A 288,358-nucleotide genomic window follows, 5' to 3' on the forward strand; every position below is an offset into this window, starting at 1 on the left:
TATGCCTCACTTCAGCCTCAATTTTTGGCCCAAACATGCCTAAAAGTTCTGCACTTCTGCATGTCTGTTAGATGTGCATTATCTAGGCTTAAGGCTCTCTATTTTCTTATGTTGGCTAAAATTAACATTAATATTCCTTATCTTCATGATTAAAAAATATATATATAAATGGTGAATATGTTCTATATCAGGTCGCAGGTTGTCTTATATCACACTTTTCCTTGCAAAGATGCATCATTATAACTTGATTGTACCATTGTCATTCAAAGCCTTGAATATTAAGAAACTGCAGGGTTTATATTTGTGCCAAACAACACAGTTTGTTCTTAATTTTGTATTTCAAGTTTATTATGGATGCTTAAAAAAGGATTATTTATGATGCCTCTCCACCAGGTCATGTCATGTCAGGGACATCCTTGTAAATGCGAGATTTTAGAAATGCTGGAAGGGATTTTTCATCAAACATTGCACAGAAAAGAAATCTATAGATTTTTAAACACCAAAGGTCAATATCTCTTGGCCTTATGGTCTTTCCTTGCTTGTGAATGCTGTAACTCAAGATTGCTTTGAGGGATTCCCTCCAACTTTGTACAAATATCCTCTCTGACTTAATGATGAACTGATTTGATTTAGGAGATCAAATAGGTCAATATGAGGCCTCATAGCGAGCCCTTATTTATAATATTCTACACCCCTGCAGAGGCATATACAGTGCCCTAAAAAAGCATTTGCCCCTTCCAGATTTCGTTTCTTCTTTTTTACATATTTGTCACATTTAAATGTTTCAGCAAACAAATTTTAATATAAGACAAAGATAACCTGAGTAAATACAAAATGCTGTTTTTGAATGATGATTTCATTTATTCCTGGCTCTATGTGAAAACAGTCATTGCCCCCTAAACCTAATAACTGGTTGAGCAGGAAATGCAAGCAAGTGGCAATGTTTTCTCATCTCTGTGGCAGAATCTTGGCCAACTCTTCTTAGCAGAATTGTTTTAGAGGTTTTCCAGCACAACAGCCTGTTTAAGGTCACACCAGAGCATCTTACTCAGATTTAAGTCCAGATTTTGACTAGCCCAGAACCTTCATTTTTTGTGTTTTTAAGCCAGTCAGGGGTGGACTTGCTGGTGTGTTTCGAAACTGCATAACTCAAGTGCTCTTGAGCTTGAGGTCACGGACTGATGGCTGGACATCTTCCTTCAGGATATTTTGGCAGAGAACAAAATTCATGGTTCTATTAATAACAGCAAGAAGTCAGGGTCCTGAAGCAGCAGAGCAGCCCCAGACCATCACACTACCACCACCATGTTTGACCATTAGAATGATGTTCTTCTGATGAAGTGCCATCTCATCAGTCCACAAAATATTTACCCCAAATGTCTTGAGGATCATCAAGATGTGGGACGAGTCTTTGTATTATTTCTGGTCAGCAGTGGTTTTGGCCATGGAGCTCTCCCATGGATGCCATTTCTGCCCAGTCACCTTGTTATTGTTAAGTCATGAACTCTGACCTTAACTGAGTCAGTGAGGCCTGCAGGATTAAGATGTTGTTCTGGGTTTTCTGGGGGGGGGCCTCCTGGATGAGTCGCCAGTGCACTCTTGGAGTAATTTTGGTAGGCTGACCAGTCCTGGGGAGGTTCTCCACTGTTACAAATTTTCTCCATTTGTGGATAATGGCTCCCACCATGGCTAGCTGGAGTCCCAACGCCTTAGAAATGGCTTTAGACCTTTTCCAGACTGACAAATGTCAGTGACTTTTTTTCTCTGTTCATGAATTTCTTTGGATGGTGCCATGATGTGTGGCTTTTTGAGATCTTTTAGCCTACTTCACGTTGTCAGACAGGTTCTACTTAAGGGATTTCTGGATTCAACAGGTCTGGCAGTAATCAGGCGTGGGTGTGGATGGTGAAACTGAATTAAGATAAAAATGTGCCTAATCATGATTGATTCAGCTCTCTCATTTTCAGTTAAGGTGAGTATTTCTCCTGATGATTTTAACTTATTTTATTGAGGGCAAGAGTGTTTTCTATTTCAATCAGTGCAATTCTTTATGTCAGTCTTACAACCAAGAAGGCCTCTTATTGTTCTTCTAAAATTTGTCTTTTCACATGACTAGTCTGCCTATGGATGAAGATTCCTCCATAAAGCAGAAGCTGATGGTTGAAGAAAGCAGAAAGGTCTTGTTTTCAGATGTTTGATGACATGCGGCCACATGATGGCAGTAGCAGCACCTTCAGGACTGACCACTGCTGGAGTGAGTAACTGTCAGAGCTGTCCACATCCAAAAATAAATTCACTGACATTTTATGAATAAAGAGAAATGTTTGATTGCCTCCTCCACATCCCAGGATTAACCTGCCTGGAGGCAAAAATGAGCATAATGAATGTGCACCATGTAAATTTGACACACAGACACTCCACAAGACCACATTATTGTTTATTAGGATCTGTGTTAGCGCTGGATTTTGCCAATCAGTTTTAGTACTGTCACAGACCCAGTGACATGAAGATTATTGGGCTGTGGGAGACCCTGGGGGTCTGGGGCTTGGAGGGTTTGTCTGGTTTATGATCCAACCTCAGTGATGAAATGTCAGGAGGAAAGAAATAAGCAGCAAATAATGAAACAAATGTGTTAATTTGGTAACTGAGCATGTTACACCCCTGATATTTCTCTCTTATAAGCTGCTGAAATGTCTGTTAACATGTAAATAATGCACACAAACCCTCGTAATACACACTACACTTCATACTTTTTTTTGAAATGCACAACCCAATTCCAAAAAAGTTGGGACACTGATGTAAAATGTAAATAAATCCATTATTCTACTCACAAAAGAACATAAACAACACATCAGATGATGAAACTGAGACATTTTACCATTTCATTTTTAAAAATTGCTCATTTTGACTTCGATGGCAGTTACACATCTCAAAAATGTAGGGATGGGGCTCATGCTCTTCGGACCCTCAGGTGGCCCTGCATTGAAAACAGGCATGATTCTGTACTGGAAATCACAACATGGGCTCAGGAACATCAAAGTTGGTTGTACCATCCAAAAATGCTACTTAAAACTGGATCATTAAAAGAAGAAGCCATATGTGAGCACAATCCAGAAATGCTGCCGTCTTCTCTGGGTCAATTTGAAATAAACAGAGGCAAAATAGAAAACTGTTCTGTGGTCAAATTAATCAAAATTTGAATTCTTTTTTCTAAATCTGATGCAGTATCCTGCAGAATAGAGAGGGAAGGGACCATCCTGCTTGTTATCGCCATACATCTCTAAAGCCTGCATCTCTGATGGTATTGGGCTGCATTAGTGGTGATGGCGTGGTCAGATTACACATCTGGAAAGGAACTATCAGTGCTAAAAAGTAGACAGGTTTTAGAGCAACACATGCACCCATCCAGAAAACGTCTCTGTCAGTAATAGTCTTGATTATGACGATGCTACACCACATACCACATCCATCACAACAGCATGGCTTCACAGTAGAAGAGTCTGGGTGCTGAACTAGCCTGCCTGCAGTCCTGACCTTTGGAACATTATAAAACAAAAAATCTGGGGAAAAACAGGACTGTTCAGGTAGAATCCTATATCAGAGGAGAATGGGACAACATTCCTCTCCCCAAACTCCTTAGGTCCTAGATGTTTCCCAGACTGTTGTTAAATAAAGGGGAGATGCTACATATTGGTAAACGTGGATAAGAGGCAGCACCATAACAGAACTGAAAAAGGTAAACTGGGTCTGAATACTTTAAAAAGCACTGTGTAGATTATTTGAATGGCTCTAATATGAAATTCTGCAGTTATTTTTGTTCCTCAACTGTTGTTGCTGCATGTTTAACTGTGGTCCAATTCTCATAACACTGTCCCTGACCAGAACAGTCTCTGAAATTATTTTATTAAGTCAATGAGCTCACTTTATAGTCTAATATAGGCAACTCACTTTATAGAGAGTAGGGAGTATGGATCTAGTGCAGTCACAACCACAGACTTAAAGTAAATCTCATGCCAAGCAAAGATCTGGAGCTGAAGCGGGGCTTAAGCCTCCTCCATGTCAGTCAGGTCTATTGGGGGTTTTATCATTAGGCAAAAGGTAGGCGACTGCCTGGGGCCCTGTGCACCAAGGGGCCTCGAGACAGGTGTACATCAAATATGAAGTATACATCAAAAAATATACCAATGATTAAGATGTGTATTTGGAATGTAAATAAGGCATCCAGAGTGCTTTAAATAGTATCAGAACAGAATATGATTGTTCAAAGAATTCCCAGGGAAGGACTGTTGGACCCCCTGTTGAGTTCAAGCCCTTCACGAAGTCCCATTATGTCTTCCTATTATAGCAAACTAAAGCTATATAGAAATATGACATCCTTAAAATAGAGGATTATAGTGGATTGCTGTGGGATAAAATGGCATAAAATACATTAAATTGATAACAATATATGGCAAAACAGCTGATATCAAACCTCTAGTGCTGTATACATTTTATGGAAGGTATTTGAGTTCAGGTAGCTGTTAAGCTTGATTCATGCATAAAATATGTTGATATAAAGATTTTGCTAAGTGTCATTGTAGAATTTGAATGGTGAACTCTACTTACAGTGAGTGGGCAGGGACTGTTAATGCTTTCTGAGTGCTTGGAGAAAGATCCAGAGAGATAAAAACTGAAAACATGACCTGAAAGAGAGAATAGTTTGAGCCATTTCAAGCAGACTCCATGAGAGTCATGGCGGATTGTCAATTCTTAATGTGCAACTGAAATGCTTACGATGCTCGATTTTTGTGCTCACTCTGGCCCTCATTTATTCATCGTGCGTACTCCAGAAATTTGGGTGTATGCTCATTTCCTTGCACAGTGGGCCCACACCGGGTCTGACCTCGTGTACGCAAGTTGTACAGCCTGGTTCAAAATCCAAACATTTCACATCAGCTAAAGTCTTCATGCAATAGTTGGGGGGGTTGAATTTTTTTGTACCACAATCTTTTTGATTATATTCACTGTGCACTGATTGGTGCGTCTCATTTGATTGACAGATAGCTCGACAGGCAGAAGCTACCTTTCTGTCTACCAGAATGCTAGCTAGCTAGCTGACAGGAAGTCGAGTTATTGGGCGGGCTGTTAAGTTGATCTAAAGTTTGGTTGAGACTGTGATTTCAATATGGAAGCTGCTGCGGACTGGCTTCAAAAGCAGTTTGAGTCCGCTTATTGTAAACAGACAGCTGATGTCACACAGGCTTTGTCCAGTTCTTTCTACAGTCTATGGTCCAAATGCAAAAAAAAGTTGTGGATTTTGAGATGGATTCGCCTGACGACAGACAGAGTCTGGCTAACACATCTGCTTCGCAAGCTTAACAGAATATTCTAATTTGAATGAATTATATTGCACTTTGGATATCTGAATAACCTTTTTTGATATAATCAAAAAAATCAATAAAACAGCCATACAGCCTTTATGAAATATTTAGTTTATTTACTTTGTTTATTCCCCAATAAACCACTGAAAAGCAGAAATCCAAAGTGATTCTTTTTTCCTAAAAGGGATTCTTTGAACCAGTAAGCTGAACAAAAAGTTGTAATCAATAACATGAATATAAGGTTGTTTGAAATGACTGATGTCATAAAATGAGTATTGATCAGTTTGGTATTGATCTGACGATTCCCAGTTCGCTGTACGTCCCCCCCAGCTCCTAACAAACAACCACACAGCAGACTAATATATCTCAGCAGCACATTAATGAACTTCTTCAGTGGTGTGTGCCCTGCAGACAGGTTCAGTAATACACTACATTATTTATATGGGGAGTCATTTACTGAGTGCCGGCCCCGAAGCCTCAAATCAATGAAACTATATTCAGATTGTTTTGTTTCTGGAGCTCATTTTATATTGCACAAGGTAAATGTAGGCACATGAATATTTGATGAATGATCATGTAAAGGAAGAAATTACATTTTATCTAATTAAAAAAAAACCCTAAGAGGTGATTTTAAACTAAAAAAACGCTGTAGTTCTTTCTTTCATACTGCTACATTAGAGAAGCTGTTTTTTTTAATCTAAATTTATTCTTAACATGTAAAATATAATAATGCATATACAAACATGAAAACAGAGTTTAATAAATTACATTAAAACAGAGGAAAAACATAAAGCAGAAGAACTTGAGATAATCTTTTTCAAATCTTAGATATGCTGTAGCCCAACATGAAAGCTGAAAATTAACATTATTAATCATATAAAGAGAAAAGAGACACACTGAAAGTTGTTCATGATAGAAAAGGTGTTTTCACTCTCCTCCTGGTCTGATTCGGCATGGGTTTGCTTTGTTACAGGTGAGGTTTAGTTGTACTGTAAGCCGATGGAGACAATGACTGCTACGGCTGTGGCCGTCAGCTCGGCTGTAGAGAAGCAGCAGTTTAATCATAACTCAGCGACATTCTTTAAAGATCCTGTGAAGTAAAAATGAATCTGCATTTAGGTTTGTTGTATGCAGGGGCGTAGCACGGGTGGTACTGATTACCTGGGCCCATCGTAGGGAGGGGCCCTTGCGGAGCCTGTAATCAAAGTGTATTTTTATCTGTTTTTTTATGAGCCATGAGTGTCATTATTGAATCTTAAGTGACTAAATGAATGGGTCAACACACTTAAATCTGTATCAAATTGAGTAAAATAAATGACTGGGGACCCCAACTTCTCTCTTAAAATTGTCCTAAAGTTATAGTCCAACGCTGCGAAATAGTGCGGGGCGGGGTTATTCCCCACTGTGGGTGGGTGACATCACCAGCCCACATATTTGCCTCGCCCAAATTGAACCCAGCCAGGAAAGAGGTGAAAAACTTTCTAACTTTCTAAATCCAAAATCCAGTCACATGTAGATCTCAGTGTTTACACGTTAACAGCATCCATATTCCAACATATCTGGAGTGTTAAGACACACATTTTGGATTTCACTTTAATAAAACAAGAGCCTTATCAAACACTTCTCTTGGCGTAGATGGTTTTGCACAGTTCCTAGTAGGCTCCAGCATGAATTTTAGCCAATGACGAGCTCCTCTGTTCATTAATTACGGCTGCTCTGATTGGCTCGTCATGAATGTGACAGAGAGAACATTCATCCAGTCACCTACTAAGATTGAAAAATCCTGCCCTTCCCAAACATTTCCCACAGGTCTCCCACATGAATGTGAACTGCATCCATGCAATGGAGATATAAAACAGTCTATCTGGCATGTTAAATGTTTCAGGTTGTAGTTTTGTGAAAGCACTCAAACAAACACTTGGTTGAGATGCTTAATGAGCCACTCAGGAGGCCATCAGGATTCTCCGTAATAAACCTGCAGGACTGTGTGACAGGAAGCAGCAATCACCGGCTGCCTGATGTGACTGTGTCAGTGTTTAGGTCGAGGTTATAATGAGCTGAATTTACTTTTTTAAACAGACATCACCCAGGACAGTGAATCACCTCTACTGCACATACTTCATGCTTAACAAAGCGTCCACGGCGCCTGCTGTTCCTGCTGACTTTTCCATGCATCACATGTGTTCTATGGTCAGTCTCCCCTCTCTTTGATGTAAGTCTATTAATCCTCATTTAAAAACAGCTCGACCAGCTGTTTCACAAGATGCAGAGATGTGCACATTTTTAACACGGGTCCTGCTGCACGTTGCTGCAGATCTCCGGCCCTCAGAGAGAGAATTTGACCTGCCTCAGCACAAACTAGATCTGAGAGACCCTTTTTACACACAGCAGGTGGTATTTACTGAAGGTGGAGTTTTTATAGAACACCTTTAATGTGCAGCTTTATCAGAACTGAAACATCAGACATACCATGCCATTTTAATGCTTTTAAATGTGGTATCAGATTTAAAAGCCAATTAGTTTGCATTTCCCTTGATTCCTGCCTTTATTAGAACTGTAATGGCACTTTTTTAGGTAGCATGTAATTAACAATGAAAACATTATCACTCTGAGGCTTGTCTTCACATAATACAGAAGAAGCCCTGCACAGGATTATGCAAACTTAACACCTATGCATCAATACTTACAGGTATAAGTATAACATTACATACATATATATACATATGCATCCACTTAGATGTAAATATCCATCATCTAGATGCATACAACTGCATAAATATACATATGGATGTCCTGTGGCATACATATTATGCTGACCACTGAATCTACGGATGTAGACATTTACATCAAAATGGTAAAACAGGACAGCTAAAGCAGGTAAGTGTATTCAGAGAGCACTATTCATATACAAATCAGCTCAAAGTGCTTTACATGAAGTGCTTTAAAAGCCAATCCTTTATAAGTTTTGTTACAAGTGAAGTGTGCAGCTCTAGCGAGCATTCAGGCAGGAAGACTGTGTTCTTCACGCTGGTTGAATAGTTCATTTTCACTCTATGTATGTCCTACTTCTTGCATACTCTCTCATTTTCATGTAACAATCATCTTTTCACATCACCTGGTCACATCCAATGGCACAGCTCTGCTCCTTTATTGTTAACCTGTATCATATCATCGCTGTCTTTTGAATATGGCATTCTCCTCCACCAGTACATTTTTAACACTGTTGTGTGCCACCCCCACCTGCTAGAACAGGGCTATTCAGTTAGTCTGGAATGAGGATCAGGTCTACAAAAGGGTCCAAAATTAAGGGTCTGAGAGATATTGTTAATTTATACTGGCTCTAGGTTTAGGGTTAAGCTTTGGTAATGACAATGCAAAATTCTTTGTCATATTTCTCATACACTTTTCGTGCTTTTTGAAGATTAATGGCAGTTTGAGAAGTTTTTTTAGCCGTTAGCCTGTCTAGAGACAATTAGACATGAGAAGCAGCACTCTAACAAACACTGTGTTTAAAAATGTGTTTCAATTATTAGTTGAATTAACTGAAAACATCATATCTGCAACAGTATTATGGTTAGTTTGGAAGTAAAGGGTAAGATTTATCTTACGTCTCTGCGGTGCATCCGAATTATGACACAACTTAAGTTACAACATAACTCATTTCAGTGTAGAGTTTAGTTTGTTCAGTTCAGATGACTTTATTAATCCCCGAAGGGTAATTCAGTTTAGAGTTTACCCTGCCTTATTTGGACTTTACACCATAATTAAAGACAGAACTTAAGCACAGCTGGTGCAAAAGGCTACTGTTACAAAACTTGAATAAAGCTGATTCAACAGTAGCTTACGGGAAAAAAGCTTGTCCTCAATGAAAACACCAAGCTAACATAGCTAAGCTAACGAAGCTATGTTTGCTACATAAGTACAAGCCTACATAGATAAAGCAAAGCTTACAAAGCTACATGAGCTTATACAAATGCTCATGAAGCTACATAGTTACATTACCTATGTACCTATGCTAGCTATGTTTGCTAACGCCCATGTTGCTAAAGCTAGTGTAGTTACACTGGCTTATGTACTGTAGTCACAAAACTGAATAAAGCTGATGAAACAGTATCTTACAGGGAAAAAGCTTGTCCTCAAGCTAACATAGTTAAGACTGCTAACGAAGCTACGTTTGCTACATAAGCTATGTATGTGCAAGCTTACGTAGATAACATAGTAAAAGCTTAAGCTACATTAGCTTATATGACATTCGCTAATGCTCACGTAGCTACATAGCTACATAAAATACATAGCTCATGTTAGCTATGTTAGCTTTAGCTATGTTTGCTACAGCTCATGTTGTTAAAGCTAGTGTAGTTACATTGGCTTATCCAATCCAATCCACTTTATTTATATAGCACATTTTACAAAACATGCTACAGAAGTGCTGCAGAGTGACTAAAAGGTAAAAACATAGAAACAGAGTGAACATAAAAATGTCTTAAAATAAATAAAAACTTCACAGGAACTAAAATGTATGTCATAGTATTAACAATAAAGCTGGCGCAACTACAGCAAGCCACTGCGTTGCTACTTCTTTAATTTAATCTCAGATTAGACCTCTGACCATGCTGCTACTACTGAAGCTGATTTTCCAAGATAGTCTGGCTGAAGACCACAGATCCCAGAGGCCACCTCTATCAGAACAGTAATACACAATAAACTTTTAGAAAACTTCAACAAGGGTTAGGCTATGGGGTTAGGATCCCAAAAGATAAAAGTTAAAAGTACGCAAAACCAAATGACAAAACATTTTAAGAAAGCTGAGTAAATAGCAGTAACAGTAAACTCTGCTACCATAGCTACGTCTAAAGCTAACAAAGCTATATTAGCTACGTTAGCTATGTGAACTACATAGTTACAAGCTTACAAAGCCAAGTCTAAAGCTAAAAAAGCTATGTTGGCTACACAAGCTATGTAGATACAAGCTTTCATAGCTGGCATAGCCAAAGCTAACAAAGCTACGTTTACCATGTTAGCTCATGCTACGTTTGCTAAAAACTCACATAGTTACATTTCCTATGGCAAATGTAGCTATTTGCTTAAGTTCTCATTGCTAATGCTCATGTTGCTACAGCTAGTGTAGCTACATTTGCTTATTTAGTAACATGTCTGTAGCTAGCCTGTATTCAACATCTGACCATGCTGCTTTTACGGAAGCTGATTTCCCAAGATAGTCTGGCTGATGACCACAGATCTCAGATACCGCCTCTGTCAGAACAGAAATACACACCAAACTTTCAAAATAAACTGGGATTAAATTTCTGATAAGGGTTAGGCCATGGGGTTGGGATCCCAAAAGTAAAAGTTAAAAGTTAAACAGAATGTCACAACATTTAATAAAGCCGAGTAAACAGCAGTAAACAGTAAATGCAGCCATCATAGCTAAGTCTAAAGCTCACAAATCTATATTAGCTACATTAGCTATGTGAACTACGTAGGTACAAGCTTACAAAGCAAGCAAAACTAAATCTAAAGTTAAAAGGGCTATGTTAGCTACACAAGCTACGCAGGTACAAGCTAACATAGCTAACATAGCTAAAGCTAACAAAGCTACATTCACCATGTTATCTTATGCTACGTTTGCTAAAAACTCACATACCTACATTACCTATAGCTAATGTAGCTATGTTAGCTCTAGCAACATTTGCTAAAGCTAATGTAGCTAAAGCTCACATTGCTACAGCTAGCGTAGCAACATTGGCTTATTTAGTAACATTAAGTCTGTAGCTAGTCTGACTATATAAGTTTTAACTAAAGCTAACAAAGCTAAAGCAAGCCCCCATTTGTGGGGGATGGAGGGGACAATTCTGTTCACTAAGTTGATATTTCTGTCTGAAAAGTTTGTTGAAAAAAGAAAAAAAAAAATGTGGAATAATATCCAAAAACTCACACCATGGTTTCATCTAGCAAATACTTTGCTCCCATGTGTTGCTGGTTTGGCTTTCAAAACAAGATTTCTAATTCCAATTTTCCAATTTATCCTCTAACAGTGTCCAAAATCCAGGTGTTGGTGATGTAACAAACTGGATAGCAACACCAGCAGATGTTCTAACTGGATCTGCGATGGCTCAGTTCACACAGATGCAACTGTTCCCTCATCTTTATAAAACGGTCTTGCTGCATTGTGAATCTGGACTGGAGTTTAGGATCTTACCAAACTGTCATGTCTGATGCCAAAATATGTTCTCATTATACAAACAGCATGAGTCCTACGTTACCATATGCATTAGAAGTCCTCTTGTTCTACAGTTCTACCTTTTTTTTGTTAATTTTTACCAAGATATTGAAGCAGAAGCTCCATCAAAATGTGCCAAAATCACATTCTACCACACTGTTTATATGAAAGTAGAAGCTGGCACTGGATTCAACAACAACAAATCTTTTTTTTTTTAATATTTTGTTCACCAGTTTGTTGCTTGTCGCTGCCAAAGATCCCCTTTTGAATGATGACACAGCCAATGCAGCTGTGGTTGTTTTTCTTGATTCGCACAGAAAAAGGGGTTTTATATGCTAATGAGGATTGCAAACTTTAGAAAAATGAAATAAAGAACCTTCTCTGGAACAGAGTCTTCTTGTCAACAACTTAAGCTGCAAAAACAGTCATTAAATGTGTGAATCTGACAGTTTTCACACTTGATTGGAATTTCAAATGTCTCCTATCTCCCTAGCCTGAAGCAGAAGTTGCTTCCAACACTCTTGATTTTTATTTTTTCCATGTTTTACCTCAAATAGAGGTCTCGCAGAGAGATTAGAGTCTGTGATGTAGCCATCAGATGACAGAATCAAGAGAACTCATGGTGGCTCTCCATTTCCTTTTCATTTTTTCCAAAAAGAGTAAAATGGGAGTCAGGTCATTCTGTGGTTCTTTTTATCTCTGAAATGGCCAGCTGCTAAATCCAGGTAGAGATGAGGGGCTGGAGTGTAACTAGACATCATTTTAGCCAGAAGATTACACAGAAATTGTTGAAGTCACATTCAGTTCTTTCATCCTAGAGGTGACTCAGAGGAAAATGGCTGGAACTCTAAAATGTAGGCAGATTGCAGTTTTATGTCGCATAGCTCTGTGACAAAAACATCCAGAGCAGGATGGGGGAGGCCTGTCATCTTTCTCACAGAAGCAGATTAACACTCAGAGAGTCCACATATTTTCTCTGGGTGTTCAAATAAATGTTTAAGAAAGGGAGGTTCACTTTTTAACAGTGGTGTGGGTCTGTGTGCAAGTATGCCTGTCTCAAATACTCCTGCCTTGTTACAGTCTTCAAATGTTGTTTGTCTGTTTAAATGTTTGCAGTAGAGCACTTCAGTTTGATTATGTTACAGCTAGAGTTGTGCATGCACCTTAGTAAAAGGTGTGGGTTGGGTTGATTAATAGATGCATGCTGTGTACAGATGCATCTCAATAAATCAGGCATTGTGGAAAAAGCCCATTCAAAAATTGAAACTCATATACTGTATGGATTCCTAACACATAGAGTGAAAAAATAAAATCTTAATTTCTTTTAATTTTGATGGTTATGGCTTCCATAAACCCAAAATTCAGAATTAAAAAAATGAATATCATTTAAGACAAATAAAAAGGGTTTTTGGATTCTTCTGAAAATGTTGTTTATTTATGTGGACTCACTACCTGGTTGGGGCTTCTTTTGCATGAATTACTGCATCAGTGAGATTGTGGAAGGAGGCAATCAGCCCAAGAGTACCTGGATGCAGCCGAGGACCTCCACTTCACACTGGAAGACAGAAAATCGCCTTCATGTCTCATTTTAATACCCAAAGTCACTTAAACTGAATGTCTTCTTCATTGTTTTAGTTTTGTGTTGCCACCATATTAATAGAGGCAAGTCCGCCACATAAGCCATGAGTTTTAGGGTTAACAAGCACAGCTATAACATCACATCAATTTTAATGAATTGGTAAATATATACAGTGCTTAACAAATTTATTAGACCACCACCCAAAGTAAGTTTATGCCACAGCTGCCCTAAATTAACAGCATTGGTAATTACCAAAATCATTTTTTATGTTTCTGCAATGGTTAATACACCAATATGTAGAAACTCTTTAACCCAAATGATATTTTTAATGCTGAAACATAATTATTATTGTTATCCATGAATTTTCAAATTTACTGATATACAAAAAAAAAAAAACTGAATAGTAAAGCACATTAATATTTATTGATTAATATGTCAATTTATAGTTATTTAGTTGCATTCCTGAACAGAAAAATTAGTTTTAATGGTTGAATTTTATGCTTGATTCATTTCTGACTTCTCAGAGAAGCCCAGTGAGCCAGCTCAAATTTGGGTGAATTCAGTTTAAAATCTCTCATTCCTGTTCAAAATGGTAAAACGTGGAGAGCTCACTGAAAATGAAAGAGTCCGCATTAAAGCACTTCATGATGCTGGATGGTCTTTGAGACAAATATGACAGGTGGTCTAATAACTTTGTTAAGCACTGTGTGTATGTATATATATATATATATAATCTGGTTGTTTAATCAAGCTTTTTATTCCAAAAACTTGCACAGTCCTTGTCTACTGTTTTGAATGATGTAGCGGACCTGCCTCAGGCAACATGGTGGCGACATCGGTGTCTGGCCAGCCAGCCAATCTCCTGTCACATATTATGTCTGTGCTCAGTGATACGTGAATTCTTAGCTTAGCCTTCCAGCTCAGCTCCCTCTTCACCACAACAGACTCACACAACGCCAGCAGAACTGCTGATGAATCTGCATCAATCCGCTGTCAATCTCACGCTTCTTTGCACCCTCACTCGGAAACAAGATGCTGAGATACTTGAACTCCTTCACCTGAGGCAGAGCCTGACTCTCCATCTAGAGGGAGCGGTCCACCATTTTCCGGCAGAGAGCCATGGCCTTGGACTTGGAGACGCTGACATTCTGATTGGCTTGAAGTCTCCAGACAAGCAAGATAGCAGTACCACATCATCTGCAAAAAGCAGAGATGGAGTTCTGAGGTCTCAATTGCACCTCAAGATCCTGTCCATGAAAATCAAAAACAGAGTCAGAGATAATGGGCTGCTTTGGCTGAGGTCAGCACGCACAGGGAATGTGTCTTACATTGTACCATACAAGCTTGCCGCAACGGCTCTGTCTGTCTCTCTCGGTAACCCCCAACATTACCACCTGGGGGACACGATCGCCTTCTGCAAGTCAACAAAACCTATGTAGCCTGGATGAGCAAACGCCTATATGCTCCCCCAAGAAGCTCTGCAAGGATAAAAGCTGGTCCACACTGTTCCTTCTGAATCCGAGGTTGTACATTTTAACTACCAATTTCATGACATAATTAAAGAAACAATGCTCTATAGGCAGGATGCAGGGATATAAACTGGATGCTACAAAGCCAAGTTTTGCAAATCTTTTATCTCTTCTGCATTATCCTCCTTGATTCCTTATTTGGCAAATCTAACAGGTGTTTGGCCTGCAGATAGAACTGTAGGTCTGTTCCTTCAGCATAAGTGAAGCTGACACATATTTCCATTTATAGCCTTCAGTTTCATGCTGGCTTGGTTAACTGAGTTAGTCTTGCTCAGGTGGCCTTTGTCATGTGGCTTCAGTGTGATATTCTTCTGTCCACGTACAATAATATCAACCTGGCCTTAAAGAAAGAAATACTCTCCATATGTTTGTGTTGTACAGGTTTCTGGTAAACAGAGAAGCAATAATCCATAATTACCTCTGCTTTCTGTAGCTGTTATCCCGCCTACCATAAGTGTGTCGTTCTCTCATTTTAGGACGCTGAAAGCCTTTAATCATTTCAAAATTAAAAATGTTTCTGAGCTTCATGAAGGCATGTTTACTTTCCAATTATAGAAACTGCATTTCTCCCACTCTAAGATAACTACTGACTCCCCTGTGTCTGAAAATTATTTTTTTATAAGCCACATTTCCACTTTTATTGGTATTTTCCATCTCAGTGATCATAATGCTTTAAATAATGGTTGTTTGGAAAATTAGCTTTTTGGTAAATCATCCTCATCCATTGATTAGAGGAGCTCATGGCATCACTACAAACAAGTAATTAACAAAATGACTCATTTTTATTAACAGTAATTGTCTGCTGACTGCTGTGAAGAGATAGTTTGACTGTGGGAACACAGGGCCTCTTCGCCTCAAACATCCCACTGAATTCAATTTTTTCTATTTTCTTTAAGCCTACTTTCTGAAGTTTAACACCGGTTTTCCTCTGTCATCCACTCATCTTTAACCTTTTTTTGTTTGAAAACTTGCACACAAACTTTTTTGGTCACATCCCCTCAACTCCTCTGTTCTTACCTTTTCATTTCTCTCATGAAAACGAAGGAGAAGAGGGAGGGAGCTCAGTCAGGCGGGGGTGAATGTTTGCTCCAGTCAGGGCCACTCACTGCAAAAATCACCTTTTCAGGCTTTTCTAACAAAAATATGTACTCCTGGCCTGTCCACAATAAAGCCCTGTTGCCCCACAGCAAGAAGGTTGCTGGTTTGCTTCCCGGTCAGGACTTTTCTGACTGAATGTGAGCAGGCCTGGTTGTCTGTCTCTATATGTCAGCCCTGTGATTGACTGGCAACCAGTCCAGGGTGTATCCCCGAATGGGATAAGCGGTATAGAAAATGGATGGGCACTTCTAACCTTGCAAAGCGTGTTTCTCACTGGCGAATCCATCTTGCAAAGCTCCCGTCTGAACCGTTTAGAAAGTGACAGGACCAGTCAGCGTTGAGGGGCATGGCGGAGTTGTGACGTAAGCAAGCAGCAACAAGAGGCCGGTGCATTTATGGCGGTAGAGCTTAGCGTGGATGCTGCTAAAGCGCCAGTTTTATCAGAACTTGACGAAATTTCTTCGTTAAAAGAAGAACAAAGAACAGCAGTGAGTTGGGTTTTTTGGGGTTTTTTTTTTTCAAAAAAGACAAAAGTCCTGCACTGACATGTCTACAGTAACCATGTTTTGCGTTATTCCTCAGTAGCTGGACACGCACACCTCGGTCACGGCTATGTCACGTGTTTTGTTGCTCTGATTGGCCCGTAGAGTTGTGACAGACAGAACGTTCATCCAGTTGCACTCCGAGTTTTTTTCAAAGCCTCTGCTCTTTCCCAAATGCTTAGTATTGAAGGTTTTCCAGGTGGATGTGTGAAACACATCCATTTGGCATGCCAGGTTAAAACACTTCTGCACCATGAGTGAAGTGACCAACTAAGTTGGCCACTTCCTGACTGTGGTGTAGTAACATGTACAAGAAAGGACAGGGTGATGAGCTGTTCATGATGAATTGTTTTTTTTTTTTTTTTTTATTATAGAAAGTGCTTTGCACCTTGTAAGGAATTCAAATGAGAAATTGCTGTGTATTCTTTAATAGGGATGTAAGGATATATCCTGAATCAGCTAAAAATCGATATAAATAAAAGGAGATTTAAATTGATACAGCACAGCCTGTGTATTGATACTCTGTTTGAACAGTAGGAGGTGCTGTCTATACTTAAATCCACCATTAACTCACTTCAGCTGGCCTGAGAGCAGCAGGTAAACAAACAGTCATGGCAGGAGCCAAGGAAAAATTAGCAGTAGTAGAGTTAAACAGTCAGAGATGCAGAGATTGTTTCAAAAATGAATGGTTAGACCTCTGATGAACACGGCTCGTTAGATCTGCATTAAATCTTTAAGTTTTCAGTGTGAGCCTAATAAACTGTTAAAAACATGTTTTATTCTTGCATGCATTTGCAGAATCTCACACTGGTGTTACATTTAAAAAGAAAGTTTCATGTGTGGTGTTTTTGTTTGGTATTAGGCTACAACATGTTGTCAAATGCAGATGAGACTTCTTTTCAAAAAGGTTTTAATGCATTCATTACTTGCAGAAAAACATGTAAACTACACTACATACAAACCTTCAATGATAGTAGGATTAAAAATTAATCCTTTGATTATGAGTTTCATCAATTCCCCTTTTGTCACTAATAGGTTGAGGACTGTATTTTATGGTTTTCTTTCAGCAGACTGACTGAATGATCACAAAAACATCATAGAAATAATATGAATTCTACCCAGCCGCACAGCAGAGTAAAACTGGCTGGCAACACTATTACATTTAACATTCTTTAAGAGTATTCCCTCCTTTGAAACAGGTTTAAGTCTTTTAATCCAAAATTGGTAGGGCTCAGTTTGTATTACATGGTTAATAGAATTTTATACTTTCACAATGAACTGTCAGAAGAGCAGGACAGAGAGAAATAGCACAATTATATAGCTGTCCACTGCTTCAGCACCACGGACAGCTCCACTGGCTTATCAGTACAAAGCACTGCCACACATAAAACCAACAGTCAGGTATAGGATCAGTGTGTAGGGCTGAGTAAACAAACATAATCTATTATACAACCACTCCAGCCCTAAACTCTCTCCAACAGAGGAGGGTGGTCCTCTCTCAGCATTAAACTACAAAATCAGGTCTTAACTATTTGAACAGTTTGAAAGAATTAAGATTTGCTAAACTGTTTTTTTCTCTAGAAGTAAGTACTACCCAAATTCCAAAAAAGTTGGGGCATTGTGTAATATAAATAAAAACAGAATGCAATCATTTGAAAATCTTATAAACCAATATATTATTCTCAGTAGAACATAAACAACATATCAGATGTTGGAACTGAGACTTTTTACCATTTCAAGAAAAATAATACCTTGTTTTAAATTTGATGGCAGCAACACCTCTCAAAAAAGTAGGGACAGGGCCATGTTTACCACTGTGTAGCATCCCCTCTTCTACTAGCAACAGTCTGTTAACGCCTGGGAAGTGAGAAGACCAGTTGCTGGAGTTTTGGGAGGGGAATGCAGGCTCATTCTAGTGTGATGTAGGATTCTGTCTGAACAGCCCTGGGGTTTCTTTTCCAGATTATTGTTTTATAATGTTCCAAATGTTTGGTACTGGTAAAATGTCAGGACTGCAGGCAGGCCAGTTCACCATCTGGACCCTTCTATTGTGAAGTCGTGCTGTTGTGATGGATGAGGTATGTGGTTTAGCAATGTCTTGGTGAAATATGCAAGGCCTTCCCTGAAAGAGATCAGGTCTGGATGAGAGCATATGTTGCTCTAACATCTCTATCTACTTTTGCCTTGATAGAGCCTTTGTAGATGTGTAAGCTGTTGGCACCAATACAAGCCCATCACGGATGCAGGCTTTTAAACTGTGTGCTGGTAACAAGTAACCTGACACACCAGATGGATTTGTTTCACACACATCCATCTGGGAAAGCTTCATTAGGAAATGTTTGAGAAAAGGCAGGGAATTTGGAAAAAAAAACTCGGAGGGTGATTGGATGAACGTTCTGTCTATCACATCTCTACTGGCCAATAAGAGCAACAAAACACGCCTGAAAGTACTGCCCCTCATTGCTGATTGGTCCTGTCACTTTCTGACCGGGACCAGACGGTTCAGATGGGAGCTTTGCAAGCTGGATTCACCAGTGAAAAACAAGTAAATGGGCATATCCATCTGCTTTGCAAGGTTAGGTAACAAGCTGGATGGTCCCTCCTTTCTTCAGTCTGCAAGACAAGTCCTAGGTGGCTTCTAAAAAGAGTTTGGAATTTTGATTCAGCTAACCACAGAACAGTTTTCCATTTTGCCTCAGTCCACTTCAAATAAACTTTGGCCCAGACAAGATGGCAATGTTTCTAGAGCATGTTCATCTATGGCTTCCTTGCACGATACAGCTCCATTGGACACTTATGAATGGCACAGTAATCTGTGTTAACAGACAATGATTTCTGGAAGTACTCCTGAGCACATCTAGTGATTTCCAGTACAGAATCATGCCTGTTTTTAATGAATTATCGCCTAAGGGCCCAAAGATCACCTGCATCCAATACTGACCAACAACCTTGTCCATTGTACACAGAGAAAAGCAGATTTATTACCCCAGAAAAAGAAGATAAATGGGTTAAAATATTAGGACTAAGACCATTTAATGTACTCATTTTCACAGTAAACAGATTAAAATAAAGTGTATGGATGCATGCACAAGTACTTCAGCACATAGACTTTTGACAACACAAATTTGCCACCCAATGAAAATAGCCCTGCGACCCACTTTTGGTTCCTAACCCATCAGTTGAGACCCACTGTTCTAGGCTACTGGTTTGACACTATATTTGATAAAATATAACTCTTACATTGAAAGAGGATAAACTGTAAAAAGTGGTGATTTTCTGACTGTTTGAATAGAAGTTCAGTACTGAATATTTCTAATAAACAATTCCTATTCATCCCCATGACCTGAGCTTTGTGCTTTTTAGTAAATATTAGCATGCTAATGAGCTAAAATTTGGAAAAAGCTAATAACTGACGCACTAAATATCATGCTATGTTCAGAGCATATGACAAAAAACCTTCAGTACCTATAACCCCACATACAACTAATATTACTGAGTAAGAAGTTTTAGTCATAAAAATGCATATATTTTTGTCAATTATATTAATATATAATCTAAAATATTGAAATATCTTCTAAATTAATTTTAAAAAGTAAACTTTATTAGGGTTGCACTTCCGTTTTAATGGAAACAAAAATGGCCGCCCGAAACTTTAACATGGAATTCTAGCTGTGTTTAAGATAACGGTTACGAATATTTTTAGTGCCCCTCCCCCAATTTAGATGGTTTTTAAAGGTTTCTAAAAGTAATTCAAGGAAAGTGGTGAGCTTTTACTGTTAAATTTTCCAACTTTGCTGATTTCGTTTGGCTAGGTCTGAAGGTATGCTAGTACCGGTTTAAGCTAATATCCATCCCTGATTCTTCGACTGCAGAATTGTAAAGTTTGGAAGCCTTCCTGTGCTCGGGAACCTCTGGCTGCTACATGGGAACAACATTGACGGTAATAAAAGATGAAGTATTATATTTATTTATTGCTCAGAACTACACACACACACACTGTAAGATGAATTAGTCAACTAAAGGTCACAACAGTGCTAACTTGGCGTATGGTTGTCATTGTTACAAAAGACATTGAAAGCTCGCTTGGCAAATTTCTCTTTGTTCACTTTCTCTACATTAAGTCCAAATACGCTCTTCAATTATGTATTTATTGAAAAACTAAAAAGAAATTCACCAGGACGTTTCAAGTTTTCCCATCTGTTTTGACTTCGTCAACCACGGACGCACAAAGCTGAAAGTCTTCAGTCAGCAGCCACTTGTTAAACCATATTATCAAATGAGTCAGGGGTATCACAGTTATTATAAGCCCACTGGCATTACTCCTCCTTTTCTTGTTGATCTCTATCACACATATGATGTACATTTTTACTCCCATCTTGTCCGTTTTACCCACTCCTGTTTGGTGCTTTAAGCTAAATTTCAACACCTGAAGTAGTCTGCTTCCAAATTGGACCTAAATCTGACCACAGCATAATAAAACCTAAAATTGGATTCTCCTTTGCTGTTTCTGTCAAGCCATTAGTTTCTCACAAACTGTCACTCCCACTTGGTGAGTATGCCTCTTGGTGTGTGTGTGTGTGTGTGTGTGACTCGGTATGTGTGTCTTCCCTCCCCTTCCCACCGTCCTCTCTCCTCCGGAGCAGCGAGGCGCACAGAGACGCGACTCTGGCGCGCTGCAGCTCCGCGTCCGCGTTTTCTCTCTCTGGTGCTCTTTGGCGCTTCCAGTAATTAAACAGCGTGCTGTCTTGTCTTCACAAGGCTTCTTGTTAATTCACCACTTATTTCTTCCCCCTTTTGTCCATCTCATGCCGCCGTTAAGGCGCTGGATTCGGGGCGACTTGTGATCGACCAAACATCAGCTCGATGAATATGGCGTGTATCGGGGACGCAGACCCTTTCACCGCTGCGATACCTGCCACCAAAGTTGAACTCACGGTTTCTTGTAGGTGAGTAAAAACTGACAATGGTTCCCCATACACTGTGCTGCTGTCAGACATACAAAGGATCTTCTCATATGTGTTAAACTGTTGGACATATTCCCGTATTTGACTCTCTGTGATATATGGATGTAGTGAAGAGTAAGCCACCAAAACTAATCAACATAGATAGTTATTTATCACTGAATCAAGCCCATAATGGCAGCAGATTTCTCTTATATTACAGTAGTGCTAGATGAATGATGACATGGGGTTTTGGATAGGGACTCGGAGGGAAACATGGCCATATTTGTATTATTTGCCCAATTGTTTTGTTTGTTAAATGTTAGAAAATATGGCAATTTAGTTTCCAAGTCTGACCTACAGTGTATTACTCATAGGTTTTCTGGTATGTTTCAAATAAAACTGAGAAGAGCTGCACATCATTACATACATGAAACTGTAAGAAGATGATTTTCTGTGACTTTTCCTTTAAAATGATATAATTTAAGGCATTATCTTTCTGGGTAGATCTATGGCTAGTATGTAATTGAAAAATCTGTTTATTCATTGTACCTAAAAACACATGTTCTGCTGATACGAGACATACAAAGCACACTCTCATGTGTGCGAAACTGTTAGAAATATTATTGTATTTGACACTTCTGAAAGAGTCATTGTGATGGATGGATATAGTAGAGAGTAAACCCTATAATACTAATCTCATTCACATTTTTCTAACATAAATGTAGTTAATTATGATTGATTTGAGCCCTCGATGAAAGCAGATTCCTCTTTGTATTACAGTGGTGCTAGTGGAATGATGACATAGGGTCTTGAAGGGGCACTTGGAGGGAAACACATCTAATTTTGTGCGTCGGTTGGCAGCCGTTTTCCTTTGGATGATGGCCAGATGGAGGTCAGAGTTGACATGTCTTTACTCTGCTGTCACATCTCCCAGCTCTGATACCACTGCCACATGTAGAGCTGTGGGAATTGATGCTTTTATCTGTGCAAATAGCAGCTCTAGTGCCTGGTATAAAATACTACACCACTGTAGATATCGTATTTGGCATTTGTGCAAGAAGACTCGATTCAGTGTGGATGGATGTTGTGTGGAGTGAGGATTTTGTCAGTTTTACGCCTGAAACATCCTCCTGTCCCCTCCTTTGTTATCGTAAGAGCAGAGGGGTATACTGTAGAGGGGATAGACAGTAAGAGGTTGTAGCAGTGGGAGGCATAGTAGTCACCACTACCTAAGATTATGGATTGTGCACCCTTGAAAGCAAGATGATTAATCTCAAGGGGCTTGTTATCTGCAAATTTACTCTGTTATGGCTTGAATTTCTTGTATTTTCGAGCCTTTTTGTCCAATTTTTGGGAGTACATCAATCTTAGTAGCTATTTGTCTATCTGTGCCTTCTTTGTGTGCAAAGAGATGGATTTTAGATACAGAAATGAAGCTTAAAACAACATTGAAATTCTGTGCAAAGTGTTCTAAAGGCTTCTATTAGTGATCATAAATGATTTACTGTCAATCAGTGAAATACCTGGAGGATAAGTATTTTCTAAATATGAATGGTGATCAAGTTTTAGTTTCTTGAATTTGGAAAATATAGAAAGAACAGAATGGGAACACATTATTGTCACTTTCTTGATATGCACTGATTGTAAGAATTGGAGCCAGTGCTAATACAATGTTTAAAAATGCAGCCTAGCCTTCTAGGCTTTACATGATCAGGATTTTTGGGGCTGATCACAGATCACCGATTAGTGAGTTTAAATAAATCGATCACCGATCCGATCACATGAGGGAGCAATATGTCTATTTAAATAACTTGTTTATTTACTGTGTATACTTCTATACTATTTACTGAGTATCAACAAAAGTATTCTCAAGCATTTTTGCCGATGTTTAACAATCTTTGCCATGCCCCAAACTGACAGAGATGCAAGGGTAAAACATCAATGACCTCTAGAGGGCATTCAAGGACTGGCCAGACGTAATTTCAAAGTTTAGTCAGGCCAAACCAAAATAACTTGAGACAGAAATAATGGGCGCAACAACTTACTGTAATTGAATGTGGCTGACATCTGATGACCAAATGTCTGTGGTGAAACTTATCGAAGGACTGCCTTCTTTCAGGAGGTTCTCGACGTGCGAATGCACATCCCGGTGTAGCTCATTTAGACCGGTATCGCCACAGTATGTGTGTCCTGGGAGGAGGTAGCGTGGATCAAAGTTTGCTAGCAAACGTTGAAATGCGGGGTTCTCCACAATATTAAAAGGCAGGTCGGCCAGCACGATAAACTCCATAAGTTTCCTTGTGCCACCCCTTGCCTTCTCACTGTCACGGCTATCAGACAGGTACCGTCTAAAGTAGTTTGCTTTAGCATCCGTTTCGGTGTTTGTTTTTCTTTTTCCACGCTCCGTTTCTTGAACTCGGCATGCTTCTCCTTGTGTTCCTTATCCAGGTGCCTGATTAAATTTGTCATGTTGAAACATTTTACAGATGCTCCCCCACGAGGTACTGTAGTGTTGCACAGATTGCAAATAGCTTGAGTTTTATCTGTCTCAGACACTTTGAAGAAGTCCCACACCACCGACATGTTTGTTTGAATCCGACAGCTAATGATTCAAGATTCAGAAAACTTTATTGTCTGTCACGTCACATAGTGACAGGGCTAAAAAAAAACTAGCTGTCGGATTCAAACAAACATGTCAGTGGTGTGGAACTTCTTCAGAGTAAATGAGACAGATAAAACAGTGCAATGGGAGCATCTGCAGAAAGTTTCAACACGACAATGACATCATTGATCAAATCGGCGAATAAGACATTACAGCCGATCACACAAATTGCATAAAATGCAAAATATCTGCCGATCCGATATAGCTGATCAGATTGGTGGAAAGCCTAGTTATTTCATTAGTTGTTTTGGTGTAACACTCCCACAATGCCATCATTTTCTCTCATGTTTGACCACAGTTGTCTAAAAGGGTCACATCTTCTGCACATTTATAATTCTCTTCTCTAAATCAGCAGTTAGGCGTACTAGATGGTAGCATTAAATTAAAAAGTACACAACAGATAAACATCTGCAACTGATGTTGGTTCATGCATGCATCATTTGCTGATTGCCGATGTTAAAGAGCCGATGTCAGTCGATACGGATATTAAACCAATGCGTCTGTGCATCCCTGCTACTTACACCTTTGGTTGTTGTGTTCGTGCATTCCTTGATTACTGATGATTATTGACGAATCATTTTGTTTTAAAATGGTCTTAAAATACTGAAAATTTCAGCAAGTCAATGTGTCTAAATTGATCCCCTTGTTACACGAACAGTCCAGTGATAATGGTAATTCCAATAAAACTGAGAGTAGCTACAAATCATTATGAATCTAAAACTGCAAGATTTTCTTGGGATGTATTGTGTTATTGACATGATTTTGGTATCAGCAGAAATAAGCTTAAAAAGTTAATTGTTGGTATCAACAGACCAACAGTCCTACATCATCTTAAATGTTGAGGTAAATGAATATAAAAGGACTTGGGTTCTGCACTTTTTTCACACTTACCCATCTACCCCACATTCACACACTGATGGCAAAGACTGCTATGTAGCATGGCCATTAGAGGTGGGAGAAAAAATCAATTCTTAGATGCATCGTAATGTTGAGGTGGAAGATTCTGAATAGATTTATAAATGTCCAATAATCAATAATGATTTAAACATTTTTAGTACTGTGGAAGAGCAGGAACAAAAAGATGGAGCTCTGACATGCAGCAGTAACAGCAAGATTTAGATTACCAGTTGTTCATCTATGAAGAAAGATGTTTTTATGTTTTTAATTTCAGAAATGTTACAAGGAAAGCATGCTGCTACCCTGGTTGGGTGTAATTGTAAATTTCTAGTTTACACACATCTTCCATTAGAGGATAGTGGAAATCTACTTTATCTCTTTTTTAAAACAAAAGTGTAATGTTTCTTTTATGTTTGACACAGCGAGAACAAAAGAAATGTAAAAAAAAAAAAGTGCATCAAAATGCATCAATAATCGTTTAAGAATTGAATTGTAGCCTAATTGATTCATTATGTGCCTAAAGATTCCCACCTCCAGTGGCCATCAGTCTTAACTAATCACATGCCTCCATCATACCTGCCACAATCCTGTTTTTCCACGGTCACCCCTGTATTCTTGGGAAATCTCCAGCCCACCTTCCGTTTTGTCATTTCTCCTGGGAAACTCCAGTAATTTTTATCACTCCGCAATAAATAGTAATAATACTATAGTAGTAGTATAGTAATAGTACTAATTCATTAGCACAGAATCATACTTTTGGATGCTTGTCTGAGGATACCATGGTTGGTTGCCAGATCATGTATGAATCACGTAACATACACACAACTTACATCTACATAAAATCTCAACCCCTCTGTCCCTGTGACCTGGCACATCCTGATTCAAGGAGTGAGCTGAACTCTGTACGAGCGGACAGATGAGATGAGAGCTGCATGAAGTAATGAAGTAGTGGAAAATGAAAGAAAAAGCCCGATCTCTGTTATCCTTTTTCATCCACTGTTTTGTCTGTATCTCCTCTCTGCATTAACATAATACCTAATTGTCTATATAATATTCACTGCCTTCCATCTTGGATGGATCGTGTTAGCGTGTGATTTGAAAAGCAATTACATATCAAAGGTAGTGATGGTAAAGATAACACTGTCAGGATTTATGTTGTATAGTCGAAACGTCAGAAATGACCAAAATGGGAGTTATTTAAACCAATTTCTGCTTATATGAACAGCTTAACGAAGAAAGAGACTACAATGCCAGATATTTCCAGATGTTCTAAAATATAACGTGAATGAAAAACTGAACAAAGGAGCTCTTTAAGTTTTCAATATCCATTATTTACTCAGCGTACATGGTCACTCATTAGCTGTAACACCCGTCATTGATGTGAAACCAGACCCAGTTATTTTTCTTGTTTGTGCCGTTGAGTCACTCCAGGTATATGGGTATGATGTGAATTTGGGTGTATGAATGGTTACTAAAACAGACCACATTAGTTTAGTACAGTAAGCAGATATGTCAGATCAGGCTTCCTCTTACCTGGGATCGTAGAATCCACAGTGAGTCTTAAAGTTTTCTTTTGGGAAAACTGGACTTACTGAGTAACTCAGGGCTTTACAGACAGTGTATTCGGTTCATGAGTGTGTCACACATAGCACTGTAAACTAGCGCTGGTCATGCTAACAGCGCAGCTAACGAGCCACAAACCTCCTGCAGCATGTGTGTCTGAGACAGCACAATTTTTTTATCTATTGGTATTTTATTTTTTGTGAAAATATGTTACTTTCAGTATCAGTTTTCAGTGAATTTCTACCGTTAGTTTCGATCCTCAGCCACTAAACGTTTTAATTGTGAGGGGGCGATGACGTTATTTCTCGCGGCCGGAGTAGTGTCCGAAATCTTTTTTTGTTTTGCAGTTGAGTCCACTGTATAGTCCACTATATGCTGCTCACTATATAGTGGTTAGGGAATAGGGAATGAGTGTGTGGTTTTGGACACAGCCATGGCTATTTTACACAAACAGCACAGTTTTATGAAAAACAAAGATTGAAACTATACCAAGTCTTGCAATTTCAGCTCGGGTAATAATATACCGCCCCACCATAGAGGTCTGCTCGAGGTCTGCAGCCAGATCCTCTTGTAAATATATGTGATTCTGACGTGTATAGATTTTTTTGTAGCCCCTCCGTTTTTTATCCTTAAATGACTGAAGTTTTAGGCCTGAACTACACTTAAAGATAGGCGATATCAGTATTGGCTAAAATGAATTTATAAATATCAGCATATCGGAAATCAGCAAAAATCTGATAGTGTGCATCCCTCAGATTTTTGGGATTCTTTTTCTCCAAAAATGGCAGAATAAAAAAATTGAAGAACCAATCGATCGGTTCCCCCATTACTTAGTCTCTAACGCACCAGAGACCCCAATATTAATAATTATTCATCAGTGAAAAAATAATTGAAATTATCCTAAAAACTAGGAATGTTATTGTTGAATATACTGTGCTTATTAAAGTACTAGGGTGTTGTTGAAGTACAAGTATATTTTATTTATGTTTTATGATCCTTTTCTGTTGGTGTATGTTGAGGCTTTTCTTGTAACCAACAAACAGATAAACAAACAAACAAACAAACAAACCAAAACATAAAACAAAACAACCACTGGATAACTGTTTTGTAAATCTGTCTTAGACACTTCATGAACAGGAAAACAATGTTCAGGACTGAATTGTGTTTCCTTTGACCTAAAATCGTGTTCTTTTTTATTATTTTATACTCCGTCTGGTCTGAGATAAAAGCCTGATAATGTCTGTCCAGACGAAATCAGTCAGGTAATGACCTTAGCTGTTATAAGATCAGAGCCTTTGAAGATGTTTCCCCTGAAACAAGGAAGCCACCATCAGGACAAAATAATTGGTCTTTTAAAATGAAATGATGGACTCATGGAAAAAAAGCTTCTTTTTAGAGAGGAATTCATGAGTCATTTCTTTTAAAAGCTGCATATTTTTATGCATGCAAACATGATGTGCAAGCCCCAACCCCGTGCGGCTGTGCATATGGAAACTTGTTGTTTTATGGATGGATGGGCAGTGCTGTTACAATCTGCAGTAGTGCTTCTTTCATGGTTGTAAAGGCGCTCTAAGTCATGGAACCATTTAGTTGTGCATCTTTTATGTCACTGTTTCCAGTAGAAGTTGTAACACAAATAGAAAGTGTCCTGTGATGATGAGTGTCAGATGACATGAGTGTCTATTCGATGCTGGGTAGCAGCAATGATCTTTTCTCTGGCATCCTCATGCTTGAGAATTTCAGGCTACCAACAAAAATTTCAAGTGTCCAGTTTTCTTTTTCTCATAAAGTGTTTCCATCTCATCCACTCTGTCAATAGCCAGCCTTGCAGAGTTCCAGCTTTTGGTTTTTAGAAACATATCTCTGGAGAAGCAGCGCTCCCATTTCTCTGGACAATGGTCACAGTTATTTATTAGTGGCTCAGAGTGTTTCCAGGGACGACGTAGAGTAACAGGGTAAATGCTCCAGGGTAGCATGCTATGTTTAATGCTTTTAATTCTGTAAACAACTCATACAGGCAGATGTCTCATGGGCAGATTTCTCATCAGTCCTTTGGATGAGACAGCATATTGTTAAGGATGTTTTTTGTTTTTTTATCTTTAATGTAAGGGCAAAGTGACGCTAGCTGCCTGTTAAATGACTTGTGGTAATCCAGGAAAAGTGGGTCATTAAATCCCTAAAGGTAGTTTATAAAGACAGTCTTAATGTGCACTTTGCTTCCTCTTATACCTGTTTTGAGGGGAAACACTCTGCCTCTATAAACAGCAGCTTAAAGTCTGTATGGGCTCTGGAGAAGATGTGTCAAGTCTGAAAAGCTGTTATTTTCTAAGCTTGGAAGGGTTGTGTTCATGAAAAAAGAAAGTTTTTGGATGTACGTTTTATATTTTTTAAAGACATAAGTGTTTACCAGACAGTGAGGTTTAAGGGAAGCTGCAAGCAATTTGCACAAGACATGAAGGAAAATGGGATCAGTGGAGCCAGTGGGAGAGCTCAGTGCCATGTGCGTTTGGAGCTTCTGCTGTGTTGTGCTCTTGTGTTCCTGCAACACTGAAATGTAGTGCAAATTGACTGACAGGGGCACCAAATATCACGCATTCGCTTTAAGAATAGTAGTGATGTTGGATATAGATGAACCAGTGGTAAAAATTGGGACTGATAAGGCTACGAGTGTTTTTCATAGTTTCTTTTAGTGTAAGATTCCCAGTTTGCCAACATTTTCTTTTGTGTTTGACCATGAAATCAGATCAGAGATTGTTAAATAGGTAACATTTTTTGACTTATAAGAAAACTCTTTTTTGAATTAGCAGTTAGGCTTACCAGATGGCAGCGTTTAGTTAATTGGACACAACACATAAATGTTGGCTACTGATATCAGTTCATGCCACATTATTTGCCAATAGAGCTTGGCAACCGACATCAATGTGTAGTGCATTATGGGATTTGTTTGGATTGGAACCGCCATATTGGAAGGCCATCAGTTCTACCAGACTATCTGAATAACAGGCTCTGCAAGTGTTATTTTTGCATTTCTAGTAATGCTTAAAAGTATTTTTAAAGATAGTGGTAGACAGACACCTACCTGATGCAAGAGACACTTTTTGAAAAGATCAATATCAATGGAAATTTAGAGCCATCAGCCAAATTTTTAGCTTCCATGGATGTCAGAGGTCATCAACCACATTTGTACAAGGGCCGGCTTATGTCTATGCAGACACTGCGAGGACTGGCGCGTTGAATGAACTAAATTAAAGAAACATTTTTGGCTCAATAATTGTATGTTTTTTTTTTTTTTTTTATAATGTACCTTTTAGCCTTTAGCAGTGAACTCAGTCCCTATTCACACAGGTAAATCCCTATACTGCAGCAAGCCACAAGGGGGCGATTGAGATATTTGAAGGTCACATATTTTACCATTTGAAGACAAGTTTCTATTGGTCTTAGAGGCCCCTAAAACATGCCTGTGAGGTTGTTGTAGAAAAAACACTACAGTATTGGATTTTTGCATGTTTAAAAACCCCTCTCCACCCCTGACTCCGCCCCTCTCAAGAAATGGATGTGGCTTAATGGATGAGGCTCTTCTGATCCCTCTCTCAGCTTGCAACTGAGAGTAGGATCAGGAGAGGAGGGCAGAACTTTCTTCCAAGCGGGGAGGGCCTGCCAAACCTGGGGGCAGGGCTACCCTCTTCTACATTTTCTGAAATGTGGAGGTGGGGGGTTCTGACTCTTGGGGGGAGTGTGGACAGGCCAGGGGCGCATATTTTTGTTAGAAAAGCCTGAAAAATTGTATTTTGCATAATATGTGACATTTAAGCCACACATCTCTGGAGCTGCCATGTAGTTTGATTCTAATATCAAACTACATGATTGGTGAAAAACACATGGAGGAAAAAACATATTTTGTTTAAATTCTAAGGCTGTTGTGTCAATTAAAAATGGACTTGTGAGTAGGTTTTTCATGCATCTTATTTGCTAATAGTAGTTAATAACAGTTGGATTTTTGTCAGACTGATCAAACATTAAGCCAATCTTTAAAAAATATGTTTCAGTCTCATGTATTTTAGAGTTAATGAAATAACTGTAGGGCTCATTAAAAGACAGAAAAACCCAAAATACAGCAATATATTTTTTTCCTCAACACTTTTTCTAATTAATTGAGCTTCTGGGGGCCAGATGGGAAACTGTGGGGGGCTGGATGTGGCCCCCAGGCCTTCAGTTGATGATCAGTGTTGTATGTGGTCCAAGTGCTGCCCAGTTTTGAAACTTTACACAGTTTAACAATGGCTGGGTACATGACCTGGAAGTGTACAAACGTCAGACAAGTATTTGCAGGTTCACTGTCATTTTACAATCAGAAATCCTGCAAATGGGTATAATCAAATCTTTAACATGTATTTTTTATGAACAATACAAAAAAGAAACTTATTGGCTGACAAAACAGTTTCTAATTCTCTTTCTCTTTATTACCGGTTACTTCTTACTTACTAAAAGTGTAACTGACTGCACTCACAGTTGAAATAATTGTCCTGAATAGGTTCTTTGCTGGTGATGTCATGCCACAAAAGAGAACTCCAGATGGGTGACAAGAATTGATTTTTACAAAGAGAAATGCAACTGAATGGACATGTTTTATGCTGTTTATGAATGTACCAACCTTTCAGACTGTTAAAATAAAAACTTTCTTTAGCTACTTTTGTGTTCCTTAAAGTAGTCACCTATTCAGGCAAAGAAGTTTGACAGCTAAAGAGAGAAATGGCAGCAGGTATGGATTAAAAGCCTCCTCCTCTATCACACCTCGCCCCTGTATGGTCCTTTTTTCACAATGTGGTTCAGTTTGGTTCAGTACTAGGGGTGTGATGAGACTAGAGATGAGAGGAATCCATCTCTTTTTAAGAGATCTGGATCATCTGGCTCAGCGCTGAAGAGCTGGTTTGTTTGGCTTCCCAAATGGCTCTTCATTTGGTACCAGTTGGGCCATTTTTTCGTAAATTGAATTGTCTTAATTTTTCACAGTACAACAAGGCACACATTGAGGCAGTGATGCCATAAATCAACTAGTTCACACAGTGACAAACACATCAAATCAGAACAAAACAAACAGCTCAGTTGGATCCAATTATACTGAACGATACAGGCACTTATCCCTATTATGCTTTTAACAGGTTACAATCAGGCTAAAACATCTCCTTTTCTAAATGTGATCTTTATTTAGAAATGCTTCTGAGATATTCGTTTCAAAGTTTTCATGAAATATTGTCCCCCTTTCAGTTTGGCTTTTTGAATGTGGAATAAAGAACGACAAAGGGTGGAGGAAAGAAAACTGGTACTCAGACGGGAGCTACCTACCATGGCTCATTAAAGAGCTGTTTAGTAGAACAGGCTCATTCATGAACGGCACATCATTGCTAGATTGCTTACCCCACAAGGTTTATTCTGGTTAATAGTATGTCACCTCTCTATTAGATGCTTGTTTATGATAAAATGAGGATTTTTTTATAAGCTACAGAGAGGCAGCTAGCCTCTTAGCTCCGTACATGACTCCTCTAGACTCTTGTCTCCCTCCATCTGATGGCACTAGAAACTACATGGTTGGAGGTCTGCAGGAGTAATTTGTTATATTGATTGTGTATACGTCAGGTGAATCTGTTAAACTGGAATAAAGTTTTTTTTTTAAAGTGCAGGGATCATACTCGATCTAAGTTGAAATTTTCTGATGATAACTGCAACACACAGGTCCATTTAGAGCAGGGGTGATCAAACATTTTCCATAAACAGAACTATATAAGTATGGTGGGGCCACTTTCCTGTACCTCACATTGAGGATAGTAAAGTTAGTAAAACCATTCAAAAGTAGGTTGAGATATGCTGAGTAATTGAGTATGCTTAAATGGCTAGTTGATGGCTGGAAAGGTGATGATTTTGGAGAGGCTAATCGGATTTCAGAGGGCCCTGGTTAATTCTGGCTCCACCCCTAGAATGCTGTTGGTACAGCTGTTTGCTGATGTAATTCATCAAGATGTTGTAGATAAAGATACTGTTATTATTTTGGTTACCAGTATTTTTACAATCTTTTGGTGTCTGAATTTGTCACTTAAAAAAAATCAGTAAATTCCTCTTGTCAAAATGTTTGTTTACAGAATAAGTATGAAAGTACCGCCTGGTGCTAAGAAGTATAACACTGTCAAGTACAAGCTTCATGTTTGGCCCTCAGGCCAGAGTTTGGACACCCTGGTTTATAGCTTTAATGTACTAACTTTCCTCAGTCCTTCACTGCCTGCCCTCCATCTGGCATCCAGATCACGTGACTGCAGACACCCTATACCAGTGCTGCTGTGTTTTCAGCCATTTGCCAAATATGATTAATGATCACAATCAGCTTTATCAGACATGTATAATAAAGAATTGTACTCCTCTTAGCATATACACACTGTAATAGACATGGGATTAATACAGCAACAAAATACTATTAATGAGAAAGAACAATAATGGAAAGTGCATTATCAAGGCAGCCATCTTGGATCTCTATAGTAAAGTGAGTGGTACAGCTTGTACTTCTCTTTTCCCAGCCACTGCTTTCCTTGCTAATTTGATTATTTGTAAACCCTACACAGTGATGGATCACTGTTTTTACAAGTGCAGCAGCCCTGAGATACTGGGCGGTGTTATTTTCCCACTTTGGTGCCTCTGCCTTTTGGCAAATCTCCTGAAGCATTCATTCTGGCTAGATCCCATCCTTCAGTGAAAGCCCTCCTTCACTCAATAAATCCAAACCATCTCCGCTCTCATCACGTGTGAAGTCGAGCAGGAGAACTGACAGATTGATTAACTCAAGTCCAATATTGTGCATCAGTGAGAAGAAAATCATCCCAGTCTGCTGCTACAGCACCCAGCTGTGTGACTGATGAGCACCTATCACTCCTCATCAAATAGCCTCCATGATAAACACACAGTAAAACACAAACACAGATGCAGCTGAAACAGTGACCCTCACAAGCATTTGAGAACATTTTTGCATAAAAATGTCGGTGTTCACAACTGTGCTGCTGTCACCTGATCTGAGTGGTCCACAGCGGAGAGATAGCCGTGACCTTTGGGGCACAAAAGGTAGGAAGTGTGTCCTGTCGAAGAATTGACGTGTTGTGATGTGGCTGTATTGAAGTCGGACGCTGACCTGCTGAGAGGCCGGTCGATGTGTCACAGCCGATGTTGCACTTTCCACAAGGAAGGTGAAGAAAGAGACAGACAGAGTTGTTAGAGCAGAGAAGGAATCCTGTGTGCACGTTTCTTGTGATTCGGTAGCACAGAAACCGTCGACCATCATTGCAGTGTGTAGCAGGGAATCAGACAGATGTTTGCCTGACTGAGAAATAACCTTCAGGGTTAAGTGAAAAAAGGACCCAGTGGAAGATAACGGTCATTGATTTCTATTTCAGTTCAGGATGGTGAATGTTTTTTGTTTTATTGTTACTCCCTGAAATCTCTGAATATAGATAACTATTTCTGCCATTTACAGTTTTACACATATCTTGGTTACTGTGCAAAAGTATTGTATACCGCAGTTAGTGGTGGAAAAATTGTGATTATTGGACAAAATAACAAGGTGAGAACTGCTTATTTGTCTGCTTAATGTGAGCAAAATAGTGATTAGGGTTGCATAATAAATACACATTTACTTCCGTATAGGCTACAGTGTTTCAGTGGCTTACCAAATATCTGATTCTGCTTAATGTTAACTTCTAACTTTATAAGCCACAATGTAAAAAAATATGTTAGAAATGAAGCCATCATAAAGTCTGTACAAAATTTAAACCAGATTTTTTTTCAATATCATGTTGCTGGTGTTGAGTTGATGTTTTATACAAGTTAAAGCTACTATATGTAGAGTTTTTTACTTAAATGTCTATATTAATTTAAGAGCTCAGTCCTCCTATGTTATATGTTTTTTGTAGATGAGTCCTTATCTTACTGCAAATATTTCCAACAGTTGTCATAGTCAGAGAAATAAGGGATGCGTGATTTTGATTTTTGTCAGATATCTGATATGCCTGTATTTGCTAAATCATTTTAGCCATTTTTGATACCGATATACAGTATAAGTACAGTTCAAATTAGGGATAAACGATAATGGATTTTTGCTGATATACAATATGGCGATATTCACAAAATAATTCTACCTGATGCTGCTATCGATACAGATATTTTTATAAAGTACTGACCTAAAACTTCAGTCCTTAGAACACACAATTTAATGTTTGAGAAATGTTGACATCTTTGGATACTGTAAATTGCCTTTATCAGCTAATATCTGATATCTGATACTGATATCAGGCCGATAATGTCATCATCATAATATCATCCATCCCTAGTGTAAAGCGTAAGGAATGATGATGAATGAAGAAAAAGATTTCAGCTGATAAAGGTCTGTTGGTCCAGCCTAAAACTTCGCTAACTTATTTATTTGGACGGCTAATATTTACAGCTGATATAGGCAGGTTTTATAGCCAAATTATTGGTTGTAAATATTGGCAGAAATATCAGATATGATGATATTGATATCATTCTGCTAATATTGTGCACCCCTAGTTCAAATCTAGAACTCCAGTCCTTAAATACCCTCTTTAAAGCTAAAGAAGGAGACGAACTTCAGAGCTTCAATCACACTTAAAAGTTTAAAGAATATGGATGAACAAAGAAAATGACTTTGGCTGATATGGTTCTATTTATTTTGCCTAAAACTCCACAAGCATATGCATATTTGGCTGAAATGTACAGCCTGCAGGAACCAGTGTGTGCTAGTTTATAAAATAGGAACCAGTCTTTGTCTGGGCAGGTGTAAACAGTTTTTGACCATTTGGTGTTGGAGAAATGTTTGGATTACAGTTACTTTCTATGGATACAATGAAGTTTTGAAGCAATAGCTAAATGTACGCAGTTTTCAAACACAAGCTTTTGTCTCAGAGTCTCTTCATCAGACAGGGTAAAGTCTGTTAGTGCGTCAGTTAGTGAAATCCAGGTAAAGCACCTCAGGGACTTATAGCATTGGCTTAGGCAGTATTTAACAGGCAGTATGGGACATTTTTTTTACAGGGGATGTATGAATTTTAAAAAGTTCATAAAAGCAGTATTTAACATTTAAAGGTGATTTGTGCCAATACCAATATCAATGATATTACCATGGATCCCTGAGAGAAATCCTAATTTTTAAAATTGCAACGTCCTGTCATGGTGGCTGTCATTATGGAGCCACCATAACAGACATGACTTGTTTATTGCTGCTGTGGAAAGGTTGGATGATGCTGCTGTCTGCTGCTGCTAACTTGTGACGGTCCATGATTACTCACTGCTAGTTGCCAGTTGAATCGCTATTTAGGCTATGCTTAGTTTGGCATCAAGAGCTCTGAAATGCCCTAAATATCTCTGTTCTCTGTAACTTATCCTTTAGGTCTTGGGTCCTGTGTGCCACTAATTCAGGTGAATTTACTTTTAAACTCCAATACGTAAAACAATGTTCTGTTATAAAAAAGGCCATGAGAAGCATGTTATTATTAACATATCTTAATTGGATATGAAAAGTTAATTTTTTTTAGTTTAAACTAATCATGGCTGAAAAAACACATCAAGCTACCCTTTAAAAGGGAAATTAAATTTGAGATGATAGAATTTGCAAAATTGTACAATTTTAACTTGAAAGAGACTTTAAATATTCAAATTAAAAGATGAAAACTTTAATTTCTGAAAATGAATGACTGGCTGATGACTAAGCCTCTTAACTACACTGAGGCTGGTAATCAGTCACAATCTCAAACTTTTCTGTTTCCAGCTGAAATAACACGACAATTAAAAGAAATGTCTTCTGAAAGAGCCGAAGACATGCAAGCTATTTAACAATGGATATTTTAAGTCTTTACAAGTGAATACATTTATGATTTTACTGGAAATTCTTAATCTAGTCATCAGTTTCTGAACTTATTCTTCCATTCTGGATTCCCATTTATGTGTTTTGTACTTGTATGATGTGAAAAGCTTAAATTAAAGCTTATTAGAGTTGTCAGTTTCAAATTTAACAATATCAATACCTGTTTTGATACCACCACAATAAAAACGACCTCCTGGACACCCAAAACTGGTTGATTTACTTATTTTTTGATTTCTAACCCTCATATTAGAAAAGATCACTGAACACCAACTAAAATAAGACATATTGATATAATTGAAAGGTGGAATGAATAAGATTTCACTATCACTATCCATTGCTACTCATTAATAATCAAGAAGAAGAGTATGCAGTGGTTCTTCACTCTGTCTGTAACTTCTTATCTATCTTATGTATGTTATAGGATGGTTTTGGGTGTCAGTGTGAAGGATGTCAAACTTACAGCCGAAAGTATGCATTTTAAGATGTTTAGAAAATCTTTTAGGGACCATGGGACATGATGAGACTATGAAGAGACTTATAAATATTTGCAGACTGATGTGAATAGGAAGTAGTGTTGTGTTTGTGATGGAGGATGAAGCAAAGATGCACGCTGAGAGTAGAAAGTAGCGCCAATTCAGCGTCAATTAAACAAAATGTTGCTCCTTCCTTATTTATTTGCAGATATTAATGTCAGAGATGCTCCAATACCATTTTCAACTTCCCAATACCAGTTCCAATAGCAGAGCATTGAGTATTGGCCGATATCGGGCCCCAGTCTGATTGCCTTTTAATATCTCTGGACTGACTGTGCTGTGGAAAACTAGCACAATATTTTAGCTGTGAACTCAGAACATTGCCCAAGAAATAGAATCGTGACACTACAGTTGTTTTTCCTGCTGATTATTGTGAGTTTTATTGCTAAATATGCTAATAAGAATGACAAAGAGGGCCATATTATAGGCTCTTTCTCTCCGTTTTGCACTATTAGGGCTGTTTCCACAATGATCTCTGTTGTTAAAGCATGCACAGTTTGACACAGCATGACGTGAAGACCAAACAGCCCCTCACAGGTGGAAAACAATATGGCTGTTAGCATTCAAGGTAGTGGATTCAAGTTGGCTGGCAAATAGATAAAAAGACGTCCAATATTGAATCTACCAGTGTGGATTTAATCTTTAAAGTCCCTGAAAAGTCACCCAAGTACAAGGCTGACTAGAAAAGCTTCCATAAGGGATTTGAAGGCACGGATAGCGTCATTGTAACGGTGCAACGGCTAGCTTCAAGTGGAAAAAAGTAAGAGGCTAGGATTTATGGTTTAAAAGCTATTTGACTTCTATTAACCTCTGTTGCTTCTTTTCTTAGGCAACAATGCCAGTCTGAAGTCATTAATTGGCATATATACAGAAAATAATGAATGCCATGCTGGCTCCAAACTTTGCCACTGCAGTGGCTGCTTTTACCCTCCTCTATTTGGTTCTTCTTTGCTGCTCTGTGTTTTTTCGCAGTGAAGAAGAATTTCTGTCTGGTTTATAACACTAACATAGCATAGCTAAATTAAGCAAAATATAATCTGTAACTAGGGATGGGAACAATTAATCGATGATCGATTAATTGGTCATTAAGAATTTGGTTGATTACAAAAATTTAGTCGATCTGATGTTGACTTTTACCGTATTTTCCAGACTATAAGTCACACTTTTTCATAGTTTGGCTGGTCCTGCGACTTATAGTCAGGTGTGACTTATATATCAAAATATATATAATTTAACATGTTCTTTAATGTTAATTCATACTGACTGACATGCACAAGGAGTAAACATCACCGTCTACAGCTGCGAGAGGGTGCTCTAGGCTTGTGATAACCATGGTGAAGACTATACACTATATGCTATATGCTCCTGTACCACTGAAAAAATGAACGAAAATGGTAATCAAGCCCCAGAAAGAACATTTAGAGTGAGTGAAAAACTTGTGAGGGACTGGCAAAAAAGCAAAGGTTACTCTAATTGCAATGAAGAAAACAAAGAAAGCTAATCGCGGGCTGTGAGGAAGATGGCCAGAGCTGGAGGAACGAGTACACAGATGGGTGCTTGAACGACGTGCTGCCGGGAGAGGCTTGTCATCGGTGCAGTTACGTCTCCATGCCCTGGTAGTTGCCAAGGAGAGGAATATAAATGACTTTGCAGGCAGGTCTTCTTGGTATTACCGCTTCATACAACACAACCGCCTCTCTATATCAGAGCATAACGGTGTGTCAGAGGATAACGGTGTGTCAGTTTCTAAATAAATGTGACTTATAGTCCAGTGCGACTTATATATGTTTTTTCCCTCTTCGTGACGCATTTTTTGACTGATGCGACTTATACTCCGGAGCGACTTATAGTCCGGAAAATACAGTAATAAAGAGACTAAACACATCTTACTCTGCATTGCACAACTATCTGCACTTATCTCCTCAGGCAGCAAGTTTGGCTTGGTTTCTACTGTCTCGATTTTGGGTCAGGTCTGGAAATAAAAATGTGTCCTCTCTCCCGTTTAGCTCAGACTTGTATGTATCAATGTTGTACCACAGAATATCAGATTTATGCGTTTTGCTGCTGTTAATGCAGCAAAATGATAATAAAGCAAATGTCCGGTACTTGTTCTAAATGGCCAGAATTCTTGAGGACTGCCGGTCATTTTGACTGGGGACAAAAAAGTCTAGTGGAAATGCTGTGTTATACATGTGCCCATGTATGTCTGTTTTTATACATACATAACGATTAATCAGTTAATTGATCGTTAACATTAATGATGCTTGAGTTGGCAGGTTTCTTCCAAATACCCATCCCTATAAAGAGGTAAAAGTGATAAGAGAAATAAGAGCTAAAGATGCTGCTGAAGGGAGGAATACAAGAATGTGTAAACATTTGAGAGAGTTTATTTCACAGTTTGGACTGGTGATTTAGCCAGGTCAACAAAAAAGTGAGATGACGATGATTAGCTGTAACACCTAATTTAAAACCCCTCTGCACCCAATTGCTGCAATTTGTGTCAAAATCTGTCCTCAGAGCCACCACTCTTAACACACAACTGTGATGTACACTTTTTTGATTCACTGTGACTAATACGTCCCTGGGATATCATTAACTTTGAAATCTATTGCTGATTAATGTTTGAAATAAGACACTCTCCATAACTCTAGAACTCATCTGAGAATTAGAGTTTTGTTCAGTTATAAAGACATGTGGTACTATTAAAGGTTTTATTTCAAAGAACATCTGCTTTAAGGAAATCTTTTTTTTTTATGAAATACATTTATAAATGAGAACTATAACGAACATAAAGAAACAGCTGTACACTATTATTATATAAGAGAAGTGAAAGTAGCCTCTAAATTTGAAAAGTGTAACTGATGTAAAGATTTCTTTAACTTATATTCCTTGCAGTGACCAACAATTTGGGAAAATAATCTAATTGCGATTTTTTTACCCAAAATCTTGATTTAATATCAATTATTCCTCAACTCATGTATTTTTCTACAAAAACAAGCAATGATTCATTCTATACTATATAATCAACACAATATTAGATTAAACTAGGGCTGAACAGTTTCGAAAAAAAATATCTAATTGTGATGATTTCAACTCATTTTGCAAATTGGATATAAACTGTTGTATGAAAGGGAATGATCTTTTTTTATGTAATTCTCATATTTAACAAGAAAAAAAATATCTAACATGAAAAAAATATGATTTTTTTTTGGACAACATTCTAAATATATGCCACTAGAATGATTGCATGATATGTAATGCATATTGTCTCTGCTGCAAAAAAGTCTTAAACTGGTATTTTGACACAAGCTTCAGGATAAAGAAATATTGCACCTTTTGCGATTTGAAAATTGCAGCGGTCATATTGTGATATAATCAAATTAATTATAATAATAATACATTTTATTTATAAGCGCCTTTCTCAACACTCAAGGTTACTTTACAGATAAGAAATTTGCACTATTAGGTATGCAGGATTTTATCTGCATGATTTTGGTGTCAGCAGATATAAACATTTCTGCAGATATTTACAGCCAATAATTTGGCTATAAAATCTACCAATATCAACAAATATTTGCCATTCAAACAAATAAGTCAGTGAGGTTTAGGCTGGACTAACAGACCTATGTCAGCTGAAATATTTTTCTTTATTCGTCATCCTTATTTACACTTTCAATATGTGTTTTAAAGATTGAATTTTTAGGTCTAAACTGAATTTAAATATTGGTATCTACTAAAATGATTTTGTAAATATCAGTTCATTATCATCATGTTTGATATTGGCAAAAATCCAATACGGTGCATTAGCCGTAATCATCAGGATTAAATCAAAAACTAAACAAAAAATGAACCAGCTGGGGATATTTGACTTGATGTGTAATAAATCAACAATAGAAGAATTTTTGTACATTAAATTGAATGTAAATGAAGTTTTCCACAATTTTTTGGAGATGCATATATTCCCAACTTTAAAGTTAAATTATTGCAATTTTTAGTGATTCAGGCTGTTTTGTCTGATATATTTGACATAAGAAATTAAAAATGATTATATGATGTATGTAAATGCTAATCTCCTATCTGCTATTACAGAGTTATCTGTTGATTGTTAGCAAATGATGTTATGAAGAGTTAGTAAAAATAAAGTTGTAGGGTGTCGGTGATATTATTATCAGTTAATCATAGTAGAATCAAAACTTCCTGAGTTATAACGTGTAATGAGACAGAGATGGATTAACATTGAAAAACATAGGATATTAATAAATTTAACAACAGTGGGGAGGCAATGAGGACACTTAAGACTTTGTTATTTGGTGAGAAAAGTAGTTTTATAAAGCATTTAAATTGCAAAAATTACAAAACACAAATTGAATGATTTTGTTTTGCTAATAAACTCAGGCTTTCCCAGCTGTGCAACATTTAAAGTAAAGTATTCAACAACTTTTTTCCCCTCCAGATTTTTAAAGAGCTGTTTTTCAGTTAATGGTTGAGCCTTCTTCTAATGAACATAGGACCAAAATGATTAAAACAACAGTTTTGTCACAAAGGAGATTAAATTCAGAGCAGCAGGACATTCTGAGGCTGAGCACATTGTTGTAATAAGCTGAAAAATTCCTCCAGGTACAGCTTGTTTATGCAATTTTTCACTTTCCTGACTGAATTGTTATTCTTAATATATCTTTTTTAGACCTATTGTTTCACATTTTTCCACCTGACTCCAATTTGTCTTGTTAATCTGGAGGTAGATATTCAAGTTCAACCACCGCTGTCTGCCTAATCAGACATAAAAGATCCCCCGTGTCCCCTCCTCTTCTCCTCTTTGCTTCAATTTGTGGCATTGCTGCCGGAGATGTATTTCTCTCTATCCTTCTCTGTTTTTCTTTTAAATCCTTTACCATTTCTGTAGAAAAGAGCAATGAGCTTACAACCAACAGATCAAGTTTGTTTCATAGGGGGGGGGGGGGGGGTCCAAGCCACAGGAGGTCCAGTAGGGGTCATGCTGAGTGGCTGCATTAATGAGTTTTTAAAGGAGTCATTTGGCCTAATTAAGACACCAGCCAGCCACCATAGCTGCGCCTGGTTACCTCAGAGAGCCAACATGGCTCCATCACATTACTAACCATCTCACCCCCTGCTTCCTCCTCTCCTCTGCTTTCATCTTTTGCATAACCACTCTCCTTCATCTCTCTGATTGCAGAGGACAGACTCGAAGATGTTCAGTTGATTGGTACTGTTTGATGCCTTTCTACTCAGCACAATATGGGATTCTAATGTAGGGTGTTTGCTTTAAATCTGAAATAATAATTTAATTATTACAATTTCAGTTATTTGATTGCATTTAATTAGCAGTTCTTGTCAATCACGTGCACTTTGTAAATATGTTATGCTTGAGTGAGTTACAAAATATGCAAAAGTGAATGATCTCTTACTGCTATAGGCTGACACTCATGGGGGCTTATGAACTCCTGTTTATGACGTTGGCAAAAGATGAACGGCACATATGCACTGGTGCATGCAGTCTATACTCATGGCTTTGCACGGCGCTGACACAGCTCTTGCTCCGCGATATGGTTTTCTATAAAATCAAACTTTAAACTTGCACTGCTGGCTGTAACACGAGCCACAAAGATGTGAGTTATAAAACACTTTAATTCTTTGGTCTGGGAATAGATCAGTGATGAGAAATGATGAAGTTTATTAAAATCCAGAGGTACTGCATCCTGCAGCTGCAATACCAGGTACAATTACAGCTATTGAAGGTTTTTAAAACAATTACAGATATCTTTTCCCATTTTGATGTGAAATTTAGATGAAGTTTATCAGTGCTTGTTGGTTATTTTAGGCAGCTAAGTATTCTGTTACTTTTTATAAGCTCTCCATAAAGTAAACTCTCAGCAGGACGGAGCTCACCATTGAAGCACAACGCTGAAAACAGTGACATAATATTTAAGTCCAGTCTTAATCTGTTTGAAATCACATGGAACATTGCTTAACATTCACAGATCCTGTATGATAACAGCTGATTATTATTTCTCATATTATCTGTGGGAGGAAGAGAGAAATTTCCTTTTTCCTCTGCCCTGATGTAACTCATATTTGTAAGGTATAAGAACAATGCTTCAACTATAAATCACCGCGGCTCCAGTGAATATCACTTTATAACATGTTTTTTTTGACTTGAAGCATTTTTAAAAAGGATTAGATGAAGCACTGCAGAGGCGCACACCAGGCTCTCTGTGCTTGCGCAACACGCCAACCAGTGCTTGTACAATGAGGATTTTAAAGCACCTGGCTGGGGGTGCAGGTGGCCTAGTGGTTTAAGGCACATCCAATGTAAGTTGTAGGTTCAAATCCAGCCTGTGGTACTTAACCAGATGGGTCTCCCCAGCTCTCTCATCCCTGTTTCCGGTTCTGTCCTATTCTGTCAATAAATCTTAAAAAAGAAAAAAACATCTATTGGTAACACCGTACACCCTGGTAAAAACATTTGTGGAGGGTATGACAGTATTAAAAAATGAATACCGCCCAATGCTAGCGTGCAGCATTTGTCCCTTGAGCTGTTAATGAAATGGAGCCCAGAATCGTACAGCTGACTTTCAAAAGACCACAGGGAATACAGAGAATAACATACAACCAACATGTAACTTTGCTTTCAGGAAGTTGATTTTCTGTTCATTTGTGTTGATGTTATATCTGAATTTGTTTCCTGTTCTTCTTTGTTTAGCCTTACATGTGCTGGCTGCAGGCTTATTTTGGGTGGAGCTGAGTAGATTAGCTCTCTGTTGATGTGCTTAAGATAGAACATGGTGTGTGCAGTGGAAACACAAGCCCTGACTAGAAAACTCATGACCAGCCCTGGGATGTGTACTCAAACAGGATGTGGCACTAATAGATGCAGTGTAGTTTGCAAGTCAGTAATCACCCTTTGGTTTCTAAAGACATGTTTTGAGGAAATGATATCTCAACCCAACTTCAGATCAGTCCAGAATTAGACAAAGAGGTGGAGCTGTTACATGCTTCAAGCCTTTTGTCGAACAACTGCAACCCGCCCACCTGTCAGTCAACTGGAGCAAACAGCTAAGAAAGCTAATTTATGCAGTTCTCTCATCTTTAGTGTAATTTAAGTCCTGGTTTATCCACGCAGATGTTCGTGATTTTACAATGATTAGACCTCTTAGGAATATGTGGGTGTGGACAAGTTTGTTTGACAGCTCCACTGCTCTGTTAATTTTGTAGACCCGGATGGGGGTGCAGGACTTGTTGACCGAGTTTACTTCTTCTTGTTGGTCAGTGGCTGATGAATATTAGCCTGGTTTTGCTTGAGGTTTTTTTCCCATTTTTGCCCATCACATCATAATTTGTTATCATAGCTCTGCCTGTTTTCATCCTGTCCTCAACTGTGTCTGAAATCACACCACATTCATTATGAAGTGCACAATATCGTGAATACACCATTTTGCTGTTGGAATTATGTACATTGTTGTACTCCATAAAATTCCCAACAAGACTAGCACAAGATGATACTCTGACTTCTGTCTAACTGGGTGTCTTTGAAGAACTTGATCATGACTTGATGTAATCACTGATGTTTGTGCGTCTGCTTCTCATCCTCACTGCTCTGATTATCATGAAGAATAATTAGACCATGTCTGTAACGCATGCTGTCATGTTCCTTGTTGTAGGGCCAGGCTCAAAGAGACCTGGCATGGGCTCAGGAGGGTCAGGCTGAAATTTGTAGGTGTGATCTCAACTCCAGGAAAGAAAAGATTATTCTAGACCAAAATCATTGTAAACCAGGCTGTAAATACTTTTATTTCAGTGGGGGATTCCTTGGGTTTTGCAGCCAGTCTCAAGTGTACACTTCAAGGCCTTTTATTTTCACATTTCTTTCTTGGCCTTATATTTCAATAACGACAGTTTCCTCCTGGTTTAAATCATTGTGTTGTTAAAATGCACAGCAGCTGACAAGGTTAGCTGAGCAGTGGGAATACTACTGATTTTCATCAAACGTGACTCAAAATTGCAGCAAAGCGGCATTTAGTAATATTTAGATGGCTTTCAATAGATTTATAAGAATAAATTAGAAAGAACTCAAGCAGTAACTTGGCAAAGAATGAGGCTGGCTGACGCTGAGAGGGATGAATGGAGCAGTTTTGCTGTATGAAATCAATTATTTGTCTCATAGTAAGGGCTTGGCTCCCGAACTGTTGTTGTAAATTTAATTTTGTTCAGAAATTGCTCTTAAAGTTCTTCTTCCTCCACCTCTTTTCTTTCCTAAGTCTGCTCTAAATGGACTGCTGATGTTGTGGCTTCTCTCAGTGAATCAGGATTCCTTTAGTTCATTATTGAAGACACTTTCCCTCGGGCAACCCACACATACAAAAGACGCACACACTCTAAGTCTGAGAAAATCGTTTCAAGTTAAAGAGTGTCTCAGGTGCTTGAAAGGTTGATTGATCAGAGCAGCTCAGAGTTTTTCTCAGACTCGATTGACCTTATTGATCTGTCGTTATCCTCCCTCCAAGATGGGCCTGTGCCGTTCATTACAGCGCCTTTGTTTACCAAGGCGACCTCTTTATTAGACATTGCAGTGCTGCACAGACTGTTACCACACTAACAGAGAGCAAACCTGCACTTTGGCTGCAGGGGTAAATGTCAACCTAATGGACTTAGGTGAGGGTATGTGATTGGAGCGACCACCCACGCTGCAATCTGGACCTCGGTGACTCTAGGAAGCCGGAAGGCGAGGGGGTTTTTCTTGTTGTGAAGGTTTTCTCACTAGCCATGCTCATGTGGAGTCGACTGTGCGGGGGCTGGAACCAACCATGTAAGGGGTCAGTGTTTCCAAACCCACTTTTGTGTCCTAGGCTTAAGAATACATCTGTCTGGTGCGCCGGTAGTCGAGTGGTTAAGGTGCATGCCATGTGCGCAGGCGACCCGGGTTCGAATCCGGCCCGTGGCACTATTTCCTGCATGTCTCTCCCTGCTCTCTCCCCTGTTTCCGACTCTATCCACTGTCCTATCAAATAAAGGCAAAAAGGCCAAAAATAGATCTTTAAAAAAAAAAAAAAAAGAATACATCTGTCTTAAAGGAGGTGTTGCATAAAATGAATGGTCACAGGTTAAAGTATTTTTGGGAATTATCCTGCATTTCTCAGTGTGGATTTTAGAAGGGATTTTGAATCCCATGAAAATGACAGAGAAAGCACCAAAAGGACCCGCTTCTACAAAACCAAAAATCACTGAAACAATAACTTTTAGGCAAGGGTTGGTTAAAGGCTATCATGATGTGTCCAAATGTAACTTCAAGAAAAGAAAATATATGTTTTGATAAGAAACCTGAATAAATGCAGTTCATTCAGGAAAGACTAAATGTGTGTGAACAATGATCCGTTTAACAAGGTTGAAAATGTGAATTGTGCAGTGTATATGGCAATTAGACCCCATTGTAATGTCCTTATTTCCCTCGAGGGTGTAATGAGGCTGACTGAAGGACAGGATACTACAGATGAAGTCCAGGCACTGGTGATGGATGGATACAGGGTTAAGTGAGGAGTGAGCTGGCTGTAATTTGTGTTTTCAGGCTTTAATAGGTTAAAGTGTTTTTTAAGGAAAAAAAAAAGTTTCTTTTTTCATCCTCAAACCAAAAAATATGTTAAAAGGACAGAATTTTTAGTTATGTAAAACATATTTAAATATCGGTATGGGCTAAAATGAATCTATAACAATCAGCATATGGGACATCGGCAAAAATCCAATATCTTGCATCCGTAATTAATATATCACGTTATATCACCAGAAAGCTCTGGTTCTCAAGATTCTGACCATGTTAACCATTGGCAATTCTGCAAATTTTCTGTAAGAATAGAAATATCAAAGTATTAATTTCAGTATATGGCCACGGATTGCTAAGGCATATCTTTCTTTCAGAATTAACGCTCAACATCCCTACTTGGCATTGCAGCAAGCTAAAATGAAAGTCATGAAGTTGTATCCCAGATTTTCCCTGCATTGTCCCATGACTTAAATTAGGCTCTGTTCATTTTCATATAAATCTAGCAGTTAATTAAAAGTTTTTATAACATTTCAGCACTGAATATATGAAGACTGTTGGCCAACTAAGGACATCTTATTATGCTTTGAAGCGCAGAATGATTGAAGAAAGACATTTAATCTTAGATAACTGCTCTTTCTCATTATGTGGCTATGAGTGGACCAAATGTTCCCTGTGGTAGCTTTCCCTTTTAATCTCTCTGTATTCGGACCTTTCAGTCATTAATTAGTCTGATTTGCTCAAAGCAAACAAAAGAAAATAATCCTGTCACGTCACAAAGCTTTTTTCTTCTTTCCTTTTTTTTTGGTATGGTGAAATGGAAACACTCTTCCTCTTATATTTTTGGGCTGTATTAGAGAACCAGTTCAAACACCCCCTCTGTTTATGAAACATGACATAAACAGGTTGAATTGAGTGGGCTTGTGTGAAGGGAAATTGTGTTTATTTTGAATGCATCACTTTGTCATTTTCCAATATTTCCTTGAAAAGTAAGTTCTGGTCATGTTGTGATGAAATCCTGGTTGCAAACCTCTGCAGGCAAGCAATGTTCCCCTTTTTTTCAAGAATACATCTTGGAAAATTTCATCTCAATTGCTCTCGCAGATGGAAGTCCCCCTCCCCTCCTCCTCCCCCTCGTACAGGTATTTAAAGCTCCTGCTGCCATGTTTAGGAGGCTGTGATGTAACTGGTGGGATTTCAAATGTAATTCTGGTGTCGAGGAGGGACTGCACTCGTAAATGTTTGATGAACGACGAGGCACTCTGCTCGGACCACACAGACGTTTCCCAGGCTGCCTGCGGTGGAAAGGGCTTTTTAAAGAGTCGCCCATCTCTACAAGGGCCAGGTGGAAGCCCTGGGGTGCTCATGAATCAGAGGGAGGGTTACCATATCCGTATTAGAGTGTGCAGCTCTGCAGGCACTCACACATACAGTTGTGCTCTCTCTTTTAAACATGCGTGCATCCTTTTTTCATATCTTGCTCCGTGCCTGCGCGCCGACTCCTCTGGGAGCCAGCAGATTACGGTATTGCTTTTTATTAGACATTGATCCCATTTGGCAGGTGAAGTCGCCCACTTCTCACTCCTACACAATCTCCCAGACTTTCTGCCCGTCACAAACACATCCCTGATATGACTAGGCCTGATTCCATCGCTTATTATCATTTATTTAAGGTCTCAAAGCCGGGGAAAGGGCCAGTGGGCGTTCCCTGACAGCAAGAGCAGCCGAGCGTGGCGTTTTACCATCTGGGCCTCACTGGGATCAGCACAACACGAGTGCCTGATCTAGATACATCACTAGCCATCAACGGCTTCAAACACTCGCTGCTTGTCATACAGGACAGGACGGGCGACAGAACGCTCGCCCCGCAGCTAGCATGATAGCAAGGGCCCCTCTCCCCACTCTGTCTGTCTGTCTCTGTCAGCTGAGCACAACACGGGCGTCTCACTGCTGACATTATTGCAGCTTAAAGTGGGGCTTTACACAAAATCTTACTTTTAAGAGTCAAAATTGGGCTCTGTAGTCTTGCAAAGTGGCTGTAAGGAGGTCAGCTTGAATTCATGTCAGTCAGAAGATTCTGAATGTGACAGTGGAAGCAGTGAGAAAAAGGCTTTAAATATCCACAGACACTCCTGCAGCAGGATTTAGCTCTTTGCTTCTCATGTCTGTGCTTACACACTAGATCTAAATCCATGCAGTAACATTTCATATGACTAAATTCACAACTTCTGACTCTCTTAGCATGCGATGGCCTGCTAAACTTCCCAGCTGTCATGTGTGCAAGGGATCTGTGCACATGGCATCTTGTTCCCCTGCTCCCATAAGCAGCATTTTAGCCTTTTTTTTTCGTAAATTTGCTGAAGAAATAGTTCCTTAAATGTTACTTGAATTTAACATGTTTTTGCATACATCTTCTAACTTTGCATTACATTGATCCCCTAATATCTGCAGGAAGAACAAAGGTGCACAAGGAAATAATCCTACAATATCAAACGCTTTCGTCACTTCAGTGTCTTGAAATTCAGAGCGTCTTTGTAAGCAGGAACAGCCTCTGCCAGAAAAATGTAGAGGAAAATACAAATCCTATGTGCAGTGAAAAATGGAGCTATTGTGGTTTTTGGAGTAAAGGCAAGACGCTGAAGGGGAGAGATATCTCGTACATCAGCAAGAACATCATTATATTTTAATTGTCTTTTGCAAGTTCTCAGACTTCTGGAATATTCCCAACGTTGCTAAGTGGTGTTTTACTTACAAGCCACTGTACTGAGGAATGAAATCTTTATGCAGTCAAAAACAACAGATGTAGGCACTTGCTGCAACCACTTAATGCAAACAGAGAGGATCCGTATGGTAATTTTCAAGCTGTATATGATTTGTTGCAGCATATTAGATTGAAATTTGCAGGTGTTTTATGATATTTTGCCAACTGAATACATATTTAAAAGTGTCAGTTGTGCTAAAAAACAGTTTTAAATTGTTGGACACAACAGGTAAATATCTGCTACTGACATTTGCTTATATAGGCATATAATAAACCAATGCATCCATAGCAGTGTATAACAGAGCAGTAATCTAGAACAGTGGTTCTCAACCTTGGGGTTGGGGCCCCCTTTGGGGTTGTGAGACACTGAGAGGGGGCCTCTAGATGCCCTAAAAAACTAAGATTATTTTTTTAATTACACTGTTGCCACCAATTCTATCACATTTTTACCTCTTTTATAATTTTTTCCATTCATTTTAACACATTTTTGACATTTAACACCTATTTTGGTAAGTTTTAAACTCATTCCACCACCTTTTCCTGCCTGTTTTTGCCACTTCTAAACCAATTCTTGCCACTTAGACCTAATGTTGCCTCTATTGACCCATTTTTGCAACTATTAAACCCCTTTTACACCCAATATTTCCCATTTTAACCACATTTCACCATTTGATATGCCCAATTTTGATAGTTTAACCAATTTCTGCCAATATCTGCCTATTTTTTCTTTCTCAGTTAACCCTGTTTTTGCCAGTTTATACCAATTTTCCATCACATTTCACCAAATTTCCACTCATTTTTGCCAATTTAAAGCCATTTCAGCCACATTTTAACTCCCTTTTACCACTATGTATGCCCATTTTTGCCACTTTAACCCATTTTTGCTATTTTTATCAAATTTTTGCCACTTCTAACCCATTTCTGCTACTTTTAAAATCCAACATCACCACCTTTTCCACCATTTTTTTGCTATTATTAACCCATTTTAGCTATTTTTAAACCATTTTTATTATTTTTTCTGACAAAAAGGATTTTCATTTTAAGAAGGCTTTTACCAAACACATGCATAAATAAAGATATTTGTTTCTTTGGTAAGAGTGGTTATTATTCAGGTAAAATATAAAATATGGGTATCGCAAGTTAACTTCACAATGGACCATGGTTTTGCTGACCTCCATGGTCCCCCAGTTTGCCTGGGCACCAGAAAGCTCTCCCATTTACCCCCTTTTAAGGACAGACTTGTCCGCACTTGACTATTCTGAATTGTGCATGACTGTTCAACCACCTTCAGGTACAGTGGGGTCCCCGGTCTCTGGCACCTTTATTTTGGGGTTTGTGGGCTGAAAAGGTTGAGAACCACTGATCTAGAAGGTATGGTTGACACCTTTGTGTCTGTATTATCTTTTGGTGTCAAAAAAATTCTTCTAACTGTTTTAGATTTTGAGCCCACGTGTCCTGTCTGACTTCCTGATGCGTTCATATGATTTAGTCCTTCTGGGTTAGCGCTATGAAAGCTTTATGGGGTTTTAATGTAAGATTTGGCAGGAGGACAAGCAGAGTAGGCAAGTGAAGGGTTCACTCCGTCTTCTTTGGGTGTTGTAGACCTCCTTGCTACCTCCTCTGGAGACCTGGACACTCCCAGACAGATGACGGCGAAGGCCCACCACTGACGTAGCACACCGGGTCTCCCTTCCATAAACCCAAGCTGCTCCTCGATATCTTTCTTGTCGCATCTCTGGCAGCTGCAATGTGTCATTTTCCTGTGCATATTTAATTCCTTCAGAGCTGTTTAACCGCAAAGTACCTCAGCGGTGCTGAGCATCTGTTCTGTGATGGGACTCATCAGTGCATTTATCCCCCTCCCTCATGTAGAAAGCAAAGACCGGTGTGTCATGTAAATTTGATGGCAGCCTTCACTGTTGCCTTCACTGGCGTCTAGGGAGTGCAAAAATGTGAAAAATAGGTCCTCTCTTCTGCAGTTTTCTCTCTCTGTTTGAAATATAAATGGGCCCCATTTTGAGCTCAATTTTATAGTCTGTTAAATGTTGCTGCCTTGATGACAGGATGAAATGGCTTTTGTTCATCAACTCAGGGGAGGATTATGGCTAAACAAGCAGTTGAGGTTAGAGAGGAAGCTAATTAGACGAGTTTCAGTGATGCAATAACTTTGCTGCTCTACTCTCTTTGTTAAGTCTGAGAGCCATGCAATTAGTTCTAATGCCACAATGTGTCTTTGTTTCCTTGTTTTTCAGAAACCTGCTGGATAGAGACACATTCTCCAAGTCTGATCCAAGTAAGCTCATCTCCCATCAAACACACTTTGAGAACAGACACACCAGCTCCCAGAAGGCCAGCCAGACATACATGCACACATAAACAGACATGTGGTGGTGGTGGATGATAAACTGTCAGTAATATCACTGGTATTACCTCTGCCATGAAATTGACTTTTGCAATACCATTATCACCAGTTTAAACCCAAATGTTTGGATGTAGTTAGGGGTCTGTGATATACTGAGTATACTCGATGAAAATGATTATATAGTGACCAGTATAAGTTGTGTGGAGGTTTTATGCTGTCACAATACAATTCTGTCATCAGTTTCTCTTCTACCATTGTCTCTGAACACATTTTGATTACGGCAGGGCACACCCTCCCTAGAAAACTCCTCCGCATATGCGCAACTTATCAGCAGAGAGGGAGAAGCATAACCTGCAAAGCAGATGTATACGCCCGTTTCCGTGTTTCTCACTGGTGACTCCATCTTGCAAAGCTACCATTTGAACCGTTTGGACCTGGTTAGAAAGTGACAGGACCAATCAGTGTCGAGGGGAAGTACTTTTGGGCGCGGCGGAGTCGTGACGTAAGCAAGCAGCAACAAGAGGCCGGTCCAATTATGGCAGAAAAGCGTGGATGTTGCTTAAAGTGCCAGTTTTATCAGAACTTGACATCATTTCTTTGTTAAACAAAGAACAGCAGTGAGTTGTTTTCTGTTCAAAAATGACAAAAGTCATGTACTGACATGTCTACAGTCTCCATGGTTTGCGTTATGCAGTTCTGTATGGAGGTTACTCCTTCGGTAGAGGCGAAGCTTGGTAGCAGCTACGTCATGTGTTTTGTTACTCTGATTGGCCCATAAAGATGTGACAGACAGAGCATTCATCCAATCACATGCCAAGTTTTTTATCAAAGGCTCTGCCCTTTCCCAAGCGCTGTCTATGAGAGGTTTTCCAGATGGATTTATGAAACAAATCCATCTGGTGTGCCGGGTTAGGAGAAGCATGGGAAAGCGGAAAAAGTAATCAAAGTGACGAGGCAAGTTAGCAGTGCTAGGAGATGAACAAGTTTAATCAGAGAAAATCGGAGCAAACAGTATATCAAAAACAGATAATCACAGGAAACATGTCGTTATACCCACAAAATTCTTGAGAAAAATGATAATTCACTGATAAGTTCAGGTACCTACGTAATTCTGGGCCTTATTACACTGCAGCGCTGCCACACATGACAGACCACAGCAGGAACAGACGGAGTAGTGTTAATAAACAGTATGGTGTTTTTTGGTGGGCGGGGCTTAACTGGAGGCAAAACATCCATTTCTACTTGTTAGCCAACGGTGGCTAGCAAGTTTTTTTAGGCTTGTTTTTTAAATGTGAGGAAGATGTCCTACAACTACTATAAAGCCTTGGTTACATTTTTACCAAGTCTCACTCAAATGTCCTTTACTATGACTGATGCAGCGATTTTTTTTTATTTATAATTGTATCTTTTATCTGGAAAGGACAAAGAAAGTACATCAACATGATTTCATTTGAGAAAACACAAAAACAAATGACCTTCCAGTTTTATGTTTTGAGTCTTTTTTTTTTTTTTATAATTGTATCTTTTATTTGGAAAGGACAAAGAAAGTACATCAACATAATTTCATTTGAGAATGATGCAGCGATTTGATGTAAAACTCCTCAATGTTGATTGTCTGTTTTCATATTTCCTCCTTTTCCTTCTTGTTGTACTAAAGAAAAACAAAGACACTAACAGCTCAGGGCTCGTTCTGTGCACAAAACTCCCACAACCTGTCAGCCCACAACCCGAAAAGTGCGGATTTGTGCTGAGCCAAAGACGTATGATATGACACACATTCATAATGACATACATTCAGTGATAAAAAAAAATCAGAAACACCTTGTTATACAATTATCAGCAGCTTGTTAACATTTTAAGTCTCATACATGGTAAACACTGTGTGTTTGCTGGTCGTTCTGGGCTTTCTTTTGCCTCCAGCGTCATCATGACGCTGGCTTGAAAAGAGTCTATTGCAGTGATCATCATCTAGTGGCCTGGGGGTATCAGACCCCCCAAAGCTCCTCATCCGGCCCCTAAAAGATTATAACATTCAGAAAATGTGAGGTGGAAAATAAATATATTTGCTTTTAGAGTATCTAATGCCTTTTAATCCCTTCAGCTATCAAATCACTCCAAAACAATCAGGACTGCAGCATTTTTATCAGAAATGGCTAGATGTTTGATCCATGTTTTACAGAAATCCACCTGTTAACTAGTATTTGTTAATATGATGCATGATAAACACGCATTGATCAATCCAGTCTATGATGAAATCTGCAGTTTTCTGTGTCAACTTTCCACTTTAGGCTCTTGAGGAGTGCAGTTTTTCTGCCAGACAATCAAACCAGGACCTATTTCCTACATGTGTTTTTTTCATGATGGAAAACATGGCAGCCCTAAGAATGTGAAGCAGAAATGTTTCAACCAGCCCTTAGTGGTTGGCTGCAGTATAGGTGACAGGGACAGACAAAAATTACTTCTATTTTGTAGGAAAATACAATAATATGTTACCTTGAACACCCCCTGATGCGTCTGTCCAGACAGAATCTGGCCCTTGTTCAAATGTAGTTGATGACCCCTGGCCTACATTTCAGGAAACTTAATGTGCATAAAAGAAAATAACCATGTTGTCAACTTTTTAGAGCTCCCCCTAAATATCTCATTTGAGGTTTTTTGGAAGAGCTTGTGCCCTTTTTAGGGAAGCCAAGCTCCCCATAGCTCCCCCGTTATTCACACTATAATGGCCCTAAAGTAATAAATGAGTGGACAAGACTGCTTATTTTTTCTAGTTGGTACTGTGTGTGTCTGATTTCTCCTGTTTGACTCTGAGCAGTCTGTTTAGGATGCTGTCTTTTGAGATTGTCCAAAAACGTTTGCAAACTGCTGTATGTGCAGATTGTGGAAATAAACATTTTTTGCTCTCTGACAGTTTAGAAAAACATGAAGCAGTTCCACATAGGTCAGTTAATCTTAATCTTAAATTTTGATTTTCAGGCATTAAGCCCCACTTGGACCATAGATACGTTTTGCTAAAATGTGATTCTACAGTTCCTCAGCTTTTGCAGATTGTCAGTTTATATATTTCTTCACTATCTAAGATAATTCTGTTGTGCACCCTCACCACTAAAATACTTAAATAAATTTCAGATCTTATTGCCCACCTGTAAAACACAAGCACACCTTAAGACACAGCCATGTGCACAGCTAATTCTGCAGACAAACAGAAATTATCTACCAACATTCACCACATGCAGGCAGCTTTTAACTGTACAAACACAGGCTTTCTCCCACGGCACATGGGCGCACACAGACACACAAAGACGCACACACCGACACGCACACATGCTCTGCCTTGCCTGTGTGAATCAGTAGACATTTGCATATGTCAGGGGTCGTATTCGTCACTGTTCTCTGCTTCCGACGTGAGTGAGGGGAACCAGATCATCCTCACACACAAACCAGCCACTTCCCTCCTACAGATTAGAACACACACTCACTCCTCGCTCCCTTGACAGCAGGGGTTCAATTTGGCAACTGGTCCAGTGGTTTTCAAAGGCCCAGACTGCAATCCAGCAGACATTTGCCTTGATAGAGAAACCCATGGTGTTGTTTGAGGACGATTTTCCTGGGAAAGATTCAAACTGAGTTCTCATTTAGAGTCAGAATGGCTTTGTGTTAAGCTAACATGCAAACACCAGGACTGGGTATTAAACCGTAATTCCTTTTTGATGCAGACTGAAATCTATTCACTGCACAGTGTATCAAAAACAGCCAGATACCCAAAACTGGCTTTTAACTTTCAGTCTTGTTTACTCCTGCCAGCATCCGACTAAACAGTATAAGCCAGATAATGGCCTGATCAAACAATCATGGGACTTTGTGGATCAGTCTGATTGTCAGACAAAACCTTTATCCTGTCCTGATAATCATACTGGAAAACAACAGATGGACAATCAAGGCTTATCCACAAAAAGACTCTACATTTTCAGGCACGTTTTAACAACTTCTATAAAGTTTGCAGCATATAGTACCCATCTGCTCAGGTGGACAAGAAAGGACAATTTTTTTTTAATCTTTTTGACTGTAACTAAGATCAGGAGCAAAATAGAAAAGGAATAACATGAGAGAGAGAGAGTTTATCCTCACATTAGCAGTGGGCAGTAAGGCTTTTTAAGTCTTATATTGGATTTTTGAAATTTAAAGCCATAAAAAGTCTTCATTTTACCAGTGAGAGGTCTTAAACTTTAGAAGGCACATCGACTTAGACGTGTCTTTATCATGTCTTTGTTTTTTTAGCTCTTTTTTTAAAATTTAACTCTTTTTTCTATGTTGAAATTGACAGCATTTACCAAGAGTACCTTGATGCAGACAAGATGGCCGACATACATCCAATCCATACCAGAGGTCTCAACTGGAAGTCCGTACGTCTAAGGTTAGGCTTAAGCGTTAAAATCCGAGTGGTTAGGTTCAGGGTAAGGCGGTGAGGAAGGTGATATATATTGAGATCTAGCACCAAGGGTTAGGCTTAGGCGTGAAAAAGACTGACAAACACTGGCAGCTGAGTCCAACACGAAGAAGAAACTTCCACTTGGGACTTCTGGCATGGATTGGATGTATAGCGACGCCCATGTCGGCCATCTTGACTGCTGTTGGGTCCCTCTCGCATTTACAGCAGAGCTCACTGTACATAACCTTTGTCTGTCTGTTTGTCAGCCCCGCCCCTCAGTGTGAGCGGGGTCAGAGTAAAGCCCTCAGTGTTAGAGACACATCAGTAAGAAAAGGGGAAGGATGTCTTCAATCATACAGACAAACTCATCATCACTAAAGGCTGCCCAAGAAAACAGCGGCACAACAGTAGCAGCAACATGGCGGCTGAACAGTGCGGGTTAAGTTCTCACATATGTTTATACTTTCTTCCTGATGTCAGCATCTCTGACTCTCTTAGTGTTGTACTCAAGACCACACTATCTGAGACCAAGACTTTTGGGGTCGAGACCGAGACAGACACAAGCCGAGACCATAAAAATCAATTTTATAAAACCATGACAAGGTTGAACAGTTAAAGAGTATTCTCTCTTTATTTTTGGTTTTCTTTTTGATCAATTTGATGGATAAAAACAAGGTGTCTGCAACTCTCTCGAAGCACAACATGCAAAAATCTGAAGTCTTAACAAATTTGTTCAACTAACGTCTTGTAAAGAATCAACGTTTGTATGTATTTAAAAGCCACTGACCAATACGTTATTATTTAAGATATCTGAAAATGAGATGTTTATCTAGATTTGTCAGGTGAATGAGGCCTTAAGTAAGTGTTCAGAGGTGTTTCTGACTAGAAATAAGATGGACTGATGTCAGAGTTTTTGCAGGTGTAGCCATTTGTTGTTTTAGCAAGTACTTCTCCTTATTATTACATTAATGAAGTTGAAGAATAGCAGATCAGTCCTGGTCTCGACCGGTCTTGATGGAAAACACAGCGTTCAGCCAGTCTGAGACCGAGACAAGACAGAGTAAAAATGGTCTCAAGTCCGTGGCAAGACCAAGACATTAAAAATTTGGTCTTGAGACCGGTCTCAAGTAGGGCTGAACAATTTGCAAAAACAATCTAATTGTGATTTTTTTTTTTCTCCAGCATTGCGATTGCAATTTGGTATGCGATTATTATTAGGTACCTAATTTTGTATTTTTTCGACAAATTCAAGCAATAAATCATTCTATATTACTAACTACATTTGGTCAAGCAACATGCTTTGACTTTCCAGGAAGTGCATAGCTAGAAACCCCCATATTGATAGTTACAATTATGATGTTGTGCATTGAAAACAATGAAATTCTTTCAGAAGCAATGAATCCACAGTAGCAGAATCTAAATATGAGGGTTCATCAAGCTATAAAGCTTTAGCTCTGTGGTGGAGGAGGTGAAGGTTTGCCAGCAGCAGCTTGATGCATCAGCATTGATGCAAGCAGGGATTAGAGAGCAGTACGTCATCTTCAAGAGACCGATAGAGCTAGCATGGTACAGCCAGAGTTTCGAAGGTTTTCAGACTTGAAAGTGTATGAATAATTTAAAAAAGTTTTAAAAGTCACCTTTTTCAATTTTGACAAACTAATCCTCTTATTTTGATTAATTTGTAGATAATATGTTTTTATCTTTGATGTTATGAAAGGTCAGCTTTAGCTAGTCTTCATTTGTATGCATTAATGTGAGCTTCATAAAGGAAGTATCAATCTTCTATTGGTAATCCACAATCTTGGATTTCTAACTGAATTTCCACCACAAATTGTTTCATAAATCTTCACCATAATGCAGTAAATTACCTTGAGACCCCCTTCTTATTATATTTTAATAACAGGTTTGATCAGGAGGGATTTGTAGCATCTGCATATGCTTTTAATGTGTTTTCTTTTTTATTCAACAATACTGCAACCTTATTCTGTTGTTGTGAAGGGCAAGAAAAATACCGGGATATGATTTTTAGGCTGTATCACCTGGGCCTATCTCACACACTTCAGATTAGTCACAAAGTCAAAATATTTCTACATTTATGGCTATATTATATACATAATATATTTCAGTAAAACTATGTGGACTGGCATTGTGGAGATTGGTAAGGTGAAAGAGAAATTTATCATAAGTAGAGCACCACAGACATGTGTAAAGAGAGGAGTATTGTTTTTTTTTAGTTATAAGAAGGGTATTGAAGAGCTAAATGCTCTTCATACCCTTCTTATAACTAAAAAAATCACTGCCCCACTCTATTGGCAAAATCAGAAATTCATGAGTGTTTGACTCTGACAAAGTGTTCACCTCATGTCCTTGTAAATCATTAAACAAATTAGAAATGTGCCTTTGTTTAAATGCAGAGGACTCACAGGGAGATTATTACCAAACAACATGACATTTGTGGCTCAGCCATTACTCTGATATCTTATCAGCACTATTGTTGAAAATGAATCAAGCCTGACTAAATAACAGATCCTGTCATCCTTATGCACACTGACTCACATGCACACTCCACGTTAAATATCGTAAAATAGATCCTCATTGTTTTTGTCTGTCGTGCCTGCTTTGTTTTCTGTAACCGACTGTGACAGTCCTGTCTGTTAAAAGCCCTCTAAAAATAAACACAATGGGAGAAAAATACTCTTAGTTATGATGAAAAGGTGAAGTAGAAATATGTGTATCTTATTTTTTACCCTTCTGTTCATCCAGGGTTTGGTTAGCATGCAGGTATTTTGAAGCACGACCTTGCTATATTCTCTAAATATTCAGCACTTTGCCACCTTGGTGCCGCACGGAGAACCCAGTGGTGTTTTTAGCGTTGGCCGGTGTGTATGAACCCATAATTGATGAGCTCCCCGAACTAGAGGATTGGACCTTTAAGTGTCAGACGATGGAAGAGGAGGATGAGCATCCCTGCCCGACCCAACGTTTATGCAAGGAGGCACTTGTGCTGCGTCCATGTCTCTGCTCTGCTGACAGCACTGGCCCCAGTCACACAGCATTAGACTGCCTCAGCAGAGCTACACTCACAAAAAGTGCACACATCCAGGGCCTCAGGCATGCTCACGCACCATATTCATATTAGCTTATAAAGCTGGACAACAATCCAGTATTTGTGTTTTCTGCGTGTGTTTTTAACTGTTGTTCCTGTGGTGCAGAGATGTAGATGTGCGCTTTGATCATAGAGCTTCAGCAGATTGGAAAAGGGCATTTAGCAGACAGGAACAGTATCAAAGTATGCTCTGTCTCCTACATTCAAAACAGACGTGGTGGTAGCGCTGCTGCTGTCACGCTCCTTCCCTCATCATCAACCTGATGAATAGAAATAGTTGAAAGTGCGCCGTTAGGGGCGGCAAGGATGCATCGCTATTTACAGTTGTGTGAGTGATGTATCGCCTTTCCCCTGCACAATAACGCAGAGACCATGTGTCATCCCATGCTTCATCGCAAGATTAAAGGATGACTGTATATTCAGCCAGCTGAGCCCAGGCTCCCCACACACCATCCACAATGCAACATATACAGCATCCAGACTGACAATGTGCCAAAACATGGAAAGTTTGAGCATTCCTGCTGCCGCACCAGAACAGAGATAATTAGGACATTTGCTCATTGTGTTTACACGCAAAAACAGTGTGACATTTACAACACTGCTGTGAGTGAGAGAAAAAAAACAGATTTGTACTAAATGTTTGAAATATGTAGTTTATGTGGGTAGATTATGAACCAGATTAAAAAAGAGCTATCTGTGTAACGGCAAAAAAATGACATTTGTTGGAAGGGCTTGATGAATCTGGACCAAGATAGATTTCTCCCATGCTCACAACTGCTAATGAATCCATAAATAAACCAGATTACTCAGGCATACATTTGCACTGAATTAAATCAGTAATTAATGATAATGCATGTAAAAGTGAAAAGGCTTTGCCTTCATATTCAGATGTCATAAGATCAATTATGCCTGTGTGGTTTATGGGCGCTCCTTCTGACAAGACCTTTAATTTTACAGCTTTTATGTTAGATTTAAATGTTTAACCTTTTGACCTTAGGGAGCCACTGCCCTGTAGATAAAATGTAAATCCAAGTTCTTGCCTTGAATATTGTACACAACCTGCAAGTTCAAGCTGAGGATGACCCCTAGCTGGCTTATTTTGCAGTCGACTAAAACAGAAATGTGAAGCCTGTTCAACTGATTTAAAGATAAAACATTTAGAAAATTGTCAAAATTGACTGATATGATAATGATATCAACAGGTGAATGAACACAAAGCTGCAAGTTTGAACTGAGGATGGTCCCAGCTGACAAATTTAGTGGTTGGATTGTAAAGTCTGTTTAATGGATGTAAAGATAAAAAGCAAACCCCAGCCGACTAATTTTTTAGTTGGTTAAGCTGATTCAAAGATAAGAGAATTCTCAAAACCATCCCAGAACTGTGATATATATTTATATTTCAGCAGCTAAATTATGTAATTTGGTTTGCTGAGTGTGGCTAGTGTTAGCAAAGCCAGCTCTTTAAACATCAGTCCTTCCTCTAGCTTACTCAAACACTGACTAGTCGCGTTCAAGTCTGTGGGATTGGTTTATCTGTAAACTACAGTGAAAAGCAAGTCTTCTAATCCTCTTAGTGGAAGCCACTCTACCTGAGTCTTGTGATGTCAGTTAAAGGAGACACAGCATTTGGGATGAACTGGAATGGAGATTGTGAGCCAGACCTTCTGGTCCAACATCTTTGCTTGACCGAATAAACGCTCTATGGAATGAAAAGACATAAATTCCCACAGAAACTCCAAAATGTTGTGGAAAGCCTTCCAAGAAGAGAGGAGGCTGATATAACTGCAAAAGGGGAACCAACTCCTTATTGAAATATTTAAATACACTATCATTACAGTCCCTGTTGTTATAATGGACAGACAGGAATCAATATCATCTGATTTTTATAGGTTACACATCTTAGTTTAATATTTTCCCCAAAAATGTCATATTTGATGTAGTTATATTTTATAAGATACAACGTTTGTACAAGCCAAGGTCCAATAGTCAAGCACAGTCCTTTATCATGCCTCAAATTTAACTAAAAGTGTCCTGTGCCCTTGACAAGTGACATGCATTATGCCTGATCTTTCCTGTGGGCCTGGGCTGGCTGATTTACTTGTCTTTATCATGTTTAATTTGCTTTTACCTATGTGCTGTGAGAAGTACTTAGGATATGAATGTGAATCCTACACAAGTGTGGACGTCTACATACATTTCTGCATGAATTCTTTATAAAGGGAGCATGGAGGCTTTACATTCCTGCCATGTGACAGATTCATGTAAAAGAGTGAAGGCTGCTCATATGCAGATGTCATTTTATTACCAGTGGATGCCTTCTTGAATTCTCACAGCTGTCAAAACCTACTCCCAGGAATGCCAATATAGTAGATTTCCAATGCTGGCTCTCCTATTGTGATGCCACAGACAGTGGCCTGCTTCTGTTTTTTTAATACACCAGCATAATGATGAACAAATCCTCCTGGCTAATACTGCAACTTACAAGCCATAACATACATGGCTTTGTGGTGCAGAAAAAGAAATATGAAGAGTGTGTCTGCAGCCTGGCATACACTATAACATTTGTAGCATCTTGATCGCTGGATGTCCCTGCCATTGTCATGGCTAGGTAGGGTTACACTCATCAAAATGAATGTCTTACCAAGGCTTTTGTATCCACTTAAGATGGTACCCATTATTCTTTCAAAAAGGTGGCTAAGATCCTTGAAGGTTGACTGAGCTCATTCATTTGGACCAAAAGAAAACCCCGCTTGAAGTTAGCAAAATTACAACTACCCATTGCTGCTGGAGGTTTGGATCTTCCAAACATAAAATGGTACCAGGTGGCTGCACACTTAAGGTTCGTGGCTGAATGGCTCAGGGAAGATCCTTACCCTGAATATAGCCGTAATGGGACTGTCTTGTCTGCAAATATGAATGAGGGGTGTCTAACCGATTAACTTACATTTTTATCTTCTTTGTCCACCTGTAACATATGTAAGATGTATAACCTGTTTTGTGTATCTTTTATTTCCTAGTAGTGTGTCCTTTTGTAAAATGTCTGAGCTGCCGTGTTCATGTTCTTGTTTGTTTATGTGTTTGTTTTAATTTGAAAAACCCCCAATAAAAATATGATTGGAAAAAAAACATTTGTAGCATCTTAACATATCAAAGGGACCTCATGACAACAAATAAAACAAGTATATAGCATTAGTACAGGCCGGCCATGAAGTCAACCGCTGCCGTAATTAAGGTCAGCTGATCTCACACAAGCCCTCATCAGTTGACAGCCAGCTGTTTTGCTCTTAGCACACTATTTGCTAATAGTGCTCAGGCTGCCTTACCTAAACTACCCTTGCCTGGCTATGCCTTGCCAGTCTCTCTGCAAGCTGCTCTTGCAGCCTTCCTCCACCCCAGCTCCTCCTGCAGTCTGCTTCTGACTCAGTGTCATTCTTTTGGCACCAATGCCTGGTATGCTCTGGGCCTTTGCTGCTTCTCTCTCTGCCTCAGGCTTTCCCTATCGGCTTGGGAAGAGCAGGCACATATGCTGTTCCTTCTTAATGTTTTCCACGTAGGTTTGTTGAAGGGCAGGGGAATCCCTGGACAACCACACCACCAAACATAAATTGCAGCTTAGTGCTAATCAGTAACTGCTATTAAAGAAAAATGTATAGCAGCAAATTATCTGTGTCTCTTGAGAAAGTGGTCCTGACTGACTGACAGTTTTAAGTTTTGTTCTTGAGTGTGTTGTTCAACAAGATGATCGACATGGCACACCACACACTAACAGATTCATTCACCAACAGCCAGGGTCTCCACCCTCAAAACTCAATCTTGAGCCATCAAACCTGGTTTGAGTAAACTGAATGTGGCCAGCTGTTAGCTACCTAGAGCACCTAATTTGGATGCAATTTCAGTCCCCCTCTTCTTTGTCATTTGGGGGATCTGGCCCAAAATCTGCCTGTACGTTTTTATTGTTTATGTCCCACTTTATCTGGCCTTCCTGCTTCATGACACACAAACCAGGAAGGCCTCTTTTTAACTGCTTTCTCCCTCATTGTATGAAATTCAGCCATAAAAAACAGTGGATTACTGTTTTGTAAATGCACATTATGGAGTACACTGCTGTTTGGATTGAACAGTCTCCTAAAGTCCCTTCGCCAAGAGATAGAAAAGATGATTGATTAGATTTGCAAAGTTGTTGGAGACGAAGGAAAACAAGCAGCATATTCAATGTTTCACAAGATTTTTTAATCACATTTGGCTTTTTCTATCAGTATTCTCCAGTTCAGTAAATGCATACTATAATACTACATTAATACTATATGACTGGTTGGATTTCAGGGAAATGTTAAATGACCTCTATGCAAATATATGTTGTTTTAGGTATTAAAGTCACTAAATTTATACAGAGCAGTGTTTTTTTAAACCACTAAGCTTTCCAGCAGCTCACCAGCCATGCTGTCATTGCCCTTGATGGTCTATCAGCTATGCAGACCCCGTCAGTTGTTTCTTGGCACCCAGCACAAGCGTGCATGCTCATGTGTGTTGGATTTTCTTTTGGTATTCATTGCTTTTTGTGCAATCACATGGACCAAGGACAGCTAGAGGTTGTGTCCATGGCCTTTAAGAGTTTGCCATCATTGTTACTCAGGTGGAATGGGTTGGAAAACAGAAGGCTTTTTAAGGTATGTCTTCAAGATTATTCCTACTGAAGAGTGCACAAATTACAGAAGCCATCAGCGGCCAAAAAAAGAGCGAACTTGTTGAGTGTCAGGTTTTTCCATGGAGGAAAAAAAAAAAAATAATAATAATTAAATGTTGAATGCGCTCGCGTGGCTCTTGGCTTCAATTTAAAATACTGATTACCTGTATGATTTCTCACATTTAATTATAGTAATGTTAACACGAGGAGATGGATGCTTCTCATACTGTGCTGAACATTATTTGCCAAAATGAGCAGTTAAAGGGCTAGTACAAATAAATAAATGACACTTTACTTTAACTTTAGGAATGATGTTCCCTTATTTTCCTACACATTAAATTGATTTGCCAACTGCTATACTGTGTATTATTGATTGTGTATACTAACAGTCAATGTGACTGTTAATTCTCTATGAACAATCCCAATTCCAAAAAAAGTTGGGCCACTAGGAATGGGAATTGATAAGATTTTATTGATATCAATGTCATTATCAATTCTTTTTATTGACTCAATTTTTTTTTATCAATTCCCTTATTGATTCCTTTCTGTGTTTTGTTTTTGGAAAAAGTAGACTTTATAGGTTTTCACTCTTAAAAACTTAAATTTTATTGAGTCTCTTTCTCTCATCTAAGATGTAAGCCACCTTCAGTGACAAGCACACTTTGTTTACTGGCTATAATAAACAGTTTTGATGACTAAAAATGTTTAACATCAAGTGTTTGGGAGGAGAATATGCTAAAATATACAACTTATTTTTTTGGAAATGTCTCATTTAAGATAAACTTCTTTCTTTAATCCATGAACTTGAATTAGACTACAGTACTACTGCTCATTTTCATTAAAAGATAAAACCTTACAATAAATATAAAACTAGCCTCCGGATCCTAGATAAAAATAAATTGAACTCTTGTACAAAATTAACAGATCTTGTGCAAAAAGATGCATGCTTTGCATAAAATCCCTGTTTGACTGTTTGACACGGTCATCTTTTGAGAAAAGGAAGCCACTTTTGGCTGCTTTAGCCTGTTTTTGTGACTGTCTGCCATGTTTACTTCCTTGACTTTCCTGTTCTTGTTCGCCCTGCCTGCCTTTCATGAGACTGTGTTTTTAAATGCACGTGGAAGTAAGGCAATGATTGTGTTTACATGGACTGGAGTATCCAAGTTTCTGTCAGGTTTTTTGAGTATCTTGGTTTCTGTTTGTGCATGTTTACGTCTCAGAAACTGGGATATTCCAGTATCCTGGTTTTTAAAAAACCTGGTTTTGCTACCTTTAGAACTCCAAAAAAAAAAAGGGATACTGTACCATGTATATAAGGGCTGAATGATTTGGGAAAATAATCTCACTGCAATTTTTTTACCCAATATTGTGATTGCGATTTAATGTGAGACTATTTCTTAATTTCCTCATCTTATGTTTTTGCAACAGAAACAAACAATAATTCATTCTAAACTATAACTAACTCAATATTCGATTAAACAAGGGCTGAATAATTTAGAAAAATATCTAATTTTGATGGTTTTTGACCCATTTTCCAAACCGGATATGAACTGTTGTATTAAAGGGAATGATAATTTTATATAATTCTAATATTTAACAAGAAAAACATACAAAAGTGAAGAAAATTTGTTTTTTTTTTGTACACTATTCCAAAATATCCCACTAGAATGATTGCATGATATGTAATGCATAATGCCTCTGCTGCAAAAGAAAGTTTTAAATTGGTATTTTGACACAAATTTCAGGTAAAAGAAATATTACACTTTCTGCTATTTGAAAATTACAGCAGACCATATTGTGATTTAATCAAATTTGCGATTAATTGCCCAGCCCTTATGTATATGCCGTATCCCATTTTCTGACAGCTATAGACTACCTACGTAGACGTGACTTTGATTTAACTTAATTTAACTTTAGATACTTAGAAATACTGTGTCTGTGGCGGAGGAACAGCAGATCTTCTCTGCCCAGAGAGAGTGGCAATTGAGCAGCTGTGTCTGCAGCAGATCAGTCTGTGAACTTACGTCAGTTTTGTGCCAAAATGCGCTTGTATGTGGATAGCGAACAGTTCAATTTTTAAGCCATGAATGAAAAGTGAGCATAGTTTACTGTGGGGACAGAGAATGACCACTCACGCCATGAGTTACCGGGAATTAGAGCTCTGTGAGCCGAATGTGGAAAGACGGCAAAGTCTTTGAACATCTACCAGGCCGGACATTTAGAAATTGTGACTCTTCCTGTGTACTTTTCAAAGTAAAAGCATAATCTTTTTCAGGGCCCACTTTGAGCTGCATCTATTTTCACGTGCTCTTATTTTGAAGTTGTTCCCGGGACAGGTATTTAGTGAAATAAGTCAACTGCAATTGCTTCACTCTTTCTTGGCGTCTCTGCCTATCTTTCGTAGCGATTAATGATAATAATTCTAATCGCCTAATTGTAATAATAATTTGAAATATCAAGTTATATTACGCGTATTCATTTAACATCTCTCTTAACTCCTTGCTACCCTCTCAGTCGCTTTTCTGCACATGCATTACGTGTAAGCACATGTTCTTAATAAACAAGACTAATTTTGTTTTCTGCCATTGCTGGATTAAGGTGGATACCATTTCTGCAACGTTACATTGGCATTTATTTGTGTTAAGCCAAAAATAACTGACAGTGGTCTAATTTTTCTTGAGTTTCAAACTTCCTTGTTTTGTTATGTAGGGTAACTTCACAGATGTCTGCGCAGATATGATTCAGTGATCAGGGAGTGGGATACGAGTTTTTCTCATGTACACAGGGAAATGAATAACCAGGTTTCTCTGTTCGCATGTAAACACAGTATGACTCACGTCCACGTAAACACAGTCATTGATAAGGAAATATTTAAGATGAAATGTAAATGATGTCAATGGATTGAACGAGTTGAAACTGGTTCTCGATTCCCTTCCCTTTGTGTAAAATGTAAAGAAAAACAGAATGCTATGATTTTTAAATCTCATAAACCCAGATTTTGTACACAATTGAACATTAACAAAATATCAGATGTTGAAACAGACATTTTGTCTATTTCATGAAAATATTAGCTCATGTTGAGTTTGATGGCAGCAGCACATCTCAAAAAGTAGGGACACAACCATATTGATTTCATGTTTATGATAAAAACAGTGGCTATGGACGAAGGCCCTAATTCTGATTATCTTGAGTTTATAAGCACACAGAAGAAAAAGGAATGCATCCATGGTGTATGCCAGCAGTGGTATAATTCTAAATACACTGAACGTAAAGTAAACTGTAGCGCATCTGTTACATTAGCATCTCCACCATTCCATTTCTCACATTTTCCTTAAGTCAACATTTTACCAGTTAAACCAGATTTCCAAGTGTCTGGTCCCAGGGGTTCTCAGAGCTGTGAGCCGCTGCCATGTGACAGATGTGTGTGAATACAGTAAAGGCTGCTAGAAAGCAAATGAAATGTCATTTTAGTGCCAGCTGATTGCCTTGCTATGTTTTCACTAGTGGTCCGTCATCAAAAAACACTCCAAGACTCCCTGGAACAGAGATGCTCGAATGTCAATAAGGAGGACGTTCCTCCACCCACGCAGACACTCACTAACCCCTATCCCTTCCCTCCCCCTCCATCCCTCCTCTCCTCCTCTCTGAAATATCATCACGCTGCAAGGCAAAGTTCTAGTGACATTTAATTAGGGATTTTTCCTCTCATGTTGGGGTCTGGGAAAAGAACACGCTCTCAGCTGACTTCTCAGTGTTGTATATTCAGTTAAATACTCTTCAATCAATCTAACCCACTCTTGTTTCTCTGCCCCCTCCTCCTCCTCTTCTTCTTCAACAGTTTGTGTGCTCTACACTCAAGGAATAGCCAACAGGGAATGGAGAGAGGTGAGTATGAGGGTGGGGGAATCATTTTTAACCAATGACAGCTTCTTGGTTTCAATGGCAGGAATGCAGCATTCAGAGAGCCACGCTGAAAGAATATAATTAGGATTTTGGAGGCTATGTTAGCCTGTGCATTAGGGTGAGAGCAGGGGGAGTAATACATTCTATCCTCTTTGGAAATCTTGTTATATCAATGTGTTGTTTTTAATTTATTACATTTAACATTCACTCCTGTTGTTTTGTTTGCTTGTTTGTGCCTCACATCTCACAGTCACGGGGAGGCACCTCTCAGAAATATTTAATGACACTACTGTGTTGTTCTGTGGGTGTTCATTTTTGTGTGACAGAAATAGTGTAGGCTATGCAGAGAGAACTATAGTTCATTCATGGTGCATTCTTTGTTTGACGCACAGGGCTCAAAATGTCTCAATTTTATTTTCTAATATAAGCTATATTTTTATCAACGGCTCATCTGAAAGTCAGCTCATCTCCAGCAATTTGTAACGACTGTATTTGTACAGATTGCAAGAAGTGGCAGCCTCATGTTTCCATGTTATTTCTCAACTAGGCCTGGGCGCCTAAAATGTATATCCCGATATATATTTGCTATAACATGATAAACGATATATACCCCCAAATTTTTGTAAATATCATCTAAGTAACTATAGAATGTTTAATTCAGCCCTAAATGACACCAGTATGGTGATTTAAATAGAGGGTTTTATTGGATTTTAAGAGAAAAATGGTGAAATTCAATATCAAGTCAAATTTAGCCCACTGTTTTAAAAGTCTTCATTCAAACTTTTACTGATAAATTGAAAAATACATGATGAACGCTGGACCAGTTTCTGACAAGTTCATACCATGAGAGCATCTTTAGGCCTTATTCAAGAAACTCTCCTGTGTGATCATGGGAAAAAGCTCGTTTGGAGGCACAAACTTTTTAACTCCTCGTTGTCAGTGTTTTGAACTGTTACCTTCAATTCCCACATACAGCGACCACACCGCAATCCGCCGGCAAATCTTACTGCAGCCAGTGCTCCAGTCCAGCAGCAGCGCATCCCTGGAGCGCCACGCCACTCTGTTCATTTGAGATACGCTGCAGGTCTATTTTTAGCACTGGCCACGGCCAAACTGTGTTAAGTCCCGGTGATCAGAGAGCTCCAAACAGGAAGTCACAAGCTCAGAATATCTGGTTCTTTCAAAATACAACACAATGCACTGACTCACGATTGTAAATCATCACTATATCAACATTACATCTCACCCTGCCGTGAGAGCAAATGGTCACCGAGAGGTCACAGAGCTGCAATGGCACCATTGACAAGTAAAAGTTAACTTTTGAGGACATTTTGTGAAAGAACTTTACATAAAACCAGAGATCCTTTAAGCAAACATTAACCTTTTAACTTCCTAATGTACTCACCCGATGGCAGAAGCAGTAATATCATGGACTTATATTGGAAAGGATGATAAATTAACCCCAAAATGTCAAATCGTCTGTTGTTGACATACTATTATGGCTTAACTCACAGTTCTCCTGTGATCTCTGCCCGCTGATCAGGGCTCTAGACATGTGGCGCTTCGGCGCACAGCACAGTCAACCTATGTGGAAATTGCAAGTTAGGCTATGTTATTTCCGCCGTTATCTCGGCATCATCTTGCGGCATATTTTAATGATTACCGCGTTTAGTTCGACCTCCTCCTTTAAAAAAGGACTCGCTAACTCGCTTTCCTGCTCTGTTTACTTCCTTCACTCTTGCATGCTTCTCTGTCCTCCGCTGATACAAAAACATGCATGACCGGAGGAGAGTTTTCTGGGTGGGTGGGGGAGTGAGCACTCTGCTGTGAGAGTGATGCATTCAGGGCCTGATGGGTCAAAACGTCCACATAATTTATACTTGATGTTCCTGATATTGTCATTTTATACATTGTACGTGGCAAAAGGCAAGATGCATCGAATATACTTCATATATCGCCCGGCCCTGTTCTCAAGTGCAGATATAGAAAGCCCAGACGTGTCTTGAATATGTCACAAGTCTTGATTAACCCTGGGGTCTCAGGCCCACTGATAGTACTGTCAAGGAGGGCAACTTTAACCTCAGCTATATGAAAACACTAATTCTAAGAAATACTTTAGTGGTTTTAATTTTTGATAGCTTTGTTTAGACACGTCATCACACAGAAATCTTTTTGCCCTTGCTCTTTTTTTGATCAAACTCAGAACAGCCTTTTGTAAAGTCCACAATGCTGCCTGCTCATGTCTGGGTTTGTTTTGCAGTGTGAACCAAATTTACTACCTAATTAGAAAGTGGGTAAGAATTTGAGTTCTGGTCAAATATTCTGGGGACCCTGATGTGCTGGCTAGTGTATTTTTGTGACTGTTAGACATTTATCTAAAACACAGCAAGAGCAAATGCTTATCTGAGAATAACTTTGATGTTTACAGGAGTTTGCTGAAGTGTTTCTTTGAGCTACAGTCTGTTTTAAATTCATTGTATCCTCTTCTCATTGACTTTACATGTGTTGACATAGTTTTTGTTAATTCAGTCAGAAAGCTTGAACAGTCCCCGTCTTATTTCAGAGTAGAGCGTCAGTTTGGAGCTTTGCAAGTGTCAACAAAATAAAACTTTCAGCTTCCACAAAGCTGTGTTACATTATACAGGGATTTCTGTTGTTCTGGTGTGTAGTTTGTAAAACGAGTTTGTTTACAGTAATCAAACATCTCCTTTTCCATCTCTCCTCCAGTTTGGAAGGACGGAGGTTATAGACAACACCCTAAACCCTGACTTTGTCCGCAAATTCATCCTGGACTATTTCTTCGAGGAGAGGCAGAATCTGCGCTTTGACCTGTGAGTTAACAATTGACTTATGCATGGTGGCCCTGCTGCTGGTGTGTGTGTTGTTTAGTGTATTGTGTGTATTGTAAAGGAGTGGGTGAGAGTGCTGCTCGGTGTGGAGCGAAGTTAAGCTAAAGCTGAAATATTCATGGTCTGTGCAGGGGGAGATGTAAGTCTTCTCCCTTTTAAATAAAAGACTAGTCTTCATGCCACTTTTTCACCATCATTTCCATTTGAATTCTTCCCATTCATACAACGCTGTGAGCAAAACAGAGACCGATGCAAACGGTGAATCATTCGCGTGACATTTTGAGGTGATTATAATCAATTTGAAGTCATCCTACCTCAACATCTCGTAAAAATACAAATTTGTCCTCAGTTGCAAGTGAATGACATTATCACTTTGAAAAATTGAATCATGTTTTTGGACCTGATAGAAAACCTTCATGGAGTTAACAAATGACCTCCCTGGAACAGCAGATGCAGGCGATTGCTCGTCATAATCCTTTCTGAACTAAGTGCGGCTTTTGACACAGTTGATCATACAATTTTAATTGACTGCCTTAAGCACTGGGTGGGTATCTCTGGGTCAGCTCTGAGTTCCCCCAGACCTCACTGCTAAAAATGAACCTGCTCTGTTAAACAGCAGATTTTTAAACTACCAGTGCAGATAACAAGCACCTCCGGGGTGATGCAGTGCTCATTTTTTGGCCCCATTATGTTGTTATTTGTTGTATCTTTTATAAAAATAATTCACAATGTGCATTTTCGTTCCCAGTTGTATTAATTTGTGATGATACAAGTAAAATAACCCCATCACACCTAAAAGTGGACCTCTTTATATCCCTTACAGTGTCCTCATAACTCAAAAACTTTGACTTTAATTATCCCCCTAAAAAACACCAACACAGTTTAATAAAAAACAACAACACATAAGCTGCTGTCGGGGTGGCAGCTTCATTAAATCTTATTTTCTATTATGTCCTCTTCTTCTACCGTTATGAACAAACAAAAATAATTGTAATATATATTGTAGAAAGTTGCTGTGTTGTAAATCCAGAGCACAAATTGCCTTAACAGCAGTGCTCTTCCACTCACATCGAGTTAGACAGTTGGCAGATGGGCAAAACCCTCTGGACAATGCAGGGAACCTAACAAATAGGCCAACATAATAATTATGTGGTATTTATTTGAGATTTTCCTTGTCCTGATCAGTTTTTTTCCTACTTCAAGTGGGCTGTAAAATAGGAAATTGTGGCCAAACTCAGAGGATTGCATTTTTTAAATTTTTATTTTATTTTATTTTATTTTTTTGCAATTAAAACGGAATTTTAGAAATGCAGTCAAAAGTGCGATTAATCAACCTGACACACCAAATAGTGTTTCCTGTGTCCATTGCATGGATGTATTTCACATTCATCTGAGAAAGCTCACATACAAAGCGTTTGGGAAGGGCAGGATTTTTCAAAACATTCTCAGAAGGTAATTGGTGGAATGTTCTGTCTGTTACATTCATGATGGGCCAACCAGAGCCAGAAGACAAAATGATGTTCTGCACATGCTTATCTCTTGAGCTGACAGGCTATCACTGCTGTAAGTGGCACTTCTCTCTGAATAAAACTGATGCTCAGACCAGTCAGGACATATGCATAAACATTTTCTCTGCCAATACAAGCTTTCAATGTGGTTCTCTGCTGTGGTCCAGTTCCGATTTAAACTGCTGCTGTCCCAGAGCTACATCGAAGCTAACATTGGATTCACTGTCAAACCACACCCGTAACAGCTGCAAATCCATGCTGAAGCAGACCAAGAGAAGATCGAAAGCATCTTTTCTGTCTTGGAAAGCTTTCAGTGTGGCTCTCTGCCCTTGGTTTAAGAAAGAAACATCCAGTTCTAACCAAACTGCCGCTGTGGCTAAGTCTGAGCTAATCACTTTAATAGTAACCATTGTACACGACCACTCACACAACAACTAATGATTTTCGCCCATGACAATCAAAAACTCCAAAGCAGGTCGGCAGAAGAGCGAAAACATCTTTAACATCATGAAAAGCATTTGGTTTTTACAGAATTGTGATGCTAAAGCTATATCAGAGGTAATCACCACAAGGTGGTAGCCATGACAAACAGCCTTGAATACAACTAAACACCAGTCGCTACCGCTTCGTTCTCCTCAACTGACGCTGATTAGTCCGAGCAGTGTTCAACGTGGGGTAAATGGTGTGAATTGGAGCTTTTCAAGATGGTTTTGCCTGATGACAGACTTGGAGTCTTGCAAACCCATCTGCTTTGCATGGTTAGTGATTAATTGCAGGTTAATGTCAAAATTCAGTGATTAGTCATGTTTTGAAAAATGCATCGCTTGGCGGTCTATTCTTAATACCTCATTATTTTTATTTTTTTTTATTTTTTTTTAAAATTTGATTAATTTTTGGTTGTCCCATTGGTTGCCGAATACCATCAAGTTGTTTTTATTCTACCTATTTTGTTTTATTAATCTTTAATTTATCTGAAACTGTGGTCTCTTTTCCATGGGTGCCCTATGGTAATACAGTAAAAGACAGAATAGGAAAATACAGATAAAGCACAAATAAATGTATAAACTAGTGCTGTCAAACGATCAAATTTTTTAATCAGATTAATCACAGGGTTGCTGTGATTAATTTTGATTAATCATGATTAAATATCATTAATTTTTTATCTATATTAATCCTGTTTCATTTTGAAAGCATGGTGATGCATTAGCCAAAGTGCTAGCAGAATCCCAGACGAACGTGTGCTTCGTGTTAATGTGGTATTTTAAGCTGGAAGTGCTTTGGTGAAAAGAAAACTCCTTCCTGCAGAATGTGCGTAATACTTTATGTCAGATGATTGTTCCGTCTTAGATTTTTTTTGTACTCAAATTTTCCATTGAGAGGGCCAACGTGCTGTTTAGTGCCTTCCATATCGAGTTGGTTGGTCACTAGCGGATCAACGGCCCATTTCGGCATGCTCGTTGGTAACCGTACTTGGACAAACTGCCTGAAATGCGATGCCAGAGACGTTTCAGGGATTTTGAGTCAATCTGCACTGTAGATGGGTTAATTGCGTGAAAATTTTTAATCAGATTAATAATGATGATGGATTAATCCGCATTAACGCGTTAATTTTGACAGCCCTAGTATAAACACACCCTTTATTGCAAACCCATGCCCTGTTCATGAAGTCACATTTAAAACATTTGCTATCTCTTTTTTCAAACAGTTCAAAAACTGTCTCTTTAAAAATGCCATAAAATACCAGAGAGGACAGCCTAGCTGTGGTTTAGAAGTTTTTCCTCATAATGGGGGCAGTGACACTAAAAGTAGTCTTACCTCGTTCAGTCCTAAACCTGGATGTTTTTAAAGTGACCCAGTTCTGAGATCCGGTTGCATGGCTTGAGATATTTGTAGACTGGAGAGAAGTCGGGTAAGGAGGAAGTTTACCAATTTTATAAATAAACCGAACTCTGCTGCTTCCTACTTTGACCCAATGTGGGCCAACCCACAGAGCGGTACAAGTTACAGTATGAAATCTGTCACTGGTGATTCAGCAAAGAGCACTTTGAAATATGGCAGCCAGTGAGTCCAAGACAGAAACAGTTATATTGGTTTAAAGAGTGTCTCCATAATCCAGAACAGGCAGTACTGTGGCTTGAACAATCCTTTAAAATAATTACACCATTTAATTAGGACAAAGCAGCATCAAAGGATCAAGTTCTCTCTGGAAATCCAGGTTTTTTTTTTTTTTTTGGTTTTTTTTGAGGGTTTAGCATTAGTTTTAGGCTAACCAGATAATATTGTATTATTGGGATAATAAAAATATTTAAAATACACATAATATCGGCCGATAATGTATCCGTACTGATAGTTTTTGTGCATCCCTACTTCTGTTACTTTCCTTGCTGCTCTGTATGGATTTAAAGGGAGCTGACAGAAATGAATGTGAAAAGGGTAGATGTAATTTGCCCAGGTGTCAGTTGGAACCTTTTTGGTCCTGTTTTGTTTCTTGTTTATCTTTTTATTTTAATGCTAAAATAGCATTACCATATTTTTAATCTTTCTACCTCTATAATTGAGTTTTATCTGTTTAAAATGAGCAAACAAAACTAAGTCTTTTGGCCGTAAATAAAACCCTTTGACAAATCAACAAATGGGGTTGAACATTTTGGCCTCTATTCATTGAATTGATCTTTATTACAAGGTTTGATGCAGTAATTGCATGTCTGCGTCTAACTCCTCATTGATGCGGGGTTAGAATGTTGTTGATTTATGAGTAAGCCACACACAGGATGGAGTCAGTAAAGTTCCCAGAATAGTTCCTGTGATGCAGGTGTTTTCAGAGGGACATATATCTGGAGCATAGAAGAAAAAATTGTTTTTTTTTGTTTGTTTGTTTGTTTTTTTAATATATAAAGATCAATGATTTAAATGTTCTCTTGTTCCAATAAGGTCAACCTGAATTTTAAGTCACAGCTCTGTTAAAGTTTAAAAAGTCATTTGTTTCCTTGTGCAGCCCTAAAAGTCATGCTGTCTGTGCGATTATGATAATCTGGATGTTTCTTTATTGTGCTCTAGACTTTCACATATTTACTGTATTTTGCTGTGATGGCTCATAAAATATGGAACGGCTCTTTTGTTTGTTTACTTGTTGGTATGTTGGTGCGGCCTCATGCTGCTGACAAGCTGTGGGAGGTTATAGTGAAGGTCAAGGGACGATGTAAGCCTGCTGGTGTTTTTCTATGCATTTGTTTGTGTGCAGGCAGTGTATTTTGTTCAAGATCTATGTATAGTGTGCAAGATTAGGTCTATTTATAATCATCAAGACAAGTTATGTTTATCTGCATTTCTTACTGGGAGGTTCAGAGTGGGTACGGGAGGTTTTATGTGTGTTTGTGTGCATATGTGTGTTTGGATATATATATATATTTTTATTGTGTCTGTGTGTGATTCCATCCTGCATGTGTGTGAGCTTGCATGCTCAGCTTTTTTTGTGCTTGGTAAGACGAGAATGATTAATTGGTTTGATATTTGGTTATGTGAGCTAGTGTGTATCAGTGTATTTGTGTGCTTATGGTTTCCTTGTTGGTTTGAATTCTCTGCTGACAGTCGTACCATGTGCGTGCATGTTTTTGTAAGTTGGAGGAAAGGTTGTTAACAGTTTTGATGCTTGATTCCTTTTTTATAGCTCACACTTTATGATGCAATATCCATCATGCACACATTGGATAGTACTGAGAAGTACCGAAGTTATGAAAGAAAAATGGATGTACTTTCATCCCAGATATGCTGCAAGAAAAAGAGAGAGTGACCACAGTAGTGGATGATCAACATTTTGATTAAGTAGATCAAGTGGTGCTTTCTGTCACAGCGACTACACCAGTGATAGGCATGTATGTTTTATTAAGACCTTTTAGCATCTCATTAAAATGCACATATTAATGTTAGTGTCTGAGATAGGATTGGGCATTAACATGGTAATAAGGTATCCCAGGTGTTAAAAGATAGTCGTGGTATTACTTTAAATGCCATCATAAAAAAATGTATCTGAAATTTGCGCATGTTTATCATAAATACCTTCAGACTGTGTGTCCATTTCCAGCAACATCTTCAAACACAGTCAGTGGACTCTGCTGTTCAAAAGGAATGTTCCAGTATGTTAGTGTCAAATGGGTTACGTATTTTTGTCCGAACCTGACCCAAGTCCAAGACAGTAGAAGCTGAGCCTTGCTGTAAACCCAAGCTTCTATTTCCCTGTTAGAGCCTGCTCATTTACAAAGATCACACATAATAAACCATAGATAAATAGAGGCTTAATTCTGCTTAGACGACTCTATGGCTTCTGTCTACCTCTCTGATATTTTCAAACACTTTTTATCTTTAAATTTGATAAATCTCCCATTAAAGACCCCCTTCTGATACAGTGGAAAACTTCATATTCAATACAGCAAATGTGAAAGCTTGTCAGGTGTAGCAACGGTAACCAATAGGAGCTTAATGAAGAGTAGGGCTGGGCAGTTAATCGCAAATTAGATTAAATTGCAATATGGCCTGCTGCAATTTCCACATTGCACAAGTTGCAATGTTTTTTTAACTTGAAATGTGTCAAAATACCAGTTTAATAAATCCAATTTTTGCAGCAACAGAGATTTTATGCAGGTTATGCAAACATTCGAGTGTCAGTTTTTTTATAATGGTTTACAAAAATCCTCTTTTTCGCCTTTCATGTATGTTTTCCTTTATCCGAATGAGGGAAATAAAAATGATAATCCTTCAATAAAGCAAATGACATTAAATTTGCAAAATGAGCAAAAATAATAGTTCATTCTATCTAAAATTGATGAAGCTTAGTGTTAGTTCACAAAAGTCACACCCCAAGTTGCGATCAGCTGATAGCCAGTTTCACCTCCTCCTCCCTAGCCACCTCCTTTATAGCATAAAGCTTGTTGCACCCTCATATTCAGACCCATGCTACTATGGATTAATTGCTTCTGAATTATTTCATCCTTTTCGATACACATTGTCATAAATGTGTGATCTACATGAAGATTTCTAGCCATGTTCTCCCTGCAAAGTCAAAGCAGCTGCTTGTCTAACCCAGGCAGCTTCTTTGCAGATTGAAATTCTGTGGCAGAGATTTTACCAGTGAAGGTATTAATACCAGTTTACCACTTAGCATTAGTACAAACCCTGCGATTGGTCCACTGGGTGACTGCCAGTCTTAGAGTAATGTCTGCAGGCTTATGCAGTGATCTTTGGTGTGAGAGACATGGCTGCAGACATCAAAAAATTGTCAAGGGTCACAGGCGGCCTGTTGCACTTTCATCTCTCTCCCCAGCTCTCTCATCTCTGTTTCCAGTTCTATCTACTGTCCTCCTCCGTCATTAAAGACATCAAAAGCCCCAAAAAACAAAAAAAGGCAAATATATGAAAAAAAAAAACTCTGACAGGGATGCACAGTGATACTGGTAGCAGCAAATATATGTTGAAAAAGGCAGTTATTTGTATCAGGAGATACCAAAATACCTGCTGATATTTACAACTGATATTCTGGCTGTGAATATCATAATATATCGATTGTAAAATTCTTCTGTTTGTACTACTAAGTTCATAAAGTTTTAGGCTAGAACAGCACACCTCAGTCTCTCAACTTCTAAATCTTTGAACTTCAAAGTGGGCTTCAAGTACTCTAGTTTTTTAAAGTGTGATGAAAGGACTAAAGTTTTAGTTCTGAAATACGCATTTAAATATCGGTATCGATATCGGTATCAGCTAAAATTAATCTGTAAATATCGACATTTTGGATATCAGCACAAAAACAATATCGGGCATCCCTACAGACGTTACTCTATTTTTGTTAAGAAGACTAAAACAAGACTTAAATGTCTGTGCTGCGCTTTTGGAAGTTCAATATCTGTGCATTTCTCCACTGTGCTTATAACATCTGTTAGTATTTTCATTGATTCAGTTGATTTATTGATAGTGCATTATTATGAGTGTTTTACATTTATATTAGTTTTACAGTAGGACTAATAGAATTAATCCAGAGAAAATAAATGGCTTGACTAAAACTGGACTAAGGTGTTTTTGAGTGTTGGTCGACTAAAACAAGGCTAAAACTATAAAAGTTGAGATGAGGATGCTTTAAAATAGCTGCTAAAATGAACACTGCTGGTAATTTTTAGTTTCCAGGTGTCAGTTGTTAAATACTTGCTAACACTATATGAAAATTCAGAATTCTGGCATTGTGACAGCTCATGTTGGAGGAATGTTTTGCAGTTTTCTCCATGCAACATTAAAGCATTGACAGGCATTAGAGAGAAGGAAAGGAGAATGATGGACTGTGTTTGTGTGTCTGTGCTGCATGGCCGACTCCCTGCAGGAGGGCACGTTGTGAGTGGGAGAGCATCAGGCCCCACTTCTGTCCTCTGGGCTGATGGCCCTACGCTACGATAACTCACAGCGAGGACACAGCTCGCCTTAGCCCACACACACACATCTACACACGCCTGCCCTCTGAACAAGAAATTTCCCAAAACACACACGCAGTTGCTCCCACATGGACTCACATTCACACTTCGCCACTTAGGCTGTCTTCTGCACTGCGCACGCACACATTTCTCACATTCCTCATTACAGAACCAGTGGTTACTCTTGCTCTCCTCAGCCTCTGTCCTGAGGTCTGGAAGTCTGTTTTTTTACTGAAGCTCCCACAGCCCTTCATTACCTCTACCTCCCTCACTTCCACTCAGAGCTTCACACTGCTTCAGGTTATCCGCAGACAGCACCAAACTCCCCGCAAACTGCCAGTGCAGCTCCCGCTGAACCATCCCACACTCTTGTTACTCTAAGACCTCAAAGCCACGACACACTTTGCTTCCTCTGGTGCTCTCTGTGCCTGGGAATCCTGTTAACCTTCATCTCAGTGACGGCCATGTAACAAGCCCTTCTTTTTTATTTTTCTCTTCTGTGGTGGTGTTGAAAGTTGGGATGCTGACTGGAGCCAGTGAAGCCCCTGGCTGGATGGGTGTCTAATCAAGGGTGGCAAATTGGATTAGACCTCAGTATTAAGTGAAATGCCCTCCCACAAGGTGGAGAACAATGTGGATGCAATAACCTGACATTATATATCTTTATACAGCAAGTTAGCATGTATGTGTTCTCTGCTGAAACCCACATTTACAACAACAATTACTAAATATTTTTATTCATTCAAACCAGTTTATGGAAGAAAAGTGTCCTGGTTGCTATCATGGAGGTAAAATCACTATAGCACATAATTAGTTGTTTTATAAGGCAATACTTTTGTCATACAAGGACAGGAAGTATTGATGTTTTTTTAAACATATTATGGCGTACACTTGTACTAGTGGATTTAGATATTTTAAGTATTTAGTTACACTAAAGCTTGAAAATTAAATTGAAAAATCTGTTGTACTTTACTTTAAGGCACTGAAGACACTGTTGCTTTAAATATTAAAATATATTTAAAAAATAACGGAATATCCACAATATTCATAATAAATTCAGAGGAATAAACACATTTAAATGCCTATTTTTAATCTAAAAAAGTTTTCATGCATCCTGTGCAACCAGTATAAGGGTACTAAATGCTGAGACGTGCATTGTCATTACCAGAAGCACAGTTGCCACCATCGAACTTTGCATGCCACTTGATGTGAGTGAAAATGTTGCCCCATTTATGGTGTATTGTAAGTCGCCACTTCACAACTCAAAATGTGCTGGGATTGATAACACAGAATTACAAGTCAGTTAGACATGAAGCAGTGTTTATTTTTGGCAGCTTTTTAAGATTTTAGTCTTAGTCTTTAAATGAAATGCATTTTAGTTTTATCACATTTTAGTCATTTCCACCATTTTTAGTTTTAGTCTAGTTTTAGTTGAGGAAAACTGAAAACATTTAAGTCTAGTTTAGTCCATAAAAAGTCCTCACATTTAGTCTTTACTTTTAGTCCAAGCATTTTTTTTTCCTGCTTAAATCTGGTACCAAATCATGGTAGTATGTTTTATGCACCCTGCCAAACCTGGGGTCCCTACTTTCTACAGCTGAGAGACAGAATAGATACAGCCTGACATGGTCTGATGAGTTCGGTGTGGAACAACTTGCATGCATTAATGCGAGTGGAATCAGCAGAGCATTGGTGACTTTTACGCACCATGCGCTGTAGCAGTCATTGACCCTGCCCTGTGATTTTACATGGCTTTGCACTTCATGGCTGAGTTGCTGGTGTTCCTGAATGCTTCAGCTTTATAACACTATAACTTACAGTTGACTGCGGAATATTCAGGAATGAAATTTCGCAAACTGACTTAATGCTAAGGTGGCATCCATCACAAAGTCACTGAGCTCTTCAGAAAGACCCATTTAGTATCACAAATGTTTGCAAATGGAGACTGCATGGCTAGGTGCTTGATTTTATACACCTGTGGGATCAGGTTTGATTGAAACACCTGAATTCATTAAACAAAAGGTGATATATTTTTCTGCAGCATACTTTTTGTTGCCACAAATCAACATGTTGGTCCTACAGTTCTGAATCCATCTAACTTTATGCATCACTGTTGCAATGCCTGTCATTGTAACCATTTCTGATTTTTTTTTCTTTTACCTTAATAATAACCACCCTTATCAAAGCAACAAATAATCTATTTATGCTATAGTATAAAGCTTTCTTCAAAATGTAAGACCCTTTTCTTGAAACTGAATAAAACTGGGTTAAAGTGACAAAAATGTAGCAGCTCTAGTCGCACTTTAGAAACTGCACTGAAATAACAAGAGTGCCTTGTATTTGGGTTTTATTCCAGTGTTAATGTTTAGGTTTACATCTCAGAATAAACTGCTACATTTTAATAAGGATTGTTGTTTTGAATCTGTATGATTCATATGTTTTTGATCCTATTCAAGTTAAACTGTTGACAACACTTTAAAGTGGAGTTAGGATGTTTTTAATTCATTTTTTTGTTCAGTTTTTTGTTGTGATTAATAGAGTCAAGTTAACTTCTAAGTGGAATTATAATATTTCAAATTCATTTATTGAATTCATATGTTACTGTGATTTATACAACTTTATACATTAAGTACATATCTGTATACAACAATTGTTAATATGCGAGTTATAATTATTTAGAAAAGTGCAATAAAGGTTTGTATTTAAAAAAACAAAAAAGAGAGCGATAGAGAGAGCCTGTGATGCGGCCCCCTGTATTATTGTTATTTTGATATTTAACAGCAAAACTTAATAATCAGCAGGAAAACAACTTTAGGGTCACAGAGATGCTGTTAATTATGATTCTATTTGTTGAGCCATTTTGAGTCAAATGTAGGTCTAAAATAATTTGCTAGTCTGAACAGTCATTTCAGAAAGTTCAGACTAGGATTGGATCAGTACTCGGTATCGGTAGAACCTCTTTTTTTTAATCAGCTTGCTCCCGGATTGGTTGTTGTTCTGTTCCAGGTCATAATTTACAGAGTGAGTGCTGCAGCAGGATTTTTAATTGTAAATATTGAACAAGTTTTAGATAATATCTCAAGTCTGATCATCTTCTGAGCAGGTTGTAAAGGGAACGATTACTCTAAACACACCACACACCACAGGAAAAACTGTCAAGAACATCTTCAGAGCTCAGATAATTAAAACTTTGCTGACTTTATTCAGAATGCAGGAATCAGGCACAAAAAACCAAGATCTGGCATATGTTCTTCGCTGGTTTTGCTGGTTTCTTTCCATTAAAAAACAGGATTAAATTAAAACCTAAATCACTAAAGGATTAAGAAGGAAATTAAATGTCAAAGTAGTTCCTGTTGCAGTTTTTAAGAGTGTATTTCCTGTGACAGGGCAACCTGTAAGGGGGGGAAAAAGGGAGAGCTTTTGGGGGGGGGGTCATGGTCCATTGTAAGGTTAATCATAACCATTTCTGATTTTTTTTTTCTTTTACCTTAATAATAACCACCCTTATCAAAGCAACAAATAATCTATTTATGCTATAGTATAAAGCTTTCTTCAAAATGTAAGACCCTTTTCTTGAAACTGAATAAAACTGGGTTAAAGTGACAAAAATGTGTTTAAGGGGGCACAAGTTGGTAAAAAGGGGCAAAAATGGCTTAACAGAAGCAACATAAATGGCAAAAAGTTGCAAAAATGGCTGAAAAATGGGGAAAAGAGGCTGAAAAGGGTGTAAAAGGGGGCTTTAAGTGGCAAAAATAGGCATTAGAGAGTGAAATGCAGTTAAAATCAGCAAAAAATGGCATAGAAAAGGGGTGAAAAGGGTTTAATAGTGGCAAAAGTAGATTAATAGAGGCAAATGGGCAGAAAAAGTGATGTAAAAGATTGCTTAAATGCGGCAGAATTGTTTTTTTAAAGGTGCAATATGGGTTAAAAGAAGAAGAGAGGGGTATGAGAAGGCAAGAACTGGTTTAAGTGGAAAAAGGGTTTACAGGCAAAAAATAGGTAGAAAAATGGGTAGAAGGAGGCAAAATATGTTTAAACTGGCAAAAACATCAGAAAAAGTGGTGACAAGGGGGTTAAAAAGCATTAAGAATAGGTTCAGAGTTGCAAAAATGGGACAAAGTGGCACAAACAGCAGAAGATGCACTGAAAAGGGGGTTCAAAAGTGGCAAAAATGTGTAAAAAGAGGAAAATTGGATACAACGTTCACAAAATTTATGAGAAGTGGCTAATAAAGCAGCAACATTTGTCTGAAAAAGGGGGTTAAAGAGGTTAAAAAGAGGCACAGGTAAGTATGAGGTAACTGTTAGCCAGGATGCTAGCTCCAATATGCTAATGATCTAACACACATGCACTGAAATCGTCAATGAATCACAGCTGGGGAGGATCTACTCTCTGGACCTATCAGGGGCCCAGTTTAGTCTGTGGGTGGGCCTGTCCTTTGACTAAAATGTATTATACAGAACTAATGCACGATATACATTTAGTTGTAGCTATGATTGTATTGTCATCACTTCAGCTTCCTCCCACCACCAAAGACATGCTCGTTAGGTTAATTGGTGACTCTAAATTGGCTGTAGGTGTGAATGGAGCGTGCCTGGTTGTCTGTCTCTATATATCAGTCTTGTGATTGACTGGCGACCAGTCCAGGGTGTACCCTGCCTCTCACCCAATGTCAGCTGGGATAGGCTCCAGCCCCCACCCCCCCTGCGACCCCTAATGGGATAAGCAAATGTATAGATGTATTGTCATCTGAAAATACTAAAGAGCAATACGCCTTTTGTCATTTGCATGCTTTAATGCAACAACATAAATGTCTATTTTTATATCGGTGTCAAGCACTAGAATCACTTTTAATAGTAGATTATTTTGTGTTATTGTAAAAGTTTATTACAATGGTGAAAGCATTCTGCAAACATCCTCTCATCACCTGTAGAAAAACTGTCCCCTTTTTAAATTGGGTTACCCTCATGTACAGGAGAGACAACACTTGACTCATCCATGTCTGCCTAAATCATGTTGCAAGGCATCTGTAATCACAATATCATGTGAGAACCATGAGATGATGTGAGAATTGTTCCTGCATCGCTAAAAGGTATTGCAAAATCCCTACCAGTGGACACATTTCTGCAGTCTGTCTTTAATAACGTTATCTGATTGCTGTAAAAAATGTGATGCTCCAAATAATCTGTCATGAAAAATTGAACATAACAGGAGCTATGGCAATAAAAAGAATCAAATCATGATGTGTCAGTGGGTATGAAGGCTTTTGTAAAGCTTTCATAAAGCTGTTAGGAAATGGAGCTGGAGTGTCAGTGTGCTGTCGTCTGTTGTTTGCTGCCTCTCCGGCCTCGTTTGTTTGTGTGCCATCATTAGTCATCATCGCACGGTTCAAACGGAGCTCTGAGCGGCCGACCCACCACCCCTCCCCCAATCACAAGACAGACAGCACAGGACCAAAAGAAATCCTGTTTGGCCCAGTGCCATGCACAGTGATGTCATCCTCATAAACACACACACATGCACACATTCACGTTCAGTCGCACAAAACAAATGTACTCACAAGGCGCCGTGGGACATGCACTCCTGCACACGCTCATGTGGGTGTTTATAGGTGCAGGGTGAAAATGTGCATCCAGATCTTATGCAGAAGGATGTTGTTTTTCTTTCTGCCTCTCTCTCTAAGTTTGCACAGCTGATGGATTGGCCAGATTGTTTTTGTAGGTTCCCAATTATCCAGGTCGTAGTTAGATTTGGGGACAACTGGACTTGATTGAGGTTTTTGAAAAACCTCCTGAAGAACCACTATGCAACACACATTTTTCGAAGAGGAGAAAGGAGAGGGATAGGAGGTACTAGGGCTGGGTGCAATATGGAGAAAAACCACTGGGTAGATAAAGTAGTTTGTGTTTTCCATGTTGGAGTCATTTTAAAAAACACTTGTGAAGTTACATTAGAAACAGTGTTTGACAGGGATGTCCCGATCCCGATCACATGTATCGGATCGGGGCAGATACTAAGCATTTTTAATTGATCGGCGATCGGCAATTTGATCTGATCAGCCCAGCCGATCATTACGTCAGTTGCCGTAAATGGAGCATAATTTATGACAGGCCATAAACGCGCCAGTAACAACAAAGCAGCGGTTAGCTTTCATGTGTTTAAAAATGCCAGTAGTGTGGAAAAACTTCAAACTTGAGAGCAACAACAGTCCAACGACCACTTGCAGCATCTGTAACACGACTGTTTCATGAAATGGTGGCAGCAGAGCTGCATTTAACACTACAAATTTGATCTGTCATCTCCAATCAAAACATGCAGCGGAATATGGAGATTTCACTACAGCAACAGGCAGCTTCAAGCAACAACCTCTGGACTTGTGCTGAACAGACAAGTACCCTCGAGAGATGGATAAGGTATAAAAGATAACAGAAAAGATGGTCGAATTCATCGCGCTGGACAACCAGCCCGACTCCGTGGTGGAGAATTTGGACCCACGCTATGCCCTGCTGTCTCCACGTTACATTACTGACACTGCTTTACTAGAGCTGTAAAACATAGTATGTGATAGCATGCTAGAGAAAGGCAACTTCACTGCTATTAGCCTCACTACAGACATTTGGAGCTCTGATGTTTGCCCCATGTCACTGCTTAGTCTCTGAGAAATAAAAGTGAGGGGAGGGGGAGTGATGTAGCAGCTCTAGTCGCCCTTTAGAAACTGCACTGAAATAACAAGAGTGCCTTGTATTTGGGTTTTATTCCAGTGTTAATGTTTAGGTTTACATCTCAGAATAAGCTGCTACATTTTAATAAGGATTGTTGTTTTGAATCTGTATGATTCATATGTTTTTGATCCTATTCAAGTTAAACTGTTGACAACACTTTAAAGTGGAGTTAGGATGTTTTTAATTCATTTTTTTGTTCAGTTTTTTGTTGTGATTAATAGAGTCAAGTTAACTTCTAAGTGTAATTATAATATTTCAAATTCATTTATTGAATTCATATGTTACTGTGATTTATACAACTTTATACATTAAGTACATATCTGTATACAACAATTGTTAATATGCGAGTTATAATTATTTGGAAAAGTGCAATAAAGGTTTGTATTTAAAAAAACAAAAAAGAGAGCGATAGAGAGAGCCTGTGATGCGGCCCCCTGTATTATTGTTATTCTGATATTTAACAGCAAAACTTAATAATCAGCAGGAAAACAACTTTAGGGTCACAGAGATGCTGTACATTATGATTCTATTTGTTGAGCCATTTTGAGTCAAATGTAGGTCTAAAATAATTTGCTAGTCTGAACAGTCATTTCAGAAAGTTCAGACTAGGATTGGATCAGTACTCGGTATCAGCCAATACCCAACACCTTGGTATCGGAATTGTATCGGGAAGGAAAACATGGTATCAGAACATCCCTATTTAAATGTACAAATTATTAAAATATGCAATTATTTGCAATTAATTAATGACAAGACCTTTAATTCATTAGATTATTTTTTTAATGGACTGATGGATTTTTTGTCCGTATCTCCCAGCCCTGGTCCCTCACTGTTAGATGAATCATTTATAAACATTGGGGAGTGACAGAAGCGTGGGATGAATAGAACATGAAGCACACCTGTGCATGGTGCCGATGGCATGCTGCATAACAGCAGCATGTTTCTGTGCTCTATAGAATTACATTAGTGCTAACAACAGTGAATTGAAGGCTTCCTCTCCTGTAGAGAAACAACTCACAGTCTAGCAGTTTTGTCAGCAGGCGTCTTATCGTACATGGCATGCTCTCTGTAGAAAGAAACGCTCAGGCTCCCTTTTTCACACTCTGCTGCATGCTGCTGCACACACAACACACAAACGCACTGTTTATATTGACCCACACCTGAGATGGCCAGGAAGGTGACAGGTTATAAGAGAAGAAACGGCTGAATGAATCACTCTGCAGGCATGTGAGGGATTCACATGGTTATCATGGTGTAGCTGTTCTTTATGGATTTGGATGATTACGTCTGCGTGGAAGAGCCAGGTTTGGGAGCTATAGAGAAGCTGTAATTGTTAAATTTAAGTGCATTACAGGCTCAGCTCTGTACAAAGAATTTTTTAAAAATTATTTTAATTTAGTAAATTTGTTTATTCAATTAGACAAAACATAGTAATACAGGCATTTAGAATGAATGGATTTACGTATTTCATCAGATCTGTCAGGACAGAGTCGTCAAATTTGAACGCCTGTGTATCAATAATGCACACTTTATGCCTCTTTTAGGGGTCCATGTTAAGGCTAAAAAGTTGTTTATGGTATTTTTCTATTTAACTACTGGTTACATCACAACACTTTCAGGTGAAGCTGGACAGAAGTTTTGGTTATTGTCATTCCAAGTATTTTATAGGACTGGCAGTGATGTTACGTAGGTTTCATACCTACAAAATCCATTTCTTCAGAAAAGTTTGTCTCTCACAAACTGCTTCTCTACACTGGTTAAACACCAAGAGAAAATGTAATGCCCCTAAAGGAAAATAGTATTACATACCAGGTCTGTTTAAACCAGGAAGAGTTGAGGTGTAGTATCTCACATTTTACTTCTTTCAACATTAATATCCATATGACTGTTTTTCTGACAACAATGTAAAGAATATCAAAAATGTTTAAGGGCCTTTAATGGAGTCTATGAGGGGCCCAGTAATTTCTGTGGGCCTGGGTACCTCTATCAGCAGTTGTCTGACTTTTCTAATCCATCTATGCTGTCAGACAGCAGACACAGCAGTTACCCCTGCAGTTATTGCAGCCACCAGAGAAATGCTTCATGCAGGTGGCTCCTTTCCCTCCTAGGTTTATCCCGTAACATGGGAAAAGTCTCAGTGAGGTCACTTCCTGGTTATGAAGGGAATATTTATATGGTTGTCATATTGGATACAATGGCTTCACCTAACTGTAGATCAACCTAACACCAGGCAAAGAGCTACAGCTGAGGCGGGCCTTAAACCCTCATAAAACAGTATGATGCTGTAAACATGTTTATTACAGGCATTTTAACACGAGGTATGTTCATGACTTTAGCGAGTCTCAAGTGGGAACCCGATGGCCGGTGGCAGCTGCTCTTCTGAAGTGGCTTGATATTCCTTTTTTGGAAGGGGGCTTTTTATGCCTTTATTGATAAAGGAGGACAGTGGACTGAATCGGAAACAGGGACAAGAGAGCAGGGGAGAGACACGTGGGCAGGCTGGATTCAAACCCGGGCCGCATACATGGGGCGTGCCATGAACCACTAGGTCAACTGCTCCCTGGCTTAATATTTAAACAGCAGAGAATGCTGCTTAGTTTATCCCCATTTTCAAATCTAATTTTATGACCTATCAGAGGTTGTCTGCCATATTAAGATGTTTAAACCAGGTTTAATTCAGAATAGAGGGTACTCTTGCATAGCTGAAACTAAAGGTATCAACATTTCTGATTCTTTAAAACTTTTTGATAATACCTACATTATGAAAAGGATGCAATCGCTGTTATTTCAATTTTAAAAAGCATCCAGCTGTGCTGCAGCTTTAGAAAAAACTTCCAGGACTTGTTTTAAACAGGTATTGACTAAGGCTGGGTTCAAAAGATCGATTCTCCGATTCAGATTGATTCTTTTTTTAAAATCCAATATCGATCCATAAAATCCAAAGATCAATCTTTTAATATGTGCCTTTTTTCCTCTCCTGTCGGCTCCTCACGCCACCAGTCTCAGACTTACGTCACTCACGCAGCCTGAAAGCTGATCAGCACTCGCTTCTAAAAACGTTTAGACTCTAATTCAAGGTTTAAATCTCACGCCCAAAATCTGGGCGCGTTATTAATACGAGCTGCATATCTCTTTCTCAAACGTAAACTTCCTGCCAGTGCAGCGCGAGCAGTGGAGCTCTACAGGTGGAGAGCACTTAAGCCGCTGCTGCTACAGACCAGACAGACTCACACACACAGTAGTGATTGTCTGGGATGCTACGTTTAAGAGGAGCAAACCCTGACTGATTTGTGAAACCCCGTATGCATCGCTCTGTACAGTGTGCTTAATTTTATGACCTTCTATTCCTCCGTTTCACACGCAAATTACGCACGGCCCCGCTGTTTACAGCACAGAAATGACGGAGCGCTCAGTCATTTGTAAAGATATGAGTAACAAACTCATATCTCATGTAGATTTTCTATCAAGTTAGCATAATTTAACATTCACAACAGCATACAATGTACATAATATGATAGATAACATGATGCATATTTCTTTTTATAAGCGCTGTGGGTCTCTACATTAAAGAGCATAGGTGTGTGTCTATAGAACACACCTCACAGACAGCAGACAGACAAACATTTCAGCACTATATCTGAAAATATGACTGTTACTACTAGTAATATTTTTTAGTAAAATAATTAGTTAAAAATAATTGATCAAATTTACTTATTTTTATTCTTTAACAACAAGAGTTTCAGCTTGGACTTGCAATGAGTGACTTATCTCTGTAAAAACAAACATGATGGAGCCTGGCAGCTCTGCTCCACTGAAGGAACCTCCAAACTTGACTGCAATTTGGATTTAAACACTACAAAGACAGAGGTAAACTGAACAAAAAAAGACCATATCCAGGATGTGCCAGATGGAGGTAAAATAGTGATGTAAATACTAATAGTTTAGGGTTAATTTTTGATGCAAACCCTGAAATTTGTAATAATGTGCCTAGTTGGAACATTGTTTGTACTATTTCCAACTAAAGTTCTCTGAGAATCTCTTAAATGTAGAAGCAACATAGGACTTTTTACTAAAATATCTCTACATGAATTGATACTGAATCGAATTGAGAATCGAATCGAATTAGGGCCTCGAGAATCGGAATTGAATCGATTCAGGAAACCAGTGGCAATACCCAGCCCTTGTATTGACAGATTTTTAGTTTTGTTGTTTAAAAGTTAAAATTCTGGTATTGAGATCACTTAATCTGGATTTTAAAACAAATCAAACAAGATAATCACCTCTTTTGTATTCTCAAATTCAAACATGCATTTTCTTTCTATCAGTAGAAAAATGAGTTAATACTTAGTGACTATGTGCTTCACTGTGGCTTGTTTTTGTAAGTAATAGATGTTCTTACATGATAAGTTGCTGTGAAAGCTCAGATGGAGTGATCAGTGTGAGAAAACTATGATGATGCATCGTTCCTCTTAGCTGAAGTGAAGGCATGCGAGCAATCAAACACTATACTGCTCTGCTTTGGCCAAATGCAGCTTACATGCTAGAGTGGAGCAGTGAGACACATTACTCAGTAAAGTTTCATCCAAAGTGGCACCTCAGATATCTGCCAACTGTCCCGTCAGAATCAGAAACAGGATCGACTTAATTGGCCAAGTGTGTTGACACGTACGAGGAATTTGACTTCTCCCATTAGCAGCTCTCCATGTATGCACGCACAGAGCTGAAACAAATGTGTAGATGCAAATATACATTCACATGTCAACAAAGACAACATGGGAAATCAAGACTCATAGGCATGGGTATATAGAGATAAGCACGCATAAACAGAGTAGGTTTTATGTAACTAGAAAACAGAGCAACATCAGCTTACACACATCATGATGTCTACATGTTTAGGAATGAAACTATCTCTAGGGGTTCTTGTACAGTTAAGCTTTAATATTGATACTACCAAGCTAGGTAATACTAGTTAGAGGTACTGGATCTGGACTTAAAGGGGACATATTATGCAAAAATAACTTTATCAGTTTTTTTTAACAAAAATATGTGCCCCTGGCCTGTCCACAATCCCCCAAAGTACCAGAAATATCCATTTCCTTCCCCTTCTCTTTCTCCTCCTTTCAGAAACTGTGTGCTGTAACAAGCTGTTCTCAGATTTTCCCCTCATGATGTCATATGGAGAGTTAGCCCCGCCCTCCCCACTTAAAAGAAAGTTCCGCCCTCCTCTCCTGATCTTCCTCTCAGTTGCCAGCTGAGATGCTGGATAAGTCCTTACCTTTGGATACAAACATCTGTAATCTTGTAACATCAAGAGTTCCACATCCATTTCCAGAGAGGGGTGTGGTCAGGGGCGGAGTCAGACAGCTCATTAACATTAAAGCTACAGACACAGAAACTAGTTCTGAGCAGGGCTGAAACTGGGGGGTTTTTGGACATGAAAAAATCCAATACTGGAGTGTTTTTTTCTGCAACAAACTTCACAGGCATGTTTTGGGGACCTCTGAGAACAATATAAACTTGTCTTAAAAGGGTATAATATGTGACCTTTAAATCGACCTCTTTTTTTTTTTTTTTTTTTCCTTAAGTCACTTCAACGTTTGGTTTCAGACACTTTGCCAAAAAATCACTGAAGTGAATCAGATTTAATTGGAAGTTTCCAGGTCAAACAGTCTGACAGCATCTTTAAAATTACCTCTGGACAGAAAAATGTTTTTTAGATTAGAAAGCAACAAAAATAAAAAGCTCTCTGTCTTTGGGTTGAAGATGTGGGACCAGGGTTGTTTTCCTAAAGGCTTTAAGCTGGTGTTTGCTCTGTGACAGCAGGAGCTTTGGTCTGCCTTCCTGTTAATAGATTCTTCACACATTCACTAATACAGTCAAGACTTTTTAAATGTTTAGATCTATCTCATTTAACATATTTGAAATACACACATAAGGTATGTGATGTTTGTTGATGACACATCTGGACACAAATGTGGTTGTTTATCCAGCTTGATGGAGAGAATAAATAGCCAGCCGTTTACACCTGTACCTTATTTATGTTACGTAACCATGCCAGTCTTTGTTCAGAAAAGTCAGCATTTGTAAGTTCAACTTAATAATAATAATTCTAACTTTATTTCAAAACAGAGGTTTACAAAGTGCTTTGACAATAAGCAGAATTACAATTCAAACAAAGCATCATAACAAGAGCAAAGAACATAAGACAAGACAAAACCCCATCAACAGGAGAACCCATGAAAAATTCAGCCAGCAATGTAACTCCAACATCATAATCATCCTAGCAGACACATTATAGAGCCTGAAAACATGTCAGGTTAGAAATATATCATAAAATCTAGATATATAAAATTCAAGAATAAAATTAAGGCTTTTTGTGCCTTCATTTGACAGAAAGGGACAGTGGATAGAGTCGGAACAGGGATGAGAGTGGGGAGAGACATGCGGAAAAGGGCCACAGGCCAGACCTGGTACATGGGGTGCACTTTAAACACTAGGCCATTGGTGCCCCAGTATTATTTTTTCTTTTTTTCACTGATCTGCACCTAGAATGAAGAATTTCAGTGTTTTCAAACTCACATTGTTGTGGATCACATAACAGCCAGCGGCTCTCATTTAACAGTTTGATTTAAAGAAGACAGTACCGTGGTAGCAGGACCTAGGACATCAGTGTGCCCCACAAATCGTTAAAACTCAGGCCAGGCAACCATTTAAGCCTGCCAAAGTATGTGTATCTGATGTTTGAGTTAATCCATATGATCAGCATCATGCTCGCAAGAGAGAAAGACGGAGAGAATGAGATTGCTGCTCTTGTATAAGGAGCAGGTGAAGTACCGTGTCCTGTGTTTGAGCTTGATTCTTCTTTGCTTTTGTTGTAATTTTTTTTCTTTAGCTGTTTGCTGTTAATGTCATCCTAGTTTCTCAGTTTGGGACGAATGCAGATTAAAGTCATTTGATACCCACACTGAAATAAGAGGATAAAGCACAAGCATTCTAAACAAAACCTATTAACATGTATGATAACTTAATAAGAATAGGTTATAGATAGCTTACAGCCACCCATCTGCATCTTCATCAGTGCAGAATCATCCTCATCTGCATTGTCATGCTTCATTAAAATGTTTCATGTCAATAATCCTACTAGTGCGTGCATAAGAAAGGCTTTTCAATATTAGTTGTTCTTGCATAGACTGGCTTGAAGCATTTTTAAATATCTGGATATAGTTATCAAAAGGCATGTACCGTGATGCTGAAACCACACAATGCATATAGGACGTGAAGTTTCATTGTAATACCGCCGTGCATAAAAGAGATCAGCTTTTTGCTACTTCAATTATGACTAGCCCTCTTTAACCCTGAGCAGCTTCTTTGCAGTGATTAGCCGAGAAGTGCTGAGCTTTAATGATATGCGATGAGGGAGAGAAGCCTTTGTCACTTTAAGTACTCATTTTTTCTAAGCAGCCTTTGACTCTGCGACCTGCTGCTCAAACCTTTCAGCCTGTGGAGGCCCCAGCTCTGATCTGTCATCTCCTCTTTTCTCTGCAGGTACGATTTGGACTGCAAGAGCGACAACCTCTCGAAACACGTGAGTGTCTCCTTCACCTCAGCTGTACAACAATCAGTCATGCATTCAGGGAAATGTTATATAGCACAAATGTTTACCCTTCCAGTACAATAGCAGCCTGATTTGAATCAGAATGTCAAAGGTAAGAGTGTCACAACAGGGACAAAGCAATCGTGTTGGCATTTAAACCTCCTAAAGAAACGACTCAGGATTTTTGTGACCCAAACCAAAGGCATTCAGAGCCTTTTTACACAGCCACTGCCTCTGACAAATGTGTCTGAGCTGCATGCTTGCTGTGTCTATGTGCTATAAAACAAAGAAGGGATAATGCCAGACAAGGCGCTATCATGCTAGATTACAGTCGGCTTGACAGGCACTTTCTTCTTATGCTGTGTTCACGTGCTAAAGAAATACAAGGTATGGCTGTTAGGTAATGGGACTGCTCTTATCAGGATAAACGCACATGGGTTACAGCCACATTGGGTGTTATATTTTAAAGGTTGAGTATTCATGCACAACTGCTGTAAGTTTCCAATAAGTGACGTCTTTAGTTCACTGCAAGCTACTGACTGAAGTGTGTGTATTTTTGCAAAGGCGTCAGGAAATAATTACCTAAAAAGCTGAACAACTGTTGATTAAAACTGCAGCCAAATCTTTTAATACATTAACATGGTGTTTGGGGGGCCACTGAATGCCACATGTACAAATGTTTGAATAAAACAAAAGGTTTAGTGAAGGCAGAGAGGAAGTCTAAGAACATGAATGTTCTAGGTGCCGTTGTACATCAAAAACTTCTGAAAACATTCAATAAATTGTAGAAAATGTTGGAAATGATCGATGACTCAGTATAAGAATGATAACAGAAATGGTCTACATTGATAAAGAGACATTTCAGTAAATTTTTAAAAATTTGAACATGATAACTGTGAGCCAAAGTTGTCCCAAAACATCTGTTAATGCATTGGAAAACGCCATTGTCATCAAGGATGTGGAAAGCATGACAAAGAAAGCCTAAATTCAAGGCCATGTTGATAGTTTCTTTGACATCAAAGGTCCCTGCACACCAGATATGATTATTTTCTTGCAGACAATTTGCTTAAATTATTTATTTTTTTAACCTGTAGCAAGTCAAGTTAAGCTTCCAATGAGTATGCTACTGGTGAGTTAAAACACTCGCTGTTGCCAACTTTTAAAGCAGACAGAGGAGCAAAAACGTCCTCTCCATATCTGTCTGTAGTCAGTAATGGTGTTTTTCCTTATGTAGCCTGGTAAGAGAGAGAGACAGGCAGCCTGACATGTCCATGTGAACATAAAAGCACTTCTCACACAGCTGGAGCTGTTTCCAAACTAACAGGACTTTAGTGCCATGAAATATTTAGCAACACAGTCTCCTCTGACCTCAGACATTCAGCTACTAAACGCTCAGGATCAATCAGCTCACTAAAATTATTCCTCTGACCAGTCTGCAACCCAAACAGGTGAGCCGATCTGTGCACTGTGGGAAAGTTAACTCCTCTCACAGTGAACCAAGTCCAGGGTGTACCCCTCCTCTCTCCCAGTGACAGCTGGGATTGGCTCCAGCCCCACCCACAACCCCCAATGTAGTAGGCAGTATAGTAAATGGACGGGTGGATATTTAAGAAAGAATGAAGGAAAGGTTTGTTTCTCGTCTCAGCAAACTTGGCTGACACAGTGAATGAAAATGTGCCTTTACGCACAGAGGAGAGAGAAAGAGGGAGAAACCTCCTTTTTATCTACTGTTCCAGTATATCTCACAGTTTATTAGAGGACAAGAGAAAACACACTGTGCGCAGTTTATACACAAAATTACGTCGCTCCTGATGTGCATAGAAGGGGGCAACAAAATTCGCCTCTGAATTATTCGCATTTTCGTGCTGTTTGTTCACGTTGACCTTAATGTGTAAAGGCCTTAAGGGTACCATTTTGGAGGAGTGGGTTCCACAAGGGTCAAGGGTGAACCAACACTAAAACATGCAGGTTCTACAAAAACTGAGAAAAAGTCAGAAGAAGGAGACAACAACTGTGGAAAAATGGTTTCATTTTCTATCAAGACATCACTCCAGCTCACATTGAGCTCTCAGTAAAGCACTTTCTGACCCAAGTTTTGGCTCAGACTGTTATGGTTTTGGTTAACTAACACGTGTCAGAAGATTTTTTAATGTCATTGCACAAAAATATACAGTGTCAGGTGATGTAAACATGCAGCAGATTGAGAACACTTTAGAATGAAATGCCCCATTCTGCAGCAGCATGTACTGTAAGTTCAGTGGTAGCTGCAAAGGCCAGCCACACGCTAGACGTGTTGAAGGAAGTAGTAGATCCTTCATCATGGTGGAAGGGAAAAGATTTCCTGGTTGGTCAAGGAGAGAGAAATTTTCATAGAGAGAAATACAAGGAAGTGAATCTAAGTATGAAACACCAGGAACAGTAACTAGAAAATAGAAGACAGGAAACACTAGAAACTCACCTTTGCAATACTATGAATGAACACATGAGGAACACAGGGATGGACAAGTGTCAAATCACACATGAAAGACTACAAACTACAACCTGGGAATGATTATAAAGATACACAAGGAACACAGGAAAATGTGAAAAAAACAAAAATCGAAAAAGGAAATACAAAGAACTAGAGTCAGAAATGTGGCTGAAAAACTGAATGAAATCAACACCATGTCAATCGAATTATACAACTGAAGGATTGTCATTTTTGATTCCTTTAACACATGAAGGATGTGACAACTGTCAGCTGTTCAGAGATATGTTCTTCCTCATTAGAGTGCAGTTTTGTCAACACCTAGTTCGACCTCCTGTCAGTGCTGATGATTGAGTGTAGGTAAAATCTCTCTGAACTATATTAAGGCTGCCTTTTTAGTTTTGCTTGACCTCTATTTTGATTTAAAACCTGTGCCATCAGATTTCCCCGCACTAGAGCCCCATCTTTCACTTTCAGTTCGAACAGAAGCTCCAGCAGCACCCTGCTCTAGTTCTGTCTCTAACACCCCTGGCACCCGTTCTTATTACTCTGCTTTATACTCATCGCCAACTGCAGGCGGAGATCTTCTTCTCAGCCCCATCCCTTGCGTGCCCCCAGGCTTCCACTCAGAGCGCTGAGCAATGTAAGCGTAGCGACTCACTCTCAGCGTGAAGGCCGAGGACGCTTGGATGCATCCTGTCGTCGCTGTAGATGTGGGGGATTAGAGATCTGGCACGCAGTGATGGCTCCATTGTCCGGGCACAGTCCATTCCCTGTCGCACATCTTTAAATAACAGGAAAATTGAGAGGATAAAAAAAAAATTCAACACAAGTACAGTATCTCTCTTGGCATCTTCAGTGGCAGTGTTCGAGGGTTCTTCCTTCCTCCCACCACAGCAGATGTTTTTCTCTCAACATATGGTTTGCATACCTTAAGCAGATATGACGGTAGGAGAGGATGTGTGAAGACAGAGCGTACAGTAAATCTAATTAGCGGCTCTTATTTTCACGACACAGAGATGGAATGGATTTTTTTTCCTTCTAATAGCTCTGTGCACTAGTCTCCAGTTTATATTTGTGGAAGAATATGCTTCATGAAAACAGTAATTTCATTTCAAAGTTTTTATTCATTATTTTAATCTTGATCAGCACAGGGATCCAGGCAAGGAAATAGCTTCTTTGTTTGCACACAGTAATTAACTTTACTGGCTATGTTCCCTCATGACTATTTGAAGGCAGTCAGGATTCTAGATCAAACTTTTATCCCCGTTATTATATTTACAATCACTTGAGAACAAATATGTCTTCTTCTCTCAAAACTTCTCCTTTTTCCCACCAGTGAAACGTTAAGTAATTTACGTCTCTCTTAGAGGAGGCAATCTGAAAAGCTTTCAGCTTAAAGAAGAAATAAATTAAAAACCTGTCACTCTAACAGGAAGATTTCTTTCCTAGTAGCAGAAAGTTTCATTTTAGAAGCAAACAACATGGGATTCTGGTTTTGTACAGTTTGCTGTTCTTGTCTTACTATTGTCTAAAGTGATAGAGTTTTCACTTAATTATGTTCTGGCTCTTGGAAATCACTCACTTAACAGCCAATATGCTAATATTTGCAAATTAATTTGAGTTAATACCGATATTGTTACCAATATGTAAATGGAGTTCAGACCTAAATCTTCCAAGACAGTGTGGCTGCAGACCACAGTTCTCAGACACCCCCTCTTGCAAACAACTACTGTGAGATGCTGCCTCTGTCACCGCATAAATACACACTAAAACTTTTGGAGTAAATTTGGAGCAAACTTCAGTTTAGGGTCATGGTAAGTGTTAAGTTAAGGCTCAGGACACCAAAAGTTGAAAGTCAAAAACCAACTCAACAGTCTGTTTAATGCTTTAAAGCTGTATCATATTTGATACAGACTTTTACAAGACCTTTATCAAATCAACATGATCAATATAAATGATAAATGTTACAAATTCCCTGCAGTGGATTATCAGTTGCCAAAACGTCTAATGTATCAAATGTAATACAACAAAAAACAGAAGTGGAATTTATGGCATTTTTTAGAATTTTTTTTGAATTCTGGTAGAAGATAAAATAAACATCTCAGTTCCAATAAAAGAAGGATTGTCTGGTTATTATTTGAGTTATCAGGCTTTGAAGTGTTAAAGACAAAAGCGTGTCCCCATAAAAAGCACTGTAATGCAGTTGATGTAGCTCAGGGTAAAGCTAACGATGAAGACTGTACACCTTTTACAGCTTTGTTAGCCGCATAAACTAATTTTTTCATTTACATGAAATAGCTACATAGCTAATCTAGTTAAAGCTCAAACTAAAGAAATATTAGCTTATGCTTTATTTGCCAAAGCTAATCCAACTACATAGCTAATGTAGCTATGTAAGCTTTAGATAGATCTGCTAATGTCCTTGTTGCTAAAGCTAAAGCTAACATTGCTACATTAGCTTACATAGTGATGTTAACTATGTAGCTAGTGTAACTCCATTAGCTTTAGCTAAAGCTAGTGAGCTAAAGCGAGTAACCCTAGCCCTAACCCTATGATATCTGGTCACCACTTACTACTACCTACTCCTACTTTTTTAGGTATGGGTTTTTTATAGCAAATTTGTCATTTGATAGTAACTGACAGATCTTCAAGTACAGATAAAACGGCTGCAATCCCATCTTCACTTTCTTGCTTTATATGTGTTATGTTCCCCCCAAGAAAACACAAATTTGATAACCAAGGTTGCTAATGGGGAAACTAACGAAAACTGCATGAACAAAACCAAAATGGGTCTTGGGTTTCTAAAAGGTGGCAGAGGTTTATTTCTCCACTCTGCCACCCTCTAAGTCTATCAAAATGATAGATGAAGTGAAAATATGACCCACAAACAAAAAATAGGTGGGAGTCATTGAAGAAAGGGGAAGGTGAATCAGCAATATTTGGGATTTTTTTCCCTCACACATGCAGGTTTCTTTTTAGATCACACACAAAGAGAAAGCCAACTGATGGTGTCGACCCTCACACACTCACAGCCCAGCAAACTGAGCAGCAACCTGCTCCCTATATAACTTCCCAGCTCTGCTGATTACCAACAGCTCTCAGCTGGGAGCAGACACCTCAGGTGCACCAAGTTTCCCAAAACAAGCAAGGTGAATTTCCACTGATTTTTTCTGGGGAAAAAAAGTCATCCAGTTTCTTAAAAATCTAAGAATTCATAACATATGTTAACATAAAGTGAGAAGCTTTGTTAATCCACATTAGCCTTTAGAAACACGAGGTGAAAACAGACTGATGCAGAACAAGAGAAGAAGAAATGCACTTATAGACACAATATGTTCAGAGGAGTGATTGATGAAAAAATACAAAGGACCTTAACTGTGCTGTGTTAATATAAACCACATATTGACTGGGATTAAGGCCTTAGTTTGTTGCTTGATAAATAAAGGTATAAAGGTAGGTTTAAGTAGTTTTTTTAGTAAGTGAATGACTATTTTAATATTTGAAAATCCTGTCCTGTCCCTTTGATTTTTTCCAACATCTGTCCATTTAATTATGTCATCAATCCAATCTACTTAACTGGAGAATTTTACATCACTGTATTCTAATGTAAGACCTAAAGCCATGACTGGACTAATATTTGAAATACTGTATTGTTTTTTTTTTTTGTAAAAGCAAAGTGGATCTCTAACAGTTCCCTAAGTTTGAGATATTTTATACACTAATGTGTGAACCACAGGAGACTTCCAGAGCACCTGCAAATATGAGCACAACCAAGACTGCAGCATTGATTGCAACTAGAGATTCCCACTTTCTGAGGTCTGTTTTTGTCTAGTTCTGTCAGTATGCTGATTTATGACATTTATTTATTTTGCCTTTCATGTCATTCATGTGAAAGTTGCAATACCCCTTTAACTTGCTGAAACTCATAAACAGATCCATATGAATATGTGTGCTATCTGTAAAAATGACTTTGATCAGAAAGACTTAAAGCATGTGGTGGAAATCAGCTGTGATCTTTTTATTTGGAGTTACCCTCCTAACCTTTATTTTCATTCTCTGCCACCTCTGAGCCTGTTAATCTAAGGCGCCCCAGCCTCCAGCTGTAGATTTATGGGCGCAGCAGGCGCTGGGTTGGGTTTGCTAGCTAGCAGCGTTCTTCTTATGGAAAGGCCAGAGCTTTTTGTCATCTCTTTTTGTTTCAAGACCTCGGCTGGGGGAGAAATGCTCAGCACCGGCAAAGATCTTTGGAGCAGCTTTGTGCCCGCCGGACTCGGCACGGCTCATCTGTCAAGCAGTTTTGCACACTCACACACACACACACATATATAAATATATATATACAAATGCAGGCCTCCTCATGCGCACAGTCATACACATTCTTGTCGGGGAGTCCTCAGTATTGGTGCACAAACAGTATTTCCCTGCCTGTTGTGAACAGATTTTATTACCACTCCTCTCTCTTCTTTGCTCTCCTTGCTGGCTGAAGGCTCCTCCATCCAAACAGAGCCCTTTCTCTTGTGGTCACCCTAGAGTGATCAACAAGGACACAGGATCCTCTGCTCAGTGGGCTTATGTGCCATTGAACCGGGCATGCTCTGCATTAAAAAAGAAGGAAGTCGATAACATGACTTTAAATCAATTTACTAAATCAGAAAAACAGAACTCAACAAAGGACAGGCATTTTGAAGCCCCGGTATTTATTTCTGTATGCCCCCAAAGCCCTACTTTTAAAAATGCATCCTGAAAATGAAAGCAGAATAAAAGCAACCCATAACCACATATGACTGCATATGTGAGCCTGTAAGATCATCGTTTACTTTTTTAAATCTGAGACCAAAGCAGAAAAAATTTAGCCCCTTGTATCAGTTTTCTTCAGTTGGCCTTAAATGATAGAAAACCAGCATCTTTAATTAAAAGGGCTTAACTCGGTGTCAAAAAAGTTGTGAATTGGTACGAGTTTAACTGATTTATCCACTCACTGTTGACAGTGTCAAATAAAAGGCTCAGTGTGAAAAGGTGTGCAGGGGAAACAAAGAGGCCTATCCTGTGAAATAAAAGTGTTAAAAAGACTGACAGTAGGATTGGGGATTATCTTTTTTTATTACCCTGAAATCTTTCCCAATTTTTCCCATGGCATACAGTATTACAGTTCCAACTAGGCACCTGCTGGTGAACAGAGCTTTCACATCTGTGCGCATTTCATTAAATCCTTTTAGAGAGACTTCTTTTACCAAGTCCAATAAAACAACAAGGACACTTGCATTTATTCCAAGAGTGCTGGAAGTGATTTTTGGACATATGATTGACTGAAACCGTCTCTTTTCCCTTTATATTTGTGTGCAGCAGTACACATGTGCTTCCTTTTCCTTCCTATTACTGTAGAAGTTTGAGAAATAATAAAAAGCTATCATCAGACAGGATCTGATAATGTGCCATAATGCTCTTTGTGCTTTAAATCAGATAAATATAGGATACAAATATTCATTATTTTTGGCTGCTTGATCACAATGGCTGCATTGTATTACTGTGTGCTCACCCTGGACTATGTCCAGTGCATTTGTATTGATGTCTGAGGGCTTTGCAAAGAAAAATTAAAACATTTTACTACCTTGGACCTGCTTGACCACTGGCAGCCCAGTCTCAGTTTCAGGGTGCTTCTCACCTGAATTTATTGTTGCAAGGTTATGTGAGTGTACTTCTGCTTTCCACTGAAGTATTTGTGAAGTTTTAAATAGCTCTGAGTGCTTCATATTTCCTTTTCTCAAGAACATATCACCAAAAAAATCTTAAACAATGTGAATTAATTAAGACAGTAGCATAAACCTGGGAACTTAACACTCAAAAAAGATGAGTCAGATTGATTTCTCTTGCACTGAAGTAAGAAGTTCTGCCTTTTCTTGACTGGCCAGTTAAGGACATTAATGAGCGTGGCACTTTTCAAGATTTGACTGTTTTCAACTGGGAGCATTGTGCCAAGGGCCAGACAATTCATCTGAGATGCCGTAAATTTCAGAAAGGTAGTGTGGTAAATTGCCGGTACAACTGATTTCCAGTTTTAGATTTTTTCTTTAACTTAATTCATAAAAATGTCTGGTGGTAACATCTAACATGGCTAAACTAGCTATGTAGTAAACATTACTCCCTAAGCCAGTGTAGCTAAGTTAGCTTTAGCAACATTAGCTTTGGCAAACATCTCGTAGCCTAATGTCGCTGAATAGATGGAATAGATACATCTACATAGCTTACATAGCTGCTTTGTGAGCTTAGCTTTGGCTACGTTAGCTATGTAGCTGTGTTATCTACAGCCAAGGTAGCCTAAGCAATGTCTGCTAAAGCTCACGCTGCCAAAGCTAACGTAGCTATATAGGTAACACAGGTACGTAGCTTATACAGCTGCTTTGTGAGCTTAGCTTTAGCTATCTTATCTATGCAGAGCTAACATAGCTAAAAGCTAAAGCTTACTTAGCTACGTAGATAGTATGGATACATAGCTTATGAGGCTGTTTTGAAAGCTTCAGTGTAGCTATGTAGCAACATAGTTCTGGGAGCTACATGGCTTTGTTATCACATGCAGCTAACATAGCTGCATTAGAATGTTTTCATTGAGGATGAGCTTTTTTCCTGTAAACAGACTGTTAACTTGGCTTTACTAAACATTTTGTAATCAGATTTTGCAGGTCAGGTTTTCAACTTTTCGTAGCCCAACTGTTATGATAACAATTACTCTACTCCTAAACAGAGGTTTAATCCAATTTTTTTTAATGTTTCAGTGTGTATTTCTGTTCTGAGATATAAGATGTCTCAGATAAACAGTCTGTTAGAGTTGTTGCTAGAGATGAACTGCAGCTAGACTGCCTTATCTTTTTTTCTCATGAAGCTAAGCAGTGAAAACATTGGACTGCTTGGCTTTGTACTGAAAATGAGCAGTGGCAGTGAAACAAAAAAAAATGGCTGTAGACACAATGCGTCTAAATAATGTATCTGTTTTGACAGGTTCTGTATTTGACAAATTGGACCAACATAAGATTTCTTTCATCACTTTTACATCATATGCAAACACAGGCAGTGGTGCTTCTGCTGGAAATGGAAACACTCTTTTAAGGCATTTATTACATAAAAGCCCAAATTGCACTGCAGATTTTTTTTTCAGAACCGTTATCAAAAAAAAAACAAAACTAAACTGTGGTTGTTTATAGATACTCCAGGATACTTTATTAGTGCGTTGATACCCAAATTAAATGGACAGTGAACCTTACAGTAAAAGCAACAATAGGTAGAAACATTTTTTAATAAGCAAGCTCAAAAAAAGTTGTCAATACAACAGTTTTCTTTGTTTGTTTTACTTTGAGGCCAGACTACAAAAATGTAGGTTTTTGCTGCTGTTAGGTCAGATCCACAAAACATAGAGTATAAATGATTTTACAAAACAAGCTTGCCCCAAAAGAGTAGCACTTCAGTGCCAACCGAGTGAAGTTCCAGCCCTGAGTAGATAATGAGCTTGGAGGCGAGGGGGGTAGCTCGTTCCAGTTTTAGCCCAGACTGGACAGATGTGGTACCAGTCTCACCTTCTGTACCACATTTCTTTCCCTCCAGCTAGCCAGCAAGAGCAGGTTGTCCACAAAAATAGCACTCTCAATTCTAACCAGCGTGATGGAAACAGACAGATTGCAAACAACTGAAAAAAATGGGCTTCTGTCTGTTTGCTCTATATTATACTCCTGATTAAAGTCAGGGGAAAATGGATAAAGAGATGTTTGCATTCATACCAAGCAGTCTGGTTCATTTCAGTGCAGTATTTTATGTAGTTATTTGGGAAAGGTATCAAAATGACTAATCCATACTCTCATACTTTGTTGGCACTCTTCTGTTAGGGCATTTCATACTTTTGGGTGTGTGATAATTAGGCAGCAGTCTCATTTGTGAAGGTTTTGTGGCTAAAGAACCCTACAAGGAACAACTCCATATAGTAAAACTCTGTTACTATGTTTATTGACCTTAACCAGTGGCAGATTTTCTTTTTGCAACTTGTACCTCTTAAGTCTCAAATAGTACCTTTGTTGTCAAATGTCTTATATGTTTTCCCATGCAGGACTTCCTGGGCCAGGCATTCTGCACACTAGGTGAGATAGTTGGCTCCCTGGGGAGTCGCCTGGAAAAGCCCTTAATGTAAGTACCTATCATTCACACACATACACTAACTAATGAACAAAAACACTCACTGCTGTTCCAATTAGAAACACAAAACCAACAAGCATTGAGTTTTTTTTTGCATTACTCTAATCAGAGAGCCGCTATCATTGGGCGGCACTAAAAGCTGCTCAGGCTTGCTTTTGATTTCAGATACTGATCCATTCAATCATGTGAATTGGAATCTGTGTGTTATTTTGAGATCACTTATGACTTTTCATCTTTGAAGTGAAAAGAAGCAGGGGCATGAAAATTAGCAAAGATGTTGATGAAAGTGTACACTGTCTCCATCAGCAGAATGAAATGAATAGTTAAACAGCAGCGAGGCCTGATGACAGACTGTAAACACGGTGAAATGGTAAATAGTGTGTAGTGAAAAGGGACAGTTCCCCCTGAAGGGAAGATGTCAGTGGCAGGCTCCCAGCTTGTTTTCTGCAGATGCCTAAGCCAAACTGAAGCCTTAACTAAACCCTGGAGAAATAATCAAGTGGGTGTTTCAGCTTTATTAATGTCTGATTGTTTCTCTCATTGACTGATGAATGAAAAAATGGTAATCAAAGCTATAAACATACATTAAAATATGTGTATTTTAGAGCACTATACCATAAATATGTTGCATTGATGCAAAATGCATGTATGTAAATTACTCACATCAAAGAAACCTAAGCCCCCATTGGATGCACTCATAAAAGTACATATCGGGCTTATATAGACTTGTTCTTGACTAAAGATCCAAACTATCCATTATAACGATAGTGTATAAGGGCCACTCTAGGAAAAAAGAAATGCTAATTTAACAAAAAAAAATCAGGGCTTGAAAGTTAATTCATAAGACAAAAAGGCTTACTTTTTATGACTTTAAAAGCCCCTGAACCCTGGATTAGAATTTTTTTTAGATTATAAAGGCCAAAAGTCAAAATCTGACCACTGTTTTTAGTTTCAGTTCTTATAAATATTTGACTTTACACTGTGGTAAAATTATGCTTTAAAAAACTTAAGTTTTTGAGTTTCTAATGTCAAAATTTGAGACTTTATAAACTCTGAAATTTTGATTTTTTTTCTCTTGTAAAGTCCTTTTGTTAAGGACTTTTGAAGCTTACATGTTGTAAATATAAGACTTTATAATCTCGAAAATTTGGATTTTTTTTTCCCCAACCAAATTTTAACCCGTTTGATTAGAAATCTTAACCTTGCAAAGCAGATGGATACACCCGTTTCCTTGTTTTTCACTGGCAAATCCATCTTGCAAAGCTCCCGTCTGAACAGTTTAGGCCCGGTTAGAAAGTGACAGGACCAATCAGCAACGAGGGGCAGTACTTTCAGGCGTGGCGGAGTCGTGACATAAGCAAGCAGCAACAAGAGGCTGATGCAATTATGGTGGAAGAGATAAGCGTGGATGCTGCTAAAGCACCAGCTTTATCAGAACTTGACGACATGTCTTTGTTGAAAGAACAAAGAACAGCAGTAATTTGGTTTTTTTTGTTTTTTGTTTCTTTTTTTTTTAAACACCAAAAGTCATGAACTGACATGTCTACAGTCACCATGGTTCGCGTTATTCCTCGGTGGCTGCGCACGCACACCTCGGTCGTGGCTACGTCACGCGTTTTGTTGCTCTGATTGGCCCGTAAAGATGTGACAGACAGAACGTTCATCCAATCCCCCTCCGAGTTTTTTTCAAATCCTCTGCCCTTTCCCAAACGCTTAGTATTGAAGGTTTTCCAGATGGATGTGTGAAACACATCCATCTGACGTGTCAGGTTATAGAAATCTGCAGATTCTCCTTGTATTTTAATGTTTTAGTTTGGCTCTCAGTGTTTCCCCAGTACCGGAATCTATTTGTGATGGTGGGTTATTCAGAAGCCTTTTCATATGGGAGGTGCATGTTGAGGTCCATTTATGGGTATTTTCAAGCAGGTGGCCAGGTGTTCTCCTTGTGGAGGTATGTTTTCACCTAAGGATTAATTCAAAAGATAATAACTTTGTTAAAACTGCACCAATAATCCACAAAATTATCACATAAGTATGGGCACTGATGTCTGTTCACTCTTTCATGTGTTTCTTAAATGTACTCAGCTGTGTGAATGAGTGAACATCCATGTCAGAGTTAATAACTAACAAGCAGAACCGCTCTATGCACAGTGCTGCCCAACCAGCGGCAGCAGCTCAACATGTCTTAAGTGGTTAGCCTGTTGGTTAACACTACTACATAGCGTGAGTTAATGTCTATGCACATATTAAGCTTCCAGCTACGTTAATATAGAGACAGGTTAATATAACATGATAAGTTCGAGCTGTTCAGACTTCTGGACTTGTTTGCCCATGTATTTGTATCAAGAGATCTTTATGATAATGTTGCGTTAACGCTGCTGTGTCTTCTTCTCTGGCGGACCAAGTGCATTAAGAGGCGCCTCCTCTTCTTTGGTTTTATTGGCAGAGGTGATGCATACCACCACCTATTGTACCGGAGTTGTAACGACATGCTACATTCACAGAGCAAAGGCAAACAGGTAGACAGGTAAATCTATTTGTGGCGGGCCTAATTTATTTGTGGCGGTCCGCCTCAGGGGCACTGCCACAAAGGGGTCCCCGGTCTCCAGGTTGGGAACCACTGCCTTAACCAAACCAAGTTCTTGTGTTACATAAAGCCCATTACTTGGCATCTAAACTTGACCCCCTGGTTTCTGTCCCTTTAACTGACCTAACAAAGCAGTTTTGGTGACTTGCCCTAACCTCTCAGCTTGGCACTGAGCCTGAACTTCAAGTTGTATTACCTGAACCTTGGCAAGCAGCTTTTGTGTTAAACCTGCTCCTGCAATGTTTGTGTGTAATCCTAACTATGTGGTATTGTTCCCTACAGTGTATCTTATTTATTTCATTTATTTAACATGAGTTTAGCATGGACACACAGTCGCATTGATGCTGTGACATTTAATTGGGAAGTAGTTGTGATGTTAAAACCTTATGACGCAGATTTAGTGCATAAACCAAAACTGCTGCCCGTTAAGAACAAACACCACATTTATCATTACTACTGTGATTTCAAATGCATGGTATCCCTCCTCCTGATGGAGGATGTGTTGTCTCCTTGAAAGACCCAGACCCAGCTCTCTTAACCCCAATGGTCAGCTCTTCTACTCAGCATAGAGAAAATCGTCTTGTGTTTGTACCCTATTATCTCAGCAGCATTGTAACTGTCATTTTAACACAGATAGCAGCACTGCAACATCTTCTTGAGCTCTCTGAAGAGAACAATTTGTTGTTGCTTTTGTTTTCCTCCTGGGCAGCAAGCCATCAGTAGTCTGACCCTCGCCTCATCCCCTGGCTCACTCTGGACCAATTTGTGTTTGTGTGTAGGCAGAGGGGGAGGGAGGGTTTGCATCTACACCCATGACTGTCTGTCTGTCCGTATTAATGTGTGTGTGTGCGGCTGTGTGTGTGCAAGGCTGAATCAACGAGTGTTTAGAGCTGAATGGGCCTGCTGAAGAATGACACACAAGAAATATGATGTAAGAATGTGTTGCTGTCGCCGAGTTATGTAATCACCCCCTGCCTACAGTCATTCACTCAGAAATGTTCGTTTTCTCCCTCTCTCTGCGTACCTGCCTGTTTTATTTTTAGCCATTTTTTAGACATGTGGAGATATTTTTAGATGTTTTTATTTCCCTGTGATGCTTGGTTGACTTTGGAACTTTGTTACACTGCATGTGTGTATTTACGCTCTGCTTACTCTGAGTGAAACAAACAAAAAGGCACATATTAAGTCAAACATATCACACTTCTGCTCGGTCGAGTGGAGGCGGATCGCTAGAATAAAGGAGCAACAAAGACGACTAGGATGGCAACATGCTCCATTGTTAGATTATGTCACAGTTTGTGTGTGAAATCAACAACTCTGTGACTAAAACCACGTTTTCACAGCGCAAAGAAGGCATGTTTCTCTTAAACAACGCACTTATTTAAATGAAATGTATCATTAGATAATCAGCTGCAGCTGTAATGCCAGACAGATGGTTGATAATGGACGATATCACTAACCCCTTAACTGTGCATGACATGCATGATTATTTTTTAAAGATTATTGCAAACCATACCTGGGTTTAAAACAGCAGATTTAAGATTTCTATTATGGTTTACACACTAGACCAGTGATTCTCAACCTTGGGCTCGGGACCCCCTTGTGCATCACCAGATGCCTTAAAAACTAAGAATATTTTTAAAAATTATGCTGCTGCCACTTTACACCAATTTTACCAAATGTTAACCCTTTTCATCACATTATAACACCAATTTAGCCATTTTAGCACAATCTTTGCCACTTAAAACCCGTTTTTGTCCATTTTTAACCCTTGCCATCAGTTTTCTCTGCCTGTTTTGCCACTTCTAAACCAACTGTTGCCTCTGTTGACCCATTATTTCCACATTTTCCATCCTTTTACCCATTTAACCAAAGTTTACCCATTTTTGCCCATTTATATCAAATTTTCATCCCATTCCACCTAAGTTCCACCATTTTACTGCACTTTATAGCCATTTCTCTTACTTTTTGATCCCCTTTTACCTCTTTTTGTGCTTATTTTTGCCCCTTTAACCCAGTAATGTTCTTTAAAAATTCAATTTTACCACCTTTTGACCATTTTAGTCATTATTAACCAATTTTAGATATTTTTAACCCATTTAAGTTGTGTTTTTAACTGTAGTTTTGTTCATCCAAAGAAAGCTAAATGAATAGAAACGATATTTGTTTCTTTGATAAGAGTGTTTATTATTCAGGTCACATATAAAATATGGTTTTCACAGCTTAACTTCACAATGGACCATGGTTTTGCTGACCTCCATGGGCCCCCAGTTTGGCTGGGTCCCAGAAACCTCTCCCTTTATCCCTCTTATGGACAGCCTTGTCTGCACACAAATGGTCCTGGCTGTTCAACCACCTTCAGGTACAGTGGCGGTCCCCGGTCTCTGGCACCTTTATTTTGGGGGTTGCGGGCTGAAAAGGTTGAGAACCCCTGCTCTAGACAACTCAGCCAGACCATCAGATCACTCAGTTCTCCCTTGTAGCATCCACCATTCTTGTGCTGTTAGATCAAGCCAGGAGTGCAAAGGATGATGGGTACGTAAGGGCTGTTGTAACTGTAGTTCCTACTTCCCTTCACTCCACTAAAAAAATGCTTGGAGTATTTACACTTCTTGCCCTGAAGACCTGTTATTTGAAACGGTCACATGTTTATGCTTTCGTCACTGCGGCATAAATGTCTCTACTTTTTACACTATTTTTTTTTTTTTCACTCTTTTAATTTGATTTAAGTTTTCTGAATTTTAAAGTTAATGTTATAATATCAGTGTGTATTGTGCTTGTTAAAATAAAAGTGATTATCATTTTTGCCATAATAAGGTATTCTTCAGACTGTCCAGGAGCTCACTGATGCAGGAAAGGTGATTAAAGTGAAGACTGGTCTGATGAGTCTTGATTTCTGTTGCAACCCTCGATCAGTAGGGTTTTAATTTTGCATAAACAACGTGAAAACCTACCAGACCACCTACAAAGTCATTTTAATCACCTTTCTTACCCATTCTGATGGTTTAAACATCATCAGAGAATCTTAACCATGTTGTCATGTGATTGGCTGATTAGATATGTGTGTTAATGAGCAGCTGAACAGCTATTCCCTAACCAATGAGTGTATATGTCAGGCGTATAACAAACACAAATATCAACTTTAAGCTCCAAAGGTTATCACATGCTTAAAGGACATTTCAGTGGAAACCTGTCATCCCCTCCTCCATCTTACTCAGTCCTTCCCTCCTTGCCTCCGTGACCCCCACACCCCCCTCTCTCTCAGCCTCTTATCACCCCCCCTTCACCAAGCGAGCTCTCTGCTCCTATCGTGAATAAACATCAGCGAATTATTTCCTTTGCATCAAAGGACAGCTGTGCGCTTCAGGTGACAGGCGGGGAGTATTAAAGCCTTGCATCAATTTGCCATCAGTTTCTCCACATATGTTGTTTAGTTCCTCCTTGTCTCCTGCCATCTCTTGTTACTAGACAGCACTTATCCAAATGAAATGATCTCTGCTCTTTGTCGTTCTGAATTAAGCCCAGGGTTTGTGGCATTCGTTTGGTCTATTTTTAGTGGTCAGTCTCCCTTGGCTTTATTGGCTGAGCGTTATGCCTCAGCAGCTCAGGATGTAAACAAACATTACTGCTGAAATGTCACTGGATTTGGTGTTATTTTCATGTTATTTTTGAAGGTCTTCATCAGGCATTTATTAATATTTATCTACACAATCAGGCTGTGAATGTAAATGTGAGAAATACTGAAAAAGAAGAGAAATTTGATTGCAAGTCTGCAGGGGTCCCTTGTTGCAATCAGCTGACATTTTAGCCACAGAATAATTAACATTCACCTAAAGTTTTATTATTGTCAAAAAAACTTCCTGCATGGATTATGTTTGGTGGATAAAGCTTCATAAAGAAACAAAACAAGAGTGCCTTAATGTGTGAAGATCAGAACATTTCAGACTTAGTAAAAATGCATTTATTAAGTGAATATAAACACATTGGATTTACAGTTATCAGTGAACTACTGCATGTACTGTAGAATTAAAACTTTGGAGTACTACATGGTAGAATTAGTGTAATTTAAATGAAGGTACTGCAAATACCTACATGTTTATTGAATGTAATAATACAGTCACTTATCTCAAATAGGAGTCAGATTATCATCTCTATATAGACACAGATTCCTGCAAATAACAAGGATATGTAATGTGCTTTGGTTGTGTAACAGAAAAGTTCTTGTTTTTCCAAGAGGAAGGAGAAATTAGCTGATGGAAACAACATAAAAGTGTACTGACAGATGAGGTTCTTTAAGCAGCTTCTTTTTATTTAATGCTCTTCAAATTTATGTTCTAAGGAGCTTTGCCAAGTTTAAATGGATGTCCTTAAAGAACCGGATGCTTTAAGTCCTCAGGTAAGTCCCCATGACTTGGCACTAACGGGAGTCAGAACACAGCAGTACTGGAGCTTGAACTCAACTGTTTGATTTGGAGGGCAGACTGCACAGTCTTTTGTCTGTTATGATGGTCAGTGTGTGAGATGAGGGGATCAGAGAGTCATAGATTTGTTCCATGATTTGACAGACAGACATGGCAGACTGCTCTGTGGTACCCAGTCAATTATTCTTACTGACATGACGACAGTAGAAGCAGCATTTGCTGAACCGTACCATATGAGCTAACAGCCACCAGGTTGCTGTAGTTACATCAGGGCAGGATCATATGAACATTTGTCTCTTTATTCCTCTCTCTTCTGTAGGTAACAGCACTTATGCACTCTCTTTCCCTAAAACTTAAGAGGCAGTATGAGGAGTAATAATCCAAAACCATTATGAGACAGGATCTAGTAAGTAACATAATGTTTCCCATGAAAGCATCATGGTAAAAACCAAAGAAATCAGTTTAGACCTGAGAAGAAGAATTGTTGATGCTTACAAAGCAGGAGGATACACAAAGTTGTCACAGCGTTTCCAAGAGTCAAGATCTGGAGTGAGAAGAAGAGAGCCACACAGTCCAGAACAAGCCTGGCAGATGTAGAAAGAGAGAGATTTCTAAGTCTCTAGGAAGAAAACTAAAGACCCCAGAACAACAACAACAATCACTTGTGAATGACTGTTATGTCCCTGGTCTTGGGGAACCTAGACACAACATGATAATGCTCAGACTCCATCCACTCTCAAGAAAGCAGCAGGAAGATTTCTCAAAAGTTAAACACAAGTTTATTTTGCTAACGCAGAGCAAAACCCACAGGAAAAAAAGATTTCCCCAAGTAACAGAATTTCTAATTACCAAAACTAAATACCAAACTGGGGTTTTCAAATCTCAGTTAATGCAGAAGGGTTAACACTCTAAACAGCACACAATTTAAATCTAAGCACAAGGTTGGCTTCTACATCACTGTTAAACAACTGAACAGTAATTATGAAAACTCTGAAACTTTAACAATTTAAGTATGTATCGGCTGAATGTCTAAAGCTCAAAAAGTAACAGTAAAGTTTTGGGTGCTACTACTAAATGCTACTCACTAACTGGTCACATATATACACAACACACAAGGCTACAAATCACAAGCTGCTTTTTTGGCAGTGGCTGGAGCAGAAGAGAGAGAGCAGGCTGCAGCAGCAGGTATTTGTAGGCTCTCTGGAGTCTCTCAGGTGGCAGCAATCCCTGCAGTAGCCAATCAGCCTCAGCACTAGGACCTGCAGCAATCTTGGTAGCAGCCAATCAGCCTTAGCACCAGGACCTAATCACACTCATCCATTCACACCTCAGATGCAACACAGACATTCAGTGACACAGCTAGACTCACTGACAGCCACTCCCACCACTCACACACAGCAGGAGAGGAGGCAAAGCTGCATTCACAACAAACACTACAAAACATATGACCCAGGGTCATTACAATGACTTAGCCAAGTCAGGAATCGTAGTCTCAAACAAGACCATCACTAGAGCCCTGCACAGAACTGTACTGTGAGGTTGTAGGTCAAGAAGAACTCCACTTCTGCAGAAGAAAAAACCTTCAAGCCAGACTGAAGTATGATAAGGACAACCTAGAGAAAAAATTCTGCATGCTGGAAGCGTGTCCTTTGGTCAGATGTGACCAAACTAGAACTCTGGCCATGGAGACGTTGAAAGAAGGGAGAGGCATATCACTCAAGGAACACTGTATTCACTGTAAAACACAGCGGGGGAGTATTATGCTGTGGGGATGCTTCAATGGGTCTGGAACTGGGAATCTCATAAAGGGGGAAGGAACCATGAAGAAAGAAGGATATATGAAGATTTAGAAGGAAAACCTCAAGCAGTCAGCAGCAAAAGTGGGTCTGGGTCTTTACGTTGTCTTCCGGCACAACAATGCCCCAAAACTCCAGGTGAAGAACTGACCAAAGCCCTGGCTTGAGTCCCATTGTGCGGTAACCAGAAGATCACGGTCCATACCAGGAGGGCATCAACTCAGGAGAAGCTTGAGAGAGTGGCCAAAGAAGAATGGGCTGGTATTCCTCAGGAGATGTGTCACAGACTAAAACTACAACAAACGACTGCAGAAGGTGGCATTTTGTGAAATTATTTTGTTTCTGTGTGAAAAATAAAATAATGTAAGCATCCAAAATAAAACTAGGATATTTGGAAAAGTTGTGTTAAAATTCTTTGCTCTGTTTTACAGCCTTTGGGAAATACTTTAAAAAGTGAGGTTTTCATAGGAGGGCTAATAATTTTGTCCTCATCTGTATGAGCTGCTTAGCCTGGTGGTTATGTTAGACATTCATCAAATATGTTTCAGTAGAAGTACTTTTTAAGACAAATCTGGAAGAAGAAAAACAAACGACTTTTTATTGTATCTGTGTTCCCTGTAATTCTCTGTTACCTACCATGTCCTGTCTCTTTTGTTCCAGTGGGATCCCAGGGAAGAAATGTGGCACCATCATAGTGAGAGCAGAAGAGCTGAGCAACTGCAGGGTAAGAGCCTTTCTGGTTTCCTGTTTACTAATAAAGACTGTTTTCCTCCAATTAACCTGGAGTACCAACACTTACCTATCTGAAAAAAAAGTTTGAAACTCGAAACTTTTTAATTGCCAAAATCCTTCTGACACGTGTGTTTTTAATGAAGGGAATCTGATGTAAACTCAATACTCATTACCAGTTTTACAACAGAAAATAAACCCCTGCTTGAATACCATCTTAGACTCATGTAAACACCCTGTGACTCACTGCCCTGCATCATATATTTCTATAACTCTCTGTTTGAGTGTGCTAGCACGTTCATGTGCTTGGATGAAAACCTCTCACAGTAGGTAAATACTCAATCCAGGGTCTGGATTATCACACACCAAGCACCAAATGTGGTAAGATTTTCAGTTTGGTGAGTTTCAGAGGAGTATGCACCACATGACGAGTAGATGTTTGTACCTAAAGCATCAGGTAGAAGAAACTATGCTGAGTTTTAGATAAAATTGGTGCAGCTTCTCTCTCTAGCTTTGCTGTCTGCACCTCAGAGCTTTGCACGCACCATGCTATTCAGAATACTTCTAATTTATGGACTGATGAAAATGTGTCATTTATGTGTTGAAAACTCTTACTACCTTTGAAATCCCTGTGCAGAATGAAAGCCGTAATCAGTGCACGTATGCTCCAAGAAAGGCTTTGATGTTTCATGGTGTATGATTACTATCAATGGTTAATTCAACCCTTCTTCATCCCCTCTCACTGTGTCTACATCAATCACTTTGGTTACTGACAAAAATCAGCAACCTTCAGTGTTTCCCCTAGGTTTACAGCTGACTTTATCTACTAATTTTCTCTCTCTTCACTATTATTACGCACACATTGCATGTCTCCATCTCCTCCTGTTGTCTCTATGCCTGTGTGATCATTTGTCAATACTTCTGTTGTAATCTGCATGAGGATGAGTTTTATTTAAAAGAGCGTAAAATATCGGCAATAGTGTAAGGTGCTGTAAGAAACATGCACGCGAGGAATAAAAAGACAAAAAGGGCCGTCCACCAGTTGATTTATCCCAGACAAATGAATTTTAAATGATAAAATGATCATCAGGTGACCCGGGGATGTGCCACTCATTCAGTCTGTATAGGAACTGATCCCCTCCGATATTCACTGCTCATCTGCCACCACACACCTCTGAGGGACCGTGCGTATGTCTGCTTGCTGTGGTGAGAAGATCAGGAGGGAGCTGGTACGGACATGTACCCAACTCTCGCTGTTTTTAATCAAGTTTCCCACTGGTTTGTCAGTTTGCAGCGTTTTATACGGGGTATTGCAGGATTTTCCCTCATTTTAAGTGTCAGACTTGTTGCGAGAATTTAACAAATTTGTGCAGTTGCTGCAATCTCGCGTCAAAATTAGCGCTCGTTTAACTATCTCAGATGTAAAACAAGCGGGACATCGTTTTATACACAACTTTGGGGGATAAATTAGCTGTACTGGAGATCTCTCTCTCTCATGAAACTGAGTCAAAGCATCCAAGAACCAGGCTCTGACATGGGGAGGAGAAGGCAGGGCTCCGGTGCGTCAGTGAGCGTGTGGGTTTTCAGCTTTGCTCATCAAGTCAGAAGGAACAAGCAGAAAACCAGGACCAGAAAACCAGGACTCATCATATATACTGTACATGTATGCATGCACACGTCTGTATGAGGAAGAGGGAACTCAGAGGGAACCCACAGCCAGATATAATACAGATTTTCATCTGACTGCATATGACAAGCTAGCAATCAGCATCAGCAGAAACATATGGTTAGCTCGCCTGCTGAGTATAAACATTCTAGTGACTACAGATAGCATTAACATCAGCCCCTTTTGGGTCATACTAGCTAGTTTGCCTGCTGGTAATAGCACAGACCAACTCAGCAAGAATTTTGATGTCCGTGGCAATTTCTGTCCACTTCTTTTCCTTATCCGCTTTATCATGGAACAAATAGAGTGTAACATAAAGAAGCATTCTTGCTCTCGCCACAACTTCACCAGTTTCTCCTCCTTTTGAAAGAAAATATCAACTGAAATTACACCCGCTCAAAACTCCTGACTAAGAGCTGGCCAGCATGCACCTGCTTACATTCATCTGATTTCAGAAAAGATAACTATGAACTGGTGAGCCAAATCTTGTCGAAGCACCTCAGTTTAAAAGAATTAATGGAGAAAGTCGAATTATTTTCAGTAAGGGAATTGTCTTATTTCTTTAGGCCTCAATAACACAGAAGCGGTTCTGATTTTTGTCTGGTCTTTTTTAAACACTTTAATGAGTTGTTCTCTGTTTTTATGCATATTTTTTCAAATACAACTGAAAGCCAGAAGAAGCAACATGCTTTATCATGGACAAAACAGGTTATATCCACTCTGCTAGATCACTCAGAGGAGGTCTTGTTTTTCTATCAGCTCTTTAGAAAAATAACTCCACCTTTGATCACAATGCTTGGTGTAAAATGTCTGGTTTCTGTCTCCATGTCTGCAGTTGAACTTTGATAAGACCCTTTCTTTCACACCTCAGCTGTTTGAACACCTTTATCCATATCTGGAAAACTAGCTGTCCATTCAGAGCCCATTTTGTTTTCAATTGTGTTTTTTGCTACCTCTAGATGCATCACTCCCCCCCCCAAACAAGATATCTGCAGTGAAGTGCTGGATCATTTTTTTTCTTGTCTGGGACCCTAGCATTAAATGATGAATGCCACCTTCTGATGTCCTTCCCCATAAATCAAAGAGAAATGGCCTGAGCTTTCATTTTACACCAACATATCGAACCAGGACAGGAAGAGAAAACCATTGCAAGAGAGGCAGAGGCATCAATTTCTCTACTGACATTTCCCCTCATACAATATGTATGCATTGTAGTCGTCAGAGTAGTTGGCACCGAAGTCTGACATCTATTTTTCTGAGTGCCTTCCAAGACATCTGAGGAAACAAGGGAAACAGCTTAATTAAGAACTAGAACAGAGAAATACATGCTAATAAAAAAGTTCATTTAAAACACTTAATTTAAACTGAATCCCTGCACATCATTACTTATAAATGAAGGAGATGTCATGGTAATAAAATGCGAGTTTCATAAGTATGACAGGGTGAAATCAATCCTAATAATTTTGATTAAATCTTTGTTTTGGTTCCAAGTAAAAATTATGTTTTGAAATCAGCTCACAGAGCTAGGAAAGGGTGATAAAAGGATTATTGTCATTCAGGATATTAACAGTCAAAGTTAGGCAAAGATAACCAGAGTAAACACTACATGTAGTTTGTAAATGAGTAATTCATTTATTAAGAAAAAAGCTATCCAAACCTACTTGGACCTATATGAAAAAGTAAGTGTCCCCTAAACCTAATAACTAATGTTTCACCCTTAGCAGCAACGACTGCAAGCAAGGGTTTGTGATAACTGGCGATGAGTCTTTCCAGTCGCTGTGAATTTTGGCCCACTCTGCGTTTCAGAATTGCTTTAATTTAGCAACAAAGAGAGACTTTAGAGCATGAACAGCCCGTTTAAGGTCATGCCACAGCATCTTAATCATATTTTAAAACCAGACTTTGACTAGCCCCCTCCAAGTCCTTCATTTTTAAAGGGGACATATTATGCAAAAATCACTTTTTCAGGCTTTTCTAACAACGATATGTGCCCCTGGTCTATCCAAAATCCCCAAAGTACCAGAAAAATCCATTCCCTTCCACTCTCTCTTTCTCCCCCTTTCAGAAAATGTTTGCAGAAACAAGCCGTTCTCAGATTTTCCCCTCATGACCTCACATGGGGAGTAAGCACCTGCCGCCAGGTTCGGTTTGCCCTCCCTGCTTGGAAAAAAATTCCCTCCCCTCCTGATCTTCCTCTCAGCTACCAGCTGAGATGTTGGATAGCTCAGTGGGTTACCCTGCTGACTTTTGTCGGGGAGAATGATGGTTCAAATCCAGGTCAGGTCCATAACTTTGGAGAAAAGTGTCACATCAGGAGTGCCACATCCATTTCCTGAGAGGGGTCAGGGGCGGAGTCAGACAGCTCATTGACATTTAAAGCCACAAACACAGAAACAGCTTGTTCTGAGAAGGGCTGAAACAGAGGATTTTTGGACATGCAAAAATCCATGCTAGAGTGTTTTATCAGCAACAAACTTCACAAACATGTTTTGGGGACCTCTGAGACCAATATAAACTTGTCTTAAAGGGGTAAAATATGTCCCCTTTTAAGTAATTCAGAGGTGGACTTGCCAGTGCGTTTACGATCATTGTCCTGCTGCATGACTCAGGTATGCTTGAGCTTGAGATCATGACAAAAGATGGACTTGAGCTTGTATAGCACTTTTATAGCTGTCTGGCAACGCAAAGCACTATTACACCACAAATCACAACTAACCATTCATACTCTTTCATTCCACTCGTTCATTCTTGATGGCGACATAACCATCAGTATAAAGGGGTTGTATCAATGTCACTTCCAGCATAAGACACTACTGCTCAGCCGGGCTGAGTTGTAAAATGGCTGCTCTATAGGGAACAGATGAAAACTGGAGAAAAACAAACTATCCATTTAAATTAGGAATATTTGTACTGGACTGAGATCCGTACCATTTCACACTGCGGACCGTTGACATTGATACGTGGTCATATATCTACACTTTTGATGTTTATTAGCTTGATTCCATTTAGATATCAAGCTGATTATATTGTACATCCCGAGGATAAATCTTTATTATAGGAGTGCCTGTGGGATCCAGGATTACACTGCAGGGGATGTTGCTTAAATCCTGTGCACTCCACACTGATTGTCTGCCTGCACAGAGCTGATATCTATTAAAATGCTGGTAGATGATAACATTGCATGGTGTCTGAAGATTTTGCATTTATCTATATATTTTTCTAACATTGATCTTTTTCTTTTGATAAGAAATCTGCAAATAGAAATAAATCAAGTGTGAAGTGATAACCATGACAAAGAAAAAACCTTGTGTCATCCATCTTTAGCATCATGACAAGTAAAATTACGTGTTTACCATTTTTAAAGCCCTGAGGCTGCCTAACGTCAACACTTTGTTCTCCTCTGTTTTTTTCAGGAGTCAGTGATGCTGCAGTTTTGTGGCAACAAGCTGGACAAGAAGGACTTCTTTGGAAAATCGGATCCTTTCCTCGTCTTTTACCGCAGTAATGAAGACGGATCGTAAGTTGACAGGCTGCTTGCCTGTGGTTTGTTTGGACATCAATTTGCTGAATTATCAGAAGCAGCCATCTCAAGCTGACGCGCAAAAACACAAATACACAGCATGTAAAGATTCCAGAGATGCATATGGAGTGGGAGTGGGATATTTCATGCTCCAAAAAGCTCCCATACAGAGATATAAGGTCCAAACTGCCTATGTGATGTTACATAATTCTTAGAGCTGTATATGCGACTTATGGCGTCCAGCCGCTAACAGGAGAAAGCGGCAGAAGGAAGGATGAGCAGAGATAATAGATCCGAGCTGACAAGAGGAAAATAAAGGGAGAAAGGATGGATAAGATTGAGTTAAGTGTAAACTGTCTGCCGGGGTCGCAGTTTCTTTTGCCCTGCAGATGCTTTTATTCAGGTCGACTTCAGCGTCTTAGAGGAGACACACATTCTCTCTTTGTGCAGCTGGGTATTTACTGAAGCAGCCTAAATGTTCAGCCGCAGGGTTTAACAGCCGCACGCCATGGTTACAAAGAGCCAGACTAGGTGCCACACATAAAAAGAGCAGGAAGTGGTTATTTTAGCCAAAGATCATGCTTTATGATATACTTTTAACATTACACTCCCTTTAATACCAAAGAACAGCTGCACTCTGGGGTTTATTTTTACCCCTGAAGTCAACCAGAAACTAAGTTGCTTTGTTGTTTGCTACTACGTCCATATCTACTCTGTGGATATCTTGTTTTTTTCTGAGCTGTGCTGTGAAACCGTAAGAAGAATGTCTAACTTAGAGTTTCTGTTAAAAGAAGAAGCCAAAAGATTTGCATTCATTGAACAAAGGATGACTCATAGATTTCTTTCTGTAGTCTGAACCTTTGTCTGTGTCAGTGGTAGTACTACCATTACTACTCTGCAAAATGACTGTACAGCTTTTGTGCTTCCAAACCCTGTGAGAACAAGTCAGAAAGATGCTGTCAGACTCACAGAACACAAACAAATGTTCACACACCGCTATCTGCACTCAGGAGCAAACATTGTCTGTACATTTTTGCTTTTTGTGCAGGATAAACCATTGCAGTGTTGATTTTATCCACTGAAACTATGACTAAAAATGTTCATCTACAACCATTTATTCTATAAGAAAGACTAGACTTAGGGCCAATCCCATTTCCACTCTTTAATCCTTCCCCTTAACCCTTCCCCTTGCCCCTTGACACAGAGTGGTAGGGGTGAAAACCTTCCCTTAAGAAACAAGACGCCACTTGATTGCTGTTGATCATCACACAATGCCGACAAACAGCTGCATCATCGGAGGTGACTATAAAGCTTCGACCATCTCGTTCATACTATGGATCTCCGTATTGATCTTCTCCATATATTTATACAGTTAACAGCCCTCGTTTACATGTGTACGTACCGAAAATACAATAAACTTCCATCCCCTAGTGGCTAAAGATTGAATATATGAGAAAACACAACTGTTGTGTTTTCATTATGCGTAAAATGTTTTTTACATTTATGCACCTCCTTTGTAGTCCGTTGTGCCATTTCACAATTGAATGCTGTGCATGGAGGGAAATTCATCATACCCTTTGGTTTCAAGGTCCTGGAAAATCTTCATTTCAGGGGCTATGTAGCCCTTAGCCTTAGCCCTCAATGAAAAAGAGAATTGGGATGCCCCTTCACCTGACGTGAATTCGCAAAACCAAAGGGTAGGGCTAAGATAAGGGCTAAAGGGTAGAAATGGGATTCATCCTAAGACTAGCTGAAAAATAGATCTTTAATGACAAAATCTTTGATGGAAAGTAAGTTTAGTTTTCATCAAGAGGACTAAAACAAGACTAAATTAAGATTGTTAGCTGGAGTGTCATTTAACTGCATCACCACAGAGCATGTGAGCGGAGCGGAGCGGGAGCGAGCGGGGAGCGCGAGTGGAAGGATTTTGGCCAGAGCGCGGAGCGTTTTTTTCAAAAAGCTGGACCGGCACCTTATCTTGCGCTCCATCCCGCTCCAATTGCGCTCCGGTACCACTCACACCATACGTCTGAAGCATGTCTCACCCTGAATGCATCAGCAAGAATTTGTATCCGTGAAGCATCCCGTGTTGGTTTCACTGCTCCTGCAGAGAGACAGCGACATCCAGCACGTCTGACTGGGCTTTCTGCCGGAATAATCCGAGAGACTTGAGATGCCTGCACAGTGTTGATATACTAATATTAACACCATCGTCATTTTTTTAAAACATCAGTATTTCCCAGTGTCTGAAACCGAGAAGATGGTAATGGTAATGCGCTTCCGTGTTTTCGTTGAGTGAGCGGTGAGTGATTTGACTGGAGCGGGCAGAAATTTGAGTGAGCGGTTGAGCGATAATGAGCGGAGCGGCGTGAATCCCCTCTGAGCGGACAAGCGGGTGCAAGGAACAGCTCTGTGAGCGAGGAGCGGGAAATCTCATCGCTCCACTCCGCTCACATGCTCTGCATCACCATGAGGTTATGAAGCACGACCATTATCCCTGAGCTTCCATCAAACTGGTACAATTTGCATAAATAGAGCAACAAGTATTTTTTCTTTAATATGAGAGATATTTATAATTTATTCTGATAATTTCCGACTTCTCTGATGTGTTTAGAGTGAATTTTCATTTTGTAACAAATAACAATGCCAGTCAAATGTATTGTGCAGCTTAATACTCAATTCAGAGACTTATTATGCACGTTTTTACTGATATAAATATCAGTCTTTATGCACTACTTTTACAAATTAAGAAAAAGAAAGAGTTGTTATAGAGACACAGTGCTCTTTAAATAGTCAGAGCAGAGAGTCACAACAATACTTCTCTTCTAAAAGCAAGCTAACAGCATGTTGTACTGATTAACTGCAAGCGTGTCAGCTCACAGAGCTTTATTTTTCCTTTCAAATAGCTTTAACAATAAAAACCCAGCTATAGTGTTACCAGAGGGTGGGAAGAAGGTGGAGGAAAGCTGTAGAAACTGTTGGGGATAACTAGTGGTCATCCAGTGAAGCAGGTGAGCAACACAACAGCCTGCCAGCTGCAACAGCCAACCAGTCACAAAGCTTCACAGACAGCATAATTTAGTTGGACAAGTGAATGTCACCTTGTGGTGTGAGAAAAAAAACTGTTCTGCTGTGTGCTACCAGCTGTCATTTAACAAAGATACTGACCAAGCCTCGCAGCCAGCTCAGACGAAAAGAGACTCTGTTCTGATAATTCCTCAAAGACCTTGAAACTTTTATGTCGTTTGACTTCAAATTAACGAAATATGTTTAGAGGTAGATTTCTTCTAACAATGCTGTTTGTCTCGCAGGTATACCATCTGCCACAAGACTGAAGTGGTGAAGAACACTCTGGATCCGGTGTGGCAGGCTTTCAAAATTCCCGTCAGAGCGCTGTGTAACGGAGACTACGACAGGTACAGTGCACACCTCACGGTTACCACAAATGCTAACATTTCCTTGATAATGCTGTAATAATGGTAGCACTGTCACAGAAAGAAGGGGGTTTGATATACTAATTCTTAGTGTACATCTGGGAAAACAGTGATGACAACAAAGAAAAAGCATTTTTATTTTAGAGTCTACAAGAGTCATCATGGTTTAGTCTTCATAGCAGAACTCCACTTTGATTTGCTGAAGAGATTACTACTTTTTTGTTCATGCTGCATTAATCAGAGTAGCTAATATAGTAAATGGGAAATAAACCTGAGCTTGTAAGTGCTTTTCTTGTCTCAAAGCATGTTTAAATGGATGTGTGAAACAAATCCATCTGACAATCTACTTTAAAAAAAATACAAAGAGGCAAGCTCACACAGACACAGTTTCCTGCAGCAGATTCCAGGCTGCAGCAGTCTGTAATCTCATCCATCCATGTCTAGACAAACTTTGGGCACACATAGCAAAAATAAGTCTTTTGATTTACAAAACAAAGACTGTAGCTTCAGCACTTTTCACATAAATAAAATCACACAAGTATGAGGGAAGCAGATTGAGTATAGCCTTATAAATAAGGATATGTTAATGATTTTATCTTTGAGTGGTCAATGAAGGCCACTCAACTTGATCATACAGAAGACTGTAAATGAACCTCAGTGCTCTGTGGTATGCAGTATCTTAAGATTCAAGGCATTGAGATGATGCATGCATGTATGAAACATCACAGTTATTGATCAGAGGCATAGACGTGGCAGCAACAAGTTTTTTCTTTGCAGCGAAAAATAAACAAGACTTACTTCTGAAGTGGAAGAACAGGCGCAACTTTAACGTCTTTACAAGTTGCTCAGTATGAAGCTTAAAAGTCAAAGAATCATGAATCAGAAACTTAAATATTTATAGGATCACACAGATTCAATCATGTCACCCTGAGATGTGGGAATGGTAGGCAGGTTAACCCATTTAGACACTGGCATTATTCTACCTTTACTACCTGATGCAATGTCTGAGTCTTCGGTTTCCAACACTTGACTGATGAACTGCAACATGATTGAGTGAAATACACATGTTCAACTGTGCAGTTTCTGTGAAAAACATCAAGGGTGTTTTCAAACAACACTTAGGTTTTAGAGAGTTTGTTATTAGGCAGCCTTAAGTCTAAATGGGCTTAGTAGCTTTTTCTTTGAATCTGAACACATCTTAAGTTTGGAAATGTCAAGATTCAGAACCAACTTTAACTCACACGGAGCGTTCTGTACAATATCAAAAACTTCCTGTAAGCGACAGAGAGTCTGATGCTGTGTAGGAACAGAGCAGTAAATGACCTATCATCTGCATATAAATGAAAATGTGCATAGGGTACATTTTTACCAATACTGTTGATTTGAAGAGCAAATAACAGCGGTCCCAAGACTGAGTCCTGAGGCGCTTTTTAACAACTTAATTTTCATTTTAAAGCATGTGGACTTTAAATAGAATTCCTACAGCTGACACTGAAACAAAAAGCCTGATCATATGCTTTTTTAAATCACAGTTACTTCACTCTTTTTATAGACTGCCGAAATCAGTAAATATAAACATAACCCAGACCTGTATGCTGCTTACATTCAAGGAGAGAAGAAAGAGATGGAGGCTGAAATCATGCAGCAGCAGAGTGTAGGCTAAAGAAATTAATGGAAATCAATGATTATACTGTTTAAAACATTTTCTAATAATGATCAATGTCTTGACGTCTCGGACATCACCACCTCCTTCCATAAAAAGACGCTAGTATTAAAAAAGATTCTCTCGTGATTCCGCTATCCTGACGTTTACCTGTCAGGTTGAAAGGCTTGTAGATAACTCGGCTTAACCAACATCTGCTCCTGCAACACTTTCCGCTGACCATGGTGTGGATCTCTTCCCTGTTCGAACCTCAGAGGATGGTTTAGGATGCCCTTTGCTGAGCTCATCAAAAAAGCATAGAAACTTTGTGCAGACTGTCCAAAGAAAAGTTTTTTGCACACTGATGGTTTAGAAAAAAACAAAACACAGCTTTGTATCAGACAGTTAAAGTCTTCTGAAGGACTAAGTCTTAAGTTTCAGTTTCATTTGCAGCCATGAATCACCACTGCATCAGGAAAGCAGAAGGGGAGGGGCTGAGGGAGAAAAGAGTGAGAAGTACAAGAGCCTATTCTACAATAAAACAGCTTTAGCAGATTACCAAACATTCTATGTCTTCACGGTCTAAGCTTGGCCTATCTCACACCCCAAGACAGTACTGTTCTTTTTTCTAAAGCCTGACTGAAAATCACCTAAAATATTGTAGTTTTGAAGGCTAATTTCAAAACTGCCCTTCTTAGGGAAAATTTTGAATTTCTAGTGAGTGATCAACTTAAAGAACTTTTATTAGTCAACAATATTTTAGGCTCTTTTAAAATAAATGAGACAGACAAAGGGTTTGACCGAGATTTCTTCCAAAGGTTCTGCCTTTCCCAAACACTTTTACTAAGCGGTTACCCAGATGGTTATGAGACAGATCCCATGCAGTGGAAATGTGAAACAGTCTATCTTGCCTCTGGGCGTAATTATGATAGAAAATGCTTCATTCAGTTGCCTTCGCTGTGGTCGTACTGTGTAAAAAACAAAGGAATCCAAGGCTATGAGACATAATTTGAAATATGAATATCTAGCGAGATGTTTGACCAGAAAACCAATTCTTCTGAAAGCTCTGATGGAAGCAGCATAGCTCTGAATTATGTAAATTTAATGAATATAGTGCTGCAATATATCACACTATACACGTAACCTTAAGCCCTAATGCAACCCAGTCAGCATCATGTCACAGTTGTCAGTTGTAAGAAGACATAAAAGCTGAATATTCCCCCTGAAATACTGTCACAGTTGACAAAATGGTCATTTTGATGCAGTTTAAGACAACTGGGGGAGTGCTTGTGTGCACTTTTATATGCTTTTGTTGATTTATCTATTCATTTTCAGTTCCTACCTCCTTAGGTTTCACTGGAGTATAGTAAAAAATATCATCCAAAAGGTGCTCACTACTTCCTCTCTGTGTTCCATAGGGTGACCACGCAGAACCCCAGTCTTCCACGGACCATTTTCAAGCTTTTAAAGCAGAAACACTGTAAATCTAATGGATGGTAATTGGTTTTTAATGGGATTTTCTTTCCTCTCCTTGTTCCTTTCATTCTTTCTTATAGGAGCATTAAGGTGGAGGTGTACGACTGGGACAGAGATGGAGGGTAAGAAAACAGTGCTTTCATTTTCTCTCATACCTGCACTACATTATCTTTAATGCTGCTTACTTTAGGACTGAACAGTTACAGGAGTCTTAATCTGATGGTGATCAAAACAAAGTGATTTTGATTTTTGATGTTAAAAGTGCATGTCTACCCAAATAAACAAAGAAAGACATGACTTTTTGTCATTTCTGTGCATTCTTTTATTAATGTTTGTTCACATACATGATTAATGTGCTCATCTTCTCCAAACTGGCACATATTCAGCAGCTTCTCCTATCCCATCTCTCCTTCATCTTTGCCTGTATGCTCCTCTGCAGACAAAGTTCATCTACAGATTATACACCTTATTCCTGGGGGCTTATTGTAAATGTGATTATTGGAAAATATTCTGGTAATATAGCAGAAGTAAGAAATAAATGTCTCTCATAGCTAACCAAAGTGGCTAACCAGCAGCAGTTATTTTTGAAGGAATTCACCTCGAATGAGCAAATTCTGCTACTCCAAATTATATTTGAAGTTGTGATTTCAATTTGCTGAAATGTGCTTGCAAAGATCTGATTATTCTAATAACCAGACAGAGCTGTACCTAAATTATTTAACACCTGTGTTTTAAACCTGGTGTTCCCTTCTGACAGCACTGGGGATTTGGTTCTGAAATGAGTCAGGAATTTCTACAGACCAGAGTTGACCCACATGAATCATGGACATCAGTGAAACACAGATTTTGAAAGAGGGAATGAAATAATGAGAATTTCAGGACATGCACAAGCAAAACTTTTGGATGACTCTTTTCCGTGTTGAATTTTATGTTGAGGTTTTACTCAGCTTTTTTTTGTCCCACCCTCTTTAGCAACAAACCACACACCTGAATAGTATACAAATAGAGCTGATAAAGTTAGCTTAATGTTTTTAATTAATGATTCTAGGTTTTTCTCATTTATTTCTTTTATCTGAAAGAAAGAACGGCGATAGTTTGTTCCATCTAGTGTTATTTAGAACTACCTGTGATAGTTAGGTTAGCCTGTGATCTACAACCCCAATTCCAAAAAAGTTGGGGCACTGTCTGAAATATAAATTAAAAGAGAATGCAATGTTTTGCAAATCTCATAAACACATATTTTATTCACAATAGAACATAAAAAACACATCAGATGCTGAAACTGAGACATTTTACAATTTCATGAATAGCATTTGCATCTCAAAAAAGCAGGGACAGGGCAACAAATAGCTGGAAAAGTAAGTGGTACAACTTTAAAAACAGCTAGAGGAGCAGTTCGCAACTAGTTAGGTTAACTCTCTTTTACCCACCTTTTATTGTTTTTGTTCCTTTCGTTTTTTACCTCTTTTAACCGCTCACTCTTACTTTCTGGTCCTCTTGGTCTCAGCCTGTGTAGCTGGGTTCCTGTGTTGCCTGGGTTCCTATGTTTTTATTGTTTTATGGTCCCTATGATGTCTGTGCTCTACTGATATCATTGATGTCTTAGTTTGTATGGTCTCACTTATACAATGTCTGTACGCTAATGATGTGTATGATGTCATGGATTACGTGGTGTCTGTGACATCTAGTTTCTGATGCTGTTAGTTTATTATCTTGATCATGTTTTTTTTGTTCAGGTTCCTTGAACTTTTGGGCTCTGTTGATGTTTCTGGGTGTCATTGTTCTGTTGTCTCTGTCTTTTGTTAGTTGCTTTGTTCTTGTTGCTAACCATGTCAAAGCACTTTGTAAACCCTTGTTTTTAAATGTGCTTTATAAATAGTTATTTTCAAGTTATTGTTAGTATTAACTGGTAACAGGTGAGTAACATGACTGGGTAGAAAAAGGAGCAATTTAGAGAGGCAGAGTGTCTCAAAAGTAAAGATGGGCAGAGGTTCACCACCTACAACAAACTTTGTTTAAAGATTGTTCCTCAATACAGCATTGTGAAAACTTTAAATATCCTACCAGCTACAGTCCACAATATCATCAACAGATTCAGAGAATCTGTAGAAATCTGTGTGCAGAGGACAAGGCTAAAGATCAATATTGGATGCAGTGATAATTTTGGCAGCTATTTTTGAGTTTAGTCTTAGTTTTAGTATTTAAATGAAATGCATTTTAGTTTCAGTCACTTTTTAGTCATTTTTGTCCTTTTAGTTTTAGTCAAGTTTTAGTTGATGAAAAATCAAAACATTTTAGTCCAGTTTTAGTCCATAAAATGTCCTCACATTTTAGTCTTTACTTTGAGTCCAAACATTTATTTTCTTGCCTAAATCTGGTACCATTATGGTAGTGTGTTCTCTGCACCCTGTCAAACCTGGGGTCCCTGCTTTCTACAGCTGAGAGGCAAAATAGCTATAGATGCATTGTTTCTTGGCAGATTTACTGACAGTGGAGAGATATCACAAATTTTGAATGTCCGACGAAAACTACATTACATTTTAGTCCAGTTTTAGTCATCACAGATCCATTTTTGTTAGTCTTAGTCTAGTTTTTGTCATGGAGAAAAAGGCGAAAGTTTTAGTCATAGTTTTAGTCAACGAAATGAACACTGATTGGATGCTTTGATCTTTAAACCCTCAGACAGCACTGCATTAAAAACAGGCTTGGCCATGCCATTCATAAATGCAAGTTAACGCTGCAAAGAAGAGGCTATATGTGAACATGATCCAGAAATTTTGCTTTCTTCTGGGCCAAAGCTCATTTAAAATGGACTGAGGCAAAATGGAAAACTGTTGTGTGGTCAGATTAATCAAAATTTGAAATCCTTTTGGAAACCATGGATGCCATGTCCTGTGTACTAAAGAGGAGAGAGACCATCCATCTTGTTATCATTCGTTCAAAATCGTTCAAAAGCCTGCATCTCTGATGGTATGGGGTTGCATTAGTGCCTGTGGTGTGGGAACTATCAATACTGAAAAGTAGATAGAGGTTTTAGAGCAACACATACTCCCATCCAGACAACGTCTCTTTCAGTGAAGACCTTGACTATTCCAGCAAAACAATGCTAAACCACAGACCACATTCATCATAGCAGCATGGCTTCACAGTCCAGTCCAGGTGCTGAACTGGCCTGCCTGCAGTCCAAAACTTTAAGCAAAAGAAAACATTTAATGCATCTTATATGGGAAAATCCAGCCCAGGACTGTTGAGCAGCTAGAATCCTAAACCAGGCAAGAATGGGACAACATTCCTCTCCCAAAACTCCAGCAATCGGTCTCCTCACTTCTCAGACATTTACAGACTGTTGTTAAAAGAAGAGGGGATGCTGCACGATACTAAACGTGACCCTGTCTCTACTTTTTTAAGATGTATTGCTGTCATCAGATTAAAAATGAGATCATTTTTCATGAAATGTTAAAATGTTTCAGTTTCAACATCAGTTGTTTATGTTCTATAGGGAATAAAATCTGGGTTTAGCAGATTCTGTTTTTATTAACATTCTACACAGTGCCCCAGCTTTTTTGGAATTGGGGTAGTAGGTTAAGGAAATATTCAGTCAGAAGATTCTCACTGAAATTAAAAGCATTTAAAGTCCTGATAGGACAAAAATACCATCAGTGTAGGACACTATGAAATACGAAATGAAAGCAAAAGGAGCCACAGGCCAGACTTGAACCCAGGCAGCCTGCTTTGAGCCTCTGTACCTGGGGCACAGGAACATAAACCCTAGGCTACTAGCAGCCCTCTTAGCTTGGTTCTTTAGTTTAACTGGGTTGCTTCTGAAAGCAATAAGAAACGGAGCAGGTGGCACACAGAAATGTCATTTTTGGGTCTTTCCCTCTGGGCAATGGCAGCTTACAGGCCACAATGAACGTGTTCCAGCTCTTGGCCTTCATCAGTGTCAAGTAAGCCCCAAGATAGGAAGTTTATTTTTGACAATGAATATTCTTTCACAGTAAAATGTTTCAAAAGGCTTTAAACACCAAAGGAGGTCTTTAGATAGATGACAGAAAAGATAAAACAATGTAAAGCTTAAGTACATATCTGCACATCTCAAATGTACCTGCTTCTTTCCACTTGTCTATGGTCTATTTAAGAGCAGTAATAAGTCCGGATGTGTGGTGTTTTCCCAAATATTTTGCAAAAATGCTCCCAAGTTGAAAACTCTGAAGATTTGGGAGCATATGTCCGAACTTGCAAAGGACTTTTGAGATTATAGTCATAAATCCCTATCAAAAATGCCTCAGACAGCCCATTTGTCACTGTAAGAGTGAAGAACAGTCGGGCTACATCTCACAACAATCCCTGCTGCTTTAAATACACATTAACTATTAATACTGCTCGAATACTCTTGACAGATGACTTAATATTGTCAGCTGGGGAATGAAGAGCATGTTTATCTTCAAAGTGAGTGAATTCCCAGTTTTCAGGGCCACAGTCTTCCCTTCCTTGTTATTTTTACTGGCAGTTTTTCCCCTCCAGATTTCAAGGACATTTGGCCCTAAGCCCCGATATATTTCTGACCCTCAGTCCAGCCGTGCTGATTATCTCCATGAAATTATGAAATTGCTTGCTACGCCCACGCCTCCAGTTGCCAAGGAGCTTGTTAGTGCTTCTCCTGATTTTTTCTACTTTGTAGAAGAGTGTTCTGGCAAAGTTAAAGCACTACAAAGACATTAATCAAATCTGTTCTCCTTTAGCAAGCATTTTTTCACCTTTATTGAGGGCTCTAAGCTTTTCTGGCATTGCTTTATTACAGTAGGGGTTATTTTTAGTTGGGAAGTAAAGTGACATTGTGTGTCTTTGTTTTGCAGCCACGACTTCATCGGCGAATTCAGCACCAGCTACAGAGAAATGTCGAGAAGCCAGTCACAATTTCACATCTATGAGGTAAAAAATATACACAATAATATCCCACTTCTGGAGGGATTCATTATCCTCTAGTTCTTTCGCTTACAGTAAGCATGCCATGGGTCAAATCAAAACAAGCTTTAAACCTGAGACAGCTCCTTGTAGACTAAACTAAACAAAATATTTAATTTGCCAGAAGTTTCTTCATAAATTGACACATTTGTCAGGAATCTTCAGGGGAGAAAAGGTGATGCAGGAACATTGTTTGAGAGAATAAGCTGAAAAAGTGAAATATAGCTCAGCTCTCAAGAAGAGCGCAGATTACAAACTTAAGTTTATAAGGTGCTTATTTTTATTTTTTTATCTCTACAACATGGACGATTCATGAGCAAATTAAATTTCTTAGGTGTTGAGAGGAAAATGGAAATATGGCCCCATACTCTGCTGATGTTACCAGCAGTTGTTAGATAAACAGGGTCATCTGGAAGAGACGAGTGTGCTTATGAAAGCATTTGAAGAAAAAAAATGAAATATAAGCAGGTAAAAAGTTTCTGATAAGTGTGTTTAGAAGTGGCAGAAAGTCAGTGATGGAGAATTGATAATTCTGTTGTTGTGTTCTGCTCTGTCAGGATGCAGCCAGTATCCTGACTGAGAAAAAATTGTGTGACATATTATCATAATCATGTTTGGGGTTTTTTGTCATTTAGACCTGTGACTGCATATTCTAGGTGTGTACAAGGCTTGATTTGAAGGATACAAAATACATTTCCGTGTGAGTTGATAAAAAAGTCAAATCGTTATTCTAGCATCATATTATTTTGCATCATAACATATATGTTCTAATAGATGGGATCTTGTGGAGAGAGTGTCCTTTCATTTATGGTATTGAATCATGCCTTATTGATACTTATCTGAGACCCACCGTATCAAATCTAATTAGATCATATTGTGTATTTTTATACCGTGTTTTATCACATTGTATGGCATTGTAACTACATATAAAAGCTAGGGGTATGAATCTCTTCTTCTCAAGACGATTCGATTCAAATCTCGATTCACAAGCTACGATTCAATTCACTGATGATTCATTAAAATACAAAACGATTCGGCATAATATCAGTCAGTGGGCTCAGACGTATTAATTTTTCACCAAATCAGTCTCTCTGTTTAAGACTTTGTTGTAAACCCTGTGAATAAAACTGGCTATTTTACGGTGAAAACTGAGGACTTCCCTGAGTTTTAACTTAAAAAAGTTTTAATTTTCGAACTTAAGCTCTGCTGTCTCAACAGGTGAGATTTATGAGCTGCCGTAGTTTTTATCGCTTTTCCCCAGCATACAGACGGGCAGACATTGTGAAAGTTATCCTTCCTTCATATTAAGTCCACATGACTTGATTTCTGAGGTGCAGAACTATAACTGAAAGATGTTTCGTTGATGACTGGAGAGACACATCCAGCTACCTAGGAAGCACCTACAACGAACGGAACTGTCATTTAAAGGTAAAAGGTCACTGCGGGTCATGCGAGATTAAAGACGCTGAGCCAAAACATGGCGGAACAGGCTATGAAGACAAGCAGCAGAGCCTTAGTAAACTGATCTCTAACATTCAAACTGGTCCAAAGACCGAGTCATGCTTAATTTTTACCGATCAAGAGGTCTGTGGACCGATGCACGCGGACAGTTGATGTCAAGATCTGTTAACCGATCCAGATCAGATTATCTTTACACCACTAATAAAAGCCATATAATGACATATCACATCCTGTCATCTCATATATTACAACATCTGCTCACATGGTAACGTATCGTGTCATATTGGATCGTATTGAGTTGGATTGTATGTTATCCTGTCATATCTATCGTATCTACATCAGGCTTATAGGATTATAATTTGGCATAGTAAAGACATACCTATTATTGTCATCTTGATTGAAGTTTAAGTTTTTTGCAATAATTTTCCACATTAAACTCTTTGAAGGTGCAGTTCTCTCCTGAGAGTCTTCACAGATCTGTTTCCTGCGTGTGTTTTTGACCAATCACAACACGGCATAAAGTATTAGCATCAAACTCAGTGATAGACATCAAAGGGCTCCAGAAATTTGTAGCTAAAATATCTCAATCGCCCCCTTGTGGCTGTCTGCAGTACAGGTGATAGGGACTGATCTCATCGTTAAAGGCTTAAGTTCCATTCATTGTGGAAGAAAATAAAATTTTTACATTAATATTTTAATTAGATGAAAATATTGATTTTATTTTAGTTTATTTCTCTGTCAGGCCCCCTCAGCATCAGTCAAGAAAAAGCTGGCCCTCGTGAAAAGAGTTGATGATCCATCCTCATATAAAGCTGTATCTAGACGCCATCAAATCATGATAAAATCTTAAATCATATATCATTTGTAATATTTAGTTATTATTTAGTTATATTATATTGTATAACATCACACCACACTGCATAATATCATATTGTATTATATTGCATCATATTATCTAGCACTGAGTGTTAACATGATGTTTCATGTCAAAGTGTCATAGTATTGTCGTGTAATGTGTAACATCGTATTATTCAGCTTTATATCATCATAGCTCCTACTGTATCATACTGTATTATATAGGTTTATATCATATTGTATGATAATGCCATACTGTAAAAAGAGATGTATAAGATAAACTATCTCCTCCAATCTTTATTTTATGGAGCCTTTGCCAATGCGCCCCTTTGATTAACACAGTAACAAAAACAATTGTATTTTAGCATGCCTGGTGGTACCTCTGCCAATATTCTAAACAGTACAACTTTTATAAAGTTTTGTTTTAACATTTTCCCCCTTCATAACTTCTTGGAGGCTGAAAAATCACATTATTAGAACCTGCTCTATCTGTAATTGCAGCACAATCAAAGGCTGAGCTCACAGCTTGTATTAAAACTTTCGGCATTGTGCTGCCCACACAGTGCGATGTATCCATGAGCTCAAGATATAAAAAAAAGGCGAGAACACAAAACATAATAGAGATGGTGTCAGAAAAGGCAGTTTTTCCCAATTATTTGGACACAACCTCCCTGTGTTCTCCTCTGGTGGTACATCTCATGTCTCCCGTGTGTCTTTGTGCTTCTTTATCTTTCACCCTTTCAGTGGATAACAAGCACAAAAAAAGAGTCTAAAGCTTTGCTGTGGACTGATCCATTGCTTGTTTATATTCCCATGTTAATTTACGGTACAGTATATAACATTGTTGTGCTTGTTTAAAGCTGAGACACACAAACTCTTGATCTAAAATGTCTTTAAACAAACATCTCCCAGTGCCTTCCTCAAGGTGAACTGGTTTTATCCAATTTAAGTGCTGTTTTTCTCTAGGGAGTGCGTCCCTGCCTCATACTTATTCAGTAGTTTTTTATTGATTAAGAGGGCTTAGATAGAAGAATTAAATATAGTACCCTCCTTTGCTGGTCTGTATTCCATTTTAGGTTATTACACCTGCAGGGAAATGCAGAGAAACCTCAGAACTTACAAAGACTTTAGAACAGAAGGTTACGCCCTGGTAATGACATTTATTACATGCTGTCGAGTGAGTGCCATTTTCTCAAAACTGACTTCTGACTCTTCTTCCAACGCTCATATGCAGTTCACTGAGAGGGCCATTAACTTCTGTATCAGCTGGAGGTGAGCAAATCATAAAGTACTGAAGGTCAGGAGTTGACAAAGGTGCTTATGAAGCACAAACAGAACCCTTAGGTGTGCCGGCAGGAAGGCAGGGTGCTCGCTCTCTTTCCAAACGCGATATCTACTCGTCATATCTGCTCTCTGAGCTTCATTTTCTCTAGGCTTCTTCACATTCACATTCAGATTTAAAGGTATGACACTCCAATTTCAGAGTAGATGCTCAGTGAATGTGGCACTTTTACTCCAGTCTCTCTGAGCTGCCCCTACAGTGCCTGCTACTGTCCTCCCCCACCCTTCATTCAGCATTCCAACTGACCTCTAATCAAATATGCTGCCCGAATTGATTCACTTCTTATTCATTGCATTATTTTAGACCAAACAAAGTATTTTCCTCAGATTGGAGGGTTTGTTGTTTCTCCTCTAATTGTTGTTTTGAAACAAAACAAAGCCATTGCGCTTCAGCTAAAAGCATCATGGATTGGGCGGGGCTGTTTCTCTTCCCCTGCATGGAGAGGGAGGGTTCATGGGAAAATAAGCTTATTTTAGCCTTTGAGCGAAACATAATGGAAAAAGCATTGTCCTGTTAGTGTAAACACAGAGCTGAGAACAACAAACCCAGAGGATGTTTGGCTCTGTTTTTTTTATTTTTTATTTTTATTTAAAGAGTTGGCCAAGAACCTGATGTTCACTCTGACTGAGCTCCAGAGATCCTGTTTAGAGATGGGACAAAGTTCCTGAAGGACAACCATCACTGCAGCCCTCCGCTGATCTGGGCTTTATGGCGGAGTGGATAGAGCCTCTTCTCAGTGCAACACACATAAAAAAACCTACTTGGCTTTCATTGGGTTTTTTTTTTTTTTTTTTTTCGAATTCAAGAGTTGCTATCGTTCAGATCAGGAAAAAGCATAAATTCAGCATGTCTTGTCTCCTTGCTCTTCATAGTCATATCCTAAATATCAAACACAGAATGTATTCATATTTTTTTTCTAAACTAGGGTGGATTTTTTGTTTTGATTTATTGACTTGAACCCACTAAAGGGATGTTTTTTCCCTGTAACCCAGATTTTGTTTCCCTGTGTATTTGTCTGATGCCCTGTTGCTGTGATTTCTCGAAAGAGTCGAGGTTAACTGAACCCATAAGAAAACACAAGTCAGGAGCTCTCGCTGCCTCTTTGTCACCTGCTGCTCTCTGACACACAACAGAGGATTCAATGCTGTGTTTTTCTCTGCAGGTGCTAAATCCAAAGAAAAAAGGAAAGAAGAAGAAAAAGTACCAAAACTCAGGAACGGTAAGTCCAACAGCTTGTTCAGCCTTAAGTGATGAAGCAACACTTTGACATCAGAGCTGCTCTTGCTGTGAAAGCCTTTTTTCTTTATCCCAAATAGCTTTTCAGGGTTTATTGGATTTATTTGTGTATTTTCAACCTCAGCAGTGTTTCGTTCTGATCAAAAGTGGCAGGGAGGATTGTGCCTGACAAAAAAACGTCACATCAAAACTTCCAAATCCAGTTTCAAACAGAAGGTCTGCAAGACTGAGTAATATGAGATATTGATCACATCCACGCCAGGTAAATCAGTTAAACTGACGGAAACAAAGACGTTTTTGTAAAGTGTGGGGATCGTACTCAATTTCTGTAGAAATTTTCTTATGATAATTACTTTTCCAATTAGGGATGTAAGATACTAACATGCCTCCATTCCCATTCCTTGATGGCTGTCCCCCACTTTCTGACCTTTAATGGAAATTCAGGATCACATGATTGAAAACAGCCTATGGAAGTGAAGTCATTAATTTATCTGAACTTTGTCAGTGCATTTCTATGCAGATGGGCAGACAGAAGCAGGAGGAGAAGCAGCAGTCACACCAAACATGCTTAAAACTCAGATTTCATATATGTGACTATTTTGATAGAATCATACAACAGCAGTTTGGCGCATAGCACTCTGAAATGGACTCACCGCACGTGAAATCTGTCTGCATTTGGCGCTTGATGGACGCTAATTGGCTTCAGCGCTGATATTACAATATGGTGCCTTTTTTTTAATCATGAGGATATTTGCACCGTGGGCGCTTTGATTTGGCACAGCAGTAGCGTGGGACTTTGTATCACCAAGCCTTTGGAGATGGTGAGCCTTCATGTTAACAAAAGTCGGAGCACAATATTTCAGTCATACATATGCATGTTACTTTGCAAAACATACGCCAACAAGCTCTGCTGAGGGGAGAAAAGTGAAAGAACTTGAGAAAAATGTTCTCATAGGACTCTCCTAGTTCCTCATCAACTCCCATGACCCTTGTCCATGTCTGTATGAGCTACGGGAAGAAAAACAAAAATGGTGCATCACACATTGCTGCTTCTTTTGACACAAATGAGAACCGATGAAATTAAGACAATTTGGTTGCCAATGCTTTATAGTTTGTTTTGCATGCTGCTGGGACATGCTGGTAGTTTATTTGATTTCATCACATTTAAAAGGAGCAGGTCTAGAGCATTTTGGAGGTTCTTTTAACTGGTTTTACCAGACGTCATCACATCACACCTACCCTCGCTTCCCTCCACTGGCTTCCTGTCACTTTTAGAATTGATTTAAAGATTTTACTTATCACTTTAAAGGCTCTTATGGGTTTAGCCCCAGACTATAATACTGAGGTGCTGACCACTTATGATCCTTCATGCAGCCTTAGATCTTCGGGCGGGGGGTTCCTGGTCGTTCCAAAGTCGAGACTTATATCTAAAGGTGACAGGGCTTTAGTTGTCAGGGTCCCTCAACTTTGGAACGACCCACCTGAGGAGATAAGGCTTGCAGATTCAGTAACATCTTTTAAATCACTCCGTAAAACTCAATTTTACAGAATTGCTTTTATGTGACGCTTCCTTTAACTTATTTTTATAATTACTCTTTTATTCGTTTCGCTGCTCTTAATTCTTTTACAATTTCAACTGCTTTCAAGATCATCTATGGCATTCCCATTCCTTTCAAAAATTTGCTTATTTCGTATACTTTTGTGTTTCAGCTAATCTTGATTTTCTCTGTGTGGTTTATTGCTAATTTGTTTATCTTATGAATCCATGAGTTTCTGCTCTTGCCATGTCTGTTAAAGCACTTTGTAAACATCTGTTTTTAAAGCTGCTATATAAATAGAGTTATTAATATTATAAAAACTTTGAAGAATGACCAGTATTTTCTACCAAGCTGGCCACTTTTTCAACAAAAGAAAAAGAATAATTTATTAATAAGACTCTGCTGTCTTGCAGGTCACCCTCCTGTCCTGCCTGGTGGACACTGAGCTCTCCTTCTTGGACTACATTAGAGGCGGGTAAGTTCACAGTAAACAGCAGCGTCATTTTTACTTAGTGTGGACTCTACACTGATGATTACTTCACTAATATTTAGACAGACAGCTACTGATAACCCGCTGCTTAATTGCTCGCTGCTGCATGCTTTGAAACATGCTGTGGTATAATCTGGAGTGATTGATGATTCCATGTTAGCCCTGACGTGATTTATTTTCTCCTGTAGGACTCAGATTAATTTCACGGTGGCAATTGATTTCACAGCATCAAATGGTGAGTGTTTTAAGCTTTTGCTCCCATCAATTAAATCCTTAAAGTGTATCGAACAGATAAAACTTTGGTGGTTAACACTCAGATCTCTGTGTGATGTGAAGACTTGATTGATTCCTTATCAGTCAGTTTTAATTTCCGTACTCTAATGACCCCGTTTTTCTCAGCCAGAGACCAAAACAAGAAAAGTCAGGCGCTTATTTCAACATCATCTGCTTCTTTAAGTCTAGATTGATGTTTTCTATTCCACACAGTTTGCTCAGTTGTTGCCTCCGTGTAAAGAACCCACACTCTCATCTTTCAAATTAAATTTCCAAATGTAGTCAGCGTTTATGAAGCCCCACAGTTAAACAGCTGTGCATTTTTCAGAGAAAACAATTTAACAAGCAAACAAACAAAACAAGCAGTTCTGCGCTTTAGACTTTGTCACAAATGAGTGATGTTCTTATTTTAGTAAGAGATGATTCAGTAAGTTCATCTTTGTAATACAATTCTGGAGACACAAGGAGAAACTGATGACTTTCATTACCGCCATCAAATCAGTTTCCCTCTTCCCCGTCTCTCGAGAGTGGCTGAACTAATAGTGATATTATGCATGCAGTTATATTACACCTGAAGTTTGTCTGTCAGTCCTACGCTCTCATATTAGACTTGTAGTATGTGATAGAGTTTCTTTATTTTTCTTTTAACATCTCACAAAGTAGCTGTTAACAAGTTTTGTACTTTAAAAGATGAGGCCACAGTTGTTCTCGCTGGTAAAAAAAAAAAAAAAAAAATCAGAAAAAGACCAAAATAAACAATGAAGTGATCCAATAAAAGTTTATGCTCTTCCATGACTTACTCCTCTGTGTTAAATAGCTCCATTGTTGTACAGAGGCACCTATTAAAAACACATCAATTAGCACTAAGGCACGATTGCTCCGGGTTATCTTTTCCTTTATTATGATGAGAATGGGAGCTGTAGTTATTTTAATTCAGTGTTTCTGCTGTTTGAATCTCTCACATGGGCACCAATGTTTGTTTGTTTGTTTTTTTTTAATCTGCAGCTGAAAATAATTATTTGAAACTACGGACTCCTTCTTGAGAAACATTTCTTATAAAACCCAGAGGTCCACAGTTATTTTAGGAAATCAAGCTCTCTCTGGTCTGAGTGCTTCAAACAGGACACTGAAGTGAGAAGGTGTTTAGATACAGATTAAGACATTGCTGGTTATGGGGTCCGTTTGAAGAGTCCTTTTCACTTTCCTAACTGAAGGAGCATTTGAGTGTCGGCCAGTGGCGCAAAAAGTGGGCATGCACTATATGCAGCGCATAGGGGTGCCACGCTATAGGGGCGCCAAAGCGATAGGGGTAAAATTATTTTCTGTGCATTTTCTGTATTTAACAGCTGTTTGTGCATGTGTAAAGGATATGATCAATAACAGAGGTACGTCTCTGATTAGGCACATAGAAAGCATCCCTTTAAGTTAACAGAGTCACATAACTACAGTAAATGTCCAAATATGAAATATAGATACCCAGACACCCATAATTCATCAGCTCTTTGAAAAGGTTCTCATAGCTCTAAGCTGGGGGGGGGGCTGTGATGTATCTGCATACCCCTCAGAAAGTAGGTAGTTGCACCCCTGGTGCCAGCCATGATAAAGGCTGTTCAAATTCTCCTAAAGGTAAGGACAGGAGCTTCATTGCTGCCTTTATTATCTCCTTTAGCAGAAAATACACTGGACCTTTACAAAAGAAGAGAAGATGACCCACAATTCTTTGCATCGGCTTCATTTAAAGTTATTCCCCTCTCAGTTGTTCATTAAATCCTTTGACTACAACAGGCGTAAAAATAAAGAATGGATAGAAAGAAATAAAACAATTCTATTTTACTATGCAAATACAGTAAAATATGAAATAAAAAAATAAAATTATAGGATTATGTATCAAGAAAGTTCAATTAAAGAAATATAAAACCTGCAACGTGTGGGATAGAGGCTGTGATGGAGGGCAGAGAAATGAAGGGCACTTTGTTTTCTTTTCAAAAACAACAAAAGTCGTGTACTGACATGTCTATAGTTGCTATGGTTCGCGTTATGCAGTTCTCTGTGGAGTTTACTCCTTGGTAGCGGTTACGTCACGTGTTTTGTTGCTTTGATTGGCCCGTAAAGATGTGACAGACAGAACGTTCGTCAAATCCCCCTCCGAGTTTTTTTTTTTTTTTTTTCCAAAGGCTCTGCCCTTTCCCAAATGCTGTGTATGAGAGGTTTTCCAGATGGATGTGTGAAACACCATGGCAAGGCAGATTGCATTGGAAGTTTGAGTTCAAGATGTTGTCTACATTTTGGGTTGGCAGCAGGGCCCTGACAACATTCTTCCCTTTGGCAACACCCTACCTGTGTAAGAGAGGTTTTTCTGCTGTTGCCCCAAGCAAGACATAAACTAAGATTTAAGAAAATCTGTAGCACCAAATAAACCAATGATGGTCACATGAATTATGTAGGATTGGGGGTATAAATCTTAAATAATCTTAAAGATGTTGAGAGTCAAATCTTTACAATGTCATTTACATGTTACATGGTGGTATGCACAGTGAGGGTTAGGGGGGCCTGAGAAAAAAAATTAAACTCCATCCATGGTTTTACATCTTCAAACTGTTTTTTAAAGGGATACTTCAACATTTTGGCAAATTCGTCCATTGCTATAATTCCTATAGTCTTAGTAATAGGTTCGCTACCTTCAGTTGTTGGTGCAAGCTGTTTTTAGATCGGCCGCTGCCGAGTTCAGAGCTGCTGTGCCAACTCAATGTAAGCAGACGGTATTCCGGCTTTCCCTCATCAAACTCATCAAATACACAATCCAACAACTCCAAAATGCTCTTGTGGACAAGTTGTGACCTACACATTCAGCACGCTATGAAATAATAACAAATGATTATGTAACATTACGATGCATGAAGCAAATACTCGGAACTATTTCTTGAGTAAACCACTGGGCGGAGTGACACAGTGCAGCAGCCATGTCTGGAGTGTAGTTCCGGCTTTGCATTTAACTTTAAACATCTCCGTCTTGAAATGTTCCATGGTTATTTCATAGTGTGGTGAATATACAGGTCACAACTTGTCCACGAGAGCGTTTTGGAGTTGTTGGATTGTGTATTTGATGAGTTTGATGAGGGAAAGCCAGAATACCGTCTGCTTACATTGAGTTGGCACAGCGGGTCCGAACTCGGCAGCGACACTCCAAAAATAGCTTGCACTGACAGCGAACCTATTACTAAGACTATAAGGATTATGGCAATAGGCAAATTTGCCAAAATGTTGAAGTATCCCTTTAAGACTGTTAAAAGATTTCTTTAAGGTGTCACGGGCAGATAAATTTGCACATCGTGCTTTTAAAGATGGCTGCATATCCAAAGAAAAGAGTAGGGGCCTAAAATGATAAAAGGCTTAGAGCAGAGGAGTACTGACCAAGACTAATGGAGGAAGTCCTTTCTGATAGGTATGACTTCAACTATTTCAAGACAGTACCTTTAAAACCAGCCCATGATTCAACATGTGCTAAAAGAATCTGGTGTTTAACTGTGTCAGATGCAGCAGTCATATCTAAAAGCACCAGCACAGCTGAGTTTCCAGCATCAACAGTTAGAAGGAGATCATTAAAAACTCGGAAAAGGGCAGTTTCTGTTCTGTGGCATGATTTAAAACCAGACTGAAACTTTTCTAAAAGGTCATTAAAATCAAGGTGTGACTGCAACTGATTTAAAACCCCTTTTTCTAAGACATTCGACAGAAAAGAAAGTTTAAAAATGGGCCAGAAGCTTAAAAGCCCTGAGGGATAAAGATTATGTTTTTTTTTTTTTTATAAGAGGCTGCACAACAGCATGTTCAAGAACAGCTGGAATGCAGCCTGACATAAGAGTATTTAAAAGAGTTACTATCTGAGGGACATTGAGAGGATCTAATTTTTTGGACCACCGTAGATAGCTAGACCTCTAGTCTATTTTCCTGGGTGTGTCTGAATAACACAGCCAAATTAATTGTATGTACCTGACTTTTCCTTAACATGGACAGAAAAAAATGGGGTTATGTACAGAACAACTTGTTTAATCAGTCAACAATCATGTTTTCTGGTTTTCTACATCTATACCTGTTAGAGAGAACATCCTGGCTCAGCACGTTCCTGTAGCTCATCATCTTAATAGTGTAGCAGCTTAATTGCAAAAGTGGCTTCATGTTACTAAGCTATGCCATAAAAATGTGCTTCGACACACTACCCTCTGAGGTTTGAGGCATCCAGCAAGAATATTTCTGCCTCTGATGCAGCTGTGCCTCGGAGAAATGTTTGTGTAACTAAAACTCCAGTCTGTGTTTTAACCCCCGTCCTCCCACTCCCCTCCTTTTTTATTTAATATGACTCACAGCCCAGGGGGAGCAGGCATAATTACAGTTTGATGCTGATGTGTGTTTTATTGTGTTGAACCATCCCGGTCTCAGGCAACCCTTCCCAGCCCACCTCGCTCCATTACATGAGCCCCTACCAGCTGAATGACTACGCCATGGCGCTGCGGGCGGTCGGAGAGATCATCCAGGACTACGACAGCGACAAGTTGTTTCCTGCGCTGGGATTTGGTGCCAAGCTTCCCCCAGATGGAAGGGTCTCACACGAGTTTGCTCTGGTGAGGAGACAGCTTTTTCCCATCATTTAATCCTTCCAACATCCAGCCATCAGCCTTCCTCCTTACATCCCTAAATCATCCATTCACTCTTAGGATATACAGACGGACTGATGAAGTTCCTATCTTTGAGTCTGTACCTCTGAACTACTACACTTATTACACAATATCTCAGGGATACAAGGCCAAAGACTGGCACTTCCTATAAGGCTTTGAAAAGGTAAGATTGGAAGGACAGATGTGGTGTTTATTTATGCCTAAAAAGGTGCAGCGTTTTTTCATTATTGACATTGCTCAAAGTCATCTCAAAGAGAAGAATGAAAGACTTAATGAAACACTAGTGAGACTGCAGCATTGTTGGGAGCTGTGTAAGCATTTCCAGCCAACCTTGCATTTCCAGAACATTTCCACGGACCACAGAGGTATAGAGTGTATTTTACACATGCAGGCTAAATAAGACTCTACTGAACTACTTTATTCTGATCATATGTATAATAATAACATCATACTTATAGCTCATTGGCAATGGGGGACAAGCACACATGGGAGTCCAGCTTCAGCCTTGAGGTGGGGACATTTATTGTTGCACTCGCAGCTGAACTGTAACATTCAGCATGTTCATCCTTTTAGTTATGAATCACTTTTTGAGTGTGTGTGTTCATGTATCTTGACACATTCGCCTTAAGCGAGTGTGTGGTTACGCCAGTGTAGCTTAAATTTGGATTTTACATGGCTCTGAACCTCAATAACAGCTATTAAGTATAAGCTGTGAAAATCCATCTGACTAGGCGACTGTCAGATTCAGTAGTCAGTGACTAGTGGACAACAACAATTGACGTTAGTTGCATCCCTAACCAGTATTGGTTAATATAAAATTGTTAATACTGGCATTGTGCATCCTTATTTGGGAGTAATTACCAATATGCAAATGAGATATGAAGATAGAGCTCTTAAAGGAAAAAAATGCTTATCTAAAATAGCAGTTATTGCACATGAAACTCCTCCAAAAATATTTTATTTAAATGTAAATATAGGTACTTATGGCATGAAAATTTTTTGACCTCCCAAAGGATATTTCTGTGCTCCAATTTGTCATTAAATCATCTTTTATTTGTAAAAATGCACTAATTTAATTGAAATCAACAAGTTTGTTGTTCACAGTGGATCATTGTGTATGCAGTCCCAGCTCTTGAGACGAATGCCATGCTCCTCTCTGTACAGGAGAGATGAGGTGCACCTTTGGGACACAGACAGTGGGTTCACAGCGTACCTTTCAAAATAACTGCATTTGTATATTCTCTCTCTCTTACTGCTTGATTTTCACCGCTTGCATCAACTTTACTGCACGTTAAGTCATTGCAAAAAAGCACATTGTGCCACACAAATAACATATTATGATGTATGTGTTTAAACCATCAACATATACGTATGTTCACATAACTGATTTGGGCCTTGAGATGTTTTCGTAATGAAGTTACTCAAGTTACTCCAGCCTCAATTGCAACATTTTATGTGGCAATAGTTGTTTTCTTGGTGCATCTCTGTGACAGTGCCTTGGCAAATTATTATTAATTCTCCAGAATTTAATACAATGATAGCGTGATATTTTGTGTCCTCATCTGCCTCTTCACTCTGCTTTTGAGCATTGCAGAAGTGGGAGAAGGTACTACTGGCTCTGCTGGTCCTGTTTTCACTTCTGTAATGCCTCTTTTAGTATGTCAGAAGATGGAATGGATGGAATTTGCTTTGATCGGCTATATCAAATACAGTAGTAGTTTGCATTCAGTTGAACTGGACAGTGTGGACTTTATTATTAGTTCAGTTTATCATTTGTATGTAACATTTAATACCATATTGGCCTGTTGGCTTGCTTAAAAGAAATGATTGAAATAAGACAAAGTCTGAAAACTTCATCTTAAAAGGTTTGAAAATGCAATATACCACTCAGATTTTCAAATAGTTATGTATTGATGATAATGGTAGACTATGACACAAGTAAAATGTCAGTGTTGTATGGCTGAAATCAATTTATGATTCAGATTAAGAAGCACCAGTGTCAGAAGGACTAGTTGTCAAGACACTTATCAAATTTGAGCAAATCTGTTTGCCTAGTTAGGCATGATATCATCTGTCCTGGATGCTAGAATAAATCCAAACCAGCTGTTCCCCTGGCACTAAAGAAGGCATCTGTCATTGAAAGTTGTGGAGTTGTATCTAATAGCATTTAAATGTAATTTCTAATGACTTAGATAATAATTAATGAGACATTATGCGTAAAAATATTGTGACATAAAAGTGTAATTTTAAATTAATAATTTTAAATAGTATTAATATTAAGACTGGCAGTTTACAATTTAGCTTTTTCTGTAACTGCTGAGTAAATTGAGAATAAAACTTTTAATGGCTTGTTCGCTTTCATTAGCTAAAAGAAAACATGCATGTTTAACATTGATACAAGCTCAAGTTTTTCTAGAAAAAGCAAACAGAAAACCAACACATATGCAACCAGGTTGTTTTATATTCATATGACCAATTACAGGTAGCAGCAGCAGCGTAGGTGGATGGTGGGGCTTCGGTCCGAGAGTATGACCAGATGAAACAACCAGCCAGCACACAGTTTGGTAATGAAAAGCAAAGAAGCTGCTCAGCAGGCTGTAACAAGTTACAGTATGCTAATGCCTATGCAGGAAGATCACAAATGATCGTATTTAACACTCTGGATTTCCTGTTCAGCTCTCTGTAACACATTTCAGCTATACATGATAACTAATTGATCACTGTAATATTATGGAAACCACAGTGCTAGATTAAGGCTAAGGGATTAGAAGAAATATGAATTCAGCTTTGTTTAAGGGAAAAAGCTTTTTACTTTTAATTTGATCCCACAACCTCAATTTGGGGCTACTATGGCTCAGTAGGTAGAGTCGGTCGTCTTTGTTGCAAGGTTGTGGGGCTTCGGTCCCCAGCTCCTGCAGTCACATGTCAATACATACTTGGGCAAGACACTTAACCCCAGTTTGTTCCTACTGCTTTGCTGGTGGCATGTAAATGGGCATTAAAGGGTAAAAATTCTCCATAGCAACCTCTGCTATCAGTTAATAAATACAGTATGGCTGTGAATGCTGTGGGTGTGACCTGCGATGTAAAAACGCTTTGAGTGGTTGGATGACCAGAAATGCGCTATACAAGCTTAAGTCCATTTACCATTCCAATCAGACCAAGTCATAGTGGTGTTCTCATGAGTATAAATCTGCTTTTGGAAAATACATTTTTAGATGAATCATCCAAAATTTATTATCCTGAAGTAAGATAATTGGATTTTATTATTTTTATTTAGCCCAAGTTCATAAAGTGACCCAATGGCAGCTGTTTTACTGGTTGTTCTTTCATTAATTGGTAGTTTAGACTTTGTACATCTTGTACTTATGTAGTTTAATGTCATTATTTGTTTATTTATTTGTTTATTCAATTTGGATCCCCATTAGCTGTACCCTGGAGCACAGCTAGTTTCCCTGGGGTCCAGGCTAAAAACAAACATATTTACAGGCGTATCATATATACATTTAACTTTACAAGAAAGCAACACAGTCTGTGCAAACCATCACATATAGGAAAGAGAATTAAAATCATAGTTCACACAAATCCAGAAACTTAAAATATTTATTGAAATTTTACAATAATTTCTGTCAAAAATAGAATAAATGTCATCCACAAATGTCATTATGAGATGTTACAATAGATTACTCACAATTTTTTTACTAAATATCAAATGACCTACTAAATGCAATGATTCAGGATTGTGTATTTGACAGGACATTATTTCATTTTTCTAATGCCATTATTTTGAAATCCCAGGAAGTAGCTTGAGCTGGTGTTTTTGCTAGCTTGTGGTCATAAACTTGAAGATGGTAAAAGAAGTCCACACTGTTATAGCTTTTTATATTGTTAACTTTGGAAAGTGTCAAATGAAGGTCTCATTTAAAAGACACCGAAACTACTGTTTGATATAGCTAAACAGTTCTTTTTAGATGTAGTTTGGGATGTACTCTTATCTCTGTTCTTGCTGGAAGTCAAATAAGAGTTATTCCACTTCCATATTAGTTGAGAAATGATTCTGCCATTTGGGAGATTATTATGTTAATAAAATGTAGTGAACTTGGAAATTTTCATAAACAGGCTTCCCAGCCACCTTGCTGCTTGGTTTTCTTTATTTATAACCACCAGGACAAGCTTCATTTCTATTATGAATATATTCATTTTTATGATGTTATGAAAAAAACGGATGCAATCAAGGTTGGAGTACCACAGGGAACCGTCCTGGGACCACCTCTATTTGCTTTATGCAGGCTATACCTGTTTTAGATCTGCTTCAATCACACCGTGTCATCTTAGAAAGTGGATTTAATTGTACAGCTGTTTTATTGATATACAACACTGGTTTCCTATCTGAGGTCTGGCACCTCTGGAGGGGCACCAGAGATCTCAGAGGGAGTATGAAGATCTGCCTGCTCAGAGGTTGTCATACTTAGATTTGCTCATATAATAATATATGAAACATTTAAGTGAATTTTGGGTAAAAAAAATATGTATTAAGGCCAATTCTGTAGCAGTGTCATTAATAAAACAAGTAAAATTTATGTTAATTTTGAGAGCGAGGTATCTGCTTTGGTATCTACCAATATCTCAGATATGAGCTGGGGGGCTCCAAGGAAATAAAGGTGGGATCTACTGATGTAAAAGACACTTTGAAGTAAACCCTAGCAAAACAGATTCTGATCATCAAGCTTGAACAAAAATCATGTTACATCCAAAAAAGGAATACAGGAAAGGTAATGGAAAATAAGACAAATTCTGTCATACAATATCTCAGTAAATGATGTGATGGGATAAACTCTATCCTGAAGTATTCCATCCATCCGTCCATCTATCCATCCACTCACCCATCCTTCCATCCATCCATCCATCCATCCATACATCCACCCACCCATCCATCCATCCATCCATCCATCCATCCATCCATCCATCCATCCATCCACCCACCCATTCATCCATCCATCCATCCATCCATCCATCCATCCATCCGTCCACCCACCCACCCACCTATCCATCCATCCATCCATCCATCCATCCATCCACTCACCCATCATCCATCCATCCATCCACCCATCCATCCATCCATCTATCCATCCGTTTATCCATCCATCCATCCATCCATCCATCCATCATTCATCAATCCACTCACCCATCCATCCATCCATCCATCCATCTACCATCCATCCATCCATCCACCCACCCATCCATCCATCCATCCACCCACACACCCATCCATCCATCCATCCATCCATCCATCCACTCACCCATCCATCCATCCATCCATCCATCCATCCATCCATCCATCCATCCATCCATCCACCTATCCATCCACCTATCCATCCATCTATCCATCAGTCCATCCATCCATCCATCCATCCATCCATCCATCCATCCATCCATCATCCATCCATCCACTCACCCATCCACTCACCCATCCATCCATCCATCTATCCATCCGTTTATCCATTCATCCATCCATCATCCATCAATCCACTCACCCATCCATCCATCCATCCATCCATCCATCAATCCATCCATCCACCCACCCACCCATCCATCCATCCATCTATCCATCCATCCACCCACACACCCATTCATCCATCCATCCATCCATCCATCCATCCATCCATCCATCCATCCATCCATCCATCCACCCACCCACCCATTCATCCATCCATCCATCCATCCATCCATCCATCCATCCATCCACTCACCCATCCATCCATCCACCTATCCATCCACCTATTCATCCATTTATCCATCCGTCCATCCATCCATCCATCCCTCCATGTCAGATGATACTCATGGCTCTCTGCTTTGACCACTCCCTAGCCTCCCATAAATGTCTTCTTGGTCTATTGTCCCTTCCAGATGTTGCTCCAGAGCCATTAACAGCCATTACCACTGCTCAGCGTTGGGTAACAGCCTCCCCAGAGGCACCAGACCTTCAGATAAGGCACACATGCATTAATTTTACCATTAAGGACTTAACATAGTCAGCACTTACAGAGGAGGACTGCAGCTGTGAGGCCACAGTGGGAGAAAGCCACCACTGACTCTGACGTTATTATGCAAGCTCCATTTAAAAAGCAAAGGAGTCTCAGGAGCTCTGCTTGTACTCATGGGCAACCAAGCACAGTGTGCCAAGATGGTTTCATGCTGAGTTAATTAGAAACCCCAAAAACATATGGGTAGCTTAAATAATGTACGTCTTTGTTCCTGACTTTCTTTTGGATATCTCAAAGCCAGCCAACCAGAAATTAATTTTAATATTTTCAAAGGGTGGAAAGAAAAACTGGTTCACGCATTCATATCCAACAGACTTGATTACTGTAACACCTTCTATACTGGACTCCCTAAAAAGACCATAAATCAACTCCAACTCATACAAAATAGTGCAGCTCGAGTGTTAACAAGAACAAAGAAAATGGAACACATCACACCAGTTCTGAAAAATTTTCATTGGCTTCCAGTCCAATACAGGATTGACTATACAGTTCTGCTTCTTGTTTACAAATCTTTGAATTGTATGGCACGTCAATACCTTTCTGACCAGCTCACAGGCTATAATCCAGTCAGATCACTTAGATCTTCAGGTATGGGCCTCCTCAATGTACCTAAAGTTAGAGGTAAATCTGGTGAAGGAGCATTTAGTTATTACGGTGCTGTCCAATGGAACAAGCTGCCGGCTGACCTGAGAGCTGTAGACACTTTAAGCTCTTTTAAGAGTGCTCTGAAAACTCTGCTTTTCTTTCATGCCTTTAACTGTTAGATTACAGTATTTTTGCATTTTTGGATATGTTGTCCTGAAAGAAAGAACAACATCAGCTGTATTGTATATGGGGGGTTCAAGTTTTTATTGCTTTTACTGTTTGTTTTTGTCTTGTGTAAAGCACATTGAGTCTACATTTGTATGAAATGTGCTATATAAATAAAGTTGAATTGAACTGAATTAAAAAAAAAACACTTTGGTTCTAAAAAGAGGAACCTACAAAGAAGACCACTAACCTAGGACAATAAAGCATTCCTTCTTTTTAGCTCTATTAGAAGCATAAAAGTTTGTAACCCCCAATTGATTTTACCAAAACTCTTCCCTTGATATCCATCCCTCATGCTGAGTTAAGAACGTATAATGGCTCCCCTCAGGATATTCTTGACTGAAAGGCTGCAACTGAAGAGTTTAACTGTCAACATTTCTCCAAGATGTCAGTAATATCTTTAATGTAAGCTTGGATTTTACATCCTCGAGGGCCTGAAATCCTCTAATGGTTCTTACACTGGGTAATATTTTCTGATAATATTGGAGTATTATTGATGCTTTGGCCCTCGGGTGGCCTTTTCTGATCCCTAAGTACGCTTGTAATTCTGTTATCCTGCAGTTTGCTGCCAAAACGGGCCTGTTTTGAAAATAAAATATAATTCTGGTCTTGCTTTCTTCCCATAAAAGGAGATAAAATTATTTTATTTATATTCTCCTTCAGGGTGGATTGTTTTTATCGCTGCTTTTAGCTTCTCTGTCTCTGAATGCATCTAACAAACTCTTCTCAATTTGATTTAAGCTGTGATGTGTGGTGTTTAATGTGCATAGGTCTTCTTGTAAACAGAGGCACATTGTACTAATTACCCTTGAATATAATAAGCACATTTTTCAAAATATAAGCAGGCTGACATTAAATCAATAATGTAGCACACTGAATACTTAACTGTAAGATGCTGATGCACCTGAAGTGGGAAAATGGCTGAAAATACATAAAATATCCCACTGAGAGAAAAAGTTAAAGTCAGTGTGTGAGATCACATTTTTTTAGAGCAATGGCATAAAAGTGGTATCAATCTCTGAAACTTCAGAAGGAATCTTTTATTTCAATTTAGAACAAGGTAAAGGAGACTTTGTCTGTGTCTCCCAGCTTGGGTTAACCCTTTACCTACAGAGCCAGCGCCGGTGATGTGTTTTGTATTTCTGGAGTATTATTACCATAACTCTGTCAAAGTTTGTCCAATTTGAAAAATTCAAATGGTGTTGTTATATGGTTCATTACAGTACTTGCAACCATATAACATGGGCATTCATAACAATACACCAGAAGTTTGGAGAGACAGCGGATTCTCAACACCGTAACTCCTCAAAAGTTTGCTCAATTTAAAAAATTCCAGAGCTGAGAGCTGAGAATCTGTGCTTTTCCGGCAATATATGATGTGTGGTATATATATTATGTCGTACAACGCCATGAAAACGGCACCGTTGGCAGAAGACAAGTGATAAAGGAGAGTGAAGAAAGAGAGTAAAAGGAGAGCGAGTGAGAGTGGTGTTTTGTTTTCAAAAAATAGCGTTAGAAAGTGGCATTGCGTGTCTGTCTTTTATTACACACATTTATAATGTTGGGAAGACAATCAAGAATGGTAGAACAGCCACTACGGTTCCTAGAGGAGGACAGAGATTTGGAGGATGCATCCTCTGAACTGAGGTATGTGAAGAGCATATATCATTCTCTTTTGCACACCCAGAGTCCTAGACTCAAAAAATGACTGGTGATTGTTCTAAGCATGTATAGGTTTACATTTCAAATGTCAAATCAAAACTTCATGAGCAATAACAAAATTTCTTCTCATAAAAGCCATGAAAAACAAATCCATTTCTCTTGTTTTTCTTCTTTTAAACTGCTGACAATTCCATTTATTGTGCAATAATTATTAACCAGATGTTGAAAAGTCAAGTTCAAGTACTCCTGGGAAAAGGGCCCAAAGCTCTCAGAGTTGGGGCATTTCCTGACTATTTTACAGCCATAATAACAAAATATGTCCAAATTGCCAGTTTAAGCCTCAGTAGGTAAAGGGTTAAACATAAAACATGAGATCAGAAAAGACCAAAGACTTAAACTTGAAATGTGTTGCAGCTGATCTTAAGATATGCTTGATGCATGTAATTATGCTGTCTTCTGCTTACAACAAGACAAATAAAGTGGTGTGTGTTTTATTTGTTCTATTCAGGAAAACTTCAAGAAAATACCTGGAAATGATATCCTTACAAATATAAGTCATGTCATTTTCTCCACCAGGGGGCCTCACTCATAAATATCTTCCAATTTTTTTTTTATTTTGCTCTTAGGATCTTATGAAAAGACTCAGGAAGCTGTTCTTAAACTGCCGAACAGTTTGGATCTTTGTTCTTAAACTGATGAATTTTACTATGCTGAGAAACTGGAATAAATTGCCCATATAAGGGCTTGAGACTGCAGGGCTGTGTGCAAACACATTGAGACACAGTGAGACGTGGAGAACCTTCAAGAATGCCCAAACTTAAATATAAAAACAATAATGCACAGGACTCTAAGTGTAAAAGAAAACTTCAAATAGTTTCAAAAGGGATGCAGTGCTGCTTGAAATTAAAAACCAGCCTGATTAATCATGATATCTAGCGCCAGTGGTGGATATATTTTACAAACAGATACATATAGATTTGATGATCTCATTCATTCACATAGTGCCGTCATTAGAAACAGGGAGAGACTCTGCATACATCTGTTGCCCGGGTTCTTACCCAGTCAAAGCTCTATCAGAGAGATGCAGAGAGAAAGCCACTGTTGAAGAAAACTCGGATTAAATCTGGACAAGAGTTCACCAGAAGGCATGTGGGAGACTCCATGTTCAAGTGGAGAAAGTTTTTTTGTCTGATGAGACCAAGATGGAGCTTTTGGACAATCAGACAAGATGCTATGTTTGGCAGGCTCCAAACACTCCACATCACCAAAAACACACCATCCCAACTGTAAAGCATGGTGGTGACAGCATCATGCTGTGGGGATGCTTCTCAGCAGCCAGCCCTGGAAGGCTTGTCAAGGTTGAGAGTAGAATAAATCTGGGAAATCCTGGAGGACAATCTGATTCAGTCTGCAGGAGAACTACAGTTTGGGGGAAGATTTATTTTCCAGCAAGACAAAGACCCGAAGCATACAGCAAAAGCTACATAGAAATGGTTTTAAGACAACAGGGTGAATGTTCTAGAGTGGCCGAGTCAAAGCTCAGACCTGTATTCAATAGAGAACTTTTGGCTGGACTTGAAAAGTGCTGTTCCCGATTCCCATGCAACCTGACAGAGCTTGAGCAGTTTTGCAAATAATAATGCAGTCAAATTGTAGTGTCCAGATGTGCAAGCCTGATTGAGACCTGTCCATACCAAGGTGACTCTTCTAAATACTGACTTGAAGGGGTGAATAGATAAATATAAAGAACATCCAAGGGAGTGAATACTTCTTATAGGCACTCTACCTCTAATGCTTAACTGTAGGGTTGTTTTGAGACGGAATCATTTTGAAATCTCTTTTGCATTGTTCTTTTCTAGATGTATAGGCCAGATATTTAAAAAAAAAAATGAAAAAAGGCAGCACAAAGAAATGACTAAGAAGATGACTCATCTAACCTTACATATGGTTCACATAATCATACGTCTGTTCAGTGTGCTTCTCAACAATTCACCTTTATCTTGAACCTGCTGCAGTCAGTCCTTACACTCTTATCTGTCAAGATGAAGCAAAAGAAAAAATGAATGAAAAAATATCATTAGTAACAGTTCCTAAACCTTAGGGATGAATAAATATATTTTATTATAGAATCAATGTCAAGAAGCCTGCTCCACCCATGATGCCCAGCTTGCTCCCATTGGCCTTGTTATACTAAGCTGCAATGAGAAAAAGGTCGTAAACACTGATGTTTATGGCTCTATATAGCCTTCTTCTACTATAAACACAAATCTATTTAAAGCCAAACGTTATCTCAAGACTCGAAGCATCTCCAAGGTCCGCTTATCCGAGATATTGTGAGTCTGAACATCCATCAGAGGTTTCACAGCTGAATTTCAGTATCTATCTACCACAATTTTAATTGTTTTTCTTTGTTTTTGTGCAGAATGGTAATCCACAGAACCCATACTGCAACGGAATTGAGGGGGTGATGGAGGCCTATTACCAGAGTCTCAAATCCGTGCGTCTCTACGGACCCACCCACTTCTCCCCTGTTATTAACCATGTGGCCAGGTAGGTCCTATATAATCACCGCAAGGGGGGAGACTGGGAACATGTGTAGGCTGACACAAATGCAAACATCATGTAGCAGAATACACAAAGATGTTTACAGCAATCCTCGAAGCAAAGAGAGATCATTAAAGGAGTGTGCTTTTAACAGAGACATGCATGTTCTGATGTTGTTGAGATTAGTTCAGTTAACAGTTCAAAATCATCACTCATGCTATTCAACACCAGTTTACCAGTCAGTTAGACTAGTTACTAATATTTTTGTTAATGCATGGTAAATTTTGTATGGCTGCACCATTATGACAAAAAAGATCATCATGATTATTTTGATTGATTTTGAGATCAGGATTAAACACAATTACTAAATTATTTTTAAATACCTTCATCTTTGCATGAATTGTAAATGATGTATAATGATAATAAATAAAAGGTTTTATTGCACTGAGAGGCAGCTACAGCAATTTGTGCCAGTTAAGGCTGGGCAATATGACCCAAAATTTGCATCATGTGTTTTATTTCTTTCTGTGTGGTCAAATTATATCACAGTATTACTCAGTTTAAAGGGACAGCACATTTAAATGCATTTTCAGGTGCTACTTCCTCCTTCTCTCCCTTAAACAAGCCTGTGGCATGATACCCAACTCATGTCCGAGCATAGGGTCACAGAAAGATGTTTTTAGTCTCTGAGTGTTCCTTTCTTTGTAACTGCATCTGTGCTTTAAGTTTTATTTCTCTCCTGCTGAGGTGTGTCGAGCTGCTACTGGCAACACCGAATTTTCAGTTGTGGTTGTTCATATTAGAAGTACAAGAACAAAATAACAACTACAGACTTTTATTGTGAAAACTTGTCATCATTAAGCCTAGCTTTAGCAGAGGTACCTGCAAGTGTACGCCGCTATAGTTTTACTTTAGCCCCATTTAAAGCCACAAATTGCATTTTTGAATCACCCTGGACTTAAAAAAAGCAACTTGTGAGTTGAAACATACCTTTAAGCAGTTATTAAGCTGCTATAATATCAATGCTGCAGTGCTGGGTTAAAGTCAAACTGAGCTGATCAGTTGTAGCATGCAGCTTGTGTTAATGCCCCAGACAGGCCGACAGCTCAGACAGTTTGAATAGTCCATTTTGCTTACGAATGTTCCTAACTGAGTGAAACTACCCAGAAGTATTTTAGTGTCAGCCATGATAAAGGCTGTTCGAGTTCTCTAACTGAAAAGAAAAGGAGCTTTATCACTTCCTTTATTATCTCCTTTAGCCTAGAAACACTGGACCATCCTTTACCAAGGGAGAGATGAAAAGACAACCCACAATTCTTTGCATAAACTTCATTTAAAGTGACGCACCTGTTGACCACTCATCAAAACAAGCAATCATAACAACACAGAGAATGCATAGAGTGGTAGATGTGAATTCTGTAGTCCATTAGTGTTAAATTGTGTTGGATTTTTTTTTTTATGCAAATAACACGTCACGTCCATAACATCTGCCTAGGGAAGTGCGATTGTATTCCCTAATCAGAACTGTTTCCTTTTCCTATTCTTGTACTCCCTCCTTTCCTTGACCCTGTGGCATGTTTTCACTGGAGTTCAGGAAAAGTGGATAAGAAAAGGACTTGGGAGGTAATTTTTTGGATTTTTCCAATGGACCCAGAGACTCTGCAAAGTGAGTGCACTTGCTTTGTATTGCTGTTATAACAGACTTAAAACAGGAGTAGAACACATAAGAGATCTGGTTACTGTGCTGCAGGGTAATCACACTGACACAAGCAGGTGCTGATAACGGGACTCAAACTGAGCTGTTGCCTGTCCCATATCACTCTGTTAAGTCCACTTTTACTTACCCACTACTGTGGCTGGAAGTTTGAGCTCGATGGAATCAGTTATGCCTCGTGTGAACGCTACAGTTGGAGACATGGGTTTGAAACAGTGGTGACAGAGTGGCAGAAATGAAACTGATGACAGCTGCAGTCAAAACCATCTCCAGTAAAATTCTGCCATTTCTGGCTTGAATTTCTGCAAAACTGTCATCACTGATTTTAACGCTCATGATGTGTTTGTGCTCACACGAGGCATAAACAATGCAACCGCTAGCATAACAAAGTGATATGTGATGGACAGCTTCTCACTTTGAGTCTCAGCAAGTTTCACCTAAGAGCAGCAATATAAAAAGCCAAACAGCACCTGTTTGGATCTCTGTGATGAATGTGAAGCACAGTAAAAAGGTAAATGAAGGGTTCTCTCCTCCCAAAGTTTGATGGCTGCAAAAACAGCAACATGAAGCAAGTGTTATAACAGGCTGGATTCAAGACGGTTTGTTTTTAGCCCTGCGCTGCAGCAACTCATATTACAACAACTTAGATAACCATTTAGGGGTGTGTTTAAACTGAGGTTTTTCTTCTTTTCAGTCCATGATGATTCAAAGAAGCAGGCTGTGGTGATAAGGTCAGAAAATCAGTTGTTGACTTTGTAGTTGTGTGAACTTGCTGGTACCGCAGTAAGTGAAACTAAAGTATTAATAAACGTGCTACTGCAGACATATCCTTCACAATAAAGGTCTGTAGTGTTTAGTGATTTTATTGTGGACATCAGGAAATGCAAAGCTTTCAGTTGCAGCAGGACAACAGGTCATTGTCTTGCAGGAATTAGCCTTATTCACTTATAGAAATGAACATAGAAGACTTATCAAATCATATCTCTGATCTTTTGCTCAGACTTGACTTAAGAATGCCACCACAGGTTTGTTTCAGGGGGAGAAGGGGGTTTTGACCCATGAATGTGCATTTAAATGCATTATCATTTTTAATTTTGTGATACAGTAATATAATACCATTACAACAAAAGGGAAAGATATACCGTGACAGGGTGTTTGGGCCATATTGCCCAGGCCTGCTGCCCACGAAGTTATTTTGTATTGTCTCAAACCTGGTCACATTGACAGCTCACAACCTTAAATTTAAAACTAAGCTCACAGATCAAAAAAGAATCAGGCTCACCTCTTCTTTTACAAATGGATCTTCTTTTCGAGAAAACAAGTTTGCATCTTTAATTTGCAACTGTAACTGAAGTTTGGGCTGTAAACTAAAGTTTCAAAATGTCTTTGTTTTCCAAATTTCACAAGGACTGAATTATTACAAGAAAGGTTGATGAGCCATGTTTCAATAAAACAGGCATTTTGCTACTGATGCCATAAACTGCATGAATAAAAGAGTGAGATCTCAGTGAATAAATATCACCTGTAACCTGATGTGCTAAATTATTAAAATAGCGTGCACACATGGCCGTTGTGATTCATGACTGTTTTTTAAGGTGAGTCCCAGAGAAAGAGCTGAACAATTTTGCAGTGTGTCTTCAGTGACTAAATAACTGCCCCAAATTCAGATTAAAAGCCCTGTGGGAAAAACATGTGAAGTCTTTTTGTAGAAAAAAAGATTGGGCTTTTACTTTGAAACACATAGTGAAAAATAATGAACTTCTCTTCTCCTTCCTGGTTTGTACTTTTCAAAGTAAAACCCTGGTTTAGCATTTTATGGACAAACTCACCTTATTTGTACAGAATGCTTTCCTTGTGAAATCTTCCTGACTCAGTGAGGCTTTGCGATGATTCAAGTCACTCTTTGAGAAATTTACTGAGGTAAAAGTGATGAAGAATGAGAGGGCTGTGGCAGCAGGGAAACACATCTGGTTTGAAGACTTGATGTTGTGAGCTAGAGCAAACATGCAGCCAGTCTGAAGTGGCTGTAATCAACTGCCTTCAGGTGCAGAAAACCCCATGCACATTAGAAGAAACAGTGCTGCGGATAATATTAATATCACACCTCCCACTTCACAAATACACGCTTCATTAATCTCCATAGTAGAGAACATGTACCAGTTCAGGTTAAACCCGGACTACCACAGACAAACGGGTGAAGCTCTTGAGGACAGTTAAATTTTTATCCTTGCAACAAATTATAAATGCAAAAACCTGTTCTTTCCCTGGCTTAAATATTTAAAACTTGTAATAAACAGATATTACTACAGCCTGTCAGCAGCATGCTGAAACATTACACCAATAACCCCTGATAAAATGTAATGCACTGTTCTGTTCTACAGCAGTCTCCGACTTCCACCTGACATCCTCTGCTGCCTGATCGTGTCTCATGATCCTGAAAACTGACTGTAACAAGCACTTTTCCCACCTTTCATCATCAGCTTTAAAAGCCCATCTCTCTTGTTCCCTCCCTCTGAAAGTGCCATCCGCCCACTCAGACTGAGAATAGCAGCATTGTTCAGCGCTCACTTCTGTGCAGCGTCTGACTAAAACCCAGGAAGACACGGCTAAATAAAAAAGTGACACCTAGTCACATCAAATATCTTATTATCTGATTGTTATCAGTGTGAGGGTGTTGTTTAAGATATACCCTCAAAATATTGCCAGGTGATGTCATTTCAGGCATTTTTCGAGCATCAGTCTCGGACTAAAAATATCCACAACCCGACTTCAACATGCATCAACCCACTGTTTTAATACCAAACGTTACAAAATAGTTTTCCTAAACACAAAACAGTAATCAGTGCAATCATGAAAGTATTGCCACTCCAGATGTGGGCACAAATGTGTAAAAAGTTCTGCAGGTTGCTTCCCCTTAAAAGAGTCAAAGTTCTGAATAAAACTCATACCTTAGAGGAATAAAGATGATAGTATGAGCTTAACAATAGAAATAGTTATAGCTCCAAGACTGATTATGCATAGCTTTAAATAGTCTTAGACTTATTAAAGTTCCTTTAACAAGCTGAGCTTTCCTCCATGTCGCCCTCCTCTTCATCAATCAAGGTGCCACAGGAGCCAAATGAAAAATATTTTCAGTTTCATTTTGGCAGTAACATAGCTACTTTGAAACAGGTCCATCTGTTCTCATTAAGTATTGTATTAAGTGATCACTTAGGAATAGTAACCTGATGGGGGTTATTATCTACAAAGGTAATTGCAGCTGTGCACACATGGAGTTTAACAGGTGCTATTATTGTAAATTCTTTTTGTTCTTCAATGAAGTCAGATGTGAAAGATAGTGGAGCAGCCGAAGTGGGGAAAAGAACGTTCAGTCTAGTTTAGATCCAGCTCTGAGGCAGTTTACAAGAAGTAGATGTAGCTAGCTTGATGTCACCCTTATGTTCTTGGACCATTCTTTTTAAAAACTTTGTTTTGAAGTATCACTCTTACAGACAGATAAACAGTGTGCCCTATGTGACAATATTCAGACAATCAATCAGTCAGTTAGTCTTTGGATGAACACTTACTGTCAATGTTGTGTTGGTTAATATGGCTCTTGAGCATGAGAGAGCAACACAGAGTTTTTTTTCATCAAGTATAAATTGTATGAATCATTGGTTTAAAGGAGTACAGTCTCTCTTTCTGACTCATCTTTTCTAACTTATTTGACCCTTCTGTCTCTCCGTACCAGGTATGCGTCAGCTGTGACGGACGGCTCTCAGTACTTCATCCTGCTCATCATCTCTGATGGCGTCATCACGGACATGGCACAGACTAAGGAGTCCATAGTCAATGTACAGTACCACATTTTAACTTTATACAGTCCTTCATCATCTGTACATCCACTTTCTCCCACTTATCCAGGGCTTGGTGACGGTGGCAGTAGGGTTAGCATGTAGAGACAGAGCTTCCTCTCCCAAGTGACACTCTTATTTCCTTCTGAGGCATTCCCAGATTGAGGCAGACATGTCACTAGTATGATGCCATGTACCCTATTGTTTTTAGTTCTTAGTTATCACTTTGACATTGAAGAGTCTTTTTTGGTCGTGTTTTTGTCAAAAAAGCCAAACTGTAGACCATGACAAATCAAACAAAGGGTAAAACATCAGAGGAGGTGAGTACTTTTTATAGGCACTGTATTTAGAAGAATGCTTATGCTGCAGCTGGAGGTACAGTAGATGCAAATGCATTATGATATATCAACTATATCTCCAGCCCTAGACTGACCCCAGCCATCCTTTAGAGCAGTGGTTCTCAACCTTTTCAGCCCGTTGACCCCTAAAATAAAGGAGCTAGAAACCGGGGACCCCCACTGTACCTGAAGGTGGTTGGACAGCCATGCACAATTAAGAATAGTCATGTGCAGACAGGGCTGTCTATAAAGGGCGGTAAATGGAAGAGCTTTCTGGCGCCCAGCCAAACTGGGAGACCATGGAGGTCAGCAGAACCACGGTCCATTGTAATGTTGAGCTGCGATACTCATATTTTATATTTAACCACTCTATAATAACCACTCTTATCAAAGAAACAAATATTGTTATTTATTCATGTGTGTAATATGAAGCCTTCTTTAAAATGATAATCCTTAATGTTAAAGAAGAGAAAGAAAATGGTTTAAGAATAGCTAAAATGGGTTAATATTGGCAAAAAATGGTTGAAAAGGTGGTGACGTTGGATTTTAAAAGAAGCAGAAATGTGTTAGAAGTGGCAAAAATTAGATAAAAATTGGCAAAAATGGGTAAAAGTGGCAAAAATGGGTGGAAATTTGGTGAAGTGGGATGGAAAATTGATATAAACTGGCAAAAAAGGGTTAACTGAGAAAGAAAAAACTGGCAGATATTGGCAGAAATTGTTTAAACTACCAAAATTGGGCATATCAACTGGTGAAATGTGGTTAAAATGGGATGAATTGGGTGTAAAAAATTTAAATTTGGTGGAAAAAAATGATGAAAAGGGGTAAAAAATGTGACAGTATTGGTGTTAAGTGGCAACAGTGTAATTTATAAATGTTCTTAGTTTTTTAGGGCATCTGGAGATCCCCTCTCAGTGTTTCGCGACCCCAAAAGGGGTCCCGATCCCAAGGTTGAGAACCACTGCTTCAGAGAACAATCATTTGCCTTTCATCTCAGCTTCCTCTTCACCATGAACATCCATCATGTTTCCCATAATACTGTGGACACTGCACCATTCCTGTCATTGTTTGGCTTAAGGCAACAGGTATCCTGTCCCAATAGTTTTGCCAGTATCACAGAGAGCAGAAGCCAATAATTAGTGCTGTAAATCATGTGAGAACCCAGATGGTCCTGCTCTGATTAAGCATTTAATGAAAATTGTTATTAACCAACAAACAATATGAAGGGGGAAAGCTGTGGAGCCAGTTTCCTTCTCTTTATGCGCTTCCCTCACTCTCTTTCACCCATCCTCATTAATGAGCTGAGAGGGTTGGGGGTCATCCTCATCACCCTCTCTCCCCAATCTCCCTCTGAACCCCCTGATCCTACTCTGTTCAGCTCTATTAACTCTGCTTTCTAATCAGAGCTGAAGCGTGTAGCAATTTCTCATATATTTAGAGGCTCTGCTGCCTTTCCTCTCCGCTCCACATCACACCACGTTTCCATCCCTCTCCCCGCTCGTGTGATGTAACGTTATTGTAAAGTTGGATTCCAGAGTAATTATTTAGTAGCCTGCGGAGGACCCATGCCCTTCGTTTCTCAAGCAATTTAGCCATCCGTCTAATAACCACTGGGAGTTATGAAACAATGAAAGAAAAAAACACCTTCATTCATCACTCTAACTGTACTTCAGCTGAGATTTAATAAACAATATTGCGATGCTGGGCGGCAGTTCAGCTACAGCTCAGAGCAGAAGAAGATGTAAATGGGCATCATTTTTAAGCTGTCAAGCTTTGGGAGATTAAGACAAAGTTGTAGATGCATGAAATTACAAAACTCCAATATTGGCTGGACAAGAGGCTTTATTAAAGCAGCTGGGGAGGGCAGATGGAAATGAATGAATGAATCCCGTCTGTTTTAACAATGGTGTTGAATTTTGCCATTGAGCTTGCTTTTCTGTGTGCTGTCAGATTACTGTTCGTAATTTGTGGGAGAATTTCCTGACAGCCTGCTGCCTTTAAGATAGCAAAATGGGGGAAAAGAGTAAACGTTGCTTCTCACCCTCCTTTGATTTATCTATTTTGTCCTCTTCCACCCTTCACAGGCCGCATCTCTGCCCATGTCAATTATAATAGTCGGGGTTGGACCAGCAGAATTTGATGGTAAGCAGGGAAAAGATCCCCTGCATGTGTGCATGCTTTTGTGTTGTGTTTATTTGCATGCAGTAATCCTTTGCCTTCTTTCTCCTTCCTATCTTGCCTCCCACATGGTTCAGCCCTCCTTTCTTCTCCTCCTCTCTTCTCCTTCTTCTTAATTCCCCCTTTCTCCTCCTCCTCTGAATCTGGGGTTAAGTAGATGTGAAAATGTTCATTTGTCAGGCCAGATGTGGTGCTTTTTAAAAAATCTGTTATATACAGTGTAAGGACTGGGAGATAAGGACTTTTTTTTTGCTGTATGGCTCTGCAGGATAAAGATTGTGATAATTCTGTAAAGAAATAAATGGATGTCACATTAACTTTGTTATAATTCTAGTAGAGATGCACCAGAAAATTAGTCCCACTTTGCCAATATTTGTCTCCTGCGTTAGACTATGAAAACATATCAGAGTTCTATCAACAGGTGACTTCTGTCCAGGAAACAAATTGCTGTTTGATTGAATTTAGTAGCGCTTTTTCGTACATGAATCAAACTTAAACCTAACTGTGAGTTTAACCTAAACATGAATTTACTGTGTTGTTAAGCTGCTATGACTCTTAAACTGCAGCATATAGAGCCTTAAATTGAACACTCAGCCTTTAACGGACTGTATACTAACAACCAACCCGACAAGGTGTTACTGTTAAATTCTAAATACCACTTAAGATCTGCTAGTGTGAATGAGTGTCTGCCTCAAGCCTCACATTAGTGTGTCTGTGACAGCAGCAGTGCCACCTGTGTCCTGAAGTACATGTTTGAGAAACACAAACTCTGTTGGGTTTGGTTAAGTTGAGTTAAGTTTAATTTAGTTTGGGTAGGTTGGGTTGGGGTTGAACTGAGTTGAATTGGTTCATGTTGAGTTTAGTTGGGTTTGGTTGAGTTGAGTTTTGTGTGGCTAGTTTAGTTAAGTATAGTCAAGATTGGTTTGCTTGGGTTTTATCTGGTTTAGTTAACTTGAGTTTATCATGGTTTAGTTTGGTTTGGGTTGAGTTGAACTAGGATGAGTTGAGTTAGGTTGGGTTCAGTTTAGTTAAGTGTAGTTTGTTTTAGTTTGGTTTGGGTTGAATTGAGTTAGATTTAGTCAAGTTGAGTTTGCTTTAGTGTGGTTTGCTTTAGTTCAGTTTGGTTTGGATTGGGTTTAGCAGAGTTGAGTTTAGTTTGGGTTGGTTGGGTTGGGTTGAGTTCAGCTGTGTTGAGTTGAGTGGAGTTGGGTTGGGATGGTTTAGTTGAGCGGAGTTTAGTGTATTGTAGTTTGGTTTGGGTTTAATTTAGTCCAGTTGAGTTTAGTTAAGATAAATTGGGTTGGCTTTGGTTTAATTTTGTTAGGGAAGGTTGGGTTGGGTTGAATTCAGTTGAGTTGGTTTGGTTAATATGGGTGTGGTTGAGTTGAGTTTGGTGTGGTGTGGTTAGTCCTGCAAGTGTAGTTTATTTTAGTGTGGTTTGATTGTGTTTTTTTTTTTTTTTTTTTTTGGTTGATTTAATTTGAGTTTAGCATGGTTTAGTTTAGTTTGGTTTTGTTGTATTGAATTGAGTTGAACTAAGTTGGGTTGGGTGTATTTTAGTTTGTTTTAGTTAAAATTAGTTTAGTTTGTGTTGGGTTGATTTGAGTTGAGTCGGGTTGGATTTAATTTTCTTGGGTTGATTTCAGTGGGGTTTGCTTTGGTTTGGTTTGGATTTGTTTTAGTTAAGCTTATTTTAGTTTGGGTAGGTTGGGTTGGGTTTGGTCAGGAGTGGCTTAGTTGCAGGTGCTTTGGTTTTGGATGGGTTGAGTTGGGCTGGGTTGAGCCGAGTTGAGTTGAATTGAGTGCATTTGGGTTGGGATGGGTTTAGTTGAGTGAAGATTAGTTGGGTATGGTGGGCTGGCTTTAGTTTAGTTTAGTTTAGTTTAGTTTAGTTGGAGTAGGGGGTTTGGGTTTTGCTCAGTTGAGTTGGGTTGCTGTGGGTTGGGTTTGATTGGGTTTAGTTGAGCTTAGTTTAGATTAGTTAGGTAGGTTAGGCTGGCTTTGGTTTAGTTCAGTTTAAATTAGTTTGGTTTAGTTGGAGTAGGGGGTTTGGGTTTTGCTCAGTTGAGTTGGGTTGAGTTTAGTTTAGAGGAATCTCTATATCTGCAGCTTTTCTTTTACAAAGTGACAATGTTGTGACATTTTGAAACATAAAATCAGTAAAGAGTCTAAGATTAATACAGTAACAGAAAATCAAAGTTGGATGCCCATAGTGAAGAGCACCAGAGGCACAGATTTTTCATTATTTTTTCATCAGTGGCATGGCATGTCCATGCAGCACTCTCTGTATCTACATTATGTTAAGGTCTCAAAAATATATTTTTAACTAATGATTTAAATGCTCCTAAATTAACTAATGTGAATGAAATGATAACTATGATCTAGGGGTCTTAAAGTATGTTATTGGTGATATGGTAATGATCTTTTTACTGAGCATTTGGTCTGGCATCTTTTTTTTTCTTTTTTTTTCCAAACTGACATAAACTTTATCGGTGCAGTCGCTATTGTCCTACCCTATATCTCATGCAGAAATATATCATACATCTTAAAAACACATATATTGTCCAACTTTGTAGAACATGTATCTTTTGTAATGAACAATGGCCCCGTTTCCCACCTTTCTCCCATGTTGTCATGTTTACATTTCTCCAAGCAACTCTCTGCATCTCACCCAAGATGAGCAATTAGTCTGCAAAGTCAACAGGATTCAGGGATTATCACGCTTATGAAGCCAGGGTGCACGGTTGCATGACGTCCCAGTGGTGCACGGCGCTGGCTGTTGCACACATTCTTGCATGTTTCCTACCACATGCACGCTCGTGTGCAACTTACAGCCCGATGGCTTCACGCTCAGCGACGCAAATTCTGTGTACTCATGCCACGTTTGGCATTACCAACACTCCGAGGAAATGTAACCCAGTGGCACGCTAACGGCTTCAGCAGATTAAAAGACACAGACTGTGTGTCGTGTTTGCTCAGCACAGCTTTTACATGGCGGTTTGAGTCTCCTGACAGGGTGTGACTGATGTGTGTTCCCTTCCACAGAAATGATCGAGCTGGACGGGGACGAGGAGAGGATCTCTTCCCAAGGACGATACGCAGAGAGAGACATAGTTCAGGTAGAGACACGGCTGACCGGCTGTGAGTCCGCTCACTCAGCAGAACGTCCTCAGAGAAATGTGGGATTTATGATTAATGGGAAAAGGTCATGGTGCTTGACCCTCTGCTGTGCTCTTGTTCTCTGACTGCCATTTTTCTCTCCTTTTTCTTCTCTTTCCCTTTGCCTCACACCTCTAAACATGACTACCTCAACTTTTACTTCCTTTTCATACTCTGCTTTCTGTCTCTCTTTCTGTAACCTCATATTTTCATAACCATACCTTTTGTCTCTTTTTTAATTTCACGTTTCCTCTCTTTCTTTTGTCTCTTTCCTAGGTTTCCTTCTCCCTTGTCATTCTCTCCTTGTTTAGGCCCCTCTCCTTGTTTCTGTTTCTCTTTAACACCCTTTTGGTTGCCTTTTCCCTTTGTGTGTCCCTTTTTCTCTCCACTCATCTCCTCTCATTTCCTTTTGTACTTTATTCCTCCCCTTGTTTGCTCCTCTACCCTCTTCTTACTACCTTCTGTCATGTTTCATCTCTTCTGCCCTTCTCCCCATCCTGTCTTGTCATTTCTTTGTTTTCTCTTCCTACCTTTATGTTTTCTCACCTCTTCTTCTCTCCTCCTCACCTTCATTTTATCATCTAGTGTTTCATTTCCTCTTCTCTCCCCACCTTTCATTTCATTGTTTACTGCTTCTTCTTTCATTTTGTCCCCTCTCCTTATGTCCTCTTCTCTATTCTCCTGGTTTTGTATTTTTGTGTCTCCCTGTACCCTCTCTTTTCCTGGCTCTCCTTTTCTCTTCTTGTTCAGGTCACCTTTCCTTACTTGTTTTCTCTGCACGTTTCTTATTGTTCCATCTCCACTTCTTTCTTCTGCTTTCTTCTCCTCTTCTCTTATTGTCTTTTCAATCCTTTCAGGTTCTTGTCTCCTCTACCAATTTAATCTATCCCCCTCCTTGCCCCTTTCCTCCTTTTTAGATTGTATTCTTGTAAAGGTTTTGGTACATTCTGGAGTTTTTTTAAAGTGTGATAGGAAAAAAGAGCCACATGGAAGGAAATATGTTTAGATTTTTAAAGTAGTTGTGTCATGAGAATGAAATCACACTACTGTTATGTCCATATGTAACATTCTGGTATTGAAACGTCTAAATTCAAGTACGGTGCTTATAAAACCTGTTCAACCACCTTGGATATTTTCCCAATTGCAGTCAATATGAGGTTTTTTTTTTTTTTTTTTTTTTTTTTTTTTTTGGATGAAAAAAAATCAATGAAAACTGTTTTTGATGTCAAAGTGAAAAGAAATTTATTCAAAATAAAATGAAAATATGTAAGGTCAAATAAGTGACTGCATAAATATTCACCCCCTCCAAAATTAGAGACCTAATTCAACAGAGGTCCAGCCAATTAGCGCTAGTCCCACATTTAGTGAAATGGAGATCACCAGCGTGCAGTGAATTTGTCTCATGTGATCCTAGTACAGAGACACCTGTATCTAGAAAGTCCAGTCACTGGTTGATCAGTATTCCTGGCTACCATTACACCATGAAGACAAAAGAATACTCCAAGCGACTCACACAAAAGTCTGTTAAAAAGTATAAGTCAGGGAAGAAATGGAAGGAATCTGCCTTGTAAATCTGCCTAGATAAGGCCGTCCACACAAACTGAGTGGCCATGCAAGAAGGAGACTAGTGAGGGAGACCACCAAGGCACCTATGACTACTCTGAAGGAGTTCCAAGCTTCAGCAGCTGGGGTGGGAGAGACTCTGCAGACAACTGTTCTTCACCAGTCAAAGCTTTATGGGAGAGTGGCAAGAGAAAGGCACTGTTGAGGAAAACTCAGATAAAATCTGGACTAGAGTTCACCAAAAGGCGTGTGGGAGACTCCATGGTCAAGTGGAAGAAAGTTCTTTGGTCCTATATGACCAAAATGGAGCTTTTTGGCCATCAGACAAGACGCCAAACACTGCACATCACCACCAACACACCATCCCCACTGTGAAGCACAGTGGTGGCAGCATCATGCTGTGGGTATGCTTCTCAGCAGCCAGCCTCTGAAGGCTTGTAAAGTCAGAGGGTTAAAGGAATGTAGCAAAATATAGGAAAATCCTGCAAAAGAACTAAAACTAGGGTGAGGATTTATTTTCCAATAAGAACATGACAACAACAATGTGAATGTTCTGGAGTGGCAGAGTCAAAGCCCAGACCTCAATCCAATAGAGAGATGGACTTAAAAAGGGCTGCTCATGCTTGATCCCTGAGTAACCTGACAGAACTTGAGCCGTTTTGCAAAGAAGGATGGAGTTAAATTGACGCGACCAGAAGTGGAAGCCTGACTGACACCTATCAACAGACTCAGAGCTGTGATTTCAGCCAAAGGTGCAACTACTAAATACTGACTTGAAGAGGGTGAATATTTATGTGGTCACTTATTTTACATTGCATATTTTTATTCAATGCCATTACTTTGTAGAAATCTGGTTTCACTTTGGCATTGAAGAGCCTTTTCGGCAAAAAAGACAAATTATATTGACCATGATTGATATATAAAATCAATAAAAGGGTAAAACATAAAGGGGGTGAATTCTTTTTGTAGGCACTGTAATTTTATATCTGTGTATGTGTAGAACATAGAGCATGAGTAAGCCTCAGGGTTATAACATGAGTGGGTTTTCATGACAACATTTCAATGAGAAAACTTTAGAAATCAAACCTCTTCTCCTCTTTTTTTTTTACTTCTTTCTCTCCCCACAGTTCGTTCCTTTCAGAGACTACATCGACCGGCGGGGTAACCACATCCTCAGCATGGCTCGCCTGGCAAAGGAAGTCCTCGCTGAAATTCCAGACCAGTTCCTGTCCTACATGAGAACCCGAGGGATCAAACCTGGCCCCCTGCCTCCTCCTTACACCACCTGCCCTCCACCTGCTCTCCACCCGCTCCTGGCTAGACGGGTAAGCCGAATCTAAAGGCCCTGGAGTCTCTCTTTAGCGCCCGGCCAGTTGACTCTACTGGCCTCTCCTCTCCTCTCTCTGCTTCTTCTTCTTCCTCCTCTTCACTGGAAGCTTTTGAGCACACGGCGGACCTCGCCTGCTCTCTCATGCCGCACTTTCAGGAGCGTTTGGCCATGAGATGTGAGCATGATATGGAAAAAGCCTCATTGAGATGCTTCCACAGGACACTTCTGGTAGGTTCTGGACAGGTCCATCTGTGCCAGGAAGACAGAACAGGACGAAGACTGACCACTTGCAGCTTTCAAACTAAGGGATCCAAACTAGATAGGCTCTGTTTTCAAACAGTGTTTATCTATTTCTGATTTCTATTTCCACTTCTGCTATCCTTCACAAAGTCATCCCTCAATATATAAATGTTTACAAATAAAAGACTGGAGTGGGAGTTTTATCAGGAGGACATTTATACCAATTAATGTGAAAACCTTTCAGATTCCTATTTTTCAGCTGCAGAAACTGGAGGTTGTGACTTTGTACAAAAAACATTTAGGCCCTGGTGCCACATTCTTCATTACAGAGTGCTTGTTTTTGTTTTTTTGTTCTTTTTTTTAATAAATGGAGCATGTGCTAGTTTAACAGAAGCATGCACTGTCGTCTTGCACTCAGGGCTTTGTCCCTCCAACACCAACCCTACCAACACCGCCACTACTGCCATGTCCCGTTATGAGCAAACCCGTCACCTAAAAACCCTAAAATCTTCCCACCTTCTGCTCCGTCCACCTGCCTTGACTCCAGGCAGCTGCGCTCCGTGGGAGTCCGGTCAAATGCAGCAGGGACTCGAACCAGCCTTACTCTTTTTGTCTGATAACGTTCACAGGCAACGGTGGGTTCTGGAAATGTGGATCTCCAAGCCCAGACGTCAAAAACACACATCTCACTACCGAACCTGACTGTGTGTTTGTCTGTTTTATTTTCATGTGATAACATTGTACTTCTGAAGCATTTCTTTGTTTTGTTTACCGTCTCTCTACCTCTCACTTGGTTTAATATTGCCAAAAAACGCTGTTTAAATAACAAAGTGTTGGCGTTTCTGTGACTTTTGGTAAGTCCGTTGGGTTCACAGTTTTACCTTTCTCACTAAATTTTCATAAATATCTGCCAAACTGTAGGCTGAGAATCATAGCACTTTGGTAGCTTTCAGATCAGGTGACTCACACGTCTGTGTTAGAAACACACTGTGAATAAGTGCACAGAAAACAGCTCACCAACAGACCAAAATTTAACCATGCTTCCCTTTTAGCAGCTGCCCATATGGATTGGAACGGTGACTGTGAGCACACATTTTATTTTAGTCCAAAAACATTGTAACTTAAAATCTAAGCCAGTAATAATCAGTAGCCCTTAAGGTTCAGTAGCATGTGTCTGATCATCTACTTAAAGGAATATGACAACAGAAAAACAAAGTTTCTTATCTAACAATCACGATCTAATGGCTTTACAAGTGGGGGTTGCTATTTTGGGGATAACAGCAGCTTTGATTTTCTGCGGTTACAATCTCAGAATTAAACCATTGAAGCATTAAAGCATTAAGCCTCAGGGGATGGTGACAAATACTTCAGTTATGAGGATGTAGTTTTAGCAAGCAAAAGATTGATAAACTGGCCAGGACTTGCTGTAAAATCCGGTGTATAAGAAACAAATTTAATAGCCTTTTTTAAGTTTACTGTGTCCTGAGAATGAAATAGTGAGACATGCACCATTATTACTGCAAGTGCAGCCACCAGCATCACGCATTACTAAAGGTTATTGTAAATTTGCCCCCATTCATGATGTTTTGCAAGCAACCACTTCCCTGCTCAAAACACACTAGGATACATAGCAGCACAGATCAGGCTGATGATGTCGCCACAAACACACTTTTCTCCCTCATTAGGCCATTATCCACGCTATCCATAGCATCTCTTCTACTCCCACAGTGATGCCAAATAAGGACAACACTGCTCCTTTGAATGTTTTATTTAATTAGAAAACGTTCATAAAGCTTAACAGAGAAGTGGAGCGTATTCTACACCTTTTGATATGAAACGTTTCAACTTTTTACCCTTCCCTTTAGCTATTTTCATTTACTTTTGATCCATAGGACTTACTTTTCCATGGTTTAGCTCAGCCTTTCTCAACCAGGGTGCCATGGTGCTAGGATTGGGCAGCATTCATTTTTCAAGGCAAGGTTTCCAGGAGTGCTATGAGTGATTTATAGTTAAAGAATTGTTCCTTAACTAATTAAATAAACTGAGCGACATCAACATCAGGAAAGGGGGCAAACAAAGTTTTTCTCTTTTTTTTCTCTGTTTTTTGCACATACATGCACCGTAGTCCTCTCTCTCTCCTCCCTGGTTTAATATGGGAGATGATAATCAGCTATTATCATCATAGGATCTGGGAATGTAAAGTAATTTTCTGTGTAGTTTTAAACAGATGAAGATAGGTCTTAGTTGTTATTTGTTTCCATGTTATGCATCAATGGTAAGCTCCGCACAGCCGTAGTTTCACTTAACAGGAAGATTATAAAAATTTCCCAGACTTCTGCAGCACCTAAAATAACCGCCAAGCACCGTTAAACTTTACCTACATAGCACATAAAATGGGATAAAGATTAGTTTAAACATTTTTTTAAAAACTTGGTTTTAATTGTGTCTGGTGTAGCTGCAGGAGGCAGCAAACAGTATTATTAATAAACTTTATCATTCCTCATCACTGGCATACACTTAAAGGAAAATTCAAGTGGTTTTAAACTCACTCCTGGATCACATTACAGCCAGTGGTGCATATGTAATGGTTTGGCCTCAGTAGTTTGACAGTGGAGCTCATACAGCGGTACCAGCCCTGTGGCATTGCCATGCCATGGCGCACAAGGATACGTATATGCGCCAGTATAGATGCATGCGTCCTTGTTTGCCAAATTAGCCCGACATCATTGACAAGAGCTCTTTAACTGTTTAAAGTATCTTCAGACACAGGCAGTGGTGCTGCGGATGGAAATGGACGAATACTTTCAAGGCATTTATTATAAAAGTGTGCTCATTACGGAGCCTATCCTAGCAGTTAGACAACCAGGTACACTCACATTCACACCTATGGGCAATTTGGAGTCACCAATTAACCTGATGAGCATGTTTTTGGTGGTGGGGACAGCTGGAGTACCTGGAGAGAACCCACGTGTGCACGTGGAGAAACATGCAAACTCCACACAGAAAGGCGAAGCGGACCAGGGACTTTCTCGCTGTGAGGCGACAGCACTAACCCCTGCGCCACTGTGCAGCCCTGATTTCATCCTATGTTTAAAAAATGGCTTTATGTTACTTAGCTTATTTATTAAAACTCTGCTATCCAAATGTGCGTCCACACCGTTGCTCTCTTAAGCAAAGCTCTTCTGCTCTGCTCCCTGCAGTTTCACTTTGCAAGTGCCTGATCTTATATCAGTGTTATTTAGTTTCATTTCATGCACAACACAATGTACGATTTGAAAAGTGTCACTCAAAATTCAGTGGTTAGGCTGCAACAGCTGATGTGCAACGATCCCAAATTTATAGAGTGCAGAATAACATCAACAGCATTAAAAAACTGCAAAAGTAACAAGAGAAATTCCCAGTTCTCTTTCTGTACCACACAAAAGTTTCTGTAAATTCTTACAGAGCAAAATAAATTTGTATCAACTGGAACTCCTGAAAAGTGTAAATGCTGTTACATTAGCCCAGAGTTATTGGATTTTAGTGAGTCATTTTGTACATGCACTCCTTCAGACTTATAATTCAGTGATTAATCATGATTAAAACATGTTATTGTTTGACAGTCAGTTATGCTGAGGATCATTTTAACCAGAAACTTGATGGCAGTTTTGCGATTATGTCAAGTACCTTAGAAGACTTTTAGCTGAGTTTTACCAAACCAGTGCCCAAAATGTCAGGATAAAAACCATATTACTTTGTAATCTTAAATTAAATTGGAACAAAATGGTGATAAGACTGGTATTAATGGAAAATTTTGATAGAAAAATAATGTCGAAAAATAATTTGGATCAAAAATGACCATTTTTGTGTCTATCCTGCAGAGTTATCAGGCCCATCACTGTTATCAAAGAACCAAAAGTGGCAAAACACACCATTTGGAGCTAGTGGAAGCTAATTAAACCTGTCAGGCCCCGCTCATTTTATTTTTCTTTTAATGGAGGCTGTTGAATTATTTTATCTTAAAATTGGGACGCCAGCTGCTTCTATTGTAACTGTCGTGTTGCCAGGCTAACTATAGCTGCTGTTCTCTTCAAAAGCAACCAACACAGTGAAACCTTTGGATAGTCAGTGTTTGATCCTTAAAACTTTGTTATTCTGGGCAGTATTCCTTGGGGAAATATTCCTTTAAAAAACAGGTAATTGCACTGTCACTTTTAGCCAAGTTTTCGGGGTAAAACTCCAACGCAGCCCTGCAGTTTTTGCCCAGTTATGTGTAAACTTTACGACTCTAGGCAAAGCACAAACTCAGAAAAGCTACAGCCACCATACCCAGAGGCCCGCTGTGACTCATGTAAATGTGTGAAGAACAGTGTTTATACATTTGACTCTTTATCTGTGGTCTGTGTGCTGCAAATTGTATACCCTATCAGAACTTTCTGGGCCCTATTCAGTCAAGAAAACAATCTTAAAGGAGGTTTACAACGTTTTTCTAAACCCGCGCCTCAAACTTGTCACATATTCTCGGCTGATGATGCTTAATGACAACGTCTACTTATAAACTGCTTGTAAAACATTTTCTTAGACATTTATACACTGTACAAATTTTTGCCTTTTTCTGTGTAATGGTCAATATACTGTGTATGTAATGCTGCTTCTTAACTGCTGATATAACTAACATTTTATACTGAGGCCTGTAATCATATTTAAATCATGACTAACAGGCCTTATTCATGTTTATACATAAGTTATTCATATTTAAATCATGAACGACAGGCCTGTATTTTTTTATAAGTGAATGGTTAAATAATAATGTTGCTTCATGCGTGCAAGATGTTTAAAAGTAGACCTGGTGAGAAAGTTCACTCGTAGCAACATTTCTGCCAAATTTGACTTATTGTAAAGTGTAGCATCTGTTTGCAGAGACTCAGATCTCACAGAGAAGCTGGTTTTATTCAGTTTGACTGAATAGGGTCCCTCATTGTGGGGACGTGTGGTCTGATAGATTTTGTACTCTTCTGTATCGTTGCATCATTGCGGGACCCTGTAGGACAGCGGGGATGTTGAATTGCACAATGTAGCACTGGTCAAAAGTCTGGTATTGGACTAAAGCCACACTGGACTGAACCAGATCAGACCAGATCAGGCAGGAACAGTCTTTGTATATGTCAGTGTGTATATATTCTGTATATACTGTGTGTATGTTTTCCGCAGAGTTGACTTTGCAGCAAACTGCCAGGACTCTGAGACTCTCCTCCTGAAACACAAGGCAGGGCCTTTCATTTATTTATCACGACAAGATGTCAACTTCATCTTACACCCACATTCTCTTATATACTGTACATCAAGTACATGTATTTGTGTATGAAACATGCATGACACTTACATAACAAGGCGACGGTTGAGTGAAGATTAAGACTTTCTTGCTTGTTTGCTCAGAGAAACAGTGTTTTCATGAACTAGGTGTTTATAACTGCATAAGCATCTTTTCAAGCCAGGTTTCTAAACCGTTTCTGTACTCAGTGAGTTCATTTTGAGGCCTAAGATGTCAGACTAACTGGATTGTTCAAATTATGCATGAAGTCTTTGGTTTCAAGAACTCTGAGGCATTTTTAACCAATTTCATAGAAAGCAAACACACAAATATCTGCACCAAAAGCTGAACATCCTTTTATTTTTCTGATGGAAAAAAATCAAGAACAGCCAAGTCTATATCACAGATTTTTCTCCTCTCAATCACAAGACAGAAGTTTTATGCAGTTATCAAAAACTAGTGCACCAGAATAAAAGGTAGAATTCTAATATCTTTAAAAAGAAAATGGCAGTAATTAAAATACACTATTACATATGCAATAGCAAACGAATGTAAGACCTGCAGTATGCTAGAATTACCCGAATTCCTCTACTGATTCAGAAAAACTCTACAGTTTGCATCAAACCACATCAACCACCTTCGGTACAGTTCAGTCAGTCAACTTCAGTCATGGTGCAAATGTGTCCAACAGCAAAAAACAACAGTCCAGAACCATGACCTGATAGATTGGTAAGTCAAATATCCAATCAATCTCCACCCCTCTATTAATCTTGGAGAAGTATTTTTGACTTACATTACACCAGGACGGGCCCCTCACCTTTATTTGCCAACCATATTTGCCTGGTTTATCCCTATACAGTGCTGTTACAAAGTTTTTGCCCCATCCTGATTACTTTTTTTTTGCATATTTGTCACACTTCAGTGTTTTAGATCATCAAACAAATTTTGATATTAGACTAAAATAACCAGGATAAATACAAAATGTAGTTTTTAAATGATGATTTCACTTATTATGTGAAACGAGCCATCCAAACCTACCTGCCCTTTTGTGAAAAATGAGTTCAGTTTGGCTGTCCACACCCAGGCCTGATTACTGCCAGATCTGTTGAATCCAGAAATCCCTCAAATAGAACCTGTGTGACAAAGTGAAGTAGGCTTAAAGATCTCAAAAAGCAACACATTATGGCACCATCTACAGAAATTAAAAAACAGATGAGGAACAAAGTCACTCACATCTATAAGTCTGGACAGGATTACAGTCATTTCTAAGGCTTAGGGACCATGTTTAACTGTTGGTATGATGCTCTTTTGTTGAAATGCTGTTTTTTTAACCCCAGATGTAACTGGACCCGGACCTTCAGAAGTTACAACTTTTGTCAGGTCAGTCCACAGAATATTTCCCCAAAAGTCTTGGGGATCTTCAAAGTTTTTTGGCAAATGTGAGATGAGCCTTTGTCTTCTTTTTCGTCAGCAGTGGTTTTTGCCTTGGAACTTGCCATGGATGCCATTTTTGTCCAATCTCTTTTTTTTTTTTGTTGAACCATGAACACTGATCTTAACTGATTTAAGTAAGGCCTGCAGGTCTTCAGATGTTGTTCTGGGTTCTTTTGTGACCGCCTAGATGAGTCGTTCCAAGTTTTCCCTGTTTGTGGATAATGGCTCTCACCGTGGTTCATTGGAGTACCAAAGGCTTAGAAATGGCTTTGTAACCCTTTCAGACTGATAGATGTCAGTGACTTTGATGTGTTGCTTTAGAAATCTTTTAGCCTATGTCACTTTGTCAGACAGCTTCTATTTAAGTGATTTCTTGATTCAACAAATCTGGTGGTAATCAGGCCTGGGTGTGGCCGGTGAAATTGAGCTCAACTTTCCAAGAAATGTCAAAAAGTTCCTTTTTTCTCCTTAATAAATGAAATCATCAATTAGAAACTGAGTTTAGTATTTACAAGGGTTATTTTTGTCTTAAATTTAAATTTGTTTGATGATCTGAAACATCAGTTTGACAAATATGCAAAAATAATAAATCAGGATGGAGCAAATACTCCTCACAGCATTGCATGTATAATCAGAATCAGAATCAGCTTTATTGGCCAAGTATGTGTGCACATACAAGGAATTTGACTCTGGTAACTTTTGCTCTCTTGTACAAAAAACACAGAACTTAAATAAGCGTGAAACAAAGATATATACATATATACAACATAAATTAGGCATTAACATAAATTAGGCTTTAACAAGCAAAGAGAAATTGCAAACTGAAAGTAAGAGCACAATGTTACGGGAGTATGTGCATTGAGTATATACAATAGTGCAGAGTTATAATTATTGTTCTTGTTCAAGTGATGGTCTAACTCTGTGACCACCCAGAGTTCGTCAGAGCGACAGCCCGGGGGAAGAAACTGTTTCTGTGGTGGGTGGTTTTGGCGTACAGTGCTCCGTAACGCTGGCCTGAGGGGAGGAGTCTAAACAGGTTGTGTCCGGGGTGTGAGGGGTCTGTGGAGATTTTGGCGGCCCGCTTCCTGACCCTGGACTGGTACAGGTCCTGGATGGAGGGAAGGGCGGTGCCAATAATCTTCTCTGCAGACCTAATTGTTCTTTGCAGTCTGTCCCTGTCACGTCTGGAGGCAGATCCAAACCAGACTGTGATGGATGTGGTCAGGACAGACTGGATTATTACAGTGTAGAAAATGATCAGCAGCTCCTGAGGCAGGTTGAACTTCCTGAGCTGACGCAGGAAGTACAACCTCTGCTGGGCCTTCTTCCGAACAGAGTCTATGTGGGAGGTCCACTTATAAATGGCTGTACAGGCAGGAGTCAGTTACTTCTGTCAGCTTCATGGCAATAAGCTGAACTGGTTAATGAATCCAGCACTTGTTCTTATAATTTTGCTTTTTTAGTTTTGAAATATTACAAATAAGACAATATAAACCCCAGACTCCTTGAATTGCAAAGCTTTGCACTTACCTAAAATCCTGAGCATGTGGAGGAATCCAAAGCTTGGCAGGCCCGACCAATCATCGTAGAGAAAATCTTTCCCTAACAAATGTTATATCATTAAAGCTGCATAACATAACCAAATGACTTCCCTATTATTCTGCTGTACAGTATAGATTTGATGGTATATGGAGCTGCTCTGTAGCCTGCATGGATTTGCCCTCAGGTACAAGACATGAAAGCTGTTTGCATAGAAACCCGCTGGAGTCGAGCTGATGTGTTTGTCACATGCAGCTTCAATGTGTGAAATCACTGTTCCTCTGAGGCTGTGTCAGTGTAGGAGTGACAATCAAAAGCATTTATTGTGTAGGAGACTACAAGGCGAAGAAAAAGAAACAACAAAACCCTGCACTACTGGCTGACATTCAAGCTTTAATGAAGTAGGCTCACACCTCGCTGCCTCCCACCGCTCATCCATGCATCTGTGTCACTCTGCTAAGGCAGTACTGTGTCAGCATGCCAGGCCATATGAACGCCCACGTTATTCTCACAACAAGAGAGTTGTTTACTGTACCTTCTATTATTAACAAAGTGGTTTAAAGAATGCTCGTGATGAATATCCTGTTTTATCCTGATGTTTTTTATGGCATGCATTCAGTTTGCATGTGTAGATTTTTCTAATGGAGATGCACTTGTGGGTTTAAAAAGTAATTGTAATATGACATCTTTATGTGTTATTTCAGAGTATTTTAGACAACTTTTTTGCCTTAAAAATCTCACTGATCAATCTTGGAATTGTGCAATGCCTTCAGATATTTTATTTTGAAAGGTCGTTCTTGTTCCTTTATGTTTTTCTTCTCCTGAATTTTTGGTACAATCATGCACAGCCACTCTTTAGACTGGATTCAGCATTTTTCTCTCAGAGCCAGTGTTTGTAGTGATTTTAATAAGATTTAAAGAGAAAACACTGGGTCATCTCTACAAACAGACTCATTCAGCGAGGATTTCAGCCTCACACAGCCATGGTTAAAGATACTATTTTATTCTGAACTAAACAGATAATCTGCTTAAATTCATGAATCAGCTCTTTCTTTTCATCAGTCTTAATTGTTGATCTTAAAAGGGTGATTTGTGGCTTCTGCATGATGCTTGTGATGACACTAAAAGTCCCATCAAAATAATTTGTCCATTGCAACATGTTGAAATATTTACTTCAAATCAGTTCTTGAAATTAGTGATATTGTGATACAGCACAGGTTTTACTGTTCTAATAGGAAATATGGAAGCCACTAAGATTGATTTAAAATGACTATTTCTGTAAGAATTGAAGTCTTTAAATAAATATTCATATCAAACTGGGTGTTTGTCTTTTTTGGTATGATATTGGTTAAAAAGTTTCTGCTTGTAATTCAGAAACAAACTGCATTTTGTTGCTAACCATTAACCCTTTACCTACTAAGGCTAAAAATGGCGATTTGGACATATTATGTTATTATGGCTGTAAAATAGTCAGGAAATGCCCCAACTCTGAGAGCTTTGGTACCTTTTCCCAGGAGTACTTGAACTTGACTTTTCAACATCTGGTTAATGATTATTGCACATTATATGGAATTGTCAGCAGTTTTAAAGAAGAAAAACAAGAGAAACTGATTTGTTTTTCATGGCTTTTATGAGAAGAAATGTTGTTATTGCTCATGAAGTTTTGATTTGACATTTGAAATGTGAACCTATACATGTTTAGAACAATCAGCAGTCATTTTTTGAGTCTAGGACTCTGGGTGTGCAAAAAAGAACTATATTTGCTCTTCACATACCTCAGTTCAGAAGATGCGTCCTCCAAATCCCTGCCTACCTCTATGAACTGTAGCTGCTGTTTTATCGTTCTTGATGGTCTTCCCGACATTATAAATGTGTGTAATAAAAGACAGATAGCACAAATACCACTATCTAATACTATTTTTTGAAAACAAAACACCACTCTCGCTCGCTCTCCTTTTACTCTCCTTTCTCACTCGTCTTCTGCCAAAGCTGCCGTTTTCGCGGTGCTGTTCGACATTGCAGGAACATATATACCACACATCATATACTGCCAGAAAGCACAGATTCTCAGCTCTCTGTCAGTGTTGGAATTTTTTAATTGAGCAAACTTTCAAGGAGTTATGGTGTTGATAATCCGTGTAGCTGTCTCTCAAAACTTCTGGTGTATTTTATGAATGCCCACGTTATATGGTTGTGAGTACCGTAATAAACCATATATGTGCGCATGCCCACAATTCTCAGCTTTTTTACACCGTTGGAATTTTTTAAATCAGAAAAACTTTGACAGAGTTATGGTAATAATACTCCAGACATATAAAACACATCACTGCGCTGGCTCCGTAGGTAAAGGGTTAAAGCATACAAGGGGGGGTAGATGCTAACCCAAACATTTTTTTTTTCTTATTTTGTTTTTTAACCCTCTGAGCCTGGCGTTGTCATGTACAGGAAGAAGAAACACGTGTTATTCAAAGTTAAAGGGGACATATTTTACCCTTTTAGCACAATTTTATATTGGTCTCAGAGGTCCCCAAAACATGCTTGTGAAGTCTTTTGCTGAAAAAACACTGTTATAGGATTTTTGCATGTCTAAAACCCCTCTGTTTCAGCTATGCTCAGAACAAGCTGTTTCTGTGTCTGTAGCTTTAAATATTAATAGCTGTGTGACTCCACCCCTCTCAGGAAATGGATGTGGCTTAATGGATATGGCTCTCCTGATTGAGAGGAGGATCAGGAGAGGAGGGCGGGACTTTCTTCCAAGCCGGGAGGGCCAGCAAGAATGGCTTATTTCAGCACACATTTTCTGAAAGCTGGAGAAAGAGAGGGGGGATGGGAATGGATTTTTCTGGTACTTTGAGGGATTGTGGACAGGCCAGGGGCACATATTTTTGTTAGAAAAGCCTAAAAAAGTGAGTTTTGTATAATATGTGACCTTTAAATAACTTCTGAAGCATAAATCACAGCCACTTGTTTTTTAATCTGAAAGCCCTCTGTTGTGCTGTTGTAAGGATGCTACCCCTTGTATCTCTTAAAGAACATTTCAGCTGCTCTCAGCTAAAATACAGTGCCTAGAAAAAGTATTCACCCTCTTTAGATGTTTTACCCAAATCAGCACTGCACCCATCAATGCCACTTGTTCCTCTCTGAACAAGAATGGGCTGGACTTATGATTTCAGCCTTGTGAACAACAATGGTAGATGAGAAGCTTTACCTGACCTGCTCTTTGATAGTAAAATTTCTAAAGCTTTGTGTAATTTAAGGACAGTTCATCATTTCATGTTTTCTTGGTGATATATGCTTGAATAAAGAAAAAACCAAGAGCAAAAAACTGTTTAAAAAAGGCTTACCTTGGTAAACAGAAGTCAACTTCTATAATTTGGCAACAATGCGCTGGTAAAAAGTGTTGTGAAACTGAGGTTGTGAGCATTGCTGGTGCAAAAAACAGCAGTTATGGACAGGGGTCCTAAACATTTACATATCAAGAAGAAAACACTTAAATGTTAAAAGAAAAAAACAATCACATCCTGTTGATAAAAAGGCCAAGGTTATAGGACACTGATGGCCCCCAAACATGCAGGCGGCCTGGGTTCAAGTCTGGCCATTTGCTCCATCCCCTTGTCATTACCACTTGTAGGGCTAGTTATGAAAGAAGCATTGCATCTTACAATACTCTCTAAAAGCCTCTGTGTTAACTACTGTCACTGATAAATCCCTTTGGAGGGGAAAGAAAACAAAACATTATTTCTAGTTACTTCATATTGACGGGCACCGTCCCCCATTGACTGTGCCAATTAAATCTGTTCAAACAGAGCCAACACTCATCACACCATTACACCTTTTAAAGCGTGCTTCTCAAGACTGTATTAATCATAATTATTCCCAAGAGTCCCAAAGATTTGGCTGAGAGAGCTGCTGAAGTTTAAGGAGAAAATCAGAACATCCTTTGCAGCCTCATATATTAAAATATTTATTTTTTTATACTATCAATACAAAATAATTAAATGGAAAAAAAAATCCTACACATTTCCGACTCATTCTATCTTTACAAAAGAAAATTTTGAATACAGCTCCAAGCTAAGGCTAAGTTCCCCATAACTACCCTTTTAGTGTTGTTTTCACCAACCAGAGCAGATATCAGAGCAAATGGTGCTCTGGTTGTAACATGACGGTGTAAGGGGACTCAAAATAAGACTAAAGACTCCAGACAAATCAATTTCCCTTCGGGGATGAATAAAGTTATTGTATTGTATTGTATTGTATTGTAAAATAAACAACTGCAGTAATTAAAGAACATGTCAGTCTGTGGCTTGATAACCATGGAGCTTTAGGGCACAGAAGAACTTCTGTCAGGCTTTGGAGATGATTGTTGTTTTTGATCTTCTTGGGGTTTATTAACAAATATGAATAATACATATCTTTGTTTTTGTCCTTTAATGCTGCAATCAGGTACAATCAGGAAAATTTACATCACTGTCATCATCCAGCGATGGATGCATAATGATCTGGACTGATGAAGAGACCCAAAGTCATCAAAACAGGAACAAACTTTGTTTTTAGCAGCCTGAATAACACAGTGTAGTGGAACTTACAGATTTATCCCAATATATATCTGTTTTTGTTTCAACATACATCATGTGTCAAAAGTATTCAGCCTTCTGACCATTACACCAACAGGGACTGTGATGACATTGCATTCTTATACATGTACTTTAATACGGAGTTCCCCCCCCTCTTTTGCTGCTATAACAGCCACCACTCCTCTTTGAAGGCTTTCCGCAAGATTTTGGAGTGTTGCTGTGGGAATTTGCACCAATTTATTCTGTAGAACATTTATGAGGTTAGGCACTGATGTTGAACAAGAAGGACTGGCTCGCACCTCTGTTCCAGTTCATCCCAAAGTTGCTGAATGGGCTTGAGGTCAGGGCTCTGTGCATGCCAGTGAAGTTCTTCCACACCAAACTCTTTAAACCATGTCTTTATAATCCTTGCTTTGTGCACTGGGGTACAGTCATTTTTGAATAGAAAATGGCCTTCCCAAAACTGTTGCCACAAAGTTGGAAGCTTAGCATTGTCCAGAATGTTTTGCTGTGCTGAAGCATCCCTGGAGATAAGGAGCCTAGCCCAATACTTGAAAAAAGCCCCATAACATTATCCCTCCTTCACCAAACTTCACAATTGGCACAATGCAGTCAGACAAGTAACATTTTCCTGGCATCCACCAAACACAGACTCAACCCAGACTCACCCATCTGACTGACGAACAGGGAAGCATGATTTGTCACTCCCCAGAACAGGTTTCCGCTGCTCCTCAGTCCAGTGTCAGTGTGCTTTACGCCACTCCATTGCTTGGTCTTGCACTCAATGATGTGAGGCTTGCATGAAGCTTCAAGTGCACAGTTTTTAAGCTTACGTTAATGCCAGTGGAAGTTCAGAACTCTTCAGCTATGAAATCAGCGGAGCATGGGTGACTTTTACGCACCCTGCACCTGAGCAGTCACTGACACCACTTCACTGCTGAGTTTCTGTTGTTTCTAAATGCTTCCACTTTCTAATAATGTCACTTACAGCTGCCTGTGGAATATCCAGCAAAGATGGAATTTCATTAACTATCTCTTTGCAAAAGTGGCATCCATCACAGTACCACACTTGAAGTCCCTGAGCTCTTCAGAATGATCCATTCAGGCCCTGTCCACATGGAGGCGAATTCAGGGGTATACTCAGTTTTTTTGTCGTATCAGCATTTCATCCACATAGAAATGGTGTTTCGGTGACTAAACGATACTTTTTGAAAACGGGTCCCAGAGTGCATAAATCCGTAAACGACTACCATTTAGTCTCCGTGTGGACGGCTGTCCGCATCTTTCTTGAAATGATTACGTTACACATAGCGTATCTCTCTTAAGGCACCTGCACGGGTCTTGCCAAAACAGTAATGGCGGAGTACAGGGTTGTGTTTGTGCTGCAGAAGCTACTGCGCTTCTTATGGCTTTTACAGCAAAATCTGACGCTCCTTTACCACCACCGCGAAACGCACATACCATATGTTCTTAAATCCAATGCGGAGAACAACCAGAGGGGCAACTAGAAGAAAGTTTGTGTCAGTTTTCTGCGATCTTCTTCTATCTTTTGGTACATTTCTGGGGCAGCGTTACAGCGCCACTTACAGGCTTGTCATATACACTACATCGTTTTCAGTCGTTTTCAATGGTTTCGTGTTTACGCGGGTATTTCCTGATATGATTTCGTCTTTATGGAAAACTATTCAAAACAAAACAGCAATATTTCGTTTTCATCTCCATGACGGGGCCTTAGTATCACAAATGTTTGCAAATGGAGACTGCATGGCTATTTGGTTGATTTTATACACCTGTGTCTGATTGAAACACCTAAATTCAATAAACAACAGGTGTGGTCAGATACTTTGGTGTAGTCTGGAGTGGAATTTGCAACATAACTTGTGTATAGCAGCTGCAACATGAGAGAGAAGAGCGTTTTTGTCAACGAGGAACAAGTGTTTTAGATTGAAGCTTTGAAAGCTGGATTTGCCTGATGAAAACGGTGAATCTTGCCAGTCCACCTTTGCAAGGCTTTGCAAGGTTAAATATAAACTTTACATTTTCATAAAATGACTTAGTCCTCTAAACAGTGTGAACTCAGTAACCCCAGAGTGACTTTTCTTTTGAACCTTGCAACTGAATCAGAAGGAAGAGGCACAAATGAGGCACAACGGTGAAGAAGTCTCGCACTAAAAGCTGTTTTTTTGCAACAGATTGAAGGTCCCATGAAGAACTCAGATTCACAAGCTGCATCCTATAAAGACCCTTGGATTGGACTTCAGAATCTTTGTATTTTCAAGCATCATTAAACTCTTTAGTGAGCCCATCAGTGCAACACACAAATGCATCCAGGCTGATTTGATTACGAGGCAGGCATACAAAGAGCTCAGCTATGTGAAACATCGTTTATAGAACTCTGAGAGGAATAAGAGGCAGAGAAGTAAACTGTTGAAAACTAAAAATATCTCCAAAATGTCAGAGGTTTTAGAAATTATTAAAGAAAGGGTTCATATTGAGAATCTGTGGGTTTTCATGTCAGCTGTAACAGTGTTCTGGTTAATAAAGTTTTCACATGACGGCAACAGTCAGACCTCGTCCTCAGCGTTGTCGTAGACTGAGTGGTTTGTCACTCACGTTGAGCTGTGTGGAGTTTACGCCTGAAGGATTACTCACAGGCTTTTTACCTTTTACATTAGATGACATTGACAGTCTTTGTACGATCACGTTTTATGAATCTCTGCTTCATTATTTAGAGCGTCCAAAAAGAAAGTACATGACTTTTCTGGGACGGAAATAATAGAACATTGTGGTGCAATGTGCTTCAGTGGTGCAGGAAATCAGACCTCTGAATTTACAAAAAATATGATTTGAGCACAAAAGCATCACATGAATGGTTTTTGGGTTGCATATTTTATTCAGTAGTTTCCTGACTACCCACTAAGAGACAGTGTGTGTGTTGTATGCCTTCCTCTTTTGATAAGCAATGTTTCTTGATTATATTTAGAGGCATTACAGCTTTATTATTGAGTGCAGATGCTCCCCTCTTTCAAAATAGCAGCAAAACAATCGGTTGATGCTGTTGGGAAGTGATCTGACACGCTAACAGCGTGGGCTGCGTTGTAACAAGTGACAGTGTGCTAATTACAGCAAGCCAGTGACTTTTTTTCTCTCCTTCGTTTCAGTGCTGTCCAAGATTTTAATGAGCACTCTTTGCTGACTGCACTGTTGTTTCATCTTCCTATGACTTTTAACTCCATTTGTCTTTTATACATTTTCTTATGGTCTTCTCCCACTTAAAGCTATAATCAGGAGCTTTAATTGGCAGTGCACAGCAGGAGCCTAACAACCTACAGATCAATGCATTGGTGGGTTTAAATTATATCATAAAACTAAAAGATACAGACAAGAAAGGGAGTCAGTCTCTCTGTCTGCACTAAAAGGTCCTAAAACTGCATGGTGAAAAAATGGTGTTCTAAGAGAAGCCTTTCAAGAAAAGCAGTTAGAATACACTGAAAACATCAGTGCTCCTTAATAACAGATAAAGAAATTACAAACCTGATTGGTGGGGATGATGTGCAAAATTCAAGCAGAATGCAATAATTTGTATATCTAATAAACCCATATTGTATTCACAAAAGAACATAACATATCAGATTTTGAATCTGAGACATTAACATTGTGCCATCAACAAATGCAAGTTAATGCTTTGTCATGCAAAGAAGAAGCCAGATGGGAACATGATCCAGAAACGCCTCCGTCTTCTCTGGGCTAAAGCTCATTTAAAATGAACTGAGGCAAAAGTGGAAAACTGTTCTGTGGTTGGATTAATCAAAATTTGAAGTTCTTTTTGAATACCGTGGACACCATGTTTTATGAACATAGGAGAAGAGGGACTGTCCTCAGCACACAGGTCAAAAGCCTGCACCTCTGATGGTCTGAGGTTGCATTAGTGCCTATGGTGAGGGCAGCTTACACATCTGGAAAGGTGCTATCAATGCTGAAAAGTAGATAGAAGTTTTTAGACAGTTTGTCTTGCATATTTCAGCAAGCAAATGCTAAACCACATACTGCATCCATCACAACAGCATGGCTTCACAGTAGAAGACCTGACTCCAGTCCAGACCTTTCACGAACAGAAAACATTTGACACATCATAAAACAAAAAAATCTGGCAAAGAAAACAAAGGACTCATGGCTAGAATTCTACATCAGACAAGAATGGGACAACATTCCTCTCCCAAAACTCCAGCAGTGGATCTCCTCACTTCCCAGATGTTTACAGACTGTTGTTAACAGAAGAATCAATGCTACACAATGGTAAACATGGCCCTGTCCCTACTTTTTTGAGATGTGTTGCTGCCATCAAATCAAAAACGAGCAAATACTTTTCATGAAGTGGTACACCATCTCAGTTTTGACATCTGATTTTTTGTTTGAAATAGATTGTGAATAAAATATTCAGAGTTCATGAGATTTTATATCCAGAACATTCTGTTTTTATTTAAATTTTACACAGCACACCAACTTTTTTGTGATTGGGGTTGTTTATGAGTGCAGAGCAAGGTTATAATAGTTTGGTCGTTTTCATTAGTTTTTATTTCCTTTTTTTACCTTTTGTTTTACATTTCAGTTTAGTTTTAATTAGTTTTTTCCTGCTGGGTTGCTAGTTTAGTTTTCAATTTGCAAAAAAGTTTCATTTTAGTTTTGTTTTTTATTTTTCGTTTTGGTGTTAGTTTTAGTTTTTTCAGCAACATTGGATACCTGTCAGGGCAGAGATCCAAAAGGGCTCACCACTTTTCATTTCAATTATTCAATTTTGATGTTTGCATAAATTTTAAGACCAAAAATGACCATTGTGTGAAGTCATCTCTAATCAAATCATGGAATTTTAGTCTCTCCAGGCTTCCATGTCATAATGCAGCTGTCTAAGACTAAAGCTAAGGAGATTTGGTCTTAATTGTACTTATTTTTAGTTCATTTTCCAAGCACGAGATTTATTTTTGGGCTTTTTCATGCCTTTATTTGACAGAGGAAGGACAGTGGATAGATTCGGAAACAGGGAAGAGGGTGGGGAAAGACATGTGGTAAAGGGCCGCAGGCCGGATTCGAACCCAGGCCGCCCATGTACATGGATAGCGCCTTAAACCACTCGACCATCTCCCAGTTTTCATATTCCTTAGAAAGCTTTGTCTTTATTTAGTTTCAGTTAACTACAATGATATTTACATTTTAGTTTCAGTTATTTACTTAGGTGGCTTTCACATTAGGGGCCTGGTCCAGGATCCGAATGCACTTGAGCCCAAAGTCCGGTTCATTTTGGTAGTGTGAATGCAAATGAACCGGGCCTGGGCCCACTTGGGGAGGTGGTCACGGGCACGATTCAAGTGGACTCTGGTACGGTTCGGATGAGATGTGGATGCAACCGCGCTCAGATATGGGACAGAGCGTCGTATCAGCCTTGTGACATCATCGTAAAAACTAAACTTCTTTCCACAGTGCAGCAGTTTGTTCACATTTTTCCTCAACAAAGGGCGGAAATCATCAGAATCCAGCCAATAAACAGTCTTGTGAATCACCTTACAGATGAACACAAGTTGGAGTCAGTGAGAGGAGGTGCAAAGGCAATAAAAGTCTCCTGTCACCTTAAAAACCGCTGTATCTGTGCAGCACGAGCCCATTTAATCCTCTGAGCTGTAGTAGATGTGCAGATACAAGAGTGAAGTTGCTGGCATCTTTAAAAGTGATTTTAATCATCCATGGCTGCAGGATGGACTTTTTGCCAGGTCAAAACAAAAATAATCTTCGCTCAGGTCATGACCCCAGTGGTTGCCATGGTAGCTTCTTCTTCTTTCTCCTCCTTTGTGGGGTTGTAAACCAGCTACATGCAGAACTCCACCTGCTGTTTCAGACGCAAGTGCGCCCTGGCACAGTTGGATGTCACTAGTGTGAAAGCCAGGGGGGGAAGGGGGAGAGGGAGGGATCGCGCCGCGATGCAGCTCGAAACAATTGGGCCTAATGTGAACTTTAATAAGCAACTTTAATAACCTTGGTGCTCTGCCATATCATTACCACCACTTAGTAACATCATGGGCCCTGTGGAGATGGGGTCTTTCATGTTTTCTACCTCACGCTGTTGTCATTTTGATGCCGTGCATTCAAATATTGACCTCATTTTCTTCTGTTTTCTTTATTTGGTATAACATTACTCAGTTTTTGTGTTCAAGCTTGATGATCAGAATTCGTCTTGTCAGATTAATATTTTAATTATTCTTGGCAAATCCAGTCTTTTTCCTAAACAGCTAGCCAGTGACGTCCTCTTGTTAAGTTAATATCATCTGAATTAAGGACAGCTCCTTATCATCTGCATAGATAAAAATGCATGTTTTGGTAGCTGATGAAATATAACTGAAGCATGCGGGTAACAAAACAAATGGTCCCAAGATATTTCCCTGTGGAACTTTATGTTGGATTGCTTTGGTCTATGAAGTAAGATTGGCACCAGATATAAGCTAATAATTAAATAAAGAAGAAAGGCTATGCCACCTAATGCCTAACAGTGTTCATCAAATGGGATGAAGCTGTTTCCCTTATTAGTCAATCTCATTAAGATAATTGTCTCCTTCCCAGGAAGACTGCTGTGAGGGTGGTATTGGTCTTTTAATTTGACTCGCAGCAAGAAAGGGAAACAGGATTATTTCCCCAATGTCGAACTATTCTTCTGCTTAGAGTGTTGGGATTAATAGAATCAAGGAGTAGAAAGCAGTGTCAAAGTCTGTGTAATCAAAATGTCAAGTTTATTGATTAAGTGGACTGATTTCTGCTCTATCGGATGGATGGGTGGATGGGTGGGTGGGTGGATGGATGGATGGATGGGTGGATGGGTGGGTGGGTGGATGGATGGATGGATGTTATATAGAGTTGAGCTTGTGTAGTGCTTTTCTAGACGCCTGACTTTTAAAGCAACTTTTAAACCACGGGTCACTCCTACCTATTCACACCCATTCACTCCGCATTCACACACTGATTGCCAAGATTACTATCAAGAATAACCATAAATATTACCTTATCTCATACATATGCATCCACACATATTCACTTCCCACTGACACAGTAGTGAGAGCAATATGGAGTGAAGTGTCTTACCAAAGGACACATGGACACATGGGGCTGGGGCTCAAACCATTGACTTTTTTATTGAGAGACAAGTGACCCTACCAACTTAGCCCCACTCACCCCAATGGATGTACTGATGGATGGATTAGTTGATTTTCATGCCATCCATCCATCTATCTTCTCTGGGGGGTCCCAAGGCGTTCCCAGACCAGACAGGATATATGATCCCTCCAGCTCATTCTGGGTCTTCCCTGAGGTCTCCTGCCAGCTGGACATGCCCAGAATACCTCCAAAGGGAGGCACCCACGAGGCATCCTGATCAGATGCCTGAACCACATCAGCTTGCTCCTTTTGATGCAAAGGAGCAGCGGCTCTAGCCTTAGCTTCCTTCCAGATGTCCTTCCTGATCTCCTCAACTTATCTCCAAGGCTGAAAACTCATTTCAGTTGCTTGTGTCTGTGATATCATTTTTTCGGTCGTTACCCAGCGTTCATTGCCATAGGTAAGGGTTGGGAGGAAGATCCATCAGTAAATGGAGAGCTTTGCCTTTGCTGAGCTTCCTCTTCATCACAACAGTCCAGCGCAAGTACACAAGCAGTACTGCTGATGCTGCACCAATCCACCTGTTAATCTCACGCTTCCTTTTACCCTCATTCGTGAAAAATACCCCAAGATACTTGAACTCTTTTACCTGAGGCAGAGACTCACACCCCACCTGGAGGGAACAATCTACCATTTCAGTATTCCGAAAATCCAGGTATCTCGCCTGGGCAAGGGATACTGCCCTCCCCCTGGAGCCAGACCTGGTGGGGGAGTTTGCAGGCGAGTGTCTGGTGGCTCCATGGGGCCTGGTCAGGTTCAACCCGATAAAGCTACGTGGAGCCGCCCTCCTGTGGACTCACCCTTTGCAGGGATGAGCATGGTAGCAGGTTGCAGTGCACACCGGATGGCAGCCTTGCATGCCAACACCCACTGGCACATTTTCTTTTTTCTTTTTTTTTTTTTTTAAAGGTTTATTTTTGGGCATTTTTTATGCCTTTATTTGATAGAGGAGAAGATAGTGGATAGAGTTGGAAACAGGGAAGAGAGCAAGGAGAGACATGCAGTAAAGGGCCTCAGGCCAGAATCGAACCTGGGCCGCCCGTGTACATGGGCCTTATCCATTCTGCCACCTGCGCCCCGTTAGCACATTTTCATGTCAGATTAGATATGTAATCCCTACAGCGAGCTCTGGGTCTACCCAAAGTTCACTTTCTAGTTGGATGTGCCCAGAAAGATAAGTCTTTACTGATCCCCAGAAAACCTCCAACAGGCGGCATCTCTGAGGCATTCTTATCAGAAACCCTAACCACCTCAAGGGACTCCTTTTGACTTAGCAGCGGCTAAAAATTTTGCTCGTTCCTGCACCAACCAGCTTGCCTATCTGATCCATTTTGCTTCCACTGAATGGCCATGGACTTGGACTAGAAGATGTAATCCTTTATTCCAACCATTTGCAATAGGTTGCAAAGTGCCCCAATATATCAAGCATCAGGAATCATACCCTGACTACTGCAACTCCTTACTGGCAGGCCTCCCTGCATGCAAACCTCTGAGCATCTTGTTCACAGCTTCTTGTTCACTGAAAAGCAACAAAAACATCTCCTGCCTACCTGGAATCCCTCATCCAGGTCTACACTCCCTCCCACCTCCCACACTTTGACTGTGAAAGGAACCTGGTGCTCCCATCACAACAGGGCCCAAAGTCACCATACAGACTTCTTCCTTTAAGATGATGCTTAAAAGCCAGATCTTCTGGGAACACCTACACACTTTTCTTCTTTAGTCCTCTGGTGGTGGAATGAAACATCCAACTCTGTTCTATCCACAATGGCTTTCTACCTTAAAGCTAAAGAAGCAATCTTCTAGGAACGCCTACGCACTTGGCTTTATTCTTCTCCTCTGCCGTCCCTAGTGGTAGTTACCTCACTGTATTTGGTCTGTGCAGTCCCTTTCTACTTCTGAGAAAGTTTTAGACCCAGCTCTTTAAGAACAAAGCTGCACTTGGTACTCTGATGCTAAAGATAATGATGACATTGGCATTGATGGGTAGGTTGTGGTCTCATTATGTTTATTTGTTGTTTCAGGGATGATAATTTAAACAGTAATTAAAGAAAAATCATGCTTCTGTTAGGGCTATCGTGATTTTTTCACAATATTGCAAGTTTCTTATCATGTGTGTTTTTTTGAAAAACACAAGCAATAAATAGTTCAATACTATAACCAACACAGATAGATTAAACAAGGGCCAAATGATTTGAAAAAAATAACATTATGTCACAACTTGGTTTTGCAGAACACCAACTTAAAGTTGCACTTATTCTTGGAGCAGACACTTACTGACCACTGCAGCAGGGCCCATGCTCACAAATGCTGATGATCAGGTGACAATAAGCTCAAGACAAGTGTCAATAGCAACAGAAGAATAAGCTTTTTGGCATTGGCAGACAAGATTTTGCAAAATTTTTATGGGTGCAACCCACATACTCAGCTCTGCTGCTCATTCCACAAATGTATAATCAGAATCAGAATGATTTTTATTGTCATTGTGCAACATACAATGATTTTTTTTTACAGTACCATTTGGTGCTTGAGCAGTTTCTCAGTTAATATTGAAACTGCTCTGGGATAGGTGCTGTTTTTCAGTCTGTTAGTTTTGGTTCTTATTGTCCTGAACCATCTTCCTGAGGGTAGCAGTTGGAACAGGTGATGTGCTGGGTGGAATGAGTCCTTCAGGATGCCCAGGGCCTTCCTGTGGCAGTGGGACCTGAACAGCTCCTCTAAGGAGAGGAGAGCACAGCCTGTGATTTTCTGTGCTGTGTTGATGACCCTTGGTAGAGCTGTCTTCTCCTGAGCAGTGCAACTGGAGAACCACACTGGGATGCAGTATGCCAGTACACTTTTAATGGAGCATCTGTAAAAAGACACCAGCAGCTCCTTGGCCAGGGCGTCCTTACAAATATGATCCTTACAAATGTGGCTCCACTTAAAAGGGAAATAAACATGCATTACAATGGCATAAGATTAAATACTGAGAAGCATTGTAACAGTGAAGATATAATCTACCAAACACAAATTTCCTTACTTTATGTGTTAAGTTTATACAGTTGAAACCAGAGTTTGCTGGATTTTGGCCCATTCCTCCTGACAGAACTGATGTAACTGAGTCAGGTTTGTAGGCCACCTTGCTCGCACACGCCTCTTCTGCTTTGCCCACAAATTTTCTATAGGATTGAGATCAGAGCTCAGTGACAGCCACACCAAAACACTGACGTTGTTTTCCTTGAACCACTTTGTACTATGTTTGCGGTATCCTTAGGGTCAACGTCCATTTGGAAGACCCAAGCTTTAACTTCCTGGTTGATGTCTTGAGACTTTGCTTCAATGTTTCTACATAATGTTCTTTCCTCATGATGCCATCTATTTCGTAAAGTGCACCAGTACCTCCTGCAGCAAAACACCCCCACAACATGATGCTGCCACCCCCGTACTTCACAGTTGGGATTGTGGTCTCAGGCTTGCAAGCTTCCCCCTTTTCCTTCAAATGTCATGATGGCCATTATGGCCAAACAGTTTCATTTTAGTTTCATCAGACCACGGGACATGTCTCCAGAAATTAAGGTCTTTGTCCCTGTATGCATTTGTGAACTGTAATCTGTTTTTTGGAGTAATGGCTTCCTCCTCACTGAGTGGCCTTTCAGCCCATGACTCGTTTCATGTGGAAAATAGCATTCTCTTGCCCCACATTTCACACCCAAACACGTTCATCTCTGGGACACAGAACCCGTCTCCCTCCTGAGCGGTATGATGGCTGGACATTCCCATGGTGTTTATGCTTGGGTATTATTGTTTGAATAGAAGGACATGGCACCATGATGTCACACAAGGAAGCAGTGTGTTTGAGGTGTGCCTTAAAATACATCCACAGGTGTGCCTTCAGTTAACTCAGATGTTGTCAATTAACCTATCAGAAGCTTCCAAAGCCATGACATCATCATCTGGGCTTGCACAGTAATCTTAGTGTATGCAAACAGCTGACTTTAAAGACAGAAGTAAAAAAATATTTCTCTCATTATTCTGGCATTTAGTAATTAGAAATAATTTTGGTAATCCCTAAATGACCTAAAACAGAAAAGTTGAGTCAGACAGTGAGAAAAAAAGATATTTGTCTTTTTATACAGTGTGTGTAAACTTCTGATTTCAACTGTATAAGAAGTATATGAGGTAAAAAGTCGAGAGTAAACAACACCTTGTGCATTGCCCCTGGCTCAGAATTGCAGCGCCTGTGTCTGATTGCACTTTAAGTTTTTTATGGCACTCACTAATTCTGTTCTTTCTCTTCTAGATTTTTGCTTGTGTCGTATTTTCTCTTAGCTGTACACTGCTTTGGACAAAAGCATCTACTAAATGACACTATAACATTTCAAAATGAATCACATGAAGTCAGAAGATATGATTCAATTTTGTAGTATTTAATATATCAGTTTATTTCACTCAGCCCCATCTCTCTGCTTCATCTAATCTGATGGGAAAAAAAACACTTTTTAATGTGCACCTCTGGGGGAATCACACGTGTGCCCCTCTCACTCGGGGGACCCCCTGCACTGAGCTCTGAGACTCTAAAGCAATAAAGCAGACTTGAACAAGCTCAGTATGAATCTTATATCTCTTGAACCAATACGAGGAGCTACTCAAGTCTCCGAGCTGCCATTTATGCCAGTTTTTATTTCCCTCGCTTCCTCTTAATAAGCTCATCAACTTAGAGATGCCTGCATGCTGAAATAGGTTCTGATGAGGAATGGAATGAGGAAAAGTGTGTAAAATTTTGATGACGGGCACCTCAAAAAGCCTGCAGCTAACACACAAACACAGACAGACTCTAGGGGAGCCAGTGTCTGTCCACTCCACTCAGAAAGTACAGGCAAGCAACGTCCTGGCACGTACGAGGCATCGTCTGAGGGTGAATGTGAAACATCTCTGCAGCTATTCTTAGAAGTGGATGGGGTAGTGTTGCTAAATATAACTGGGTCGTTTTGTGCCTTCCTTTCTATTTTTACACTAACTGAGGCCTTCCTGGGCTGTTACGGTCTTTTTTTAGACTATTATGTAATAAACAGATCTCAAGTCATGATGCAATACAGTAACACAGAGTCAGATCCAGAAGGGAGTATTCCATCATCTGTCAGAAAGGAGGAAATCTGATCATATAAAAAAAGGAAAATAGGTGTATTTTAGAGAGAAATCTATAGGACGTAGGGAGTCTGTTTTTGCAACAAACATGACCAAAATGCGCTGAAATCTTGACAGGATTTAAAAGCTAAAAGGACACTTTGTCAGCTTGTTGGTGGCTTAAATGGTTGACAGGTAAGAAAAGCTAATGAGTTGTTCTTTTAGCACACATGTCTTCTCAAATATACAGGTAAACTCTTGTTAAAGGGAAGAAAATGCTGATTTTCAGCATCACAATACACGCCTTGGGATGGATAACATTCCCTGCTCGTTCTCATTTTGTGAGAAACAAGTCAGCAGCCTCTACCGCGTCTGCATCCGAGATGTCGCACAGACGTACAGCTACATGACGCCTCAATCCGCCAAAATGGTGAATGTAAATGTGACAGGTCTGTGAAGCATAGTGAGGAGATGTGGCTCTGTTTCAGAGCTTACATAACCCTTATACGGATCAGTGTAAACGCCTAGATGCATGTTTTTAACAATGTCAATTTGAATGGGAAACTCTGTCAACAACACAGCATGATGAGAAGTGGAGTTTCTGTTTAATACAACCCACAGAGATTTCATGAACAAAAATCTCTAGCAATATTTAGACACATTTAATAATATTATTGAGAGACCCATTAACTGTGCACTTACAAAGAAATCTCCAGCAGATTTCTACATGGACATTTACCAATACTTGCCCAATTCCAAGACTACTTTAAATAATTTCCTCCATAGGAATCAACCTGTTTGATGTTTGAATGGTTTCTTGCACCTAATTTTGCAGGTGCAATTAAATAACACGGTTTATAATTATGTAGTCAGTAAGTCACAATTTTGGCAATACAAACTCCAGTCAACAAACAAGACTTAACATCATCTTTCCTGACCAGAGGTGGAAAAAGTACCTGACTGTAGTACTCAAGTGAAAGTTAAGTTGCTCTGGTTAAACTCTACTTAAGTAGAAGTAGAAGTACTGGTGTTCTCAGTCCCACATCATCAAGAATTGGAGTAAAAATATATAATCAAACTGTTCTATTTTCCCTCTGGACCAATATGTCAAATACTCCATAGGTACTACATGGTGGTTTATGTGAAATCCATTTCTTAAACTACATTTTTCTAACTGAACTAAGTTGCTCCAACAATGAGGTTCCCGAAATCGGATGGGAAATTGTGAAAAACCTGTCCTGAAAGGGCTGGACAAAGGTAAATATCTTCTTTAACAACAGTGTTTTAAACTAGCCGTTCACTGTCTTAATACCCCAGGAATGTGATTCTTTGTTGGCTAATTGCCTTGCTAATATTACTGCTAACCAACATTGCTGCTTGCTAAAGTCAGTTTGCTGGCTAACGTGTGCTAACATTACTTTTTATGACAGAAAGCTTGCAAATATATTGCCTTGCTAACATTACTTTTTACTAACAGTACAGTTTGTCTGCCAACATACTACCTCACTGATGTTACTGCTTGCTTGTGTTACTGTCTGCTGGTGAACATACTGCTTCACTAATATTAGCTCACAGTCTGCTTGCAAGCATTACTTCTTGCTAACAGTACTTTTAGCTATCATGACTATTTGCTGGCTAGCATTTTGCCTCAGCAACATTACTGTTAGACAGCATTACTGCATGCTAAGTCAATAGTTTTCTGGCTAAGATATTGCCTTGCTAACATCACCTCTTGCCAACAATACTGTTTGCTAGCTACACTACTACCTAGCTGACATTACTGCTTTTATATGCTACTGTCTACTGGTTTACATTTTGCCTAGCTAATTTTAGCCCACAGTTTTCTGGTAAACATTACTTCTTGCTAACTGTCATTTTTGCCAACAATATTGTTTGCTGGCTAACATTTTGCCTCACCAACATTACTCTAAATAGAATTACTGACTGTTTCAATGTTTTGTCATATTCGGCTATCAAATGGTAATTTTGATAAGTGGTGGAACGCTTATGGCAGCCGTAATTAAACAGTTTCAGCCCTGTTTCAGCCCTGCTCAGGACGAGCTGTTTCTGCGTCTGTGGCTTTCAGTGTTACTGAATTGTCTGACTCCACCCTTGACCACACCCTTTTCAGGAAATGGATGTGGCACTGATGTTACAAGTCATATACACTTCTCTCCAAAGTTAAGGGCCTGACTGACATTTGAACCATCAATCTCCCAGATCAAAGTCAGCAGGGTAACCCACTGAGCTATCCAGCATCTCAGCTGACAGCTGAGAGGAGGATCAGGAGATGAGGGGGGAGTTTTCTTCCAAGAGGGGAGAGCCAACCGAACCTGGGGGCGGGGATAACTCCCCACATGACATCATGAGGGGAAAATCTGAGAACGGCTTGTTTCAGCACACATTTTCTAAAAGATAGAAAAAGAAAGGGGGGAGGGAATGTATTTTTCTGATACTTGAGGGGATTGTGGACGGGTCAGGGGCACATATTTTTGCAAGAAAAGCCTGAAAAGGTGATTTTTGCACAATATGTCCACTTCAAGACTGGCATGCACATAGAGACCTGATTATTCATATCCCTTTATACATGATAAATACTCATACCCTGGTTTCTGATCACTGTAGGCACCTGTGATTTTTATTATTAACAACACAAACACAGGCATTTTTAAATCTGAGAAACAATAGGCCTTTGTGACTTATTACATGCTTAGCACAATTAAATGCCAACAATGCACTGCAGCTATGATGCATCCATCTCTTTCCAGCAATGTTTACAGCTGTGCCAACCAGCCAAACTGGGAAAAACATAAAACCTGAGCTACTTCCAAGTCCCCAAAGTGGTGACATACTCAGACAAAAACTTGTAAAAACTCAGAGAATCGGGGACAGGCATGGATTAAAAACCTCCATCTAAAGTCTGGAAGAGTAGAGTCAGACATTGTCACATATGATTCATTTCTACTGAGCAGTCTGGTTTGGTTCACTAAAGTTTGATTGACACAGTAAGCGCTGATCTTACTTGTGTTTCCTTAGTCAATGTCCCTCCAGTCTCTCACAGAGCAATGGGAAATCTGTTTGAGATCATTTGGCTCAGCTCAGTAATAGGAGCTGATCTTTTGGTTTCCAAACAGCTATTTATTTGGCACCAGTTTTTCTTTTTAAATCTGCATTGAATAATGACAAGAAAGGAGACTGGCACTCAAACAGGAGCCAACTCCCATCATTCATATAAAAGAGCTGTCTCACAGATTGAGTTCAAATCTACGAGCCAGCTTTACACATCATTACTTGGCTGATTACCACAAAGGTTATTTGGTTAATAGAATATCGCTGTTTCTCTCAAAAGCATGTTTATGACGAAACAAGGCAGACAAGCTGTTAAAGGAGCACAGCTAGCCTTTTCACTCAATGCAAGACACCTCAAGAGTCCTCCCTTCATCTGATAAGAGTAATTTGTGATATTGATCACTTCCATGCCAGGCAAATCGATTAACCAGTGGGAAGAGTTGCTTTTTGTAAAAGGTAGTGAACATAGCCAGTGTATGTTGAAGTTTTGTGTAACTGCAGTTTTAAATGTTCTAACTTTTCCTCCATCCCCAGTGGTTCCTAATTGGTGTTCCTCAGTTCCTGCCCCCCATCTGACTTCGGTGTGGGATCACATGACTGCAAACAACATTTGTCAAACATGTCCTCGCTACTGACTGCTGTCAGCCTAAAGACAATGGGACCTAAAGTGACAAAACTCAGTGTCTTCATCACTCCAAAGGTAGGATCCTCTTGTTGCTGCTGCCATGTCAGTTTTGCTGATGGGACTGAGGCCACACCTGCGCAGGTAGTCAGCAGCTGCTAGACAGTTAGGTGAGGCCTATGCTGTACATGCCACAGTGAGGATAAGGGCTGGTTGCTAGATTTGGAATATGATGTTTATATGCCGGTATGTTAGGGCTTTATACCACTCAAACTGTGCCTTTTCCTCGAATTATAGGAAATACGTTGAAGTGTGCCCTCTAATTGAGGGTCTGTGTCAGTTTGTAGTGGTCTATCTTTTACTCATTTAACAGTCTAATCATAAAGTAAACATTTGGCAAGCACTAGAACAATGATTTTATTCAGCATTAACATTCTGTATCAGTCTGGGGAAATAATAGAGTATCTTTCTATCCTCATAAGCATCAACAGATATTTAAAATTCATCACAGGAGGCATGGACAGCATTTGTGGGCAAAATAGATGAGAAAGTTCAGCAGCATGTCACCATGCATTTTAATTCAGTGGCCTGTCTCCACTTTTCTACCAGGCAGCAGAGGAATTGTCACTTTCTCACTGTCAGCCTGCTCTCATTATGTCGCGTTCAGAGAGGTGCTGTTGAAAGTTATGCTGTTAGAAAGTAGGCAGGATGAAAGACAACTGGTGCGCTGTACAATTAAATTACTGCAACCAGTCTTAAAAGGCGGATATTTAAGAGCGTAATCCAGTAAGAGGAACGATTTGACCTCACAAAAGATGTTCACAGATGAACAACCTCCTTTTGCCTCTGTCACCTGACCGCTTAGCTGGACACAAGGACAAATCACAAGGTGCTCAGGTGACCAAAACACCTCTTATACATATGCAATGCATGCAAAGCCATTTTTCTCTCTCATCCTGCAGGCTGCAGACTCAAAAATGTCCAAAAATACACTTCAAAAGCAGGGATTGTTTTTTTGGAAAATGCTCTGTAATGTCTAAGTTTATTCTTTGTGCAAAATGAGATGAACAAGTGAGCAATAAATGATTAATGGTCAATTTACTGGTGGCCCTCTGAAATATTGAGAGAGAGAGCTCAGCCATGAAATGCAATGTAAATGGATCTATTTATAGTGTAGCAGAGGAAGTCATGTGGAACAAGCTGGTCTGGGTAGCCTTGTTCATATAGCTTTTAGAGGCAAACGACAGGGGAGGATAAAGGGTAAAAACACACACAGTGCACCCACATTTGCATGTAAAGCCACTTTTCATGAGGGCATTAAACTTTAAGACACACAGCAGGAATAGCAATAAATAATTTCCACATTGAGAAAGACGGAAAGCCCCAGCTCAACTCCCACGTGCCCAAAAGCCTCCCATTCCGATTCAAGCCTCAACACTCCCTCCCCTCCCCTCCCACTTTGTCTCGTGGGATTGTTTGGGAGTGAAAAGGAAGGGAAGTGACATGTTAAAATCGCTTTTTATTAATTCTGAGTGGAGGCAAGCTTTGGCGGGATGTCACAGCAGCTGATGGGAGCATGTGTCAATCGGTGAATATCAGGATGAATAGCTTAACAGAAAAGCCAAAAATCCTCTGCTAATAGCAGTAAAATATGACTGTGTTGCACCATCAGGGGAAAAGCAAAGAGAGGGGAGCAGATCAGGCCATATCACTCTGTATTTTATTTTATTATTAAGCATTTAAAGTTACCATAAGGAAACATATTGCATAAATGGCAGACTATCATTTATAATAATAATAATAATAATAATAATAATAACTTTATTTATATATCACTTTTAAAAACATGGGTTTACAAAGTGCTTTGACATATGCAGAAGCAAACAGGAGAACAAAGCAACAAACCCAAACAGAACGCAACATGCAAACATCAACAGAATTCAAACACTTGAAGAAACTAACCAAAATATGGACGAGATAATAACTCATCAACATCACAATACATTGAAACATGGACGTGTTGTGATGCCATGCAAGCTAAGACATCACAGATATCAATCAGAGTGTAGGCATGAAACCATACTACACAGCTAAGACATCATGAACATCATCATATATGAGCATTAGCAGGTGGTCAGCGTTAGTTTACTGTCTGAGTTTACAATGAAGTGGCTGAGCTTTAATTTGCTGTGTCTACCACACCAAAAACAAACTTCCTGGGCTGTAAAAATATCACATATAGAGATACAGGGAACAGTGTCTGTCACTTACAATGTTGTTACTGTACTGTAATGGAAAAATGTCCATTATAGTTTCCAAAGGGGCAAAGTTTTGGTTTTCAGACATCCTATTTGGGGCAGGTGCCTCTAAAAAATTCTACATTCATCTTAAACAAAGTGAAATATCCAGAGACTTTTCTGTTTTGATCATGATGATTACAGCTTACAGCTCATGGAAATAGAAAAAAATCCACTATCTCAAAATATTAGAATATTGTGGTAAAGTCCAGTTTGCAAAGGTTTCCTAAGCCTTCTTTCTCTCACTCGGGTTCAGTACACACAAACACGATCATGGGGAAGACTGCTGACTCGACACATGTCCAGAAGACAATCACTGACACCCTTCACTTGGAGGGTAAGCCACAGAAGGTCACTACTGAAAGGGCAGGCTGTTCTCAGAGGCTGTGTCAAAGCAGACTCATGGAAAGTTGACTGGAGGGAAAAGCGGTTTTTGCACAAGTAGTGGCTGCAACAACCGGTTCAGAGTGCTAAGTTACAAAATTTGACCTCTGCTTCCCTGGGTTGCTTCCCTCAGGTCTTCATAAATCGCTCTGTGATTTAAAGATTTCCTTTATTCAAGAAAATATCAACAAGAAAACATCAAAATAATGCAAAGAAGTAATTTCCTTGCATAAGCAGCAGCTAGACCGAGTATTTGTACACACTATAAACAAGACCAAGGCCCTGGGACTAAGACATTTTAGAGAAAATTAGGTTTTCATCACAGAAAGCATGATTTAAATAAACCCCCAAAAGAGCCCCGCTCTGGGGACATACTGTATGTTCTGAAAGTACAGGGACTTCCAGCTTCACATTTTTCCCATTTAGTGAGTGCTTGTAACAAAAGAACTGCAAGAAGTTCAACATCCAACATGTTTTGCCATCATATGTCTAAATATTTCCAAAAGTCTGAGAAAAAAATTTACTTTCTCCACTATTCACCAATAAGATCACTATCTTAATTTAAAATCAGGAGTAGATTTTACACCAAGGGACATTTATTTATATTATTTTCACAGCCATTAAGACCAAAGTGGGAATGTAGGAATGAGATGGAAGGGCCTTTTTTAGCCCCTTAAAAGGACTGAAAGGTTATTTGTCCAAAAGCAGCTCTTAAGAAGCTCCCCACTCACTCACACTCAGCGACTATAACAGTGACACTCTCCAAGACAAAAATCCCCTCACTGAGTTATAAATAATTAAAGATTCAGGGTAATTCCAGCCTGCTTAATGTGATGTCACTCACCCATCCATAATTAGCCCTTATTATGAGGTTGTGGTATGCTGTCATACATGTTTGGTGGGGCCAAACTGCCATCTACTGGCTGCTCTGTCCACATGCAAGTGTTTGAGGCTCTCTTATGTGACTTTCTGGAGTAATCCACCCATATGTAGCTGTGCACATCTTAGGTGTTGATTTTCTGCTCTTACAGCATCCACTCTTTTTTTGTTTCAGGTTTCCCTCAAGATTTCAGACACAGGATTTTAGTCCCAGTCAACCAAAGGAGAATTACTGAAGTCTGACAGTGATAGGCTCAAATCTCTGGCTCTCTGTCCTATGACTCTTAGGAGACAGCATGACTTGTAAACTTGGAAAGAAGGAAAATAAAAAGCTTTATAATTTCAGTTCAATTCAACAGGGTTTATTTGCATGGAAAACATCAGTTTGCATTGCCAAATCAGGCTATAAATTTGTAATGATAATAATAATAATAATAATAACAACATAAGTACTATATTTTATATGTATCAAAGTGTTGTGTTCAACTTTAGAATTATGGTTAGAAATGTATAAATTCTTTACTAGCTATATATATACTATATTGCCAAAAGCATTCACTCACCCATCCAAATAATTGAAATCAGGTGTTCCAATCACTTCCATGGCCACAGGTGTATAAAATCAAGCACCTAGGGATGCGGACTGTTTCTTCAAACATTTGTGAAAGAATGAGTCATTCTCAGGAGCTCAGTGAATTCCAGTGTGCCACCTGTGCAACAAGTCCAGTTGTGAAATTTCCTCGCTCCTGAATATTACACAGTAAACTGTCAGTGGTGTTATAACAAAGTGGAAGCGATTGGGAACGACAGCAACTCAGCCATGAAGTGGTAGGCCACGTAAAATGATGTGAAAGAGCTTCATGGAACGGGTGTCCATGGCCGAGCAGCTGCATCCAAGCCATACATCATCAAGTGCAATGCAAAGTGTCAGATGCAGTGGTGTAAAGCATGCCGCCACTGGACTCTAGAGCAGTGGAGACGCGTTCTCTGGAGTGATGAATCATGCTCCTCCATCTGGCAATCTGATGGACGAGTCAAGTTTGGCGGTTGCCAGGACAACGGTACTAGTCTGACTGCATTATGCCAAGTGTAAAGTTTGGTGGAGGGGTATTATGGTGTGGGGTTGTTTTTCAGGTGCTGGGCTTGGCCCTTTACCATGACAGTCCTGTAGTAACTCTGTCTATAGCATGTTCTGTTTAGATAGATTTTATTTAGTGGTTGCACACTGAGAACAAATCAAGGGAAAGTATGACTATCTGCAGCTGAGCTCTATACCGATAAACACAAAGCTTAATCAGCAACGTTGTCACTAAAAATAACTTTTCCTGTACAGGATAACTGTGTGTTCATTAGCAAAGAGAGGTAACTCTGTGTGTGGGAACAGTCCACCTGTTGAAAGGTGATATGAAGAGACTAGAAAAACTGGTGCAGGACTCACTTCACGTTCCAGTGACAGTTCCGGACGCACAGACGACATGAGAGGCCTGTGGCTGCTGTTGGTGCTCGTGGCTGCGGCCACAGCTGATGAGAGGGTCTTCACTGGGTAAGTTAGTCTGTAGACACTCTAAGATGAAACTGCAGATATTAGCTTTAATTGTTAATTGTAGCATTGCTTCCCAGCCTGGGGTCTTGGAAAATGTGACTGCCGTCAAACATCAACATAGATTTTAACTGTTTCACTCATACACCCCTAAAAAGGCCTATGGGTGCTATTCTTATCAAAAGACGTTTGTATTATCTATTTATTAACTGCTTTATCATGGTTTTAGTCAATATTTGCAAATCTAATTTTTGCATTCTCAGAGCAGAGAAAGCCTCACCCCAAGATCTTTGACAGAGCCACTGTGGGGTCCTGGACCCCAGGTTGGGAACCACTGCAGTAAATAGCGAAATAGTAGTAAACAGCTTATATCAACTGTAAATGTTGAACTATATCAGCAGGATCAGCCAAAATTAGCTGTAAATATCAGCCTTTACCAGCAGTTAGATTTGACCCATATCAGCATTAAACATCAGCCTATATTAGCTATAAGTATCAGTCAATTTTAGATTAAAAAATATCAGCCTTGTAAACTGTATATCCCCGCCTATATCAGCTATAGAATTGACCTATATCAGTGGTAAATATCAGTATTTATCAGCTGTAATCTCAACCTGTATCAGCTTTAATATTGACCTATAACAGTGGTAAATATCAGTGTTTATTAGCTGTAATCTCAAACTGTATCAGCTTTAATATTGACCTATAACAGTGGTAAATATTAGTGTTTATTAGCTGTAATCTCATCCTGTATCAGCTTTAATAATGACCTATATCAGTGGTAAATATCAGCGTAAATCAGCTGTAATCTCAACCTGTATCAGCTGTAAACATCAGCCAGTATCAGCTTTAAACATCAGCTAATATCAGCTGTAAATATCAGCCAGAATCAGCTGCAAATATTAGCCAGTATCAGCTGTAATCTCAGCCATTATCAGCTGTAAATATCAGCCAGTATCAGCTGTAAATATCAGCCAGTATCAGCATTAAACACCAGCCTATATTAGCTGTAAATATCAGTCAATTTTAGATTAAAAAAGAAATATCAGCCTGTATCAGTTGTATATCCTTGCCTTTATCAGCTATAGAATTGACCTATATCAGTGGTAAATATCAGCGTTTATCAGCTGTAATCTCGACCTGTGTCAGCTGTAAATATCAGCCAGTATCAGCTGTTAACATCAGCCAATATCAGCTGTAAATATCAGCCAGAATCAGCTGCAAATATTAGCCAGTATCAGCTATAATCTCAGCCATTATCAGCTGTAAATATCAGCCAGAATCAGCTGCAAATAGTAGCCAGTATCAGCTGTGAATATCAGCCAGTATCAGCTGTAAATATCAGCCAGTATCAGCTTTAAACACCAGCCTATATTAGTTGTAAATATCAGTCAATTTTTGATAAAAAAATATCAGCCAGTATCAGTTGTATATCCTCACCTTTATCAGCTGTAGAATTGACCTATGTCAGTGGTAAATATCAGCCAGAATCAGCTGTAATCTCAACCTGTATCAGCTGTAAATATCAGTCAGAATCAGCTGTAAATATCAGCCAGTATCAGCTGTAAATATTGGCCAATATCAGCTGTAAATATCGGCCAGTATCAGCTGTTAATTACAGTATGTAAGCATATAAGGTTTAAATATGATGCTTCATTATCTGTTAAAGTCAGCTTTATGTTTCTAATTAAGTTTGTGGAGTTTTGGGCAGGACCAATAGATGTCAGTCAGCTGAAGTCTCTTCTCTGTTTATCTTTGTTAAGTGAAATACAAAAAGTGTTGTAAGGCTTCAAGCTTGTTTCTCTGTTCATTGTTAAATTTTAGAGTGTGTCTAAATGACTGAAGTTTTGGGTCTAATTTTACATATATATAATGGCATCAGTATCAGCTGAAATGAATTTGTAAATTTTGGCATGGCAAAATGAGCAGTAAAAATAAGGTAACTTAAGACTTCTCTTGCACTTAACCAAGCTCTATCAACAAACTCCAAACAAGCAAACAACACACTTGTCTATATTTAGGAGGTAAAAGATAATATACCTGGGGCTAAAAGCAAAAATAACACAGAATAAAACATTTTGTTACAGGTCTAATGAAGAAGAGGTTGTAAAACAGTGTTACATTCAGTTAAAATGTCTTCTGCTTGATAGCTGGAGGAAAGAAATAATAATTAAACTAAAATAAACTTAATTGGGAAATAAAAAAAAATCAAGCAGATGAACTGCAGACAGAGTGTATTTATATTGTCTTCATTTAGTCTAAAATCAGAGGAAGCAGCCTTAGTTATCTATTAAAAGTTTTTGGAGACTTGATTAGGTGGATTTTCCTTCCTAACATGCCTCATACGGTCAGAATGCCAAATAACTTTCCCTCCTAAAAAAACACATTGAAATTCAATGAGCAGACTTTATGTTTGGAGGTAGATTAACTCTTCATTTTAGACTTATTAAAGAGAGAACAGGGTGAGTCTGTGGTCTGGGAACTGGTTATGCTGTGCCATTAATTGCTTGCTATATTGGTATGCAATGAACTGAATCTCTACGGATGAGACGCCACAAATAAGAGCATGGAGTAAAATCTCCAAAATGTGAATAATAATGTGTATAAACTGATGTTTTCTTCCAGAGATAAGGTCATCAGGGTCAACGCTGAGTCCGAGGAGCAGATCCAGCTCCTGCAGGCTCTGGAGGCTCAAGAAGAGTTCGAGGTACGCACTAACACACAAATACACAGCAGTATGAACACCTACGCTCCAAGTTTTCTCAGCTGCTTGTTCTGAACACTTTCTCACAAACTCCCAAGTACAAATGAGCTTCAGCATGGCATAATCCCCCTGTGATTGTGTGTGGGCTGAAGGTTAACGGAGTCATCAGCACATGTCGGGAAGTCAAAAACTCCCAGAGACTCGGCTGCTGTCTGGAGCTGCACCCTTAAATAAACAAAATAACACTACGATGATTAACCTTTGCTCTGTTTTAATTATAATTATTGAATCTTTTTCTCCTTCAAAGTGAAAATCAGTGTTGGCCTGAAGGAAAACATGTGCACCAGATTAATGTCAGCAACAAGATCTCATTTAAAAATGCTTGATTGAGTTATCTAGGAACAAATTATTTTAGATTCATGCCAGAACGTTTTGTACTGATGTGAATAGAACTTTTGGTGTCTTCTAGACTCTGGTTTTTAAAGTAGATTTTGTAGAATTGGATGTCAATAAAGAATACTACGAAAGGAAAAAGCAGTAAAAGATCCTAAGCAATAGAACAGATTCAGTGTCTTAATGTGTTGAATTAACATGCAGTAAATTAAGTTCATGTATGAAAGGGGAAAGATGAACTTGGTTTCATGTTTGTAAATGAATAAGAAAGATGTTTACTCTGTCCACCAAATTAGTCCAAAATACCCTGCCAAGTTTTGCATCTTGAATCTTTAAAATGACAACTCAAGGCTTAATTTTGTGAAAATAATTTCAAAAAGTCTCTTTTTCAGTCAGCACTAATCCAAACTACGTTCATGTTGGAAAAACTGCAGCCTTCTTATGTTCAAGAAATACCCAAGAAAGGAGGGAGAGTAGAAAAACTTCTTAGGTGTGTAGTAAGTTGTTCAGGTCCTACGTACGTTTTAATTTTTAACGACTACAGCCTAGCTTACTAAAATGCTACTATGCAAAGTAAAGCATTAGTACAGCCACAGTCTGGTGTGATTCTTTACATCTTTAAATTAAAATGAAATGGATCAAACTGGGACTTATTTTTAAACAGAGTCATTGAGGCTAAACCCTTTGGTAGAACACAGTACCATTCCATACGGTGCAATGTGATAAGTTACAATACACTTAAAGCAGATGCAGTATGAAACAACATAATACATCGAATACAGTGCGCTTGAAGGGCATTTGATACAATACGGTATGACACAGTATGATATGATAGGATGCAATACAGTATGGTGCAATATAATATGATATGACACAATATTGTATGATATGATATGAAATGATATGATATATGATAAAATACATAAAAATAATACAATACATTAGCATATGAAATGATATGATACAATGTGATATGATATGGCATAATATGATACCATATGATATGATATGTATGGGGGAATGCAGTATAATAGAGCATGAAACACTGCATACAATATGCTGGAAGGGGATACAATATGATACAATAGGATGCAATACAATATGGTGATGATATGATATGACAATATATAATAAGATAAGATATGATATGATACAATATTATATGATACAATGTGATATGACACAGTATGCTTTCATGCAATACCATACAATAGGATACAATATGATACAATACGGTATGATACGGTTTTATATGATTTGATATATCATACAATGTGATGCAATATGATAAGATACAATATGACACCATATGAATTGATACGATGCAATATGATATGATATGATTCAATATGATATCACTTGTATGTTACGATAAGATACAATACTACAATAGGATATGATATGATACAATATGATATATTCTAGAAGGTGATACAATACAAGATACATTGCATAGAATACACTAGAAGTGGATATGATTCTAACGATGTATTACTATATGCTGTGATATGCTAGAAGGTGATACAGTACACTACAATACACCAGAAAGGGTTATAATAAGATATGGTAGTATGCAACTAAACTAAACCTTGAATGAGATGAAATATAATGAGATATGATGAGATATGTTATACAAAAGGATACAACATGATATGATATGATATGATAACATGAGATAATGATACGTTACAATACTGTACATTAGAGAGGTGTATAAGATGATAAATTTATGGTACAATATGATACAGTAGAATGGCATATAACACAATGTATAATATGATAAGATATGATACAGTATAATATGTAACAATGCAGTAAACGAAAATGGGATACACTATGCTACTACTATATTATAGTACTATACGATCAAATATCCGATTACACATACACAAGAATGGCTTACAATAGGATATGACATAATATATTACAATACAATACAATATACTAGAATAGGATTCTTCACGATATGATTATAATACAATAAGTTCAGATATGATAGCATACAGTATGTTACGTTATAACACTCTACATGCTCTACTACAATATATGATACAAAATGATAGAATATAATTTAAAATGCAGTACACTAGAATGGGATATGATATGGTACACTTAACTAGGTTTCAATTGGATTCAATACAATACACTGGAATAAAATAAGAGATGGCAATATTTTAAGGCACAATATAATTCTGCACAGTACTATATGATATGGTGGGTTACAATATCTATTTTATCTCTCTGTATTTAAATTTGTCTTTGACTTGAATGCTGAACACAGCTGCCATTAGAAGTAATTACTACCATGAAAGACAGTAATTCTGCAGAAAAAGTCATTTTATCACATCAATTCTATCTTTCACCTGGGTCGTTATCAGACATAACACAGATACAGATGAGTTAAAAAGACAATTCTTACACTTCAATGAGAGCCAGTGAAGCAGCGATTCAACATTTAAATATTAGTAAAAGTGAAAAAAGACATTCTGCTTGGTATACAAAGCAGTACCTTCTTAATGTTGTATCATTGTAAGTGTTCATTCTTTCCAGTCCAGTCCCTGATTTCCCTTCACTTGTCTGATCCCAGGTGGATTTCTGGCTCGATCCCGTCTCCTCTGATCTTCCTGTCGACATCCGTGTGCCCCTCTCCAGTTTGGGTGCTGTGACATTGTTCCTCAAATCCCATGACATCGACTACTCTGTTCTTATTGACAACCTCCAGGTATGTTATTTCCTCATACAGTTATTTATTAACTGACACATAACGAGACTGAATATTAGCTCTCTCGTGTGCCACCTTCAGGATCTTCTGGATGAGGAGAGAGCTGAGATGCAGAAGAACCACATGAAAGAGCGCATCACCAGGAGCTTCAACTTTGGAGCCTATCATACTCTGGAGACTGTAGGCCTTTTATAAACACTTATATTTTACTCATGACTCACTTAAATAAAGCTATCAGGTAATGCACATTAGTCTGAAATCTTTTACTTGACTCGTCTCCCATACAGATCTACAGCTGGATGGACACTCTGGTGGCTCAGTACCCTAACCTGGTCAGCAAGCAGGAAATCGGGAAGTCCTACGAGAACAGACCTATGTACGTTCTCAAGGTAGGACAGAGGACCACATGTGTTTCTATCTGCCTGTAATTTATGTACAATTAAAGCATTTTTTTATTGTTGTGCCTTAAACTGTGATCACTCTGTGATTGTGTTTAGTTCAGCACCGGTGGAAACAATCGTCCCGCTATCTGGATCGACACCGGCATCCACTCCAGAGAGTGGGTGTCTCAGGCCACCGGAGTGTGGACGGCCAACAAGGTACAACATGTCAACAGCGTTTATTCAGAAATAAAGGAAATGCAGTTTTAGAATTCCTGTATTGTCTGAAAAAACTGTTCTAAGGGGTGCATATGCTCAAAATGATGCATGCCATTTAAGAAATAAAACAATTTTTTCTTTTGTTTTTAGGTCATTATTTAAATTCATTTTAAAAGCAAAAATTTTAGTGGATTCAGGTTCCCAAAAAAGAATAGCATGAATATGCGATAGCTTGTTTTTAAATTCATTCACTAATATCCTCTTATTTTTGGATTTTTCTTAATTTTTTGTTTTTAGGTTTCTGAGACAAACCTATGTGGGCTTCATAACATGTTCGTAAAAAGCTAAATTGTTTGCACCTGTGCTCTGTCCAAGTTGATGAGTGCTCGTTTGCTGGACGTGCATGTTTTCCTAATTAACACAAAGAAATGCCTCTTTCTTGCCCATATAAGGGCGTAAAAGAGGTGGGAGTAGGGCTGTGCAAGCACAAAATCCACACAGGAGTGAGAGGAATGATGTTGGATCTCGCCCCTTACAAGTACCCTGTATAACTGAAAAAATTTAAACTAGCACTACTAAAAAATAACTGGACAGTGGATAGACAGGGACAGCAGGAGGAGACATGCAGGAAAGGGCCACAGGCCGGATTTGAACCCGGGTCACCCACGTGCATTGGGTGCGCCTCAAATCCCCAAGCCATCTGTGCCCCAGCATTTTTGTAAAATATAACAAAACTAGCAGAAAAACTAATTTAAACTAAGGTGAAATTCAAAACTAAAACTAAAAATTAAAAGACAAATAAAAAATCCAAAACTATCAGAACCTTGCTGTAGGTTGGACTTGGACCTGACTCGCCCACTTGGAGAGCTATAGCCTTTGTAAATGGGCCATTACCTAAATGCTAGGCCATCTGTGAACCAAATCTGGCCTTTTAATAACAGCTTTCTTGTGACATTTTAAAGTGAAATCTTAAGCAGACAATGAAATTAACCTTTACCTGCAGCTTTGATTAAGACTGTATAATCATACTTTTCAATGAAAGGTGATAAATGTGTTTAATTGATTGCTGTTAAGTGCATTGAACCTCACATTCCTTTCTTTCTGGTAAACAATGTTTGAGTTTTTGCTCCTTCAGTTGTCCTGATGTTTTAATAAAACTATCACATATGTGCTCATTAAATCTAAGTTTAGATAATGCTTTACCCCCTTTCTCAGATTGCCTCTGATTACGGCACTGATGCCTCCCTGACCTCCCTCCTGAAGTCCATGGACATCTACATGCTGCTGCTGGCAAACCCAGATGGCTACGTGTACTCCCACACCAATGTACGTCACTGTCAGTCAATGCAACATGATGGAGTTTTGCTTGTTGCTGTTTTAATATGGTCATGTTTAATTCATGTTATGTACACTGAATATACTTTAACATTTAATGGCAGTAGAATAAGTTTTGTTTGTTTATTTGGATCCTCATTAGCTTAAGCATCAGCTGCAAGCTATTCTTCCTTGGGTCCACAGTTTACATTGTGACAATACAGATTATACAATAAGTAATCACAGAACACAAACGTGAGACAATACATCACATTGCACCAACAGAACCAGCAAGCATTTCAACAGTTACAACTAATGCAAACCAAGTCATAAACAACAGACATTACAATAGCTCCGAATAGACGTTAGCAAGCCCATGTGGCCAACATAGTATTCTGAATAAGTGTTAGCTACTAAAGTTTCTTAGAAGATAATATTTTTTAGGGATTTTTTAAAACTATAAAGAGTATTATCCTGAGCTTTAATCACTGGAAATGTTCAGTATTTTCTCTGAAACTCAGCCTGACTGACAGTAACTTTGTGATGTGTGCAGGACCGTATGTGGCGTAAGACTCGCTCCATTAACCCAGGCTACTCGTGCCGTGGAGTGGATCCCAACAGGAACTGGGATGCTGGCTTTGGTGGTAAGTATAGAGAAGTGACCAAAATTCTCATTGTATAAGTTAGATTTAATAGCAGTTCAGACAGAGTTGTGAAAACGCTAATATTTTGCAGAAACATGCATAGAACATGAAATTGTAGGCATGCATGTGTTTTCTAATCTTTTTTTCCCTGTTATCATAAAAACAGGAATACCATAAAACATTTTACTTTGTAAAAAGACTTTACTTGGAATTAAGTTATGTTGAGAGATACCCACCTTTATTTTGCACATCTCAGTGGATCAGGCAATAATTTCTGACAATGCCAGCAAATAAAAAGGTTATGCAGCACACCTGACTTTCTTAGGTCTTAAAAATACATTTACTGTGAATCAAACCTTTATGAATGTTTAGATTTTAAGTTTATTTTGTAATAGCTATTTTTATGCAGGTGACTGTCTAGTGTTTCAGCTGCTATTTATTTATCCTGACTGCTGTTGAGTATAATATTTAGAAATGTAACAAACATCTGTCTGCGCAGCAGCGCATAATTCAACAGTTTTAGCAAATAAAAAAGGAAGTTAAGTGCATAAGTGTACATGTATTTGTATGTAGTAATACATATCTTAAAATGCACAGGGAATTTCTCTCCCACTGAACTGTATGTTGTGTATGCATTGTTTCATGATGTCCACTATGTCTCATTTATAGTGTTTTTTTTTTTTTTCCAATTATTTTCCAGGCCCCGGCGCCAGCAGCTACCCCTGCTCTGATTCCTACCGCGGCCCCTCAGCTCACTCTGAGATCGAAGTGAAGAACGTCGTGAATCTGATCAGGAGCCACGGAAACTTCAAGTCCTTCATCTCCGTCCACGCCTACTCCCAGCTGCTCATGTACCCTTACGGATACACCTGTGGAAACGTGCCCCATCAGGCTGAGCTGGTGAGAAACAGAAAGAGAAACAGTCTGTTAGGAAGAGATATTTAGTGAATTAAAAAGACATTTTTAGTTTTCTCCGTAGGTGCAAAGGGTTCTCATACAAGATAGCTGAATCAGAGAGGTTGTCATGTTTGTCTTTTATAAATGCATCTTCTCCCAGGAAAAAAAGATTATGATATTATATATGGTATGTATACTGTATAAAAATATACATATATGTAACTATATATAACTATATATATATATATATATAAAACATTTTAAATGAAGTGGCAAAAAAATAAACAAAAGTCCTATTATTACTTGTACATAATGAAGCCCTTTAATAAAAATCAAATTAATCTTGATCAGTCCTGCCGTCTATTCTGATGTAAACTCTTTGTTCACTTTGCCAAAATGCAGTATTGTATTCTCTTTTTTCTATTTTCACTGTAGGACTCTGTTGGCAGAGCTGCTGTGCAGAAACTCACCTCCCTCTATGGTACCAGATACAAGGTCGGAAGCATCTGCAACATCATCTGTGAGTAACCTTTCTTCACTTTGTGGGCTTCTCAAAAATGCAAATACAGATTAGTTACGCTCATGACAAGCTATTTTGATGTGAAGGCGTTAGTCCAAGGCAACCCATCAAAAATAAGATCACTATGGGTAATATCAGGGGTTGCTGGACAATACAGTGTTGTGGTGCATTTTGTACATTCATGACTGCACTTAAGTACATGCATCTTCACTATGCATCAGTATTCAGTGCTGGCCTAATGTGCCCTCCTAACAGCGACACATGCATAATTTCTGTGGCTCTCTTATTGTGACTTTGTATCCCTATATGTGTGCAGTGAGGCCCCTGGCAACAGAAATAAATTGAGACAACTTATTCACAAGCTAATGGGCTAATGGTGCATCTTTAACAGCTTTTCTCCCTCCTTTCTTCTTACACTTTTCATGCTTTTCAAAGACAGTGATATACCACTATATTACCTTGTTTTCCTCCTGTTTTCATCCATTCATTCATTCATTCCTTCATTATTGTGTAGAAAGCTGTTTTCCCACTCAGCCCAGCTGAGCAGACATCAGTGCATACCCTGTTGAATGTCAAACCTTTATCCAGCATGCATTGAGTTGTTTATTGCATACATTATAAAAACAGGATCATAAAGCCATGATTTTCATGATTAGCTGCTTACACTAATGTATCAGACAGTTCAGACAGTTTTGATTATAGATATTGTAGTGAGGCCTTTATGTGGGATATTAAATAACAAATCAGACTGCTTACACTTGTACTGCAGACACCTTGAGGAAATGTAAAAATGTCAAACATAATTTGTCCACTAGAGGGCACTGATAATTCCATTTTTTAAACTTAACTACCCCACTGAGTATGAACTATTGTACAAACACTTATTTGATTGAATATTGGTTGAATGAGTACTTACTGTGCTATTGGTTTGAAGCCCTGCTAAGAAGAATTACTGACCCCTCTCTCATTGTTCTCTCCTCAGATCAAGCCAGCGGCGGCAGCATTGACTGGTCTTACAACCTGGGCATCAAGTACTCCTTCGCCTTTGAGCTGAGGGACACTGGCCGCTATGGTTTCATCCTGCCAGCCAATCAGATCATCCCCACAGCCAGTGAGACCTGGCTCGCCCTGAAACACCTCATGGAGTACGTCCGTGACCATCCTTATTAAGAGCTGCAACTATGGCGGAAAGCCTTCAAACTAAATTGATTGAGTTGGCTTTTAATTAGCAGAATGTCCTCAGACTTAAATATCACACAATAAAGTCATGTTTATCTGCGTTTCAGCACTCATTTTTGTCTTGTTTTAAATCGATGTGCACAAAAGGTCAGTCTGTCTGTAAAAGGATCTGTGTGAGCACTGAGTGCTAGATTAATAAATAAATAATATCACAAAGGTGAGAAAGTTTATAACTCTTTAAAATTGGAATAGCTCTTTTCTATGACTCGATTCAAGTACATCAGCTGTGTAATAAAAACATCATACTATTTTTAAGAGTGCGCCAACTTCTGTTGTTTTCTTTATTACTTCTGTATGTCCTTTTATTTTGGAGTCATAACAAAAGGGCACTTCGATTAAACATTTATGTTCTAGAAATACCTCACTTCATTATAAACATTTAGCAACACTCCTGATGACAGTTATTCAGAGGTGTATATTAATTTAGAGACCATACTATTTTGTTGCATGTATATTTCTTAAGACAAATAGTTTTACTGTGACGTAAGTATTTTTGGAAAGAACAATAGATAGTTCAAAGAAAGACTATACAGATGCATAGGCTTCCTCCTAACAAAATAATAAAGTAAAAAGTTCAAGCCTCTAGAAATTTGACAAATCTACATATGATATAAAATGTATTATGCCAATGGGCATTTATGGAAATCTGACTGAAAATAGTCACATCTTTCATAAAACCTTGTTCAAAAACAGCTTGTTAAGAGCATTTTTTATGCAATGTGAATAGCTTACTCCTCTGGATGGTTGTCTTCATGAGATCATAAATGTATGGAGGCCCATTCTGCCTCTTAAAAATGAAAAAATATAAACGTCAGGCAGGCAAGGAAAAAATCTTAAGTCAAAATTACAAGATAGAGTGATGAGATAATAAGATGATAAAAGGTTGAAATTTTCAAATAAAAAACATGTCATAGTGTGATATAATTATGAGAAAATGTCAGCATTATGGAAGAGTAAGTCATACTCATGAGATAAACAGTTAAAATTGTAAGAAAAACTGTCATGATTATGAGATAAAAAGTTTGAATGATAAAATAAGATGTTAGAACTATGTGATAGAATGTGAAATTATGAGAAGATTAGAATTGAAATTAGAAATTAGAAGAAAAGTCAGAATTAATTGATAAACAGTTTAAATCAAGGAAAAATTAACATTCATCAGATCAGAAGTCAGAATTATCAGACAAAAGGGGAAAATGAGAGAAAAAAGGATGAAAAAGGCTAAAATATGAGGAAAAAGTAGAAATTATGAAAGAAAATTTTGAACTCATCAGGTAAAAGGGAAATTTTTTAGAAAAAAAAACTCAGTTATGAGATACATTTAGTTAAGGGATAGAAAGTCAGCATTTTGAGTTAAAAAGTCATGTGACATAAAAGTAGAAACTAGAAGATTTAATGCACAATTTTAAGATATAAAGTCAGTTATGAGATATAGCCATAGCAAGTCATTATTATTGAGATAAAAGGGTTGTAATCATGAGATAAAAATTAATAAAGCAATTCACATTATATGTATAATACAGTTAGTAATAAGACACTTTAGACACTCATAATTTTGACTTTTTCTCATCATCTCCACTTTTTCAACTAATTGATTTATGATTTCATCATTTCCACTTTTTCCTCATAATTGACTTATAATCTTATAATTTCGACTTTCTAACTCATAATCATGACCTTTTATCTCATGATTTTCATTTTTTTTAACCTATTATCATGACTATCGTTGATGTTCCATTGATTGTGATAAGGACAAATAAGTCTTTATAATTGCATTATTATATAGTCCAGTGATACTCAACGTGTGGCTCTGGAGCAACATGTGGCTCTTTTATGTCTATTTGAAATAATTTTCCCATTTTTGCCACTTCTTTTTGGCACTTTTATCCTGCTTTTTGCAATTTTGACCCCTTTTTTGCCCTTTTTAACACTTTTTGCCCATTTAAGCTGCCTTTTTCAGTTAAATGCTACCTATTTCCCATTTCCCCACCTTTTTGCTGATTTTCACTCATTTATGCCACAGTTTTGCCACTTTTAGCCCATTTTTGCCCCCTGTAATTCATTTTTTTTAGCACATCTCACCCAATTTTGCCACTTTCTCCCTGTTTTTGCCACTTCTTTTGTCAATTTTCACCCATTTTTGAACACCTTTATCCTGCTTTTTGCAGTTTTTGCCCTTATTGTCTATTTTTTGCCACCTCTCGCCTATTTAAGCTGCATTTTGCAGTTAAAGTTCCACTTAATTTCCATTTTTCCACCTTTTACTAATTTTTGCCCTTCTGAGTCACTTCCCACTCATATTTTGCCACGTTTTTGCCACTTTTGGACCATTTTACAACCTAAAACTCATATTTTTTTGACACCTCTCACCCATTTTTGCCACTTTCCCCAGAGTGTTGGCGTCTTTTGGCCTATTTTTGCCACATTTCACCCATTTAACCTGCCTTTTGCAGTTAAATTCCACTTAATTCCCATTTCTCCACCTTTATTTCAGATTTTTGCCATATTATGCCCTTTTTCGCCACCTTTCTCCCAGTGTTTGCTGTTTTTTGACCACTTTTGCCACCTTTAACTTATTTTTATTGCTACTTAAAGCCGTTTCGCCACTTTTCACCACTTAGATTGTGGCGCTTGTAAATGTATTTTTCAACTATTTGGCTCCTCAGGTGAGCAGGGTTGAGTAACTGATATAGTCAGTTCCTTTAACGGTTTGCCTTTTCCCGCTCTTAAGCATTCCTGTCCTTTTTAAGCAGGTAGTTTGACTATTGAATAAAGGCGTTCTTTATCACCAAGTAAAATGGGATATTTAAAAGAAATTAATGTCGAAAACTTTAAGTCATGGCGAGGACAACAGGTTATCGGCCCATTTATGCGTTTTAATTGTATAATTGGCACAAACGGCTCTGGTAAGTGAAGTTTAACGGTGGACTTTTGTAAGCTAGCTTTCTAACCGCTAACAGCATTGAAATCTATGGTTTATGCTAATAGCCTAAGTGACAAAAGCTAGCGGACGGAAGTTATACTTGCTTAGCATGAAGCGGTTTGTATATCCATTTTATAGGAAATAGGAAGCTTTAATTAATCATATTATTATGTTTAAGTTGATTTAGAAACCTGTTTAACATGTCAGGTTATGAGGAAAATACCTTATAAATTCTGCTACAAAGTTAGCTAGCTTATAAGTTATCTAATGCTTAAAACATATTGCTTTTATAAGTTATAAGTCAGTGCCTATAGTTATGGGTTTGAAATGACTTTAGGCAAGTCCAATGTGATGGACGCCCTGAGCTTTGCCATGGGGGAGCGAGCATCCTCTCTGCGGGTGAAACACCTCAGAGACCTGATTCACGGAGCCCACATCGGGAGGCCAGCGGCGGACACCGCCCGCGTCGCTATGCGGTACTGCGACGATGAGGAGCAGGAGACTGTTTTCTGCAGGACCATTCAAGGTTGGTTTCAGAAGTTTAGCCTCATGAATTGTTATTACTGTTAAATTACTGTATTTTAGCAAGATACCTACATATATTACATTGAAAGGAAAGCTTCTTTCAGCTAAGAATATCAAAATGTTAATGCCAAATGTTTAATCTTAGTGGTTATTAATGTTTGTAAGTATATAAAAGAGCATAAACTTTAGAAACAGAGAAATAAGTATTTTAGACCAAAAGCTACCACAAGTCCAGTCAAGTTTTACTTCATGAAGATGTATGCAAGTTTTAAAAAATGAAAAAAACACAAATACAAATAATGACTTGTGTATCCTGCTAAACTTAAAAAGTATCTTTTACGGTTTAAAATCAAAGATAAACGTTTTGGTAGTTGCTTCTTGCAGTATTGAGCATAAAGCAAGCACAGTTTGTTCTTCAAGTTTCAGTTGCTATTATAACTGTCATCTATTGTGATTTTAGGGGATTCTTCTGATTATCGGATCAATGGTAAACGCGTCAGTCTGGCCATATACACTGAAGAGCTGCAGAAGATCGGCATCGTAACAAAAGCTCAAAACTGCCTGGTGTTCCAGGTGAACATTTGCATAAACAAGTAACAGAAATATTGTGAATGAGACTATCTTTGTGACTATGTTGTAGATGCATAGGAGAACATGCCTGTAATAAAGCTGTAACTGTATAAAAACACACCTTTAAAGCAGGAATACTTGGTAAAGAGAATTGAACACATAACAGGACTGCACAACACATAACTTACTTTTTTCAAAGGAGATGAATTGTATTGGCCTTTTGCAAAACAAGTGTCATTTTGCTCCCTTTCCAGGGGGCAGTGGAGTCAATTGCAATGAAAAATCCGAAAGAGAGGACCAAGATGTTTGAATTCATCAGCCAGTCAGGAGAATATTCTGCAGAGTATGATAAGAAGAAAGAGGCTCTGCTGAAAGCCAAAGAGGACACACAATTTCACTTCAACAAGAAGAAATCAGCAACCACAGAGAAGAAACAGGTGTCCCAGGAAAAAATGGAGGTAGAGACATAAAAAGCAGAATACAGTATTTCTGTCTCTCCAGTTGAACGATCCTTCTGTTGTATCTCTTTAGGGATGGTACAAGTAATTAGATACTTTGTTGTCGTGGTCCTCACTCGAATAACGTGACTCGTTCACTGCACATGTGTTTTTTTAGGTTGCAATGGTTCCGCTTGATAAGAATAACAAGTGTAGCTAAACCCACTGTGTTTGCATAACTGTATGTAAATGCAAAGATGTAAGAAATTAGTAAACAGAACACAGAGCTATCACTTCTGCAACCACATCTTTGGCTTCATTTGCACAGAGAACAAGATTACAACACTAACAACTGCTTTATGGCAGCTACGGTAACCTCAAGAGACACAGTACTAAAAAGGCAAACAGAAAAAAAACATTCTGTTACACTAGCAGGACATGTGATGATTCTCTAATTACCAAACCTTATCCCTTTGTAGCTGTAATTTAACGTGTATTTAAAGGTCCCTTTTTGGGGGCTTTTCCCCTTTATTTGGATTAGATAGCTGAAGAAAGACGGCAAACATGGGGAGAAAGAGTGGAGGGAAGACATGCACCAAACAGCACCAGGACTGGGAATTGAGCCAGTGCATTGATGACCATGGCCACTGTACATGGGTGCCTGCTCTTCCAACAGAGCTAAACCGGTGCCTGTTGAAGTATGTTTAAAAAGAAATTTGTTGTTATCCAGGTTAACGGTAAGGCGAGACCAGAGGGGCTCAAAGTCTTTCTTTCCCATGGTAAAAACTCTGTGGAAGTGGGAGAAAGCAGTGGAAGTAAGTTTGGGTGTCCTGAATTACTAATGCACTCCCCCCAATCCTCACTTTTCCAGGCCCAGAAGTACCAGGCACTAGTGGATGAACTCTACCAAAACCGCCTGCAGCTGAGCTTGGCTGAGCTCTACCATAATGAGAAGGGCATCAGCGCCTTCAGCGATGCCCTGAGGGAGAAGCAGCAGGCTGCAGCTGTCAAGAACGATAAACTGGCGGAGGCTGAGAGCATGGTCAAAGCTTGCAAGAAGGAACATGGACACCTCACCAGAGAGCAGCAGCAAATGGAGAAGGAGATCCGGTGTGTAAATAAAGTTGTTAGGGGCTTTTTAAAATTTAATACGGGACAGTATATCTGCTTCTCACACTTGGAATAAACATAAACATTCTAGTCCAAAAGGATGAACAGGTATATTAGGGAAAATGCACACAAGTGTAAGCTAATGAGGCAGTTAATGGGTATTCATTTGACCTCTTTTGCATATATTTTGTGTACATAAATGGCCAACAAGGTTCATGGGCAAAACTAACTTCTTGTTGCTCTGTCAATCAGTGCCCAGGAGCAAATTCTGTCCCAGTGTCGCTCCCAGTATGTCAAGGCAAAGGTGAACACTTCCCATCACATGAAGAAAGCTGAGGAGGTCCGTGATGCCCTGAGGAGGAGTCAGAAGCAGATGGCAGTTAAAGAGCAGGAGCTGGCAGAGGGATGGCAGGAGATCGCTGAACTAGAGATGACCTGGAGGAACTACGAGAAGCAGGTGAAGGAGAAGGAAGCTTCCCACGGGAGAGACATCGACCTAGATGAGGATCAGGTGAGTATGTGTCAGACAGTGCCACCTCCCCTCCGATTCAGTCAAAGTCAGTTACTGTGATGTACAAGGTAGCAGTCAGGAGCTTGGAAACCTGAGCTATAAAGAATCTAAAATATATCCTTTGGATTTAGTGTGAGGGCTAACAGCAGGGGTTTATTATCCATTACACATTATTATATTGTTTAAACGCTTGCATTTACTGCTAATTTGACTGAGTGACAAAAACCCATAGAACAGATTTTATTTCATCCATGTATTCTCATTTGTACATTTAATTCAAAAAGGGCCAACAGTGAGGCGATTTGATGACAACATCAATGTGTTTTTGCATTTATTCTGCTGCAGCTGGAGCGATACAAAGAGCTGAAGGAGCTAGCTCAAAAGCAGGGTGCCGTTTACAGCCAGCAGGCGGAGAAACTCCACTGGGAGGTCAAAGCAGATACCATAAAAATGTCCTTTGACCAGCGCAGAAAGAAGGAAGTGCAGGTATCATTACTGCTGTAACTGTATTCCTTAATTGTATATTTAATGCAAGACAAGGTTTATATATGTGTCATATACACTGCTTTCCAAATTATTAAGCAAATGACGTTTTGCTCTTATTTTCCAAAATATTTATGCAAATTACAGAGTGTTTTTCAAGTCATCAGCCATTAGAGCATAATTCAAATGTTTTTGATCAAACTTCATAATGATAACTGTTATTTTTTTTTAAATAAAAACCTCAAATGCACTGCACTGTCATTTGCATTAATATTTTGGAAAATAAGAGAAAAATGTCATTTGCTTAATAATGTGGAAAGCAGTGTACTCTCTTATGTGGCCTATTATAAGAAAGACCAGTGCTAATCCCTATGACCTCAGCACTAGCAGTATTGAGCCCTGTTACAGTGCTGAGAAAAACCTTTTAAGGGGCAGGAATCTCAAGTAGATCTAGACTTATGTTGACAGCCCTCTGCTGAAGCGGCACTGGGGTTGGAGAGGGCTAGTTAGAGGAGTAGGGGTGAGAGAAAACCAGGAAGAGAAGAGGGACGAGGGAAACAAATAAAAGACAACATGATGTTAGTCGTGGCCAAAAACTTACCTACCATTTTGTAGGATACAGCTATAATATCAGTAAGGGCGCTAGAAATATGCAAGGAATTAGCAATAACAGCTATGATTAATAGAAAACAGAACAATTAAATATTAGCATTAGCAGCTAGGATGATAATGAAATAGAGAGAACAAAGTACTAATAAATATAGTAGTAATGTGGAATTGATCTTTAGTAATGATAAAGTAAATGTAAGGCTGATATGTTGTTATAGTCGGAGTCAGGTGGGTCCATAGTAGAAGGTTGTCTGTCCCAAAGATCCAAATGAATGTTTCAGGTGCTGTGCAGAAGTATAGACATAGATCTATACATCTATACATTTGAAAAATGGAAGTAAATTACTAAAATTTACCTACTTTTTAAAATAGCCAGGGGGTGTTTTTTTCTGTCGAGTACTTTGGATTTTACTGAGTGTGTGATTATTACATCCTTTAAGAAGCAAAAACATGTTTTGGCCACTGGGAGGCAGCAGAAACAAGTTATTAAAACAAACATCAACTTCTAATGAGAGGCTTGTGAGCAAATCTTTGCTCCCAGGAGTTACAAAGCAACTTTATCATACGTTTATTATGACGTCTGTCTGCATGGCCTGGTAGGTAAACTATTAACTTTTGTTTTTTAGTATTTTGTTTGTGAGGAAAAACTATATCAGAATCAAAATATAGCTCCTAGGGGTGGAGAATCACTATTTACATTTACTCAAATTACTGTTTTTGAATAGTTTTTGTGTACTTTATTGAGTAGTTTTTAATGTCAGTAATTCTGCTTTTACTGAAGTATAATTAGGGGAAGTATTGTACTTCACTACATTTTGAAAAGCATTAAGTACTGAGTAAAAAAACAATGAAGGAGAAAACAAGGAGGTCAAAGCTTTCTGCCAACAGTAGATTGATTTTGAGTTCACATGAAGCTCAGTAGCACATGATGAGAGAATTTTTCCACATGTCATGCCGAGAACAGCTGTTGCATTTTACTTTAGGTTAAAGCACATCTTATAATAACCAACCAGGTTGGATGTTGTTACACATTAAGGAAATGCAATATTTTGTGTACAAGCTCCTTGAGTAGCCAAAAGCAGCTACTCAGTACTTTTAAGTAAACTTTGAATGATCTACTTCTTACTTTTACTACTCTTATAGACCAGTTACTTTTGCTCCTATTCAGGTAAATTTTAACCAATGTAGCTGTACTTTTACTTTGGTCTTGTGTTTAGCAGGATGTGTACAATGTTTCATAATTTTTTAACCACTAATGACAGCTATTAATTACACCACTAGAGCAATGAGAGCTAAAAATGTGATGAAACAGTTCTATAAAGTAGTTTAATCTGCCTGGATTGTGTCTCACTGTCAACATCACCTGTTATAGGCTGTTATCAAGAGCAACCTGAATCAGCTGGAAGATTTGACCCGCAGAGCAGAAAAGTTAGAGGAGTACACCAAGACTTGCAAGTATGCCACACTCATACCACATGGCTGTACAATAAAATGCTAGCCAGCTGTCTGCCTGTGACTTACTGTGGTTTTAAGATGCTGCTCAATCATACATACCAAATTTAAAGAAGCGCATACTTTAAAGAGTGACTGTATGTTCCAGGTCCTCTCTAGAGGAGAACCGTCAGCAGGAGGAGAGCCTGACTGCTGAGTTGCAGAGAGGTCAACAGCGCCAAGCAGAGGTTAAGCAGGAGCTGGGCCAGGTCCTGGAGGAGCTAGGGAACGCCTGTCTGGACAATCAGGAGAGCAGACGCCAAACTCAGCGCAAAGAGATCGTGGAGCGGCTCCGTAGACTCTACCCTCAAACAGTGGTAAGAGACATGACTAATAAGAGACATAATAGGCAGAGATGAGGCATAAGCAAGATCCAGTGGTATTCAATAAGGATGGAATTTAATGTTCTAATACAGATTTAAAAGCATGAAATTTGGTTTTGAAACGATTTTAAGGTTTTATTATTGCTCTTGTTTCTTGTACAAGAGGACCAAATAGGATTGTAATTCTGTAAATATTCTGTTTCTTACAAATAAAAATTATCTTATTGTCTTGGACCTCTTCATTGCATGCTAATTTCTAACTAGGAGCCTTATTACAGTGCATACAAGTATGACTGCTTTTTCTGCTTCTTACAATATCAGCTTGATTGTTTGGAAATAATATTCTGTTTTTATTTTTCCTTGCCAATTTTTCATATGCTTTACCTATGGCAGTTTGGCCGCCTGTCTGAACTGTGCAGTCCCATCCATAAAAAGTACCAGCTGGCTGTCACCAAGGTGTTTGGCCATCATATGAACGCCATTGTTGTGGCCTCGGAGAAGGTGGCCCGTGAGTGCATTCAGATTCTCAAGACAGAGCGAATCGAACCTGAAACCTTTCTGCCCATTGACTACTTGGAGGTAAGATAAAAAGTCAAGCTAGGCGTGGCTTTTATTGGGTGTTTAAGTTGTTATAAGTTGATGTCAGTTTACAGTTAAGTTTGTTAAACACGCATTAACACACATGTAACTGACCAACTGTATGCAGGTGAGTCATCTGAATGAGCGACTGAGAGAGGTACCCAGTGCCAAGATGCTGGTGGATGTTGTTCAGGTGAACACCTCTGCAGGTGCCGCCATGCTGAGGAGAGTGGTGCAGTTTGTTTGTGGCAACACTTTGGTGTGTGAGACCATCAAAGAAGCCAGAAGTGTGGCCTTTGGCAGGCAGGAGCGCTTGAAGGTAAACTTTGCTCACAGCCATCAAAAAAAAAAAACACATTTCATTTAACTGCACACTCCTGTTGCTAGGTGAGCATTCAAACTCCTATAAAATTTAAATCTTAATGACAATAGGTTCTTATATTGGATGGACCCTAATTATGCCTTCTCCCCTAGAAGGATTTTTTAAGTTTATCTGCTATCATATAATTGTGAGCATTATATCTCAGCAAGGCCTCAGTGGTCTATCTCTAAACTCAAGTATGTGTTTTCTGGAGACGGTATCCTTGGATGGGACGCTGTTTTCAAAGTCTGGTGTCATCTCTGGAGGTTCCAGTGACTTGCGAACCAAAGCTCGATGCTGGGAAGAGAAGGACATGAAGAGGCTGATTGAACGCAAACATCAGCTAATGGCAGAGTTACGCGTGAGTCAGCTGCCCAAAAAATGGAAAGAATGCTACTAACAGGAATCCCAATTTTATGAGATGCACTGTGTACAATTAATCTTCCCTCTATTTTTGGTCCTGTGACAGGGTTTCATGGGGCTTAATCGTAAGGAGTCAGACCTGAAGCAGGTCTTTGCTTATGCTCAGGGGGTACAGACACGCCTCAAGTACTCCACGGTGGAAATGGAAAACCTTGGAAAGAAAATTATCCCTAAATGTCAGGCGGTAAGACCAGAGATCTGTGACTTTCTCATACAGCATATCATCATTAGAACTATGAAGATTATAGGGTTGTAAGTCAGCTTTCATTGAGCTGTCATTTGAATCTTGTAGCATTTGAGAAGTTTAATATGTTTTGTCTTGTCCAAACAGTTGCAAAGCAGAATGGAAATTGCAGAGCTCTGCCGACCCCATTATTTTTTCTCTTCTCAGGAGATTTCTCGTTTGGAGAGTGAATTAGCAAACCTGGACTCTCAGATCCAGATGCAGCATGAGAGTGTGGAGGCTAAGGATGCAGAGATGAGTAAGATAAGACAGCAGATCAACCAGGTACAGCTAGCAGCACACTGTTGTCAACAAATTACAGCATTAAAATTGCATTTTTGAATGAGGGATTTATTAATGGAATTAGTAGAATTGAGTGGTATTCATTTTTTAATACCCTTAAAGCCTCTCTAAATTTTACTGGGGTCAACAATATTAGTATTTAAAAGCCAGACATGCAAGCACAGCACATTAGGTCTACAGGTACTCTATTTCTTTAATCCTTTATCAAACTCTAACTCAACTCTTAGAAAATGTATATATATATATGTATAAAAGGTGAAGTGTACAGTGCCTTAAATAACCAACAAGCACTGATTAACTTGATTTAAATTTAGCATTAAAAGGGGTAAAATTAATTTTAAATGTGTTAATAACCTTCAATAAAGGCATTTTTGTGCCTTTATTTGATAGATGAAGACAGTGGATAGAGTCAGAAACAGGGACGAAAGTTGGGGAGAGACATGCAGTTAAGGGCCTGAGATTGGATTTGAACCCGGGCTGTCTGCGTACACGGGGCGCACCTTTAACCACTAGGCCGCCTGTGCCCCATGGCTTTATATTCACCTGGCGTGCCCATCCAGGATGCACCAAGTGTGGTTATTAGTATAATTAATCAACTTCATCATTTCTCATCACTGATCTACACCCAGAAAGAAGAAATGTTTTTTAACCCTGCATTGCCATGGATCACATTACAGCCAATGGTGGGACTTTAGAGAGGACCGAGCGTGGTGCCAACCCTGTGCAAACACCATGCCATGACGCACAAGTATATATGCGCTGGTAATGGCATACATGTGCACATGCATCATTTGCCAAATATGCCAGTAAAAGGATTTCATTTATCACTTTTAAATCGTCTTCATACACTGGCAGTGGTGCTGTTCGTGAATATTGATACATACTCTTAAAGCATTTATTTTAAACATGTTCATTACACAGCAACATCTTCAAAATGGTAATTAAAGCAATATCAGGGCTGATTTTTTTTTTTTTTTTTTTTAACTTCCAAGAATTATGGTTTTACCACCCATTTTTAGTCATTAGTACTTTAATGGGACAGTTGACTAAATAATCCATGAATATTAATAATAAATAATAAATTTATTTATAAAGCGCTTTCAGTCAAAGTGCTGTACATAGAGATAAAAACAACTGGACAATAAAAAACACCAGAAATCCACAAACACATACAAACATACTGAAACAATAAAAAGGACATCAGTAAAAACAGTTTAAGACCTGTACGTAACAGTAGACAAGTGCGTCTTCAGCTTTGCTTTAAATACATCAATGGAAGATGCCTGCCTGATATCTACAGGTAGACTGTTCCATAATGTCAGTGCATGGAAAGAAAAAGCCAGTTCCCCAACTGTCTTTCTACGGACCTTTGGGACACTAAGAAGCCCAGTCCCCTGAGAACGCAAATCACAAGTGGGGACATACAGGTTCACCAAATTCGACAGGTATAATGGGGCAATTCCATTTACAATTTTATATGTTAGCAGCAGCACCTTAAAGTCTGCTCTAACATGAACAGGTAGCTAGTGCAGAGAGGCCAACACCGGAGTGATATGCTCATATCTACTCGCTCAGGTCAAAACACAAGCTGCTGCGTTCTGTACCATCTGCAGACTGTGAAGGCTCTTCTTTGGCAAACCTGATAAGAGAACATTACAATAATCTAAACGTGACGAAACAAAAGCATGAATTAGGACCTCAGCATCCTGAAACAACAGAACTGGTCTGATCTTTGCAATGTTTCTGAGGTGAAAAAAGGCCACTCTGGTCACCTCTTTGACATGGAAATCAAATGTAAGAGTTTAGAGGGCACGAAGATTTTTGACTCTGTCCTTACAATGAATAACACAGTCACCTAAAGACAGAGTAAAATTGTCAAACAGAGGATTAAGTCTCTCAGGTCCAATAACCATCATTTCTGTCTTATCAGAGTTCAGAAGCAGGAAATTTGTTGACAACCAGCTCCTAACAGCTGAAAGACAGGCCTGAAGTTTATTAGTGTCAGATCCACTTTGAAGGACCAAAGGCATGTATAGCTGTAGATCTGTATGTATAGCTGTAGTGGACCCAATACAGACCCCTCTGGTAGCCCATGCCTAACAGCACAGGACTCAGAGAACACATTATTAAAGAAAACACTTTGAGATGAAGTAAAAACAATGGAAATATTCGGTTGTTGCTTGGATCTCTCCCATCACTGCTGGTCGAAATATTTACTGCTAAAACTTGTGTTTGCTATTGTGTGACAGCTGAATGCAGTGAAAACATTCTGAATGCGCTGTGTGTTTAGATGGAGGACTTGGTGTTTTCTGACTTCTGTGCTGAGATCGGCGTGGACAACATCAGAGAGTATGAGCAGGACCATCTGAAGCAGCAGATGGAGTTTGACAAGAAGAGGTATTTGCTTCCTGTCCCGGTATTAGCTGTAATGTACTTTTATCAGCTGATGTAGATTTACTTAATCCAAAATTAAATCAGCATAGAGTAAAATCCAAACAAATGGGCTAAAGATGCCACACTTACTTTTTTATTGGCCCCAAGATCATATCATGTTTTAATAATAACAAGCCCACTGGTATGAGGTCTGCAAATTTCCTCAGTATTGACATGTGAATTTAAACTTGCAGACTTAAAATATCCTTGTTAAGTCATAAAAATGTGATAAAAAGTAAAGCTTAAAAATAATTGGATAAAAAGTGATGAATGTGGGAGAAAAATTAACTTGTTTTCATTTCATACTTTTAATTTTGGATCTCACAATTATGACTGAGACTTATGATTTGACTTTTTATCCCAGTGATGCAATAAAACAACCCAACACGTTTTAATTTTTTTGTTCCACAACTTAACATCGTTTTACATTTGTAAAGATGAACAGTCTCCTTCAGCTGGAAAAACGTAAAACGTGTTATAAAGGATTGTGGGTGGCACAGTGACACAGGGGTTAGCGCTGTTGCCTCACAGCAAGAAGGTCGCTGGTTTGCTTCCCGTTCAGGGCCTTTCCGTGCGGAGTTTGCACGCTCTCCCATAGACGTGTGGGTTCTCTCCATGTTCTCCGGCTTCCTTCCACCTCCAAAAACATGAGCATTAGGTTAATTGGTGACTCTAAATTGACCATAGGTGTGAATGTGAGTGTGCAGGGTGTCCATTTCAAATTCAAATGAGTGGAATATTTATATTGGGCGATAAGTGAAACATTTATTTTTAGTTTAGGACAATTTAAAATAATTAGATTTGCTCAACCTTCCAACATAGTTTCTATAAAGTTAAAAAATATAGCTTTATCTGATTTAAAAAAAAAAAATTAACTGATTCAATTAAAAATGTTTCATGTGATTGATTACTTCATTTTTTTTAAGTTCAACCAATGTTTTATTTTTTTCAGTGTATTTTGACCTGATCAACTCCTTACTCTGACTTCTAATCCTGTATTTTGACCTTTTAGACTCAAAATTGAAAATGTAACTTGTATGTTGACCTTTAGAACTCATAATTTGACTTTTCATCTCATATATTTGCCTTTTGAAAACATTGTTTTGACTTTTAATTTTGCATTTTGACCCTTTGAACTAATAAGTTGAGTTTTTACCTCAGATTCTGAGGCTTTAAACTTATCATTTTGACTTTTTCAAATCTTAAAATCATTTACCATCCTGTCTAAGTTGTGATTTTTTCCCCATAATTCATTACTGGTAAAAATAAGGTTGACAGTTTAAGGTAAAATGTTGACCCTCAGGGCAGACCTAAATTCAGAATCCGGTCCCTGCTGTGATTGAGTTTGACACCCCTGTTTTAAACCATCAAAGTCCTAATCTAATCCTCTTGTCTTGTTAACATCTTTGTATTTCATAAAATCGTCTTTGTGTTTTCTTGTATTTTTAGAATACTCTACTATAGCAATTATTGTTTTTTTTTTTTTTTTTTTACATATAATTAAGTTATTCTTTCATATAAATAAACAAATTTACTAATGCAGAGACAACTGGCAGAAACCAGAGGGATCTCAGTTTTACTGTTAAAAACAACATACTAGTATTTTTCTTTATTCCAAAAACAGGTAACAGTATTTTCAAGTCTTTTTTATATGGTTTGCATTTTTAAAACAAAGAACTAATGGAACCTGATGTTTCAGATTGCGTTAAAATAAAAACTTTAAATTGTTTTCAGACTGGAGTTTGAGAGTCAGTGCACTCGCCTGAAAGCACAGCTGGAGTATGAACAAGACCAACTGGGCCAGCACAAGAAGAAGCTCCTCAAAATGGAGGAAAACATCCGGCAGGAGCAGCTAATCCTGGATGAGCAGAGGAAGGTAGTCTTTTCATGTTTTCATTCTTTGTCGTATCATTACTATCAAACTTACCTGTGACATGTTAGTTAACTGAAAAGCATTGTATGTGGACCTGTGCATCTCATACTAGAGTAATAAAAAAAGAATCCATTAAAAATCTTTACACTGGGCTTTCTTACTAGACACAGTTATACCAGATTTACTTCCCTGATCTGTCCGTTCCTGCTCAGGATGAGGAGAAGATGCTGGCGGCAGTAGATGAGGGTCAGAACAATCTGCTGGAGCTGAAGAACCAGCTGCTTCCTAAGAAGAGTCAGCTTGCTTCTGCCAAATCTGAGCTGGACCAGAAAACCCAAAACCTTCGAGATATCAACAAGTATTAACGCTAACACTCGTCCTCAACTTTACTGCCTCTGTCTTAGACTGTCGGACTGGTAGTCCATGCAGCACCGCTACTTCTGGCTGCTTCTCAAAAGTGTCTCCTAAAAAGTTTGTCAGTTTAATGTTGCACAACTGCAAAGAAAGGACATTTAAAAAGTCAAAGATTAGTATCTCCCAAGCAATCGCACCGGGTGAACTTCCTTATCAAGTGAGAGTTTCATACAACACTGTCATGAAAGTCGGGCTACTTTTGAGATTCTCTTCCCTTCGGATAATTAGAAATGGTAGAGCCACAGTTAGCCCTTCATCAGAGGAGATCTGCTATAAACAGAAAAAGTAACAGCTTTACTACTGGAGTTTGCGCTCTAATTGTAGTTTTCCCAGGGACATTGGATCTAGTTGTCTATTTTGTTGTAACCTCTTCAAAACTTATTTAAGGGAACAGCATCTTTATTACTAATTATTTGTGCATTCTGGTAAATATATAGATCAAACAAGAAACAGGTGTAAAGTTTCTTTCTCATTCTCCATCAACTTACAGTAAAAACTATATGCTTTAAATAATTACTACTGACCAGCATGATAAAATTAAACAAAAGTAACTAATTTTGCCCAGCGCTCTTATTTATTTATTTATTTATTGCCCATCTTTCTTGCAGAGAGTTGGTGAAGCTCCAGCGGGAGGTGATGTCTGCAGAGTCGGCCTTGGAGCAGAAACGTCTGGCCAGACACAATTTACTGCTGGCTTGTAAGATCCAGGGTCTGCCCATCACTATTCTGTCTGGCAGTCTGACAGAAATCAGTGAGATGCAGGTAGGATAAGGAGAAATGCTGAAGTCCCTTCTGAAGATTGAAACCTCTTGATCTCTTCTGAACATCATAACAGCAGTCCTGCAGTACACATTGATAATTTCAGCTATTTTCATCCTTGTGGTAAAAAAATTCTTAAAGCCTAGGTTTTCAGGACGACCTGGGCTTCAAGAAAATATGTGCTGCAGTAATGCCTCTTGATTTTTTAAAAAGTTATAGAAGTATAAAGACAAGGAAAAACTAAATACAAATTAAAACTCCAAGATTTTTATGTGATACGCAGTAAACAATAATGACTAAGACTTTTTTTGCTCGAACGTGAAAAAATAATAATTCAGTCACAAAGAGTCTTCAAAATATTCACATATTTACAAATAGTTCTTATGTGTCTTTGATTTTTCTGAGTTTATACCTTTATTCAAAGCAATACTTGTCTGCAGAAACACAGAGGGCCACATTGAAGGTCCGCTGTCTCCCTTTCTCTCCGTTGTGAGCTATTCAGGCCTATTCAGGTCGTCTCCTCCAGTTTTTAAGTGTAAAAACGTGCACTGTTTGGCAAAGCATGACATGATGACAGAACAGCCTGCCATTTGTTGGTACAGCCCATGTGACATCCATTTTTTTGATAACATGGTGGGTAATGCTAAGCTAGCAGCAGAGACAGTCGAAAATAGATCATAAAAGACGTTCAATATCAGAGTTACTGGTGTGAATTTATCTTTAAAGACCCCGGTAAGTCGTCCAAGGACAAGGCTTACTAGAAAAGCTACCGTAACAGCTACAAAGGCATGGGTAACATCATTAGAATGGCATAACGGGGGACCTTCCAGAGGAAAAAAGTAAGTGGCTATAATAAATGGTTTAAAAGTTATTTAACCTTTAATAACCTGTGTCTCTAACCTTGCAAAGCAGATGGATACGCCCGTTTCTGTGTTTCTCACTGGCAAATCCATCTTGCAAAGCTCCCGTCTGAACCGTTTGGGCCTGGTTAGAAAGTGACTGAACTAATCAGCGATGAGGGGCAGTACTTTCAGGTGCAGCGGAGTCGTGACGTAAGCAAGCAGCAACAAGAGCTGGTGCAGTTATGGAGGAAGAGATTAGCGAAGATGCTGCTTAAGTGCCAGTTTTATCAGAACTTGATGACATGTTAAAAGAAGAACAAAGAACAGCATTGCGTTGTTTTCTTTTCAAAAACAACAGAAGTCGTGTACTGACATGTCTACCGTCGCCATGGTTTGCGTTATTCCTCCGCAGCTGCGCACGCACACCTCGGTCACAGCTACGTCACGTGTTTTATTGCTCTAATTGGCCCGTAAAAATGTGACAGACAGAACGTTCATCCAATCCCCCTCCGAGTTTTTTTCAAATCCTCTGCCCTTTCCCAAACGCTTAGTATTGAAGGTTTTCCAGATGGATGTGTGAAACACATCCATCTGGCGTGTCAGGTTACTGTGTCTCTTCTTGTCATACAGTATACAGCGTCAGTCTCAGAGGGTTAAAAAGCATCTGGTATTTTTAGCCCAAGTTTTACCTGTCAACTTATTTTTCTTTTCTGCAGTTGGACACAGAATCTGAGAGCACTTCTGCCACCATGGACATCTACGAGAGAGAGGCACAACTGGTGATCGACTACTCTGACCTGGGGGCAGATCTCAAGGTGAGATATCAGGCTTCATTATTGCCTGAATTTCTCATGCTTCTATAAAACCTGAAAAACACCAGGTTTCCAGTTATGAAAACATATGGGAAAGTGCAGAAGAAGCTAGATTTTAAACATTCTCCTTGTTCCATATGACAGTTAGCCAAAACAGATGACACTGTGATTTGAAAGAGCTATGTTTTGTTAGGATCATATAAAATTGTGATAGTAGTTTATGGACAGTAGTGTTAAGAATAGGCTACATGCTTGCAGCAGTTTTAGACCTGAAAATTTGTACCCTTCTGGAGTCTAATGTATGAGATGTTTGAGAACATTTAATGCTATTATTACCATGAGTATTTTGAGAAAGGCTGGAGAATGCTACTTTAGTTGGCTAGTTTTTTTTTTGTTTCTTTTTGTTTTTTTTTTTTTACATAGCCTAAGCTTTACTTTAATTTTAAGTGAAAATAATGGAAACGGTTGGTTAGAAATGCCCAAAGCACTACTGATGTTAATTTAAAGATAAGTGCTATACATACAGGGGTATTTGTATTACTCTAAGACCAAAAAAATCATCATTTCATCAGGGCCTTTCTTTCCTTATTGCTGTTTATTTCTATCCATGTTCTTGTATGTGTGAAGAGCCTTCAGACAGAGAAGGATGCACAGGCCTACCTAGAAAGGATGGAGGAGTGTGTGTCCTCCATACAAGCTGTGCTGCATCGCACTCCTGCGCCCAACCTGAAAGCTCTGGAGAAGATGAGGGAAGTGAAGGACAAGTTACTTGGAGTGACAGAAGGTATTTATCGCTTATTGTACCTAACATTTTAACTTTAAAATTTATGCATGTGTTAAATCTCTCCTACAGCACTTTGTTTATGTAATTTTCTGTTTCTTTACTAGTTTGCTTTCATTTTTTCAACAACAATGAAATATCAGGGCTGCGAGAAATTATTTTGAGAGTTTCCCATCCATCCTTCCTAGCCAGTTTTTGCATGCAAGGTCCACCATGACTCTAGGATGAACTGATTAGAATTTGGAGGTCAAAGGTCAAGGTTAGCAGGTCTCATGTTCATCCCTTTCTTGAGAACACAATATCTCATGAGGAACTTTCTTTTAACTTTGCACAAATGTCCACTTCAAGTCAAGAAGAATCTTTTTGCAAGTCAAGACTCATTATTTTATGCATCAGTTTACTAACTGTTTACTAACTCTGTAATCAAAAATTTTGAACAAAATTCACCATTAAATTAAGATTTTCACCAGTTACACTTCCACAACCACCTCAGTTCTTGTTCTTGGCTAATCGCTGTACTTTTTCTGAGGCATGTAAGTGCCTTGTGGTAGTTCTGGTTAACTACTACTAAGTGTGAAAGAGCAGGGCAATTTCAGGTGTTGCGATGGTATTTATATTTCTAGTTTAAACTTGTTCATTGGCATTTTAAGTATTTGGACTTCTGATTTCCTGTCCTTCACTCAGAATTTGATGCCAGCACCAAAGCTGCCAGAAAGTGCAGCCAGGAGTTTGAGCAAGTGAAAGCCCAGCGCTTCCAACTCTTCAGCCAGTGCTTTGAACATGTGGCTGTCATCATCGATCAGATCTATAAAAGAATATGCAGGAACAGCAGTGCTCAGGTAAGCCACGAAACTTAAATTTAGCTTCAGAACTACACATCGCTCTGGTAATTTGTATATGAGATAGTTTTTTGACAAAACCTGAGTTGGCATGCTGAGTGTAGCTGTATCTAATGTGATGCAAGCCATTTGGAATTGACCGTTGTGTTCATTATGCAACTGCATTGGTTGATATTTCCCCTAGTCCAGCCATTCCCAAACCTTAGTGTGCTGCGACCCTTGTGCAACCAAAATATGAGACTCAAATATTTACCTGTTATTTATGTTCACAATAAACTCATATGAGAAAGATAAGAACAGACTGTATTGTGAAAACCTTGATTGAAATAGTGTTTTGTATAGGCAAGTTAACACTGCTTCTCTGACCTCATTTAATGCCACAGTCAGGATCTTTGAGTCATTTTGGACTCAAAAGGAAAGAGTCGTGAGTTTAAGCAAACATTTAAACAGGCGTTTAAGCCCTTATAGGATGAATAGCTGCAGTGCTGGACAGACAAATGCAAAAGTTAACATGAGCTTAGTTCTGCTGTGATTCATGCCTCTGTAATGGGGGATTAATACTGCCAGTGCTGAGCTTATGATGATTAGCTCTGGTCCTTATTATAAACCGTACATCAGACAATATGATCTTGAGCTGCCCTCTTTAGAAGTGTCTTGGGATAACTTGAGTTATGAATTGGTGCTAGACAAACAACGATTGAGTAAAAACAGATATCATTAAAAGAGGACATGGACTAATGGAAAATTAAACAGAAATTCTGACGTGTTGCAGGCCATTCTGAGTGCAGAGAATTCGGATGAGCCATACCTTGGTGGCATTAACTACAACTGTATTGCGCCCGGGAAACGCTTCATGTCCATGGACAATCTGTCTGGTGGAGAGAAAGCCATTGCTGCTCTGGCTCTGCTGTTTGCCATCCAGAGGTAACGCTGCACCTGTGATTTACAGTCACATTAGATTAAGATACCTGGGTGTAAATGAAGAGGAAACACACCAAAGTATAAGCAAGGACTAGGAAAAATAAGTTCAAATAAATCTTTTTCTTGTTTGAATAATAAAAGGTCAATTAGTTAATAAATACAATGTAAGCCTGACATTAATTAACCCAGACAGCTTGATTAGAATCATCCAAAGCTCCTAAACAAACACCTGATAAAGTTCAGGTACAGATGTCTTGACACAATGAAATATAAATACATAATAAAAACAGTTTCCTCTGTTGACTGTAAATGCTATCATGTAATGAGTCTTAAAGCTGATCGATGAGCGTTAGGGCCTGTGTCCATAGCTAACTTTTTTAGTGCTGGCAGCGCCGATAACCTCATTTTAAGAGCGCTCCTCGCCAGCTCTTATTGTTGTACATTACAAAAAAATGAATCCCACCTCCCCATAAAATCTGCAGCATTGTTTTCAGGTATCTCTATGTGCTTCATATTTCTTATTTTAAAGAAAAAAATCACACAGCAGACAATGTAAAAGAATCCTGTCCTGACACAGGAAGCAGCTGCAGACCTTCTACTCTTGAAAAAAGACGAAGAAAGACAAGTTGGATCAGTTTCTCTTCTGCTGCTGTCAGAAGTCCCGCCCCTTCTTGATTTTGTTTGGCAACTGAAGGAGAAGTGACATTGACAAGCGCAGTGCTTTTCCAGTTTTTCTTCCCAGAGCGTTGAGCACTCAGACTGCTGGACTACATTAGTTCTGAATTAAAAAGAAGCGCTGCTAGGGTTACAAAAAGCCAGCTATGGGCCTTCACGCCCTTATGGATTTGGAAAGCTTCAAGGTTCTTGTTTTTTTGGGAGATTTTTTGATTGATTTTATGTTCTGTTTAAGAAAGGCTTGACTCTTAACATTTTTTTCCCCTTTTGAATTAAAGTAATTTAACCCCTTTGATAACTCTGATTTTCTTACTTATGATCTTAAATTTGTTGCATCAGTTATTCTTTTTGTGGTTTTGACATTTGACCAACAATTGAAATGTTCACTGTGGTTTTGTGTTTTGGTAAGCTTGTGTTTGTGTGATTTTTTTCTCAGTTTTCGTCCTGCACCTTTCTTCGTCTTGGATGAGGTGGACGCAGCCCTGGACAACACTAACATCGGAAAGGTATGAGTCTGCCTACAAAGTTTGCAGTGATTAAGAACAACAAACAGCTTATTTCTTTCTTAAATACAACTAAATAAAGAGTGCTGCCCTTTTTCCACTGGTATACATACACTTATAATCATTTTATTAAATGCTAAACTTTATGTTATAGTCTCTCAAAGCCCTGAAAAAAAGACAATCATATTTCCTTTTTGCTGCAGGTTTGTTTATATATATATAATTGTCACTTAACATCCTACAGGGTTTTTTTTAAATCTTAACATCAGGAGGACTATAACAGATATGTTTTTCTTTCTGAGAATTAATACACAATAAAATAATTTACAGTTTAACAGATGGCAAATTAAAGGGAAATGAAAATTAACAGTTTCAGAGATATTGTGGAACAGTAATAATATTATTGCTAAAGTAAATAGTACCTTTTTACATGGGTAGATACAATTTACTTGAGTCTTAGTGCTCTTGATTTACAGCAACATTGGTTAAAATTTAATTGACACTTCCAGGCATGCATACAATTATATTTTGCTGGTAGGGACTTCATATCTGACAGAGCACAAAAGAAACACCAGTGTAATGGCATGAACATAATTCTAAAGGCTGTGTTTTCAGGGTTTGTATTTGTATGGGATGCATGTGTGTTTACCTAGTGTTGGTGCTTTGTGTCCAGGTGACCAGTTTCATCAGAGAGGAGTCGAGGAAGAACATGCAGATCATCGTCATCTCCCTGAAGGAAGAGTTTTTCTCAAAGGCTGACGCCTTGCTGGGAGTCTACTCAGATGTAAGAAAAGCTTTTGAAGGGATGAAAATTTTCTGTCATCACAGAACTGACTATGGTTTTATCTTCCTTTATAGTTTGACGAATGTATGCTCAGCCGCATTCTGACCCTGGACCTGCGTTCCTACCCTCTGGTGGAAGACGAGAGCGGGAAGCAGGCAGACAAAGAGAAGGACAAGAAGTGAAGACCTCAGTAGTTCAAAGTTAACTGCATTAAGCCCTTGCCTTTGTGTGTTTTGCATTTTGTTCACTGGCCATATCGGTTTAAAATATTTAAACCAGGATGGATTATTATCCTGTCTATGTTTCAGTCCATTACTAGTATGTTTTATTGAAGTTAGAGCTTTTTGACTGATAAGATGGTTCAGCAATTGGTTTAGTGTGTAGTTACACACAGTAAAATAAAGTTTTATGATAACTAGAGTTAAAAAGAAAGTCACAAAAACTGTTCGCAACCCAGTTGTTGAGTCCCTAAGCACTGCAGAAAATTTAACTTTCTGGGTTAAGTGCAGTTTTCAAGTTGTTGGTGTGTCACTACCTTGATTATAGATTTGTTGCTTCACAGTTAGGTATTAAAGCCTTGAATTTTAATGTGACTTCCACCCTGTTCGTGAAGTTCTTTTCAAGTTGAAGAGGTGTTTATTTTTTTTACTGCTACTACTGGCCACTGGGTCAGCTAAATAAAACTAGCCTAACCTAAAATATTGATTCAGTATGGAAGAAGATTAGGGCCACTGAAAAAAATGTTTGAGATGCAAAATGTTTTTTTTACTTGTGTTATTAAAGGCAGAATTCTGAAAAAAGAGTCAGAATTCTGAGATTAAAGTCAAAATTCTGAGAAAAAAAAGGCAGAATTCTGTTTATAAATTCAGTATTCTGAGGAAAAAGGTCAGAATTTTGAGGTTAAAGTCAAAATTTTGAGAAAATTCTGAGATTACAGTCAGAATTCAGCAATTAAAATCTGAAGACTTTTCAGAATTCTTTCTTTTTTTCTCAGAATTCTAACTTCAATCTCAGAATTAGAAAAAAAATAGTGTATCTCAAAAACAAAATATTCTCAGTGGACCTAATACTCTCCCATAATTCAGTGACGGGACGCAGCATTTTCTGCCTGTTCTTACTGACTTCATAAGCAAAGCCGAGCTGACTTCCACATTCACTGACTAATAAAACCTACCTGCTCCTCCCTCTGTCAAAACTATTGTCAAATGTTTTAAGGCAGATGTGGGATAGTTTGACTCAATATCATATGAAAGTAGTTCTCCAATGCAACTATGTCTGCTAAAGGTATGTTTGAACCACTGTCTTGCTTGTAATTTCAAAAATTTAAATTAAACCTGAATTTTGGCTTGAGAATGTAGAACATACAAACAGCAGATTAAATTTCAGCAGGATTAAAACTTATGCAGACAATGAACTTGCTGTGCCCTGGTAGGAAGCAATGCAAATGTTTGCTTGGTCAAGTACAGAACAAATGGGTAAAACAAAAGTTTAAATTAGCAAGAATTTAGTTTAAATTTGCAACTACTCACTCTTATTGAATAGCCTATAACATGAATACTGTGCCTTGATTTATATAATTTACCCCATTAAATAATACTATTTGTTAAAATAGAGTGGCTGGTAAAAAAATGTTTGTCTAGTAGATGAAAAACTGAACTCCTTGAGGTCTGCACTGATTACATTGGGTTATCATAACACTGTTTTGCCATCTAATGGCTTTGGTTCCCACATCTTAAGTCTGTTTTATTATTGGCAGCGCCAATATTATTATTATAGCTGCATTTAATGTTTTTTCTTGCACATTATGCTAAAAGAAGAAAAATGGTAAAGGGGTTCTTGCACGAGCAAACATTTTCTACAGTCTACGTGTATAAGAGACAGTTGGGGGCGGTAAAGGGCTTTGACGGACAACAGTACAACCTCGTGATCATTATTTACGGAAGTACTGCCTCTGAACTCAAGCAGTACTGCACCATATCAGTGATCATTTATATTTGTTACAAATATTATAAACGCTTCGAGCTCGAGCGATATCACTGCCAGGATAGCGCTCTCCTCTCGCTTGCAGGAGCTAACGGTTGACCGGAAACAAGTGAACGTTCGCAGCCGTTGACACGGTGCTAACTTAGCTAGCGCTTTAACTGAAAATACTGAACCGACACTGATGTAATTTCCACCCCCGTTTCTCAGGTTGTCGGTGTCAGTGTGTTTAGAAGTCATATGAGGCCTGTTTGATAGAAGAATAATTGCTATTAAAATATTAATTATATGGCAGTCTTTAGTGGAAGTGTTGACGAAAGCTAACCGCCTGCTAACGTGCTAACTAGCCACACAAACGCTAGTGTTGAACCATGGGGGCCGAACAGAGCGGAGATGCGGAGCACAAACACTCCGACTACAGCTCCTCTGGTGAGTAAGACTGGCTATTTAGATAGCATTTATAGTGAAAGTCTCTTATTTTGGCAAACCGTAATCGCCATCACACATTACAATATTGTCCAGTATAATTGCTATCATACATTATCACTAAATTATGCAGCACTACTAAACAGTGTGCATTACATTCTGTCTATTGGTTTTAATGGTGCTCTTGTCATTACAGTGGTACCGTCTCCAGCAAAGCAGAAGGCGAAGATGGATGACATTGTCGTCGTGGCACAGGGGACCCAGTCGATGAGAAATATTCACAACGACCCTGATGTTATAAAGCTTCAAGAAATCCCCACGTTTCAGCCTCTTTTGAAAGGTAAACATTTAAGGCTGCTGACATGATGCCTTGTGTTATCTTAAAAGTTGAATTGACTTGGACAAATCATTTTGTATACCTACCATAATGTAAAATAGTCTTCAGAAAGCATGCACCTAACCAAACCCATGTGAGTGGTTGTGCAGCAGTTTGAATATCAGAGTGCAACATTTGAAAGAAAAAGAAAGGTCATAGCTGCAAGATTAAAAATTACAAACTGAGAACCGAAGTTGGAGAATGTCTTCTTAATATTTAATTATATCTTTGCAGTGAGGTCTGACTTCTCCAAAATATTAGAAGACATTGAAAATGACATAATTTTTTCCAACAGTCCATTTTCAAATGCTCTTTAGTGAAACTAAATGCACTGCAACCCATAAGCACTACATTAGGAGGTGGATAGTGAGTTTCCTGTGGGGGCGTTTTACTCCTTGAACTGGTTAGAGGGGTGGTTCTGTCACATCCTGTGGCTGTCCAGTAATGATGTTTATTAAGTTTCAACCTTTTGTCAAGAGTTACTCTGTTCTTAATGATCATTTGCTCCTCTTTTAATCTTCAGGAGTGCTGAGTGGTCAAACCTCACCGAGCACTGTGTGCCTGGAAAGGTTGGATGCTGCTCAAGTGATGCAGCTCTGCGTGCGATATCAGGACCATCTTCATCAGTGTGCTGAGGCCGTGGCCTTTGACCAGAATGCCCTGGTTAAGAGGATCAAAGAGGTAACATGGGTTAGAAATTAGCATGCCAGGGGCTACACTTTAACTTTTAAAACAAGTTTATAGCAAATTTAAAGCCCTTTTAAATACACTTTTTTGGGCTTTTATACCTTTATTGATAGTGGAAGACACTTGATAGAATCAGGGACATGGATGAGAGAGTGGGGGGTGCAAATACTGTACTTGAACCCAGGCCACCCATGTACATGGGGCATGACCTAACCACACCCCTTAACTCTATTTGTAACCATCTGATACCTGCATGGTTTAGACCAGGGGTGTCCAAACTATGGCCTGGGGGCCAGATGCGGCCCATGGTCAATTTTTGACTGGTCCTCAACAAATTCTTGATAAAAAATGAATCATGGCCCACATTTGTACATGAAGATTGTGTTTGACTGTATTTAACTTTGTAGCTGTGCTACCATGTCAGTTCTGTAAACAAACATTTGACAAAAATGTATTTGTAAGTTTTTTTGTGACTAATTTGGGAAAACACTGTACGGAGTAAACAAATTTGCAACCAATATCATAACAATATCTTTATTTATAACTCCCTGATGGATTACTGTAGCAAATAGCACTACCAGTGACATTTCAGGGGCAGAGCCAGTGGTAACCAGTGCTGAACAGGGCTGTCTGAAATCTGATTGACCTCCCAAAATCCTGAAAATGATTGTCTGTTTGTCTTGTCAGCCATTAACCATTTAGGCATACTCAGTAACTTGGCATATTTTAGCACATAAGATAGGTTTTATTGTTTTTAATTATCCACAAGGAAAGGAATATGAAAATGCCCCCTACCATCCTTATATATTTCTGTATGTGGCCCTCAGACAAAAAAGTTTGGACACCCCTGCTTTAGACTAACACTGGCACAATCACCTTTCAAAATTGTTTTCAAAATATGTTGTTTGATCACATAGATTTAAATCACAAAGTCTTTACAGAAACTTCCTTTATATTAGTTATTTCTTACAAATATAACATTTATTTTAGTTGGCGAACAAGTAAAACATTAGTTGGGCTCATTCAGAAACACCCTTTTGAATTTTGGATTGTGAAACAAATATCTCTCCTAAACACAGCAAATCTTGTGCTTTGCTTTGTGGATTTTTATACATTTTATGATTTTGAAAAAGTTCAAATTAAGATGTAAAACTGAAAATTATTGTGCATTTCTAACTTTTTGCTTGATACACATACAGTTGCAAGAAAAAGTTTGTGGACCCTTTGGGATTTCTTGGATTTCTGCAGAAATTGGTCAGGAAATGTGTTCTGATCATCATCTAAGTCACAACAATAGACAAACACAGTCTGCCTAAACTAATACAGCACAAAAAATGATATGTTTTCATGTTTTTATTGAACAAAACATGTAAACATTCACAATGCAGGGTGAAAAAAGTATGTGAACCCCTAGGCTAATAACTGGTTGACCCTCCTTTGGCAGCAATAACCTCAACCAAATGTTTCCTGTAGTTGCAGATCAGATCTTCACAACGGTCAGGAGGAATTTTGGACTGAGGGACAAACCCCATTTTGAAAGGGGGGAAGCCTTCCAGTTTGCAAGCTACATACAAAGCATTTTGGTAGGCTGCACCAAAACTAGAAGGCGTTCCTACTTTTAAATATCTTCATCTGAAATTTATCAGTGAAACAGAAACTTTGGTTCACTGCTAAGTGAATACACCTTATTAAGTTCAGTTTTTATTGGAAAGGCTCTTTGATTTGTAAAAGCTTGTTAGCAACAGAGGTGGGCAGCACATGACGCTCTATCATTATGCAGCTTGGACACACTCATTTAGGCCCTACTCTAAGAGTTTTTACCTCTTTGTTTTATTTTTACATGATTCAAACTGTCGTAATATTCTGTGTCTCCTTCTGTCCTCGATGTTTCTCTCCAGATGGACTTGTCTGTAGAAACGTTGTTCAGCATCATGCAGGAGCGCCAGAAACGCTACGCCAAGTACGCTGAGCAGATCCAGAAGGTCAACGAGATGTCAATGATCCTGAGACGCATCCAGATGGGCATTGACCAGACGATACCACTGATGGAGCGCCTTAACAACATGCTGCCTGAGAGCGAGCGCCTGGAGCCCTTCAGTATGAGGCCTGATGGGGAATCTGCCACCAAGTAGCCTCCTTAAAGACACCACAGCTGCTTCTTACATGAGTCTCCGTTCAAGCCCTTTATCCAGGAGAGAGTGCAGGTCTGTCCAACTGTAGGGATACTTGTAAGCCTTTTTATAGAAGTAGAGCGAAAGTGTAAATGTGCCACAAAACAGCTCAAGGTCATTTAAACTCTTTTGTTCTCTCACTGTGGGACACTTTCTTTTTGTGACTATCTTAGTGATCTCCTAAAAAACAACATTACATCTCATCTCTGAGCTGTTCGTGTCCTTAACATGCCTGTTTAGTTTATTCTACAAAAATGCTCTAGTTTTCATTTCAGCTTTTTGCAGGAGAAACTGTAATGAAAAACCTCTCTGTCTAGCATTTGTTGTTGGAATCAGATCCAGCTGCAGAGATGACAGGCATTTAAATTAATTGTATAGAAAAACCAGTTATCCCACTGGTTATAAAGAGGCATTAAATATGATTTGTTTCATAGCATCTTAAAACTTCTCATATGGAATTCAGTGCAGTAAGTTTTGCTGAGGACAAAGGCTCTTAATCATTAGCATTAAATATCCTAACCATTGCTATCAGCTACCCCTGCTCTCCTGGAGCAGTTGCTCAAATACTCTCCAACTGCAGACTGTTTGGAGATTATTACTTAACCCGTCTTTTCAATGCTGCAGGCTGGATTCACTCCAAGTACACACTGTTCTTACTTACGTTACCAGCATGAAAAGAAATTTAACACTTACGCCGGAGTCAGAATGAACTCCACATGCTCAAAACGGCGTCCTGCAGGTGTTGCCAGTTTCCAGAACTCGTATAGTGGTATGACACAAAAGAATCTCATAATTCCCCTGCTGCTCTGGAGATTTGTGCCCAGGAACCCGTGGATTCGTTTTGGATCTTTCACATCACGATTTATGATATTTGTGAACCCCGTATTCATCTCACTCCTTCTCCACATGCCTTGGATTTTTATTTTTAATCCGGAACAATATCCATGCATCATTTTTGGATCGTACCACATGGTAAACTAGGATTTATTGCCAGTGGATTGCATAAGAACTTCTGATGTCTGTACAGTGGAAGCAAAATGAGAACCCTGTTCTTGGACTCAGGATGGTTTTGATAAACTGAACTTGAACTTTATTTTTGTGATGAGAGGATTTAATTTATTTGGGTACTTTTGCCCTAACATTTGTGTCAAATCTGTTTGCATGCAAAGCAAACTGCTGTACAAAGATCCAGATGCTTCATTTGGCCATCAGATTCTGATGAAAATGATTGGTGCATGTTTGGACAGAAACATTTTTAGAAATTTGCCACACTTTGAAGACACAAAACCAGGTTTTCAGCATTAATGTTAACTGTTTGTTAGCTTGTTACAGTGATAACCAAGCATCACATATACCAAAGATTCACAAACAGAACCCCCACTGTAGAAACAGTTGGTCATGTTACACAAAAGGGATTCAATAAATTCAGTACAACATCTGCTGAATGTTTGTTTGTGTATCACAAGTTACACTTCCTTAGGCATCCATCTATTTATATAGATATTTTAAACTCTTAACAAATCGTTGGGATTTATGGCATACACATAATCCACTGGAGAGGAGCAGGGTCTGGAAAGAAGCTTTTTCTTCATCTAATGGTACTGTAGGTCTAAGGGCCACTTACTGCCATCTCTATGCTGAAGTGCATCCTGGTAAATGATAAAAGATTCAGTAAATACCAGACTATTTTTCTAGGGCTGTCAGCATCAACAGGTTGACTGTGATGAGATTTAAGTCTAAGATTAACTAGGGCTTGGCGATATGGTTAAAAAAATTGAATTTCCAATTTTTTCACACCAACAGTGGTTGAAAATAAGGACACTACTGTTGCTTTGAAAATTTAATTTCACCTCAAAGAACTAACTGTACTAACGTACAGCTCAGTGAACCAGTCAAAAGTATTCTGAACTTTGTGATACAGATTTTTATGCAAATAAAGCAAAAGCGTAACTAAGAACAGTTTCAAGGGGAAAAACTCTGATCTTAATTGTTTTGCGACAAGACAGGTTGAACCTCACAACTACTTGCAACTGGCTGCTCTATGAAGTTCTAAGAGCTGAGCAGTTCACACCGCTGTTACCAGAGGAGACGATGCATTGTTTCAATAGCTACGACTCTCACAGTCACTCACTTTGAAGTGATTTATTTCTCAGCTTATTGCACAATAAATCTGTCTCTACAACAGAGACAGTCCTGCACATTCAGTGTTTTTTGTCATCATGACCACGCGTAACATCTATATCTTATAACGCTGCACTACAGTGACTCATCACTAAATCCCTTTGTCATCACCATCACTGCTTGGCAGTGCAATCCCACTGCACATATAGACACCAGAACTCTTTGCTTGCTCAATGTTGTTAGAACGAAGATATACACTGAGAAGAATTAATTTTCCACGGAAAAATTTAGCTTCTACAGTGTTGAATTTCTAATGGATTATTTCTAGGGCTGTTAACATTAACGTGTTAACTCTTGTGATTAATCTTGAAACCTTGACATGTTAAAATAATAATAACGGAATTTAATCATATGAAGAAGTTTGACTCCAACTTTCTCCTGTAGTCCTCCAGTGCGAATGGAGGTAAAGAGGTGAGAGGGTCAGACACAGCCAGCAGTGATGAGTGAGGAGACAGACCCAGGTCTGCTTAACGGCAGTTTTCATTGTAAAAAGCTGGAGAATGTTAGTTAAGATAAAACCAAAACTGTGGGTACATGCTGCAGTGATGAACTGTCTCTACACCAAAGCACAACAACTTAAGACTTTAAGTTCCACCTTCAGGCAATGCACATCTTTGCTAATGTTAGCGAAGATGCTTACAACAACATGGGATCAAGCCATGGTCATGCCACTCTCTGCAGCTGCTTCAGGACAGTTTTCTTCTTCAGCTGCTCAGATAAATGCTGAAAAGTGCTCCAAAACTTTGAGCAAGTCCTGTTTGTTAACAATATTAATCCAGTGTAGAAATCCACAATAGAATTGGCAAAAATGGAGTTGATTAGCGAACTTTACGAGCTGAAAGATGGAAAATATGATGCGTTCAGGTAACCTCAGTAAATTAGACGTCTGTATTCTATATTTTATGATGTGTTCAAATGTCACATTAAAATGTAAAAATTTAGTTTTTCACAAGAAATTTCAATAAATTCAGTATGAATTTGTGTTTATAGAAACACTTGACAATAACAACCTATAGGCATCTAAAATCATTAAAATATACTTAAACTATAAAAAAAATTACTGTGATTAATCATGATTAATCACAGCGTAGTGATGTGATTAACTTGATTAATTTTTTAAAATCGAGTTAAAGCACTAATTATTTCATAAAGCAAAAGGATCTTTCTATTTTCCTTTTTCACATTTATCTGCTTCTTTGGCATAATTATACCACAGAATTTGCTCATAAAATAATTTTTATTAACAGATACTGCATGCCATGTTTGCAGCTGACAATGAATTTGTTTACCAGCCACAAACCAACATCTAGCATGCATTTATCAGGGGCAACTTTAATTCATTGCAGGTGATGTATAAAATTGTATTTTTGGTCCTGGCAGCAATACAAAGCTAAATCTGTCAACAGCAACTAGATGAGTAAAACTGTCTCTTGTTTCTGGAAAACAGAAAAGGAAAAAATAAAGTTAAATGTTTTTTTTTTGTTTGGAAAAATAAATAGGACATAAACCCCAAAAGATACAATTGTGTATTTTAATATTTACTCCTGGTGTCTGAGCAAAAACTACATTTATTGCAGCTTTTTTTTAATTTGATGGTGGCAGAAATCTTAACTGCAGGTTTCACAAAACCTGGACCAGTACATTCTATGTAAAAGTACTACTGTATTAAAGAGTACAATTAGTTAAATGAATGACTTATTATTTTGGCGGAGAGGCAGTTAAATCATTGAATCTCAGGTCAGTTTAAATCAATCTTAAAACATAACCAAATTGGCAAAATGTAATTTTATTTCAGCGGACTGAGTTTGCGTAAGTCCAGAAGGTGGAGCCAGAGATCAACAAACACAGTCTGGGCCTTCTTAGCACACACTGACAAGTCAACATCCTTGAAACATATTTTTGAGAGAGTTCTAAAGAGTTTTGAGTGTTATCCTTAATGACAAATGAGCAGGAGAGCTGTTGATGCTCACACACTGGTCATCTAATGATTTATACATTTAAAAACATTGAAGAGGACGGCCTTCTTTTTATTCATTTCCAGTAGTTCTACCAGAGCATCAGAAAGACTAATGTCATCTGAACATGTAATTGTATTACATTGTGTTGTGTATGAATCTTGCTTAGAGAGCTTTATCTAATCAACAAAGCTTTTTGTTGCTTTTATGCAGCAAAATTAGTCTATCAATCTGTCAGTTTTTGAAAGAAAATTAATACACAACCTATTTCAAATTAATGACTTGTTTTAGATGCAAAGAGCCAAATAGATTCATCAAATATTTAATGTGTTTCTTCTTATCTGAAAACAACATTATGTAGGAATTCAGTTTGGTTTGGAATTAAGTTTGAACTGTGCTTTTACACCCACCAGAAGTCTCTGATTCAAGCAGTCTCTGGAAAAACAATAACGCTGTTACTTCTCCTGAGAGACAGTCGACATTCAATGACAAATGCATGAAGCTGGCAGCAAAAAAAATACACTCTTGAGTTATATCTTGGACTTTTAGTGTTTTTCATAATTAAGTTGCCAACTTATGTCGAAACCTATGAAAAAATAGAAGATGGATGGTCTAGGACATCTTTGAGAGAGTTTCCATCAAGAAAAACCCAAAAAAGGTGAATAAGAAGACCTCAGTCTCAACTACAACTCCTGGCTAGCTTCAAAGCTAACAGCAACTGCCAGTTACTGCCAAGGAACACTGCCTGATCAGCAGGAGACTACTGAATGCTACCTACTGGGATAGCATGGGGTGGCGCTCCATCACTAGCAGCAAAAAAAAAGCCCTACACTTACACCAGAACTGACAGCGTGCCCACGGAGTTTACATCTTTCCCAATGGAGATTTTCTGGAGAACGGGGCACTTGGAGACTGAAAGGAGGAGGATGCGGAGCAGAACGACACCTACAGCCAGTGGGGAGGAGGCAGAGATGGCATTGTGCGAGAAGGCAGAAGCTGAGCAAACAAGGTGGGCTGCAGGCTAGGCAAAGAGCGGCCCCACCCAAACCTGTCATACTGAGCATCTTTCTTCCGGGTGCCCGCTCCACCACCAGCTGAGTGGATGGCGTGAGGCTGCGGATTTTCTAACCACCATTTGGACGACTGTGTTTGCTGCTACAGAGGAGACTGTTAAACGTATTTTCGTTGTGTTTTTACAATGCAATGACAATAAACGACTATCCATCCTTCTATCTATGAATGAATGACAGACATTGTGAGGAGGCAAAGATTCATGTCCACTCACAAGATCCAGCAATATGACTAGGTTTTGTGCAAACATGACTCGGCTAGCATTGACAGCTAACTGTTTGCAAACTGTTTGCATGTGGAGTATGTTATGCGTTCAACTGCTGCAATGATGCGTAAACTACTGTATTACTACACTGGTGGGATTACTACACTCTACACTGCCTGCACTCCAGTCCGGCAGCGGTGCATCCCTGGAGCGGCACTCTGCTCCGCTTCGTTCAAGATATGCTGCAGGTCTATTTTCAGCGTCGGCCGCTGCCAAACTGTGTTAATTCCTGTCTATCAGAAAGCTCCAAACAGGAAGTCACAAGTGTAGAATATCTGGTTCTTTTAAAATACAACACAATGCACGGACTCCTGATCCCAAATCATCACTATATCAACATTACATTTCACCTGCAGCGAGAGCAAAAGGTCAACAGGAGGTCAGTAGGTTACAGAGCTACAACGGTGCCAGTGATGAGAAAAAGATAACTTTTTAGGACATTTAGCTGAAGAATTTTCCTTAAATCCACAGATCCTTTAATCAGACATTAAAATTTGACTTCCCAATGTATTCCACGGATGGCGGAGGCAGTCATATCATGGACTTGCTCTAGAATGGATGATAAATTAACCCCAAAAGGTAAAAAAGTCAGCTGTTGACATACTATTCCTGTGTGAACTCGCAGTTCTCTACCCGCTGATCAGGGCTGCATACCACGGCGCAGCGCTCTAGACGTGCTTCCAGTGGGCGAGGTTGCTCGCCTTTGGTCAGAGCTGACCCCACGGCACTTCAGGTAAAACAGTTGTTGCTTTAATCTGGCTTGTTGTGCTAATGCAGCCAGGACTGATGATGTAGAGGTTAAACTGCTGTGTTCCATTTATTATTGCCTATCATCTTATTTTCTTAACAAGTAACAAGAACCCTGAAGGTTTGGTTTCACACAGACTGTTTAATTTTCCACAGATGGATTTTTCTCCTACAGCCTTTAATTTCTCTGAAAAGGATAGCCTTCTCAGAACGATATTTCTTTTTCCCCTTTTTTAATTTTACCTGCTTCTTGGAAGTGATTATGACTATCTTTTTCAACCTTAACACAGAAGCTTCAATCCTGTGATCTCCATCAGCTGCGCACTGCTGATGGTGGAGGAGATAGGAGAGTTTCCATTTTAAAACTTTAAGAAAGAATAAAGTCTAAATAATTTCCAAGAAGCAGATATATTTGAAAAATGGGAAAATAGAAATATCATTCTGAAAAAACTCCAGCCGCACTGATGAGCAGCGCTGTGCTTAATGGGAAAATGTATGAGAAATTAAAGTTGAATTAAAGCTGAATTAGTCTGTGAGAAAATTAATTATTCTCAGCTTCTACTTTGCAAGACTGATCTTGCAAAGCATTTTTTTTGTGTTAATATGAGTTGTGGAATTTCTCTGCCTCGCTCCGATGATGATGATGATGACAGTGATCGATAAAAAAAGGTAGAGATGATAATTTCCAAAATTAATAGCTTGACTTTCATTGATAGCCCTCCAAACAAGGATAATTTTTCCCCTTTTCTAAATCCAGCTTTCTGTGACTTGACACCCTGAATCGGAGGTAACTACACCAAATGTCTCGGCTCGAGCTGCCAGGCTCGGTTCAGAGTGCTGCGACACTTGCATTTGACTTGACTGCAGCTGTGGTGCGCACGGCGTTTTCAGAAAGTGTTGTTTTCCTTGTTTACAGGGACGTTCTGAGAAACTTTCACTGTGGAGCCCGTTTCCAAACTGTTCCGTTTTCACCGGAAAACGTGGTGTGTAAACGGGGCTAGAGTGTGCAGCTGACTGATATAAAGAGACGTGCTGCTGGGAACAGAAATACAGGTAGAGAGAAGCACAGTAAGTGATGCAGAAGGAGTACTTTCTGATCATTTTACAGCAGTCAGGGGCAACAGTCAAACAATCCACAGTTAGCCATTTGCGTAACCAAGGCTCCTGTTGTAATCACTCCACCTGCAATCATGAAACCAGTGGCATGCAAGCCTCCTCTCAATAGAGCTCCTCCATATCTCCTCAAAAAGCTTGGTCTTTGAACCTCAGCAGGAGGTTCATCCATCATCTCCTGTGGGTCCTTGCCCATCATCAGTTGTTCTCTATCAGCCTCTATAATTTCTTCTGCTAAATTTGCAACAGCTGCTAATTCCTCCTCTTCCTCCCTCATGTCTCGCTCACGCATCAGTTGTCTTAGTTCTTCAATGTAGTTTTGGAGCTTATCTATTCTAAGCTGCATATTGTTCACGTCTCTTTGTAGATGATTAGTCTGCTGATTCATTTCATTGATTAATAGAAAAGCATCCTCTAATTGGGATTGGCGGTATCGCAAAGCTAAGCTCAGGCTTGTAATTTCATCTTTTTGTCCAGCTGTCAGAGTTTTCAGTTCATCCACTTCATCTGCAAGGATTTCATAATCCTTCCTCGGTTGTTGATTTCTTTCCTGAGAATCACACAATGCTTGCTTCAGTGCTTGGTTCTCTGCCTGATTTTTCTCATTCAAGGATTGTGCACGATCTAGCTCCTCCAACAGCCCGTTGTAATCCGCTTGGACTGCTTTCCCAACCCGTAGATCACGCTCAAGTAAATGCACCGTTTGTTTTAGCTGTTGAAGCTCGACAAGCTCGTCACTCAGTTCTAACTTTTCCTCCTCTACACGTCTGATGTAGGCATCTCCTTCCTCTACGGTTATCTCATAATTCCTGATGACTTCCTTTAGTTGTAGTTCCCTATTCTCCAGTTCACGGACTAATTCCTTCAAAATCTTATTTTCAAATTCAAGCTCATCACACTTCAGCCTACTGTCCTCACTTACAGCTAACTTTTCTTCAAGATTTTTGTGCATCAGTTTAGAGTGGGCAAGTTTCTCATTCAAACGTGTAATATCCTGACTTCTCACTAACTTCTCCAAACGAAGCCTCTCTATTTCTCTCTGTTAAATCAATCTCAATGTTCTTCTTTGATTGCTCATAGTAATTCAGGATTGTTTGCTCAGCATCCTCCAGTTGTTGCTGAAGATCTGACGTCAGGTTGTCAATTTTTTCACTTTAGTCTATTTTCAGAGTTATCCTGTCCTTTTCTGTAATTCTTATCAGTGTTTCTTTTTCCTCCAAGGTTGCTGTTGCATCAGACAAAAGGTTTGAGACTCTCTCCAGTTTCTCTCCTATCTCTCTGTTCTCACTAACCACCTCCTGAAGTCTGCTCTCCTTGACTAACAAATCCTCTATCTTCAAATGAAGTGATTCAATCATTTGCTGCTTTGCATCAATCTCCAGTTTTTGCTTCTCTAATTGCTCGTTCTTATCCAGGATTGTTTGTTTAGAATTCTCCATTTGGTTCTCAAGGTTTTCCTTGTCTGACTTCAGGTTGACACTGCTCTTGCTTAGAGATTTTACCTGACCCTAAAGAACATGCAATTCTTCAGTGAGCTTTTGGATCTCTTCCTGTTTATTCTTATTCAAAGATTCCGTCTCCTTCAGTTTCTGTGCTGCTTCTTCACTATTTCTGCTCACTTCTTGCTGATCACACTGGAGTGTGTGCACTTCTTCTCTGAGTCTTTCATTGAAAGATTGGCTGAGAGTAAGCTCATCCTTCATTTGATCCCTCTCCTCCCCTAAAGCTGTCATCTTTTCTTCTAGACACTTTATGTTAGCGTCCCTTTCCTCTAAAATCCCAGTTTTCTCAGTTAAATATGCAAGGGTAACTGTGCTGTTGCTGTGTAGCTGTGTTAATTCTGCCTGCCCTGTTGTAATCTGTGCCTTAAGATTTGCAACCTCAGCAATTAGATTCTGATTCTCCTCACTGAGAGCTGTCATCTTGTTTGTTAGAGTAGTCACTTCTTGGGTCAGGTGTTTAGTGTCTTCCTGGTATTTTTCATTAGAAGACATGAGATGGCTGACTGTGGCCATGAGATCCTCATTCTTCTCACTTAGAGTCGTCCGATCTATGATGAGACACTTTTCTGCTTCGATACTTCAGCTCTGACTGGAGCTTCTCATACTCCTCATGCTGTTGAGTCACTTGTTCTGTCAGGCTGATTTTCTTAGTCTTTGCATCATCCAACTTCAACTGTAATGCCTCCATCTCTGATTGGTAGAATTCATCTTTCCTGATCATCTCATTCTTCACTGTCTCTAAATTCTGCTCAGTTTTCTCAAATTTTTGTTCTGCTCCCTGTTTATGCTGAGCTGATCAGTGTACAGTTTTTGATAGTCTACAGCTCACTTTTTAACATGGGCCCTCTTTGCTTTTTTCTCTTTTAAGTCTGAATTCATTCGACGTGATTGTTTATATATGGATGAACAAGAAGAGGGACAATCTTGTTGGGACATTTTGCTGAAGAAAGAAGTCTTTCACAGTGAGACGTTAGCGGCAGGCAAATTAAGCTATTCTTGATATGGGTTACTGAGCTGTACAGAGAAATAGATTTTCTCTTCCTCAAAAAATAATAAAAAAAAAAGAAATGGATGTAAATCTTAATTCCAATAAGTCCCAGGTTAAACAGAGGTGTGCCACCTATGAATAAACGGGTTAACTGCTACCAAAAGTTTTGTCAGTCTTTCTCAGTTCAGTTTGATGAACTAACCACTTCTTACTGAATCCCCTTGCGTCGCTGGGCAAGTAAACTCAAAATATCCAGTGATTGTACTGCGTGACTGAACATATAAGGCAGTCCAGATATATGCCATGTAAAATCATTTGAACTGTGACATCACCGCCTGAGACAGAAAGTTTACTTCAGACTGGGGAAATGGGGATTTCCCTGATGATACAGACCGTATGGAGGACCAAACCTGCCAAAATAAAAAATAAATAAAATAAATAAATAAATAAAAGTAAAAATAAAAACAAAAATTAAAAATAAATACATTTAAAAATTAAATAAAAAAATATAAATGGAACTAATTAAAAATATATATATACATAAATAAATGAATAAAAGTAAAAATAAATACAAAAAAAAAGTAAGAAGTAGATTAATAAGTTACAGAAGAGAATGAACTGTTCTAAGGCTTCGTATTCACAAAACTTAAGCATTAACTTAGGCTGTGTCCGAAACCACTCACTCATTTACTACTCCCTATTCACTCTATAGTGAGCAGCATATAGGGGGATCAACTGCAAAACACAAAAATGATTACGGACACGACTCCGGCCACGAGCAATGACGTCATCGCTGTCTCACAATTCAAATGTTTAGCAACAATGGCTCGTAGATTTCGATGACAACTGCTAAGGATCGAAATTAACGGTAGAATTTCACTGAAAATTGACACTAAATGTGATGTACCCCAAAAAAAAAAATAATAGATAAAAAAGCTTGTGTTTTTAGTGGCAAAATAGTGTACATTTTTGTGTGTAATGTAACTTATTTTGCATAAAGATGATGGTCTCACATCTTATAACCCTCAGAGTTACTCCGTTTTAAATCCTTAACATTTTCATACAGATTTGTAAAACCAATAAACAAAAAAGTATTAAATAAAGTTTTCATATGTGTTCCTGTGCTCCTCTCATTCATCCATCATGTTTGAAAGCAGCAACCGCTATGCATGATGGTAAATTGCTGGGCTGGTGACCATCGGTTGTTCACTACCTTTCAAAACGCATTGTGGGATAGAATGAGTGCACTATATAGTGAATAACAATGCTTGCTCAGAATTCGGACACCACTACAAAATGGTGTATTCACTATATAGTGCACTATATAGGGAATATGGAGTGATTCCGGACACAGGGTTAGTTTCACATCCATCGCGGGTAGAGACCAGGTTGATGTGAGCCTTCAGACTCTGCTTTGTGTGCTTAAAATCAGGTCCAGATAAACTCCAGGAAACTTGATTTGTGGACAGATATCAGTATCCACAGACTAGGAAACAGTTTGGATCTTTGTCAAGTCCAAATATTTCCAGTTTAAGGAGATATTAGTCTGTGTTCCTCCTGTTTTCGCTGCTCTTTACAGAGTAGACTTCCAGGATTTCATGCCAAGGGGATCTCTGCACTCACATGTCAATCAACCAATAGACAAACAGTTCAACCCAAGACACACTTAGGACCACCCCCTCATTTGGATAACATTTCCTGCTGGATTTAATGCTGACAGTGTCTGCAGCATGAAATAAATAAATGTGAGAGTAGAGCACTTTTATTTATTTATTGATATTTAATTCTGTTTATATATTTATTTTTGTATTTTTGTATTTATTTCCACTTTTATTTATTTATTTGTAATTCATTTTTGAGTCTTATTTTTTATTTTTGTATTAGTTTTTACTTTTATTTATTCATTTACGTATGTATATTTTTTTTATTTATTTCTATTTATATGTATTTTTGTATTTAATTTTTGAAGTTTATTTATTTATTTTTAATTTTTGTTTTTATATTTACTTTTATTTATTTATTTATTTATTTATTTTTAATTGTGGGAGGTTTGGTCCTCCATAAGACTGCATTGGAGATGTGGCTATTTAAGGCAACAGCAAGCTACCGGTACACGCGTTTTTACCCCTTTGGCCTAATGTTAACTTCCTGAAATGGTCGGGTTTCAGTGTCTAACATCAGTAAGCAGACTCCTCTTGTGTTGTATGTTAGTATCTTTCATTTTAAGCATCTTCAAAATGTATCTTGGTCAAAACCGAATACGTTCACTCTACTGCTATTAAAGGTGTAACGGTACAGTACGTTTTAGGTACGGTAATTAAATAAAAAAAATAACAATTTTTTTTTTTTTACAATTTTATTAAATTTTTAAAAAGAAATAGACTGAATAAATAACATTTAAATTATTAGTAATGCTGCAGCCTCCTTCCAAAAGGTCCTCAATGGGTAAAGATATTATAAATAAATACATTTTTGAGTTACTAAGTTATTTCAGTTGATTTACTGACATATTTATCTGTCCCTAAAACCAGATTAAAATAAAAGGGTGACCAGGCATTTACTGTCAGGGCGCCTCCAACCGTTTAGAATAATTTACCTGAAAGTCTCAGACTCAAAGATTCACTATCTTCTTTTAAATCAGCTTTAGATTAGCCTTCTCTTAACAGTTTCTCTGCTTTTTAAATGTACTTCTGTTTTTTTTACTAATTTTATTGTTTTTGTTTTTTTATTTTTATATTTTCCATGTATTGTTAAATATATGTATTTTTATTTCCTTTGTCGGATTTCTTGAACATATCATCATACATCCCTAAGTTAGCTTGTTAAGTATGTTAATTAGCATCTTTCCTGCTGATTCAACACAGACTTCAGCATTGGATTACTTTTTTAACCAATGGGACCTACTACAAAGTTTGGGAGAACTTTTCACAGCCCATCTTGGGGGGTAAAGAGGTTAGAGCTGTGTGAAATCTGAGGATAACTTTACCTATGACGAGGCTGATGGTTGAAGCAAACACATGTAGAATAAACTTAATTCACTAAAGCAGAGCACCATTGTTAGAATTAAAAAGATCTTAAAGAATAGGAAATTCATAACCAGCTGGTGAGACTTTTTGTTGTTCCTCCTTGTTCTTGTTTGAGTGGTGCCTTTTCAAACGCTTTGATTGGTCTGCTGGATGATGTGCTGTCAGCGACACACCTGCTAAATAATGTCAGCGCTACTTTTGTTGTCTTTGTCCACTGTTGTATTTTACTGAGAAACAAAGTGTTCCTAAACAGGACACTTTTATCTGGGAATATTCAGGCTGTTGTTGTTGTTTGCTGTGGTTGTGTGGTTGACAGGACAGTGTGACAGAAAGTTGCGCTCTGGTTTTCCATCTGTGTATGAACTTTATTCCACATGTATCCATTCAATACACGTCTGTACTAGGGATGCATGATATTATCGGTCTTATATCGGTATTGGCAGGTATCAAAATTTAGGCCGATATTTACATCCGATATTATTTCTGTGTATTTCAGCATTTATTGTCTGTAAATTTTGTCCATATATGCTGATAAATTAGTGGAATTTTAGGCTGAACTAACAGACCTATGTCAGTATAGGTCTATTTATTTATCCTCATTCTTTAAACTTTCACGTGTTTTTAAGGACTAAAGTTTGTTTTCTTGGTCATCCTCAAACCTTAAAGTGTGTCCAAAGGACTGAAATTTCTTGTCTGCAGAGCATATTTAAATATCGGTATCGATATCAGTATCGGCTAAAATGAATCTGTAAATATCAGCAAATCGAATATCAGCAAAAATCCAATATCATGCATCCCTAGTCTGTACCGTACCGAGAGGCCCATACCGAATTGGTACGGTATTAATACGCGTACCTTTACAACCCTAAGAGCTATATAAACATTCACCCAAATGTATTTAGTCCTTGCTGCTCTACAATTTGACAAGGAATGTTCCAAATGCTACATTACATTGAATATTTACAGTGAAGTGTCAGACTGAAAGATGCAGAGGTTAGCTTGGTACCGCCTGAGTCCCAGCATCAACTCCCACAGCCAGTTTAATTTGCCACAAAAAAAAACAAAAAAAAACAAAAAAAACATGCTAAGGTACTTCAGAATGCAGACTATGAGATAATCAGCTGTGTTTCTGAATGTTTTTCTGCTTATGAATATCACAGTTAAAGTCCCAATGATCATCCTGCAAACTGTCCTCAGAGATTAGGACCACCTCTGGGTGCTTCACTGCATGATTAAACTCAGTTTTCCTGAGAATTCCCTCTCTCCAGTCCATGTTTATTCACATTTGGATTCTAACAGCATCACAGAAGCCCTCTGTATCTAGGAGGGATTACAACATGTACCTATGTATCAAACTTGAAGCAGAATTGGGAATTAAAGCTCTTTTTCTCAGAGAGGATTTATACTGCTGATTGTTAGCAGCTCTTCTCTAGGTTCAGTGGTGCATGGTGTTCTTCCCATGCTCCTCTGCAGTCTGATTAGGTTGGTTGTGTACATTGTTGAATTTTTCATTGGTGTATAAACACACTGAACTCAATTACACCTACAAAAGGATGCTCCTGCGGCTGGCTTGCTTTGAGGTACAAAATTAGCCTGCTTCGTTGACATAAGGGACACGAGGCAGAAACAAGTTTTCTTTTGAATTTAAAGCAGAACTCCTTTGATATGTTATCGCCTTTCATGTGTAAATTAAAACGGGTGAAAAATGTCTTAAATGGCCACAGGGGTATTGTTTGAACGTTGCAGCAGAAATGGAAATTGTTATTGCATTCTGTGGCAAAGAGGTGTGAAAGTTTCTTTGAGTCTTTGTAATGAAGAAAAGCTCCTGACGCTCAGAGCTCGATATTAACGCTATGAGATGATACAATACGATCTGCCACCAGGAAATTCATTCTCTGAAATGAAAGAGAAATCCAATTTCCCCTGTATACTTCTCATTTGAATATAAATCAAAGGCTGCTTTTTCCTTCCTGTTTTGCCTACTCAAAATTGGAAACATGAAAGTAAGTCAGCTTTCTTATCCCCGGCATCTTTCAGGGTGGTTGTTTTTCTGCGATAAGAGCAGAAATTTAAGTTCCCAGACTGCATGTCTGAACTCTGAAAAACATTTTACATAATGATGATCTAGTTTCTAAACTCAGGAGGAAAAGTTTTTGCTCATCTAAGGTCTTTTGAGACAAAGTCATTCATTTTTTGGATTTATAAGTTGGGTAAGTGAGGATTTGTTGACAAAGTTGACAAGCAGCAATTATTTACAAAATCATTAATATAACAACAAAAAAATCCCTTATAGCAGATTTATACTGGTTAGAATTGTTTTAAATCCTGCATGGTAAGCACAAAATTTGGAATGAAGTGATGATATTATTTATCCATCCAAATACCCCCTACCCATCCATCCATTCATTTAAATACATCCATCCATCCATCCGTCAATTGATGTACCATCTATCTATCCATTGAAGTACTATCAATCTATCCATCCAATCCAATCCATCCATCATCTATCCATTTAAGTCCTATCCATCTATCCATTAAATGACCATCCATCCATCCATCCATCCATCCATCCATCCATCGACCATACATCCATTCATCAATTAAAGTGCCATCCATCCAATCCATCCATCATCCATATATCTAAGTACCATCCATCCATCAATTGAAGAACAATCCATTTATCCATTGAAGTTCTGTTCATCCATCCATCCAAATACCACCTCCATCCATCCATTTAAATACATCCACCCATCAATTGATGTACCATCCATCCATCAATTAAAGTTCCATCCATCCATCAATCGAAGTACCATTCATCTATCCATTGAAGTACCATCCATCCTACCATCCATCCATCCATTTAAGTACCATCCATCTAGCCATTAAATTACATCCATCCATCCATTTACCATCCATCAACTAAAGTTCCATCCATCCATCAATTGAAGTACCATCCATCCATCAATCCTTCCTCTTATACGAGGGACTTAGCCATTTGGGATGTATAATCCCTCCAGCAGGTTCTGGGTAAACCCTTGGTCCCCTCCCAGTTGAACATGCCCAAAAGACCACCAAAGGGAGGCGCTCAGGAGGCTCACACCACCTCAACCGGCTCTGTTCATGTGACAAAACAGCGGCTCCACTCCTTTATCCCCCTGGATGTCTGAACTCTTCATCCTACCTCATTATTTTGGTCATTACCCAATGTTCATGACCATAGGTGAGGGCTGGGACATGGATTGGCCAGATTTATTCAATTTAGTTGTAATAATCCATTTAATATTTTGAAAATGTATTTCATTATCAAGATTGAAATCATTGAATGCTGAGATACTGTATATTTCCAGCATTTGTACATTTTACAACTTAAATATTACACCTACCTCCTTTTAGGTCTGAAGTATTCCATTAAGTACTACATGTCAATGTGCTTGGCTGTTTTAAAAGGTTGGAATACATGTAGGGCTGTCAGCTGTTTCTCTTCTGCAACACATTATTGTTTCCTAGAAAAGTCAGTATATGTTTCTACATCTCCTTCTATTGCACAAAAGGGTGACAGGTGTTTAAATATCCACTTAATGTATAAAAAAACCTTTGAAAGAAAAGCTTTGCAGAAACCACAGGGTCGTATTTACATTGCTTTCATGCACACAAGCTAGTATAATAACTCAACTGTAGATGTATAATTTTATCTTAACAGATTGTTTATTTAACACAGTGTGTTCTTATTATTCATGTGTTAAATCCAGTCCCTCTCCCCCAGAGCAGGTCAAAACCATTTATCCCTGCTCTGTTGTGGCAGTAAGTAGCTTGAGGAAAGGCAAGAGGCGTCCCTTAGATGATTGCTTGTATCGACTGTATTGACTTTCATCCTGTAAAATTACCCTGTACTGCTTTTTTATTTGACACCATGTCACCTGCGGTGATAGATACCCGTCTGACCCTCCCTCTTGAGCTGCAGCCAAACATTACACCTCAGACTGGAGACAGGAGTTCTTCATCACACCAGATCCATCGGGAGACATCTAATAAAGCCTTTTGTTGCTTCATTGCACAGTCGTTCTGTCAAGGGCATCAAGACGATACTGCAGACCAGAAGTGTCCTTCCACCGACAAACCACTGCTCTTGTAGCAGCTGTGCGCGCTCTCATGCGTTGTGTTATGAATGAGACATAAAATGTTACTTCTGGCACCAGTCCATTCTGATAAACACAGAAGCCTGTTTGGGCTCTCACTGCCACTTTTGTGATAATAAGCTTGAAAAATGCTAAAACAGGAACAAATAATTTCACCAGCTGTTCATTAACAAGCAACATCACAGAGATCAGGATCAAGGTATGAATTTGGCTGAATAAATTAATGCAATTTACTCAGTTCACTCAGTAAACGAAACAATTAACAGGGTTTCAGTAAAATTCCTGAATTTCCAAGGTAACCCAAAGGGTGTAGGCTGAAGCTAAATCTTACCTCACAAAGCACAACCATCACATTACCATCATATTGTCAAGTTCATAGCAAGAACAGCGCTGATGCATTGTTATATTATACATTTTAACATATCAACTTATATTTTCCAATGTTGTATCTCATGATTAAACGATTCTCATTAAGCACCAGACCATTTATATGTGTGTAGTTCTTTCTCCACTGGATCCAAAAATGTCTTGAAAATTCCCCACAACAAAAAATAGTTGTGTCATCAGCAAATGAAATACACTTCGTCGACTTTGAACTCAAACATAATAATTGATATACAAAATTAAAAAGAATGGGCTAAGTAGCAAATCCTGTGGCACCCCGCCACAGGTTTACATTTGAGTTAACAAATGATGCCTGTCCTCCAAATAGTTGGTTAGCCAATCATGAGCCAGTATATACTTCGGTATTTTAGACAGTAAAAGTTTATGGTCTATGGTGCAGAGTGCTTTTTGTAAATCAAGAAATATCCCAACTGTATTTTTGTTTCACTCAGTAGCATTTAGTAATTTGTTCACTGAAATCTATTAGCGTGAGTGAAGTGGTTGTTTTTTTTTAATTTTTTTATCCATATTGTTGTTCGTAGAGTATGTTTTGCTAGCTAGAAAAGCAAGGTGATGTGGTGAGCCGAAATTAATATAAAGCAAATCAATATCATCACAGAAATGTTTAATGTTGATTTGGGAGATTGTAACAATTATATTACATGGATAAAAAGGTCTTTTTCTGGGAAAGTCTTCCTTTTTTTAGACATTGTTGTAGAGTTAAAAAGTTGGTAGTTTACCACGGGGACAGCATGCTGCAGTTTGACTATTAGGAACTGAGTTCAACAAGCAAGTCTGCAGGGGCCCAGCAGAGGGCCCTCATGTTACTCAGAGTTTAAGTGGAAACTCATAAGAACACATTAATTGTATTTTTAAGCAGGAAGCAGAAATAAGCAGAGTCAAGTTTAACACATGTCAACACGCATGTTTATCCGCAGCCTAGGTCAAGTTTGACGGCATCTCTGTCCAGGCCTTTTCACCCATGATAATTCACCTTGAAAACGCTGGGAGTTTTTAGCCCTTGGGACATCCACAGCACAACCAGGGCTCGTTGCAACCCTGCTACCCATCCGGACATTACCTTAGGCCAGTGTTTCCCAACCTTTTTCCATAGGGCCCCCTGTACTTGTACCTAACAAAAGCTAATTCCCCCTAGGACCCACTTGGAAAAAAAATCCCATAAATTTTAATTGTTTTCACAGACAAAATCCCAATACACAGGCCTACATACTATTGTCTTTGACAAAACATCTATGTATAAACTATCCATTATTACAATGGTGTTTTGGGCCACCCGAGAATATCAAATAATAGCGGATATTTGAATTTTCAAGAAAAACTGGAAATTCTCAAGTTTAAAAGTCCTAAATTTGCAAAAATAAAACTTTTTTTTCTCTAAGAAATTCTAGATATGCATGGACCAAAACTTTGAATTTTTGAGGGAGTGGAAATGTCAACAAACCTTAACACTGTTTTCAAGTTGGTTTCTTGTTCTTTTGTAAATTTATAATTTTAAAAACTGGAATTTTTTGAGTTTTTAGTGTAACAATTCTAGGCTTTTTTAACTAAGAAATTTCTTACTCTTAAAACTCTGAAATTCTGATACTGTTTTCTTGTAAATATTCAACTTTGTCACTTAAACACAAGACCCCCCCCCCAAAAAAAAAAAAAAAAGTTTTGACCTTTTTTGTCAAAAAGTTAATGGATTTTATGCTTTGGTTTGCCCTATGCGGTTGTACATTATGTTTCTAATCATGTTTTTAAAAAATACATGCATATATATATATTCTGACAACATCAGAGCAGATGGGGTCCCCCACCCCAGGTTTGGAACCACTGCTGTAGGCCATGTTTACTTGCCACCTCCACCCCTTACTCTGCCCTAAAGGTGTGAGGCTTTGTTGTTTTTTCAACAGATTATTGTCTCATGCCCCTTTTAATATACAAGGTCATCCAGAGCACTACTGGTGTTGTGCCAATCCATCATTCAGGCTTACTCAACACAACTAAGCCTGACTTCAGCCTCAGTTTTTGGCCCAAACATTCCTTAAAGTTCTGCACAGTACTGTATATACATCACATGTCTTTGGTGCCTACAGTGCAAACTAAGTACAGGAATGTGGAAAGTGTTGCCAAGAGTGTGAGCCAAAGTTTATTATCTGAACTATATTGATCATGTACAGCATGTTGAGACAACAATCTAAACAGCATCAGTAATGTAAAGCAAAGACTCACTTGGTTCCAGCATCTAATTCGAACACTTGGGAAGGTCTTTGTCCACCTGGGAGGAGACCATGGGGTGGACCCAGAACTTGTAGAAGGGGTTGCATATCCCTCTGGCTTGGGGATGTCGCTGGATCCCCCAGGAAGAGCTAGAAAAGAGCAAAAACGTTGGGGGGAGGGAAGTAGGGGCCAACTTGTTTTACCTGCTGATGGATGGATGCATGTCTGGTGACCTAAAATCAAATTGGACATTTAAACTTTGATTCTCTTTAGTCAGCAAAGCAGGAAAAAAAGACAAATTTGGACTCAGAATGTACTGTGTATCAAAAAAGCACTGTGTGTGTCTCAGCTTCAGAAACAGTCTAACAAGTAGCTGTAACCTTACCTTCACCTGATAGATGTTCATGCAAGGACAGGAATGGTAGCACTAGATGTACTCCCATCAGCGAAAGTGGCAAACGTGTGTGGGCAGCAGAGTGAGAATCCAAAACATTAAAAGTAAATTCAATTAACCTTTTTGCCTCGATTTATTCAAATAATGCCACTAGTAAACAGTTTAATTATACTGAAGCTACAAAAACACATCTCTGCTTGGCCTGCATGTTGGGCTTAAAAAGTTTAATTCTAAACGAGTCTCCCAGGTCTGCCAACACCTGCACTCAGCCTGTTTGAGTGTCAGAAACAATCGTTTTTGTGCCCTTCAGCATGGCACTCTGCCCCCAACTATTCAGGCAAATCATCCAGCTGCACATCATCCTCGTAGATGAGGGTATTTGTAAATGAATAGTGTGCAGCACATCCTCCTGTGCACTCACCTTTCCTAGTTATTATTGTAAACAGGAATATTTTTGCCCATAGAAAGAAATGTTTGACAACTGTGGTAAAAAGAAGCAATAACACAAGGATAAGGAAATTTTACATCCCAGATAACACTGACATGTTTGAGAAGTTGCCTTCGTTTCAACGTGGGACGGTGAGAGACTCAGATGGTGATTCAGAGCCAACGGGGCCGACGCCATGAAATGTGAGTGACAGCATCATGCCTCATCTGCGACAGCCTGTAGGCAAACAAACAGCAGCTCATTACGGCATCGGTTCAGATTGCCCGCTGTGAGTGGAAGAGAGGTGACATTGGCTCATAATGTTCAGGAGGAAGGGGGCCGTGTGGAGCCATAAATTACTTAATGTTTCTTTACGTCTCAGCGGTCATGACGTCTCACCAGAGGTACTTGAACTCTGAATGCTCCGGCTTCTGAGAATATGAAGAAGTCAATCTCATGAGAGGCCGCAGTCGGGACATTTGGTTTGTTAGCGAAGCATTCAACCCATGAAGGGAGGGAAATAGTGGCTTCAAATCATGGCATTAGAGCTTTTAGTGTCAATCCACATGCCATTTAAGCTCAGTCCCTTTACACCTCAAGCCCCCACCAATTAACCTTACCTCTGCTCTTATAGGCTTACATCTAGTGGTAGGGGCGTGCTGATTTTTGAGGGAAAGGAGGGGTAGGGTGAATGCTGGTTTTCCAAAGCCAAACCAAGTGTTATGAGAAACCTCATAAATCCTTGTTAATCATTAATTCTCCATCAAGCATCAAAAGAAAATATAAGAAGTTTCTAGTAAATAAGATGTTAAATTATGACAGATATCTACTAGCTCAATGGAGGCTAACATATCTTAGTAGTCTGCTAGATTCCACACTTAAAGCATTGCAGTCTTTGGCCTTAAATGAACAAACCTGGCTGTAATTACTCATATCAAACAGAATATTTCCACTGATGGTGAAATGAGACAAGGTGAACAAGTCAACATGACTCAGTGCAGCATCTGACTGCCTCGTCACTGTCAGAGTCTGTTGGCATTTTCCTATCAGCAGTTTTTAAACACCATCATATCCTGTTGAAAAATGAAGCCAGTGCCAAAGTAAAAAGAAGCTCCTTGGGCATCTACTTGATGCTTGCTGCAAAATACAGAAATCCCAATTAGGTCACACATTAAATGACAGTTTTAACAGCAGAAATAAACATGTTTACTGCCTGGACCAAACAAATGTCTGCCTATGAGGCAGTTCCAGAAACCTTTGTTGGTTCACACTCCACTGGGTTGTGATTTTGATAAGAATAATCCAGCCGGCCCCATCCCTCTCAGGGTGGAAATGTTCTAACTAAATGTGTGATGGTAAATGGGAAAGAGGCGGTATTTGAGGATTTAGGTCCCGTCCACACAGAGATGAATTCAGGAGTATACACGAAAGATTTTTGTCATATCGGCATTTTATCCACACGGAAACAGCGTTTTGGGAGGCATAAAGGCTCCTTTTTGAAACCGTGTCCCAGAGTGAACAAATCTGTAAACGCTTAACCTTTCGTCTCTGTGCGGACAGCTAACTGCATCTTTCTTGAAACGATTATGTCACACATAGCGTAGGCCACCTACCTTGCATGCACATATCAAACCAAAACAACAATGGTGGATTACAGGGGTGTGTTCGTGCTACAGAAGCTATTGAGCTTATTATGACTTTTACAGCAAAATCTGATGCTGCTTTACTGCCATTGCGAACAGTAGACACCAGATGTTCTTAAATCTACCGTGGAGAACAACCAGAAGGGCATCTACAAGAAAGTCTGTGTGATCTTCTTCCCTCTTTTTGCGCATTTCCGTGGCAGCAATTCAACACTAACAGGCTTGGCATATATACTACACCGTTTTCAGTCGTTTTCAGTGGTTCCGTGCTAATGCGGACGTTTCCTGAAATGATCCCGTGTTTACGGAAAACCTTTTTCAAAACGAAACGGAAATATAACGTTTTCATCTCTGTATGGACAAGGCCTTAGAAGCTTTAAAGATGAAAACTGTAGAGCCCCAATCCAATGCCCAGCAAAGTAAACAAAAAATCATGACTCTGAACAAGCATTGGCATTAGAAAAGAAAGGTTAGAGGTGTATATTTGGTCGTTTCCACCGAGTGGTCCTGGTTCAGTTTGGCATGGCACAACACATATTAGCTGCGTTTCCATCAGGTGGTCCTGTTTGAGTACACTTTGGTATGGTTCTGTTCGCTGAACCCTCAAATAGTTTGTTTCCACAGACACTCGTACCCTCACTTGGTGGGCGGATTGTAAAGGCTATGAATGAGACGTCACATGCAGCGCAAGCCTGCCATTCCTGCTGCTGAGTTGTAGAAAGGATGAGTGACAGAAATCAGTGCGGAATACGCAGCAAACAGCTTTATTTTAGCTGAAAAGTTCTGTTATTTAAATAGCTACAACTTAACTATGTAAACCGTAGTCAGCACAGATCCTCAGCTGATAGAATACGTGTACAGAAATGTTTTGAGTCGTAACGGTACGTTAATATGTGAATATATCTGGTCTATAACAGTTTATACAACATAATATAAATGTTGAGAGCTGTATCATGAGAATTTATCATTAAATATAAACTTAAGGTTTTACAGGTGTTAGAATTAAACTACATTAAGAAAGAAATCCTGGGTGCATTGATCTTATTTTAGAATAGTATTAAGTAGATGAATCACTAGCTACAATACAGAGAATCAGCTGATCTAAAGCTTTGTATTCACAAAACTTCAACATTAATTCAGCTTTATAGCCATCATGTATAAAGCAGGCTGATGTGAGACTTCAGGCTTCGCTTCGTGTACTTAAAATCAGGTCCACATAAACATCAGGAAAGCCAATTTGTGGGCATTAGGAAATAGCATGGATCTCTGTCAAGTCCAAATATCTCTCATTAAAGCAGATATGAGTCTGTTTTTCTCCAGTTTTCGCCTGCTCTTCACAGAGTAGACTTACGTGTTTTGTTTTGCAATGAGGAGTCGTGTCATGCGCTGAAAGTGGCGTCAGTGCAATCCCCTATTGTGTGTGTAGCTCCACCTTGTTGGGCGGTATGTTTTAGCAAAGTTACAAAAATGTTCAGACACTGTCTCCCAGTTCCAGTGCTGTAAAGTTTTTTTCCTTTCTTCATTTCTTGTGAGACTACAGCTAAGAACATTGTTTGGGCATTTACACAGTGGTAATGTACTATAAAAGGCACTACTCTCAGCTGAGTGTGTGGATCTTTTCCAAACGGCCTTTTTATGTGAAGACAAAATATTTCATCCATAATTCATAAAAGAGTGAGAGGAGGAAACCCAGCGAGACAGGAGCCACGTCCATCACGGCTCTGTTATGTTGGACTCACTCAGATGAGTCAAACAAGCCGCTGGGACTTGTGCTCTCTCTCTGCTTAGTGTTGCTTATTGTACGACATTTCCATTCACGTCCCCAAGCGACGATGTTTTGCTTTTCTGTGCACAACTGCCGGTTACTAATGCAGCTTTTTGTTTACAACATGTTTTCCTCTCTGTCTCTTCTTATTGGATGCTTTAGATGAAAAATACATGAAATATTCATTATTATCAGAGTGTAACACAAGAGGAAAACACAATTATGCTTTTGGGAATGAATGAAAATGCTGTCACTAATGGTATTATGTGTAACTTATAGTTTAGCATGGAAGAAATGCAATGAATGTGTTGCAGTGAATTTAGTTAAATTGGTCCTTCACTTAGTACAATGGTAATGCATCTCAAACAATGGAAGTGAGCACCACATTGTTCATTACGGCTTCATTTAAGAGGGAACACATGTAGTGCTTCACTTGGAACAATAACAAGTAGGAGGAATTCATTATTGCCTGTTATTCATATGCAAATTTAAATGTATCCTCTACAAGAACGCCCTCCTATTCAGGCTTCGCTTAATGCGGTGCTCAAGCTTTATGTATGTGTGTGTGTCTGCTTGAGTATAGAGAAAAAAGCATCATCACATCCTATATCAATTATGTGGAGTGGTCTCTTCACACTGATTACCAGATAAGAGCCTGAGCCAAATGCTTTGTTGCAGGAACACACTGTGGGCAGATGAGTTGGTGTGTCGGTGAAAAGGCTGTGGAGGACCCTCGAGGTTTGATCAGAACAGAGCTCGGTAAAAGCATCAGCGCCAGAAGTGAAATGTCCTCTGTGAGTTTGGCTTTTTCCAAACTCTGGACAAACACCCAAACCATTTAACAAATCAATATCACCTTCTGCCTGATGCCCCATTATCTGCAGACTCTGGTTTTCAATTTGGCTTCTCTGCTACTCTTTATTCCAAACAACACTGAACAATGAAAAAGGATTTCCACTAAAAAATAACAGTGGAATATGGGCCTGTTTTATGGAGACTCGAAAGTGCAATAACAGTGTTATATTTCAGTGTAGCCTCTTTACTACAAGTGGTGTATAAACAAAATAACTAACAAGCTGAGTGGACGTAGGGAGTGCTGTGGTACCAATAGATACCTAGGTGTTTCAATCAGACTTGTTGCCTCAGATGTATAAAATCAAGCCCCTAGCTATGCATTCTCCATTCATAAACATTAGTAATATAAAATGGGTTGTTCTGAAGAGCTCTGTAACTTCAAGCATACTAATATGATTGTTTCTACCTTTGCAATGAGATGATTTGTGAAGTTTCATCTCTGCTGGATACTCCACAGTCAACTGTAAGTGATATTATTAGAAAGTGGAAGTGTTCAGGAACAACAGCAACTCAGCCAATAAGCATAAAGTGGTGTATTAATGCAGCCAATGCTCTGCTGATTCCACAGCTAAAGAGTTGTGAACTTCCACTGCATTAATGGAAATGGAAAAAACTGTGCAGCAGTTTCATGAATGGGTTTCCATGGCTGAGCAGCTGCATGCAAACCTCACATCACCAAGTGTCAGATGGAGTGGTGTAAAGCACACTGACACTGGACTGTGGAGCAGTGGACACGGGCTCTGTAGAGTGACGGATCACACTTCTTTATTTGGCAGTCAGATGGGTGAGTCTGGGTTTGGTAAATGCCAGGAGAAAGTGACCTTCTTGACTGCGTTGTGCCAGCTGTGTAGTTTTGAGGAAGAGGGATAATGTATGAGCTGTTTTTAGGCCCTTTATCTCCAGTGGAGACCAATCTTAATGTGGCATACTAAGACATTTTGGACGATGCTATGCTTCCAACTTTGTGGCAACAGTTTGGGGAAGGCCTTTTCTTCTCCAACTTGACTGTACCTCAGAGCACAAAGCAAGGACTATCAAGACATGGTTTGACAAGTTTGGTATGAAAGAACTTGACTGGCCCGCACAGAGCCCTGACCTCCACCCCATCAAGCACCTTTAGGATGAACTGGAACAGAGATTGAGAGCCAGATCTTCTCGTCCAACACCAGTGCATGATGTCATAAATAATCTTCAGAATGAATGGGCACAAATTCCCACAGAAACACTCCAAAATCTGGTGGAAACCCTTTGAAGAAGAGTGGATGGTGTTGGCTTAACCTTCTATTGTCCTCTGGACAGTAGTCAAGTCAGCAATCTTCCCCATGTTTGAGACCCCAAGTCTCAGGAAACCTTTGCAAATTGGACTTTTCCACAATATTCTGATATTTTGAGATAGTGGATTTTAGATTTAAGCTGTAATCATCAAGATTAAAACAACAAAATCTTGGAATATTTCAGTCTGTATGAGATGAATCTAGAATTTATGAAAGTTAAACTTTTTGGAAGTAAATTAGAGGAATACAAAAGAACTTTTACATGATATTCTGTCTTTTTAGATGCACTGGTAACTCAGACTGGGGATATGTTTTTTTTAACTGAATATCACAGCTGTAGTTAAGTTGGCATGTGTCCAGTATTAAAAACAACATCACAACGGCAAGTAATATAAGCCAAACACTTTCACTCCAAGTAGCCAGTGTCCTGAATAGTAAAAGAAACTTTTAAAATACTCTGGCAACACAATAAAAGAATAAGAAGAAACCAGTTAGGTTTGTTTCTGTCTTTTAAAGGATATTGTTGCAGTAACCTTCCGGAAGCATGAGGCAGTTGTACTGAATATTGGCACAACTGTGACTTTGTCATCGGCACATGTCACAGCCATGCTGTGCAAAGCAGTGAGTGTCAAAGGCCTGGCTGTTGCACTTGAAGAAGCCCATTTACTGCATTTAATGCCAAAACATTTTTGTCTTCTATTAAAGCATTTTTGTCAGAAAACAACAAACATTCTATATATCTGTTATACTGAATATTGGCACTGGGTTGGCACAACAGCAGACCCAAGAATATTCTAAAAGCCTGCTTGTTGCATCCAAAGTATGTACTAAACGTAATACCAATAACATGTTAGACATTTAAATATCTTATAGCCTGTGCTTTGGAGATATAAAATGATAAAACTCTCTTCATGCCAAAAACTTTTTTTTCATAATCACTGTATTTCTGCATGATTCTACAAAATAGTTGTTCCTTTTTGGCAAATAGTTTCTTGAGAATTGTGATCTGTCACATGTTGTTCTGTGTTCTGAAACTGTTATTTTCACTCCTTCAAAAGCCCCGAGCAGTGCTGTGCTGCCATTGTAATAAAAGCACTAAAGATAGAGGAGCTATAAAAGTAATAATGCATAATGTACCATGATAGACAAAAGTAAACTACAGCACAGAAGTATCTGCATAGTGAGTCAATTTTCATCAGCAGCCAGTTGGAGTTTGTCATCTTTTCACTTTATGTGGAAAGCCTCAAACAGATGACTCACCCAACAAAGAGAAAACTGGTATTATGGAGAGAAAACACGATATCTTTCTATTTGATTAAGGTTATTACACTGCAGTCGAGTATGACTGAAGTGTTTGATGCGTTGGAGGAGAACCAAAAGGATGCTTCACAAACATTTCTAACTTTATATTTAACATAAACACAAAAAAACTTTTTATCATTCCTAGTCTGTGTTTCAGTAGGATAAGAATTGGATGAAAACACATAATCAGTGAGAGAAAGTGGGCTCTCCAGAAGCCTGTTTTTTAGTTATGGAGGTTATGTAAGGAGCACTCAGTGCTGGTTTTGTGTGGGTCATGTTTTTTTCTGTCCCACTTGGCTTTTCTGTCAAAGGTTAGTGGATTCAGTTCAAACACTCATTAAACCACAGTGAATTTAATCTTCAAACTGCACCAAGAAATCAACAAGATTAAAAGAGAGCTGCAGGGCCAGAGTACCAACCACTTGGCTGCTGTTCAGTATTGTAATATTGTCATGCTTTATTGGTACGTGCTCGCCCCCGTCTTGCTCTAGGTCTTCATTTCTTTACTTGGAACATGTTCTTTATTTAATGCAGGCTGTCTCCACCTCATCCAGCCTTCAGTTCTGACCTTCAAAAACTGTAATTTGTTAATTATCATACTAATTTTGTTAATAGAGCAAGGGCAGAGTCCCAGCCAGGGATAAGGAGGATGTCTTCCTGAAATTAAGCCACTTGACCTAAAAGCACATAAAAGCCACTAAAATATGCAAAATGTTTCCAAATTAAAATAGGATATAAATATTTTACTTTGATTTTTATGGCTGCTTAATGGGACTCATCTTAGACAACATAGATCAAACTGTATTTGTACTTGAAGCCACATTTTCAGAAGCTTGAAGGAACTATTCAGTTATCAACTGCATTTTGTTGTTGATTGACTTATAATAATCAAAATGTTAGCAGTGCAATAAAACAGCTAGCAAACATTTAAATTTTCCCACTTACCATGAGCTTTTTTCATTTACTTTTCTATCCATTTGTTTTTCTGTTTTTTTTAATGCCCTAACTTTCAGTCTACCAAAAGTTTCTTATGTTTTTTTCAAAATAAAAGCAGGTTCTTATCTGATCATGAAGTCATAATTATATAACAACCTTTTTAGAGTGTCAAAATTCACTAAGGTTTCCCTTTTTTATAATAATATACATTTTACAAAAGATACAATTGTAGAAAAAAGGATTGCAAAAAAGTACCCTAGGCTTAAAGGGATATTTCAGTGATTTTCTAACATTTTTTGCCCAAGGCACAACTGAGATCAAGGCACAATTTCAAGGCACACTATCGCCATATTCATTCAAAATTTCCTCTTTAACATATCTTTATTTGTGTCTTTATTTGATGTATAGTTGTAGTAATAATACATGGTTGTTCAGATCCACAACACACACCTAGATATTCCTGGCCTTCACCATTTGGGAACAACTGGAGTACACAAATACACTCCAAAATGTGTGTTTTTGCGGCATACATTTCAGCTATATCTGCTTTATTCACAGTTGTTGATTAAAGCAGTCTGCTGTTGTAAATCCAAAACTTCTGCACCTCTTATGTAATTATTAAATTATAATTATCCAAATTGTGTACATTTGAACCTCAGAAAAATGTAGCTTTCTAATAGGTTGTGCAATTATTTGATACTTTATGGTATTACAAGTGACATTGACTACCATAATCAGTAATAGGATCAAAAAATACCAGTGCAAACACATGTTAATGTATCTTAAGTTGTTATACAGTCAAAGTAATCATGCATGGCTGTGCAAATTCCCAAGGCACACCAGTATGCCTCGCCACGCCATTTGAGAATCACTGGTATAAGTTAACTAGCAATAGAAGTGGCATTAGCCTCCAGTGATATTAGTGAGCATTGCCCCTTTAAATATGGTGCGCTTTGAGAAGCTAGGCTATGTAGCGTAGCAGATCTGCATGATTTATCAAGTTTTGGCTAAAAAAAGATGCTGGCTACATTGTACGCAATATTGAAAAGTTCTGAAGTGTTTAATTTTTACCCAGAAAAAATGAAACGCTGTGTTTGGTTCTATTTTGCTATTTAGGCTTCTAGCTACATGCTCTTTCACCTCAGTGGGCAGCTATATATTTACAGCACACCTCACTGGTCAGCTGTTTGGGTCTGCAGGCTTTGTACCAGCCAACAACAACAACAACTAAACTAAAACTAGTTATTTCAGCATTCACAAAGTAAACATATTGTGCCACTGTAACTCTTCTAGTTATCATACCATTAGAAGAGTAAACCTACTTGGATGACATATTTCCATTCAGCCCTTCTGATGGGGTCACTTTCTCCAGTTCATCTTCAGAAAGTTGAAAGTTGGTGGGAAAAAAAAGGCACTCAGTAAGGGGAGTGATGCAGGCTGCAGGCATCTGTGAGCTGCTATCCTCTAACAGTGATGTCCTGAAGATGTGTCAGAGGCCCACATAAAACAGCAGCTCAGTGAGCATGGGCTCACAGTTTATACCCCTACACCAGCAGGTAAGTCAGGATCTCTCCTTCCAACTAGTCTCTCCACTAAAATTTTTCTCTTCTCTCTTTTTCTTTGCTTTGAATATCCAAAGATTCTGAGTTTAGTCACTTGTTCTTCTTCACTTCCTCTAAAAATGCCTGCCTACCCAAACGGCTGTTCAGATACACTGAGGTGGTAGAGTGTGTAGCTTGCTTTGCAAAATAGTGCCAAACACAGAGGCTTCCAGGGTGAAAAGTAAAATACTTAAAAAACCCCAAATTTAAGATGAAGCAATACACCTGTGTACATCCACTACATTCCCAAATCAAGACATGGACATAAAAGTTGTTTTGAAATGCAAAATAACTGAGTTTTCAACATGCAGTACAAATATGATATGACTTAGGAGAGTCAGTAGTTAATCAGGATCAAATTTTGATCACGTATGCCAGTCCTAATTCAACCTGGTATCTAAGTTAAACCATCTGTGTAAGTGGTCCCTCCCTGGAGGTTTAGAGGAAGGTATATTATTTACTGCTGTGATTAGCATCTATTAAAGATGTTTTAAATTCATAGCTTAATAATTTATTTGATTTCAGAAATTCTGACCCAGAGATTCAGCAGAGGGAGTCTCTCTGCTCCGGGCCTCCAGGTGACGAGGAGCTGCTCACGTCTCAATGCTGCCTTTCATCCTGTTCCAGTGGGCTAAAATGTGAGTAGTGGTTCACTGAATATTTAGTCACACTGGGAGCTCTTGCAACCCTTCAAATGATCGGTTATGAAATATTCAGAGCTCATCTGTGTGGGGACTGAGCTGGAACACAGCAGGAGCTCCGGCGGCTGATTGGGTGACAGAGTTTGCCTGTAGCTGCTTGTAACTCTGGCTGCACCTTTCACACAGACGAGGCTGACATTAATGGATACCCTTCATGCCTGTCGAGCATGTAATTATGGAGCAGGCAGTTTAAAAATACACTAATTGGCAGTTAAGAAAGGAGGCATTGTTTCTGGGCGAACTGTTATCTATTACCTGTGATAGAAATAACACTGAAACCAGTGGGAGCATGAAATTACAGAGCTATATATGACCTTATTATCAAAGTTACTCGTGATGTTTGCTTTAGTTTATTCCATATGGTGTTATATAGATGTTTTTCAAAGCAGCTTATATGAATTAAATAATTGATAAGGATAAATAACAGTGTAATAGCTTTGGCAGCTGGTAAGAAAACATTAGAAGCTGAATATTTCAAAGTTGTTTTCTATACTTTATGTTACTTTATGTAGCTTTAGTCATCAATTAAAAACTCACAAAATGCACTGTAATGGAGCACATTTCATTAGGTTTCACACATGTTTGTACAATGTATGGTCTTTAAAAGCCTTTGAGGTAACATGGCTTTATTGACAAATTGATCAAATATTTTGCAAATTGCATAGTAGTCCTGAAACTTGTCTTGATTGCTTGGGTTCTTGAGATTTTTTTCATGATAGATCTTGTGATGGTTGGGGTTATACCATCAGGGATGCAGGCTTTTAAACTGTGTACTCATAATAAGATGGATAGTCCCTCTCCTCTCCTCTTTAGTCTGCAGGAGATGGAATCTGTGGTTACCAAGGAATTTCAAATTGGATTAAGCTGACCACAGAACAGTTTTCCATTTTGCCTCAGTCCATTTAAAATGAGCTTTGGCCCAGAGAAGACGGTGGCATTTCTGGATTATGTTCACACACTGAAAACAAAACCATGTTGAATTAACTTAACTCAATAGTGGACATTGGTTGCACACAAGGTTTTTGTTTTTGCAGAAATGTAAGGAATTGTGTTAAATCAACACAAACTTTTTATGTTTAATCAAAGCAAGTACTTTGTGCATACTGTGTTGGCCCAATGCAGTGGTTTTACATTGGCTCAGCACAGCCACTACTTGCTGAAAGAACACATTAATCTTAGGTGGATGTAAATCTGAGGTGTTTTTAAGTAAATTACTTAAACAGTGCAAAATACTTTACATTCAAAGATTACCACCTCATATTAAACTGTTATGACACTGCGAGGTGTATTATGGCAGTCAAGAAGCGATGAGATAGACACAGAACTGATACCTCATCTTTAGTTCAAAGTCTGCTGCTCCACTATTTTAAGACATAGAGTACCACAGTCAGCAAGTGACCAACTTCACAGCAGACAACTTCACTCATGGTGCAGACATATTTAACATAAAAAATAACGATTCACCAGAAACATGAGTAAGGGAATCCCAGCGGGATCACTGTACAACAGGCAACAGCTAAACACATCTAAATACATCCAAAACATGAAAAACACATCTAAAATACATCTAAGCACCCTGCATAAAGACACAAACTCTGCCCCCCAGATTGAAAATGGCAGTGGGCGGAGCTTGGATGGATTAACACTGTCAGATAACTCCAACTCTGAAGGACATTTACTCTGAATGGAGTTAAAATTATACTTTGATGATAAATTCAACACTCAAATGTTTAACCTTTACCTGCTTAACCGTTTGGCACAAGTGGGCCATACGGATTTGTGACTCATTACTGCCACCTTCTGATGTTGAGTACGTGGCAAAAATGATTTGCTTTACTGATGTGTTGGTATTACATTGACATATATACATTTGATAATAATGTTCAACCTTAAAATGTGAATTAATTATGTAGAAACTACGTGATACCATCCTGTAAATGTAGCAAACAGCTAGTTTGTTTTTTTGAGTGCATATGACTTCTTTGCATGATTCAGCTTTAACTTGCATTTGTGGATGGAAAGGTGAACTGTGTTGACAGAAAAATATTTCTGCAAGTGTTCCTGAGCCCATGCAGTGATTTCCAGTACAGAATAATGCCTGTTTTTAATGCAGTGCTGCCTGGGGACCCCAAGATCACAAGCATCCAATAATGACCTTCAGCCTTGTCCATTTCTCACAAAGTTTTCTCCAAATTCTCTTAATATTTTGATGATACTATGGACTGTATATGGTGGGATATTAAAAGTATATACAATTTTATGTTGAGGAACATCTCTCCAATATTGTAAATTCTTAGACCCAGTGTTTCACAGATTGGTAAACCTCTGCCCATTTTTACTTCAGAGACTCTGCCTCTCTAAATGCTCCTTTTATGCCCAGTCATGTTACTGACCTGTTGCCAGTTATCCTAATTAATTGCAAAATTCTCCTCCAGCTGTTTTTTATATATAGCTTACTGTTCTAGCATCCCTTCTTTCTTAGATTTGTTGCTGCCATCAAATTTAGAATGAGCTAATATTTTTCATGAAATGGTGAACTGTCACAGCACCCCAAGTTTTTTGGAATTGGGGTCGTACTGTCTGTTAAAGTGATGGCACTTTGACACTCAGACATCCCGTATCTCTCTCTACGTGATGGAGTCCTCTTCAGTTACTTCACTGAGACATGAAAGAGCATTAACAGAAGCGTCCTGAGTGCTGCTGGGATATTTGTAACCTGGTGGAAGACAGGAGCAGAGAGGAAAAGCAGTGGGGAGTTAAAAATGTAATGATGGAGGAGGACAGTTTTCTGCTCTCTCACAGACAGCTTCACTTTTCTTTCTGACAGTTTTATACTTTCTGACAGTGCACAAGCGCTGAATGACAGGGCATTAAATTCAGGCTCTGAGCTGGATATTTCATTAATTCATCCACACAGTTGGAATGAAATTTGAAAATTTACAGGGAGCGTTTTCATTAAATTATTACAGTGGCTGTTTGAAGAGCTGTCTGAGTTATTTATTTAGTTTTTTCTTCTTCAAAGTCGCAGCATAAAATATTTTAACTAGTCTGACCTGATGTGATGGGAATGTTGTCAGCAGTGCCAACTCTTTTACAACCTCTGTTAGATTAATAAAGGACCAGTATCAACCTTTACTAAACTACTAAACAGCCCCGTTTGGAACCTGAAAATCTTCTGGGGGCCACCAAAACCTTCATACAACCATATTCTTAGATGAAATTATCAGCCTCTATGTCTTTAGTTCATTAACTGAGATTTTCAATGGGATAAGTTTTGCTTAACTATCAAAATAACTTTAAATCTCTGTTGTGGATGTTTAATTCCAGATTATAATGACCCACCTGTAACTTCAGAGGAACTGAAGGCATTTAGAGTCACTTTGTATAATTCCAAGTCCCTACTTTTTGTATTTTTCATCAGGTGTCTGCAAAGCACCTATGTTTTTCTTTTCTAAAACTCATGTCTTCAAGCGTACTTTGAGATAAACTTTTTTCTTGTACCATTAATGTCTGCAAAGGCTCTGATAAATTCACTAGAATAGTCAACACAGCATAAACTGTGACACTTATTCTGTACATCAGAGAAATAAATGTAGAGCAGTTCGCCTACCTTGGCAGCTTATTCCATCGACCCGCTGACTGCAAGGCTGAGATCAACCGCAGACTTGGACTTGCGCACGGCTAAATGGGTTCTCTCAGCAAGACAGTGTACTTCTCCTGGTATGTGAGCATGCGGACAAAAGTCAGAATCTTTTGGTCCTTGGTCCTTTCAGTATTACTATTCTCTTATGAGGCCTGGACCTTGACTGATGGCCAGAGGCACTGACTGTACTCCATTGTGATAACTTCTCTTCAGCGCATATTTGGGTATCATTGTGTCTAATGCTGATGTGCACAGGAGAGCGGGGTGGGAAGGGTCCGCAGCCTGATACATGATTGGCAGCAGAGCTTCTATGGGCACCTGGCACGCTTTACTAGGCCATATCCAGCTCATCACATACTGGGTGCCCAGGACCCAGTGGGCTTGTCCAGACACCATCAGGAGGCCAGAGCAGTACAAGACCAAGGTTGATGTGGCAAAGTTCTGGGCATGTAAATGCTCCCATACCTGACCCGACCTAGGGTAGGTAGTATCGACATTGTCACTACCTGGAGCTTGCATGTACAGACCCTGGGTCTGATGAAGGTGGCATAGGCTGTGTGGGCCATGTGGTAAGGTAGGTAGGATAAAGAATTTCTCTGTGTTTGGGGGGGGGTTCTGGGACACTGGAGATCCCTGTTCAGCCCTCTGTAGTTTTCATTGGACTAACAGAACAAAACACGGCGAAGGAGGGCTCCCATTTGACAACCCCGATGAAGTCCTGGCTTTTTGCTACCCATCGGTCTGCACAGTTGACTTGAGAAGATAAAGAGTAAGGGTTTAGGGACTGATTGAGCTTTCTAGTGGGTGATATGCCTCAATACTCATTAGAAAAACAAAGTTGCATAAAGTTTGTGAAACAGAACTTAGCTGCTGCTTCAATCAGCTGCTGAAATCATCTTTTGGTCATTCTGATTAATGTGTGATCCCTGGAGGGGGCTCAACCTGGAGTTTGGGAACCAATAAATAAGTTAAACTACCTCAACCTTGACCAGCAGTACTACATGTTCTGCTTACACACTGTTGCATCAGGATTAACAATGCTCAGATATGATACTGAGTAACACATCAGTAATAAGGGCCAGCCTTTTACTGAAAGAGTAGGGTTACTTTGACATTTGGGTACATTAAGCCAATAATGATCATTTTCTTCCACTTAAGTTTAACTTTAATAGCAGAAGTTTGACTTTTAATTAAGTCCACATTGCATTCTGGGTAAAATAAAACATCTGAGTTCTTCCACCGCTGAAAATAGAATTAATTCCTGATGCAATGAATGATTAATACAAGACCTTGAGGTGTGCAATGAGAGCGATGATTGTGCAAGCTTAGTCAATACTTTCCCTCATCTCCTCCATACATCATGAGATTTCCAATCACAGAGCGAAGGCGGTGGATCATATCAGCAGAGTGGAGATTTTACCTTCATCTCCAGCAGCACCTTACATCACCACCACAGTCCAACTTTAACTCCATCCATTTACCTGTCAGAAACTTTGAATTAGAATTGATTCCCCTCGCCGTAATTATTCATCCGTCTCCATTATTTATAGTTGTGACGTTGGAGTTTGTGCTTCTGTGTTTGGTTTGATTTTTGGAGGCAGAATTAGGATTCAGACAAGGGTGCATACTGCTGCTTGAAGATATCGGAAACAGATCTGTCTGGAGTAACAGCAGGGAAACTCAGACGGTTAAAGGGATAGTTTGGGGTTTTTTGTGGGGAGGTTGCATGAGGAGCTCATTAAGAGTAAGTGTAAAAGTTTCCTGGTTCAATAAGATAACCTCCTGTCTCATCAACAGCATTTTATTTCTTAGATAACGAAGTAACTCCTTTTCAACGTTTTCTTCAAGGTATTGTGACTCAAACATCAGATCAGTCTGACACAGGATTGGGCCACATTAAAGAAAAATGTCTGAGATTTTAAAACTAAAGTGGTTGCATTAAAGGAGTGAGGATGCTTTTTTTTTTTTTTTTTTTTTTTTTTTTTTTACCTTGAGAACAGCCTTCTGGGTAACCTGACATGCTGATATACTGTTTTATATACAGGCCAAGGAGGTCATGTGATCAGGTGGGTTTGTTTGTTTGTTAGCAACATAACTCAAAAAGTTGTGGACGGATTTTGATGAAATTTTCAGGAAATGCCAGAAATGGCATAAGGAAGAACTGATTAGATTTCGGGAGTTATCCAGATCACCGCCTGGATCCAGGAATCGTCTGCGCTCTCCAAGTGCTTTTTTAGTTTGCCAAAATTATCTCATTTATGTCATCCATCCATCCATTTTCTATACAGCTTATCCCGTTCAGGGTTGCAGGGGGGCTGGAACCTATCCCAGCTGTCATTGGGCAAGAGGTGGGGTACACCCTGACTGGTCGCCAGTCAAGGGCAGGGCTGACATCTAGATATCATCGTCTAGAGACAGACAACCAAGCACGCTCACACTCACAGCTACGGCCAATTTAGAGTCACCAATTAACCTAATGAGTATGTTTTTGGTGGTGGGAGGAAGCCGGAGTACCCAGAGAGAACCCATGCGTGTACAGGGAGAACATGCGAACTCCACACAGAAAGGCCCTGACCGGGAAGCTTACCAGGTGACCTTCTTGCTATGAGGCAACAGTGCTAACCCCTGTGCCGCCGTGTAGCCACCATTTATATCACATTTAGCATATTTTCTTGCAACTGTTTACAAGACTACCTGGATGCAGCCGAGGACCTCCACTTCACACCAGAAGTCTGAAAATCAGCGCCATATCTCGTCTTCTTATACTAGACATCACTTGAACTGAACATCTTCTTTGTTTTTTTCTCCATGTGTCGCCTCCATATTAATAGATTCAAGTCTGCTATATAAGGAAGTAGTAGATGAAAAAAATGTGAGTTTTCAGGTTAACAAGCACATTTTAGTGAATCGATTTATGATCTTAATTCACATATCACTGAGCACAGACATAATATGCGATGGGAGATTGGCTGGCTGGCTGGACGTCGATGTCGCCACCATGTTGCCAGAGGCAGGTCTGCTACATCATTCAACACAGTAGACAAGGATTTTGCAAGTTTTCAGAACGAAAAGCTCAAACAACGAAACTAATGGATTTTAATGAATCATTTATAATCAATGATAAATATTGAAATAATAACTGAGTGAAACATAAAAGCAGAATCTGCTTTCTTGTATTTTCTAAGTTAAATGAAAAGATGTACTCCAGGATTTAAAACAAAATGATTTTAAATATAATACAGTTTCATGTATGTAAAGATATTTTTTATTTTGTATTTATAGATACACATATTAATCGGATCGTTTGAGCTTTTTATTCTGAAAACTTGCACAATCCTTGTCTACTGTGTTGAATGACGTAGCAGACTTGCTTCTGGCAACGTGGCGGCATCTGGCCAGCCAGCCAGTCTCCCGTCACATATTATGTCTGTGCAAAGTGATATTTGAATTTCGATCATAAACTGATTTATTCAAATCAATTTTATATAATTGATGTACTTGTTAGTCTGAAAAGTTACCTATTTTTTGTCTATTTGTATTTTCTTATGTGGCTGACTTGCCTCTATTAATATGGCGGTGACACAGGAGAAAACAACGAAGAAGACGTTCAGCTCAAGTGACTTTCGGTATATGAAGACGAGATATGGCGGCACTCATCCGACTTCTGGTATGAGGTGGAGGTCCTCGACTGCATCTAGGTTCCTCTCACTTTTTAACTGCTTTTCACCATTTTTCCACCTTTTTTTTTTTTTAAATCCCTTTTTGCCTTTTTTGGCCCATTTTCCTGTTGTTATGCCATTTTTGTCTCTTTTAACCCATTTTGCCTTTCAACACTTTTTCCCACCATTTTTTAAAAACACTTTTCAGCTTTTTTGCCTCTTTTTGCAATAATTTTCCCTTAGATATTTTATTTCCTTCTACTTTACTCTCTGGCATCCTGACATTACTGAAAAATAATATGATCATAGTATTGTCTTTTTTTTTTTTTTTTTAATAGTCAGCATATCATGTATGTTATGGTGTCATATTGCAAGTTTCCACGCTTTATTATCTCCTGTTTTTCAGTATTTCTTCTCATGATCACTAACTTGTACAACCCAACTTCAAAAAACATACCAGCCCTTTAAAATGCATTTTCTTCAGTGATTTACCAAGCCTGCATTTCCACAAACCGATGCAACACGTACCTTTTTACAAGGATTTAATTCTTTTTTCATGGCTGTAGATCCTGCAGCGATCACTTCTTAAATAAAACAATAATGTTGTGACAAGCTGAGTCTATAAGGCAGTTTGTATCAGAGGTTTTATTTCCTGGAGGAGACATCTGGCTCTTTATGTGTGTGACAGGTGATTGACAGGGAATGTAATTCAGAACTGATTATGAAAACATGCAACAGAAAAAAAGATGAAAACAGTGACTGAACCAAAACAGCACATGATGGATTATGTCACTCAAGGGAAGTGTGAATGGCAGCAAAAATCTGCTTGTGTGTGTAGGATAATGAGGTTTAATATGTCATGATAGGAAGGTAGAACTGCAGTGGAGGCGAAAAGTAAACGAGAACAAGCTGTCACAGAGGTAAAGCAGTAGTTTAGGAGCACTGCGGGAGGAAGGAGAGGAGGAGGAGTGAATCCTGAGTGACTGATATCTGCAGATAACCTCACTGCAGGTATACCCACCCATCTGCCCCCCAAAACACGCCGTGAGCCCTGAACTGCATGAATGAGTGTACAAATGAATGGATGAGAGTGTGAATGGTTTTCTGATACAAGAGGTGCTTTGGCATCCAAATTCACACAGGGTTGTTATTAGAAAAGCTGGCACCCTCGCTGCTTGCTTCCTCTGTCCAACAGTACTGAGCAGGCTGCGCTGACAGCCAAAGCTCTGGTACAATAAACACAACCCAAAAACACAGTTGGAAAAATATTTGGCCTGTTAGATGCCATCAAAGCTGCTCTTGGCCGACTAACTCTGAATCCCCCTCACAGACCTTCACCCCATTGTTAGTCATAATATTTGTCTTTTCCTGCTGTCCAAAATCACTTTTTTAAGGATCCCAATCAAATCTGTTATAAACGAATCAGTTCAAAGAACAAGTGTAGCAGTAAATCTTGTTTAACTGTGTGGCTGCAGGTCCTAACTTTGTAAACCTCTGATGGCTGTCTAGTAGAGATGTAGGCACCATAAAGAGTAGTGTCTGCAGCCTCTGAAACAATACATATCAATAAATACAAACACTAATGCAACATTAACTAAATAGACTAGTGTCCGCTCTCTTTCAGCAGTTTTTTAATTAATTTTTTTATTTTTGTGTGTTTAAGATTTGAAGATTGTTTCTCTCAATAGAAATCATTTGAAGGTGCTGGAGTTGGTTTGCCCCATCTTTGTGTTAAAAAACCTGAGGTAAAAAATGCAAAAACACTTAAGGCCTCAAGAGCTGGTGTTTGATACAATACCATACCATACAATAGACTACGAGATAGCTGAGGTAGAAAATGCAAAAACTCTAATGGCCTCCTCAAGAGATGGTATTTGCCTATTCTTGTTAACAATACAAACAGGTACAAACAATACAATATACATCCAATAGGAAACCAAATGATACATCATGATACAACGCAATACGATTAGAAATGAATCTAAATGTTATATTTCGTTATAAAACAACATGATATAAAACGGTATGAAATGAAATGATAGAATCACACGACAAAATGTGATACAAAACAGCACGACACAAAACAAAAAAAAATGGTATGAAACAACACAATATGTATCATACAAAACGAAATGATACAATAGGACTCGGTACGACATGACACAACACAACATGAAACGACATGTAACAAAATGTCACGATTACATGATGCAATATGAAACAATAGGGTAAGAAAGGTAATGAATCAAAACAATGCTATACCATATGATACGACACAAAACCATGCAACATGATACGCAACACAAAATTTAACAATACAAAATAATAGGAAAAATCAAGCAATAAATACAGAGCGATATGATACGATTCAGAATGATACAATGCCATACGATACAATTTGGAGCAGTACGATACGGAATGATACGATGCAGAAGGATAAGATTATGGAATGATACGATATGACACAAAGCGATACGATGCGATACAATACTGAATGATACAATACCATACCTAGCGATACGATACGAGAAGATACTAAACGATACCATATGGAAAGATACCATATGATACCATACTATATGTTATGATACAATACTAAACGATACGATACGATACGATATGATACGGAAAGATACCATACGAAAGCATACTATACAGTATGATACCATACTGAGCAATATGATACGATACGGAGTTATATGGAGCAATATGGAGCGATACGATGTGATGCGATGCGATGCATTAGGATACCATCCAATACCATATGGGGTGATACAATACGGAAAAGAATACAAAAATTTATGATGCCATATATAGTAATAGTTCATATATATAGCATATAATATAGTTCTAATATGACATGCTTTAACATGCAGTAAGTTACAACAGGAATAAAATACAACCAATAAAATAAAATACAGTTCCATTAAAGTTGGGATGCTGTGTATAGTGAAAATAGAAACAGAATGCAATCAAAAGCAAATGTCAAACATCTGTTTTATTCATGATAGAACAGAAATAACATACCAAAACAGAGACATTTTACTGTTTTATGAAAAATATTAGAGCATTTTGAATATGATGGCAGCTTCACATCTCAGAAAACAGGGACAGGCTGGAAAAGTGATACTAATACAACTAACAACAGGTCATTAACATGTTAGAGTATAAAAGGAGCAATTTAGTGGGGGCAAAAAAACAATGTCTTGAAATTGTGGAACAATTTTGCAAAAATGTTCTGTAACCTAAAACTGTGAAGACTGGATATCCAACAATCTACAGTCCATAATATCATCAAAGATTCAGAGTATCTGGAAAAATCTCTGTGTGCAAGGGACGAGACTGAAGGTCAATATTGGATACTCATGACCTTTGGGTCCTTCCGGCATGATTCATGATCCATGATCCACTAAACCACATATCACATCCATCACAACAGGATGGCTTCACAGTACAAGAGTCCGGGTGATGAACTAGTCTACCTGCAGTCCATATCTTACACCAGTAGAATACATTTGGGGCATTATTAAACAGCAGCTAAAATCCCACTTTAGACAAGAATGGGACAACAATTCTCTCCCAAAACTCCAGCAACTGGTGTCCTCACTTCCCAGACGTTTACAGACTGTTGTTAAAAGAAATGGGATGCTACACAATGGTAAACATGGCCCTGTTCTTACTTTTCTGAGATGTGTTGCTGCCATCGAATTCAAAATGAATCAAAATATGGGATTGTTAGATTGCAAGTCATTGCATTCTGTTTTAATTAACATTTTACACAGCACCCCAACTTTTTTGGAACTGGAGTTGTAGCATCAAAATCTTTGACCTTTATTAAGGAGTTATAAAGCACTTCATAAAGCAGTCATATGAACACTGTAGTCATAAACAGTCATGACCAGGCTTTGATAAAAATGCATTTTAATACAGTGTGTGAGGAAAAACTGATGAGCTTGCTCTTCAGTGGGGTCTGTTTTAAGACGGGACTGAATAGGGATGGCTGACTGGATGAATGGAGCCTTGGGGCTCTTACAGTAAACTCTCTGTCCCCTTTAGTTTCAGTCAAGCCTTCAGGACAGATAATGGACCTCTGCCTCTATCTCTATCCTGCATCCAGGCTTAAGATCAGAGATGTAGCATGGAGAACAAAGCCATGAAGAAACACATACAAAATCCTAACATCTTTCTAAAGCATGCTGGGAGAAAAGAAGAGAGTAGGAGTGATTGATTTGGTTTTTGGGTTGTTTTTGAAAGCTGTGCTTCTGAGTACTTAAGGTCTGGAGTCAATCAATAGATTTTCTTATTCAGAAAAGTATCTAAATATAAGTCCGAGAAGGGAGGCAAACTGGGATCAAGGTTCTTTTAAAAGAGCTCTAAAGACTCATGCTGTGTCGACATGAATCAGACCAAAACATCAGATCAGGCTTTCTCACTCGTGTTTGTAACTGTTGGTGTTACTCATATTTTGTCTGGCTGTGAGGCTTGCAATGCACCGAGTAGTCACAGCGCTGACTTTGTTTGGCTGCTAAATCTGATAAAAGCTTCTTTGTAATGCCATCCAGATGGAGGAAATGAGAATCTGCATGCGTTATCATTGAGACAAGACGAGGCTGAGAATTCCATCTCTTTGACTCCCTCTCTGCTCTTGTGTTTGTGTTGGTCTTAAGTGTCATCTGTCGACCCCTCGCAGCAAACTTGAACTTTTAAACAGTTAATTAAGACTTGTTCTGACACATTCAGCATCGATTTATCAGGCAGGAAATCCATATTCAAATCTGAGAGGGAAAAAAGGTCATGCGGCAAAGTGCCAAAAGACCAGTCACCCGTGGATGTCTTTGAGCAGGACTTTGCATCGCCTCATCAATTTTTAATTGATTTATTCATCTATTCATGAATTAGCGTAGCTTGTCTCCAAAGCACACATGAATATCTAAAGCACACACCCGCTCTCTGAAGGTTTAATTGCATTCCCTTGTTGTATCAGCAGTCAGCTGACTGTCACTCTTCATCACGGCTGCTAATGGTTTAGGGTTGTTTGCTGCTCGGAGAAGCTGACGGGGAACTTTTGCCCTTAATGAAGTCGCTCCTGAGAGAAGATTGTTCAAATTAGAGTCAACAGACAAGTTCCCCAGACAAAACGCAGCAAATAATGGCTTTAATCAGGCGTGGGGAGAATATCGAGGCATAGACGGGTCGGCTGGCCACGGGGGCTGTTTTCTGTTTGACTGGACTCAACATGGACAGCAGCTTTAGGCTGTTACAGTAATCATCATGTTACTATGAATATATTATTCTACTAACATTATTACTCAGTGTCCCTGCCAGTGTAAAAGTGGAGAGTTACCACCTTCCTGAAAAATGTTATGCTCTTTCTCAAAGTCTTGACTTACTTTAATAGTGTTGGGTTAATTAAGCTCAATTTCAGTCATTTTCTCAAGAATTTAACTCTTTTATTTTGTTGTCTTTGCATACCAAAGCTGGTTTCCCCAATGTCTACAAAATGTTTTTTCAGCCCTGTGATTGACTGGCGACCAGTCCAGGGTGTACCCCACCTCTCACCCAATGACAGCTGGGAAAGGCTCCAGCCCCTGCAGGACCTCCAACAGGATAAGCGGTATAGAAAATGGATCTCAGATAAGTTACCGACAGACTATAACAGCCTCCGCTGTTCCTGGAAGACTTTCCACATGATTTTGGAGTGTTTCTGTGGGAATTTGTGCCCATTCATTCTGTAGAGCAGTGTTTCCTAACAATTTTTCCTTGGAGTTCTCCCTACATGTACCTAAGAAAAGCAGAGCCCCCCCAGGACACAAGAGAGAAGAAAAAGTGACACACTAACATCAAAAAGTCAACATAGATTTTAACTGTTTCACTGATAAACCCCTGAAAAAGCCCAATGCATGTCTTCCCAAAAGACCTTTGTATAACCTACTTAATTACTGCTTTATCATGGATTTGGTCAACATTTGCCAAACTAATTTTGGCAGCTTCAGAGCAGACAAAATCTCAGGCCCCCACTAAGATCTTTGGCGCCCCCACTTGGTTGGGAACTAATGCTATATAGCATTTATGAGGTCAGGCACTAACATTGGATGAGAAGGCCTGGCTCACAGTCTCCATTCTAGTTTCATCCCAAAGGTTCTCTATGGGGTTGAGGTCAGTGCTCTGTGGGGTCAGTCAGGTTCTCTCACACTAAACTCATCAAACCATGTCTTTATAGCCCTTGCTTTGTGCACTGGAGCAGAATAAAACAAGGCCTTCCTCAAACTGTTGCCACAAAGTTGGAAGCATAGCATTTTCTCTCAGTCACTGGAGATAAGTGGTCCAGCCCAAACCCTGAAAAACAGCCTCATACCATTATCCCTCCTCCAACACACTTCACAGTTGGCACTATGCAGTCAGGCAGGTACCTATCCCAGACTCACCTATGATTCGTCACCCCACAGAACACTTTTCCACTGCTTCAAAGTCCAGTGCCAGTCTGCTTTACACCACCCCATCTTAGACTTGGTATGAAACTTTGTGATTTGAGACTTGCGTGCAGCTGCTCAGCCATAGAAACCCATTTCATAAGGCTCCCACTGCAAAGTTTTTATGCTTACATAAATGTCAGTGGAAGTTCAGAACTCCTTAATCATGCGCCTTAGCAGTTGTTGACCCTGCTCTGTGATTTTGCGCTGTCCTCTGCTTTGTGGCTGTTGTTCCTTAATGCTTCCACTTTCATATAATATCCCCTACACTTGGCTGATGAAATTTCTCCAACCTTCCCATCATCCATCACAGCACCACGCTTGAAGTCACTGAGCTCTTCAGAACGACCCCTTTAGGATCACAATTGTTTGTAAATGTAGACCATATGGCTAGGAGCCTGATATTATACACCTGTGGTAACAGCTCTAAATGAAACACCTGAATTCAATCATTAACAGATGTGACCAAATACTTTTGTCCTTATAGTTTGTTGGAGATTTAAAAAAAAATAAAGCAAAAATGAGTTGTTACAACAAAAAGGTTGGAGTATAAAAATAGGTCCATGTCTGCTAAGGGTACCTTGACATTAGGATTTCTTCCTTTACAAAGATGACGAAACTAAGTCACTCTTTACATGTCAACATTTTTAAGCAGGCTCATTTGGTTTTTGTTTTTGTTTTTGTGACCTGATGCACAGGTGCCTGATGTCTGGATATTTAATGTATCCTTTAAGCTTTATTCTTGAAAAGAATAAAAAAGCTATTTGCCATGGTGGTAGACAACTTAAAACTCCGCCTGCATTTTAATTAAAGCTACTAACTTCTAAAGGGTAAATGGGTCTAAAGGCACTTTGTGAATACTATCATTAATAAGACCTCTGCTGTATTTATCTTCCTCTGTGACTAAATGAATCATACCTCTGTCTTTTTAGGCACACTTTCTCTGACTTGAATCCTCATTCTCTTGATACTCTATAATACATGGTATCTTTTTGTATTTCATGTATATTTGATGCTTTTGTGTGTGCTCCCCCTCTCAGCTGTAATGTTAGAGCAGCCTGGCAGAATAATTTCCTCTGGGATTTATGAATTGAAGTTGCAAAATTAGCACAGTAGGACATATCATGCACAATAACAGGGAACAAAACACTGATGCAGTTTAATGATTATATGTAAAGTTCAGTGTAAAATGCCATGCTAATAAGTTTGATGCAACAGAAAAATCAGCAGCACTCTAAGCTTTGCATACATGATCCATTTACAGTAACCTAAAAGATGAATGATCGGTCTGTTTCCACCAAGCATTCTGGTTTGGTTCAGTAAATCCTGATCTTAAATCTGTGCCAGTCCAGCCTGGTTTTTGTGATGGGAATTCTAGCAGACAGATTAAGGTCGTTTGGCTCGGCTCTGAGCTGGTCTTTAGGCTCTTCATTTGGCATCATTTTGGCTTTTTTTTATGTCTATCAAACAACAACAAAATGGAAAAGGAGACCAGCTTGTGTCATTCACATGAAAATACTGGTTCTACACCGTCCAGTTAGTTGGTCGATTGGTTAGTGGAGGAGCCCTCAATCTCTTTGGTTGGACAGTCGCTCACTCACATGTGCCCGGGTGAGAAGCAGCAGGAGCATGCCGCTGAGTCAGTGAAAGAGAGAAGGGTTGCCAATTGGGCTACCTTTGACGTACTATTGCGGGTAGATTTTTTTGTCCCTTGTGTTGAGTGGACCCATTTTTGATGTCTTGTGAAGGTGTATTCAATATCCAAGGAGGATCTGATCTGGGCGTATGGCAGAGTGACTAGATGGAAGCCTCTACTCAGAGCAAAACGCATGAAAGCCCACTTGGGTCTCCACGTGTTTCGCATTGAGTTGAGGCTCTAGCCACTCCATCATACTCCCCAGACTGATGGAGGGCCGCAGTGATGATTGTCCTCATGGAACTTTGTCCCTTCTCCACACAGGATCTCTGAACTCAGTCACAGTGACCATCAGGCTCTTGGTCATCTCTCTCACAAAGGCTCTTCTCCCCTGATTGCTTGGCAGTCAACTCTTGGAAAATCCTGGTAGTGCCAAACTTTTTACCACTTGGGAATTCTGGAGGCCACTGTGCTCCTGGGAACCTTCAATGCAACAGATTCTTTTGGTAGCCTTCCCCAGATCTGTGCCCGGCAAGATCTGCGTCGGTTCCTTTGACCTCATGGCTTGTGTCTTTGCATTGCCAGCTGTGAGGTCTTCCATAGAGAGGTGTGTGCCTTTCCAAATCATGTCCAATCAGTTTAATTTACTCAATCAATGTGTGGAAACATCTCAGCAATAATCCATAGAAATGGGAGGAGCCTGAGCTAACATGACTGCAGCATCAGGCTGCAACATTAAAAATTGAAAAAGGTGAAGGGGCTCTGAATATTTTCTACATGCACAGAGAATATACAAATAAATGCATACTGCACCAAACCAAGCTCAACCAGACTGCTTGGTGCAAACCTAGATTAATTAAGATTAATGAGCAGAGTAAGAATGGCTCTATTAACCTTGCAAACAGCACACTAGAAAACTAGGGTGACACTAAAGGTGAAGAAAAATTACAGACATAGCATAAAGATATGACAACATAAATGTAAAATTAAGGACTATACAGCAACCACTTTTGCTCATAATAGCCATGTAAAGTGTGTGGATGGTAGAATAAGTGATAATGAGTCTCTCTGGGACTTTTGTGTGTGTGCTGTGTTAGTCTGCAAAGGACCCTGGGAAAGAAACTGTCTGAATCTGGAGGCGTGTTTTGGCCAACCTGCAGCACTTCCAGATTTAGACCTTGTTTACTTTTCTGATTTTTTTGACACAATAATTAATGAGTTAAGTTTCACCTGCATCACAGTTTTTTCTAAACAAAGGGCCATCAGGAAGCTGGCAGAGATCAGTGCTAACAGGTAAATGATGACTTTGTTTTACAGTTTTAAACACAGCTGGTAAACATGGGGGCATAACCAGATGTTGAAAAGTTTGCTGTAGGAATTTAAAGTAGAGGACAACAGTTGAATCCAGACTGTAGTGAGTAGGAGAGTGTGGATGAGGGAGTGAAATGCAGAGGAGGTCGATTTTTAAGCAGACACTCATTAAATAAGTGGTAATGATTGGAGATGCGCACCAACCTGGGAAGAAAATTTGTTTTTCCACAGGAAATGGTGAGCCCAGATATTGTGTTATGGTCCGGGAATCATGGGTAGTTTATTCTATTGAACTGGGACTCAGAGGAGGAATCATATGAAAAGAAAAAAAGCTTGGATATGCAGATTTAGGGGCAGAGCCTGAGGAGGGGATAGGAGGTCAGGGTTTTGTCATAGAGGCTGGATGTAAAGGGTTCAGAGCATGTTCAACTAGATGTCAGATGAGGCAGTTAAAACCAGCGGGATGAGGAGGAAAAATGCCACTAGTGGGGGGGGGGGGGGGGCACCAAAAAAACCTTTCCTCAGCTGTTTCATGAAAAGGCGAGACTTAGGGGAGGTTTTATCTGTGCATAAAATTCCTGACTGAGAAACTAGTTTTTATGCTAGAAGGATGTGTAAAAAAAAAAAATATATATATATATATATATATATATATATTCATCTAAAAATATGTTAAAGAGGACATATTTTACCCTTTTAAAGGTGCAGTGTGTAAAATTGAATATCAACATCTAGAAGTGGGTTCTAGATTGCATTTCGCTGGAAACTGTGGAAACCAGTTGAATTTAATGTGTATCTGTAATGTGAATACAATACAATACAATACAATACAATAACTTTATTTTTCCTTTTTTCCTCTATGTCACCATGGAAACATGTAAAAATTCAAGATAGCGGCATCCATGGGGGGGACCCTCCCTATGCATGAATTAAAGGTTTAGTCTGAGTTGTTTTTTTCAAAATAGCTATTTTGAATTTAGATGACTAAACACTTATTTAGATAGACCATCTTAGAAATGTTTTGCTTTATTTTACCGAGTTTGTTGAGCTAAATGTTACTAGGCTAAATATTACACACTGCACCTTTAACACAAGTTTATATTGGTCTCAGAGGTTCCCAAAA

At 38.9% G+C, this 288,358-nt stretch overlaps 4 protein-coding genes and 1 long non-coding RNA gene across 6 annotated transcripts; all 5 read left to right on the top strand.

Annotated features, from left to right (window-relative positions):
- Nucleotides 1-21,172: 21,172 nt before the first annotated feature.
- Nucleotides 21,173-166,708, top strand: LOC121515219 (copine-8-like). The gene is made up of 20 exons (XM_041795871.1): nucleotides 21,173-21,274; nucleotides 51,403-51,443; nucleotides 67,570-67,616; nucleotides 70,362-70,465; nucleotides 92,708-92,747; nucleotides 103,316-103,392; nucleotides 112,866-112,929; nucleotides 118,014-118,117; nucleotides 121,432-121,536; nucleotides 124,753-124,794; nucleotides 129,529-129,604; nucleotides 134,458-134,514; nucleotides 136,483-136,544; nucleotides 136,748-136,794; nucleotides 141,270-141,451; nucleotides 152,444-152,571; nucleotides 158,010-158,112; nucleotides 160,535-160,592; nucleotides 163,674-163,747; nucleotides 166,478-166,708. Exons 1-20 carry the CDS (start codon nucleotides 21,192-21,194, stop codon nucleotides 166,688-166,690), a joined length of 1,707 nt encoding a protein of 568 aa, XP_041651805.1. The 5' UTR covers nucleotides 21,173-21,191; the 3' UTR covers nucleotides 166,691-166,708.
- A 34,007-nt stretch (nucleotides 166,709-200,715) lies between these two features.
- cpa4 (carboxypeptidase A4) lies at nucleotides 200,716-211,921 on the top strand. The gene is made up of 11 exons (XM_041795827.1): nucleotides 200,716-200,851; nucleotides 203,474-203,555; nucleotides 206,533-206,667; nucleotides 206,749-206,847; nucleotides 206,955-207,056; nucleotides 207,165-207,266; nucleotides 208,482-208,592; nucleotides 209,134-209,224; nucleotides 209,925-210,124; nucleotides 210,557-210,641; nucleotides 211,624-211,921. Exons 1-11 carry the CDS (start codon nucleotides 200,784-200,786, stop codon nucleotides 211,809-211,811), a joined length of 1,263 nt encoding a protein of 420 aa, XP_041651761.1. The 5' UTR covers nucleotides 200,716-200,783; the 3' UTR covers nucleotides 211,812-211,921.
- A 2,723-nt stretch (nucleotides 211,922-214,644) lies between these two features.
- On the top strand, nucleotides 214,645-234,956 carry smc1b (structural maintenance of chromosomes 1B). 2 transcript variants are annotated; one of them, XM_041795769.1, is made up of 25 exons: nucleotides 214,645-214,786; nucleotides 215,141-215,329; nucleotides 215,789-215,901; nucleotides 216,153-216,356; nucleotides 217,207-217,445; nucleotides 217,698-217,956; nucleotides 218,302-218,442; nucleotides 220,421-220,503; nucleotides 220,649-220,856; nucleotides 221,256-221,441; nucleotides 221,569-221,760; nucleotides 222,017-222,163; nucleotides 222,272-222,409; nucleotides 222,617-222,733; nucleotides 225,042-225,148; nucleotides 226,919-227,060; nucleotides 227,270-227,415; nucleotides 228,080-228,233; nucleotides 229,789-229,887; nucleotides 230,512-230,668; nucleotides 231,350-231,504; nucleotides 232,277-232,428; nucleotides 233,537-233,606; nucleotides 234,277-234,387; nucleotides 234,462-234,956. In XM_041795769.1, the coding sequence occupies exons 1-25, from the start codon at nucleotides 214,678-214,680 to the stop codon at nucleotides 234,567-234,569; spliced, it is 3,726 nt and encodes a 1,241-aa protein (XP_041651703.1). In that variant the 5' UTR covers nucleotides 214,645-214,677; the 3' UTR covers nucleotides 234,570-234,956. The 2 variants fall into 2 exon arrangements, with proteins under 2 accessions (XP_041651703.1, XP_041651704.1); XM_041795770.1 differs by lacking the exon at nucleotides 214,645-214,786 and adding an exon at nucleotides 214,860-214,920.
- Nucleotides 234,957-236,308: 1,352 nt separating this feature from the next.
- On the top strand, nucleotides 236,309-241,463 carry borcs5 (BLOC-1 related complex subunit 5). Its single transcript, XM_041794625.1, has 4 exons — nucleotides 236,309-236,796; nucleotides 236,990-237,133; nucleotides 237,693-237,850; nucleotides 239,755-241,463. Exons 1-4 carry the CDS (start codon nucleotides 236,739-236,741, stop codon nucleotides 239,986-239,988), a joined length of 594 nt encoding a protein of 197 aa, XP_041650559.1. The 5' UTR covers nucleotides 236,309-236,738; the 3' UTR covers nucleotides 239,989-241,463.
- A 6,888-nt stretch (nucleotides 241,464-248,351) lies between these two features.
- On the top strand, nucleotides 248,352-249,944 carry LOC121514422. Its single transcript, XR_005992296.1, has 3 exons — nucleotides 248,352-248,495; nucleotides 248,581-248,603; nucleotides 249,730-249,944. It is a non-coding gene; the product is annotated as an uncharacterized LOC121514422 (long non-coding RNA).
- The last annotated feature ends 38,414 nt before the right edge of the window (nucleotides 249,945-288,358 follow it).

The sequence above is a fragment of the Cheilinus undulatus genome, linkage group 9, assembly GCF_018320785.1.
Source record: "Cheilinus undulatus linkage group 9, ASM1832078v1, whole genome shotgun sequence".
NCBI lineage: Eukaryota > Metazoa > Chordata > Actinopteri > Labriformes > Labridae > Cheilinus > Cheilinus undulatus.

Excerpts from the sequence above, each read along its gene's own strand:
- LOC121515219 (XM_041795871.1), top strand. The coding sequence starts at position 21,192 with ATGAATATGGCGTGTATCGGGGACGCAGACCCTTTCACCGCTGCGATA. Across the intron at positions 103,393-112,865 it reads CGCCTGGAAAAGCCCTTAAT|TGGGATCCCAGGGAAGAAAT; the intron begins GTAAGTACCTAT and ends CTTTTGTTCCAG. Across the intron at positions 121,537-124,752 it reads TGTAACGGAGACTACGACAG|GAGCATTAAGGTGGAGGTGT; the intron begins GTACAGTGCACA and ends TCTTTCTTATAG.
- cpa4 (XM_041795827.1), top strand. The coding sequence starts at position 200,784 with ATGAGAGGCCTGTGGCTGCTGTTGGTGCTCGTGGCTGCGGCCACAGCT. Across the intron at positions 207,057-207,164 it reads GACCTATGTACGTTCTCAAG|TTCAGCACCGGTGGAAACAA; the intron begins GTAGGACAGAGG and ends GATTGTGTTTAG. Across the intron at positions 209,225-209,924 it reads CTGGGATGCTGGCTTTGGTG|GCCCCGGCGCCAGCAGCTAC; the intron begins GTAAGTATAGAG and ends ATTATTTTCCAG.
- smc1b (XM_041795769.1), top strand. The coding sequence starts at position 214,678 with ATGGGATATTTAAAAGAAATTAATGTCGAAAACTTTAAGTCATGGCGA. Across the intron at positions 216,357-217,206 it reads TGTCCCAGGAAAAAATGGAG|GCCCAGAAGTACCAGGCACT; the intron begins GTAGAGACATAA and ends TCACTTTTCCAG. Across the intron at positions 233,607-234,276 it reads ACAACACTAACATCGGAAAG|GTGACCAGTTTCATCAGAGA; the intron begins GTATGAGTCTGC and ends CTTTGTGTCCAG.
- borcs5 (XM_041794625.1), top strand. The coding sequence starts at position 236,739 with ATGGGGGCCGAACAGAGCGGAGATGCGGAGCACAAACACTCCGACTAC. Across the intron at positions 236,797-236,989 it reads CTCCGACTACAGCTCCTCTG|TGGTACCGTCTCCAGCAAAG; the intron begins GTGAGTAAGACT and ends TTGTCATTACAG. Across the intron at positions 237,851-239,754 it reads TGGTTAAGAGGATCAAAGAG|ATGGACTTGTCTGTAGAAAC; the intron begins GTAACATGGGTT and ends GTTTCTCTCCAG.